The 288,358-nt window shown below is 43.9% G+C and overlaps 1 protein-coding gene across 2 annotated transcripts; it reads right to left on the bottom strand.

Annotated features, from left to right (window-relative positions):
• Positions 1-45,890: 45,890 nt before the first annotated feature.
• Positions 45,891-233,827, bottom strand: ZSWIM6 (zinc finger SWIM-type containing 6). 2 transcript variants are annotated; one of them, XM_077462678.1, is made up of 15 exons: positions 233,271-233,827; positions 153,968-154,324; positions 125,493-125,641; positions 118,538-118,688; positions 88,883-89,062; positions 86,131-86,307; positions 85,775-85,921; positions 84,020-84,079; positions 80,741-80,887; positions 70,122-70,382; positions 62,774-62,909; positions 60,164-60,321; positions 58,828-58,991; positions 54,033-54,114; positions 45,891-52,534 (listed from the first exon to the last, which is right to left on the bottom strand). In XM_077462678.1, the coding sequence occupies exons 1-15, from the start codon at positions 233,803-233,805 to the stop codon at positions 51,672-51,674; spliced, it is 3,567 nt and encodes a 1,188-aa protein (XP_077318804.1). In that variant the 5' UTR covers positions 233,806-233,827; the 3' UTR covers positions 45,891-51,671. The 2 variants fall into 2 exon arrangements, with proteins under 2 accessions (XP_077318804.1, XP_077318805.1); XM_077462679.1 differs by lacking the exon at positions 84,020-84,079.
• Between the last annotated feature and the right edge of the window lie 54,531 nt (positions 233,828-288,358).

Genomic DNA, 288,358 nt, shown 5'->3' on the forward strand with positions numbered 1-288,358 from the left:
TTTTCTAACCTTCCGCATACGGACCAAATTACTGGTCTCTACGTCCGAATCGTTCGGATCATTTCGAAAATTCCCAAACAGACGTTCTAAATTCTAACCGAACCGGAGAATTTCAATCATTTCAATCATTTCGATCATTTCAATCATTTCGATCATTTCAAACATTTCGATCATTTCAATCATTTCGATCATTTCAAACATTTCGATCATTTCAAATCATTTCATTTCATTTCATTTCAGTCACGAATCGCGCTCCGATTCGAATCTAGTTGCATCTCCGATGCACCGATTCGTTCCGGTGTGCCCCAGTTGTCGGCCTCATTTCAATACATGCTCCGGAGACGGAATCGTTCGCAGGTTCAGGCTCGGTTTTGATTCTTGTCTTCATCATGGCATATCATTTCTGGTCACTTATCACGCCCCGTTACGAATCCTGTCGCATTATACCGATGCACCGATTCGCCTCGGTACGCCCAGTTGTTTGGCCTCATTTCTATACATGCTCCAGAGACGGATTCTTTACCGAATCGGTGGGCCAGTCGTTGATTCCGGTCTCTGTCATGGTGTGTCACTTATTACGCTCCGGTTCTAATCCTGTCACAGATACATGCACCGATTCGTTCCGGCGTGCCCAGCTGCTTCGCCTCATTTCAGTACATGCTCCAGAGACGGGGTTCACCGTTGATTCTTGAGCGCAGCCATTTGATCCCTGTCTTTGTCATGGGCATCATTACGTTTCACCTATCACGCTCCGACACGAATAAATCACGCCTGTGCACTAATTCGTCTCGGCGTGCCCCAGGACAGGCCTCATTTCAGTACATGCTCCAGAGAACAGGGTCACTGTCGTTTCTTGAGCGCAGCCATTGACCCCTGTCTTTGTCATGGGTATCATTTTGTTTCATCTATCACGCTCCGACATGAATAGTCACGCTTATGCTCTAATTCATCTCGGCGTGTCCCAGGACTGGCCTCATTTCAGTACATGCTCCAGAGTCCGTTTCGTGCTCAGTCGCAAAATTACGGCATGGCGATTCGGGCCTCTGTCATGGCGGATTCACTCATTTCACTCATTTCACTGTCACCTCCTGCACCTCGGTTCAAACCCAGTTGTTTTACAAAATCGGGTTCTAGCCAAGGGGCCGTGCTCACTTGGCCTCATTTCACTAAATTGCCTCATTTCAGTACATGCTCCAGAGTCCGGCTCGCTGTCAGTTGCGCCGGTGACACGACCAAGCTGCGCCTCTGTCATGGCAGGTTCTCATCAAAGGCAACAATTCGTTTGTGTTTGTTCGTCTCATTCCATTTCATTTCATTTTTCATCTCAAAAAAAAAATGATGAGGATGAAGGAAAAAAAAAAAAAGGGCAATCGATGAATAGGGAATAGGGAACAACACACCTTGTCACCTCACGCAAGTCACTATTTAGCCATTTTTGTTTAAACAGGACAGAACTCTCAGCAATTTTACTTTCATGTTCTTAGGTCAGTCGAGTCACAGTAGGTCCACCCTGCACCAGTTTGGACGGTGCCTTCTTAGGTAAGGAACATATATACGAGAGTACGGGGGAGGAGGCGCACGAAAGCAGGAATGCCCCTCCTCTCTATTAGGTATGTATCCCATCAGAGATCACCAACGAGTGTTGCAATTAATGTCACCCTATATAGGTTCCGCTCAGAAGGAAAGACAACCCTAAACACAAGCTGATCCGACTAGGCCTGGACTATTCCAGCATGTCTCTAGCACCTCACAGCCCCGTTGTCCCCATCCCCAGCTTCAGAGGATGGCAGCCTGCGGTCCCTCAGGGCTTGGACCATTCCCAGGCTGACAGCGGAGTTGAGGCGTAGAGGCATTCCCTTCCCTGCGACTGCCCGGAAGGCCGAGCTCTTCAAACTCCTCTTCCCACCTTCAGCCGTGACGGACCCTGGAGTCCATCGCCTCTTCCATTACACAACTGCATGCGTTAGTGTCTTCCCTGGCTACCTCAGTCTCCGAGGTCCAGAATAGGGTAGCACTCCTGGAAACTCCACTGCCCGGCTCTTCTCCTGAACCAACGGCACAGGCAGTGGCTGTTCCTCCCACAGGTACCTCAGGAGGCGGGACCGTGGTTTACCCTTCCCATCTGGTTCCGGCCAATGTCAGGAAGGACATCCTGGAGGGCAAGGACGTCAATCTTGCCTCCCTGCTCATCTCCGTGCACGATCTCGCGGAGAACAAAGCGTACACATGGGGAGATGTCTCGGTGGTCCTCAAGGCCAAAGACCCCAAGCTGGACAGGAAACTCTCTGTAATCGAATTTACTTTGGCCTTTGGCATGCTGAGGGACGTCCTCTGCTCTGCCTCCCCCAACAGGAGGGTGGAGCTGGACCGGTACCTCCACTTGGTGGTGGATCTGGGCTACAAATACGGTGGCTTCGGATTTTATGACTATCATCGCTCCTTTTCTGCCAGAGCAGCCGCCAGATTTCGACAGTTTCAGATGCCAACTGACTGGAGCGTTGTAGACACAGAATTGTTCTGCCGCCACTTTGCGGGCTTACGTTCTCCCCTCTGTGCTATTTGTCAGTCAGCCACCCACACCGCCACTTGGTGTGCCATCTCTACGGCAGTTCGCCCCTCAGAGAACCCTTCAACCTCGGGTGCTGCTCAGGGTCAACAGGCCCCCGCACGCCTACCGCAGGTAGACAGGTTTGGGCGTCCGGTCAAAACCGTAGGTGGCGCGGCGATCTGTAATAACTATAATTACGGGTCATGTAACTTCAGCCAATGCAGGCTGCTCCACATCTGTACCCTGTGTCAAAGGGCTCACCCCAGGCTTACATGTGAGGTGAAACAATTCAAGAAAAAATGACTAAGCCGGGTCAACGTCTCCTGGCTTAGTTTCTACCTGGCAGGTCACCCCACTCCAATGCTGTCCATCTATCTGATGCAAGGCTTCACCCAAGGTTTTCATACAGGTCTCATATCTCTCCCCCATGTGACGCACGAGTGCCGGAATCTACGATCTGCAACCTTGGACGAACCAGCCATAGACCAGCTCCTGCAAGCCGAGCTAGATCGGGACTTTATGATAGGCCCTTTCACCCAGCCCCCCTTCAACACCTGGAGAGTCAGCCCTATCGGGCTTGTTAAGGGAAAGTTTTCAAATAAACTAAGATTGGTTTACGACTTGTCAGCGCCTTATTCCTCTTCTATTCCCAGTCTCAACTCCCTCATCCCCTCCAAGGAGTTTTCACTTAAATACGCCTCAGTGGACATGGCCATCCACGCCATACTAAAGACGGGTACAGGCACCTGGCTATCTAAAGCCGACATCGCGGATGCGTTTAAGCTCCTCCCCATTCACCCGTCCCTTTGGTGCTGGCACGGCATTAAGTGGAGGGACCGCTATTACTTTGCAACCAAACTGACCTTCGGGTCCAAGAGCAGTCCCTGGCTCTTTGATACTTTTGCCCAGGCACTTAAGTGGGTTCTACTACACGTAGCCCGATGTCGGGAGGTCATACATTATCTCGACGACTTCCTGTTGATCGAGCCACCCACTTCTCTGCCTGGGGACTTGGACAGATTGAGGGTAGTTTTTGGTAATCTGAATATCCCTATTGCAGAGCATAAGGTCGATGGTCCAGCGCAGGCCATTACTTTTCTCTGGGTTAATTTGGATACCAATACCATGCAGGCCAGCCTCCCCACGGACAAGCTATCTCGCATCAGGACCGTCCTGAGGGACTTCACCCATTCCCGGTCATGCACCAAGAAGCAGTTGCAGTCGCTCCTCGGCATGTTAAACTTCGCCATGCGCATCATTCCCCAGGGTCGCTCCTTCGTTTCCCGCCTACTAGCGCTACTGTCCCACACCCAGGATCCGGAGCAGGTCCTTAGCCTTGATACCGCCGCCATGGCGGATCTCTTCATGTGGGAAGAGTTTCTGTCATCTTGGAATGGCGTATCCCTGTTTATTCCATCGGTGTGCTCTCTCTCGCCCCAGGTGGTGACCGACGCTGCCGCCTCCACGGGCTTCGCGGCAATTTTTGGCCACCTATGGCTCACAGCTCCCTGGCCTCCCCAAATTTTGGCCATACCAGGCTTTTCCGAGACATCCTCACTGTTTGAGATATACCCCATAGTAGCAGCTGCGCATGTCTGGGGTCACAGCTGGTCAGGTCAGACCGTGGCGTTCTCTACAGACAATTTGGCCACAGCAGAGATTATCAATAAAGGCAGGTCCAGGTCTTTAACAATAATGTCCTTCCTGCGTCGGCTGGTCCAGCTCTCCTTATTACACCAATTTAACGTTTACTGCTCCTTCATCCCTGGTAGACACAACTCTGCTGCAGATGCTCTTTCACGGTTTAATCTGGTTTCATTTTTCAAACAGGTACCAGAAGCCGTGCCAACATCAGCACCTATCCCGGCCTGGTCTCAACTGACCCTGGACTAACCCCATACCTTCTAGCAGCAACAGACCTCATCAATCTATCACTCTCACGCAACACCCTCAAGGCATACCAGGCTGCCTGGAGGGCCTTCAACCGTTTTCTGACATGCCACCATACAGAGACATCCCGCATCAAACAAATCCTGGCCTTTGTCACCTACTGTCACTCAGAACTCGCTTTGTCACACAATACGATCCGGTTGTATCTAGCCGGTATTCAACACTTCACGTCGCTCCAAAACCCTTCTGAGCCCTCGGTATTCTCCTGCCATGCGGTACGCGCCGTCTTGCGCGGCATCCAGAGGCGGCAGCCGGTGTGCAGCACCAAACGTCTGCCGATCACAGGAGACGTTTTCAGAAAAATGTCAGACATCCTCGCCACGTCACCTTTTGGCCTACATCCTAGCATAGTCTTACAGGCAGCCATACACCTGGCCTTCTATGGTTTCTTACGGCCAGGAGAATTCACCTGTAGCAGCCCCATAGGACGCACGCTTCGCAAACACCACCTGGTCTGTTGCGGAGATCATTTTACCCTACACCTGGCAGTCTCCAAGACACAACAGACTGGCTCTGGTACGGATGTTCACTATTACAAAACTAATAACAGCTGGTGCCCAGTCTCTACTCTTACCCGCCTGTGGTCCCTGCTGGCCGATCAACCAGACACTAGTCCACTCCTGCCATTCCAGGCTAAACCCCTAAGTACGGCCCGGTTCATGGAACATGTTATGCCCCGTACACACGAGAGGACTTATGTCCGACAGACTTCCGCCGGAGTTCCGCCGGAGTTCCGCCGGAGTTCCGACGGAGTTCTGACAGACTTTTCGGCTGAACGGACTTGGCCACACACGATCACACTAAACTCCGACGGATTCGAACGTGATGACGTACGACCCGACTCGAATAAGGAAGTTCATAGCCAGTAGCCAATAGCTGCCCTAGCGTCGGTTTTAGTCCGTCGGAGTAGCATACACACGAGCGGAGTTTTCGAAGGGGACCGGGTCCGGCGGAGTTCCTTCGGGAAAATTTTAAGCATGCTTCATTTCTAAAGTCCGTCAGACTTTGGCGAATCAAAAGTCCGTTGCAGCCCACACACGATCGGATAGTCTGACGGACTCGGTCCTTCGGACTTTGGATGTTGAAAAGTCCGCTCGTGTGTACGGGGCATTAGAATTCTACTACGCATCCTCCATCTCAACCCGGCTCAGTACTCCGGACACTCATTCCGCATCGGGGCAGCCTCAACGGCCTCCCGGCAAGGAGTCCCGGATCATGTGATCAAAAAGCTGGGCAGATGGAAGTCTAACTGCTTTGCCCGCTATATCCCCAATCCACAAGTGGAGATGGCCCAGGCCTTTGCCAAGCTCACTGAGTAAATAAATCAAATCAATAAAGCACAATCCCTACCTGTATGTTTTTGCCCCCTTATTTTGGTATACCGTACGTTAGACCAAGGCACACTTTCAGGTCTATTTCAAGTGGTAAGTTTTATGTTAACCCTGTTTGTCATCCTTATCCGTACCAACCATAGGGCTCTGAACCATAAATAAGAAGGCCAGTATGGTGGCCTGAAATTATGGGAGGAGCCCGGAAGGGTATTTAACCAGCCCGTTCGGCTGTGCTCCTTGTCGGTTCCTGTGCGCGATACCCACCCTCCCATCCCCTTTCTAGGGCATTTCACAAAGCATCATACTCTTCACAAGAGTACTCATTTCACTTCATTTCATTTTCATTTCATTTTCATTTCATTTTAATTTCATTTATCCTCATTTCTTATCTAGGGTATGCCCCCTTATTTTGGTATACCGTACGTTAGACCAAGGCACACTTTCAGGTCTATTTCAAGTGGTAAGTTTTATGTTAACCCTGTTTGTCATCCTTATCCGTACCGGCCATAGGGCTCTGAACCATAAATATTAGTGTGTGATATTAAAATTATCATATGAGTTTAACAAATTTATTAATAAATATAGATATATTGAAACTAGTTTAGACAACCTTTGGTTGGAAATGAAATGCAGGTTAATGGGGAAATTGGTAAAAATGGGATTAGTATATATAAAGATAACAATTTTGAAATTTTACATTTATTGAGTGGAAAGAAAAAAAAAGATTAAGATGAAGTTGTTAATTTGAATACAGCTGCCATAATGTTTAACAAAGCCAAGATGGATGGGATACATAAAAAGTTTTTCTACAGAAATGAAATCTTAAAGTCTGATAATAACTTAATGTGCGGTCCATGATGTGAGAGTAAAAATAAATAAAATTTAAATATAACAGACCCATCACATCAAGTCCACACACCCTGTTAGGATAGATGCTGCCTGCAGCCAGTTGGTTTATAGTTTTTGATGGCCGAGTGCTTTCTGGTCCATCATACATATTGTTGGTCCTTTTGTTTTTATTTATTTTTATTTTTGAAATCCAAAGCAGAATGTGTGGATTGTGAAATAATTTGCCCCTTTTCCTTGTAAGTGCAGTGGGCATAAGTAGAAGAATATTTTGGATTTATCGACATCTCTGCATGACTGCAGGGTATTAAAAAAATAAGCAGACCAGGCGACTAAGGATGCTGCATTTACAGCTCTGGACACTTGCTGGGTCTGTGCAACTCACAGATTCCACCCTAGTTCTGGCCCAGTATAGCTGGGATTAATAATTAAACTTTCAGGACCCCAGAACGAGAAGAACAAGTGGTCCGAAGAGGGCAACTTCTTACGAAACAAGACTTTGGAAAAGGTGATCATTTATGTCTGCCAGACACTCTTTTCTCTCCAGCTTGACACATGGACCATGTCATCAGTCACAAGTAGTTATGGCTGCCTTAGTAAATGAGCATGGGTTGGAGCCAGGATTCTCCACAGTTGTTTTTATAACATACCACTTCTTGTTTTACCTGTTACCAAAGGTGTTACCAAAAGCTAAACATCCCTTCCAGAGATAACAAAAAGATATATCCAGATGCCCAAGCCAGGATCTTATGAGTATGTATTTTGTTTGTATGGACATGTTTTCTAGATGTCCAGTGGCAAATGCTACTGCAAAGGCCACAGTAAAAAGTGTTATCAGAAGTAGTTTGTAAGTACAGAGTGTAGATTCTACAGAGAGTTACAGAGGAAATCATTTTTTATAGGAGAGTCCTTACTAGAAGTTTTGAGGTTTTTTGAGACCCCCTACTGTCTACAATGTAGCAGACAAAGTAGAGTAAGAAACTAGAAAACTTTTGCCTGAATGTTTTCTTATATTTGATCAAGCCCCTAAGGGAATGTTGGACTCTCTCCCTATGGGATTTGGTTGGGGAGTGTGTTACTCACTTGCTTATATTTTGTCTCAGCAGCTAAAGTCCTCCACTCGGATCTCACAGAGAATGTTGCTGATCTTTTAAGGTTTTTGACAAACTCATTTATGTGTTTTCTCCCCAATTTCAGATCCTAAACATTTGGAAGGATCTAAAACTAAAGGTTTAAACCAGGTGACTTGTGGATTGTTAAGAGACATTTATATATAAGGAAATATTTGGAGACTAAATACAGCATCTATTTCATGTACAGTTTTTCAAAACTTGAAGGAAAAGTCACCTGGATCCAGACCAGACAGTGCAAAAATTACTAAATTAAAGAAATCTCTGTTTGATTTGTTTCCCTCTTGCGATCACAGTCTAGGGTACTTTTTGATTCAATTACTTTAATTGTAAGGGATATATATATATATTTGAAAAGTAGTTTAGCCATGTTGAAGTCATACCGTATTTGTCTTTTGTAGGTCTTCCCTTTTATGTAGAATTGTCTGTGTTTACATGTGCTGATAAGTCAGCATACCAACAATTAAGCTAGAAGGCCATTATGGCCACAGGAGTGTACAGCCAGTACTCTGTAAATATGTCTTATCAATCATTTGTTTTTCACAATGAAAAGTCATTTTGTAATGAAAAAATCTACTCCGCTATTATTTTCTCCACAATGGAGTTTTTGCCTCTTTGGCCAGGACTACCTCCACCTAAGCGTGTGGAGGTTCCAGGTTAAAGGTGATAGCAGGTATGGTTAGTGATCAAAATATTGATCAAAAGAGAGGACACTGTAATGGAAATTTGTAGGTTCTGTATATAATTGTATTCTATTTTATATGTATTGCACGATGCCCTCACTGTGCACACAGCATTAATAATGTTTTCCAGTACATGTTTTGCATTTTTTCGAGTTCTGATTAGAATTAGCCTGTGTATGTAACGCCCTTTGTTACCATAAACGTACAATTGTAATATTAGTGTGATACCTACGTAATCATGTGTATAAAAACCTTCAAATGCGTCAAAATAAAGGAGAACAGTTATTTGGGAAGATGCTGAGTGTATCTTTTGTGTCTGTTCCCTACTGCAGTAGTTATTATTAATTTGGAATCACTAACCAATATGAGGATAGGAGTTGCCTATCTATAAAATATCCATTTCAATAGTAATAAACAAACATTGAGCTTTAACCTAACTTTGTTTCAGAAGATGTGTGTTATGAGGTTGGAAAAAAAACATGTGAGGTGATATTGGTCACCCTAACAATGTTCTTTCAGATCAGTCTAATTTTTTACCGCTTCCCACCTCAGATCAGCTCAATTCCTGCCCCTTCACACCTGAGATAAGTCCCAATTCCTTCCTCTTCACACCTAAGAACAGTCCCAATTCCTGTACCTTTACACCTGAGATCAGTCCCAATCCCTGTACCTTCCCCTTCACACCTGAGATCATTCCCAATTCCTGTACCTTCCCCTTCCCACCAGAGGTCAGTCCCAATCCTTTCCACTTCACACCTGAGATCAGTCCCAATCCTTGTACCTTCTCCTTCCCACCTGAGATCAGTCCCAATTCCTGTACCTTTACACCTGAGATCAGTCCCAATCCCTGTACCTTCCCCTTCACACCTGAGATCATTCCCAATTCCTGTACCTTCCCCTTCCCACCTGAGGTCAGTCCCAATCCTTTCCACTTCACACCTGAGATCAGTCCCAATCCTTGTACCTTCTCCTTCCCACCTGAGATCAGTCCCAATTCCTTCCCCTTCACACATGAGATTAGTCCCAATTCTTTCCTCTTCACACCTGAGATCAGTCCCAATTCCTTCCTCTTCACACCTGAGAACAGTCCTAATTCCTTCCCCTTCACACCTGAGATCAGTCCCAATTCCTTCCACTTCACACCTGAGATCAGTCCCAATCCCCGTACCTTTCCCTTCCCATCTGATGCCAGTCCCAATTCCTTCTGAAATGGATAAGAACTACAAATTAATTCTTGGTTATCTGCTGCTATTTCTAATTAAAAAGTATAAATGTGCATGCACATTAGAAGTAAACACTCTCTGAGATACGTTCAGCTCGGCTACTTCTAACTTCTAATTTATTGGTGGGCAGTGTTAACATTTTATACAGAAAGATACGTCATTGCTATGTCAGTCCAACTGGCACATCTTATTGGTTACAATACAAGAGAAATGAAGAAACTTGATGCTTGAAGTTTGGTTGAAGCTGGTTTTCTTATCTCAAATGAATTCTTCTAACGCGGGGGATGTAGGGTATAGACGCCATCTTACCTCCGAACAGAGAGTCAATCTGTATGCTACATAATAATAAGTAAGGAGCATAGGAACATGTATACACATAAGCAAATAGACATTTTCTGATTATCATTATGTACATTAGATTCCTTAACAGTCCCCCCTAAAATGTCTATTTTCTTCTGTCCCTCATCTAAAGGTCCTCCTCACCTTGCCCATTCTCCTCAGCAACTCTTTTTAAGCTGTATATAGAGTTAGGCAGCAACTAGTTCACTACCCCCCACGATACAGCTGGAGAAGGGCAATCAGGTGCTATCTACCCCTATAACCCTAGAGGATTGTGAGATTATGGGCAGGGAGTGACTGTAGAGGAGGGAAGGGTTTGTCATCCTCCATCATAAGAGGGTCCTCTTCTTCTTGGTGGAGAAATGTAGGTGGGCTGTTGTCTACAGCCTTGCTCATTAACTTCTTTACGAAAGGTAGAATACAACATACAATCGGGGCTAAAAGAACCAGGATTATTAGTACCGTTACCCCTATCTGGGCGAGCACCTTCTGCCACCCACTCATCCAGCTAAAATATTGATCCCATGGATCTGTAATACCGGAGTTCTTCTTCAACTCCAATGACAAATCTTCTAATTTCTTTATAGCTAAAGTTACTTTACCATTTGGGCCGGTATTATCAGGAATGTAGGTGCAACAGATTCCCGTTTTTTTCTATGATTTTACAGACACCTCCTTTCTCAGCTAACAGCATGTCTAAGGACATCCGATTCTGGAATGTCGTGTAGGAAGTGGGGGGTAACTGGTCAGCAATTCCCTGGAGGGCATCTTTAGTGTAATTCACAAATCTTTGTTGGTTATAGTATATGTAATTGATCCAATCTACATTCTTGTTCACAGTTATTATGGGGATTAAAGACTCAAAACCAACTTTTACCTGATCCCTGGCTTTGAATTCATCAGGGACCCCCCTTGGAACTCCTATAGCATCTATGTACACATGAGGGTCAAAGCTTCCGGAGAGAGCTGCTCGCTTCCTCCTCTGACTGTGTGCTGGGTCAGTGTATGTATCAGGAGTATCTTCTGCTTGGATATGGAGGGGCATAATGACCTTTTCAAGGGCACATTCACCGGTCCAGATACCCTCTAATCTGGTCCTATGTTCCAACCCACTGTCCCTCCCAGGAACCACAATTCTGTCCCCAGTAACTGTAAAACATACATATATATCCTTACCATCAAGGATGTCACTGTACCAATGGCATTGCCATGAAAGAGTCAAACGGACAAGGTACTATGTCACAGTAATCAAAGGTAAAGGTGGTCACATGTGTACCTGAAGAGTTATACCAAAATGTAATTATGTTATCATTTTTTTTGTGATGACCACCTCCTGGGCCTCCCCCCTAGACCAAACAGAAAAAGGATATGCAGCATGGTCGTCATGAAGTGGGCGGGATCTTGTCCTTGGGGGTGGAGCTTTCTTGCAGTGGGAAGCATGTATTCAGGTATTCTTCCCGGCCAGTTCGACTGAGGTGGCTGTGGTCAGCAAAACTTGGAATGGACCATCATATCTGGGTTCAAGAGAATGTTTTCTCACAAATTTCTTTACCAGCCCCCAATCTCCAGGCAGTAGTTGGTGTGTTCCTGTATCTAATTCAGGATCTGGAATGGAAGAAAACACCTGGACATTTGGGTTAATTCTCGTGATAATGCGGTTACATAATTAGTCAACACATCAGATTGCAACTGTAACTGTTGTGGAAAGTGACAGCCAAGTCTGGGGCTGAACCAAACTAAATTTCATAAGGGGATAGGGCATATTTCCCCCGGGGTGTGTGTCTGACACTGAACAGGGCAATGGGCAAACTGTCTGGCCGACTCATGTTAGTCTTTTGGGCCATCTTTAACATCCTGTTTTTCTAGTGTCCCTTTTATCCTCTCTACCTTCCTGCTACTTTGAGGGTGGTAAGGGGTGTGTAGAGCCAACTGAACCCCCAGTGCTGCCCTAATCTTTTGTAAGGGTTACTGTGAAGGCTGGGCCTGATCGCTCTCTATCACCTCTGGGACCTCAAATCTACATACTATCTCACTCAGTAGTTCCTTAGCTGTGGTCCTGGCAGTCATGTCCACCTCCACTAGGGCGTATTCGAATCTGTCACTCCTTTGGCATTTGGGAGTGATCAATTTGTATCCTCTGGAAGGGGGTATAGAGCTTTTGCCAGGTGCTTCTTCTGTGCCTTTTCTGTACATTCTGGGTTACATTTGTTGCAGATAGTGCATGATCTGCAGAAGTTGTTGGTCAATGGAGTAATTCATAAGTTCATAAGAGTCTTTGTCAAGTGGGCAGCTCCATTTGCCCATTGCACCATGGCTGGGTACATACTCCTGGGTAGACAAGGCTTCTTGTTGCACTCGAATAGTCCATCTCTGAGAGTTGCTCCTCTCCGTTTCCAGCTTTCCTTCTCATCCAGACTTGCTGCTTCCTGTAATTCTTTCAGATAAACTCTGTCCACTGGGAGAGTCTGTAGGGTAAGCACGGAGTGGTCTTCTTCTACCACCCTGCTGTCCACTTCCCCTGGACCACTGGCTGTCTGTTTGGCAGCTGAATCGGCTAGATTGCCTCGAGCTTCCTTCGAGTTGTTTGTCGTGTGCTTTACTTTTAGACTAGTCACTTGGGTCGGGAGAAGCAGGGCGTCCATCAAGTCCTTGATGGCTGAACTATGTTTCACAGGTGTTCCTTCAGCCGTCAGGAACCCTCTGTCCTTCCAGATAACACCAAAATCATGGGCAAGGCTGAAAGCATATCTTGAGTCCGTATGAATGTTGGCTCTTTTTCCCTCTGCCAATTTACATGCTGTAGTAAGTGCTTGCAGCTCTGCCACCTGTGCAGACATCACCGGTGGTAAGGTTTCAGTTTGGAGAACCGAGTTTTCAGTGGTGACCTGGATCCTGCAGGGGTATTTCACTCACGGTGGGGAGATGCGTGGTTTCCAGCCGCATTAGTTCGATGCAGTCATGGGGTGACAAATCAGGACTCGACTCCTCCTGTCCCCCCTCGAGAAGTGGAAGAAGGGTGGTAGGTTTCAGTGTTTGACAACGTTATAGAGTAATGCTGTCTAGAAGGTAGGAACTCAGGAGTCTCAAGTGTCTGGCAGTGGACGGATGTTTCGGCTGGATCTTGGTTGAGTATGGGAGCAATGTCATGGGGAGCAAGCAGAATAAGGCAGAGTCCGAGAGCCAAGTCCAAAGTTTTGTCAAACAAGGCTTGCACAGCAAAGACAGCTCACAGACACAATGGGCCTCCTCTTACTATCGCATCCAGCTGACAGGAATAATATCCTATAGGGCGTAGGCAGATGCCGTGTGATTGGATGAGTACACCTGTAGCATGTCCCAGATGTTCGGATACAAAGGGCTTGAACGTTTTGTCGTAGTCTGGGAGCCCTAGCTCCAGAGATGGTGTGCTTGAAGGCCTCAAAGTTGGATATTGCTTCAGGAGACATCTGGAAGGGGTCTGCTTTCAGGGTATCATACAAAGCTTGCATCAGTATGGAGCCTTCTAGAATCCATGCTCTGCAATACGAAATTAGTCCAAGGAAGGAATGAAGGGGCTTCTGGCCTTGTGGCAGTGGGATGTCAGAGATTGCTTTCACCCTGTCTTCAGTGAGGTGTCTTGTCCCATGGGACAAGACAGTGTCCAAGAACAATTACAGATGTTGAGCACCACTGCAATTTGGGCTTTGAGGCTTTGCAGCCCTGTTTGGCAAGATAGCACAACTGGCTTTCTGAGGTGACTTCAACAGTGGGTAAGTCAGCTGCACAGTGGAGAAGGTCATCAACATATTGGAGGAGAATCACTTCCAGGTGATCCTCTTGTTATGTGTCAAGGATGATAGCCGTAGCATTTGCAAACTAGCTTGGAGAGTTCTGTGCCCCTTTTGGCATAACTGCCCAGGTATACTGTTTCTTTTCGTGGGAGAAGGCAAAGAGGTACCTGCAGGAAGGATGCAGGGGTACACTGTAGAATGCATTTGCCAGGTCCACCACAGTGAAGTACTCAGCCATTGGAGGTACAGCTGATAATAAGGTATGTGGATTTGGCACAATTGGGGTGTCCAACACTGTGACTTCGTTAATTGCTCGCAGATCCTGCACCATCCTGTATCTGTCAGGTTCTCCCTTAGGTGTTTTCTTCTTGACAGGAAAAAGAGGTGTATTACATGGTGAGGTACAGGGGATCAAGGCCCCATTCTGGACCAAGGCAGCTACATGTTTCGAGATAGCTTCTGATTGAGCCAACTTAAGTGGGTATTGTGGTTTCCGGGGCAATGATGCGCCCTCTTTGAGCTTGACTGAAACTGGTGGCACCATTAAGTGACAGTTGTCTTCCGGTCCTGTGGATCATAGACACGCAGGGATTCTGTCAAGTACTTCCTGTGGTATTGAACTTGGAGTTATTGCTCCATGAAGTGTCATCATAAGAGGCAGAGAACACAAGGCAGATGAGTCTTACAAGGATAGGGTAACTTCACCCCCCCTTCAGGTGTGAAAATGATTGACGCCTGTAGTCTGGACAGCACATCAGCTCCTTGTAGATTCAAGGGACATGTAGAGGACACCACAAATCTGGTAAGCAAATCAGGAAATGTCCCCACTTGGAGAGGCTCAGTGAGTGGACTGGAGCGGGGCACCCCATCCACTCCCACGCAGGAAACATCAATAGTGGAAAGGAAAGAATTATCAGGCAGGTCCTCAGCCCTCAACACACTCCTGGCTGCACTCATGTCAATGAGAAAAGTGGTAGGTTTTCCTTGTATAGGTAACGTGACCTTTGCTAGGGGTCCCCCAGTCTCATTTGAGGACACTGTCATAAGGGGTGACACAGGTTTTCTCATTTCCTAGCATGAGTTGGGGCGTGGTGGTGGAGGTTCATGTCCATGTTGCCCTTCACGGGGATCCCTGTCTTGTCTCGGATGTCTTGGAGTTCTGCATGCTCTTCTGGTGTGACCCCGCTTCCCACAGTTGTAACAGATGATCTTTTCCCTGGTATTGGGCAGTGGTGGTGGACGAGTGTAGGCAGGATCTTCGTCTTTGTTACCATGAGGGGCGTTGGTTTTTTTCCTTTTTGGTTTTCTATCCCTCTGGCCACCAACAGTAAATCGGACATTTTCATTGAGCGATATTCAGGGCAGGCCACCATCAAGCTTTTTCTGATATCCTCTCTGAGTCCTGAGACAAAAGCAAATAATAACACGTGTGTGTGTCTTTTCATAGAGGGAGAAGCCCAGGTCATCAAAGGCCTATATGAGTCTAGCATGATACTTCTCCACAGACTCCCCGTTATCTTGGGCAATATCTTGGATTGTGGTGGTCTGATCTGCCAATTTCTCCTTTTCCCAGTCGCGGAGTTGTGCACAGAACTCCAAGCCTAAGGTGTAAGAAGTGGCACTTGTCAGGCAGACATCATAGTAGGGCCGCCTGCATAACCGGCCAAAAGACATGTCCTGCTTTAATTTGGCATAGGCTGATCAAGTCTCTCCAGGCAGCTTAATAAGTTTCTTGTATCTGCACTATCCTGCGGTAGAAGGGCATTGGCTGTTTCTCTGGGTCAGGCAGACTTGTCACTAAGGTTGCTGCTTGTGATGGGGTAAAAGCGACATACATCACCGGTGCCCCTTCTGGTAACCGAGACTGGTGTTGGGGCTGGGGCTGAGAATGGGCACTGTTTCTCATGGTTGTCAGCATATGTTTGAGATCCTCTCGGAACTGTGAGTCCGGAGCCGGATTAGGGGTTAAATCAGCAGGTGGCCTTGCTGCCTGTTGTTGGTCTTCCCACTCGGACGCTTCTTCATCATTAACATATCCGGCCTGTGAAGGTAGTGCTTCCATATTAGGGAAGACAGGTGTGTGGTAGGAACCATCCTGGTTTAAAACGGGAAGAACTGGTTATATGCCATGGCTGGGCCTATTGGGTGTACCAAGATGGCCGCCGGCAGGAAGTGCACTGGGCTGTGCCTGAAGTGAGGGCTTGGGTGTACCAAGATGGCCGCCTGGGAGTGGTCACAGTGGGTTGTGCTCGGGTTGGGGTGGTGAGAAGGGAGTGGGCATTAGGCGGATGGCAGGGTTGTCCCTCTCTTCCTTCGTTCCAGTTTTTTGTATATGGGGGCGGTACAGCCACATTATCAACTCTGTGATACACATACATAGTACAATTTGCATCTTTCTTGATTTCCTCTTCTATCCAACCCTCTTTGCAATGCCCTTGCCATCCTGAACCATGCTTCTGCCACATCCCATAAGCCATTATCATACAGAGCGCCCCTTTGTTCTCTTATCAGCACACGCCATTCCTCTGCTTCTTGCAACATCTTCTCTTCTCTTCTAATATCACATTCTAGCATTCCCTTCTCTCTCTCTCTCTCTCTCTCTCTCTCTCTTTCAGCGGACGGCTTAAGAGGAGAATACAGGCAACAAATTGGTTAATACTCCTCTGACTGCTGTCTTATCAAAGAATTCCTAGGGTGGGGGCTCGCATCCCTGCGAGAGATCTGTCTCCTCGCACACTCCTGACTGTTCTCTTCCAGGGTCAAAACTAGCACGTCAGAGGTGGTGTGGAGCAGTGGCTTATGGCCCAACTGAATCTCCAGGTAGCCACCTTCTCTCACCGTCACCCTCTTCGTGTATGGCAAACAGTAATCGACAAATACACTCAGTACAGGACATGACACCTGACACTCTTTGAACTGCAAAGATAGCTCTCGGGAAAAGCTCACCTGAGTCACAAGACTGCCAAATTCCAGCTAGCCTTCGTTCAGTCTGCCCAATCTGCAGCTGAGATTAACCCTCAAGGAAAGCTTTCCCGAGCAGAACATTTATAGACGTTTTGCAAGACTGCCACTTCCGCAAGCCTTCTTTCAAACTGCCCTAATTCACAGCTTGAGATTAACCCTCAGAGGTCCTACACAGCCAACCTCGAGTAACCCCGTCTATAAATGCCTGCAGAATTCCACCCCACCACTAGAGGTAGAATCTAGGGGTGAGGATGGACACACGCCTGCAGCTGCACTTTCAGTCTGCTAAATCTGCAGTCCTTCAGAATGACAGACACTGAACAGATAATAGTCAGCAGAAAACCATTAGCAGGTTCGTTAAAACAGCTCCAGGCGAGAAATAAGTTACCTGACTCTTTGAACAATTGAAAGGAGCCAACAAGACAAAATCAACCGGCTCAACCAGAGAAGTCGTACAAATGGTAAGGATAAATATGCTTACCGTACTGTTAGGGCTGCGCGCTTAACCCCCTTCTCTGATCTGGCCAGCTGTTCAGTTCTGGAATGCGGTCTCCCTTCGATTGTGGCCTGAAGCCCCACACATTTGGGCGCCAGTTGAAATGGATAAGAACTACAAATTAGTTCTTGGTTATCTGCTGCTATTTCTAATTAAAAAGTATAAATGTGCATGCACATTAGAAGTAAACACTCTCTGAGATACGTTCAGCTCGGCTACTTCTAACTTCTAATTTATTGGTGGGCAGTGTTAACATTTTATACAGAAAGATACGTCATTGCTATGTCAGTCCAACTGGCACATCTTATTGGTTACAATACAAGAGAAATTAAGAAACTTGATGCTTGAAGTTTGGTTGAAGCTGGTTTTCTTATCTCAAATGAATTCTTCTAACGCGGGGGATGTAGGGTATAGACGCCATCTTACCTCCGAACAGAGAGTCAATCTGTATGCTACATAATAATAAGGAGCATAGGAACATGTATACACATAAGCAAATAGACATTTTCTGATTATCATTATGTACATTAGATTCCTTAACACTTCCTCTTCACACATGAGATCAGTCCCAATTCCTTCCTCTTCACACATGAGATCAGTCCCAATTCCTTCCTCTTCACACATGAGATCAGTCCCAATTCGTGTATCTTCACACCTGAGATCAGTCCAAATTCCTGCCCCTTCATACGTGAGATCAGTCCCAACTCCTGCCCCTTCATACCTGAGATCAGTCCCAACTCCTGCCCCTTCACACCTGAGATCAGTCCCAATTCCTGTACCTTCACACCTGAGATCAGTCCCAATTCCTGTACCTTCACACCTGAGATAAATCCCAATTCCTGCACCTTCACACCTGAGATAAATCCCAATCCCTGCACCTTCACACCTGAGATAAGTCCCAACTCCTGCACATTCACACCTGAGATAAATCCCAATTCCTGCATATTCACACCTGAGATAAATCCCAATTCCTGCACCTTCACAATTGAGATAAATCCCAATTCCTGCACATTCACACCTGACATCAGTCCCAATTTCTGCACATTCACACCTGACATCAGTCCCAGTTGCTGCCCCTTCATACCTGAAATCAGTCCCAATTCCTGCAGCTTCACACCGCAGATCAGCCTCAATTCCTTTGTTTTCACACATCAGAAAAGCCTAAATTCCAGGACCTTAAAACCTCAGATCAGCCCCAATTCTTGCACCTTCAGAACATACAAAAGGCATTGCAGTTGGCAGCTCACAGGTGTCAAAACAGCAGTAGGAACCAGAAAAAAAAAAAAAGACCGAAAATTCTGAAAAAAAAAGAATTTTTCTTTGTTTCTGTGATAAAATTATGCAAATTATTCATTTTTCTTCATACATTTTGGCCACAATTTATACTGCTACATATCTTTCGTAAAAATAACCCAAATTAGTGGATATTATTTGGTCTTTGTGAAAGTTAGAGAGTCTACAAGTTATGGTGTGAATCATACAAAATTGATCACATCTGATGTAATGGTGGCCTTTCTAATTTCTTGCGACCTGAACAAGCCAGGAAAGTACAAATACCCCCCAAATGACCCCTTTTTTGAAAGTAGACATTCCAAGGTATTTAGTAAGAGGCATGGTGAGGTTTTTGTCATTTTTTCCCACAATTCTTTGCAAAATGTAGATTTGTTATTTTTATTTTTTTTCCACAAAATTGTCATTGTAATAGGTTATTTCTCTCACATGTCATGTGTATACCACAAATGTCACCCCAAAATAAATTTTGCTACTCCTCCCGAGTATTACGATACCACATGTGTGGGACTTTTTCACAGCCTGGCCACTTAGAGAGGCCCAACGTGCATGGAGTACCGTCACGTGTTCTAGGAGCATAAATTACACATCTAAATTGTTGACTACCTATTACACTTTTGAAGGCCCTGGAGCACCAAGACAATGACACATGGCAATGATGTGGCACTGATGACAGATGTCACTGATACGTGGTACTGATGACACGTGCCACTGATATGGCACTGATGACAGATGCCACTAATACAGGGCACTGATGACACGTGACACTGATGACAGATGGCACTAATATGTGGCACTGATCACAGATGGCACTTATACATGGCACTGATGACACGTGGCACTAATATGTGGCACTGATGACAGATGGCACTAATACGTGGCACCGATGACACGTGACACTGATGACAGATGGCACTGATACATGGCATTGATGACACGTGACACTGTTAACAGATGGCACGAGACACTGACAGGTGGCACTGATGACAAATGGCACTGATACGTGGCACTGATGACAGATGGCACTAATATGTGGCACTGATGACATGTGACACTTATATGGCACTGATGACAGATGGCACTATGTGGCACTGATGACACGTGGCACTGATGTGGCACTGATGACAGATGGCACATATACGTGGCACTGGGGACAAATGGCACTGGGGACAGATGGCACTAACAGGTGGCAGTGGGGGGCAGGTGGCAGTGGGGGCAGGTGGCAGTGGGGGCAGATGGCAGTTTATTTTACTTTTTTTTTTTTTTTACTTACGGCCGCTGCAACCGTTCATCTCTCCCTCCTCAAATGCTGTCTGTGTGAGGAGGGAGAGCGGCGCTGAAAGATGATCTCATATGTTTACTCTCATTGGACACACGACGATCGCACTGTAAACGGCCGCTGGGATTGGCCGTTTACAGCGATCTGTGACAGGCTGTGTCCGAGGGACACGGCCGGCACAGAACTTCCCCGATGGGCGCATTGCGGAAGTAAATAGAAGGTCGTCCAGGGACGCCCTCCCGGCAGGTAACGTCCGTGCTGTAGCCGTCTTTCGGCTATAGCGTGGGCGGGAAGTGGTTAACCACTTGCCACCCGCCCTATTACAAATTGACGGCGGAAAAGTGGTTTCATAATCCTGACCGGACGTCATATGACGTCCTCAGGATTATGAGCCGCTGCGCGCCCCCGGGGGCGCGCATCGCGGCGATCGTTGTTGCGGGGTGTCAGTCTGACACCCGGCAACTACGATCTCGGTAAAGAGTCTCCGACGGAGACTCTTTACCATGTGATCAGCCGTGTCCAATCACGGCTGATCACAGTGTAAATGGGAAGAGCCGGTGATCGGCTTTTCCTCACTCGCGTCTGTCAGACGCGAGTAGAGGAGAGCCGATCGGCTGCTCCTCTGACAGGGGAGGGTCTGTGCTGATCGATTATCAGCACAGCCCCCCCGAGGATGCCCACGCTGGACCACCAGGGACGCCACCAGACCACCAGGGATGCCCAGGACAAGGTATGCCACCCTAGACCACCAGGGATGCCAGTCAGCACAATGGATGCCAATCAGTGCCCATAATGGATGCCAATCAGTGCCCACAATGGGCATCACTGATTGGCATGCATTATTGTTTGGCACTGATTGGCATCCATTAGTACAGTATAACACCAATGCCGCCTATGAGTGCCCACCTGTGCCGCCTATGAGTGCCCACCTGTGCCACCCATCAGTGCCCACCCATGCCCATCTGTGCTGCATATCCATGCCCATCTGTGCCGCCTATCCATGCCCATCTCTGCCGCCCATCTATGCTAATCCGTGCCAGCTATCAGTGCCAATTTGTGCCACCTATCAGTGTCCATCCGTGTCGCCCATTCGTGTCGCCCATCCGTGTCGCCTATCAGTGTCGCTTATCAGTGTCCATCAATGCCACCTCATCAGTGCCACTTCATTGGTGCCCATCAGTGCCGCCTTATCAGTGCCCATCAGTGTAGCCCCATCAGTGCCCATCAGTGAAGGAGAAAACGTACTTATTTACAAAGTTTTGAAACTGAAACAAAAAAAAAAACATTTTTTTTTCTAAATTTTCGGTATTTTTTTATTTGTAGCGCAAAAAATAAAAACCGTAGAGGTGATCAAATACCACCAAAAGAAAGCTCTATTTGTGGGAAAAAAATGATAAAAATTTCATTTGGGTACAGTGTAGCATGACCGCGCAATTGTCATTCAAAGTGCGACAGCGCTGAAAGCTCAAAATTGGTCTGGGCAGGAAGGTGTTTAAGTGCCCTGTATTGAAGTGGTTAATAATCGTTGCCCACAGAGTTAGTTATAAAGGAGTATTGCTTTATAAATGGCTTTCTGAGCAATGCTTAATAACTGTCTTTTTAAGTACTGCAAAGCCGACTGACTGTGAAAAATGCATCATATCTGGCGTTGTAAAAAATGCATTATATCTGGCTTTGTGAGCAATATTTATAACTGGCTTTGTGAGCAATACTTTATAACTGGCTTTGTGAAAAATGCGTTTGTAGCGGCGGCTCCTGAAGGGCATGTTAAAGTTATGCCTGAACTGCAGTTTGGTTTGGGTACAATTGTCTAAATTAGACTTCAGCATCAGACTAACTGGACCGTGAGATAATCAGCCTGGCCACAGAAGGCACTGTCTCTTTTGGCAGGCATGGGACTATGGTCTGGTTAGGTGCTTAAGTTACTCTCTCTCGGAGCCCGCCCAGTGGGAGTGGCGCTCTCGTTGTGCTTTCTGGGAGAGGGTATTTAAGATGCGGACGTCACATGGTTCAGGGTTCCGGTCCAGAATGATGTACTGACTTCATGGTCCTGGTCCTCCTGACCAGCCCCTAGGAAGCCTATGGCCTGGGGTGCGGATCCACCTGATCTTGATGTCTCAGGGCTGGCTAGTCCGAGGCAAGGAAATTAAAGGAGGATTCTGTGGTGGTTGGGTGCCATCTCCAGTTTGGGAGAGACCCAGTGACTTCAAGCATTCCAGGGGAGGTCTCTTCAGAAGAAGACCGCGTATGGGTTGGTTTCTTAGTAAGAGCCTGGAAGGGCTGAAGTACCCAAGAGAATCCGGTCTCGTGGATATCGCCAAGCTGGCTGAAAGATCCAGGTATCCTACAAGTGTTCTTCAAGTTTAGTTTTCCTATGTGTTCTACAACAACGTCTGTGGCAAAGATATTATCTTGTACATTCTACAACAATGTCTGTGGCAGAGACTTGTTCCTGAGTAAGCACCTTGTTGGCTGCTAGGCCTTGTGAGAGAAGGACTGTCCAACTTGAGTGAACATTCAGTTGTGAATGGCTATTCTCTGGATGCAGTCAAAGTAAACAAGTTCTTCAACATTTTGACTTTGACACTAAGGCCGCGTACACACGGGCGGATTGTCTGGCCAACTAAGTTCGTCAGACAATCCGACAGACAGTCCGTTCAACTTTTGAATGAACGGACTTGACCACATACGATGAACAGACAGTCCGCCGAAAGCTTGCGCGATGACGTGTACGGCACGTACGACGGGACTAGAAATTCGACGTCCAATACACTGCAATGCAACCTTCGCCGTGTAAATCCTTTCTGAGCATGCGCCAAACTTAGTCCGTCGAACTAGCCTACTCACGAGCGGATTGTCCGCTGAAACCAAGTTTGGACGGACTGTATTACGGAAATTCCGAAAGACTAAGTCCGTCAGACTGTCCGCTGAAAAAATCAGCTGAAACCCACACACGAGCGGATTGTCCGCTGAAACACGGTTCAGCGGACTAAGAGTGACAGACAGTCCGCCCGTGTGTACGCGGCCTAAGAGTATCTGTCAGTCTCTCGAGTTACTGGAAAAAAGAAGATAAAACTGCGCTACGGGAAAAACCAATAGTATTGAACGGAAGCTGCAATTCAAATGTACACCAAAAATACACCAAACAGAAATAGAAAGAAAAAAGAACTGCGCTAACCACAAATACCCAATACGATTAGGGTATATAGAAGTGCCAGACCCACACTGTGGGTCTTAGTATCTGATGTCTCTAAGGCCACCTCCAAAGTGTAGTGTAAACCATATACGGATAAATGCAATTGAATACAAAAACAAACCATAGATACGTGTCAAATAATGTGAATTCCCCAAACACAGTATAAGTATAACAAACTCTGTGTATGAACCCCTAAACCATAAAATGAGAATATGAAAAAAATATTTGCTATTAAGCATAAATGGGCTATCAAAAGAATATATATTTGTGTTTAGAGACACTCTATATAATGTCCATATAGTCATGTGTCAAAAAAAATATAATAATAATGGAATGTCCATATAGTGAACAAACACCAGTGAAGCAAAAATTCAAATGAAGTACGGCAGTGAAGAAAAAGTTCCAAACAGCTGAATTACAGATACACGAATTGAAAATCTTCTCCAAAGATGTGGTGTGCTTATCCCATCACCGAATAAATGAATTGGCTCCTTACCAGATCCAAGCGACCCCCCGTTACAGAGGGTCACCACAAGCAGCAGCAGTCAAAGGGTATCCGGATAACACTTCCTCCTCAGGTGATCACGAATCTTCCACGCGATAGGGTTATGGCTGTCACTCACTCCCAACTCGACATGTACCTCCTCTGCCGCCAGATCCAGCAACGTCTCCTCTCTGAGACCCGAGTTACTGGGCCATCTACCACAGGACACCCCTAGACATGAAACGAGGAGAGCAGAAGGTAATGGTAAGCCCAAATCTAACCAGCAGCTCTTTCAGGGGTAGTGCTACACGTTATAACTGGCTTTGCGGTACTTAAAAAGACATTATTAAGCATTGCTCACAAAGCCAGGTATACAGTAAAGCAGTACTCTTTTTTTTTATAACTGACTTTGTGAGAAATGCATTAAATCTGGCTTAGCGAGCAATACTTTATAACTGCCTTTGTGAAAAATGCCGTATAGCTGGCTTTGCAGTACTCACAAAGCCAATTATAAAGAATTGCTCACAAAGCCAGATATAATGCATTTCTTACAATGCCAGTACAGAGTGGACAGGAGTGTACAGTACAAGGCGGGCAGGAGGGTACAGTACAGGGGGGGCACAATACAGATTGGGCAGGTGGGAACAGTGCAGGGCAGGCAGGAGGGTACAGTGCAGGGCAGGCAGGAGTGCACAATACAGAGTGGGTACAGTGCAGGGCAGGCAGGTGGGTACAGTGCAGAGTGGGCAGGTGGGCGCAGCGCAGAGTAGGCAGGTGGGTGCAGTGCTGGCAGGTGGGTGCAGTGCAGTTCAGGGTGGGCAGATGGACGCAGTGCAGGGTGAGAGGGCACAGTGCAGGGCAGGCAGGAGGGCACAGTGCACAGTGGGCAGTATTTTATAATACAATACTGTTCTGACGAGAGAGGAGATGGAGGAGGGAGAGTACAGCAGAGCCTGCACCTCCTCCAAAATAACAGGCTTCCGATATTTTTAAGCACACCCTCCCCCTTGCCCCCTGTAATGACGCCACTGCTTACACAACCTGTAAAAACCCCATCCACCGCCAGCATGGCCCTTCAGTTTGAGCCAGTCCCGTGGCTACTTAGGGAGAGGATTGCTGCAGTATTGAGTAGCTGCAATGATAACCCCCAACTAAGCATTGGTGTCAATGGCTGTAATAATAATAAAAAACTACTATACTGACAGTGGCTGTAATAATAACCCTCAGCATTGGGGTGAATGGCAAAAAATAACCCCCAACTATGGTGTTAGTGGCTGCAATAACAACTCCCAGCACTGGTTTCTGTGGCCGCAATAACAACCCTCAGCACTGGGGTGAGTGACAGAAATTGGTGTCACTGTCCGCCACAATAACCCCCAGCATTGGAGTGCACTGCAGCAAAATTAACCCTCTACTATGGTGTCAATGGCGGCAATAATAATCCCCCAACAGTGGTTTCTGTGGCCGCAATAATAACCCCCAGCATTGTCATCACTGGCCGGAATAATAACCTTCAGCACTGGTGTCAGTGATGGAATAATAAACCCCAGCATTGGTTAAATGGCTGGAACAATAAACCCCAGCACTGATATCAATGTCTGTATAATAAACCCCAGCATTGGTGTCAGCAGCTGTCATAATAACCCACAGCACTGGGGTCAGTGGCTGCAATAATAACCCCCAGCATTGGTGTCACTAGCCACCGCAATAACTGCAATCAGCATTGGGGTGAGCTGCATAGATAATTACCCCCTACTATGGTGTCAGTGGTTGCAATAACAACTCTCAACTATGGTGTCAGTGGCTGCAATAATAATCCCCAGCACCAGTTTCTGTGGCCACAATATTAACCTACAGTATTGGTGTCAGTGGCCAAAATAATAAACCCCAGCATCGGTGTCAGTGGCTCGATTAATAAAGCCCAGAATTAGTGTCAGTGGCTGGAATAATAAACCCCAGCATTTTTGTCAGTGGCTAGAATAATAAACCCCAGCATTGGTGTCAGTGGCTAGAACAATAACCCCAAGCACTGGTGTCAGTGGCGGAATAATAAACCCCAGGATTGATTAAGTGGCTGGAACAATAACCCCCAGCATCAATGTCAATGTCCGAAAAATAAACCCCAGCATTGATGTCAGTGGCTCAACAATAACCCCAACTATGGTGTCAGTAGCTGCAATAATAACCCCCAGCATTGGTGTCACTAGCTGCCACAATAACTCTCAGCATTGGGGCAAGCTGCATCAATAGTAACCACCTACTATGGTGTCAGTGTCTGCAATAATAATCCCCAGCACTGGTTTCTCTGGCCACAATATTAACCCCCAGTATTGGTGTCAGTGGCCAAAAGAATAAACCCTAACATTGATGTCAGTGGCTGGAATGATAAACACCAGTATTAGTGCCAGTGGCTGGAATAATAAAACCCAGCATTGGTGTCAATGGTTGGAATAATAAACCCCAGCATTGATGTCCGCGGCTGGAATAATAAACCCCAGCATTGTTTTCAGTGGCTGGAATAATAAACTCCAGCATTGGTGTCAGTGGCTGGAATAATAAACCCAAGCATTGATGTCAGTGGCTGGTACAATAACCCTCAGCACTGGGGTGAGTAGCAGTAATAATAACCCACAACTATGGTGTCAGTTGCTGCAATAATAACCCCCAGCATTGGTGTCAGTAGCCGCCACAATAACCTTCAGCATTGAGGTGGGCGGCAGCAATAATAAGCCCCTACTATGGTGTCAGTGGCTGCAATAATAACCCCCAGCACTGGTTTCTGTGGCCACAATATAAACCCCAGCATTGATGTCAGTGGACAGAATAAGAAACCCCAGCATTGGTGTCAGTGTACAGAATAAGAAACCCCAGCATTGGTGTCAGTGGACAGAGTAAGAAACCCCAGCACTGGTGTCAGTGGACAGAATAATAAACCCCAGCATTGGTGTCAGGGGCCGGAATAATAACCCCCAACATTGGTGTCAGTGGATGGAATAATAAACCCCAGCATTGGTGTCAGTGGACGAAATAATAATCTCCGGCATTGGTGTCAGTGGCCGCCATAATAACCCTCAGCATTGAGGTGAGTGGCAGTTATAATAAACACCAACTATGGTGTCAACCCCGCCCCCCCCTCTACATTTGTGATCAGTGCCAGTGCTATACTACCCCCAACCCCCCACCGACAAGGTGGCTGCCTAAGCTGCCTTATATTTCCTTTAGATTTACCAGAACCATGTAGTGCAAAGGCCTGCCTGGTTGCATACAAATTGAAAGTGTTTGGGTTTGACCTCATATTATATGGTTTTGGTAAATCTAAAGAAAAAATCTACATAAAATTGTATTGTGTGTATCCAGCTTTAGCCTATGAAAAAAATCCAATTTGTTCCAGTCTCTTCCTTTTCAAATCAATAAAAAATAAAATAAATGAAAGATATAAAACTATCCTCAAATATTAACTGAATTATCAGTTTTAAATGCAGACAATAAAACAGGACCTGAAGATCAATTGCAACAAGATGCTACACCTAGCTGCTAAGAATGTGAACCATTGGAGTCAATGTCATTTTACCCAGCAACCCTTCTTGCTACCAGCTTTTTATCCTGACTGCAGTTGCTCAGCCCTGTGCCACCCATCAGTAGAAAATACACATCATATTCAACTTCATTAACTCATTATGACCTCCTTTCTCATATTATTTTACCAAGAAACTGTAAACCAGTGGTTATCATCAGTTGCCAATCACAGCATGCAGGAGAACCAATCACACCATTTACTGGCTGGTAACTATGAACATCGGGCCATCAAAGGCTGCAGAACTTGTCACAGAAATGCCAAGGAAAATCTGTGATGTAATAAGCACTTTGCTGGCTCAGGGCAGAGAAATCCTGACACCTCCATGATAGTCCTTAGCTAAGTAGTCACAGCTAACCTGTTACTATTACTACAGCGAAGATGGGATGGTTGGGTCAGGTCCCTACCAACTTGATGTGTCGGTTGGGATCTGTCATTGGATAAAAACAGTAAAAATGTGATTTAGAAAGTTTCCCATTAAGCTGACTATTCTGTTCCACTGGCACTTGTTGAATGACTGTCACTTTTTTTTTTTTTTGCAAGAGAAAAATGTATTGTATGAGAGACGTTGCTGTCAAATTTGATATACACAAAGCTGCCTCTTAGCTATGCAGCTAAATTTTGGCACGCATTTTGGTTTGAGTGTGGGCACAGCTGGGATATAGTTTTAAATAAATGAACTTAATCTAAAAAAAAAAAAGGAGTGCAGGTTTCTGGTATTCTTGTTTAGGAGACCTTAATCAAGAAGTTCTTATTCTTAAAGACCAATTTCACCTTTGGAACATGTTACATGACCCATCAGTTTTGGGTGGAACGTGTAACATGTTCCATCATCTGCAGCCGTCTGCATCATCCGCACGCGCTGTCACATTTTAAAAATAGAGAGGCCTTGCAGGGCTCCACCCACACATTTATGTCATTCAGTTTCCTGTAAAATGAATTCCTTGTGGTTGATGTAGTTCTCAATGAGCTATGAGGGCACTGGTGAGTATCCTCATGCCGAGTACACATGACCGGACTTTTCGGCAGACTTGGTCCAACGGTCTTCCCAACGGACTTTCCGAAAGAACGGGCTTGGCCACACATGAACGGACTAAATCCGTTCGTTTTAAACGTGATGACATAAAAGGGGACTAAAAAAGGAAGTTTAATAGCCAGTAGCCAATAGCTTCCCTTTGCGTCGTATTTGGTCCATCGGACCAGCATACAGACAAATGGTTTTCCCGATAGGAATTTAGTCCGTCGGACAGATTTGAAACATGTTCTATTTCTAGGTCTGATTTTTTTTAATCAAAAAATGTTTGGATTAGCCCACACATGATCGGATTGTCCGACAGACTGATTCCGTTGGACCTAGTCTGCCGGAAAGTCCGGTCGTGTGTACACGGCATCATAGTTCATTGATCTTCCTGATCTCAGGTAACTGCCTGCCTGTACGTGGTATGAGCAGACAGCTATGCTGAAGGTCTGCACAGCAGGGAGAAGGAACAAATAGATATTTAGTAAAAAAGCAGTACATACAGTGGGTAAAGTAATTATTTGATCCCCTGCAGATTTTGGAGAGGAGCAGACATGTTGTGGCTGGAAAGGGGTCTCACAGTCTGTGCCGCCCATGGAGGAGGTGTCCTCCTTCTCCTCTCTCCTCCCTACCAGCAATCTACCCCCACTACGCCCCCCCCCCCCCCACCACACCGCCAGCCCGTCTGCTATCTCTGTGCAGAGCGGGTATTATTATTACAAATCAGTTGTATGACACAGCGGGGATGTCCCGCTGTGTTAGGTATAGTATATCAGAACACCGAGCACTGATGTCCCACCTCCCTCCGATATAGGAACAGTGCGCTATCAATCACAATACCAGGAGGTGGGACATCAGCGCTTGGTGTTCTGTTATACAATACCTGACACAGTGGGAGATCCCTGATGTGTCATACAAGCGATTTCTAATAATAATCCCGGCTTTATTATTATTATTATTATACAGGATTTATATACAGTGCCTTGCGAAAGTATTCAGCCCCCTTGAACTTTTCAACCTTTTGCCACATTTCAGGCTTCAAACATAAAGATATAAAATTTTTATTTTTTGTGAAGAATCACCAACAAGTGGGACACAATTGTGAAGTGGAACGAAATCTATTGGATTTTTTAAACTTTTTTAACCACCTCAATACAGTGCAGTTACACCCACTTCCTGACCAGACCAATTTTCAGCTTTCAGCGCTCTCACAGTTTGAATGACAATTACTCAGTCATGCAACACTGTACCCATATGAAACTTGCGTCATTTTTTCCACACAAATAGAGCTTTCTTTTAGTGGTATTTAAAGAGGAAGTAAACCCTTCCAAACAACTTGGACCTACAGGTAAGCCTAGATTAAGGCTTACCTGTAGGTCCAAGCAATATCTCCTAAACCTATATGGTTTAGGAGATATTTGCCCGAAAATGGGCACCGCTGTCTACGGCGCATGCGCCGTAGACAGCGGCGCGCAGGCGCACTAAATGCGGCAAATCCAAGAATGGATTTGCCAAATTTGTCGACTCCCGTGCGCATGCGCGGGAGTGACGTCATCGCGGCTTCGCCGTATGACAGCGGCGGAGCTGCGAGGCGCGACTCCCGTGCGCATGCGCGGGAGTGACGTCATCGCGGTTGCGCCGCTGTGATTCGTCGGAGCTGCGAGACGCCACAAGCAACATGGATGCGGCGGACTACAGGGGACAGCGGCGACTTCGCTGGCTCCTGTGTCAGGTAAGGGACACATAATGAGCTACTATGCGATGCATAGTAGTCCATTATGCTTTACCTTTGCAGGGAAAAAAAGAGGAAGTAAACCCATCAGGGTTTACTTCCTCTTTAATCACTATCGAGTTTTTTATTTTTTGTGCTATAAATAAAATAAAACGTAAATTTTGTGAAAAAAAATACCTTTTTCTTTGTTTTTGTCATACATTTTTGCTAATTAGTAATTTTTCTTCATACATTTTGGCCAAAATTTATACTGCTACATATCTTTGGTAAAAATAACCCACATTAGTATATATTATTTGGTCTTTGTGAAAGTTATAGAGTCTACAAACTATGGTGCCAATCGCTGAAAATTGATCACATCTGATCAGGCCTTCAGTACATCAGGTGAGTCTCATTTCTTGAGACACTAACAAGTCAGGAAAGTACAAATACCCCCCAAATGACCCCTTTTTACAAAGTAGACATTCCAAGGTATTAAGTAAGTAGCATGATGAGTTTTTTTTAAGTTGTAATTTTTTCCCACAATTCTTTGCAAAATGAAGATTTTTTTTTTTATTATTATTTTTTTTTACAAAATTGTCATATTATCAGGTTATTTCTCACACACAACATATGCATACAACAAATTACACCCCAAAATACATTCTTCTACTCTTCCTGACTACGGCGATACCACATGTGTGAGACTTTTACACAGCCTGGCCACATACAGAGCACCAACATTGATGTAGTACCTTCAGACGTTCTACGAGCAAAAATTACGCATCTCATTTCTCATCCACCTATTACAATTTTGAAGGCCCTGGAGTACCAGGACAATGGAATTGCCCATAAAATTACCCCATTTTGGAAAGCAAACACCTCAACGTATAATCTGTGAGGCATAATGAGTCTTTTGAATGGTTCATTTTTTTCCAGAAGTTTTTGGAATATGTGGAAAAAAATTAAAACGCATTTTTTTTTACACAAAATTGTCAATTTATGAGATATTTCTAACACATAGCATGTATATAGCAAAAATTACACCCCAAAATACATTCTGCTACTCCTACCGAGTATGGCGATACCACATGTGTAGGACTTTTACACAGCCTGGCCACATAGAGAGGCCGATCATTGAAGTAGTATGTTCAGGCGTTCTAGGAGCATAAATGACACATCTCATTTCATTCTTACCTACCACCACCAGGACAGTGAAATTACCCACAAAATTACCCCATTTTGGAAACCAAACATCCCAACGTATATTCTATGAGACATGGGCTGCAAATAGGTACTGGGGTACTCTGATGGGCTGGAGATAGGTACTCTGGTACTCTGATGGCCTGGTGACAGGTACTCGGGTACTCTGATGGCCTGGTGACAGGTACTCGGGTACTCTGATGGCCTGGTGACAGGTACTCGGGTACTCTGATGGCCTGGTGACAGGTACTCTGATGGCCTGGTGACAGGTACTCTGATGGCTTGGTGACTGGTATTTGGGTACTCTGAAGGGCAGTGACAGGTACTCGGGTACTGAGATGAACTGTGACAGGTACTCAGATGAACTGTGACAGGTACTCGGGTACTCAGATGAACTGTGACAGGTACTCGGGTACTCAGATGGACTGGGACAGGTACTCGGGTACTCAGATGGACTGGGACGGGTACTCAGGTACTCAGATGAACTGTGACAGGTACTCGGGTACTCAGATGAACTGTGACAAGTACTCAGGTACTCAGATGGACTGGGACAGGTACTCGGGTACTCAGATGGACTGAGACAGGTACTCGGGTACTCAGATGGACTGGGACAGGTACTCGGGTACTCTGATGGGCTGTGACAGGTACTCGGGTACTCTGATGGGCTGTGACAGGTACTCGGGTACTTTGATGGGCTGTGACAGGTACTCGGGTACACTGTTGAACCGTGACAGATACTCGGGTACCATGATGGACTGTGACAGGTACTCGGGTACCCTGATGGACTGTGACAGGTACTCAGATGGACCGTGACAGGAACTCGGGTACCCTGATGTGCCGTGACAGGTACTCGGGTACCCTGATGTGCCGTGACAGGTACTCGGGTACCCTGATGTGCCGTGACAGGTACTCGGGTACTCTGATGGGCCGTGACAGGTACTCGGGTACTCTGATGGGCCGTGACAGGTACTCAGGTACTCTGATTGGCCGTGACAGGTACTCGGGTACTCTGATGGGCCGTGATAGCTACTTGGGTATTCTGATGGGCCGTGACAGGTACTCGGGTACTCTGATGGGCCTTGACAGGTACTCGGGTACTCTGATGTGCTGGGACAGGTACTCGGGTACTCTGATACTCTGATGTGCTGGGACAGGTACTCGGGTACTCTGATGGGCTGGGACAGGTACTCGGGTACTCAGATGGGCTGGGACAGGTACTCGGGTACTCTGACTGGCTGTGACAGGCACTCAAATACTCTGATGGACTGTGACAGGTACTCTGATGGATTGTGATTGACAGGTACTATAAGGGGTGGTGACAGGTCCTCTTTATTGGGGGAGGCAATCAGTGTGATTGGTGTACACTAGGCGGTAACGAGATGTTACCACAATCTCCTCCTCACACACGATCGTTGTGTGAGGAGGAGAACAACCCGGTAACATCTCGCGGTTTGTTTACATTTTAGTGATCGGCTGTGAAAGGATCACAGCCAATCACGTGGGTAAACAGCCGGCCAATGGCTGTTTACCAGCGTCGGTGATGAGCAGTGTTCCCGGGGAACACGCCGCCACCGACGTGCACGCGCAGCACGCTCGCAATCGCGCGCATGCGCCGTGCACAGCCGGGTTGTGACCATCTGTGATCGGCCGTGATGAAGATCACGTGGTAAACAGCCATAACCAATGGCTGTTCACCCCCTTCGGTGGCGAGCGGTGTCTCCGTGACACGCCGCCACCGAAGAAACAGGGATGCGCGCGCACGATCGCGCGCATTCCCTGTTTAAACGGGAGGCCGTCATATGACGGCCTCCTGCCACAATAGGTGCACCGCCTGCCCGTCATTTGACGGCCGGCGGTCAGCATCTAGTTAACTAATAAAAAAATGAAAAGTGGGGCGTGCAAAATTATTTGGCGCCCTTGCGTTAATACTTTGTAGAGCCACCTTTTGCTACGATTACAGCTGCAAGTCACTTGGGGTATGTCTATCAGTTTTGCACATCGAGAGACTGAAATTCTTGCCCATTCTTCCTTGCAAAACAGCTCGAGCTCAGTGAGGTTGGATTCAGGTCTGGACTTTGACTTGGCCATTCTAACACCTGGATACGTTTATTTGTGAACCATTCCTTTGTAGATTTTGCTGTATGTTTGGGATCATTGTCTTGTTGGAAGATAAATCTCCGTCCCAGTTTCAGGGCTTTTGCAGACTCCAACAGGTTTTCATCCAGAATGGTCCTGTATTTGGCTGCATCCATCTTCCCCTTAATTTTAACCATCTTCCCTGTCCCTGCTGAAGAAAAGCAGGCCCAAACCATGATGCTGCCACCACCATGTTTGACAGTGGGGATGGTGTGTTGAGGGTGATGAGCTGTGTTGCTTTTACGCCAAACATATCGTTTTGCATTGTGGGCAAAAAGTTAGATTTTGGTTTCATCTGACCAGAGCACCTTCTTCCACATGTTTGGTGTGTCTCCCAGGTGGCTTGTGGCAAACTTTAGACGAGACTTTTTATGGATATCTTTGAAAAATGGCTTTCTTCTTGCCACTCTTCCATAAAGGCCAGATTTGTGCAGTGTACGACTGATTGTTGTCCTATGGACAGACTCTCCCACCTCAGCTGTAATTCTCTGCAGTTCATCCAGAGTGATCATGGGCCTCTTGGCTGCATCTCTGATCAGTCTTCTCCTTGTCTGAGCTGAAAGTTTAGAGGGACGGCCAGGTCTTGGTAGATTTGCAGTGGTCTGATACTCCTTACATTTCAAAATGATCGCTTGCACAGTGCTCCTTGGGATGTTTAAAGCTTGGGAAATCTTTTTGTATCCAAATCCGGCTTTAAACTTCTCCACAACAGTATTACGGACCTGCCTGGTGTGTTCCTTGGTCTTCATGCTGCTCTCTGCGCTTTCAACAGAACCCTGAGACTATCACAGAGCAGGTGCATTTATACAGAGACTTGATTACACACAGGTGGATTCTATTTATCACCATCAGTCATTTAGAAAACATTGGATCATTCAGAGATCCTCGCTGAACTTCTGGAGTGAGTTTGCTGCACCGAAAGTAAAGGGGCCAAATAATTTTGCACGCACCACTTTTCAGTTTTTTATTTGCTAAAAAAGTTTAAAATATCCAATAGATTTCGTTCCACTTCACAATTGTGTCCCACTTGTTGGTGATTCTTCACAAAAAATAAAATTTTTATATCTTTGCGTTTGAAGCCTGAAATGTGGCAAAAGGTTGAAAAGTTCAAGGGGGCCGAATACTTTCACAAGGCACTGTAGCGCCGACAGTTTACGCAGCGCTTTACAACATTGGGGTAGACAGAACAATTCCAATACAATTCAATACAGGAGGCAATAAGAGAGCCCTGCTTGTTAGAGCTTACAATCTAGGAGGGAGGATCAGGTTATACAAAAGGGTAATAGCTGTGGGGGATGAGCTAATGGATAAAACAGTGCAGTTGCTAGATGGAGGCAGGATAGGCTTCTCTGAACAGGAACGTTTTCAGGGATTGCCTAAAAGTGGATAAATTTGGAGACAGTTTGACAGATTGGGGTAGGGAATTCCAGAGGATGGGCGAGGCTTGGGAGAAGTCCTGGAGGCGGATATGGGAGGAGGAGATGAGGGAGCTAGAGAGCAGGAGGTCTTGGGAGGAATGAAGAGGACAATTAGGTTGGTATTTTGAGACTAGGCTAGTGATGTAGCTGGGGGCAGAGTTGTGGATGGCTTTGTAACTTATTGTTAGTATTTTGAATTTAATTAGTTGAACGAGTGGCAGCCAATGGAAGGATTGCCAGAGAGGGGTAGCAGACACTGAGCGGCTTGTAAGGTGGATGAGTCTGGCAGCAGCATTCATGATGGACTGAAGGGGGGATAGTCTATTTAAAGGTAAGCCAATGAGGAGGGAGTTGCAGTAGTCAAGGCGAGAGATGACCAGGGAGTGAATCAGGAGCTTTGTGGTTTCCTTGGTTAGAAAGGGACATAGTTTAGAAATGTTTTACACTGGCTTTACACTGGTGATGGTCCCTGACAAGCTACACTTGTGGTACCTGGCATTTTGGCACTGGTGGTGGTCCCTGACATTTGGCTCTGGTGGTCCCTGACATTTGGGCACTGGTGGACACTGACACATTGCACTTGTTTGCATTTATAAGTGTAGCGTCGGCTCCTGAAGAGCACGCGCTATGTGTTTTTGAAATGTAATATTTAATCTGAACCGCAGTTTGGTTTGGGTTTGATTAATCCAAATTTTGACCCCAGCATCAGTCTGACCAGACTACAAGATGTTCTGCTTGGCCATGGGGGGGCACTGTCACTTCTGGCAGGCATGGTAACACAGTCTGGTTGGGTGCTTTAAGGTTACTTTCTCTCGGAGTCAGCCCAGTGGCAGTGCCACTCTTGCTGTGCCTTCTCGGAAAGGGTACTTAAGATGCGGGCGTCACGTGTTTCGAGGTTCCGGTCCAGAAGTATGTTCTGACTGCATGGTGCTGGTCCTCCTGAACAGCCCCCAGGATGCCTATGGCCTGTGGTGTGGATCCACCCGACTTTTCCTTCTCTGGGCTGGCTAACCTGAGGCAGGGAAACTAAAGGAAGGATTTGGAGGTGGTTCCCTGCTGCCTCAGGTCATGCAGAGGCCCAGTAACTTTGAAGTTATCCAGGGGAGGACTCTTCGGGAGAAGGCCACGCAAGGGTTGGCTTCTCAACAAGAGCCTGGCAAAGCTGAAGGACCTAAGTGAATCCAATCTCTTGCAGTATCGCCGGACCGGTTGCAAGATACTGGTACCACACGAGTGTTCTACAAGTATTCAAGTTTCCTTGTTCCTGTTCTATAACAAAGTCTGTGGCAGAGACTTATTCCTACATGTTCTATAACAAAGTCTGTGGCAGAGACTTGTTCCTGACTCAAACACCCTGTTGGCTACTAGGCCTGATGAGAGAAGGACTATCCAATTAGGGTGAAGATCCAGCTGTGAATGGCTATTCTCTGGATTTATTCAAAGAGAGTTCTCCTATACCAGTGATGGCGAACCTTGGCACCCCAGATGTTTTGGAACTACATTTCCCATGATGCTCCAGTACACTGCAGAGTTCCAGAGCATCATGGGAAATGTAGTTCCAAAACATCTGGGGTGCCAAGGTTCGCCATCACTGTCCTATACTGTCTTTGACAATAAGAGTACCTGGACTTTCCACCTAAACCTTCTGATCCTATACTGAGAGACTGTTTGTTAACTACATTTTTGCAAATAAAAATCCCTTTAAGTGGATATGTCCTCAGACTCTATAGTTCTTGGGCCATCTACCACGGGAAACCCCTAGACGCAAATCGAGGTGAAGAAGGTAACGGTAAGCCTATTCAAACCAGCTCCATCGGGAATCAGTGCTACATAAGGCTGTAACCTATCATACCGTGCGTTATGTATGGCTTGCTGGCTGCAGAATGTAGATAGACAAGCCTGGTGTACCCTCCCACATTCACTCCCATCCCAAGGATTCATGGGAAATATAGTCTGATTACAGTTAGAGAGAGAAAAGAGAATACGATGCAATCTCTGTAGTAAACACCTCCTACCTGCCAGAAAAGATGCTACATTTTTCACAAAACTTAGGCCGCGTACACACGGGCGGATTGTCTGCCCAACTTAGTCCGCTGAACCGTGTTTCAGCAGACAATCCGCTCGTGTGTGGGCTTCAGCTGACTTTTTCAGCGGACAGTCTGACGGACTAAGGCCGCGTACACACGGGCGGACTGTTCGCCCAACCTTGTCCGCTGAACAGTGTTTGGGCGGACAGTCCGCTCGTGTGTGGGCTTTCAGCGGACAGTTTCAGCGGACAGTTTGACGGACAAAGTCTTTCGGAAATTCCGAAAAACTGTCCGCTGAAACTGTGTTTGAGCGAACAGTCCGCCCGTGTGTAGGCTACTTTCGAAATGAGCAAACTGTTCCCGCTCGGAGGAAAGTCTGCTCATTTCGAGCGCGTGTGAAGGTAGGCGGGGCCCGCGACGGAGACGTCGCGGGCTCCGCCGCCTGGAATGGGCTTAAAGGGGAACCCCAACGCCGAAAAAAATCGGCGTGGGGGTTCCCCCAAAGTCCACAACAGACCCTTGTCCGAGCACGCTACCCGGCCGGCCAGGAAAGGGGGGCGAGCGAGCGCGCCCCCCTCCTGAGCCGTACCAGGCCGCGTGCCCTCAACATGGGGGGGTGCCTTGGGGAAGGGGGGGCCGCGCGGCCCCCCACCCCAAAGCACCTTGTCCCCATGTTGATGAGGACAAGGGCCTCTTCCCGACAACCCTGGCCGTTGGTTGTCGGGGTCTGCGGGCGGGGGGCTTATCGGAATCCGGGAGCCCCCTTTAAGAAGGGGGCCCCTGGATACCGGCCCCCCACCCTATGTGAATGAGTATGGGGTACAATGTACCCCTACCCATTCACCTGTGAAATAAAGTACAAAAAAAAACACAACACAGGGAAAAAATATTTTATTGCACAGCTCCGGGGGTCTTCCGTCTTCGGGGGTCTTCTCGCCGGACTCCTCCGCTATCTTCGTGTAGCTCTTTTGCTAGCGGAGGAGTCCGGCTTTCTTCCTCCCCGCCGCCGGCCTCTTCTCCCGACTTCGGTGGTCTTGTCCCCCTCTTCGGTTCTTCTGCCGGGCCACCGCGCCTTCTTGTAGCTCTTTTGCAGGCGGTGGCCCGGTCTTCTGTCGCCGCTGCCTTCCGTTCTTCTGTCGCCGCCTTCGGTTCTTCTGCCGGGCCACCGCGCCTTCTTGTAGCTCTTTTACAGGCGGTGGCCCGGTCTGCTGTCGCTGTCGCCGCCTTCCAGTCTTCTTCTTGTTCTTCTTGTTCTTCTTCTTCTTCCCCAGGAGATGTTGACACGTCGCTCTCTCCGGCCGGAATGCCAGAGCCGCGCTGTGCGGTCACTTATATAGTGACAATGGGGCGGTGTCACATGGTATATGTCACATGGGTTGGTCGCCCCCCTTTCCTGGCCGGCCGGGTAGCGTGCTCGGACAAGGGTCTGTTGTGGACTTTGGGGGAACCCCCACGCCGATTTTTTTCGGCGTTGGGGTTCCCCTTTAAGTCCATTCCAGGCGGCGGAGCCCGCGACGTCTCCTTCGCGGGCCCCGCCTACCTGTACATGCGCTCGAAATGGGCGGATTTGCCTCCGCCTTACGTGGGCGAGTCCGTTCATTTCAAAAGTTGAGCGAACTGTTTGGCAAACAGTTCGCTGAAACAGTCCGCTCAAAAAGTGCCGTGTGTGGCCATGTCCGTCCATGCTAATTTTGAGCGGACTGTTTGCCGAAACTGTTTGACAAACAAAGTTGGGCGAACAGTCCGCCCGTGTGTACGCGGCCTAAGTCTTTCGGAATTTCCGTAATTTTGTCCGTCCAAACTTGGTTTCAGCGGACAGTCCGCTCGTGTGTAGTTAAGTTGGACGGACTAAGTATGGCGCATGCTCAGAAAGGATTTACACGCCGAAGGTTGCATTGCAGTGTATTGGACGTTGAATTTCTAGTCCCGTCGTACGTGCCGTACACGTCATCGCGCAAGCTTTCGGCGGACTGTCTGCTCATCGTGTGTGGTCAAGTCCGTTCATTCAAAAGTTGAACGGACTGTCTGTCGGATTGTCTGACGAACTTAGTTGGGCAGACAATCCGCGGCCTTACTTCCTGAAAATTAAACCAGTCATATCTCTTAAATTGTAAGAAATTTCTCAAATGTAAAACTGTTTAGTGTTTTTTTTTTTTTTGCTTTATTGAAATCTATACAGGGAGATCAGTGCTTGTAATGGCCCCCACCACCGAACCGATCATCCCCTGACTGCCCAGGTATCGGATTAGGCATCGGAGCATTTGCATGAGCATAAGAACTCATGCAGATGTTCGGTATCAGCACCGATACTATCAGTATCTGTTCAAACCTACTGGTGACTAGTCCTATGCCTTCTACTTGCCTTTTTGGGAACAGCTTTCAGAATTCAGTCCTTCTTAACCACTTGCTTACTGGGCACTTAAACCCCCTTCCCGTGCAGACCAATTTTCAGCTTTCAGCGCTGTCACACTTTGAATGACAATTGCGCGGTCATAATTCACTGTACCCAAATTACATTTTTATCATTTTTTCCCACAAATAGAGCTTTCTTTTGGTGGTATTTGATCACCTCTGCGTTTTTTATTTTTTGATAAAAAAAAAAAAAATACATTTTTTTTAAAAAATATATTTTTTTATATTTTGTTATAAAATTTTGCAAACAGGTAATTTTTCTCCTTCATTGATGTATGCTGATGAGGCTGCACTGATGGGCTCCGATAAGGTGGCGCTGGTGTGCACTGAGAGGTGGCACTGATTGGTGGCACTGGTGGGCAAGCGGCACTAATAGGTGGCACTGATAGTTGGCAGTGATGGCCACTGATCGGCACTGGTAGGTTACACTGATAGGCAGCTTTGCTAGGTGGCACTGATTGGCACCACTGGTGGACATTGATAGGTGGCACTCATGGGCATTGTGGGCACTGGCAGGTGGCTCTGGCAGGGGGTACTGATTGGCACACATTGGCTGACAGCTGATCACGTGGTAAGGGGCTGGGATCAGCCCCTTATTCGGATCTGTGATCATCTGAGTATCAGTGACTGGGTCATCACAGCGAGCGTGCAAAGGGGGGGGGGGCCGTCATATGACAGCCTTCCGGAAATTCAGGTCTGAGGTGTAGCCTTCATTCGGCTATAGCGCGGACCCCAAGAGGTTAAACAGCTTTAAAAAAACAAAACAAAAAAAAAACCCTGCCTATAAGCCTGGTCTCAGCTTTCAACTCATCTGTGGCAATATAAAGCTAGACTTAAATTGAAAGTCTGGGATTCAGAAAATAAAATATATCCTATGCTGCATCTGTCCCCTGCTGGCTCTGCACTGAGAACTGAGTGATCAAACACCACTAATCACTCATTACTCAGCATTCTGGGGACAGTCAGTTACCAGCTTTCTGCTCTTCCCCCCCGTGCTCACGGGAGCGCTGGCTGTGGAGGGGTGGGAGTGGCTGGCTCAGGCTCTCAGTGGCTCATTGCGATGCTGGACTAGCTGCTGGTCCGGACTTCTGGGCGGAATCCCACCATATGGTTAGGATCTTTTTGAGAGCCTGGACTGGCTCTGTGACATTAGCAGACAGCGGTCTTCAGCCCCCTGTCTGCTGAAAACAGGTCCACAGGAAAAGTACAACCAAAATAGCTTTGGCCATACTTCTCCTTTAAACTAGCTGAATTAAGTTTAATAAACACAACTCAATGTTATTTTTTTTTTTATACTGACACAAGTTGTTAAATTCGTATTTTCTTGATTTAAAAGGAAGCAGGGTGACTGAATTCCGCCGTAAGAAGGCTCTAGCTGTCACATTTTTTATCTTAAGGGCACATTTGTAAAAAGGGCAAATAAAGGGGAAGAAGAACTTATACATTATTCATGCTGGGCTTCATGTGGGCACTGTGTACACTACCAACCCCCTGTGCACAAAATTAAAAACTTTTCCTACAATGTCATTGTCATATGTTTATCCTTATGGCCTTCTCACAGCTGCTCTGTCCATCTCTGTTTGCAGTGATCCTCACAATGACACTGCTTGACATGGTTGCCTAGCAACATCTTTGCAGAAGAACCGACATCGACCATAGGATACCAATACAATGCTGGGATTTTAATCAACGTGGGGACAAGGATTGGGAGTACTATATAAATAACCAATGAATGGAGAGCTCTAAGATGAGCCTATACAGGCCAAAACACATTACTGACACCCCATACTGTACATATAATGTTTTAAAAAAAAGTATGGTTTTAAAGGTGTTGTATACTTGCTGTACTTGAGAAAAGCTCCCCATGGGTCCAAAACGGTTGTACAGATACAAGCAGCCATCTAAACAAATGAACAAGATGTGGCAGATTGGATCATCTTTTTCTGGTTATAGATTGGAGAATTGGGATTCCTTTGCCTGCTTTGCACTGTTTGGACTGTAGAATTCAAGGTGGGTGCTGGTGCACACTATTTACACTGCATATACAGTGCATCCGGTAAGTATTTACGGCGCTTCACTTTTTCCACATTTTATGTTATAGCCTTATTCCAAAATGGATTCAATTCATAATTTTCCTCAAAATTCTACAATACCCCATAATGGCAATAGTTTGTTTTCATCAAGGGCGTCACTGTACATTGCTGCATTCGTCTTTTCCTCGATCCTGACTAGTCTCCCAGTTCCTGCTGCTGAAAAATATCTCCACAGAATGATGCTGCCACCACCATGCTTCACTGTATGGATGGTATTAGCCAGATGATGAGCGGTGCCTGGTTTCCTCCACACATGACGCTTGCCATTTAGGCCAAAGAGTTCAATCTTTGTTTTATCAGACCAGAGAATTTTGTTTCTCATGGTCTGAGAGTCCTTCAGGTGCCTTTTCGGCAATCTCCAGGCGAAAGAGCGGTCATGTGCCTTTTACTGAGGAGTGGCTTCTGTCTGGCTGCTCTATCATGCAGGCCTGATTGGTGGAGTGCTGCAGAGATGGTTGCTCGTCTGGAAGGTCCTCCTCTCTCCACAGAGAAAAGCTGGAGTTCTGTCAGTGACCATCGGGTTCTTGGTCACCTCCCTGACTAAGGCCCTTCTCCCCCCAATTGCTCAGTTTGGCTGGACGACCCACTCTAAGAAGAGTCCTGGTGGTTCCAAACGTCTTCCGTTTATGGATGAAGAAGGCTACTGTGCTCACTGGGACCTACAGAATTGTTTCTGCACCCTTCCCCAGATCTGTGCCTCGATACAATCCTGTCTCGGAGGTCTACAGACAATTCCTTGGACTTCATCGCTTGGTTTGTGCTCTGACATACACTGTTAACTGTGGGACCTTATATAGACAGGACTGTGCCTTTCCAAACCATGTCCAATCAACTGAACTTACCACAGGTGGACTCCAATCAAGTTGTAGAAACATCTCAAGGATGATCAGTGGAAAGAGGATGCACCTACGCTCAATTTTGAGTGTCATGGCAAAGGCTGTGAATACTTATGTACATGTGATTTTTTTTTTTTAATAAGTTTGCAAAGATTTCAAACAGACTTCTTTCACATTGTCATTATGGGGTATTGTTTGTAGAATTTTGAGGAAAATAATAAATTTAATCCATTTTGGAATAAGGCTGTAACATAACAAAATGTGGAAAAAGTGAAGCGCTGTGAATACTTTCTGGATGCACCGTCTGAATACAGGTTTTTTTTTATGCAATATGAAGGGCAGGAGGGGGCATATGTACACATTACTGTTGCATGCAGGGCCACCTATAAAAACACACTGTTATAAGAGCAAGGCTCCTTGACTCTCAATGATGGATCTGGCATTAGTATTAAGGGGAACTCCAGACATTTTTTACCCACTATGTTTTTTCTTTTTATATATAAATAATGACAACAGTGGACAATCAAAATATAAGGAGGGAGTACACCGACCTGAATAACATGTTTCCAACATGCCGATCTTGGCATCCCTGGATCACCAAACTCAAAGTTCCACAGCTGGTTGGTGAGAGGGCTCAACATATAGAAATTACCGCAAAGCCAGACATCTATTTACATTTTCGAGTATATCTTAGAAGCTATGCTGTGAATTCATTTTGATATTTTTTTTTTTTTACACCAGGCCAGCAGTTTTATTTTCTTCTATAGTTTAATAAATGGCAACTCTTCTCTCTCTTTACAAAAGGAGCTACACACTTGCTGTACTTCTTTCCCAGCATAGTCAGTATTCTGGCTGGGTGCTGGGAGTACAGACAGCGGTTGATGTCATGATCTCCACCTCAAATCAGAGGAAGCCTTGTCTTCATTGATTAAATACAAGGCTTGCTGTGAATGGCTGAGCAGCTCAGCCCAACTCTCGTTTGATTTAGTAGCAGATGGGAAGTCTCTGTAACGCTGTTGGAACAAACAGTAAAAGTAAAAAACTGTCACTTTTCTCCTGCCAGTGAATGTCAGTGACAGGAAAAGGTTGCCAGTAAAAAATATGTCTGTGACGTTCAGCTCGGAACTAGTCGAGACCATCTGAATGCCTGTTACAGTATGTTCGGCGGTGCTGGCAGGGGGCGAGTCTGGCGGAAGCGATGCCTGAGCGTGATGCATGATGTCATGGTGCAAGGGAGCAGAGAGGAGTGAACAGAGCCTCGTGTGCAGGTCTGTGGGACAAGAGCAATGCAAGCCAGTAGAGGGACTGTCAGTGCTGTTTGGACTGGAGTGGACTAAAGGGGCCACCTGGCATGGAGAGAAACTGTCACTGTGACTCAGGAGGGGATGTGTCATGTCAGTAAGGTGCCATTATCATCTGCGAGATGCTGCACCCTGCTGTCAATGTCACTGTGAGAATCAATTTCATATGTGTGCCTCTCTGAGCTACAGTGCCTTGAAAAAGTATTCAGACCCCTTGACATTTTCCACATTTGGTCATGTTACAACCAAAAAAAACAAAGACATAAATGTATTTTATTGGGATTTTATGTGATAGACCAACAAAGCGGCACATAGTTGTGAAGTAGAAAGAAAATGATAAATGGTTTTCAAAATATTTTACAAATAAATATCTGAAAAGAGTGACGTGAATTTGTATTCAGCCCCCTTTACTCTGATACCACAACTAAAATCTAGTGGAACCAATTGCCTTCAGTAGTCACCTAATTAGTAAATAGAGTCCACCTGTGTGTAATTTAATCTCAGTATAAATACAGCTGTTCTGTGAAGCCCTCAGAGGTTTGTTAGATAACATTCGTGAATAGACAGCATCATGAAGGCCAAGGAACACACCAGACAGGTCAGGGATAAAGTTGTGGAGAAGTTTAAAGCAGGATTAGGGTATAAAAATATATCCCAAGCTTTGAACATCTCACAGAGCACTGTTCAATCGATCATCCAAAAATGGAAAGAGTATGGCACAACTGCAAACCTACCAAGACGTGGCCGTCCACCCAAACTGACAGGCTGAGCAAGGAGAGCATTAATCAGAGAAACAGCCAAGAGGCCCATGGTAACTCTGGAGGATCTGCAGAGATCCACAGCTCAGGTGGGAGAATCTGTCCACAGGGCAACTATTAGTCATGCACTCCATAAATCTGGCCTTTATGGAAGAGTGGCAAGAAGAAAGCCATAAGAAGTCACGTTTTCAGTTTGCAAGAAGTCATGTGGGGGACACAGCAAACGTGGAAAAAGGTGTTCTGGTCAAATAAGACCAAAATGTAACTTTTTGGCCTAAAAACAAAACGCTATGTATGGCGGAAAACTAACATTGCACATCACCCTAAACACACCATCACCACTGTGAAACATGGTGTTGGTAGAATCATGTTCTGGGGATGCTTTTCTTCAGCAGTGACAGGGAAGCTGGTCAGAGTTTATGAGGATGGATGGAGCCAAATACAGGGCAATCTTAGAAGAAAACCTGTTCTGCTGCATACACACGACCAGACTTTCTGGCAGCAAAGGTCTGACGGTCTTTCGGCTGAGTTCCAACGGACTTCCGAACAATAGGACTTGCCCACACACGAACAGAAGGTCGTTTTGAACGCGATTACGTAAGATGGGACTAAAAAAGGAAGTTCAATAGCCAATAGCTTCCCTTGCGTCGTATTTGGTCCGTCGGACCAGCATACAGACAAACGGTTTTCCCAATAGGAACTGAGTCCTTCGGACAGATTTGAAACATGTTCTATTTCTAGGTCCGTCTGTTTTTCATTAAAAAAATCAATCGGATTAGCCCACACACGATCAGAATGTCCGACGGACTGATTCTGTCGGACCTAGTCTGCCGGAAAGTCCGTTCCTGTGTACGCAGCATTAGAGTCCGCAAAAGACTTGTCCTGTTGGAAGGTGAACCTCCACCCCAATCTCAACAACCCTAAACATACAGCCAGAGCTACAATGGAGTGGTTTAGATCAAAGCATATTCATGTGTTAGAATGGCCCAGTCAAAATCCAGACCTAAATCCAATTGAGAATCTGTGACAAGACTTGAAAATTGCTGTTCACAGATGCTCTCCAGAGCTGGAGCTATTTTGCAAAGAAGAATGGGCAAAAAATTCACTCTCTAGATGAGCAAAGCTGGTAGAGACATCCCCAAAAAGACTTACAGATGTAATTGCAGCGAAAGGTGGTTCTACAAAGTATTGACTCAGGGGGACTGAATACAAATGCACGCCACAATTTTCACATTTATTTGTAATACATTTTGAAAATAATTCATCATTTTCGGACGGATTTTGGCCCAAACTTGTCTTGCATACACACGGTCTCACAAAGTTGTCGGAAAATCCGATCGTTCAGAACGAGGTGACGTAGAACGTGTATGACGGGACTATAAACGGGCCAATTACTATCTCGTAATATATTCTGAGCATGTGTGACACTTTGTCCGTCGGAATTGTCTACAAACGATTGGACTTTGTTGTCGTAAAATTTTAGATCCTGCTCTCAAACTTTGTGTGCTGGGAATTCTGACAGAAAAAGTCAGATGGAGCCCACACACGATTGGATTTTCCGACAACAAGATCTGATCGCACATTTTCCGTCGGAAAGTCTGACCGTGTGTACAGGGCATTAAGCTACACTCTCTGAAGAGTTTGCCCACTAACCAATTCACAGGCTACAGTTCTAGTTTCACTCGACCATTCTCTCACAATCAGATGGGAGTACCTCCTTTAGTCTGCACCCATGTATATAAAGCATTATCAAGAAAGTACAAACCATGCCGAAAATATTTCAGATAAAGGTTATATTGGCAACACATAAAAAGGAAGCACAAAAGCATCCTATTAATATCAAATAGCCACAGGCTACCAAAAATGAAACAGAATCAGCTTTCAAAAAACTAATTTTAATCAAAACAAAAAAATTGTTGATCATTAACAAGTTTATAAAACAGTGATTTAGTTACATAAATAAATTGATATCAGTGTATCAAATCTTAATTACTTTCAACTTCATGAGCATGTTTACATGGGGTGATGAAGTACAACCGTTTTTACCTAGTGTAATAAATAAAATGAACATGAAAATTTTTCTTTTTTTTTTTTTTTTCCTAAATAAAAATACTTACAAACATACCTAAAGCATGTTCTCTAATGAAGGGAACAAGAGACACTAGACAACTTTTGCACCAAAACATAAAAAATAAAAACGGTTTTAGAAAGCACAAGGATACAGAACAATTCAGCGAAAAATTAAAAGACACAATATTGGAACCAAGAAGTTGGTATTTAATTATATAATGAACAAGTTTGGTAGTTAGATCTCCAGTTTGGTTATTTTAAAGCATTAAGACAAGGCAAGATAGAAGGCTGTTTTTCTCGAGTAAAACAATAACAAAAAAATAAAATAAAAATTAAACTAGAGACGAGTTTGAACAGTCATACTACACAACTTTCTGCCCTGCACAAAGTCAAAATACCTACACAGAAATATATATATATTGTTATTTGTGCACAACAGGTTAGCTTATTGTTAGCTTGCTGACAAAAAGGCGTCATGGATGAATCTCTATTTTTGGATGCTTTTTTGTGTTTGGAAAAAAATGAAGTGTCTTGGAAGATCTCTCTGCAAGGGAGGCCCCAATCCCCTTTTTTTGTGGCATATTATATTCTTAATGCTAAGGCTTTCGGCTCTGGCTGTATACAAAATGTCCTTTTAGAAGCAACTCACTGGCTGTGTGCATTTTTAAGAGAAAACTCCAGGCAACGGAAAATACAGTAAGATTCTATATGGTTGCATTTATTTGGTGCCCTTGGATTGCAATGTTTGACAGAAGTCTGTTTTTTGGCCCTGGATGCGCTGTTTGGCAGTGCTGTCCATTTGCTTTTTGATTCAATGTTTGACAGAACTGCTCACAAAAGGTGCTGCACCAGTGGCAGGAAATCCAGCCCGTCTGCAACATTTCCTTGCGTCACGGATACAAACGACTGAACACAACAGGCATTCAGCGTGCACAAGGTCAGCATGTACAGCAAACCTTCACAATGCATCTACAAAGCTTTCAGCAAGCTTAGGGCAATTTTTTGTTTTTAGTTTTTAAGGACCCAATCACACCTGCGTGACTTAAAGCTTCACAAAAAGCATCTCAATGTTTGACACTAGGATTTCCATTAAATTCAATGGCGTACATTCACATCTGAGCGTAGTGTTGCTTAAAAATTGTCACTCCAAAAAGTACGAGTTTCTTTTGGGACAGTATTTTTGAGACTTTAGAGTTTGAGGATGTTAAACAGGTCTGAACGAGAATGCCGACTAATCTGTGGGTCACAGAGGTGCACTAACTTTTGCTCTCCTGCAACCTGACGTCAGCTGATAGCGGGGTCCAGGCTCTGAAAGGATCCTGAAAACATTGTCAGAATCCAGCCGGCTGCCTGATTGACAGCTGACTTCACTTCTCAGCATGCAGGCCCTTCTCCTGCATGGTGCTCCAGTGAGCAGAGACCGACAGATTGATCTGAGAACGGAGCGATCAGGGTCATGTAATCGCCCAGTTCTCAGGCTAATGCCCCATACACATGGTCGGACATTCCGACCACAAAATCCGACGGATTTTGGGCCGAAACTTGTCTTGCATACACACGGTCGCACAAAGCTGTCAAAAAATCCGATCATTCGGAACGAGGTGACGTACAAAACATACGACGGGACTATGTAGAGGCCAGTAGCCAATAGCTTTCATCTCCAAATCCAAACATATGCGTGGCACTTTGTGTGTCGGAATTCTCTACACACGATTGGAAAAAGTCAGATCGGATTTTGTTGTCGGCAAATTTTAGATCCAGCTCTCAAACTTTTTCCAACAGAAAAAGTCAGACAGAGCCCACACACGATCGGATTTTCCGACAAAATAATCTGATCCGACTTTTTGCCGTCTGAATTTCTGACCGTGTGAGTTAGACGTTGGATTACACCAATGCTGAAGCATAGAGGTAAGTATGGACTTTTGGTTTTTCTAAACCCATACTTCTACTTAAAAGAGAGCCTTCTGAAGCCAGCTAGAAGCTTGCTTCAAAGGAGAATTCCAGCTTTCATTTGACTTTAATAGTTTGCTTAGGCCAAACCATTTACATTACTATACAGCTGCTGTGTGTGTTGTATCAGAAAACTGGAGCATTAACTTCCCCATCCGCTGCCATAGCAAAATCTGAGCCTTATTGTATTTGTTATTTAGAAGAGGCCTTGTATTTTTTATCAACGAATGCAAGGCTTCTTCCGATTGGCCGAGGTGGAAAGGCTGGTGGATGATGCAAGGATTTCCACCTCAGCCAATCAGCGCACAAAGCGACAACAAAGTAACAAAGAAAATAGTCCATTTGGCTGCCTCAGCGATGTCTTTCTTCCATGCCTCATGGCATTATAAGTCTACATTATGAAGCCGTTCATCATATGTTTGATCTCCCTATTTGTATGGGACTATAAGGGACACTATGGTCGGTTCATCCAATTTGCTGTGGCCCTTTTATGTCTCCCTCTTTATTTTTATGTATTTATGTTGTTGAATGTACAGAGCTGGCGAGGATTGTTCGCAGCTTTGCTTTGTAATGTTCCTTCCTTATTGCTCCGAAAACATTCAATAAAAACAATTGAAATAGAAAATAGTCCATTTGGACCAGAACTATTTAAAGTCAAATGAAAGCTGGAATTCTACTTTTTTTTCAAGTTGTGCTGAAATTTACTAAAAAGGTGGCTAAAGCCTGCTAGAAGCTTGTTTAAAGTATTCTACAGCTCCACTTTTGAGATGGTAAAATACATTTTGATGAGAATACTGGCTAGAACTTTAAAGTCTTCAATAAAGCCAGTGGAAAGCTTTGCAATTACTCGCTGTACATGCTGCTCTTATAAAAGCTGAAGCCCATGTGTACAAGGGTCCAATTCCCTCACCCACCCCCCCGCCCATTTCCACAACTGGAAATACAGTCACCTATATTCTTCGTGAGGGCATGCCACAGCTCATAACTCAAAGAAAATCAAGTATGCATGAGCAATAATAAAAAAAAAGATCCAGTGCAAATTGCAAACCAAAAAAAACAAATCTAAGACAAAAGGCCAAAAATCCAAATCGAATCTTGAGTCACCACCAATCTTGCTTTAACACTCCATCCACCACTTTTGGAAAGGAGCTCGCTGTTATATGGTCAGACTCTTATTGCTTGGAAGGTCAAACACTCATGATGGTCAGATGTAAAACTCAGAATTCCTGAATCTCCATATCATATAGTAAAGCCTCCAAAACACCAATAGTTTATTGGTTAAATGAAAAAAAAGACTGACCGCTCAGGTTGGAGCCACTGTACTAACATTCCGGTGTTAGTCCAGCAATTTCCCCTGCTGTGCTATTGTGTTACGACTCAGGGACCGCCACTGGCTGAGAGCAGCGATTGGCAGGCCTTTTTTCAGTCATGAGCCTTCGACAGAATCTGGCCGAACGGGCGGCTTCTGTTGAATCGGCTACCATACACGCGGGCCTAATGTCAGCTGGTTTCTATTGAATGGGTCGATGCCGACCCGTGTGTAATAGGCTTAATTTAAGATTAGTATGCTTCATCCAGGTCTCCATTGAAGCAATATACTCAAAGATTAAAAAGACCACCAAGAAATACCACCAAGTTTGTAAAAGCATAGTGAATATGCTTCAACTGAAGAAAAACTTTCACTTAAAGTGGATGTAAATCCTCACATCTACCCACAGCCTCAGATGATACACAGGGATGAAACAAATCTCCCTACATAAGTTTTACATGTATATCTGCTGTCTTCAGCTTTATACACGGTTTAGAAAGTTCAGATCCTGATAAGAGATTTTCTTTTCCTGTTCAACACTGCAGTGAAGTCTGGGCATACACCCAAGACAGCTGATTGGAGGTAAGGCACACACCCCCTCTCCACATAAGCAAAGACTCTCAGAGCTGTTCTGTGAATCGGGCAGCTCTGTGCTAATCTATTTATAGCAACCTCCCACAACACAAAATTCAGCCTGCTTTTATCTCAGTTAATGGAGAACTTGTCAGATGTTATCAGGTGATAACAGAAGAACGGAGCAGGAGACAATATGTGCCCGGCTCAAATTTCATGAATTCGGGTTTACAGCCACTTTAAATTTGATTTTCTTTCTTTTTTTTATATTGCATCAATGGAGACTGAAATACACGTACTCGTGTTAATCTTGAGAGGTTTTGGGATTCTGAGTCATACATCTGATCATCATAAGAGTGACCTTCCTATCAATAAACAGATTGGTGAGCTGCTTTCAATAGGTGGTGGTTGGCTTATGTTCATATTTGATTTGTACCATTTGGACGATCATTATTTTGTCTAATGAGATTTGGATAACACTTTATATATTTATGCAATTGTGATACATGGATCATTATTATTATTAGTGCTTCCTCTTTCTCGCTTTTATCACATTGACTTACTACAGATTTGGGGCAGTTTCTTTTTCACTTGTGCTTTCCCTCTAGGAGCAGTTTGTACAACCAAGTTTTTATGGCCCAATTTCTACTTTTACTGAAAATATTGTCCCTTTGGAGTTCTCCTTTAAAGTAAAATATTCCTACCGACCTACTAAAAGCAAAAGCTAACAACAAAAACTATTTCAAAAAGTGTCTTTTCCCCAACCAGTATCAGCCAAGCCATGCAACAAATGGAGGTGGCTCTGCATAGATGCCCAGCATGTTATGATCACCACCTTCGCCAACACTAAAAAAAAAAAAAAAAAACCAAACAAAAAAAAGGCGCATGTCTCGCTTTGATATGCTTGCTTCCTTTGTGTTTTAGTTTGTTTAAACCAAGCTACTGCAGCTTCAAGTATCTTGCATTACATAGAATATTTTTTTTTTTTATAAATTAGTTAATGTTATACTTTGTTTTCAATATTCAGACATATACTATAATATATATACAGTACAATAAATGCTCTCATTCTTTTTTTCTTGATAATCCCTGAGAATGTATGTTGACAGTCGCTAAGTTTCCACATGCACAGTTATTGTGGTGTCATGCTTATAGATGATCTGCATTGCAAAGCCACATTTGGTCAGCCTTAACTTTTGTTTTACTATTAGCATTGTTGTCTTATTGGGGTTCTGTGGTTGCCAAGGTTGAAATGTAAGTATGAAATAGAGAAGAGTAAAGCTGAATCCATTCGAGGTACTTGTCATAGGATGGAGGGAAGAAGGATTTTTTTTTTTTTTTTAGTTTGGTATTTTTTCAAGATTTTTTTTTTGTACATCTTTTAAAGCCATTCGTGTTTTCTTTTATCTTTGAGGCTGTGAACGAATACAGAAAATGAGAGCTATGTGGGCTTTTGCCACTAGACAACATATACTCAGTGTAAACCAAACCTTGAACCTCTCTCATACACACAGATAACTGAAAATAAAAGTAAAAAAAAAAAAGAAAAAAAAGAGAAAAAAAAAATACACAGACTTTCACAACATGACAATTTTTGTTTGCAAACTCAATTGAACTATACACATAATACCGGTGTGGCTCTTTTTTTTTTTTTTGTATTGTTTTGTCTTTTTTTTCTTAAGTTAAAAAGGATATAAAGGCAGGCTCAAGTATAAACAAACTTTCCCCCCCTCCCCTCCCCATTCACACATTGTCAACCGAACCGCTCCCGGACCAACATCATCAGTTTCTTTTTCCCTTTGTAAATTTGTTTTAGGTTGTCGATGAATTGTGTAAACTGAATGTGTCCATCGTGAGCCATTAAGAAGGTCTCTCGGGCCTTGCTAAGGAACTCTATAAACTCACTGTAGTGTCGAGGACTGATGTGCGTGAGCCGAGAGTGTGTCGTGTTTATATAGGCCCCGATCGTGGCATCCAAGAGCTGTCGCAAAGGGGATTTGTCCAGTGACATAAGCTTGCCAGAGTTCCTCCGTCCATGAAGACCCACCATCCCAGGCGTGGTCAAAGTGCACCTGCGCAGAATGTCTGAAAGTACTGTTGCGCATTTGACACTTGTGACCACTAGAGGTATTATCGCTGCTAGCTCGTTTTTCCCAAGCGAATGGCTGAGCGCGCATGCCCACAAAACGTCATTAATGGCAGGGTGTGTATCCTGGTTGTAACTCAGGTTCAGGTGTGTCATGGCCAATGTAGCCAGTTTGTACGCCCTCATGGGGTAACCACGGTGCTCCATGTACCGTGCTATCGTAAAAAGCTGTGTGTAGCTCATGCCAGTTGTAGCAGCATCCAGGACAATTTGGTAAGCAGTCTCAAAAGCTATGTGATCCTTTTCACATAAAGTAAGTGCTGAGAGGGCACAGTTTTGGGGGTCCTTCATGGCGCACTGGAGCGCAAGCGTCCTAGCACTGCTGGCCAGCTTTTCCTGCTGATGGCAGTCCAGATGCAGGCGAACAATGGTGCTGTTGGACATCACCGTCGTAGCAACAATGCTAGTGGCCTCTGTCGGAGTGAAGAGCGTGAACCAGCTCTGCATGATGCTGTCCAGTGCATAAACACCTGCGTATGAAAAGAAAGCATGTTACTGTCTTATCTCAATGAGGATTGCATTTATTTACACAACAGAAAACCCAAACAGCATGGGCAACCATCAAACGTAGACTTTGAAATGAATAAACATAATTTATTTCCACACAACAAAATGTGCCATCCGCTAGTAATGAATACACACATTTAAAGTGATTGTAAAGTCTTGTTTTTTTTTTCTCTAAAAATAACAAACATGTCATACTTGCCTGCTCTGTGCAGTGGATTTGCAGAGAAGCCCAGATCCTCCTCTTCTGCGCTCCTGGCCCCTTCCTCCTGTTGAGTGCCCCCACAGCAAGCAGCTTGCTATGGGGGCACCCAAGCCGTATGTCCATTCTGACACGGAGCTGCCGTTTGGCCCCACCCCTCTCTCTCCTGATTGGCTAACTGACTTTGATCCCAGATGGCTGAAACACTTGTGGACATCGCTGGGGCTCAGGTATTAGGGGGGCTGCTGCACACAGAAGGCTTTTTATCTTATGCATAGAATACATTAAGATAAAAAAAAACTTGACTTTACAACCTCTTTAAACAAATACGAAAAGGAACCAACAGTACAACTCATTCGTATCTGAAAAAGCTCAGCTGAAGTCTAACATCTCCAAGTATGAACAGGACCCTATGTCTAGATCATTAGCAATGGATATGCACACACTAATTATTAGTCAATGAAATGTGAGCATCCATGGTTTGCTACTGTTAAGCTTATGATCTTTGGTACATACCTATTTTAAGAATTACATAGATTCTATTGAATTATTAAAGACTGTAAAATGTTATAACGCTTTATTTTCATAAACACATGTGGCACTTGCACATGGTCTCCGTTAAAGTAGTGTGGGGGAAACTGGCACCAGTCAGTCAGCAGCTGATCTGCACAAAGGTCCACCCCTTAAAGGAGAACTGGACCTTTAACAAAAACACCCTTACCAGAGTCCCCTTACCTCCCTGGCCAAGGTAGGAACATCTATAGGAAATTGTCTAGTAGGGTGACCAGGGCACCAATGGTGGGAACCCTTGTTTTAAAAGCAGTTATCCTTTAAGGAGAATGTCATCATGCAGGCAGATCTGTTGTCAAATTTCTGAATAGCCCTCATGGCACTTTTCTTAAACAAAGTGGAGAAAATAGACAAATACGGTGAGGAACAATGAGGGAGGTGAGTGAACATGAAAATTGCTTTCTGAGGATAAAAGGATTCCAATTCTAACTCCCTTCTGTCCGTTGGGTCTGGGAGAGTGAGTCCAGAGAAGTCCACCATGGGAGAGGGAAGCAGGAAAAGCAGAGTGTTTCTTGAAGCCAGGTTTCAGTAACAGTGAGTAGATAAAATGTGTTCATGATAAAAAGGGTCATGGGCAAGGGTGAGTTTTCTACAGAGAGTGGACATTCCAAAGGGCGCATGAGAAGATGAGATCTGCGATATTCCAACAGCGGCACAGATAAGAGAAGCAGACTAGCCTTCATTTTACATACCTACTTCAGTTGCACATGTTACTAGCCATCGAACCATTTCCCGACGACGCCAGTTTAAAGTGGATAAGGTCATACGCATTACCTGCAAGGCAAGAGACTGGTGAAATTACAACAGAGAAAGGCCTTTAATGTGACACACACACACAGCGATTGTACATCCTATACAGAGTTGTGTAAAATTGGTCTACCTAGACATAATGACTTTCAACGGCCAGTTGTATCTCTTCTTGTTCTAGGGTGACATTAACTGCACCTACAGAGAAACAGTGTTGTCACCTTAGGTTGCCTGCTCCTAATTTGAACTACAGAATAGCTTCCCCTCTTTATAACAGAGGGGGTGTGTTCTGCAGTTAATAGATGTAAACTAAACAAGGCTGATAACATTGACGTTGGGGTTTCAGAGTTTGTTTCTGTGTATATACTGTATACATGTATTTATTTTGAACAAAAGAGCCAGCAGTTTTGCCTTGGTTCAGACCTGTTAAGGAGTTGACAGATTTCAGTTCCTGACAGTTTAGTTAGTCTTTGTGGCAATGTGCCATGACCAGTTTAGTACTTCAAAAGGTTGTTTATAACAAGCAATAATTTGGTGGCTTGGTATTGGAAGGTATTGCAGGATGCTTGGTATTGGAAGGTATTGCGGGATGCTTGATATTGAAATTGGTACAGTTCAAACACTCCTAAAGAGCTGATAGACTGCTCACGGGTGCATACTGTAAGTCTCAAGGGAAACATGTCTTGATTTTGTTTATACAACCTGCCTATTTTTAATGTATGCTATTTACCACTTGGGAAAAGACAAAATTGATTTCACACACACTTTGACAAAGCTATTAAGGATCCCATAAATAACCATTATGAGGAATCAATATTAAACTAAGCCTATGCATAAGCTTCCATTCTCTATACACAGGCACACTCACAAACATGACAATGCAGAAGAGAAATCTAAATTGGATCAAATGGGCTATTTTTTTTCTTTTCATTTTAGATGGAATAAGGCACCGTTTAGTGTTCTGCGGGGTTTTTACTGCTGTCTATGGCTGTAACAGGTAGAATCCCCAAATACTTGATTAAGCCACGGCTCTGCTGCAACAATCCCCAGCACCTTCCAAGTATGGAGGAGCATGTGACCTCCCCTGTAACCTCCCTTGGGTCTAGAAGCCAATGGCCAGGTCTGAGAACTGTAATATGTCCAAAGGAGTGATGTTACCACCCCCTCAACGTCTGATACAAGCCAACACTAAGGATTTTATTTCAGGAAGGGTATGTAGCAAGTTCTTAGATGGTGCTTTAGATAAGCAGAAGAGGACAGGTTCACTTTAAGCTTCAGGAAAATTGGTTCTAGGACCTTATAACCTTCCATAAGGACATTGAGCTGCAAGTTGTTCTGGTCAACATGTGAAGCCCTTTCAAGTGCAAATGCAATTAAGTAACAAGCACACTAGACCATCTTTATTACTTTTGCAGAAGCAATGCTGGCCAATTTGTGCAGTTTGTATTTTTACAATTTCAGAAGGTAAAAAAAAAAATATTTTAAGAGAAGAAGTGGCCTGCTTTATGATCGTACATTTTTTTTTACAATCTAAAGTAGGAGTGCTGCACATGTTTTTAGAGATTCAAATACACAGTTTGCAATCAACGTTTAAAAAAAAAGGTACAAATTGAAACACAAGCTTAACAGATTTTCTTTTAAACCCCAACATTTGTGTAATCTACAACTGCAATTCTACAAAAAAAGCTGTGTAAAAAAAAACAGAAAAACAGAATGAAATTGATGGGAGCAACAAGTCTCAAAAAATCTGGGACAGGGAAACAAAAAGCTGACAAAGTGTTACAAACAAGAGCTGGAACATTTGCCAACTTATTAAGTTACCTGGCATGGGTATAAAAAGAGCATCTGCAGTTCGGTTCACTATACTGCTATCAGACTTTGATGCAAATTTACAGTGCAATTATGTGGTGCAAATTGGCATATTATATATATATCTATATCACACCAAAGCATTACAGAAGCCTTTTCCAAAATCACAATCAATTTCAAAATAATGCTCAACATAAAATATGATACATCATCATCTACAGTACATCATATCAAAAGGTTGTGAGAATTTGGAGAAACTTGTGGGCACAAGTGACATGGTTGAAACACAATACTGAATGCCCATGAACAGACTGCATGAAATATAGGCATGATTCTGTGATGGACATCACTGTCTGAACAGAGTTTGCTGTGCTATCCAAAAATGCAAGGGCCAGCTCTATCATGAAAAGTAGCAATATCTGAACATGATCCAGAAACACCACCACCTTTCTCTGGGCCAAAATCTCATTTAAAATGGTCTGTCGCAAAGTGAAAAACTGTTCTATGGTTAGGCAAATTTAAATTTGACATGCTTTATGGCAACCATGGGCATTGTGTCCTCTGGACTAGAGAGGAGAGGGACATTCCGGATTGTTATTAGCTCTCAGTTCAAAAGTCTGCAACGATGACTGTATGGGGATACATTAGTATTTATAGAATGGGAAGCCTGCATGTCTGAAAAGGCACCATCAATGCTGAAAGATATATCCAAGTTTTAGAGTAGCATAAGCTCCCATCCAGGCATCTTTTTCAGGGTAGGCCTTGCATATTTCAGCAGGACAATCCTAAACTGTAAACTACATCAATGACATGTCTTTGTATCAAATGAGTCTGGGTGCTTAACTGGCCTGCCGTCTAGACCTTTCATAAATTGAAAATATTTGGTGCATCTTGAAACAAAAAATATAAATACAACAGGACTGTTCAGCAGCTAGAAACCTTTATTAGGCAAGAATGAGACTACATTCCTCTCCCAAAACTCCAGCAACTAGACTCCTCTGTTTCCAGATGTTTAGTGTTAAAAAAAATAAAAATGTTAAAAAGAGGAGGAAGATACACTGAGGTTAACCTGGTCCTGTTACGTGTTGTTGCCATTAATTTCAAAATTACCTTATTTTTTTATTTAAAGGGTACATTTTCTCAGTTTAAACAATTGATATGTTTTCTTTTGTGAATAAAATGGATTTATGAGGTTTGAAAATCATTGCATTCGGTTTTCATGTGGATTTTACACAGAGTCCCAACTTATTTTTTTTTTTTATGGAGGTTGTATAAAGTAAACTAGCCCCCCCCCCCCCCCCCCCATCCCTTACAGCCAAGAAAAAGCTGCCTCTGATCTGCAGTTGCCATGGTGCTGCACATGTGATCAAATATGACACCAGCCATTGGATGACTTGAACGTTCAGTTAAAGCCGAGTTCCACCCAAAAGTGGAACTTCTGCTAATCTGAATCCTCCCCCCCAGTGCCACATTTAGCCTGTCCCCACTTCTGGGAGGCCGAGCCACAGTGAAATACATCAGCAGCTCCCGCCTCCTCCTCCCTCCCCCCTCCCCTTCTGCCGTGTCATTGAGAGTGCAGCTCGCTTTCGCGCATGCCCAGTGAGGACCCAGCTGTGGAGCCGAAAGGCTACACTGCCGGGTTCCTTTACTAGCAATGGTGGTGGCAGCACTCAGCCAGCCAATGTAAACATCGGCTACGATGCTGGCATCGCTGGACTCCAGGACACTACAGTATGTGTAGCTGCTGACTTTTAATATTTAAAGGGGCGAGTGGAACTCCTCTTTAACTGGCTCACGCTGATATACTGTTGCACAATGGCTCTCCTGGGCAAAATCCTGTATGGGTACGTGGTACATAAAAAAAAGGTAAAAAAAGGATGCAAATTTAGTTTGGGTACAGCATTGCATGACCGCGCAATTGTCAGTTAAAGCGATGCAGTACCAAATTGCAAAAAGTTCTCTGGTCAGGAAGGGGGTAAACTCTTCCGGGGCTGAAGTGGGCAAGAAAACAAGCAACTGTGACAGTTCTCATTCATGGCATGCCTTGAACGTAACGGTTTTAGAAAGCATTTAAATTGATGGTTTGAGTTCGGCTTTAACTGTCTGAAATTACTTCTGCACAGCACATGTGAAATTTGGCATCCCTTAGGATTTTAGAGGCCATCTAGTTCCTTTAGTAGTGATGAGAGCCACTCCTGATATTTTATACGGTTTACTGCTGTAAATCTTTCAAATCATAAGTGTCTGCTGAATACTGGGGGTGGATTTGCAGATACAGAGCGGTATGATGAACAGCACTTTGCTCCCAGCCCCACTGACACCTCACAGGCCAATAAGGTATGTCTGCAACGTGTTCACATCTTGTAAAAAGCATAATGTATATATTTTTTTCATTTTCTGAAGCACGGATAAGCCTTATAGAAGCTGCCCCATAGACCTGAAGGCCTAGTTTATAAGTGTGGTCCTCGTCCTCCATGCAATTTTTAGCTTACCATAGCAGTGCTGTGTATACAAGGATAAGGGAGTGCTGCGTACAGAGCCATAAGAAATAGACATACAGTAGAAATGGTCAAAGTAAGTATCAATTCTCCCATAAGTTTTCTTTCTGAAGCTGGAAATCATAAGGTGTAAAATTATATAGGGGACTTATCCTTCCAAAATGCAATAAAACCTTCATAATCTGCAGTTTCCAGTGTCTGCACCCTCATTATTTGCTGCTTATTAACTTCAAAGTGACGTGCCCTTAAAAGGCAAGTTCACCTTTACAGAAAAATCTGTAAGGTGAACTTACACAGGACCCCCTCTCCTCAACCCCCCCATGTTTTTCTGTAAAGGTGAACTTACACTTTAAAATATACGCATAACCAAAACTTGACCACACACACAAAATGCCTCCATCCTGATCAAATCTCGGGTAAAGCATTTACTAACCTGAAGGCCCAGCTCCAAAGATACTTTCAAAAGCGTTATATCTGGTAAACTGTCCATTAAAGTCGCTATTTTAAATGCATCCTGTGCAAGTTTAAATATGTGCGATGAGGAGTGGATGTTTTTCTGGATGGATTCTAACACTGTTTCCAGTCGCCTAACATCACCTGCAAGGGAACAGAAAATAATGACCTTTATAACTAATTTCATAAAAAAATGAGACTGCTTATTTCTTCATATGAAAGCAGCAGACAAACACATGACTCTCCAGCACAGATGAAAAGTATATACAGTATATTACTAGAAAATCATGGAGTCCTAAAAAATCCAAGAGAAGTAAACTGCATTGTTGGAGCTTGCCCTTTCAAAAACATGTCAGTTATGGCAGATCCCCTTTAAACCCTTGTATCATGTCCTGTTTAAACATGGACCAAAAAAAAAAAAAAAAAAGTATCTGCTCATGCAGAGTGGACACAGAAGACTGTTGTCTTCTATAGGCGGCCGGATGTAAACATCCATTTACTCTTGACAACCATCCGATCTGCCAGAGGTCTCCAAACTATGGCCCTCTAGTTATTCAGGAACTACAATTCCCATCATGCCTAGTCACATCTGTGAATGTCAGTTTTACAATGCCTCATGGGACGTGTAGTTCTGCAACAGCTGGAGGACTGTAGTTTGAAGATCCCTGCACTAGACGGATGGGGAACAAATTGACAAATAAGATTGGATCGGACATCGGCGGGTGTCAACAGATACATGTCCTTTGAGACCCGCCGCTCCATAGAGGGCAATGGATAGCCTGATTGGGACCGCCAAATAACTGACAGGTCCACCCATGTGAAAAGGGCCCAAGGCTAGATTTACACTACTGCAACTGTGATTTGATCCAATCTTCAGTGTAATTATATAGTGCGACTACTTTGTTCTTACTGCAGGACCAACTTTCTGAAGATAAGCTCAGATGTTGAAGAGGTAGTCTCTTACACTGTAGTGCAGGTACAGACCTCTTATGAATCTATGCATCAGTTAAGGATGATCACACTACAACACCACCATAGCAGCAATAAGATTGGTGAAAAATAAATGTCACACTTCTGTTGGCCACATTAGTCCAGCCTTGTTCTAACTGGTCCTCTAGGTAAGAAAATCTGAGACAGAACAGAAAAGCAAATACCAAGTCTGTGCTAGTAGGCACTGCTTATTAAATACTGACTTCTTTCTGTCTGACTTGTTACAAGCAGTTTTAGCTAGATACACTACATTCAGTTTAAAAGAGGGGGGGAAAAAAAAAACAGTCTGGCTTAGAAATACTAGCAAACGGTCCATATCACTGTACCTTTGGCTGCGGTCAGCATTGTTGATGCCAGCTCACACTGCTGCGACTCAATATGACTCAGGGTGAACCAACGGGGATAACGGTTAGGAACAACTGAGGCGATGTGGTGCGGGCGGGACATGTCTCCAGTGGGAGCCGTGGATTCCAATACTAGCAACCTGCAGACACAGAGACTTCAATGTGAACAAAGTCTGAGCCAAGGGCTACAAATCAACTGAACAGAGGACAAGGCACAATCGGAGCATGGTGGGGGGAGGGAACTAGGATATTTTTTTTTTTTAAACAGAAAACAGATTCTACTTATTTAATTTTTTGTTCTTTATTTGCTTGTTCCTTATTTTGATTTGGTATGCAAGTATTTGCATGCATCCATGATTTCTCCAGAGTCTCTCCCGTCCTCTGTACCCCAATCTGTCCCTATCTCCTACTCTGGCTGCCTTTAGGTGATCCCTGAAAACTAGTTTCTTCAGGGAAACCCATCATGCCTCCAAGTAATGCTTTTATTACTTCCATCAGCTCATCCCCCACAGTTACTTTTAAACCACTTGCCCCACCCTATTAGATTGTAAGCTTCTTTTAGCAAGGCCCTTTTAACCCTCTTGTATTTTATTGTATATTCTTACTGTACTGTCTCCCTTTTATATTGTAAAGCGCCGTGTAAACTGTTGAGGTTGCAATTTGACAGATCCATATTGCAGCCTCATTACCAACAAGGTGACCGGACAAAACTATGAGGCTTGTACACTTATGCTAGAAGTCTGACTGACGAAATGGGAGAACTGGAGCTGCTGATGTACAAGGAGGATTTAGATTTTGTAGGCATTTCAGAGACTTGGTTTAACAGCTCTCATGATGGGTTGGCAACCATCCAGGGGTATTCCCTATATCGAAAAGATAGGTAGGGTAAAAAAGAGGGAACCTCTTATGAAGAAGTGAGCTGCCATCTAGATAAAGGAAGGCCTGTAGATGTGGTGTATCTGAATTTTGAAAAAGGCATTTGATACAGTTCCCAACAAATGTTTACTGTACAAACTGAGGTCTGTGGGCATGGACAAAAGGGTGAGTACCTGGATTGAAAACTGACTACAGGGGCGAGTTCAGAGGGTGGTGATAAAATGGGAGTAGTCAGAATGGTCTGGTGTGCAAAGTCAGGGTTCTGTTCTGGGACCAATGCTTTTTAATTTATTCATAAATGATCTGGAGGATGGGATAAACAGCTCAATCTCTGCATTTGCAGACGGTACAAAGTTAAACAGGGCAATACTTCTCTGCAGCATGTGGAAAGCTTAAAGTAGACCTAAACAAATTATTGGGGTGAGCAACTACATGGCAAATGAGGTTTAATGTTAAAAAATTTAAAATAATGCATTTGGGTGCCAAATAGGGGGAGAACCTCTGGGGGAATCTAGGATGGAAAAGGACCTGGGGGTCCTAGTAGATGGCTCACAATGGCATGCAATGCCAAGCTGCTGCAAGCAAAGCCAACAAAATGTTGGCATGCATTCAAAAGGGGATTAACTCAAGCGATAAAGCAATAATTCTCCCACTCTACAAGACTCTGGTCCAGTCGCACCTGGAGTATACCATCCAGTTCTGGGCACCAGTCCTCAGGAGGGATGTGCTGGAACTGGAGAGAGTCCAAAGAAGGGGAACATAGCTAATTAAGGGACTGGAGGATCTCAGCTATGGGGAAAGACTACAAGCATTGAACTTATTCCCTCTGGAGAGGAGACGCTTGAGAGGGGATATGATATCAATGTATAAATACCGTACTGGTGATCCTAGCATAGGGAACAAACTTTTCAGTGAAAGGGAATTTAAAAAGACTAAAATTAGAAGAGAAGCGGTTTAACCTTAAACTTGTTTGATGTTTTTTTTTTTTACTGTCAGAGTAGTAAGGATGTGGAATTCTCTTCCACAAGCAGTGGTCTCAGCGGGGAGCATCGATAATTTCAAAAAACTATTAGATGGGTATCTTAACAATCACAACATACAGGGATAGACAATGTAATATTAACATAAATGAACACACACAGGTTGAACTGGATGGACTTGTGTCTCTTTTCAACCTCACCTACTATGTAAACTGTTGGTGCTATTAAAAAACCTGTATAATAATAAGTATATACATTCTCCCCTTATTGGCCATCAGTGTATCTGTCCTCCGCAACCCTGCTGAATTGCTATCAAACAGGATACACTAGAGATTTCAGTCTGAGCTAATTGACTGCACTGAAATAACAGGAAAGCACAAGAATTGTTCTGCACTACCAAAAAAAATAAAATAAAAATAGACCAATGCAAATATATACTTTTTTTTCTTTTACAGTATATACATATGTACAGTATATGAATACACACACAGTTTGAAGTCTGTACTTTCAAATTAAAAATCCCACTGAGAAGATCGATCCATAGGAACCAATCACAATATTAGAATAAAAAGGACAATTATTCTCCCAAACTGACCATATCAGAGATAATCTAGCTGCCTGGTGCATGTGCACTCAAGTTCACCATTATGTTTGGCAAGACAGGAAAAGGTGGAAATCGGAAAGTTTTGTCAGTGATCACTTTAAATGTAATAACTAAAACTTGGCCAAAACAAACCTCATTGCTCGCAGTGCAATTTTGTATGCCAGTTCAGCATCGTGAGGTAGGAGGGAGGTGAAGAGATACTTGGCAAATGTGTGCATTGGAATACTCTCTCGATGGATGATTTCACCCAAACCACTGTATGGTCCAGCTGTGGAGAGAAGACATGACTTCATTATGATAACAGCTCTCATTTCTCGTTATAAATGCATGTAATATTTCAGTCTTCCACAGAGAACACACAAGCAATCCGAAGTGGTGCTTACAATCTAAAAGTTGCATATTTACCCTCACCATAGTGCCCGGTTCTCTCCAAAGCTCTGGAAACACTTTAGTATCTGCTGGAGACCACCTAGATCAGGGGTAAGCAAAGTCATCACTCCAGCTGTTGTGAACTACAAGACCTATGAGGCACTGCAAGACTGACTGCCACAGGCATGACAGCATTCTCAGCTTCATCACAGCTGGATTGCGGAAGTTGCCAATCCAGGATTTGAATCTTTGGTGAAAAATAAAATACATTTCTGCCCCAGATATTGTGAGGAGACAAGATACCCCGATACATGGGCAAAAGAGTGGGTTCAATCACATGACAGGCAGAGAAGGTGAAGAAGTGTTATTATTGACAGGATATTCCTTTGGTGACAATTTCTACTACATGGGTGAGATTCTTATATTTTAGTATCTGCTTTTTTGTTAATAGATGTAATTAGATCAGGGATCACAAAGTACTGCTGTGATCTGCATGTACCTAAGGCCAAACGGCTCATTCTGAGGCTGCTGCGAGCTACATAAATGCAACATTTTCACATATTTACATAAATTAGTTACAGATGGGATGTCTATATTAAAGGCATTTTCATGCTGTATGAAAGGTTGATGAGCTTTTACTCTGGTGAATCTTCACAGCACAGCTCTCTTTAACGTGGTTGTAAAGCCTTAAAGTGGAAGTAAATTTCCATCTGTTGCTTTTTCCTATAGGTAATCCTATAATAAGACTTACCTATAGATAGTGTAAATATCTACTAAACGTGCGCCGTTTAGGAGATATTTAGTGTACATGCAGTCTGTGACATCACTGGCACATGCGCTCTGAAGGACTAGCCACCCCATGCCATTTCTTCAGAGCCCTGTGCTGTGATCGGCGGCTCCCGCGTCACAGAGCCAGAGTCCGCGAACCTGGAAGCGAGGCGGGTGAAGATGAGAACGCCTGCAGCGCTGACATCTCGGTGCGGGGAGAGTTTTGTTTTAAGGTAATTTTAAAGAGGAAGTAAACCCTAATGGGTTTACTTCCTCTTTCATTCCCTGCAAAGGCAAAGCATAATGGACTACTGTGCATCGCATAGTAGCCCATTATGTGTCACTTACCTGACACAGGAGCCAGCGATGTCACCGCTGTCCCCTGTAGTCCGGCGCATCCATCTTTTTGGTGGGGTCTCGCAGCTCCGCCGCTGTCATTCGGCGGAGCCGTGATGACGTCACTCCCGCGCATGTGCACGGGAGCCGACAGGCGCGGCAGCTCCATTGTTGGAACACAGCGGTGCCCGTCTTCGGGCAAATATCTCCTAAACCGTATAGGTTTAGGAGATATTTCTTGGACCTACAAGTAAGCCTTAATCTAGGCTTACCTGTAGGTCAAAGTGGTTTGTAAGGGTTTACAACCACTTTAACCAGTTGCCGACCGCCGCACGCCGATGTACGTCGGTGCAATGGCACGGGCAGGCATAAGGACATACATGTACGTCCCTTGCCTCCCGCGGGTCGGGGGCCCGATCGGGCCCCCGCCCGGTGCCTGCGGCGGTCGGTTTTCGTACGGGAGCGATCCCGGACGAGGGGACGGCCATTCATTCATGGCCACCCCCTCGCGATCGCTCCCGACGAATAGAAATCCCCGGTGACATCACTTCCTCTCCTGTAATGTAAACACAGGAGAGGAAGTGATGTATTCTCTCCTCCGTGTCGGTATTTTTCGTTCCGACACGGAGGAGAGCGGATCAGTAAGTTGCACCAACACTCTACACACACAGTAGAACATGCCAGGCACACTCACACCCCCCCTTTACCCCCCGATCACCCCCCCAATTACCCCTGCCCCCCAGTCACAGTGACACCAATGTCATTTTTTTTTTTTTTTTTTTGCATTGGTGTCATTTGTGACTGTAATAACTGTTAGGGCAGTTAGAGTTAGCCCCCTTTAGTTCTAATGTACCCCCCTAACCCCCCCAATAAAGGTTTAACCCCGTGATCACCCCCCGTCGCCAGTGTCACTAAGGCTGGGTTCACATTGCAGCGGTTTATGAGAACGAATGTGATTCGCACCGCACTGCAGTGCAAATCACATCCGATCTCTGTGCGATTCGAGTTCAGCCATTCGCCGCACCCGCCGCACCCGCCACACCCGCCGCACCCGCCGCAAATTCGCACGGGACCCTTTTTTTGGCCCGCAGCAGAATCGGATCGCATGGGTGTTCACACCATGCGATCCGAGTTTGCAGATCGCACTGCGATATGCGAACTGATCTGGGGGTGTCAGTAACATTTCACTGACACTCCCAGCAGTTCGCATAGGGCAGTGTGAACTGCCGCCGGGAGGCATGCGATGCGGGAACCCGCCGCGGATTCGCGGCGTTTCCGCATCGCTCCAGTGTGAACCCAGCCTAATAAGCGATCATTTTTCTGATCGCTGTATTAGTGTCACAGGTGACGCTAGTTAGGCAGGTAGGTATTTAGGTTCGCCGCAGCTTTTTATAGCGCCAGGGACCCCCATATACTACCGCATAAAGCCCCCTGATTGCCCCCTAGTTAACCCTTTCACCAGTGATCACCATATAACTGTTACAGGTGACGCTGGTTGGTTAGTTATTTTTTTATAGTTTCAGGGCACCCGCCATTTATTACCTAATAAAGGTTTAACCCCCTGATCACCCGGCGGGTGTCATTTGTGACTAATAACTGTTAGGGCAGTTAGGGTTAGCCCCCTTTAGTTCTAAGGTACCCCCCTAACCCCCCCAATAAAGGTTTAACCCCGTGATCACCCCCCGTCGCCAGTGTCACTAAGGCTGGGTTCACATTGCAGCGGTTTATGAGAACGGATGTGATTCGCACCGCACTGCAGTGCAAATCACATCCGATCTCTGTGCGATTCGAGTTCAGCCATTCGCCGCACCCGCCGCAAATTCGCACGGGACCCTTTTTTTGGCCCGCAGCAGAATCGGATCGCATGGGTGTTCACACCATGCGATCCGAGTTTGCAGATCGCACTGCGATATGCGAACTGATCTGGGGGTGTCAGTAACATTTCACTGACACTCCCAGCAGTTCGCATAGGGCAGTGTGAACTGCCGCCAGGAGGCATGCGATGCGGGAACCCGCCGCGCATTCGTGGCGTTCCCGCATCGCTCCAGTGTGAACCCAGCCTAATAAGCGATCGTTTTTCTGATCGCTGTATTAGTGTCACAGGTGACGCTAGTTAGGCAGGTAGGTATTTAGGTTCGCTGCAGCTTTTTATAGCGCCAGGGACCCCCATATACTACCGCATAAAGCCCCCCGATTGCCCCCTAGTTAACCCTTTCACCAGTGATCACCATATAACTGTTACAGGTGACGCTGGTTGGTTAGTTATTTTTTTATAGTTTCAGGGCACCCGCCATTTATTACCTAGTCTCACTAGTGTACCCCTAAATTTAGGGGTGTCTACTTTCCAAAATGGGGTCATTTGGGGGGGGTTTGTGCCATCTTGGCATTTTATGGCCTTCAAAACTGTAACGCCCTTAGAAAGCCTGAAGGCGGTGCTTGGTTTTCGGGGCCCCGTACGCGGCTAGGCTCCCAAAAAGTCCCACATATGTGGTATCCCCATACTCAGGAGAAGCAGCAGAATTTATTTTGGGGTGTCATTTCACATATGCCCATGGCATGCGTGAGCAATATATCATTTAGTGACAACTTTGTGAAAAAAAAAAAAAAAAAAAAAAAAGTTTGTAATTTTCCCGCAACTTGTGGCAAAATATAAAATATTCCATGGACTCAACATGCCTCTCAGCAAATAGCTTGGGGTGTCTACTTTCTAAAATGGGGTCATTTGTGGGGGTTTTGTGCCATCTTGGCATTTTATGGCCTTCAAAACTGTAATAGGTAGTGAGAAGTGAACTCAAAAATTTACGCCCTTAGAAAGCCTGAAGGCGGTGCTTGGTTTTCGGGGCCCCGTACGCGGCTAGGCTCCCAAAAAGTCCCACATATGTGGTATCCTCGTACTCAGGAGAAGCAGCAGAATTTATTTTGGGGTGTCATTTCACATATGCCCATGGCATGCATGAGCAATATATCATTTAGTGACAACTTTGTTAAAAAAAAAAAAAAAAAAAAAAAAGTTTGTAATTTTCCCGCAACTTGTGGCAAAATATAAAATATTCCATGAACTCAACATGCCTCTCAGCAAATAGCTTGGGGTGTCTACTTTCTAAAATGGGGTCATTTGTGGGGGTTTTGTGCCATCTTGGCATTTTATGGCCTTCAAAACTGTAATAGGTAGTGAGAAGTGAACTCAAAAATTTACGCCCTTAGAAAGCCTGAAGGCGGTGCTTGGTTTTCGGGGCCCCGTACGCGGCTAGGCTCCCAAAAAGTCCCACATATGTGGTATCCCCGTACTCAGGAGAAGCAGCAGAATTTATTTTGGGGTGTCATTTCACATACGCCCATAGCATGTGTGAGCAATATATCATTTAGTGACAACTTTGTGTAAAAAAAAAAAAAAATTTTTTTTTTTGTCATTATTCAATCGCTTGAGGCAAAAAAATAAAATATTCAATGGGCTCAACATGCCTCTTATCAATTTCCTTAGGGGGTCTACTTTCCAAAATGGGGTCATTTGGGGGGGTTTTGTACTGCCCTGCCATTTTAGCACCTCAAGAAATGAGATAGGCAGTCGTAAACTAAAAGCTGCGTAAATTCCAGAAAACGTACCTTAGTTTGTAGATGTGACAACTTTTGCGCAAACCAATAAATATACAATTATTGACTTTTTTTTTACCAAAGACATGTGGCTGAATACATTTTGGCCTAAATGTATGACTAAAATTGAGTTTATTGGATTTTTCTAATAACAAAAAGTAGAAAATATCATTTTTTTTCAAAATTTGCGGTCTTTTTACGTTTATATCGCAAAAAATAAAAATCGCAGAGGCAATCAAATACCATCAAAAGAAAGCTCTATTTGTGGGAAGAAAAGGACGCAAATTTTGTTTGGGTACAACATTGCATGACCGCGCAATTACCAGTTAAAGCAGCGCAGTGCCAAAGTGTAAAAAGACCTCTGGTCATTTACCAGCAAAATGGTCCGGTCTGAAAGTGGTTAAAGGAACTGTAAAAGCAGGTGTTTTTTTTCTTTGTATCTTAACGCATTCTATGAATTAAAGTGGTTGTAAACCCTCTGCGTTTTTCACCTTAATGCATTATATTTATAAAATTCTTGCCTGTACACCCATTTATAATTTTGGCCTAAAGTTCAGCTTTAAACTATATACATCCGGTGTCCTTATAAACCCATCTAAAACCAAACAAACCTGGGTGGAGATCTCTTTGGGGGTAAACATTACAATATACACAAGGCCAACAATATCACACAAATCAGACTGACATTCCTCCAGTGCAGTTTAAAAAAAATGTTTCCATTACACGCACCACTCCTCTATCCTCTCCTCTCCCTTTGGAAAATAAAAGGTGTTTGCGCAGCAATTGGCAGACGCCAGGCAACGTCGTACACATTTCTGAATGCATTACAGGAGCAGATGGAACCAACTCTTCATCCTGTCAGCATCTAATAAATGCAGCGGTTGGGCGTTCCTCTGCTAATGATCAATATGGCAGAAAAGTAATGTAAAGCTATTGTAGAATAATTAAATCCATACAGCCGCATGCTGTGCAAGCAGATCAGTTATTCCTATGCACATAAATGGCATTTCCTAAAGGAGGATTCCACCCTCATGCAACTTTAATGCACAGCTTCGTCTAATGCAAATTTAAAAAGCTTTCATGCAAAGCTTTTCCACTGCGGTTCGCACCAACACCTTTGCGCCAAAGCAGTTTACTCAGCAAATGGAAGTCAGATTTGCCGGGGACAAAGCAGCATTCCCTACATAAACCGCAGCTGAGCTACACACTATGCAAAGATGACCGAGAAAAACCACCTGGATAATAAGTATTTCAGGCAATCCCAAGAGAAGACATAATTGGAGAACAAACCAGCTGTTCTAAGTGAAGTGGGGGTAGGATATTATCCAAATTACTGCCTTCCACCCCAAACTATGCAAAACTACTGGTGCTCTTTATGTTAGGGCCCCATTCCCATGGACATACTGTTCCACACCCATGCAAAGCACTGTCTTTTACCTGCAGGAGACATACAGGTGTTTATGCAGCCAGGCTGTTCAAATTAATGCCAGGCAGGTGGATGCACAGATCTCCAAGTGCATCTGTGAGGAAGTGTCTGGAGATCTGTGCAGCTGTCTGTCTGTCACTGCACAGGCTACATGCAGGAACACCACTACCTCCCATGCGAATATAGACAGCCATTTTCACGAGTGTACGAAACAGTACACCCATGTTACACCTCACCAATTTAACGTGATTCTAAAGCCAGATCATAGACATTCAGTAGTTATGTTTAAAATGAGCTTGCACAGACCTCAGCAGCTGTAGGCACTGTGGAGCAATTCATAATCAAAATTGTCTGAAGTAGTATTAAAGTCATTTTCTTAGGAGCTTAGCCCACCCTGCTGCCCTTTCCGATTAGTGGAATGCTACTAAGGGGTTTATTTACTAAACACAAATCCACTTTGCAGTACAAGTGCGCTTTGAAGTGCAGTCACTGTAGATCTGAGGGGGACACGCAAGGAAAATAAAAAACAGCATTTTTTCTTGTAAATGATTGTATGATTAGGGGAAGCTCTGCTGATTTCTATCATACAATCAAAAATGCTGTTTCTTATTTTCTTTGTGTGTCCCCCTCAGATCTACAGCGACTGCACTTCTAAGCGCACTTGTAGTGCAAAGTGGATTTGCCTTTAGTAAATCAACTCCAAAGTCACTGCTGTAAGGGAGAGTCAAGGTAAATCTCTGTATACAAGCAAGGCCTAAAAGGGAGAAGAGTATGTGAACTCCTTTTTCTCCTCCCTCAGAGAAAACTGCAGTTTAAACCATAACTCAGAGAGATTTTATCCAAGACTGGAAAAGACGTTTTATCCAATACTACAGGTGCGCTTACTACAGAACGTCCGAGCTTGTGTTATATCGCCCCAAAAAAATCTGTAGGGCTATAAAGACCCAGCCTAAATATGTGGATACTGGATTTGTATGGTTAGCTCCTCACCTTCTAATAGGAAGACTGCTTGTTTTCTGAAGATTTTCACCAGCGTATCATCCAGCTCTATTTCCTGTAGTTTAGAGATGAGCTGCTCCTCATTCCGGCAGACCTTCTCTTGTGCATACAAGCCATCTGGCATGATCCTCTGCTGCCCCAGTCCTATCAGAGCAACCTCCACAGCCAGTGTTAAGTAAGACTCTCCTTCTTCCAGAAACTTGTGTGGAGACAGGTGTTGGTATTCCTGAGACTTGCAATGCCCAAAGCCATCTGTAGCAGGAAAAACAAAGATTCAGAGAGCAGCTCAAACCTTCAAACCCTTGTGACACGTGATAAGAAATCCCCAGGCACTAAAACAGCAAGCCGATACATGGCCAAAACCCTAACAGATGATACCTAGAAAACGGAGAACCTAAATGTCCAACAGATGAGTGCTGTGCATCCTAAAGCCAGATTCTGCACTAAATATACCTGTGTGTATTCGCTAATGTGCAAGGCAAGCCTGAAATCTGTACATTTTTTTCAATGCATGTTCCTGTATACAACAGATTTGGACACAAAGAAAAAAAAATTGCAAAGAAGCATCAGATGGAAGGTGGTAGCCTCCAATCCCTGGGCCACATTGGAGTCCTGAGGGATTGAATAAAATCAATTTTAATATACTAATGACAGCCTATGTGTTTGTGGAATGTCATTTTCCATCTGAGGCTTCTCATACAGGTATTTTGCTCCCCCCACCTCTTACCAATTGTGTGTTCTTCTAAATAGCAACCCCTCGTTTGCACAAAGTGGTCCAGGACTCTACTGATTTAACTGATGCTTCTACAAAATTATCCTAAGCAGAACATTACTCTCTTAATCAACATTGACAATTGTAATCCTTGCGCTGTAGGCAATAGTACATAGATATATAAAACAAGTAAAAACAATATCATTTTCCATCTTTTTGTTCAATTACTTGCTGGTCTCCAGTTCTAGGCAAATGATGTCCTACATTCCAGGAGGCTTCATGAAAAAAACCTCACCCTCCTGCCTGCATGCCTGAGCTAAGAGCAGACGGATTTCAGAAATAAATGCTACATGAATCCTCTGCCCTTACTCAAGGTGGCCAGAAATGCTAGGGTTTGTTTTTCTAGGTGATGTCACAGCAAAATAAAGCATAGATGAACGGATGAGATTGCTTTGATTAAACATTATTTAAATACGTTTTTGATTTGTGATGCTCAGATGCAGTGCAATTCCACTTTAAACCTGGGACCACACCTTTATCCACAGCAAACCACAAGCTGGACCAATATTTCAATCAGATACAGGGACATTGGTAGTGTACAAAGCAGTGTAGTGCAACCAGTAGAGCAACATTTTCTGCAGTCCAGTAAAAGTGGATTTCTCATTGGATCCTATAGCTTACTGCAACCAGCACATCATTCTTTACCCCTCATCCTACTGTTAAATGACTTTACATTAAAATTACACATATCGACATTACCGGCTAGCCTGACCCACCAGATGTCCTGGCCCTGGGCTTCGCGTGACCTGTTTCACTTGGGGCACCTGGTGGACCCCAGAACACGAAAGCTGTTGTCCTTCTCGGAGCTCCAGGCTAAACATGACCTCCCCCAGACGTTCTACAGCTACTTACAAATTAGACACTTTGCACAATCTAGGGCCCCTCACCTACGGTTCTCCCCGCCCGCTCCCTTCAAGCAGATAAGGCTGGAAGGAAGGAGTCGCAGAAGGTTGATTTCAGACATTTATCGCATCCTCAACACATACCACTTTCAAACGAGGGGTAAGCACTCCTACATGAGACGCTGGGAGGGGAAATTGGGTGAGGAGCTCCCCCTTGAGACCTGGCAGGGGGTGTGGCGCCAGGCGGCCAAATTCTCTCTGTGTACACTGTACAAAGAGAATTCCTACAAAATCCTCTTCTTCTGGTATCAGACCCCGGATATACTCCACAGGATATACCCCTCCACCTCAGATCGCTGCTGGCGATGTCTGAAGGAGCGGGGCTCCTTGTTCCACATCTACTGGGCCTGTCCCCTGGTTGCCCCATACTGGCTCATGACTCGTAGGCTGCTCCAGCGTTTATTTGACATTTCTGTACCCCACTCCCCTAAATTCTTCTTACTGGGCCTGTCCCAACCCGCACTGGCTAGGCCGGGCCGGAAGCTCCTTAGGCATATCCTGACAGCGGCCCGCTGCCTGATAGCCCTAAACTGGAAAAATCCGTTGCCTCCGTCTAGGGAGGCCCTTTACTCCAGGATCAAGGATGTTGAGCTCATGGAGAAAACGACTGCCAGGGTGAGGGATAGGCTTGAGGAGCATGACCTGATCTGGGGGAGATGGCGGCTGCTGGAGGACTGATGGTGAACCGGTGTGGATATGGTGATGTGGACCGTTGGCATTCTATTCCCTTTTCTAGGTCTCTTCCTCTTTCTTTCCTCTTCTCTCTTCTTCTCTCTTCCACTCTTTTTGTTAATACTACTGATGGTCCTTGTTCCGTTTTAAGTCTGGCATATAAGCTAGGCAGCAGACCCTGGGTGGCCTTTTGGTTCCCAGCACGGATAACTGACTTTTGTTGTCTTTCGTCCTGCTGTGCACCCTTGGTCGGATTGCCTGATCTCGCTGCATCTCCCAATACTGTGTTATTCTGCACTGTCTATCTACAATGGGCCCCCTGTATTTTGGGAACCATACTGCTATTGCTGTATGCCTGTACTATTACTTTTGTTATACGACCACGAAAAATAAATAAATTGTTATTTGAAAAAAAAATAAAAAAATTACACATATCAGGCATAAGTATCTACTAGAGCTACACGATTAATAGTTAAGAATCGTTATCGCAATTTTTTTCCCCCTTGCGATCTTGACAAAGCATTTTCCCAATTCTTTCTATGCAGAGACTTCTCTGAAGCTGACAGCTGTCAAAAAACAAAAACAGGCAGTCTGCCAAGTATCACAACATTCCTCAGCTGTGGCGCTAACGATAAACATTGTAATGTTTTCTCCTTTAAAGGAATGAACTTCGGTGTGTAAATGTGGGAAGTTTAACCACTTAAAGACTAAACCTTTGACATTTGTTGGTTTCAATGTAAAATCCTTAATTTATTCTAGAAAATGTACTTCGAACCCCCCCCCCTCCCCCACACACACACACACACACACACACACACACACACACACACACACACACATACATACATATATATATATATATATATATATATATATATATATATTTAGCAGATACCCTAGAGAATAAAATGGTTGTTGCAATATATTACGTCACATTGTATTTGCACAGCGGTCTTTCAAACACAATTTTTGTGGAAAAACGTTACACTTATTACTTAATCACTAATGAATAAAAAACCTAAAGTAGCCCAATTTTTTGTATAATGTGAAAAATGATGTTATGCCACGAGAATCGTGATCTTTATTTTATAAAAATTGAGATTCTCATTTTGGCCAGAATTGTGCAGCTCTAGTATCCACCATTAGTGACCTCCTAGAAATGATATCCTGAACCTGAACCTCATAGCCTGAGTTAGGCTGGCCATGGCTTCCTCCATTGACATAAGCAAGGTGGATGGCCTTGCTGGGACATTGTTTTCTGACAATGGGACTCGCCGCTGTCAAAATACACTGATCAGTGGCTGCAGTTGCCGACGGACAAAACCTTTTCAGTTTGCCTGTTCATCACCAGTCAATCCAACGATTGACTTCTGGGTAATGCAGATGGCCACACACGGATTGAAATTCGGCCGATCCTTGTAGAACCGGCTGAATTTCGATCCATCTATGAACAGCTTTAGTATGCATCAAGTGAAGTCAGCACAGGCTATCTACATACTTTTCCTAGATTAGCGACCCAGAAAGTCCAGATGTCAAATGGCAAGACAGTCCACATATTGCACACAGGTTAGGCATGTCCTTACTCCACACTAAGGTTGTTGATTGCTGGCAACATGGCTGTATTTTCTAAAGAAACTAAAGCAAACAACTTGCCTCCAATGTACCGTATATACTCGAGTATAAGCCGAGATTTTCAGCCTCTTTTTTGAGGCTGAAAGTGCCCCCCTCGGCTTATACTCGAGTCATCGCTGTCTGCCCGCTCGATCAGCGTGTCGAGCAGACAGACAGCGGCCATTCTGATTCAAAAGCCGCGCCTCCGGCTCCCCCTTCGCCTGTGATAGGCGGAACACTGAATTTCCCAGCAGCCTGTGTTCCGCCTATCACGGACTTCGTATCATCCTCGTACTACGGACGAGGATGATACGACGTCTGTGATAGGCGGAACACAGGCTGCTGGGAAATTCAGTGTTCCGCCTATCACAGGCGAAGGCGGCGGCGCAGCTTTTGAATTTTACAATGGCCGCCGACGAACGAAGAGGGCACGGGACGGAGGCAAGGCACAGGACGGCACGGCACGGGACGGGACGGGACGGGACCGGAGGCAAGGCACGGCGGCGAGGCACGGCGGCGAGGCACGGCGGCGAGGCACGGAGGCAAGGAGGCTCGGCACGGGACGGAGGCTCGGGACAAAGGCTCAGGACACAGGTAGGCTGGACACACACACACACACACACACACACACACACACACACACACACACACACACACACACACACACGGATACACACACACACACAGGGATGGATGGATGGATGGAGACACACACACACAGGGATGGACGGACACACAGGGATGGACGGACACACAGGGATGGACGGACACACAGGGATGGACGGACACACACACAGGGATGGACAGGCATGTCTTACCCTCGGCTTATACACGAGTCAATAAGTTTGCCAGTTTTTTTGGGGGTAAATTGGGGGCCTCGGCTTATATTCGGGTCGGCCTATACTCGAGTATATACGGTATACGAAACAAGAATGCCAACATTTAAAGCACCTCTCCTACACAACATATATACACAAGGATCTAACAGGCATGAGAGCAGAGGCTGGAAGTTCCCAGCAACACAACTATTTATCCTTCAGCTATTCTGAACCATGAAAGCATTTTTTCCATGAAGTGCATAGCACTCGAACCTCCTACACAGCCATCTCTGGAGGCAGTGCCTGGACTAAATGTAAGATCAAAAGTTCCTGGGCAAAACACCAAAGAGCTGTTTGTTCACGTAAAGCTATCCCTGAGGCGTCCAATTAGATAACTCCAAATAGTGCAGCTAAATCAAAGTTCTATAAAGCTGTCTGATGGAGTAAAGCTGGCCATACAGGTGTTTTTTTTTTTCGTACAACCAGTGGGTTGAATGAAAAAATGATTTTTTTCTGCCTTTCACACACTCCATGCAGGATGGGGGAACGTCCCCCGCTGCACTATTGTATTCTCACAGTGGGGAGAATTCCCGGATGTCAGAATACAGTGTTTAGAACGACTGGCTATAGCCTGCGGCATTGATCGAGAGAAAATTTTCCAACAGACTGGTTGTACACAAGTCAATGGATTGATCAACTTGTGTACAACCAGTCTGCCTATACGTGGATTAAAATTTGTCCTATCCCTGTCGAACTGGCCAAATTTTAATTAATGTATGGCTGGCTTAACCACATACATATACTACAGCAGGGCGGCCCCATAAGTGCAAAACCGCATACATGTACGCAATTGCCGTTGTCGGCTCCGGGGGCGGGCTCGCCGCCAGAGCCGCTCTCCTGCTGTGAGTGGACGCAGTGGGAGCAAATCAGTGGGTCCGGTGGCAGCGATATTTCACGAGGGGCGAGGGGCAGAAATGTAAACAAAGCAGACCGCCGTTCTGTGAAGGAGGATAATGGAGATCTTGTGTTTCTGCTAAGCAGAAACACGGACCTCTGTTTTCCTCCAGTCACAGCATTCCCCCTACAGTTAGAAATCACTCCTTAGGAGCACACTTAACCATATGATCGCCCCCAATGTTAACCCCTTCCCCGCCAGTGTCATTTATACAGTGACCGTGTTCTTTTAACACTAATCAGTGTATTGGTGTCACTGGTCCCCAAAAATTGTCACTCAGTGTCAGATTTGTCCACTGCAATGTCTCAGTCCCACTTAAAATCACTGATCGCCACCATTACTAGTAAAAAATATTTGAAAAAAGTGTAAAGAGTTCATAAATCTATCCTATAGTTTGTAGATGCGATAACTTTTGCGCAAACAAATCAATATATACTTATTGGGATTTTTTTTTAAATCAAAAATATGTAGCATAATACATATTGGCCTACATTGAGGAACAAATTAGATTTTTGTAATTCTTTTATTGGATGAGTTTTATAGTAGGAAGTAAAAAATATTGTTTTTTTTTTCAAAAGGGTCAGCCTTTTTTGCTTATAGCGCAAAAAATAAAAAACGGCAGAGGTGATCAAATAGCACCAAAAGAAAGCTCTATTTGTGAGGGGGGAAAAAAAGGACACCAATTTTATTTGGGTACAGCATCGCACAACTACGCAATTGTTCGTTAAAACATTGCAGTTCCGTATCACAAAAAAAAACGGCCTGGTCAGGAAGGGCGTAAAACCTTCCTGGCTGAAATGGTAAAAGCAGATCTTCACTGCATCTGAGCGTCACAAACCAAAAACACTGCTTAATTATTTTTTTAATAATCAAAGCAAACTCCACCGTCCATCCATGTCTCCATGCTTTTTTTTTTGCTGAGAAATCACATTGCAAAGCACCCCTCTAGCATTTTTTGACCATGGCCATCTTGAGTAAGGGCAAATGATTCACATAGCATTTACTTCCTATCTGCCCTTAGCTCAAACATGCATGCAGGAGAGCATGCTTAGCTGAGAAAACCCCTCCCCCTCCTCTCCTGAAGACTCGGGATATACGACATCATTTGCCTAGGCAAGAAACCAGGAAGTAACTGAAGAAATGTTAAAAAAAAATGTTTAAAACAAATAAATATGATATACTTTTCTATTTGCTAATGCTAGCGGCACAAGGATTAAAAATAATCAATGTTGACTGGGAGAGTAGAGTTCCACTTTGGGGTAGTAGTGGAGGGAATGGTGCTGGAAGGGTATGGGTGGAACTGGGTGAATCCACAAAATGAAAGAATTATCCAGATGTGATCTGAAATTCCAGGATCATTTAAACAAAACAAAACTAAAGCATTAGCTTTTATCAAATAAAATCAACTGACCTTTGGACATTATCCCACATAAGCAAAGGCCTATGGTAAACGAATTGTAAGAGGGCTGAATCTAGTAGTTGAAGATACACAGTTGTTCATACCTTTCCCACAGCAATTGTTCACCTTTATTCCTACAAGGCTGGCCTCCTGAAATGCCTATTTAAAAAGCAACTCTTAAAGTGTTACTAAACCCACAACAGTAAAATCAGTCTGTATACGCAGTAAAGCATGCTTGTTATACTCACTGTGGAACCCAAGGGATTAATCCTCTGCATTGTGTAAAAAAGATGTTTCATCCTGTTTTCTCTAATTCTCCCCTTCTTCCACAGTCCCCAATCCATCTGCTCATAGAACAGAGCCTTGAGGGCACTCTGCACATGCTCAGATTGGTGTGCATTACTAGATTTTTTTTTTTGGGAGGGTACATGTGATTGGCACAGGGCCAATCAGCACTGTCCAGACAGAGGTCAGGTGTAACACAGTCTTATAGGACAGTCAGAGGAGAACAAAAACCCCTCTAACAAGCTATAACCAGTGTTCGGCCGGACACTGATAGAAGTTACAAGACTGCTATATACTGCTGATGAGAAAAGGTTTTTAGCAGTTTATATTTTTTAAATAATTGCATTTCTGTGCTCTGTGTGAGACCAGATATAGTGAATGCTAGGTCCTGGTATAGTAACACTTTAAGGCTGATATCTGAAGATCCAGACAAGCTCCCCAATGCCGAGGACACCCGCAGGACACCCGTACCTGCACAGTAGGGATGTGGTGGGGAGCATGCCCACACTCCACTACCAGAAGTGGAGAAACTTCAAGAAGACAGTAGGTGGTACCAGAGGTGATCACCATTGCAGGAAAGGTATAAACTAAGGACTTATTCTGCTTCCAGATGCAGAGCTTATTGTAGAGTTAGCCACAGATTTCCTTTAAGTTGTCTCATAAATAGATTTTGTCCATAGAATTTGCCATTCACATAAGTGATTTTAGTTACATCCAGCTCTAGACCATTAACAAGAACTGATTGAACAAATATTCTCAACCTGAAATCCTAAATAGTAATTGTACTTCATAAGAGAGGCCCAGTAAAATGCTCAGACATGCATGATGTTAGGATCGATTACATTGCTAGCATAAATAGAGATAAGCATGTAGTATTTATTTTATTTATTTATTACAGGTATTTATATAGCGCCGTCAATTTAATCAGTGCCTTACATCTATATTTTACATTCACATCAATCCCTGCCCTCGAGGAGCTTACACTCTAAAGTCCCTAACTCACATTCGTACATACACACACTAGGGCTAATTTAGACAGGAGCCAATTAACCTACCAGCATGTCTTATAGAAAGAAATCTTGCTGAGAAGTATACGTTGCCTGTCATCGCCAACCTTCCCTCCTGAAAATGATAGATGGCATTCATTCGGATTCCAAGGTTGCCGTTATAAACCTGGAACAAGTATGAATAGCCGGCATTTTGACTTCACTGGCTGTGTGTGTATTCCAGGTCTGGCCCCGAAGTACTGCAGTTAAAGAAACCAAAATAGCTAACCTTTTCAGAAATCAGCAATGGCAGCCCCATTTTTCTGCAAGTAAGGGTTTCCTTAAAGATTAAACAACCAAACATACAGACGAAGGAAGATTTGTATCTGGACATATTCTGAAAAAACTATTCTGAAGTCGCAGCAGCATCTGTATCTCTCCTGCTTGGTTTCCTCTAATGCTGGTTCTATATCCACATGCAGTAAACACGTGTGATCGACTGATTTATTTTAAATGGCTCGCAAACACATGTTGCAGCTCGCTAACACACAGGAAACTGCTTTGTTTGTGTGCAGTGGCACTTTGGAAGTCCATGTAAAATGAGCAAACTTCCTTACCTCAAAGCATGTTAACAAATATGCAATAATGTAGGCGTGCCTAAAGTGTTAATTAACCTGTTCAGCAAAAATCAAAAAGGTGAATACCATACAACCCTTTCAAACCTACCTCCACGCAGCCTGGTGCTGCAGTCCTGGGGTTCGAAAACTGCACTGTTCCTCCTCTTTTCCCTACAGACACAGGATGGATCAGAGTGGTTCTGATTGGGCAGTGCTGTCACGTGACTGTACTGATCAAGTAGAACCACTCCAACCTGTGCTTGTGTCCCTAGGGAAAGAAGAGGAACAGCAAGGTTTTCAAACCCAGGACCACTGATAGGTGACATTTATGAGGAGACACTGGTGGGCACAGATTAGCAGCAGTGGTGGGGGCTGATTGGCAGCAGTGGTGGGGGCTGATTGGCAGAAGCCAATAATCAATGCTTTTCTCCTCTCCTCCACATGCTGACAGCGTGAGAAGGAGCGGTGAAAAGAGCCGGTAATCGGCTTCCGCTGACATCATGATCAACTGTGATTGGACACAACTGATCACGTGGTAGATCCGCCGATTGGCTGTTTACCCCAATCTGTGTTCGGAGGTGTCCAGGGCACACTGCGAACACAGACCGCAATCACGTGAGGTCATATGATGGCCTTCCCAGGACTGGACGATCATGCTGTAGCCATCATTTGGCTATAGCGTGGTCAGCAAGTAGTTAAGGCAACACAGCTTGAAAGGGGAAAAAACACCGTGGGTAGACTTGTGATTCTCTTCCAAAAGGAGGGCTGCCTTAGAAATCTGTCCAAGTATTTTATTTTAAAACATAAGGAAAAAAAAAAAAAAAAGAAATGTAGACACAGCCTGGCAGTGAATAGATAAATCACGGTTAAATGGATTCCTCAAAATGGCACCCTCTTCAGTCTGACAGAAAAATATGAAAAATCTACATTGCATGGATTATTGCATTTGGTTGCATGATTTATGTCTTTCAATTTCCAAATGGTTTAACACCATCAAGAAATCAAAACAGAGAATTTAATTTCCTGGTGGAAAGTCGGCAGTGCGCGGCATTAAACGCCCCACACAATGCCTCATGACAAATCTTCATATTACCTACTTAGAAGTTAATAAAAGCTGCAGCTGGAATGCCATCAATCATTCATTACTAGCAGTGGGTATCCAGAGTCATTTAATGAAATCGTGCCATGCTGTACTGTGTGTTCAGAAATGACACTCATTTGTGTCACAATTATTTCAAGAAAATGTAATTTGCTTTTAAAACATTAAAGGATTTAGCATATTTGCTTTTGTTGAAAGATAATGACTGGCTGGGGTGTCGCACGCATGTGGCCTGGCAAGAAGGTTAAACACGCAGTGCCCCCTTAATTAAATCACGCTTATATTGGTGTTATTCCGGTAACACCAAATTTTATACCACCATGTCCACCACACAATCTGGTTTAACCAAATTAAGGCAAAGAGCTAAGTGCTCTGCGTGGAAAATCATAGCAGTCATCTCTGAAAACATTAAAACTAAAATATTATTGGCATCTGAAAAACTGCTACAAAATGCCAACTTGCAAACTAGATAATGGCGTGAAAGTGCACCTTACCTGTGAAGTCTGAAAAGCCGTGAAACCCTTCGTCATCCGCCTTACAAGCCTCCATGAGGCTGCTAAATAGAGTACCAATTGGATCCAAGGGGTGTCCCACCCAGCCTTCCAGATTAGTGATGGATGTCAAGCCTTTGTGAAGCAGCTCTGTAAAAATAAAAAAGAAATAAAAATAAGATTGCACCGACGTGCTACTGTACCAACAATTCCTTAACAGGATTTAAAATCAGACAAGGGATAGTTCCAAATAGCCACATGCAACCTCAAGCCTGGCAATAACACCCTAGCGTGGATTTCACCGGAGAGTAAATACGCTCAGCAAACAAGGTGGATACTACTATTTCCTCCTCTCTGATATTTACTGCATTTCAGATGCTGTTATACAATCACACTGCGAACACATGGCTTCTAAAAGGAAAACTGCCACCCAAAACTGACATTTAACTCCACTTTAAAATATCTGTAAAAACTGCAATGCATCCATTATCCACACTGTTTAATTCAAATGATGGGCTAATACTTAAGGAAAACAATAAATGCACATAGTTTTGCAGAAATTATTTATTTATTTTTCAATTGCCCCCGCCCCACTGAAGCCTACAAATTATTGAGTGGGTCATGGGTGTAATGTCAGGCTTCTTTCTGCAGACATGGCAGAGCAGCTCTAATACGTGATCCAGCTGTATTGGGTAGGGGGCGTGCGGGCACACCAGCTGTGATTAGTCACAGCACTAGCCGATCAGTGAGTCCCGGGCAAATGATTACCACGTGGGACCTGCTGACTGGTGAAGAGGATGACAGGACCGAGCTCTATCAATGTAAACACCACAGAGCTCTGTCCTATGAATGGGGGATGTGTTGGTTTTTGTCTCCCGGCAAAGCAGGAGGAAAACAAATGGCACATCCCTTGGTAAAAACAGCACTTAATGAATGCACCAAGCACTGTAAAGCCCCATACACTGTTAGATTTTCTGCAGATGTTCGTCTTCAGATTTACCAAAACCATATAATATGAGGTCAAACCTTAAGAGTATCAATTTGTATGCAATTAGGCAGGCCCTTGCACTACATGGTTTTGGTAAATCTGAAGATAAAAATCTGCAGAAAATCTAAGAGTGTGTATGGGGCTTTAAGCACACATTTATCCCTTTGATCGTCCTGGATGTTAACCCCTTCCCTGCCGGTATCAGTACAGTGCACATTACTTTTCAAAATTGTCGGTCTTTTTTCATTTATAGCACATAAAAATTAAAAACCCAGTGATGTAATACCACCAAAAGAAATGTCTATTTGTGTGGAAAAAAAAAAATGGTATAAAATTTCATTTGGGTGCATGACTGTGCAATTTTCAGTTAAAATGACACAGTGCCAAAAAGCAAAAAATAGCCTGGTCATGAAGAGGGGTAAATCCTCCGGAGGGCAAGTGGTTAAAGTTCAACTAAATCAATATTGTTTTAGTTTAGGAAAGGGGATATATAGAACCTACGTTTACGCTGTGCCCATGTTGGGGTTCTCATTTCCTGTTCTGGTGACACCCAATTTGTCAGGTATGACGTGGTCTCCCCATGCGATGGCAGATCTCAACAACAGAAACCGGGATTTCTATTGTTGAGGGGGTTTAAAAATCTGTCTTGTCCAAAACCTAAAAGCTGTGGTTGAAATTGGGCATGAAGAAATTGTTCTAGTATTGTATGTCTATATGGCTGTAACATAGACAATTGATCTGAGGCTCTCTGGGAGCAGGAACGACCGCTAATTATAATGATTTAATATACTCGCCAAAGTGATGCCAAAAATCTCAAGCCCAATATATTAAAAATTCTGCAATGGAATTCCAATTCATCGATTTACCTACCTCTCACACACACACATACACACAAACGCCATTAAATTTTTTGCACACCATACACACATCTACACAGGAACAAACACACAAAATGACAGATACTGTACTAGTAAAATATGTCAGATACGCACAACGCTAGACTTTACCATCACACATGGATCGGCACCGTTTCAGACTGAATAAAGGTATAGAATGAATCGGATGCTTTGCCCTTGTATCACTGGCTGGAGTCCAGTTACATGTAAAATGTTTTAACACATTATTGATGGGCATAAATAAAACATAACCTTCTGGTGCATCTGAATATTTATTGGATTAATAACAGCCCGTTATGGTGCCATTTTATGGCATTTGAACGAGGCAGGAAGGTTTAGGGAATATTAGGCTTTGCGTTCTCCTTATTAAACCTTCCCTCCCATTTGAAGTGGACACACAGTGAGCGCATTTGTAGTGTTCAAAGCGGCTCGTGTAGCTGCGAGTCAAAGGAAGAAATATTTCCGGAGTCGTGATCTGTATTATTTATATGATCTGCAGAGAGCTACATTCATATCCAAGCAACCGAATTACCGGCTTTGGAAAGGGATTAACCCTCTCATGACTAGTCCTCTGACCTGAATTTTACAGCACAGGCATCCCTCTATTCTTCTTTTTCAAAATATTAGCCTATCATGGGCGCACAATCTGGCATTTAGCGCCTTTTTATTTTTAGGTACTAATTCAGGAAATGCAAGCAGTATTTATCCCACGTTTCTAAATTATTTCTAAAAGGAGTAAATCTGGCATTTTCCTGTTTGATTCTATGTATACACCTCCGCTTCCTTCTGATGTATCTCTTTAACCACGTAAGCTCTGAAAAATGTATCCCCTTCATGGTCAGGGAAATGTTTTGCTATTTAGCACTGTGCTACTTTAATTGGCCATGCAATACTGTACGCAAATTAAACGTTTACCTTTTCACACAAATAGAGCTTTCTTTTAGTGGTAAGCGATCACCATTGGGTTTTTTTTTTTGTGATATCAATGGAAAAAAGACAAAATATTTTGAAAAAAAAAACAATATTTTCTACTTTCTGTCATAAAATATATCCAATAAAATTAATGCCATCACACATTTAGGGCAAAATGTATTCTGCTACATGTCTTTAGTAAAAAAAAAAAAAAAAAAAAAATCCCAATAAGTGTATATTATTTGGTCTATAGGAAAGGTATAGTGTCAACAAACTATGGTATATCTATTTGATAATTGATCAATCATTCCTTGAGGCCCCTAAAATGTCAGGACAGTACATATCTTACAAATTACCCCTTTTTGGAATGTACACTGTCTGAGACATTTAGTAACAGACATGGCAAGGTTTTTTGAAATTTTTTTGTCACAATTTCTTGGAAAATGAAGAAAATTTTGTTTTCACAATTTTTTTTTTTTTACATACCATCACCAGCGCAGTACAGCCTCATGATAGGACTGGTGTGGCGGTGATCAGGGACACTGACTGGTAACCACATGTAAAAAAAAAAAAAAAAAAATTATTAAAGTTAAAAATGTAAATAATTTTTCAGTCAATATTTTACATTTGTTTTTATTGTTTTAACATATTTTTTTTTTTTTTATAATTACATCACAGTAGTTAAATGTTACCATAGTAACATTGTACTCTGGGGGTTGATCAGGGTTTTTCTTTTTTATATACTTTGCTGGTACAATGATGATCAGCTGTGAATACTAGTGATCTGTGATTGGCTACAGCTAATTACATGGTACCGGGTACAGTGATTGGGCCAGGTACTATGTGATAGCTGTGGACCAATGACAGCTCCCTAGCAAAGTAAGCAAAGATGTTATGAACTGATTCATAACAGCTTTGTTGACATTGTGATCATATAACGATCACATGATCACCGGGCCCAGAGTATCGGCATCGGGGGGGATGGAGGAAACGTCAGACATGGCGTAGATTGCCGCGGATACTGAGGTGATCTTTCGCTAAAAGTGGGAGCAAATACCTGTATTAGACAGGTATCTGCTCCCCCCCCCCTGAAAGGTGCCAAATGTGACACCGGAGGGGGGGGGGGGGGGGTCGGAGGAGCTGGATAAACGGAAGTTCAATTTCTGGTTGGAACTCCGCTTTAAGGCGTCAGCATACCAAGACATTTTGGACAATTTCATGCTTCCAACATTGTGGGAACAGTTTGGGGATGGCCCCTTCTTGTTCCAACATGACTGCTCACCAGTGCACAAAGTAAGGTCCACAAAGACACGGATGAGCGAGTTTGGGGTAGAGGAACTTGACTGGCCTGCACAGTGTCCTGACCTCAACCCAATAGAACACTTTTGGGATGAATTAGGGTGGAGACTGCGAGCCAGGCCATCTTGTGCACATCAGTGCCTGACCTCACAAATGCGCTTCTGGAAGAATAGTCAGACATTCCCATAGACACACTCCTAAACCTTGTGGGCAGCCTTCCCAGAAGAGTTGAAGCTGTTATATGTGCAAAAGGTGAGTCAATTCAATATTAAACCTCTTAGACTAATACTGGAATGCCATTAAAGTTAACGTGTGTGTAAAGACAAGTGTCCTAATACTTTTGGTAGTATAGTGTATCTATTTCCATATATGCAACTGTGCCATGCGGTTACCACACAAGAGGAGGGGCTGAACATGGTGTAAAGTGGAAGCAAATACCTGTATTAGACTGGCATCTGCTCCCCCCTGCAAAGATGCCAAATTTGACTCTGAACAGCGGAAGTTCCATTTTTGGGCGGAACTCCGCTTTAAGGATGGAGAAAATAAGGCCCAATGGCAAATGGATATTCCCTGAATGGATGACGATATTTGCAGAGGTCCACTAAACCATGTATGGCTAGCTTTAGGAGCTGCTCCATCTTTTGCAGCAGCTCCTAGACTCCTGGATTCTACTTCTGTTCCAGCCCTGTTATTAGAACATTTCACTAAAATGTCTAAATCAGCAGCTTGAATGTCATGGCTGTAGGTATGAAAAGAACAGCACAAATCAAAGGGGTGTGCAAACTAATGAAAGTGGCTGGGAGCTGTGGTTCACATGTCACCCAGAGCAAGCAAAGTAGTACAATTAATGGTGTTCTGATTTAATAAAATGCAGTGTCTTTAATATTCGGTCCGGTCACCGATCTGGATTGTAAGTGTTACCTATTCTTATTGCTTTCCTACCTTTCTTCTGCAGTCGGAACATGTCCATTCTTTTCTGCTGCTGTCTTCTCAGAGTGTTGACAATGGCTATTGCTAGTCGGAGGGCCTCCCGTGGGTAGCCATGTGACCTCAGTGCGTCCACCCGCGCACAAGCAGTAGGGACATGCTCTGAAGGGAAACAGAAAGCATTAGTGTGGCGTCTTGTCCAAACCATTTCAAGCATTAGTGCAGAATTTCCAAAGGCCTAGCAGGAGAACAACATCAGCCTTGTAGCCAAGCATTTCATCTACCCACCACAAATGCTTCATTTATAATTCCATACAAATGAGAACAAAGCAGCAAGTCACAGAATCAGCCTTTCTGGCTGCACAACCTACCATGCCAGAGGGGCCACCCACGGGAGTCAAAGAGTGAGTTTTCAGTGTCGTCATGGTAACAGTAGTTGGTGTAAAGGTCGCTGCTGATAATGTACTGTAAGTGGCTGTCTTGCCAGTGGAGATCGCATGCCTCGATGGCTCGTGTGAACACTGTTCGGTGAGGCCGATGGGACGAATCTGAAGGCAAGAAAAGACAGAATTCACACACTACACAATATAGCCGTCAAATTTCAGATACTACTTAAGAGTTAGTCAACTCCAACCAGCAGCTTCTTCTGTCTACCCTATCAGGGTGTAAGAAATGGCACCACGTTATTTGGTTAGAAAGTTGGCTAGAAGGAGACCTCCGTGCTGGAGTTCCCTGGTCCCCACACTTACAGTGGCATTTCTAGGGGTCCTAATGTCCCGATTGCAATAGGTGATGGTGGAAAACCCGGAGACCACTGAACAATTTTGGGAACTAGGAATGGGCCATGAATTTACTATTATGGGATAAGACGCTGGGGTGACCAGATTTTACCTTCAACTGTATCATCACTTTTGTATGTGGTAAACCTGTGGCTAACTACCATCCACCAGGGTACATTTATTCACTAAGCCTGCATTCTTTTGGTCTCTATTGCACTTTTCAGTACACACAAACATTTTGTAGCAGCTACAGAATCCCTCAATTATGAAGGGTGCTCAAAGAAAAGTCATAGCAATACTGATGATCATACTGATGATCTGAGGCCCAGTTGCTGTAGCTACTGATATTATCCAATGTAGCAGCTATTGACCATGGTGCACCGTTGGATTTTCATTCACATATTCTAGCGCCACATAAATATTACAAACAATGAGCCATTTGCTGCTGCTATAAACCTCTGCCTGTTAGCGCAACAGGGTGCTCGCTACAAAAAACTATTTGTACAATTGTATAAAAATGTAAAAGGGAGACTGCAGTAATTAAAAATAAATATTCACTGAAAACACATGGTAAGTTCTATGTGAAATAGATGTAGATGTGGTTTTCAGAATCATGAACCATATTGTCCTTAAGATGTATATGTTCCCATAGCAGCTAAGTTGTGAAATAGAGTGCAGTCAAAAACCATACTTCCTTTGGTCTCTAAAAAGCGATCTGTTTAGACTGCTCTTCAGTGAGCACAGGTCAGGCAAGGAAGAGGCTTTGCATTGCCTCCTCAGCAAGCAGTTTCCTATGGGGGCACCCAAGCCGAGCTGCAGCTGTGTGTGTCTATTCAGACATGGAGCTGCAGCTCGGCCCCGCCCCCTCTCTTTCTTAATTGACTAACTCTTTGACAGCAGCGGGAGCCAATGGCGACGCTGCTGTGTCAGCCAATCAGGGGAAAGAGTCCCAGACAGCTCCACACTCGTGGACGTCGCTGGACAGATAGGATTCTGGTAAGTATTCAGGGGGCTGCTGTTGCACACAGAAGGCTTTTTATCTTAAAGCATAGCATGCATCAAGATAAAAAAAACCTTCAGACTTCACAACCACTTTAAGCAACAGAAGGCATAACTTCTTTTGTAGCATGTGTACAACCCCAGCCATTACCTCTGCAGCTTAAGGGGGTAGTGGTTGGGGCGGAGTAAAAGAATGGCAGGGTTTTACCACCCCACAACCTTTCAATTGAATATGTAAGGAGCTCCAATGATAGCCTGGTTATAGATAAGCAGACATCCCCTTTATAAAGACAAATTTCTACCTGTCCTTGAACCCACAGCAAACTATGACAGATTCGTGTTATGGCTGATTATGTTACATGTGCAATACCAAGCTGGTTTCATCTGTGTATAGTAGGTGATTCTGACTACAAGTTATTACCCTCTAAGGGAGCACAGCAAGAACTGGTGATCAAACAGAACTGCACTAATATACATCTATAATTACTGCTTTTAAAACTGCTTCCATTTTATATGTCTCTTAACAGACATTAAAAAAATAAACATATGACTGCTGGATATTAGGGCACAATTGCCTACACCCTCTGGAGTCTGGCTGCACCTCCAGCTTCATGGAATGTCTTTCCATATGGAGCAGCTAGGTGTCCAACTGCTTCATGGCAAAGGTTCTTTAAGACTGGGTTCACACATAAGTGAACTGAATGTGGCTTACACCCCATCCGATTCACTGAACATTTGAAAATGTTTTTTTCAATGGGTTTTGTTCACATATGTGCTTTGCGCCCGCACTCTGCATTGCTCAAAAAACAGCGTTTTCTAGGCAGTGCGGTGTGAATTGCAGGCACATAATCTTCAATGGGAACGCATTTGATTTGCAGATGTGTTCTGTTGTGAACAGGAATTCTCTCCCCCTCCTCCAATACCTCCCCTCTCCCTGGTCAGCTGATCTGCAGCTACATTGGAGAGGAACCGCTGAATGAATCATTTTTATCTTGGCAGGCAAACCAGAGACAAACTTGTAGTTCTCAATGGACCAGGGGCATGCTAATCAGCAAGTTTGTAGTCTATTCACACTCCCTCCATCTTTCCAGCCGAAAGCCTGTACAAAGGTGTGCGCAGAAAGCTGGAGGGAGAGCGTGCAGGAGCCTGGCAGTGCACACATAATCTGCCGATCACAGGTATTGTACTTTGCAGGCTCCTGTAAAAAGAAAAAAAAAATGATAATAAATGCACTTTTTTTTTTTTTTAAAGGTGAACATAACCTTTCATGACTAAATGTAGGGTTAACACGCATACAGTGCCTGGGGCTACAGCATCTCACAATGCACCCTTGTATTTCACTCACCCTGGTTGGCATTTCCAGGCTGAGGCAAGGCATTGGTTAAGTTGGGGAGCTCGCTGACGTGGTTGCCATCTTCCCAGGGACAGACATCCACACTATTCCACTTCTTCAGCTGTTTCAGCCAGCTGGCTTTCTGCTCAGATTTGCAGTGGGGATTTAAGACAATGCACATCCAAAGAGCACCTACAAGAGAAATTAGAAAGATATTAATTAAAAAAAAAAAAAAAATCCATGCTGAAAAGATTTATTTAAAAACACACCTAGAATACATTCTTTGCTTAGTCCGTGTTGAACACTGAAATGCTTCTGACGTCAGGGGGCACTAAAGTGTCTCTATACCCAAAATACTTGATAGATAGAGTGGGGAAAGGCTTGAACCTATATAGGGACAACCATTACCAGACAGGAAGCAAGGAAAATCTGCCTCAGGAAACAAAAACTGACACCAGTTTTATCATTCCCACACTTAATGAATGTTACCCCAACATTTACCATGTACGTGTGTTAAAGTATCTTATTCTCTTTGTATTGTTTCCTTTGTGTGAAATATCTGGTGTTCCTGCCAGTCCCTCTGCTTTCCCATTTCAAACTGACCCCACTAGGCATGAGAGCACAACCAGAATACTGACCATGTTGGGTTGGAACACACACACACACACACACACACACACACAACCACCTCCCCCTGCACAGCCATTCATTGTGAAGATCAGTGTACTGCTGTTTCTCTACAATCCCTCATGCAGCTGAGAACAGAGATTATGTGATCAGTTATACAAAAGAGCGTGCTGCGCATTTTAGTGTGTTCACAAACGCAGACAGAATCGAGCGGCATAGCGTTAAATGCCAAACAAGTAAAAAAAAAAAAAAAGCAGCAGATGGATATTTCCTGTCTATCTATCCGCCCCATGAAAAATGTATAGATTTTCCCTTGTCCATGAATATGCATGACAAGTCATAAATAAAATAATAAATAATGCTTCTGGCTCCTCCCCCTATCCCCGCTCTGAAAAACACGTGTACGTACATGTCTGGAGGGATCTAGTAGAAAGATACATTTCTGTAGAGCCAGGAACTGATGTGACGGATTCAAAATTTTCTGTATAATGCTGTAGAATAATTAGGAGTTCTGTTTAGGCCCCTTTAACACCTATGCGACTTGTCCTACGACTTGCAACTGCAAAGTTGCATGACAGGTTGCACCCCATGATTTCCAATGAGTACCATTCATACTTGTGTGACTTCATGTCACAGAGACTTCAAAGTAGGACCTGCACTACTTTGATCCACAGACCTCAAGATTACACAAGCATTGCCACAAGTCGCAAAATCATGGCAAAATCACGCGACATTCAGGATGCACAAGTGTGAAAGGGGCATAAAGGGGAAGTCCACCCTAACACTAAAATCTCTACATCTACAGACATTTACAATCTAAGACTAACCTATCTAGCCTTGTAAAGAAGAAATCGTTATACATACCTTTTGTAAAGCCGCTTCGGTCTGGTCCCACACTTAGCTGTCAGCGGTGGCTTTGTTGAGGAGGCAACCAACAACGTGAGCCCCATAGTAACTCTATGGGTGACGTTACTTCCCATTCATTTCACCGTGGTTGTCGGCTGTCTCCTCTGCAGAGTTTCCGCCACTGGAAACTGGACCAGAGTGGCTTCAAAAAAGGTATGTATACTGATTTCTTCTTTAAGACTAACCTATCTAGCCATATAAAGAAGAAATCAGTATACATACCTTTTTTGAAGCCTGCTCCGGTCCAGTTTCTAGTTGTGGAAACTCTGCAGAGGAGACAGCCGACAACCACGGTGAAATGAATGGGAAGTAACATCACCCATAGTTACTATGGGGCTCCCGTTGTTGGTTGCCTCCTCTGCACATGCCTCCTCAAAAAAGCCACAGCCGACAGCTAGGCAAGGGGACCAGACTGGAGTGGCTTCAGAAAAGGTATGCATACTGAGTTCTTCTTTACAGGGCTAGATAGGTTAGTCTTAGATTGTGGATGTCTGTAGATGCAGGGATTTTAGTGTTAGGGTGGACTTCTCCTTTTAAATATGACAAGAAGTGGTAGTTTATCACTTAAAGGGAGTTCCAACCAAAAAAAAAAAAAAGAAAAGAAAAAAGTCAGCAGCTACCAACTTTTAATAATCAGACACTTACCTGTCCCAGGGTCCAGCAATGCTGGGGAACGAAGCCCTGCTCGTCTCCCCCTCCTCTCTGCGGTGCAGGCATTGTCACTGTGGGTGCCTGGCTGTGGCTTCACAGCTGGGCATGAAATGTGCATGCCACGTTGCGCACTGTGACTGGCCGGGCAATCCGGGATCTGTGACGTGTCCCAGAGGAATGCCGAGGGGGGAGGTGATCTCCCTTCCGACACCACAGTGCCCTGGGAGGAAGAGGGAGCTGGACCCTCTAAAAAGAGGGTTTCTGCCCCCATCCCACAAAAATGTCATGCCAAATGTGGCATATCAGGGGGTCACCTTCTCTTAAAGAGCATGTTCCATTTTTGGGTGGAACTCCGCTTTAATCTAGATCTCCTTCTCATGGGTACTTTGTCAAGCTCATAATTTCTGTTTAATGTGATGTAAAGTGACATTTATTTTTTTGAAAATATATAACAAATACATAAATTAAATAAATAATAAATAATACTCTTGGCTCCTCTCCCTATCTCCGCTGAGTGCCCCCAGAGCAAGCCGTTTGCTATCGAGGCTCGTTCGTGCACGCCCCCGAGCTGGCTCTGTGTTTCCATGGACACACAGAGCACAGCTCAGCTTTGCCCCTTCCATAATAGTGGGACGGACAGCAGAAGCAGCCACAAAGGAGACAGGGAGAGCCAAAGTGCCTCCGCTCTCATGCACATCACTGGATCGAGATCAAGCTCATAAGAGTATAAGAAAAGGGAGGGAGAAGAGCTGCATGCATAAGGTATTTTATCTTACTGCATAGAATGCATTAGGGTAAAAAACTTTCTGCATTTAGAACCAATAAATGCACAGGAGTGAAATCTAGGGCCACTAAATGAACTTCAAAGTTAGAAAAAGCATGGAAACCAATTGTACTTGGTATGGAAGCTAGCAACACAAAGAAGACAAAAAATAATAATAGAGAAGCATATTAGTAATTATCATTGCGGCCAGCTAAAGCTTCCAGGATAAAAACTGAATAAATTATTTCAGACACACCTGAAGCAAAACAAAAGACAAATTATTATTCGGCGTCTCATTTACAGACCAAGTCAGTCTCCTATCATTCATCAAGGCTTCAGCTGCTCTAATGGCACCAGACTCCTCTTTATTGTCATTATTTCAGCAATTAGGTTAAGCAAGAAATTTGTTTAACATTCTTTTTCTTTTCCCTTTGAAGATCTGCAAAAGAAATCTAATTTGTGCTGACATTTCACACATACCATGCTAGCAATCTGCATCCCTGACACTGCATAACGGGTGCGTCTGAACGCATCAAGGTCTGAAACAAGCCAATTTTCACATGGAGAGATTTTTTAATCAGCTGTCTCTTCACTGACGTGAACCCTGACAGCGGCGTGAAGACGTCTGAAAGTGCTATTCAGCCACACTTCATTTGCTCATTAAAGGATGCGTTTTGCACACTTGAGGACATGTGCTCAATCGGCTGAACAATCTGCTGGAGCGATGGATTCGCAGAGAATCTGCAGAACAGGCATTCTGAAGAAGTACATGACAGAGGAGCATCCCTGCCCCCTTCAAAAGCTCATACAATACCGACCAATGAGCCGTCTGCAACCATGGCGTAAAATAATAGAAAGGCAGCTGGAATGTCGAGAGACCTTGAAGCACTATTGTGGTACAGAGTAACAGGAGTGAAATCTAGGCCCACCGTGTACTTCGGAGGTCATGCACGATACTATGCATGGTGTGGACAACTAGCAATTACATCCACCGGGCATTTGTGACATCACACTTCATCCTGGCCAGTATACTTATGAGGACAGGTAAGGACATGCTCTGCATGGAAGATTGAGCAGAGATGAGGAAAGGTACTTGAGAACAGGCTAATGCTGGCCATAGACGGTTGGAATCTTGGACAGCTCAGCAGGAACCGGCCAAGATATAAACCATATACAGGCAAGCTGAATGTACCCAAGTTGATCTATCAACTTAGGTACAACCAACCTGCTGGATTTTTGCATGGGATTATTGCAAGCGACTGTTAAAACAGCTAGCAATAATCACGGTGTTCTCTAGGCAGGGGCGGCTTCCCCCTGCTGGGAGAACACAATGGCTTGGCGGGAGGGATTCCTCAACACTGACTGCTTGCAGGAAAGAAATTTGCTCTGTCTATGGCCAGCCTAACGCCGGGTGCACACCAACAGCTTTCCCTGCTGAGCTGTTACATTCCGACACACTGCGATCAGCGCTCTTTGCCATTGGCTGAGTGCGCTGACTGGGAGTCGGTCGGCTGCTAGTTTTCTAGCATGTACGTCCGACGTACACACACGCCAAACGCGGGCAGATTTTTTTTTTTTTACTGCCCGATGTCTCCCGACATTCAGCCTGTGTGTACAGGATGCTGGGAGCCAAATGGTGAAACCCCCACGTTGACCTTGGCCAGAGAAATGGGATCCAGAGCTAGTACTGTAACCCAACAGGCAACAGTTAAAATCAGAAAACAAAATTAAAAATCTGCGCTCAAGTTTAAAGGAATCCAAAAGCAACAGCCAATGCTATATCCTAATAGCATATAAATATACAAGCTACAAGTGTGGCGTGTTTAAAAAAATAAATTATATATATATATATATATATATATATATATATATATATATATATATATATATATATATCTATATCTATATCTATCTCACACAAAAAAAACACCATCTGGTGCAAATAAAGTGAAAGCATTAGGTCAAAATGCTCATGAAGGACACAGCAATTAAAATACACAAGCAGTGATCACACACAAATATCTATTTTATTACAGGTACTTTAAAGCGCTGCATAAATTACCGATGACACTATATCATATTTATTATACATTCACATCAGTCCCTCAAGCAGCATACAAGCTAAGGTCCCCAACTCACATTCATACATACACATACTAAGGCTAATTTAGACAAGATCCAATTAACCCACACAGGCACAGGGAGAACATGCAAACTCCAGGCATGTAGTGCCGTGGTTGGGATTTGAACCCACAATCCTAGTGCTTGTCAGTGGAAATTCTAACTACAAATATAGTGCACAATAAATTGCAGACAAAAACAGTCAATATGCTGACATTATGAGTGTCCATACGAAACAGTATAAGGTGATTAATCCCCCTGCTGGTGCCAGTGTGACCTAGATATTCCTCTCACTGCTCAATGCTCAAAATGGCCAGGGGGGCGCGCCAGAGCGTGAGAAGCAAGACACAGATATATTGCTGAGCCTACCTTTGCCACCCACCCACAGTAAAAGTGGCAGCCCTAAAGTGATTAACGTGAACATATGAAGATAGAAATTTTGAATACAACACCATTGATTTGTTTGCAAAGGTGCTGTCTCTAGAAGTGTTATCCTGACCACAACGTCTCTATTTCACGAGTCAGTGATCTGAAACAAGACAGCAATGGAGGCTCCCACATTGCTGGGCTTTCAGGTTTCTTAATAGAGGAGTTCCAGTCAGCAAAAAACAAAACAAAAAAACCCCATTAAACTAGCAAAGTACTTTTTTTCTATAATTACTTAAACCAGCCATACATGGATCGGAAGACGGCTGGTTCAGCGAGCACAACCAAATTTTGATCCGTGTATGGGCAAGTTGGTTGTACAGAAGTCGATCTACCTATTTACTGGTGGTAGACTTTAAATGGCAGATTCAGCCATTGCGCAGGCTTTCGACATTACACCACATCATTTGTATTCGCATCAGTCCTAACGGAACTGACTAATGAACCTTCCACAATCCATACACTTAAGCGAATACATTTATATCATAACATTTTCCAGTGTACAACCAAACTATCACTTATGCAATCAGATAAAAGCCATTTTTTTTAGAACAGATAATTTTTTATTGAAAAAAGTAACATTTTCATTTTACAACTTATCTCATAACTGAGAGGACACAGTTTTATCCATTCTAGTGGCCACCCGGCTACATAATGTATGTGTTTACATAAAAATCAACAGTTCATGTAAAATAAAGAAGCATTGTCTAGAAACTGTATATATATATATATATATATATATATATATATATATTACATCGGAGTCTGTAGTCCTTAAGTTACTTTATACTGTGTGTGCCCTCATCCCAACTCCGCTCCCAACCCTTGGCAGGACAAACAGCGAGCGGGGCATGAGTGCCACTTACTCCTAAACAGCGGGGAGTGGCTCACAGTGTTTATATATATATTAACTGTTGGGTAAAACAAAAAATATATTCAACCACTGCAGATCCAGATACCACTGTATTAAGTATATCCTTTCAGTTTAACGTATACATGGAGTGCCACCGCACCGTTCCCCTCGGTCACAACACACCATCCATCTGAATATAGAGAATTTTATTTTGAACCAGGCCCAATATCTTTAGCAATTTTGGCCATTTCCAAAGCATGTGTACAAGTGTGCCATTGTCCACCGGACAGCAAGGACAAAATGCCTTATATGGCATTTGCGTAATTTCTTGGTTGTACGGTAAGTGAGGTGGATAATAAACAATTGGGTACATTTTTGAGATGGCATTTTAAGTACATTATCAAGTATGGTGGTCCATTCCTCATCCGAAAGATGTCCTATATCATCCCCCCAGCCAGCTCTGCAGTTCCGTGACATAGCTTTAGATACTTGACATATGAGAGAAGCATATAAGGAGAATATTTGTCCCTTACGGGATGATGATGTAAACAGTTGTGCGAGTATTGTGAGTCTAGTTAGTTCCCAAGTAGAGATTGTAACTTGTGCCGATATAGTGTGCCAAAGTTGCAAGTATTGGAAAAATACGGTATTTGGCTGATTAAATTCCACGCGCAGTGATTGGAAGTCTCACAGGAGGCCCCCATGGTACAACTGTGGAATATACACAGCCCCACTCCTAGACCAGGCTGAGAAACCCTGTAATTTACCTAATTCTGGGTAGTTTCCGTTGTTCCAGATATGTGACCAGTTACTATAGCCTGCATATTGGAAATGTTGTTTGGCTTTATTCCTTACTCGGTCTATGAGTATCAGGGTGGAGTAATATGGCAACGCCCCTAGCTCTCCCACTTCTATGTATTCCACGAGGCCATCACCAGACAGCTGTGTGCGGATAATATTCCTAATAGGATCAGAGGACTAGGGGTACAGCCAGTCCATTAAATGCTGCAACTGAGCTGCTATGAAATAGTAAAATGGGTTGGGAACTGCCAGGCCACCCAAGTCCTTTGTTTCCTGCAGAGTTTCCAACTTAATACGTGGAACCCGTTTTCTCCATATCACTGTGCAGAAAATGGTATTGTATTATTTAAACACATGGATAGGGATCCAGATGGGTGCATTGTGAAGCACATACAAGAGTTGCGGATTCCAAATCATTTTTATTAGGTTACAGCGGCCAACTACTGAGAGGGGTAATTTAATCCAGCTAGCTGTTTTTTCCTGAAAAAAAAGGAGGTCTAAAAGTAATAATGTAGAATTGTCCCAGTTTATTTTGAACCCAGAGAAGGTTCTATGAATCTATGAATTAATTCCATAAGGTTTATCAGTGAGGCAGACGTGTCGCCAAGAAAAAGGAGCGCAACATCTGCATACAGTGCCAGTTTGTTTTGTAGCCCACCTCATTTAAACCCACATATTTCAGAGTTCCCTCTAATGGCCGCAGCCAGGGGTTCTATGGCCAGCGCAAATAGCAGAGGGGACAGGGGACAACCCTGTCGTGTACTCCCCTGTGCAGATCAAAGGATGGTGATAAGGTGTTATTAATTCTGATACATGCTTTCGGTCTTTTATATAATAGTTTGATCCATGAAACGATTATCTCCACCAGGTTGAATTTTTACAACACCCGCCATAAGTAGTTCCACTCAACACTACTGAATGCCTTAGCAGCATTGAGCGAGAGAATAGCTCTCTGACCCCGGTTGTCAGTAGGTAGTTGCATATTCAGATAAAAGGCAACAGATTGTTTACCAGAGATTGATTAGGTATGAATCCGGATTGATCTGGGTGCACAAGTTTAGTCACCACCTTTGAGAGTCTCATGGCGATGACTTTTATAAGTAATTTTAAGTCCGCATTCAGCAGGGAGATGGGTCTATAGGATTCCGTTTCATTAGGATCTTTACCTGGCTTCAAGAGGACCACCGCTTCATACATAGAACTCGGCAAATAATCTAGGGAATAAGCATCAGTAAGCGTACAGAGTATAATTCAATTGGAAAGCCATCGCTTCCTGGGACTTTTGAGTTCGGAAATGTGGCCAGTGATAAAAGCCAATTAACATCTTGCTATGTTTCTGAATTATAGGGAACACCTACAAGAACCCTACACAAACACAGAGAGAACATATAAACTCTGTGCAGACCATGTGACTGGTGGAAACCAATCCTTGACCCCAATACTGCAAGGCCACAAAGACACCACATCAATATCACTGCCACCAGATGTTATAGTGTACATCAATAGAGAATGAACATGACAGGCAAATATACACTGATCAGCTATAACATTATGACCATTGACAAGTAAAGCGAATATAATCTTGTGACAATGACATATAAAAGTGGGTGGGATATATTAGGCAGCAAGTGAACATGCTGACCCTGAAGTTGATGTGTTGAAAGCAGAAAAAAAAAAAAATGGGCAAGATTCAGGATCTGAGTGACGGTGACAATGGCCGAATTGTAATGTCATGATGACTGGGACAGAGGAACTCCAAAACGATAGCTCTTTTTTCCTGGTCTGCAATGGTCAGAACCTACCAAAAGTGGTCCAAGGAAAGAAAACTGGTGAACCCATGACAGGGTCATGGGTGGCCAAGGCTCATTGAGGCATGTGAAGAGAGAGAAGTCTGGTCCATGTAGCCTGATCCAATAGAAGAGCTACTGTAGTTCAAATTGCTAAAAAATTGTATGCAGCTTCCAATAGAAAAGTGCCAGAATGCACAGTGCATTGCAGTTTGTTGGGTATGGGGCTGTGTAGCTCATGCAGACCACATGTCCACAGCCAAAAGAATTTACAATGAACACATTAGCATCAGATCTGGACAACAAAGCAATGGAAAAAGGTGTCTTCGAGGTGTTAAATTGGCCTCCAAATTCTCCAGATCTCAGTCCATCGAGCATCTGTGGGAAGTGCTAGAAAAACAAGTCTGATCCATAGAGGCCCCACCTCACATCTTACAGGACTTAAAGGATCCACTACTGATAGCATGATGCCAGATACCACAACATACCTTGAGAGGTCTAGGGGAGGACCAGGTCTTGATGGGTCAGGGCTGTGGTGATGGCAAAAGGGCGGCCTACTCAATATTAGGCCGGTGGTCATAATGCTATGGCTGATCTGTGTATATGGACAGATTTTAAAATCTCTTAGATGGAAATTTATACCGCCATTTCTAAAAGCAGATGCTGGTGACCACAGTTCTGGATACCCCAAAATATATATCATTGAACGTCGAACAGATAATTATTTAAATGATTATTTTTTCGTTGCTGAAAACAAAGAAACCCTCTAAGAATATGTGCACCCTGCCCCCATTATTTTCCATTCCCATACACCTGCCTAAGACGACCCACCGAGATCACATTTCATGAACATGTGAAAGCAAACAAAGGGGGTTTAGAAAGTAATTAAAAAAAAAATCTGCATCTGGACACATCAACATCACACCACTGTAGAAGATCAACAGCGAATCTCAATTTCCAAACGGGAATCCTCAGATTGCAGGCCAATTCCTGAAACACGAACCAATCCGACACAAGCTTCTTTGTTAAACAAATAACTGAGGGCTGGCTTTTAAGGATTTCAAGGCATCCATGCAAGTGGGAAGCTTTTGAAGAGTTCTCATGTATGCCATTCAAAAGAACTCAGCAAGAAAAAAAAAAAAAAAATCATATTTGAGATAAGAGGAACGGTCGATGTGAGGATGATTTGATGGCAATGACATTCCTGGGCGACATCCTCCGCCACATGCACTCCTTCTGTTGTGCTGTAGCCAGCTCATCACTGAACTCTCTCGGGAAAGCAGCTAATAAAAGACTTTACCCTACACCGACTCTCCAAACATATGTGGAGGATAGACCACTGCCAATCACATCTTCCCCCAATTACATTTTCATAGTCACACACAATTCCAGAGAAGCCACTTCAGAGCAAAGCTGATAAAAAACAGCAAGCTCTTCTCTAAACCCGTTGATCGCCGAGCAATATTCCAAGTCAACAGTCGTCCCTTCTTAAGCCAAAAATCCTCCTTTATATTGGTTTGAAGGATGCAATAAGGAGGAATAAATGAAAACACACTGAGGCACGTCACAGCAAAGACATCCTTAGCCTTTGTTAGATCAGAAAGAGGCTGTTCGTGGCCCTGTACTTGGCCGAGGAAATGGGAGACGGCGCATTCTCTGATCGCTTAAAGCACGCCAAGGATCGCCCTCAAATTTACACTCTGTCATCGATTAAAGAAAAATATTCTTCGAAAAAAATAAAAGTAAGCTGGCTACAAATAACACTTAAAGTGGAAGTAACCTCACTGTATCAATCTTTATCCCTCTCATCTACCTCCCCATCTACACCTACTTACAGAAATTGCTAAAAATGATCCCAATTTGTATTTTCAGTGTTCATTTTGGCAGCAAATTTCAATTTATTTTTAGTGTCAGTCTTTGGACTAAAATGGCATTTTAGTTTTAGTACCATTTTAGTCTTCTGCAATTGTTTTAGTTTTAGTCATATTTAGTCGACTAAATCTCCAGGACATTTTAGTAGACTACAACTCATTTTAGTCATCTAAAATCGAATGGGTGTAGTTAAATTGTAATGCATTATTTAATCATTTCTCTACAATTATCAAACTCGTTATATACTGCTGGAGTGAAAAATCGAATATGTTATTTATGGTATTAAGGTATGGACATGAAATGCAGACCAGTGTTCATTTTTACATCAAATTTCAATTTCGTTTTAGTCATAGTCTTTTGACTAAAATGCCATTTTAATCTTTTGACTAAAATGCCATTTTAGTCTTTTGACTAAAATGCCATTTTAGTCTTTTGACTAAAATGCCATTTTAGTTTTTAGTCAGCTCAATCGTTTTAGTTTTAGTCGTATTTTATTTGACTTAAATGGTATTAAGTCAGTCGACTAAAATGTTTTAGTCAACGAAATTAACACTGTTTTCAGGTGTTTTTTGTGCTCTTAGGAAGCACTTCCGGGTCCCCAGCCTAGGCCAGTCACCGCTACCTCCTGGGATTGATATGTCACAGTTATTTAGAGGCATTGTGGTATTAAAAGGAGAAGTCCAGCCCAAGCTCATTTGGCTGGGCTTCTCTTCTGGACCACAGGAGTGCAATTCGTTCTACACTCCTGTGACCCGTTTTCAGCAAGGAGCAGTCTGAAGTCCACTCTCTGCTGACGTCACTGCCATCAGTCGAGGCAGCGTGCCATCCCAACTTAGGAAGTCTGGATCTGCCAGCTGTTTGGACTGATGGCAGTCTGAACCACCCGCTCCCCCCGCCCCTCCACACCTCAGAGCTCCAATGAGCATGGAGGACAGAGCAGGAGAGCTGCTGACTGACAGTCAGCAGCTCTCCACTCGGGAAAGTGAGAGAACCGAGCCATCAGCAATGTTCAGTGGCTCGGTTCTCAGTGCAGAGACGCAGGGGGACAGCCACAGCATCGTTCTGATGCTGCATCCATCCACCTAGGTAAGTATGTATATGCAAAAAAATAAATAAAACAATACTACTCTTGTAAGCTTCAACTGTGCGGCACATCTGCACGAGTGGTGGATTTCTGTGCTTGGGCTAGTGGCAATCTGCCAGAAGCTGGCAGCATTTGTGTGCACACAAAGAAATCTGCCGTGCCTGCAAAGACTTCAGTGGCACATACGTGCCTGCACCGGAGTTTTTTAAAAATGATGGTGCAGCCGGTGGCCATTTATTTAGCGATTTAGTACTACTTCAACTAAAAAGGCTAGTACTGTTCAAAAATTAACAAGTGAATAGTTGCATTACAAAAGTGGATGCAAACTCAAACTGAAAAATATTTAGTCCACTAAAAAATAAAACAAAAAGGCTGTTTTTACCACATTACTGCCTACATGACAATGCTTCTAATCTCCTGCAACCACGTCATACCATGTAACCATGGGTTGCAGGAAAGGAAATCACTTAATTCCCCCCCATCAACACTGACTGTGGCATTATTGGGTTCTCCTGGCAGGGGGAGCTGTCACAGCCAGAACATAATGATTACTGCTAGCAGCTACAGCCGCTGACAATTGCCTGCTAGAAGAAATCCGACATGCTGGTTGTACCCAAGCCAATTGATGGGTTGACTTAGGTACACACTTGGTGCTGATGGGGGCATCCTTCCCGTGGAGTGATTGTGTTCTGCCAGTGGATGGCTTTAGGTGATGGCACTGATTGGTCAGGAAAAACTCAACAGGCTGGTTGTACATAATTCGATCAATAGATTCACTTGTGCTCAACCAGCTAGCCCGGCATGCATGGATGGAAATTTGGCCGGTCGGCGGTGAACCAGCAAAATTCTGATCCATGTATATGGCTGGCTTAAGACTCAGAATTATTATAGATCAAAGCACTGGGAGGGGGAACAGTAAAAAGAAAAAAAATGAAGACTTAAAGCTAAAAAGGTAAAGCTTGCTTGACAGCACATAAGACTACATTGCAAGTAGCAACACTGCATCTTTAAGTATCTACTGCCACCTTGCAGAAGAAAAAAAATGCATGCATGCCCAAGGAATAAATGATCCTGACACAAATATTACCATGTATAAAATTGGTATGTTGGCTCATTACCTTGTACAGGGAAAAAAATGCTTACAAATAAATGTTATAAGCAACAGGAAAGAGATGATCTGGAAGTTTCAAATAGCATGCACATTTAAATATTTATTAAAGGATGTAAGCAGTAACCAAACCCATCCAGAGGGACTAGGTTAATGGTTTTGTGCAATCGAGAGGAGGGAAGCTTGTAGGCATTAAACTCTACAGCCTGGATAAATCAGTAAGGTGCTCTTTTGACCTATTCTGTGCTAAAGGTTTGTGGAAACCCATCAAACAAAATAGATTCTGCATGAGGATCAAGAGTGATTACAGTCCTGTATAATGTGGAGCACTGTGAGCGCCATCTCCAGTCATCTGTAACCTTTGTGTAAGTGGAAACATGACCACCACAGACCCAGCCATCCAAATATATTCCAGCAGCTAGGTCGAGTGTATCGCAGCAGTATTCAGACGATTGGGAAATAATGAAAATGAATCGAACAGAGAAGCACATCCCATTTCGAGCAATGCTGGGCTTCTCTTTGTTTCCATGCTGGTTCTTGTCCATCCTCTGTGCAATGGTTTTCAAGCATTGTAAAGGAAGGCCGCAGAATAGAACCGGTTCTAGGGGGCCGTGTTTCCAGGAAGAACAGAATGTTTCATTTTGCTCTAATTCATTCTATTACCGAATTAAACTTTGATGTATTGGTCTTGACAAGTGCTTCATGCCGATTGTATTGTGCATGATAGTATAATCACTCCCCATGCATTGCGTGCTGCCTGGCTGATTAATGCAATGGATTTTTGATGGTGAGGGGGAATTCATGCAATCCAGAAGACTGCATTCTATTTATGGCTGGGAACGCGGGAAACAGGAGCGTAATGTCCGAAAGACAATCGTTTTTGTTTTGTAGTGTAGGTGTATTTCTTGCCTGCACTAAAGATCATCTGCACTATGCAATCATCTGCATTAAAGCAGTAGTAAACCCAAAACCAAAAATATACTGCAGCTTAAAGTGATACTAAACACACGCACTGTTTAATTTACATTGTCCCTTCTATTCTATCGCAGGTATTCTATCGCAGGGATAGAGAGGGTAAAAAATGGAGGGGTATGTCTATATATCAAGAATAATGTACAAGTGAATGTGAGAGGTGACATCACTAAGGCCCCTTTCACACTGGGGCGGGAGCGGCGTTGGCGGTAAAGCGGCGCTATTTTTAGCACCGATTTACCGTCATTTTTGCTGCGGTATTCACCCGCTAGTGGGGCGGTTGAAAACCCCTGCAAACTGCCGCTGCATTGATTTCAATGGTTTAGGAGCAGTGAATACACCGCTCCAAAGATGCTGCTAGCAGGACTTTTTTCACCATCTTGCTGGCGCACCGATCCAGTATGAAAGCCCCCCGGCTTTCATACTAGAGTGAAAGGGGCCAGTTTTTTTCAGGCGCTATTTTTAGCGTTGTGGCGCCTGAAAAACGCCTCAGTGTGAAAAGGCCTAAGGGTGCTAGGGAGGAGGTGGAATCCTTATGGGTAGAGCTCCAAAGGGATGAAGCCAAGGGGAAAATAATACTGGGAGAATGCTATTGGTCCCCTAACCTGAAGGAGGAGGGGGAGACGGATCTCCTATCACAAGTTGGATTAGCAGCAAGGATGGGAAGTGTTATCATAATTGGGGATTTTAATTATCCAGACATAGACTGGGCTGAGGGAACCGCACATTCATCCAGTTCCTAAAAGTCTTGCAGGACAATTTTATGCTTCAGATGGTAGACACCAACTAGAAATAGATCTACTGGATCTACTATTTACTAACAATGCAGACCAGATCACGGATGTGGATATACGGGGCAATTTAGGAAACAGCGATCACAGGTTAATTGGCTTCAGTATAAATCACACAAATAGGAAACATAAGGCGAATACAAAGACACTGAATTTCAAAAGAGTCAACTTCCCTAAACTACGAACCTTGTTAGAAGACATGAATTGGGATAACATTTTAGCAACAAACAAGATGGAGGAGAGATGGGTTTGCTTTAAGAGCGTATTAAATAAGGGCATTAGCCAATGCATCCCATTGGGTAATAAATTGATATAATTGAATAAATTTAAAAAGCGCAAACACCTGGATGGCTTAAAGAGGAAGTAAACCCTGATGAGTTTACTTCCTCTTTCATTCCCTGCAAAGGTAAAGCATAATGGACTACTATGCATCGCATAGTTGTCCATTATGTGTCACTTACCTGACACAGGAGCCAGCGAAGTCACCGCTGTCCCCTGTAGTCCGGCGCATCCATCTTCTCTGTGGGTCTCGCTGCTCCGCCGCTGTCATTCGGCGAAGCCATCACTCCCGTGCATGCGCACGGGAGCCAACACTCGCGGCATATCGCCGTTGACCGCGGCGCACTCAGTGCGCCGCTGTCTATGGCGCATGCGCCGTAGACAGCGGTGCCTGTCTTTCGGCAAATATCTCCTAAACCGTGTAGGTTTAGGAGATATTTCTTGGACCTACAGGTAAGCCTTAATCTAGGCTTACCTGTAGGTCAAAGTGTGTTGTAAGAGTTTACAACCACTTTATCTCCAATGTAAAAAATGCATATAAAAGCAAAGGAAAGGGCCTTCAAAAAATACAAGGGATCATCGTCATCAGCATTCAGACTTTATAAAGAATGCAACAAGAAATGTAAGGGTGCAATCAGGGCGGCTAAGATAGAACATGAAAGACACATAGCGGAGAGCAAAAAAAAAACAAGAAATTCAAGTATGTAAGTAAGTAAAACAAGTATGTAAACAGTAAAAAAGGGAGGACAGATCATATCGGGCACCATAAAGAATGAGGAAGGACATCTGGTTACAAAGGGGGAGATGGTGAAGGTATTGAATTTATTCTTCTCCTCAGTCTCCCCTGCTTACAGAATCCTGTGATATCACTACACTTGTAGTCCACGGATACCCCTGGAGAAAATCTGCAGGAGCCAGAGCATTGCACCCACGACCACTCATCCATGCTTTTCAGTCTCCAGTGCAAAATAAACGCACCCATTTTCAAGAAAAAGTGTGCAAAAGTGTGCAGTTATTTTTTTTCTGCCAAAGGTGGAGTTCTCCTTTTGGGAGCCTGACAGTGGGATCTCTTATGGACAATAGATTAACGTACCACCTGCCATAAGGGTATCAAAGTGGTTATAATAAGGCTTACCTCCAGGTACTGGAAATATCTCCTAAACCTGCACTGTTTAGGAGATATTTACCATATATGCTTGCACCGAGGTCATGCGTGCATATGCTGCAGTGACGTCATCGCCACTCTGGCCAATCACTGCGCTGGACCCCACAAACCCAAAAATAACCATCGCTGGTCACAGCGGTGTGTGGGGCCACTGCAACAGCTTCGATCTATAGTGCTAAAAATAGCGCTTGTATAGTGCCTCTCCTCTCACTCCAGTGTGAAAGCCTGAGTGCAGTGCCCTGGCAGGACACCAAAAAAAAGTCCTGCAAGCCACATCTTAGGATGCTCCTAAAGTGCCTCTGCCCATTGAAATCAATGGGCAGTGCCGCCGAACCACCGGCATAGTGCCGCTACAGCGGCGCTTTGCGGGGGTGGTTTTAACCCTTTTTCGGCCGCTTGCGGGGGTTAAAAGTGCCCCCTAGCAGCCAAGAACGATGGTAAAGCGCCGCTAAAAATAGGCAGCAACAGATCGCAGGCGTGACATCGACCTAACAATGCAAAGAAAAAAGCAGTCTGTGCATGAAAGTGTCGCAGCGAACCGTCCCTGCCATAACACAATGTTTACCGCTAGCAATAATCTTATGCTTGAAATCCAACATGCTGGTTGTACCCAAATCAATTGATGGATCGACTTGGGTATAATCAGCCAGCCAATAGATGGATTGAATCTCGGCTGGTCCCTGCTGAAAAGACCGAGATTCAAACCATCTATGGCTGGCTTAAGCCTTTCAGGATATACTTAAAGTGCAAAAGGCATCGATACCCATAGTAGATGGCCAAAGATTTTTCCCTTTCAGATATTACGTTTCATTAGCATGAATACAACTGCTCAGAATCTGAACGGTCACTACACTATTGCTTTGCAGCATTATTTTTCGCCAACACCAATTCCCTGCAGATTCTCAGTTGGGGTACATACAGCCAAGTGTGTACTAACAAGCACCTGGAATTGTCACTTCGCCTGGTCTGCGATACTGGCCTTCGAATGATGCTACCTGACTTCCCATCAAATTAAACTACTGGGAATCATTTAACAATCCCAGCTTTATTAAACTGTCAAATGAATAGCCCCACATTTGATAACACTAGCTGCACCAATTATAGCTTTTGCTTTAACGTTGACAATTATAATGATTCATTTCTGGCATGTGAAAAAGGAATTGCAAGCTCCTTTGAATTACCTGTTCAAGAAAAAAAAAAAAAAAAAGGTCCTTTTTGTTTAATGTCACTTATCGTTTGCAAAAGTTTAAATAGCTACAAAAGGGCAATAGGATTTTTTTTTAAGTTTATATCTAATCATTTAAATATGATGGGGAATGGGCCAGTATGTGAGTGAGAACGCCATTGTTTTGCAGTGAGCCCTACTGGTGACATTTGTATTCAGGTCCTATGTTCTCCATGTGGCTAAAGGGCTTCCAATTTCATTTCACAGCCAGGAGCGAGCAGAAAACACCAATTAACTTGCAGATCCCATTTGCTGACAAAAGTCGGCCCCCTTCTCAACGTCTGGCATCTGGCAGGGCTCAGATCGGAGCATGAAGTCTCACAAGGGTACCAGTCAGTTTTATCAACCGAGAATAAAGAACAAAAAGCTTGCATCTAACAGATAAGGCTGGGCCTCTGCTCCTGAAACAAAAAGCAACTAACAAGATATAGGCTTTATTTACTAAAGGCAACTCCACTTTGCACTACAAGTGCAGTCGCTGTAGATCTGAGGGGGACATGCAAGGAAAATAAAAAAACAGCATTTTTGCTTGTACATGATTGGATGATAGAAATCGGCTTCCCCTCAGATCCACAGCGACTGCACTTCCAAGTGCACTTGTAGTGCAATGTGGATTTGCCTTTAGTAAATCAACCCCAATGTATGCTTTATTACCAACACATGTTCTGGCAAGTACACATAAGCATCCAAAAGCGCTGTACACATTCACACTAAAATAAGGCCCTATCAGCACATCCGATAAGTGGGCAAGAAATAATATGGAATAAAACTGCTTAAAGGGGTTGTAAAGCTTTTTTTTTTTTTTTTTTCTAAATAGGTTCCTTTAAGCTAGTGCATTGTTGGTTCACTTACCTTTTCCTTCGATTTCCCTTCTAAATGTTTTTTTCCTTTCTCTGAATTTCTCATTTCCTGTTTCTCCTCAGTAAACTTCACACCATCATCCGAGCGGTGTTTAGTCAGCCAGAACAGCTTACTGAGGAACAGGAAGTGAGAAATTCAGACAAAGGAAACAAAAAACATTTAGAAGGGAAATCGAAGGAAAAGGTAAGTGAACCAATAATGCACTAGCTTAAAGGAACCTATTTAGAAAATAAAAAAACGAACCTTTACAACCCCTTTAATGTGTATAAGTGCAGTTTGGCTAAAGCAGATCTTCACCCTCTGTAAGTACGTCCCCATTCTACATGATAATCTTTTTTGTTTATTTACCTTTTTTTCTATAAAAAGGATATGTTCCTGGGACATGCACGTCACATATCCCAGGGGTCATAGCCCTTCATTTACAAAGGGGGGGAAATGCCCAATGACGCATCATCAGGAGGCACACCAGCTGAACCCGGTGGGCCTCTTAATGACATCATAAAAAACATGGTGGTACTGGCCCAAGCAATGGCAGAAGACAGGAGGATCTCAGTGGGACAATGCTGGATCTTCTGGTTGGATGAGTATCTGAAATGTACTCAACACACCACCTGGTATGCGGGTCAAGATCTTCTTTAAATCTAAAAGTGTACATAGAGCAAAAAATATTTTTTTTTTTTATAGCCCAGGGAAGGGTTAAAAACCCCCACCAGATAGTTTTTTTTTTGCCCTACCAATTGGGAAATTTCCCTTCCCCTCCTGTCCTGGAGATGCAACAGGAAGGAGAAAAAATATTCCAAGAGTGAGTCCTTTTGTCTTTGCAAAATGTGTCCCTATTGGACACATGATTATGTATGGTTTAGTAAATAACTGCCGATGTCTTCCCTGTACTCCATATTGCTCTTATGTAGCCAGCCTGTCCACAATTGTAGAGTAATTATTGCTTCCTACTTGTGCCTAATGACCTATTTCCAGCTGTGTGACAGTAGGTATCGCACAGCCACTTCCTGTCTGTACTTGACTACCCGCTGTAGTTCTTTAGACTACAGAGGTCATGTCAACATTACTGACACTGATACTGGATGGATTTGATGGATTGCAATTAACATACAATTTTGCCCAGTTACATCTACCTCCAGAACCCTGCTTGTATTAAGTCAGCCATACATGGATCGAAATTCAGCCAGTTCAGCGGTGACCAGACAAATTTTGATCCACGTATGGACTAGCTGGTTGTACACCAGTAGATCTATCGATTGGTGTACAACCAGCCTGTCGGGTTTTCCCTGAACAATCAATGTCACTGCCTATAGCCACACCAGGAGGATTTCCCCATCCACCTTGAATGTGTAGATGGTTGAATGAAAAAAAAAGCGGTGAAGGAACGGTGTATACACCGCATTGATTTCAATGGGCAGGAGCGATGAAGGAGGGTGTATACACAGCATTTATTTCAATGGGCAGGAGCGGTGAAGGGGCGGTGTATACACAGCATTTATTTCAACGGGCAGGAGTAGTGAAGGAGTGGTGTATACACAGCATTTATTTCAATGGGCAGGAGCGGTGAAGGGGCGGTGTATACACAGCATTTATTTCAATGGGCAGGAGTGGTGAAGGAGCGGTGTATACACAGCATTTATTTCAATGGGCAGGAGCGGTGAAGGGGCGGTGTATACACAGCATTTATTTCAATGGGCAGGAGTGGTGTATACACCGCTTCTTCAGCACTCCAAAGATGCTGCTTGCAGGAGTTTTTTTTTAATGTCCTGCCAGCACACCGCTCCAGTGTGAAAGCTTTTTTTTATCGCTGTAGCATCTGTAAAGCGCCTCAGTGTGAAAGGGGTCTTGGGATCAGATTTGTCCACCAAAACGTTGCAATCCCACTAAAAATCACTGATTGCCCCCATTGCTAGTAAAAAAAAAAAAAAATATTTAAAATAAAAATGGCATAAATCGAACTAATAGTTTGTAGACACGATAATTTTTGCGGAAACTAATCAATAAACGCTTATTGGGATTTTTTTACCAAAAATATCTAGCAGAATACATATTGGCCTAAACTGTTGAAGAAATTTGATTTTTTTTTTTGAGGAATGTTTTATAGCAGAAAGGAATAATGTTTTTTTTTCCCCATTTAAAATTGCTACTTTTGTTTGTTTATAGTGCAAAAAATAAAAACCGCAGAGGTGATCAAATACCACCAATAGAAAGCTCTATTTGTGGGGAAAAAATGACATAATTTTATTTGGGTACAGTGTTGTACGACAGCGCAATTTTCAGTTAAAGCAACGCAGTGCCGTATCGCAAAAAATGGCCTGGTCAGCAAGGGGGTAAAACCTTTCCAGGGCTGAAGTGGTTAAAAAAAAATTTTTTTTTTACCATCTACATTCTGTAAAAATAAATCCACAATGAAGCCAGAAAAAGAAAATGCTGCGTCCAAGAAGCTCTCTGTCTCCAGGATGAAATGGCTTTCTTTCTGGTAAATAAGTGAGGACAATGCAGATTGTTCTTCCTCTCTGCAGTCTGACAGAAGGCCGCACGGAGCTAGAGAAGACAAATATCCTCTGTGCTGCAGTTTCCCGTCACAAATGTGCTGGAATACCTCCACAGGCCTGTCTGATTCTGGACTTCTCTGCCACAAGCTGCTGCCTCTGTAGCCATATAGCAAAGCTCTGACATTCTGTGCTACTGGCACCTCCAGCCGCATCTCCAAACAGGGAGCGAAACTTTCCAGCCAATCTGTACAGCCTTCCATAATGGTCTTTTATTGTGGGGTGGAAAACTGGATACAATTGCTGCAGGGAGGGGGTAAGGAGGGATGCACTGAAAACAAAATTACAAAACCCATCACAAAATATAACGTGAAATGACTTTTCAAAGAAATTCCAAAAGTGGTAGAAGACAACCCAAACCACATCTATTTCAATGGCATCCGACTGTATGTGGTCAGGATCACAGTACTCCAAAAATAGTTGTAGACAGATCTGTGTGCGGTTTGCGTTCCCAATTGCATCAGTGCGTACTGAACATGCAGTTCTCTTTATAAATTAGATGCAGCGATGAGCTGACACAATTACATTGTGGGTACTGCATGCTGAATGTCATGCCGTGATGACAAGTGCACACCGAAGAATGGAAGGATTGGATTTCAAAGGCTCATAGACATGGACTTCCTGGTCTAATTATCCTGATCCAGTGTTGGACTAACCCCAGAATCATGCATACCCAAGAGCTTACAGTACGAGCTGAGCTAAACCAATGTCTCCTATTATTTCATAGCAGAGCTATGTAGACCTGTACTTTTTACCTGTACATAAGTGGTCCTAAAGAAAAGTTTTTTGCATTCTATGGTATAAAAAAAAAAAAAAAAAAAAAAAAAAAAAAAAACCTTCCACTAGCTGCTCCTGTCCTCCCAAACACTTACCTGAGTCCTGTATCGATCCAGTGCTGTGCCTAGCTATAAGTGGTCATACAGGTACAAGGTTTTTTTTTTTTTTTTTACTTTATGCATGAAGGTAAAAAAAACATGTGTGATGCAGCCCCCAATACTTACCTGAGCCCCAGTCCGATCCAGCGAAGGCCACGAGGGCCTTGCCTCTCTGGAGACTCACACTCCTGATTGGCTTTAGGCAGGAGCCATTGGCTCTCACTGCTGTCAATCACAGCCAGTGAGCCAATCAGGAGATCGAGGGTGCGGGGGTCGAGCCGCTGTGTGAATGGACACACAGAGCCGCAGCTCAGGAGCGAGCCTGCTTGGGTTCCCCCACGGCAAGCATCCGACAGGAGGGAGGAGCCAGCAGTGCTAGCGTGGGACCCAAGAAGAGGAGGATCTGGGCTGCTCTGTGCAAAACCACTACACAAGTATAAGATGTTTGTCATTTATAAACAAAATACAAGGCTTTAATATCACTTTAGCGCTCTCCCTGCTAACACAGCCTGCACAGAAAGCAGTGGGAGTGATTGGCCCCTGCTGCTGTCAGTCAAATCCTGTGAGGAACAAGTGGAGGGCAGGGCCAAGCCATGCTATGTGCAGCTATAGACACACACAGCCCGGCTTGGGAGCTATAGGGACACATGAAAAAGAAGAGAAAGTGCACACAGCAAACAATAACAAAGAAAAATTCCCAGCTCAACTTATCAGCCAGCGTGCAACAAACCAAATTATCCTGTCTAACCGTTCACGTTAAAAAACAGGGGTTTCATTTGCACACGTCTGCAAAAACATGAGTAAGCTGCAGAGGCCACAACAAGGCACCCCAGTATTATCTGCAGTCCTAACGCTCTAAATTTTGAGAGCCTCCATAGTAGGAGCACATGTATAGTAATGATAGATTGAGGGAAGGTATGGTTGGAGGGAGCCCACTCCTCAAAAAGGCACAGGGGTGCACTGGACACAATGGCAGCAAAGGTGTCCATAACATGCAACTCTGCCGGGTATTTATTACTTCTAATGGAGATCACAGTACTCCCCCATGACTAGTGTGTTTTTCTCACCAGAAGGAAGGCACCATCTTTGTTCAGACATTATCTGAGGTCAGCATTCACTTCCTAGCTGTTCCCACTGTATGACCTCCTACAAAAGTTACAGTATGTGTTCAGTGGGTGAGACGAGACTGAGGAAACGCTTCCTCCTGCCTGCGACACGCTGATAACAACCTCAACCTGGGCACATTCACTTGCCTGGAACTCAAGGCGTTTTTTTTAAGATTAAAGTGCAGCTTTTTTTTTTGTTCTTTGTAAATCAAACTAAGTTATTAGAGCTGCAGATTAAAGCATCTCCTAAACAAAATTCCAAAAGGTGTGGCAATCTTGTGTTGTATGTCCTGCATCGAGAGCTATTGTACACTAATCTGCGTCACTGAAAACTGATTCTTCAGTATTTCTAAACGTATGCGACTGTTAAAGCTAGAACATTTTTATTCCCCCAAAGTTACATTCGGCTTTGGCAATGCTATCAGCTTGGGCTAAAGCAGTGCTTGGTGCAATTCTTTTTTCATATGCATTTGCTACTGATGTAATGGACGCATTAAAGGATAAGTTCCCCATTTGTAAACAAAATAAAATAATAATAATAATAATAATAATAATCTTTTTTGCAGGTAAAAAAAAAACAAAGTGCATTTGTTATTCATTTAAAAAGAAATAATTAGGAGCCTTTAAAGCATTGCACCAGCAATCTGCAAATCGCAGGTGCAATCCCAGGGTCCTGCAGATTTATATTATAGCTGTCTGCCCATACCTCATACAGGCAGGCAGTTACTGAATGACAGGACGCATTAATGAACTACCTAGAGTGCTCATCATCATTCTGGTAAATCATTAAGCACTACAAGCAGTCAGGGGCTCAGATAAGTGTCTGGTATGGATTGGGGGGGGCCCACACCATTTTTATTTTATTTTTTTTGGCGTGGGGTTTCCCCTCAAAATCCATACCAGACCAAAGGGTCAAGTATGGTCTTGGGGAGAGGCAACCAATGCAGTTTTTTTTTAATTTGAAGTGGGGTTCCCCTTCAAGATCCTCAGAACACAAGTCGCATTCCACAAGCCAGAACAGTTAAGATGATGACCCAATTGGATGCGACTTCCATTCAAATCAATAGGTTGAAAATCGTGCTGAAGTCAGACCAAAGTAGTGCAGGAAGCATTTTCGATGTCTGACCGATACAAGTAGGACCAGTTAAGACGGCTCTCATAGGGAACCATTTATTTTTATATGTCATGTGACTTGTGCTCTGGAAGTTGGAGCACATGTTGGACCAGTATAAACCAGGCCTTAAGCATGTCTGACTTAAAACAATTCGAGGACCAAAGTAGTTGTCTTGTGGTAGGAAATTCTGAATTCTGAGTAATGTTTCCCAACCTAAAAACACAAACTTACAGTGTGCATGCTTGATCTGTACACATGTCACCTCTGCCCTGATATGAACACTGTAGCCAGATGTTAGACAAGAAATGCCTCTTATAGCTTATATAACATATTTATTCGCATATAACACTCACAGGCGTATAACATGCACCTTCATTTTAGGAGGTAAGTTTCAGGAAAAAAAAAATAATTTTAAATAAAGAACTTTGAACCAAAATAAGGGTCAGTGCCCATCAATGCAGCCTCACCATTGTCCATCTGCAGCCTGATCAATGCCATCTGCAGCCTCACAATTGCCCATCACTGAAGCTTGATCAATGCCATCTGCAGCCCCACAATTGCCCATCACTGAAGCTTGATCAATGCCATCTGCAACCCCACAAATGCCCATCAATGCAGCCTGATAATTGCCCATCAATGCCCATATGCAGCCTCACCATTGCCATGAATGCAGCCTGATCAATGCCCATCTGCAGCCTCACCTCAGATTACTTCTGCCTCGGAGGGGAGGTGGCGTTTACTTGGCAGCCTCTTTAATACAATGCCCTGCCTCCTAGACCGGCTTCTATGATAGACAGAACACTGGTCCAATGCCGGCCCAGGAGACTGGACTTCCTATTACAGAGGCTGCTGAGTAAACAGGAGATTCTCGTTGTATGTAATCTGACGGCGCTCGTCCCACCCTCTAGGTGGCCCAAATTGCAGTATCAGCGTATAACACGCACAAACTATCTGCACCCGATTTTCAGGGTGAAAGAGTGAGTGTTAGAAGACCATGGTATTACGGTATTTATTGGCATATAACAAAAGGTCCCTGAAGCTGCACACGGATCTCTTCTACTATTGTTGCCGCTCACAGCAGCACCCCAGCATTTGCCGACTATCCAACTATGCATCCAGAAACTGAGATAATTCACTAAAGGAGTCATTTTCCTCGTAGACTGTGTGTGTGTGTGAAATGCTCATTCAGGTTCATGAGAATTTAAAACAGAAGTTCCCCCAAGACCCTGCCTGGATTTCAGAAAATCAGCCCCTCCGAATACAAGCAAAGGACTAAACATAAAGACGGTCTAATTCATGGATCATTTCACTAATCGAGACAGGATAACCCGACAGATTATGAAAATCCCTTCATTTCTGGATTTGTGATGAAAAGGATGACAAATGCCTTCTGCTTCCAGACATGATTCTTTACTAAACCGCAAATTTATTTATGGATCCTGCTAAAGTATGCGACATTGTGAGCGTGGCAGAATGAAGGACAATGGTGACCGGCCAATCGACTTCATTTCACTGCTGTCTGATCTCAGAAGACTAATTCTGGTTGGTTACTGTGACACAAACATCATCATCCTATAAAAAGGATCCTACTTTGTGTAATCTCTGCCACTACATTAAAACAAAAACAAATTTTTTTTTTTTTACCAAATGCATATGCAAATGAGAATGTGCCACATCTGACTGGCCCAAAGTCGGTCATTCCCTTTCCCAGTCAGAGCTCTGTTGTAGAGAAGATTACCTGCCAGGTTTTATCACTCCGAGTCCCTGCTGGAGATAGTGTTGTCACTAGTGGGGGTGACAGCTATTCCAGTGATAATGGACCTAGAGGGAAAATTACCCCAATTCTGTAGACATCTCCTCTCTTCCCAATGCCTGGTAGACACCGGCTGAATATCGGCCAAAATCAACCGGATCAAGAGAAACCAGCCGTCATTCGGCCTGTTTGTACAGCAAGTAACCTGTCCGACTTAAGTCTGTTGAACGGGCAAGCTGGAAAAACAGCAGCTGATCGGCTCCAATCAGTGCTGGTAGCCAATGGCTGTGAGTGCTGAACGTATGTTCTGGTGGGAAGGCAGTCCCCCTGTCAGAACACAACAGATCAGTGGGGAGATCACTGTACTAACATTGCATATTTAGTACAGTGAGCTTGTCAGTTTTTTTGTTTGTTTTTGATTTTGTTCACCCCGCTGGGCTGAACAAAAAATAACTAACAATGTGTACCAGGCTTTGAGAAGGACAATCTCCCCACTGGGATGCAAAAAAAAAAAAATTATAAAAAAAAAAAAATATATATATATATATATATTTTTAACCCTTCCCCAACATCTACTTTGGGCTGTACAAACAGCCTGGTTCATCCTACTGTGCTGTTAGCTTTCACAAAAAAAGAAAAGAGGGGAGGGCAAAAAAGGCACCTGGAGACGTCAATGGTATATGATAAAATAAAGCTTCCAACTAAAGCAACCTTTTTCTTTTTTTTAAGTAGAGTATATTCTAAGAATCCCGCAAAATGTTGACACCTCTTTTACAGAACCAGGTTATAAAAAAGTAACTTAAATACAAAGAGAGAAGGCACATACATCAACTGTCATCAATCCATAGCCATTGTTGGGAGGTAATCTCTGGTGCAATAGGTCCCATTGCCCTCTATAGGTAACCGAGGACTGATAATTGGCAAGTTCAGCCCAGGGGTCCTATGTAGAGGAGGTCTCCTTGGGAGGTACAGGGGCATAGAGGAATTACACTTGCAGTGGTCTCAGATGTTCCTCTACAAACTCCCCTATTTTGCAGTCATCTTAGCCGTGTTATTATGTCTACAAGAAGTATCCCCCACAGGATGCCAGCGTAAGGTACAAAAATATTATTATTGTATGCCTAGACTTGTCCCGTGAGGCTGTAATGTACACAATACAAAACAGACCAACAAAGCTTATACATCTGGCTACTGATATGAAGGCAACAATGACAATGAATGAACACTCCGGCTATAAAGGTCTTCAGGTTATGATGTGCAATGATATTTCTTCAAACACTATATAAGAAGAGCAAAATTCAGCATTACAAAACCACTATAGAAAATGCCCTCAAGTCACCTCTACTTCAAGATTACAGGGCTGCACATTTTTGTAGAGTTCACTGTGGATCCTGGAGGGTCATGGGGCAAAGTAGGTTCCCAGGACCAAGAAGGGGAGACAGAGCTCAGGACCAGGGGCTGACACTACAGGACCCAGGACCAGGGGGAGCGAGAGCTGACGCTACAGGACCCAGGACCAGGGGGAGCGAGGGCTGACGCTACAGGACCCAGGACCAGGGGGAGCGAGAGCTGACGCTACAGGACCCAGGACCAGGGGGAGCGAGGGCTGACGCTACAGGACCCAGGACCAGGGGGGGGGGGGTGCGGGCTGACGCTACAGGACCCAGGACCAGGGGGGGTGAGGGCTGACGCTACAGGACCCAGGACCAGGGGGAGCGAGGGCTGACGCTACAGGACCCAGGACCAGAGGGAGCGAGGGCTGACGCTATAGGACCAGGGGGAGCGAGGGCTGACGCTACAGGACCAGGGGGAGCGAGGGCTGACGCTACAGGACCCAGGACCAGGGGGAGCGAGGGCTGACGCTACAGGACCCAGGACCAGGGGGAGCGAGGGCTGACGCTACAGGACCAGGGGGAGCGAGGGCTGACGCTACAGGACCCAGGACCAGGGGGAGCGAGGGCTGACGCTACAGGACCCAGGACCAGGGGAAATACAAATGCACGCCACACTTTTCAGATATTTATTTGTAAACAATTTGGAAAAGTTTATCATTTTCCTTCAACTTCACAATTATGTGCCACTTTGTGTTTATTGCATAAAATCCCAATAAAATACATCCACATTTTTGGTTTTAAAATGACAAAATGTGGAAAATTTCAAAGGATATGAATACTTTTTCAAGGCACTGTATACTCTTAATTGTTGCATTTTGTCAATTTAAGCTCCGGCTCCACCAAAAACTATTCTATGTGAACCCGTCTGCGGTGCATATTCACCCAACACACTATACAATCTGTTCACCTAACAAAAGTAAGGAGGAAAGCCTAGCAGACACCTCTACATAGAGCACAAGCACTGCCAGTTCCCTCCTAGAGGCTCTCCGTCAGTTGCAGAAAGCATCATAGGCCATTCCCATGGTTGCTTCGCCCCAACCGCAGGGGAAAAAAAACGTGAACACACAGTTCCTGCTACGGATGCCAAGTAACTCCCTTGAATTGTGCCAAGTTGGCTGCAAACATGTTCATTAGAATAGTAAACACATACAAGGGATTAAAGCTACAAAACAGGAATTAAACATCCAGCCAAAAACATAAACAGAGAGAAGGCAATCTGTGTCCAAGTATTAGAGAATGGCAGAGCCATGGTTCAGGCCCCAGGAATAAAAGGTAAGTGTAGGCAAACAGAATAGAGGCTCCAATGTAATGAAGACACAAAGACTTCATTTTACAGTCCTCACTTTAACGTGAAGGGCTTTGTACACCAAACACCGGAAATAAAGTGTACCCCCGGCTAGAAATGCTAAGGGTGGCCATTTTGGGAGATGAACCAATATTCATAAAAACGCCAGCCTACAAACAACCTAGAACAAGAGAGCTCACAACACTGTTTAGTGTTCAGACAGACATCCTTTCTAGTTTTCTTTTTCTTCATGCATTCTATATGTTAAGGTACATAACTTGCTTGACCATCTATCCAGTGCTGAATTAAGATCTTCTGTCTTCTCTCCTGGCTTTCACTAGCATAGCTGAGAACAGTGGAAGCTTATGGCTCCTGCCGCTGTCAGTCAAATTCAGTGAGGTGGAAGCAGGGGGTGGAGCCAAGCCACGCTGTGTGCGTCTATAGACATACACAGCACGGCTCGGGAGCAAGCCCGCACATGTGCTCCCATAGGAAGTGGAATCCTATGGCAGCACACGGAGAAGAGGTGGAGCGGACAACGCCAGCGAGCGACTCCAAAAGAAGAGGTTCAAGGCCACTCTGTGCAATACCTATGCCCAGAGCAGGTAAGTAGAATAGCTTTTACTTTATTTAAAAAAAAAAAAAAAAACTAAATTGACTTTACAACCTCTTTGAACCATTGCAAACTTTTCATTTAAAGGCTTAGTCCACCTTTTGGATTATGTTTCACCTAAATGTAGGGTGAAACATGGTCACCTTCAAACCACCTCCCACCCCACGCTTTTACCAGAATGGCAGGGAGCTCCTCCCTGCAGCATTCTGTCTGTATTTGAATTCAATGCATCTGTGCGTGGCTCTCGGATTTGAAAGATAAAAATTCCCATCTGCCAACAGAAGGACTTGTAGATCTCAATGGAGCACAAGTCTGGTGACGTCATTGTTTTCTCCTTCCAGCCCCGTCACGATAGGTGCATACCTAGCCGAGCCTGGGATGTAAATATTGCATAAGCCGTTTTTTTTTTTTTTTTGAACGTAGGTGAATTTATTCATTTTTTTCAAAAGGCAGATTATGCCTTTAAATAGCTCCAACTCTTAGGAAGAGATGGTTGTTCTATTATCCAAACCCTCACACACATTACAATCTGACTGTACAATCTACTTTACTTTATAGATTTAACAACTATGTGGTGCGATCCTTTATTATGCAGCAGTGGTACCCCATAACATGCTTTCACATATCTAGAACAAATGAAACGTTGCAGAGATTACAGGTAACTGAAAAGTTAAATACAATACCTAGCTCATCCCAGAGCTGCCTGTACTTGTCAGTCATTGCTGTGCCTTGCTGCCTCCATAGTGAAAGACGGGGATCAGCCATGAATTGCTCTGTTATTAAGGTCAGCATTCGAGCTCCATTGGAGTCCCTCATTTTTAACATCTCCCGGACCTGCCAAACAATTAGAACATGACAAAATAAATGATGGCAAAAACAGAAAGGTCACCTGCATAAGACCATTAGGAAGCTCTAAAAAGGAAAGACCCAGGAAGGCGATGATATGATACGCTACAACTGGCCCAATGAACAATATGTTCTAGACATACCCCTTACTTAGAGTGTAAGTTCACCTTTACAGAAAATCTGTAAGGTGAACTTACACTGGAGCCCCTCCCCCATCGCACCCGGTCCCGCTAACCTGGAGTCAGGCGATTTGACAGATCAGATCGCTCCCACTTTACCAGTCCAGGGATTTGAAATCCCCACGGCTTTCTCTCCTAGAATGCTCCTATACGTACCTCCTGACGCGGTACTAGATTGAGCCACAGGGAATTTCTAAGCCCCGGACTGGTGAAGCGCCAACCCGATGTGTCAGTGCAGGTGATCACCAGACTCCAGGTCAGTGGGGCCGGGGGGTGGGGTGGGGGGGGTCCTGTGTAAGTTCACCTTACAGATTTTTCTGTGAAGGTGAACTTACCCTTAGGGCTGGGTTCACATATTGCTGCGTTGGCTGAATTCGGACCAAAAGACGCACAGGCCTGCTGTGCAAATTCGCACCGGAGATGTGTGAACCGGCTCCATGAAGAGCCAGTCACAATCGCCTGCTATTGTTCCCCTTATCCAATTTGCACTAGTGTGAAGCCAGCCTCAAGGTATGCAAGGCCAAAACATTTTTTGGGTACAGAAGGGTTAAAACTTTTTTTTTTGTGTCTGGTTGGGTCATACAAAGACAAATATTTTTCAACGAACATTTGTATGAAAAATCTTGTTGACAAATTTGATAATACCAACAGAGACCTGATAAAATGTCGTTCAAAATTACCTTCGTTTTTTAACATTCGATTTTGATATAATACAACCATTTCATGAAAGAAAACTACATACATTTTTTTTTTTAAACTAATACATTTCCATCCGGCTTTCTCAAATTCTCATTGCAAGTTGAAAACAAATCTTTGATTTGATCCCACTAAGGCATAGAAAATTAAATTAACATTCCAAAAAGAAAAATGTTTTAACAAAATTCTGATGGCCAGCTTAAGGCCTCTTGTACACTGCAGCTTATAAAAGCTCAGTACAGTGCTTTTTTTTTATTTTTTTTTACAAAGCTAAAATACAGTCCATTAATTGTAATATGCCTATGCACACAAGCGCATAAAGTGCCATGCATTCTTCAGTTAAAAAAATTAAAATCTGCTTTTTTTGGTCAGTAATTTACGCCTCATGTACGCAAGTGCTCATTTATTTTTTTGCAGAAATAGAACGTGAATTTGCACAAAAATGCATGTAAATACATACAAAAAAAACAAAAAACTAAAAAAAAAAAACTGTCTGAAAAAGTAGATGCTCAAACAGGAGTTTCATGTGCAAGAGGCCTTAGACTTCATTGGGCTGAAGTTATGTGGCCAGTTTAACCATAGGATTCTTACACAGGTAAAAAAAATAAATATATATTATATATATTTTTTTAATAGATTATTTAATTACCTGTTATAAACAAAAAAAATTCCAAAGACATGCTGAAAGTGAAGTATTCTGGACACAAGGCTCACTGGTACCACTTTCGAGCAAATCTAATTGCAGATTGGGAATATTTTATTTTATTCGATTGCTGCATTAAAAAAAATGTATTGTGTTCCAAACACAAAGATCTAAAAACCAAAAGTCTCCTTCGTAGAAAGAATTTGCTGCATTTTTTTTTGTATTATCAGACACTAAGCTGCAGACATACACTTGGCCTGTAGGGGGCGGCTTTGACAGGTTTTAAGCAGTATAAGTGTGACAGAAGTCTGTCATTATATGTCATGTTAAATACACCAAAAGGAAAGCAGAAGGTACTGAAGATATATAGATCTCTGCAGAATTTTTAGGCTACTAAGGGGCTGTTCATGTAATTAATCTTTTTAGAATTCCCCCCCCCCCCTAAAAAAAAAGCCAAACACTACTAATTTGAGAATACTAATTTATGAGAGGGTTAGGAAGCAAGATGCAATTAAGAGAAAACAAAAGGGATGGAGGGCACTATATGCAAAATCCGCATACGCACAAAAAAAAAATCCTCCCTAGACTAAAGTCTAGTACACAGGGGCTGAATAATCAGGCGGCAATGTCTCTCGCTGCTGCCTCAGCCAATGAGGAGTGAGAGTCCCTATAGAGCGAGGACATTGCTGGATCGAGGGGGGGCTGCTGCACAGAGAAGGCTTTTTTTACCTTTGTGCATAGAATGTAGGTAAAAAACCTTCAGCCTATACAACCACTTTAACTGCTTGTTGTGGGTGGCAAGTGATAGTCCCTGCTAACAATCCAGTGTATGTAGCAGACTATTCTTGCTTAAAGTGGACCTTCACTCTCCCAATCAGCACTGATCATCTTTAATCCTCATGCTGCTAGCAGCACTTGTTTTAAACTTTATTTATTTTTTAAATTTCTTCAGTTACTTCCTGGTTTCCAGTTCTAGGCAAATGATGTCATACATCCGAGACATCTTCAGGAGGGGGGGAGGGCTTTTCTCAGCTAAGCACACCCTCCTGCATGCACGTTTGAGCTAAAGGCAGATGGATTCCAGGAAATAAATGCTACACGAATCATCAGCCCTTACTCAAGATGCCCACAGCCAGAAATGCTAGGGGGTGGTTTTCAAATTGATTTCTCAACAAAATAAAACATTGAGACATGGATGGATGGGGGAGTTTGCTTTGAATATTAAAAAATGAATTTGATGGCGTTTTTGGTTTGTGGTGCTCAGCTGCAGCGAAGATGCACTTTAACCACATGCCTCCCAAGCCAATTCTGACACTTTTCTCCTACATGTAAAAGTCCAATTTATTTTTTTTTTTTATCAGAGACCCAAGGGAATAAATTAGTGGTCATTGCAACTTTTTATGTTACGCGGTATTTGAGCAGCAATTTTTCAAACGCGTTTCTTTTTCGGGAGTTAAAAAAAAATAAAAGCACTAAAGTTAGCACAGATGATGTTATGCAGAGTAGATAGCGAACATGCCACGCTTTAAAATTGCCCACACTCGTGAAATGGCGCCAAACTTCGGTACTTAAAAATCTCCATAGGCAACGTTTTAAATTTTTTTTTTACAGGTTACCAGTTTAGAGTTACAGAGGAGGTCTTGAGCTAGAATTATTGCTCTCGCTCTAACATTCGCGGCGATACCTCACATGTGGTTTGAACGCCGTTTACATATGTGAGCACGACATACATATGCGTTTGCTTCTGCAAACACGCAGGGACAGGGGTGTTTTCATTTTCATTTTATTATTTTTATATTTTGACACTTTCCCCTTTACATTTTTTTCGATCACTTTTATTACTTTTACAAGGAATGTAAACATCCCTTGTATTAGGAATAGGGCATGACAGGTCCTCTTTACAGTGAGATCTGGGGTCTTTAAGTCCTAAGCCCGAGTTCAAAAAACAAAAACGATCTCGACTTCCCTGCTTAAGAAACCATATGGTCCTCAGTCAGCTCTATGGTAAGCGGCAGCCACCGGCCTATTGCAGAGACAAGCGGGTAGAAGCACCAAAGTGCGGCGGGGTGGGGGGGGGTGGGGGGGGTGTCGGTAAGATGGCTAACACCCCCTTCCACAGCCTGTAAAAACAAACAATTAAGCGCCTGAACAGTGCTGGGAATTGCCGTTCCATCGCCGCCATCTTGCTACACCCCACACTCATCCACAGTAAGGATACACTAAGAATGGGGAAAGCGGACATGTTGTTACACCCACCAGAGTTTTGCATTTTACACGTATTTATAACAGTAAAGTCAGTTTCTATAGTGAAATACCGGACTTCGAACTCCGTCTGACCGCTTAGATGTTGAATTTTAAATGCAGTGAACTTCTGTCAGATTAGCAAACCTGTGAGATGAGCAGGGATGCCGCTGCTTTTAAAATTCAACATCTAAGTAGTCAGACGGAGTTGTAAGTCCTGTATTTCACTATATACTGACTTTACTGTTATAAATACTTGTACAATGCAAAACTCCGTTGGGTGTAACAAAATGTCCGCTTTCCCCCTCCTTACTGTGGACGAGTGTGGGATGTAGCAAGATGACGGCGACAGAATGTCACTTCCATAGCAAACTGTGATGGGTCGCCGAATATGTCATTTCAACGGCAGGGGAAAAAAAAAAAAAAAAAATATCTGAATAATGCCTGTAGCTGCAAAGCAAAAACCCGAACACTTTAGCGGCACACATTTTTTTTGTGTGTGTACACTATGGGATAACAGACCTGGGACACCTTTGGGTGCTCCAAAGAGAATAGTAATGTGTGGTGCATAGTGCCCCCTCACCCTCCTGTCAGGCCCTGTTCCAAGCTACCTTCCTGTCTGAATAATGTGTCCGGTTTCAGGGGGACTGAAACCCGGAAGCGATTCAAAACCTGGACTGTCCGGGTGAATCCTGTACAGGTGGCAACCCTATGCAGGCATCATTCAGATATCTCCACTCAAAGTCCACAATGTCATATGACGTTCTTGGGTGGGAAGTGGTTAAAACAGAAAATCCCCGAAACATCTTTCTGCTGGGTAATCCAAGTCATGGTCAAATGTTAGTTTTCAACTGCAGCAATGAGAAAATTCAAAAGGAGCCGGATGCAAAATTGCTCTTGAATGAACAACCTTCTAGCAGTATAAGTAGTTTTTGTGCGGGAAAAATCCAAAATGGAATGTTAAAATGCAAATGCTTTGAAATAAACCAATATTCTCCACTAGAAGCAAGCATCAGAATACCTGTTCATTGCTGGACACAAGTCAGACCCAGGCAGCAGTGCTTCCCATATTCCCAAAGGTATGTATAGACAACTGTGCATTTCACAGCAACTTTCCCCGGGACACTTACACACTCCCAGTCATCGAGTTCACATTTAAAAAAAGTCCACCCTGAACTCGCTGATCTGCCAGGGGTGGGATCTGGCCAATTAAACCATCACAAGAGTAACTTAGTGCTGCAAAGATCTTCCGCCAAACAGATGAACTACATATATGTGAACAGTTACACACAAATAATGTGCTCAGACAGTATCATAGTTCTCACACATCACTGGCCCTGTGAACAGACAAACACTATATCCTATTACAGAATTAAAGTGGTTGTAAAGCCATCTATAGACCCAGTGAAGTGACTGGCCTCATGTGATACACAGATGAAACAAATCCTCCTCCATAAGTTGTATCCGTTTATCTGCTGGCGCTCTTTAGATTGATACAGGATATATACAGGATCTCTCAGTTCTGGAAATTGGGGCGGAAAGCGGACGTTACATCAGTGAGGAGAGCTCTGAGCCCTGACTGGAGGAAAGGGACACACACATCCCCTACACACAGGAGCAGAGCTGAGGCTGTCAATCACAGGCTGTAAGCTGGAGCTCCTTCCCCATCACCTATTTTCTCTTGGTGTCAGGAAAATATATAAGCGACTCATAGCAGAGAAAGGAGGCAGCAGACAGAAGTGACACTTAGTGGTCTAGACTGAGACAAGTACACACTATAGAGGAACATGCTTTGTTCATATTTAATGTCCAAGGTTTACAACCTCTTTAAAGTATCTGGTATCACTGGCCTGCTTATAAGCCTTCAGTGTGATGAACCCAAATTCATTTCCCAATGAGCAGTTTGATGGCAAAAAGATAATTCTGGAGGAAGTTACAGCACAGCCAGAAAACAGGAATGTCATTTGGCTGGCTATGCAATAAGACAAGGTCTGTAAACCACTTATCTGGCCCAACGGAACTACAAATCTGGTGTTATCCATTTGAAGCATTTGGCCATTTGTCAGAAACTCAGCATAAAATGAAGAGTACAATTAAAGTGATATTAAAACCTCTGATTTTTTTGCACTTTTAGCAGCCGATTTAACAAACCAGTATACAGTTTCTTTATCTTCAAATCCAGTATAGGCTGGTGCCATGACTGTTGTCCAAGGTTTCCTATTTCAGGGTGGCTCCGTTACCTAGCATCCTATGGAGCCACTCCTGCATGCAGGGACTAGAGTTGTGTCTTCCTGCATTCCTGGAAGTTCAGAGAAGAAGCGCTGAGAGTGCAGGAGCCAGCAGCGTTGAAAGTTGTAAACTGCAAGTGCTGGAGTAAAAATTGTAACAAGTAGTTTACGGGGGATGTTTCATTTATGGCTCTCATTGTGTTCTACTAAAAAACGTTGAGGGTTTAATACTACTTGCATGAATAAGAACTACTATTGTTAGGCCGTGTTCACATTTCTAACATTGTAAAGTGCGGTGCAAATTTTTGGAGCCATATAAATCCTATATAATAATTGTTGTTGTGATTTAGGTACAGCGCGATTTATCCACTTGATTTTAGGTGCTCCCATTGACTTCTATTAGGCTGAGCGTTTTCGTGAAAGTGCATCAAAGTTTGGTGCGCTTTCAGTAAAATGCACAGTCTAATAGAAGTCAATGGGAATTGCATGTAAAACGCAGATACAATCGCGGTGCCAACAAACCACAGCGCACCGATGTGAGCCCAGCCTTAAAAATAAGAGCAAAGGTGTCCCTTTTTCAGACATACTGTATAGGCACATTTTAACATACAATCGTAAATGTTATCAGCAGATTGCCATGAGAGATATGTTTATGGGTCCCTAAACAGAATTTTAAATTAATTTGCAGAACGTTAAACCAAAACACAAGGACCTCTACCACTCATGTGCCTTTAATTGTAGCCACACATGAACAATCCTGACCCCTCCAGCAGCCCGTAGCCACCTGTTTAGAAGAAAACCATACCTTGGCAAAAAGCAAGTTGAGTTGCTTTCCTGATCCATGGTAACCACCCTGGGAGAGAAATAACTTGACCTGTTCCTGGACCTGCTCTTCATCCAGATGCCAACAGTTCTCATCGTCTATACTGGCGCCGGCTGTCGGATCTGGAGCACCTGTTCACATAGAGAGACAGCTGGGTATTAATGCACAGGCCATGTATAGGGAGCCATTTGATCTATGCAGGGTCAGCATTAGCAGTTCTACCAATAGGATATCTTCTATTATAAAAACTTTCATAGAAAAACAGGCATGCAGCTTTGCAGTCCCCATTCTTTAGATTTTAAACAGATACACCAAAAAACAATTCCTTAGGATGCAGAATTTAAGTATTAAACATATTAGTTCTAGTAGATATTTGCTGTAAAACAGTACAAGCCAGAAAATTAAAACTTGTAATTAAGACTCCCCAGATAGAAGGCTTCTATACTTCTATGGATACGCGATTTCCAAACTTCAGGGTTTGGCCAAAGAGTTTTTAGGATGTATTACATTTCAGCAAAAGCTTTATGAAAAATGATAGGAGCAAGGAGCAGCAGCTAATCATTCAATGCCACGAACAGTTACATTTTCCCTACTTATTCCCTTCTATTTAGCATCCAGCACATATCGCTAGTTGTTGCAATGCAATCAAGAGCCAACCAGTCCTCCATCTACAGTGTGCAGTACTGATGTGCACGGATCGTCTTATTCTCGTCCTATTGAATTCTATGCATGAAGGTAAAAAACCTGCAGGACAAGCTTCCCCGATTTTAAAAAACCTGGGACCCCTGGATCACCTATCTGATGGGGACAACCTCGTCGGATCTGAGGCTAACCTCTTAGTGCCCTAGGAGAGGCTCTCTGTCTCTTTCCCCTTTCTTCTTCTCCTTTTCCCTATTTATTAAACCCTTTGGTAGTTTGGTGAGTGATGTAGGACTTTTGGTGGGCTGCCATTGGTCCCACTTCCAGTTTTCAAACATAACGACCAGTTACCGTGATCAATTCATGGCTGAGATGTCCCCTTGTCTTAGATGAGCGTGCCCCTGGTCATGCAGTTCCTCTTCAGAGGATGTATCTTCTGTTCTACAGAAATCTAGTCATAGCTCAAAATAGCGTTATACCGTTTCCTTGTCGACCTATGCTGTATGTCAATAATGTTATCAAGTACTGGTACTTCTCAATACTGTATTGTATGGTTTTATATCTGTATAGTTTATAACCTTAATAAAAATGATTGAAAAACAAGATAAAAAAAAGCCCCCCCCCCCCCCCCCCCATCCTAATACTTACCTAAGCCAGATCCCGATCCAGCGATGTGATTGAAGCAGCTGCTCTCCCTGCTCTCTCCCTCCTCATTGGCTCAGACACCACAACAGGAACCATAGGATCCCACTTGTGTCAATCACAGCCAGTGACTTAGAAGGGAGTTGGGCTGAGCCCTGTTCTGTGTATCAAAAGGACACACAGAGCCAGCGGCTTGCTATGGAGGCACTCAGCAAGAAGGAAGAGCCAGAACGCTGGCGGGGCACCCAAGAAGAGGAGGATTGGGGGCTGCTCTGTGCAAAACCATTACACAGAGCGGGCGTGTATATCATGTTTATTCTTTTTTTTTATTTCCTTTAAAATCATTTTAAGCAGGGGTCTCCAAATTTTCTAAAGAAAGGGCCCAGTTTACTGTCCTTCAGACTTAAGGGGGGACGGGGCTTAGACATTGGAGTGAAGTAGAAAAGGTCCTGACATCAGTGGGAATAAACAATTCCCCATCTTTGGTGTCAGTGCAAGGAATAGTACCCCATCATTAGTATCATTGGAAGGAATTGTACCCCATTGTTGGTGTCAGTGGGGGGAATTGTGCCCCATCTTTGGTGTCAGTGGGAGGAATTTTGCCCCTTCATTGGTGTCAGTGGGGTGGAATTATGCCTCACTGTTGATATCAGTGGATAAAAATAGTTTACCAAGGGCTAGATAAAAGCAAGCAAAGGGCCACATCTGGCCCCTGGGCTGCAGTTTGGAGACCACTGCTTTAAAGCAAAACCTCTACACCTTTATGTAGCATAGTGAAATGTTGTGATTCGTTATCTCTTTATCCATACCTGTTAATCCTTTCAGCAATATTGCTTATGAATCACTTCCCGAGAAAGGTTGGCAACCCTGTGAGCTACCTGTAAAATGCACGGTATGATCATCCTTCCCTCTCTGCCACAGCCATAAGAATATAGCAGGAGTGGTAATGCAGCTTTTATCCCCCCTTAGTGTCTTTAGCATAGTAGCAGCGTTGAAGAAGACCCTTATCGCTGCCACAGCTACCAAATCCCAAACAGCCCAACATCTTTGAGTAGAAGAAGCAGTGGCAGGTTTTGAAAAGCATGCAGGGAAACCAAGCACATGAAATTGGCACAACATTATCGGAAAGGATGTTCCCAGCCTTGTCTGTACCTACCCCAGTTGCTACCCTGCAGTAAAAGAGTGGTCACACAAAACAAAGCGACAAAAAAAAGAGAGAAAGAGGCAGTATCGATTAATTATCTGATTAATGGTACATTTACATGTTCCCCTAGCACTACACTTTACTGACAGTGTCTATCAGGAATGACAGTGGCTTTAAAGTGCATGCCCATGTATTACCTAAAAGTGCGCCCAAACCTTGCTCTCCCCTCCATAGCATGCCCCAGCATCACTTTCTCTTCTACTTTGTTCCTGCAGCAAGAATAGCTTTTTTGTTCCCTGTGATATCATTAGTAAAAGCGTTGCAGATGCTGGTCACCTTGACCCAGGCTCGCCGCCAGAACTACATCTCCAGAGAGCCCTTTCTTACATAAAGTGTGGGAAGACTCTTAAGAGTTCAGATAATAGTATTGCATTACTGGAAAAGATATCAATGTGCGCATGGAGAGTGGGGCAGGAGAGGTGAGTGATAGGCAGGGAGATCAGTAGGCAGGGCCAACACCACCAATTGGGATTTCATTGCAGAAAAGAGAGATAATCAATCTGTACAACTGACCTAGAATTTTGGGATGGCCTTGCTGGTCTCTTGAAAATACTAGTTGGCTGGCAGTCATCTATACTTTAAGCCCCACGCATGAACGTACACACAGCAAATGAAAATTTGGGCAAAAGTACAACTTTCTCATCTCAAAGTCTTCCAGATCCCGGGCTCAAAATATTGAATGTGTTCAAACTGTTCCATTAGCATGACAGCCCAGCAATAACATTTTTGCTAGGGGGTTATAGGATTCTCGCATGACTGTTTTCTATTTTTGCCATTCTGCATAAAACCTCTGCCCATGAACTAAAATGCAAATCAAGTGAAAAGGCAATGAAATGTGCAACCGGAGATAGCCCTTCACCGTCTGATGGCCGGCTATGGGTTTCTGCCATTTGCACATCTTCAACTGAACAACCCATATTGTCATGTGTCTTATTAATCTGCATGTATGTTATTGCATTGTGCTGCACTATGAGCCCTGACATGGGCTGTCCCTCCTGCTCTCAGCTATTCTTTATCTTCTGGAAAGTTTCCCGACAGGACTTCTTCACAGCCACTCTTCAAAAGGCTGCAGATAACGGCCGACACACAGGAGGATTGAGCAGCTGCTGTCAACGTATGTTCCTAATATCACCTTGCAGAGAATCCTAAATGTTTTATTACAGAGGGAGCGCCGCATACTAGTTGCTTGATCATTGGGATAAACCTGCATCGTCTTCTCATACATAATTAGTAAGCCATATTTCACATGTACCACCACTTAGTACTCAATAACTCCCATCAGGATACTTATATGGTCAGTCTCAGCCCAAGCTCTACTAGCAGTGATCAGAAGCCCAGACGAGGCAAGTACAATACAGAAGTAATACACCTTCCAATTCCGAACCATTACCAATCTGAAGGCCTGTGCTTTCAACTCATCAATTCATGCCTGAGAAGTACCCAGGGACTTTCATCCCTAAAATGCAGGTCTTGGAAGCTGAATTGTATATAGAAGCAGTTACAACAGAAATATGGGAGCTGCAATTGCCCACTTATGAAAGTTGAGCACACACAACTCAAGCATGCGGCCAGGAATGTTGACACCTGACCTGAATACTTGTCCTGGGTCAGTGACTTGCTAAGCAGCAAAGATTAAGCCGGGCACACACACTACAGTTTTCTTTCGTGCAATCCAGAGGGTTGCATGAAAAAAAAAAAAAAAAAAAAACACGTCAGCTCCGGTCACAGACACTGTACTAACCATGCAAGGTCAATTCAGCAATCTCCCCCGCTGATCTGTTCTGATGGGGGGGGGCACCCCGGGACACCAACATCCCCCCCCCAATTGGCAGTCGGAGGACTGATGGTTTTCCGGCATCTGTCAGACAGACCGACATACCAAAAACAAAACACGGGCAGAATGTCGCCCGTTTCTCTGTTTTTGAGCCGGCAAATGTCTCCAGACATTCTGCCCTGAGGGGGTTTAGTATGGCAGCCCCAGATTTTTTTTTTTACCTTTAGAAACAAGTCAGTGACTATCAACTATCTGGCCAGATTAAAGTGGTTCTAAAGCCTTAGGCTGGGTTCACATGTATGCGAATTGGATGCAGGTTTCTCCTGCATCCAATTCACATGATAGGCGAGTGTGACCAGCTCTCAATGAAGCTGGTTCACACATCTCCGGGGGGCGGCCATGGTGTGGATAGTAGAAGGGTCCTATGTGTGTTTGGGTCCATTACGGTTGTGAATTCAGGCAAAATTTTGGACCCAAATCGCACCTGAACCAATGAACAGGGACGCACCAGACCCCATGCTGGGAACTGTGGGTGGAGATAAGTGAACCGGGCCTTAAAGGGTTACTAAACCCAGGACCCTGCATTTACTATATCTGGTCTCCCACAGGACACAGAACATGGAAATGCAATAGCTTTAGTAAATATAACCTGCTAAATCTCATCAGCAGTATATAGCAGCCTTATGACTTCTGTGAGTGTCTGGTTAAAGCTAGTAGTTTTCATTCTCCTGTGACTGTCCTATGAGGCTGCATGACCCCTGACAAGCTCTGTCTGGACAGAGCCGATTGGCCCTGTGCTGATCACATGCACCCTCCCAAGAAAAAAAAAAAAAAAAACACAACTCTAGCAATACACACCAAACTGAGCATGTGTAGAGTGACTCAAAAGACTGTACTATCAAGAGATGGATTGGGGACAGTGAAGTGGAGGATCAGAGAAGACAGGATCAACGAGTCTTTTACACACCTATGAACACTATAGGTTCCACAGTGAGTATAACATGTGTTACTGCATATACACACTGATTTTACTGCTGCGGGTTTAGCAACACTGTAAGGCTATTGGCTCTGGCTGCTGTCAATCAAATTCTGTGATGAGGGAGCGGGTGGCAGGGCCGAGCCGCACTGTGTGTCTATAAACAAGGACAGGGTGGCTCAAGATACAGTTTGCACAAGTGCCCCCATAGAAAGCAACTTTCTATGGTGGGCACTCACTGAAGAGGAGGAGCCAAGAGTACTGGTGGGCAAACCCAGAAGAGGACTGCCGCTACTCTGTGCAAAACCATTTGTCAGAACAGATAAGTCAGAGCAGCTTCAGATAAGAAATCTGAAGCTTTACAATCACATTAACTTTAGGCTCCTTTCACGATCAGTTTTTCTTCTGCTGTTGCTATAAAAAAAAGCAGAAGAAAAACATGTGATCATGTAATCCTAATGGAAAAAGCATAAAAAAAAAAAAACACACCTGCAGTTGTGTTTTTGATGCATTTTTTGAGGCACATGTCCGGTGATAAACGCACCGTAAACACGGTAAATATGCATTTTTACAGCGTTTCTGCTATGGATCAGTGTAGAAGTGCCCTTAAAGTGTCTCAGGGCAAAATAAAAAACAAAACAAAAAAACCCCATTAATTTAGGCTACTTTCAGGCTGGGTTCACACTGCTGCGGGGGGAGATCCGGATGTGATTCGCACCGCAAATCACATCCGATCTCCGTAGCGATGCGAGTACAGCCATACAGATAGTATGGCTGAATTCGCATCGCTCCCGCAGCAAACTCGCACGGGACCCTTTTTTGGTCCGCAACAGAATTTGATCGCATGGGGGTTCACACCATGCGATCCGATTCCTGTGCGAGTCGGCAGATCGCACTGCGATATGCGGACGGATCTGGGGGTGTCATTAACATATCATTGACACTCCCAGCCGTCCGCATAGGGCAGTGTGAACTGCCGGCGGGAGTAATGCGATGCGGGAAAACGCCGCGGATTCGTGGCGTTCCCGCATCGCAGCGGTGTGAACCCAGCCTCACACTGAGGTGCTTTGCAGGCTCTATAGTGCTAAAAATAGTGCCTGCAAAGTGCCTTGAAAGAGCCGCTCAATTAACTCCAATGTGAAAGCACTGAGGGCTTTCGCACTGAAGCGGTGCGCTTACAGGACGATCAAAAAAAGTCCTGCAAGCTGCATCTTTGTAGGGCTATAGGAGCGGTGATTTCACTGCTCCTAAAGCACCCCTTCCCATTGAAAACAATTGGGCAGCTCTGTAAACTGGCGGGCAAAGCGCCTCTGCAGTGGTAAAGCGACGCTATTTTTAGTGCCACTTTACCGTCATTTTTGCATACATTTTTTTCCGGGGTTAAAACGACCCGCAAAGCCACTTTGCCGGCTGTTCAGAGGACGCTGACCATTCCTTTCAATGGGCACGGGAGGTTTAGGAGTGGTGAATACACTGCTCCACAGATGCTGCTTGCAGGAGTCCTGCCAGTGTATTGACCTAAGTGTGAAAGCACTCGGGCTTTCACACTAAGAATGCAGCGGAGCCATTTTTAGGTGCTATTTTTAAGCCCAAAAGCGCATGAAAAGGGGTCTTAGTACATCTTCAAACTCATACCTGCACATTTCCCCCATGTCCCTTTAAAATGCTGCAAGTAGAGAAATACTTGTTTAAATGGTCAGCAATCTCCAAACTGACACAGGGCCTCTGCTGTTCTGAATTTTAATTATTGCGGTCATCCATGTTTGACCCCTCTTTTGGGAAAGGAAACCGTCTATTTAAAAAAAGAAAAAAAAAAGAAAAGAAAAAAAAAAAAAAAAAGAAGAAGGGAAGGGATGGGAATCTGACCTTACAAAATCCTGTAAAAGTGAACATTCCAGAGTGTTCAGTGCCTGGCATTAACACCTGTATTCCTTTCCTTTGTGCTCTGCGAGTGAGCCAGCCAGGGTCTGGTTCCGCTTTGTTGGGTGGATTATTAGGGTTTAATACATGATTTAGTGATGTTTCTACAGCACACCTGTGACTACCAAGCACGGCCTAAACAGCTCCCGTCACATACCTGAGCATTGAGCTCACAGGCCTGAAGGTAGTCTCCAAACAAAGAGCAACTGTTCAGCCAAACAAGCAGCTCCTCTTATTTGGGAGCAATTAGGACATTCTTCCAGACTTATTAGCTCCCCCTCAGTCATCGGAGAATGGCGTACGTAACTTGGGTGAAAAAAAGAAAATTCACAATACATGGCACAGCTACATGATGTTGGATCTATATTTCGTCACCCTGTATTTAATAAATGATAAACAGAACCTAGAGTCGCTTTCATTTACACCTTTCTCATGTTTACTAAAACTTTCAAACTGGCCAGGTTTGGCAGTCCTGTGGGCAGAAATAGCAACCCAATAGAGCAGTGTTTCTCAACTCCAGTCCTCAATGCGCCCCAACAGGTCATGTTTTCAGGATTTCCCTCCGATGAAACGGCTGTGGTAATTACTAAGGCAGTGAAACGGATCAAATCACCTGTGCAAAATAATGGAAATCCTGAAAACATGACCTGTTGGGGCGCCTTGAGGACTGGAGTTGAGGAACACTGCAATAGATTATGGTTGCCACCTCATCCCTTTAAACCCGAACACATTAAATTAATTACGCAGGTTGTGTGGCGAATTAAGGCGGTAATTAAACTCACTTGGTGCCTTATCGTCATTTAATTAGCCTCAGAACCTGTGTAATTCAAAGGTGTTTGGGTTTAAAGGGATGAGGTGGCAACTCTACAATAGAGGCTTCTAGCTAAGCCAGGCCATCGATATTGCAATTTTCTTTCTTAGCAGTCTATGGGAAGTACTGCAACTAGTATCGGGTTAAAGCAGAGCCTGTTGATCTGTATAGCAAACCAGCTGCATGTTCATTTCCCTCACTGATGGCTCCTCTGGCCATCACAGACAGGTAACGAGACGTCCCATGAAGACTCCAGGAAGCCGTCGCAGAACACGGACCGCAATGCAGATATTCAGCAAGCAGAAAGTGTGATCAGAGCAGCACAAACACTACACAAAAGGTCATGGAGTATTTTGGGTGATTCATTCATAGGCCACTTGCAGTTTTGAGTATGTTTACTCGTCCAGAAAGTCAAGTTGTACCTGAAACTAGAAAAAAAAAACAGTATATATATGTCTATACACACACTGGAAATACGTTGGGGTTGATGTGAGAAAAGTCTTATATGACCTTATTTTTAACCAACACTTACATAAGAGCGTGGGCGTGGGGGCGACAGCACAGAAATAAGGTGTCAGGTTTGTACAGAGTGGTGACAATGACTTTTCACCAAGAAATGTCTAATTTTCCTATGACTGGAAATCCCTTGCTTTATTTTACAGTTACAACGATGAGACGGTTCTGACCCATAGACAGCCCCTTCTGGTAACATCCTCAACCTAAAATGAAAGCAACCACTGTGAACTAGTTGTAGAATTGTGGAAGAGGCCGGCATCAACTATACTCAGAGTGCTGAATAAAAGGAGAACTCTAGGCTAACATCTAGGATTTGGGTTAAAAACTGGTTTTCCATCTTATCTGCCAATTTTCCTTAGCCAGCCTGATTTACACACCTCTGCCCCACAGCACATCCAGGACGATCATGTAAAAACTCACCGTTTTCGATGGGATGCCTGCAGCAAACTTATATCCAGTGCTCATTGGTTCTCCTCCTGGGGAACTCCTGACTAAAGCCCTATTAACACCCAATAATAATAAATAATTGATTTTTTTTCCCCTCCAGCGTTTTGTAGCTGCAGGCTGCAAGCCACAAAACGCTGAAGGGGAATAAAAATCAATTATTCTCTATGGAGATGGTTCATATCTCCACTTTAAAACGGCTGAAGCTCAAACAAGTTCTGGAACTTTTTATTTTAGGCAGATTTGGGCGTGTAAAAATTGCTGCAAAAAAAATGTAATAAAATCGTGTGACTTTATGCCTGAAACGCTACGCTCGGGTGTGAATGGGACCTTAATGTCACTCAGCCTGCAGTTGCTCAAGTAACGTGACTGCACCACAAGATCCCCCACTTTGGTCTCCCTATTGGCTTTGATTAATTCTTCCTCCTCAAGGCACCTGATTTACACCTCACTGACCCTCTGCCAGTTGCTTGTATACGTTTTCATACATGTGCTTTCTGGCCAGTAAACATAGAATAGTGCAATAAGGCTGGAATAGCGGCTGCGAGTTTGTTTCAATGCAGGAGCTACCTCAGACATTAGTTACGTCTGCAGTAATTGAGGCTTTAATCTTCATACTTTCTTCACTAAGGTCAGCACATGGTTCAAATCCTGCTGAAGCCACCAAGATTTGAACCATTAATGGGTAGGCTGAATGTACCAAGTAGAAATGGGCTCGGTCGCGTTTGGAAAACTAGTGCCAACCCGCCTGCCCGATCCCACCAGGAAGCAGACACTGCAAACCACTAATCACAGGTAGTGAGACATGTCCCGATCTGTGCAGATGCAGACCGGGAACTTACACATTGCCTGCGATTAGGGGTGTGCAGAGTCAGCTTCCTGGAGGGATCAAGCAGGAGTGTTGGGACTAGGATCTCAAACACGCCCGAGCCCATTCCTAGTACCTAGTTGATCGAGGCGATGGGAAAGACCATCCCGACCTGTGATTGCAGGAAAAAAATTCACACCATCTATGGCCTGCCTAACATTTGAGTCAGTGACCAGTGGAGTCTATGGTGTTGGGTTTATGAAGAGTCGTTACTACACCTACTTCAGCCCATATTTTGGAGTGAAGTGGTATTACAGGGAAGTTTCAAAGCTATCTAACCAGGTACAGGGCCATCAGAGATTACCAACCATTTCCACACCAAGATGGACAGCATAGGCTGCCTGTGTTGCTGTCGGAGACTTCCCTTCACTTCCCGTCTGGAAAAGCTTTGCAAGCAGGATCGGGAAGTGAGTGAATTTTTAACTGAAAACCCAAAATGAAAGGTCCTCAAGGGGTTCCACACCCTACACAAAAGCAAAGATTGGTTCGGGCATACACTATAGTAGATCACAGACAACTTTCTAGCTCCATGCCATCAGTGTATCTTGTTGCTAAACCCTCTTCTCTACAGAGTGCTTGGCACCAGCTTTAAAATGATATGCCGATCCCAAACATTGCGTTCAACTGAGAAAGGTTGGACCCCACAGTCAGGTTTTTTTTTTTATATATATCAAGAATCATCCTCTCAGGTTGTCTTGGATACTATGGTGATCCAAAATTTTTGAGTGGTCACCAGAACTAGGTGAGAATCACTCTTTGGATGACATCTGGTGACAGCTGCATAAAAGGGAACTCCCCTCCCTCTGAAGTGATTTCTTCTCATGTCCTGTCATGTCTCAAGGACAGGAAGTGAAAAGAAACAGAACAGAACACAGGCCAAAAATAAATGGGTTTTAACTGTTCACTAGCAAAAACAAATTTTTTTGGGGGCTATAAAGTGGCATCAAACCCAAAAATCTAGATTTTAATTAAATACTGCAGCGTATCAGTTCTTAGATGTGGTGACTGCGCTTGTTTTTCTTTTTCTTTAAAAGAGAAGTATGAGTATTCATACTTACCTCGTGGATGGAGCATCAGATCGATGCTGCATCTGTCCCCCGGCGTCTCTGCACTGAGAACTGAGCCACCGAACATTACTGATGGTTTTCACAGATCCCCGAGAGGAGAGCTGCTGACTGTCAGTCAGTGTCTCTCCCCTCTGCTCCTCCACACTCACTGGAGCACTGAGCTGTGGGGAGGGGGCAGGGAGATGCCGTCTCAGCGACTCGCCAAGACTGCCAGTCAATCAAGGCAGCTGGCGGATCCAGACTTGGGAAGTCGAGACGACTTGCTGCCTTGTCTGATGGCAGTGACTTCAGCGGAGAGCGAGTGGACTTTAGACCATTCTCCACTGAAAACGGGTCACAGGAGTGCAAAACTAATTGCATTCATGTGACCCAGAGAAGAAAAGCCCAGCCTAAAAAGCTCAGGCTCCACTTCTCCTTTTAGGCATTCTTCTTTTTTTCACCTGGTGATCCAGGTTGGCAAGTCTGTTATTTTTCAAATTTATTTAACAGACCAAGCTGAGCTGTTCAACAAAAATGGCAATTAAAGGGCTGCGACAAACCACACAACACAGGCGGGATGCTTACAATGGATAGCTTTTATTTATGTAACCTTTATCCCAAAAGGAAACAAAAAGTCTTTTGCCTGCTTAAAACGAATTAGCTGGAGTTTGATTTTAAAAGTGGAACCAAAATCAAACAAATGCTCACCTATTCTTCAAAGGTCTGACGCCTACGAAGTCTTTTGCCAGTGCTGGCATCATCTCCCCAACTTTTTCCGGGAGTCGGGCTTAATTGGCCAAGAGTGGGATGACCTTACTCATCCCGGCACACTAGCACTATGCCAGACATGTAAACAGCTCCCTGTATGCTTTGCATTGCAAAAGAGCAGGTAAATGTATTCTGTTGCAGCAGAGACATTGGGGTTGATTTACTAAAGGCAGTCTGTGCATTGAAAGTGCAGTTGCTCTAGATTTGAAGGGAAGCTCTGCTGATCGCTATCATCCAATCACGTGCAAGCAAAAATTGTGTTTTTTATTTTCCTTGCATGTTCCCCTCAGATATAGAACAACTGCACTTGCAGTACACAGACTATTTGCCTTTAGTAAATCAACCCCATTGCATGTCAAGTTCTGGACAGGCAAATGCTGCTGTCCAAAGGTGCCTCTGTTCCTTCTATATCCACAGTGGTGACACTCTAAGCCCTTGTACACACGGTCAGACATTCCGATGGAAAAATGTCCGATCGGATCGTGTTGTCGAATAATGCGACCGTGTGTGGGCTCCATCAGACTTTTTTAGTCGGAATGTCCCACCAACAAAGTTTGAGAGCTGGATATAAAATGTTCCGACAACATGATCCGATCGGACTTTGTCCGATCGTTTGTAGAGAATTCCGATCAGACAAAGTGCCACGCATGCTCAGATCAAATTACGAGACTAAAGCTATTGGCTACTAGCCTGAACGTAGTCCCGTCGTAACGTATAAACGTCATCACGTTCCAAACGATCGGATTTTCCGACAACTTTGTCTGACCGTGTGTATGCAACACCAGTTTCGGACAAAATCTGTCGGAAAAAAATCTGACGGATTGTGTGGTCGGAATGTCCAACTGTGTATACAAGGGCTAAGACAGAAAAGTGTGTTACCAGTCAGATCACCACTTGAAGATAAAAAGGAATAAAAGCCAAAAAAAGAAAACAAATGCAGCCACTTTACGCAAGGGTTGGCAATATATGCACTTTTTTGGGGTTTCAAAAAGCTTTATAGGGCATACAAAACCAAAAATTCTGTTTTCAGTAGAGAAGGATTAATACCCTGCCTTTTTGTGAGTGCCATCTTTGTTTCTTGTCCTGGAGACATACAAGTAAAAAAAATAAAAAAATAAAAAAAACATTTTGGGGTTTAACACCCGCTATTTGCAAAATTAATGTAATGTTTCAATACTCGGGGCATTACTAAAACCCAATACATAGACTTATGTTATCAGTTCGGCAAATATTTTACTTGACTTCAAGGACTGGCGTCCAAAGACATTTGGGCTCATTAGTTAACCAATAATTTTCAACTTCAAGGATGTCACTACTGTAGAATGTATATACTGCACTCTTATAAAAACTGGTTACCAAACGGCTCTTTTGCTGCAGGTGCCTCCCAGGCAGTTTATAGTAAACGTAAAGCCTACAATCAGCCAGAGGAGGAATGTAAACTTGCATGAGAGGACACAGACTTGCCAAAACAGAGACTAGCACAAACTTCAAAGCAGAGCTTATTAAAAGAAGGAATTTGGACCCTTTGGTAAGGTACTTTAGATAATGTGTGTATTTGTTTATTAAGAAAGTTACTATGTGTTTGCTTTCACTGCTGTGATAAGATTACACTTAGCTGACAGCACCATTACCAATATCAGTTAGAACAACCAACAAATGGCTGAGCATTTTATATGCAAGGATTTTATGCCTATGGAACCTTGATGGGTCACAGAGCCCTTTAATGAGAGGATTCTAAGGTAATCAAGCCATTGACATTAGATAGCTGACCAGTGACCACCCATAAACAGAGGATGGTCAGACTTGCATGCAAGAGACTCATATTCCAGGTATGGATATTTTATACAATAAGTGATACTAAAGTCTAGTTTGTTTTCCCTATAAAAATAACAAACATGTTATACTTACCTACTCTGTTGCAGTGTATTTGCACAGAGCAGCCTGGTTCCTCCTCTTCTTGTGTCCCTCTTCTGTGCTTCTGGCCCCTTCCTCCTGTTGAGTGCCCCCACAGCAAGAAGCTTGCTATGGGGGCACCTGTGCAGAGTCAGGGCTCCTTGTGTTCATTCAGACGCCCCACCCCCTCTATCCCCTGATTGGCTAGCTGACTTTGATTGCAACCGCGCCACTGCTGTGTCTCAGCCAATCCAGGAGGGAGAATCTCGGGCAGCCAAGACACTCGTAGATATCGCAGGACACAGAGGGAACTCCGGTAAGTATTGGGGGGCTGTTGCACACAGACAGCTTTTCATCTTAATGCATAAAGATAAAAAACATTCTACCTACAACCCCTTTAGTCCAGCTTGCATCATTGTACATACATACACACACACATATATATATATAATTATACACAGACACACACACAGACACACACACACAGACACACACACACACACACACACACACACACCATACCTAGCCGACCCCCTAGAAGCTGCAAATCACTGAAGTAGACACCGTTACTCCAGTGATCACCAATTGCTTCCCCCACGCCCTGCTGCATCCTGAACACAGGGGGTTGGCCGCTTGGCATGTGCGCCACGCAGAGAACGTTTGCATTCATTGAGGAAAATGCAAACCAAGCTTTCTGTGATCAGAAAAGGTGGAGAGCATGAAGTTACCGCCCACCTAGTCCAATCAGATAATGGTTTGTATTCAGAGGACACAAAGCATTTTGGTAAAGCCTAGTACACACTGACAGCTTTATTTTGTGCAATCCAGCGGGCCAAGGACAAAAAATAAAAACGTGAGGAGTTCGCTGTACTAACTATGTGATATTAGTACAGTGATCTCCCCCCGCTGTGGCACCACACACACACACACACACACACACACACACACACACGTCAGCGCTCTCAGCCAATGGCTACAAGTGATCATCAGATGCTGATAAGCTGTGTTTTTTCCAACATGCCCATTCAACAGAAGTCGGATGTTTGGTCAGCTTCCATCGGACAAGCCGGTGTACACAAGGACCAAATGTTGCCCAGTTTCTGTTAGCCCCTGTACACACGGTCGGAGATTTGGCCAACCAAATCCGTCGGATTTTGCCCGTCGGATTTAGTCCGATGGATTGTGTCCGAAACTGTTGCATACACACGGTCGGGCCAAGTTGGCGAAAAATCCGATCTTTCAGAACGTGATGACGTAATTTAGTTACGATGGGACTACATTCAGGCTAGTAGCCAATAGCTTTGATGTAGGAATTTGATCTGAGCATGCGTGGCACTTGGTCCGATCAAAATGCTATACACATGATCGGATTAGGTCCGTCCGGCCCAGTTGGTCGGGAAATATTTCCAACATGTTGGAAAATTGGGTCGGACGGAGATTCGGACGGAATCAGTCTGATGCATACCACACACAGTCGGATTATCCGATGACACGGTCCGATAAGACGCATTCCGACAGATTCTCCAACCGTGTGTACAGGGGCTTAAACTGCCTGATATGCTAAAGCCTGGTACACACGAGATGAATAAGTGCAGCTACTCGGCAAAGGACCCGACTTCTACAGGCAGTCCACCAAAGAGCTAATTTTTGAAGCGCAAAGATGAAGCTGCAACTCATACATAGAAGTGGACCACTTCCTCTATGGTGTCTAGTTGGGAATAAGCTTCCAGAAACAAACTGGCCTTCTCTCCCACTGACTGAGTTCTCCTGGAATAGCTGGGGGTGTCTTGGTGTAGGTAGAAGCTTGCACATTGTACCTACTTCTACATAGGTAGAAGCTTGCTTGAATCTTGTGGCACAGCCAGCTGCCATAGAATGCCTGCAGGAACTTTTAGCGTACAAAGTAGTTACAATTTAAAGATACAGGCTACTGATCATGTACTTTACTCAGTCTGTCACTGCCATTCCAATTATAGAAAAACGTTAAACCTTACGAGTATGGTCTACTTAGGGTTTTCCCACCTACTGGTCAGACAAACCCAAGTTAGTCTACATTATCAGTCAAACTTATACAGGCTCAACACTTCCCAGCCATAATCAAACAAAAACGAACACGATGCCTCACCAGTACAAACTACCAAACTGCTAACCGTCTACATGAAAAACATAGCAGGGGTGAAAAGAATAATGGGAGAAAACCCTTCATTTTATTGTTAGAGGGAACATAGTCTTGGTGCCTGTGGCGTGCCTGTCTCCATGAATTTAGAGCGTCAGATCTTTATAGCTTTCCCTCAGTTGTCTCCATTTACAATGTGTCAGACGGTCCAGCCAACCTTTGTTTAAAACGTCAGATCTACCAGAATCCTGTGTGAATTCACTGAAAGAAAAAAAGACCCGAGGTGTAATTAGGTTACTGTGTAACCAGCACTGGTAATAGCTGGTGGGTAGTACTGGAATATTTAGAGCTGGAAGCTATATTAAACAAATGAACGTTGCAGGAACTTGTTTAGCCGAGACTTCTAGAAGCCAACATAAGCAAGACCTACGTTCTGTCTCTCACTAGCTGTGCAAAGTTTAAGGGGTCCTGGGATGTGTCTACAAAGCTCTCACCTGTCATAGGGTTGGCATTCCATGCCTTCAGTGATGCCAGAGTTGTTTTTTTTTCTCAGGAACCCAACGGTGGATTTGTGAGCTTTTGGCTTACGATGAAAGTATTTTCACTGCTCTAAACTGGCTTTTATAGCTCTGCACTAGTGTCTTTATTTCAAAACCATCTGTATGACTGCATGCAGCTTTGGCCTGGTGTGCAGCTATGTGCTCCCAGTGACGCAGGAGCTGTCACAAATCCTGATGACTGCTGCTGGAAGGTGGAAAAAGACACGTCCAAGTCTCTCACCGAAGCCTAGTGTTGTGGACAGGCTTTCAGCGCAGGAGCACAAAGGCGGCTCAGAATGACGGAACAGGAATTGCGCCAATAAGAGAGCAAACTATTACCAAGGTCTGTTCTGAAGATTGGAGGTTTTGTACAACAATTTTTAAACCATATAACATAGCTAGAAGTACTCTGTGAAATGCCTAAACTCTATATAGAGACATTAGGCTATTCTGATACCAGGGGCACCAGAGGCCTACGACACTCCTAACAAACGTACAGGTCCTAATGCAACAGAAAGCACTACCCAGTCAACATTTCTAGGTCTGTAACAATAAAAGAATAAGCTACACAGATGAAAATTGGTCATATTGGTCATCCCAAACGCGAAGCTGCTAGTCCCATCTCCATGTCTAAGGAAAACGACATTGAGAGGAGGTGATGGCGGACATGTCAGCATATGCCAGGTAAAAAGCAAGCTCATATATATTTTTTTTTTACTAATGGGAGAGTTTAAACAGAACACCAGTAGTATGAAAATCTGTTTAAAAACACAAAAATGAGTCCAACTGAGAAAAACTGAAAAGCAAATTATTTTATAAATCAACCAGTGGGATTCTAGCTAGTTTTTAATAAAAGTTTAAAAATGAAAAGCAAGCTTCCAATTGTTTGTGGTTGACAAAGACGTGTACGTTTATCTATTTAAAATCATTTTTAAAAAAACGTAACGTGCCCCCATTCACTCAGCAAACCTAACCGTGGGGATTTATCGAATTTCACTGCAAAAGTGGAAATACACTTTAAAACGACCATTATCTAACTGAAAATGCTAATAAACTTCATCCCTGCAAAGAAAAAAAAAAAAAAGTAAAGGCTTGCTTTTTTTTTTTGTCACCAACATCACCCAACGTTGCTCTCCAAACAGCCGCCCAGATTCAGCCCTTTGCTTCACTTTACCTGGCCCTTTGGACACTGATACTTTCAATGATACGGGGCGCTATTTGATCCCATTAATACAGATAGGGTGGTATTTCTCCTCCTATGGACTACAGCTTTTTTTGGCCCACTGATTACCAAGCCTGAGGCTTACTATCAGGGCCAGTTCATCCCACATGCAGTCCAGTGCATTTTTTTTCTGCATCAAAAACACATGAAAAGCAGGCTATATAGTTTCCAATTGCATAGTTCACACCAGTGCAGCCAGTTCTAGGGTGTTGCAGTTCCAGGGAAAAAAAAAGTAGTAGAACATGCTGCATATTTCTTGCACTGGAATGTGCTAAAATGCATCAAAAATGCACTGCAATGCATCAAAAAGTGCCAAACCCCGGGGGGGTGGGGGGACAGGAAAAAAGAACATGGGGAAAAAAAGCATCTGGAATGCATCCAGAAATGTATCAAAAATGCACTTGAATGCGTCAAAATTGTGCATGCAGAAATGCATCCGGAAAGGATCTGAAGCGTGTTTTTGTGGTGCGAACCATCCCTCAATGAGACTAGGACAATTTTATACTCTGGCCACAATAAGGTCCCCAGAATGTCTGAAGGACAGTAAACTGTTCATAAAAATCATATTATTAAAGTAAAATGTAAGAGAGCAAGAAAAAAGCAAAGCAGAATATTTGAAATATTTTCTTAAATGTATGCTATGTGAATGAGAACATACAACAAACACAATAAGGTGCAATCCCAATTTGGCCAAAAAGTGGACATACACTTCAATGACCTTTAGGCTTCATGTACACGGGATGTTTCTCAACCTCTCGTGGAGAGCTGGAACATCACAGCTAGTAATGCACGTTTAAATTTGTGTGTTTAGCAGCGTTTGCGTTCAGAAGCATTTACTAAATATAACTTCAGGAGACCCTCCCAAATGATTAGAAAGCACTAAAAACAAGTATTTATTAACTATTTTAGCCATTCTGAGAGAACAGTGTGAGTAGCAGCTGAGAAAGCAGTGTGCTTGTAGCTAGCGGTTATTTTTTGGTTGGTTTGTTAATATGGATCCCATGATGAGCATGTGTAAGGAAATGCTCCTGATGTTGCTTTTTCTGAAGCTCCAAAGACGTAGAAAATTGCGTGAGAGGACCAGAGTTCGTCATTACTGGACACATCCATTGATGGCTCAACGCACGTCCACAGGATACTTTTCTAATATGTATGTTCAGCTGCATAATTACCCAGAGAAATCTTAATTTTACACGCATGTCAATTGCCACCTTTGACGTTCTCTTGGAAAAGGTTAGGCCCCGTCTAGTTCGCATGGACACCTACATGAGGAAAAGCGTGCCACCAGAGGAACGTCTGTTGGTGACTCAACTTCAGCGTCAAGTAATGCAAGTCGTGTATTGTACAGCATAATTGGCTGATGAGGGGAGTATCCCATGGTATATCAATTTTCCAGGCTTAAACGTAATAAATAAAATGTTTCCCTTTAAAAGCGCTTGTAGGGAGCTTGAAATGCCTCCAAACAGCTTCTGGACGCATTTTTTTGGGTTCCAAAAAAAGCCTCTAACTAAGCTGCCTACAGAGTACTATAAACCACCCTGTGTACATGTACTGATAAGATAAGAGGAAAGTTCAGGAGCAGCTGAAAGAAAATGCCCAACTGCTCCTAAACGTTTGTTTACCGGCCAGCAGTGTACATGAGGCCTCACAGTCCAATGTTGTCATGCTGCCTAATGTTGATGTGCCACACAACTCATTGTGAAACTTGTTCCTGGAAGTTCTGCACCACCTTGCACAAGTTAATGAGAACAGCCTACAATACATGACACCCACACGTCTGCTCGAGGAAACCCTTACATGACATTGCTATTCTTGACCTCTCCTAGACAAAAATGCAACTCTTTGGGACACAGTTCCAATCAATTCAGACTTCTCCAGACAGTAATGAAGCCAGAGACAGCCAGGCAACTAGAATGTTCAATAGGAGGGTTCAGAAATGCCCATCCATTTATCAGAAGAACGTATAAAAGAGTCAGAGCAGCAGGCATCATCTGCTTTCAAAAACATTTTAAAGGTCTATTTTACTGCTAAGCATAACATGTACAGTTAGATAGATTTTTCCCACATGTATGAATGTATACAGCAGCCATTCAAAACTGTTTAACCAATAGGAACCCTTTAAATAATGACCAGGTCTTGGGGAACTCTTGCCAAAACAAATTCATAGTGGCAAGAAAGCAACCGATTACTGGTGCCATGCAGCTGGGGGTTTGCCAAGTGGCCTTGACCCGGGAACTATGAAGTCACCATCAGATGTGAGGTAAATCACCCCTTAGCAACCTATAGAACTATGCAGTCACCATTAGATGTGAGGTAAATCAACCCTAGAAACTTATAGAACTATGCAGTCACCGTCACATGTGAGGTAAATCACCCCTAGAAACCTATAGAACTATGCAATCACCATCAAATGTGAGGTAAATCACCCCTAGAAACCAATAGAACTATGCAATCACCATCAAATGTGAGGTAAATCACCCCTAGAAACCTATAGAACTATGCAATCACCATCAGATGTGAGGTAAATCACCCCTAGAAACCTGATGGAGAGTGCATAGTTCTATAGGTTTCTAGGGGTGATTTACCTCACATCTGATGGGGACTGCATAGTTCTATAGGTTGCTAGGGGTGATTTACCTCACATCTATAGAACTATGCACTCTCCATCAGATGTGAGGTAAATCACCCCTAGCAACCTATAGAACTAGGCAGTCCCCATCAGATGTGAGGTAAATCACCCCTAGCAACCTATAGAACTATGCACTCTCCATCAATGTCCACAGAACCTGGCTTAGAGCTTTGGGTTCTTAGCCACAAACAATATGTGTATACAGCTGTAGAGCACAACATTTAGAATGGAGAACCAAAAGGTAATAAAGAAGTGTGACTGCAGGTGAGGCCGGTCACATGGCTGGGCTCTATTGCAAGAATAACAACCCCCAGTGAAAGCTGAGCTCAATGCAAATTTAGATTGTGCAGCTCCTTTTTTAGCAGTTGTATGGACACACCAGGGGCCATTCACAATTTTTAATGGCCGCTCTGTTGTAAAGAGTAACCGGATTTTCACTTAAAAGTGAATGGTTCGCTCCCTCCCTCTAACCTGTACCAGGAAGAGCTCCTGAAAGAAAGCGCTGGACTCCAGCCACTGGTACCAGGCTTTTAAAGGACTGCAGCTACAATATACTGAAGTTCTTCTTTAAAACACTCAAACAAAAGACTAAAGGCCATACGTGGATCAAAATTTGTTCATCAGGGACAATTTTCAATCCATGTATGGGCAGGCTGGTTGTACAGAAATCGAAATATCGATCAACTTCAGTACAACCGCCCTTTTTGCTGCTCAATCAGCGCTGATCAGTGTATTGTGATGGCGGAGAAATCTGCCCATTGTCAGAATACAATAGCTCAGAGGGGAGGATTTCTCCATTAACATCCAGTGTGTGGATGGGGGAATGGAGCCAGTATTTTTCATTCAGCACACTAGGGGGAAAAAAAAAAAAAAAACACTACCTAATTTATAGGCTGCTTAAGGCCTCTTTCACAGGGGTGCCTCAGCTTGACAGACTCCGCTTGCTGAGCGGGGGGATCACTCTACTGAGCAAGCAGATGACAGGTCCATGTCCACTTATTGTGCATTGCAGAGATGGACCCATATCACGCTCTCCTCTATGGGGAAATCGGGTGAAAACGGATCGCCTGTCCGTTTTAGTCCGATCGTATTCGATCTGATCCACCAGACATATGGAAAATAGGACCACCATCCGTCCGATTTTTGCGGACAGGATCGGATAGTGGTGGATCTCACCAGACATGTCTGCTGCTCCATAGGTGAGACTGGAGGTCCACCTGAAAAACTGACAAGCGGACCCCTTATCGGACAGCCCATGTGAAAGGGGCCTTAGGCTGGCCACAGATCGTTTTTTTCTCGTTCAGCCCCCCCAAGAAAAAAAAAAAAAAGGAACTGACTCCCCATCTGCACAATCATGTTGGATGGAGGAATTCTTTTTGCTGAGGCATTGTTTTCTGAAAGTGGAGACTATTAGAATACATTGATCAGAAGCTGCTGTCCATTGGCTGCAGCTGTGGATTGAGAACGTTTTTGCAATTTTGCATTTTTGCGTTCATTAGATCGACTTCTGCTGAGCAGGTGCAGCCACACATGGATTCAATTCTGACAGTCCCTGCTGAACCGGCTGAATTTCAAACCATCTATGGCCAGTTTAAAAAATAAAAAAATAATAATAGATTGAACTATTGTAGGCCCAAGGTTTGCACCGATACCAATATCAGTGCTGATACTGAACACTCGTGCAAATGCTCTGATACCTAAAACCAATACCTTTGTGGTGCGATTTGAGCCCATAAAAATTAATGGGCTCAAATCGCACTGCAAAGCATCGCATGTGATTTGAACAGAAATGCGGTGCAAATCCTGTCCAAATCGCAAGCGATTTCGTCTACTGCTCCTGTGAGAGCCCAGGCTTGTCATAGTGACTTCAGCCTGGGTTCACACAGGAACGGTGGGGGAAATCACCTAAGCTTCAGACAGGAATTGCACCGCATGCCTGCTCATATCGCATGCAATTCTTTGCAGTGTGATTTGAGACAATCCATTTTGCATGGGCTCAAATCACACCGCAAAAGGTATTGATTACTCTGTATCAGAGATTACTTGACCGAAAGTATTGGTACTCGCCGTCAAAAAAAATAAATAAGAAAAATAAAAACCAGTATTGGTGCAACCCTAGTAGACACATTAGCTAAAAAATAAATAAAAACACGCCACCAAACAGTGTGCTAGGGGGGTACATCTGCCTTGTAAAATTATCATTATTATTTCAGGTACTTGTATAGTGCCATCTTACGCAGCGCTTTACAAATACATTGTACATCATACATTTATTTCAATGTAAAAAGCTTTCCTTTTGCTTGTTAAACACACAATAAAGGGTACAGACACTTGCGATAAGAGGACCAATTATTTTGGAACCCCCCCCCCCACCCTTTTTTTTGGGAAAGGAAATCTTTTAAAATGTTATGGTAGCAATACACTAGCTGACTAAAGCAGACAATAAAAGGGTTAACAGGAACTGCCATTCAACCTGGTATCTGTTTCAGTAGCCCAGTTGGTAGTGTTATCTAATCAGGACAGTGTCCTCCCCAGGGAGAACACATGGAGAATATCCTGCTATGTGGACACACAACATGATCTGCTCTGCGGTATTGGAAACATGGTACAGGGCCGGGTCTTCATGACACCATCTGAAGGCTCATGGCTAGGATTAGGCTGGTATTATTCTATTATTTATACAATGCATGTAATTGTCTGTAGACTGGAGAAGGGCTTGTTCTCACAAGTTAAATTTGACTTACCATCAATTTTTAAACCTTCTACAGCTATATCAGTCTAGAACAAGTTTTTTTTTTTTTTTTTTTTTTAACTAAAATAATTCTAAGCATAAGCCCTAACCAATGTATTCCTGTACTGTATATACACACACATTGTGGTCTGGCTGGTTGAGTGACAAGCAGATCACAAGAACTCGAAGCAAACCGAGCGAAACAATAATCTGCACTCACTCCAGTCTGGTGGATGCAGCTTGCTGAACTTCCAGGCCAACCTTCTGCCCCATGGAAAGAGCCACATGAATGTGGATTCTGATCTGCTCAGAAGATTCACCTACTTGGGTTTTGACAGTTTAGCTGCAAGAAGGGTATGGCACCCATTTTACACCCCCTCCAAAAGAAGAAACGTGTCACAAAGATAGAACCCTGGGTTAGAAGACCACATTATTATAGTTCTGGGACAGTGACTAAGATGACAAACTATGACTATTCTCTGCTAATGAAGTCACTGCTCAGAAAGAAGGCAGGCTGGTGGTTTAAGAATGGCTTTATCTATCACGATTTACTGACAGATTTCCTTTAACATCTTTAGAACGCCTGCATTGCACTGTGGATGGGCGGCTCCTACAGGGACAGAGACGTACCTGTCCATCGCTGGCCTCTTCTGGGTACAGGGCACGCAGGGAGAAGGAACAAATAGACTTTTGACCATGTTCACATTGGACCAATTTGGCATGGCAAATCGGTGTCTATTGCCGCACTGAATCGGTGCGACGCCACACCGATTTACAAAAGCAGTTTCAGTGCTACCTTTGGCGACTTCGGGGGCAATTTCAATAGACATCTCTGCATGAACCCGCATAGATATCAGTCAAGTCGGACTGAAATGCCTGTTTGAAATCGTGAACTCGCACGATTTCAAACCCATCCTCTGTCTGAACGTGGGCTTTAGTAAAAAACAGCACATAATACACACATTTAGCCCTCATTCACATCGGAGCCACTTGCCATGAGATTTGACAGGTCAAATTGCATGACAAGTTGCACCCTATTGTTGGCATTGTTTAAATCGGTGCAACCCCTACTTTGCATTGCCGGATGGATTTGAAAAAGTGGTTCCTACACTACTTTTGGCAATTTTGGACGATTTGCATAGATATTTGTGTATGAACCCACACAGATGTCTTCAAAGTCACACCTGAAGTCGCAGTGACATGTGGCTTTGAAACCGTGAGATTTCAGATGAAGTTGCACGATTTCAAAGCCGTATTTAATGTGAACAAGGGCTGACCCTTTCCCAGCCATTGTCATTACTACAGTGACAGAGTATAGTATATTATCACTGATCACCGTATTAGTGTCAATGTAAGTTAGTAATTTCCCACCCAGTGTCAGACATACACCATAGTTTGTAGACGCTATGACTTTCGCACAACAGATTTTCAGCAACGAAATTAATACTGCGGAGAACACAATAGAGCTGCGGAAACCAAGCGATTTTCTTTACTTCCACCTGTGGTTCAGAATGGTTCCTTTTATGCAATCGCTAGGTCAAGCTACACTGTGGTCATAACCAGACTGCAATCTTTGGCCCAGCCATTAATGACCTCTAGCCATAAAAATAAAATTAATAAAAAAGAAATACAGGCAAATTAGTGATCATGAACTGTGCCGTTTTACATTCTGTTATGCATCTGCTCAATAGCACCATAGGTTCCTTGAAAGTGCTGACCGGCTATTATTTTTCATAGACTTTATCATTTATAGAATTCTCATTTTGTATTGAGATTTTATATATATATATATATATATAATATATTATAACACACACACACACACACACACACACACACACACACAATTAGGCCTTCCCAGTAGCCAATATATAAATTGCAGCAATCCTTGGACTTATTTTTACATATAATAATAATATATATATATATATACACACATATACATACATACATACATACACACATACACACACACACACACATATACATATATTTGGTTGGCTCCCCTGTGCGAAACCACATTATTGTACGTGATCTCGCGGGGTCTGGATAGCAGGAGCACGTGCACGCCCACTGCAAAGCAGGGGTGTCGATGTTCATGGCCGACGGTCGCGATGACTGCCGGCCATGAGCGATCATGACCAGGTGAGACAGAACTAAGATGAGTGTGTGTGAACACACACTTCCCTGTTCTGTTCTGACAGGATTGATAGATTGTGTGTTCCTATTAGCTAGGGACCACGATCTGCCACTTCCTGTAGTTAGTTCCTCCCCCTTCAGTTAGAATCACCTCCCAGGGAACACAGTTAACCCCTTCACTGCCAGTGACATTTTTACAGTAAGCAATGCAACAGTAATTTTAATCGTACTGATCTCTGTATTAATGCCATGGTTCCAAAAATGTGTCAACATTGTCCGATGTGTCTGCCATAATGTCGCAGTCACAATAAAATTCGCAGGTCGCTGCCATTACTAGTAAAAAAATAATAATAAAAATGCTATAAATTCTATCTCCTATTTTGTAGACGCTATAACTTTTGCGCAAACCAATCAATATACGCTTATTGCGATTTGTTTTTACCAAAATATGTAGAAGAATAAAATCTGCCTAAACGGAGGAAAAAAATTGTTTTTTTATATATATTTTTGGGGGATATTTATTATAGCAAAAAGTAAAAAATTATGCTTTGTTTCAAAATGTTCTTTTTTTTTTTTGGTTTATAGCACAAAAAATAAAAACCACAGAGGTGATCAAATACCAACAAAAGAAAGAAAGCTCTATTTATGGGGAAAAAAAGGACGTCAATTTTGTTTGGGTACGTCGCAATTGTCAGTTAAAGCAACACAGTGCCGAATCGCAAAAAGTGCTCTGGTCAGGAAGTGGGTAAACTCTTCCGGGGCTGAAGTGGTTAAAGTAAATAATAAAAAATGTCTTTGTGCAATTTAATTTACATATACTAGCAAAGTGTGAATCATTTCCCATATACTCTACTTCCTTTAGAGACTACACAATTCTTGGGCTTTACGGCTCCTTCTCTCAATGCTGGTCTATAGGTTGGCTGACTCACTGAAAACAATGCACTCCCTTGTGTCGCTTACCTCACCCCCTTGCAAAGCTAGTAGGGTAAAATGAGACTGCCAAATACACAGCTACCTTTTAGTGGTTTTTTTATTAACACAAATATGGGAAGAACATATATATGTTCCTGGCACTAATCAGATGAAGATACTCTGATGAGTGGCAAAGCAAATTCCACATTTCAAAACAAATTCAATTGAATGTGACTAACTACTGGTACTTTAAAAAGAATTGAAAGAGTAATGCCGGCCATACACGATGCGAATTCCGAAGGAAAATCCGAGCGAAAGTAAAATCGACCGATTTTCGTATCGTTAGTGTGGTATGCGCGACATGCGATTTTCGTACGACAGGGCAAATTGACAAATCCAACATGTTGTTTTTTTTTTTCAAAAATCGTCCAAAAATCGTATCGTTAATGGCAGAGTTGGACGATTTGACATAAGAAAATGAACTGCGCACGATCTCTGGAAAGTATAAAACAACGAACGAATGGTCGAACGCAACACGGAATAAAAAAAACCCGTTAAAACATAGTGTTTTAACGTACGATTTTCGTACTTAATTGATGGCACATTTGCATGTTGTTATGAGTGCCGCTTTCGTTTATCGTTCGACGGGTCGTTCGGAATTCGCATCGTGTATGGCCGGCATAACTCCACTTTTGTTGAGAAAGAGGAAAAAAAAAAAAAACACATTCCCCTCTGGGTGATCTAATTACAATACTGGGATTTTAACAAACTTTATTTCAGATTCCTACCTTTAGTTATTCTGAAGATGTAGCGGTTTGTTTGTCTGTGTCCATGTGTAGAGTGAATCTGTATGGGAGTGGTTGTAGAATTGTCAGCTTCTGCACCTGCAGGGCTCTAATGAGGAATACTGGCCGGGCCTGCATCCCTTTACATGAGAATTCTCCTTGAGTATCTCACCAGAAATGTAATTTTTTTTCTGCAGGGGATGCCAAAAATCTGATTTGTATCTTACTTACGGCAGATGTTTGGGAAAATCAGTGAGCCAATCATTCAAACAGGAAATGATGTTTCTGGGGGGCATTCTGTACACCTGTGTACACAACACCTCCAGGAAGCCATATTCCATTGCATTCTACATAAAACTACAGAGCTGCACATTGAAACAGAAAGGCAAGTTTGAATAACATTCAATTACAATTTGACTTGTGTCACACTTGTATACGTATACTATTTTTTATTACATTTTTTCCCCCCGTGAAATAGGAGTTACCCTTTAAAGCAGGGGTCTCAAACTGCCAGCCCTCCAGTTGTTGCAGAGCCAGTCCCATGAGGCATTGCAAGGCTGACAGTTACAAGCATGACTCCCACAGGCAGAGAGGCATGATGGGACTTGTAGTTCTGCAACAGCTGGAGGGCTGCCAGTTTGAGACCCCTGCTTTAGAGGCCCCTTTGACACTGGGGCGCTTTGCAGGCGCTACAGTGCTAAAAATAGCGTCTGCAAGGAAATGGCCGCTGCTGTCTCTCCTGTGTGAAAGCCCGAGGGCTTCCACATCGGAGCGGTGTGCTTGCAGGACGGTCAAAAAAGTTCTGAAAGCCGCAAAATCCTGCAAGCCGCATCTTTGGAGCGCTGTATTTACCGCACCTAACGCGCCCGTTCCCATAGAAAACAATGGGACAGCGCTGCAAACCCGCCTGCAAGCGGCGATTTTAACCCTTTTACAGCCACTGGCGGGGTTTAAAATTGCCCCGCTAGCGGCCGAATAGTGCCACTATATAGCCTAGGAGTCCTTGTCATCAGATGATTCATTTCAACATCAAGGTTCTATGTTTTTTGCATTACCTGTAAAAAAAATCCTCTTTTGTAGAAACCCAAAAGCTCTGAGGACACTACTGAGCACCTCCATCATGAATGTGATCTTAGAAGCTACAGCACACTCAATACTCAAGTTATATTCTATAGTATTACCTTACACTCCTCCACTGGATGCTACACAATAGGGTATGTGGTAGGAAGAAGTAGGAAAGAGCTGGGCCAGCACAGACAGTAATTAGACACTCCCAGAAGAGTAATATGCAGAAATCTGGAATATTGCTGATCTCCTTGGTATCTTTGTTAATAAGCAGCAATATTCCAGATTTGTGTGCGTTACTGAATCGCCTGGGTTCCAGTTCACATGTGAGAGTCAGTCACTCACCTAGAGCGGCATTACTTTGGCTTTACTCTCCCAGAAGAGGAGAGAGCCATAAAAAACAAGACGGGATTGGGATGTGCTAAGGGATAGGCCAAGTCAGAAAAAAATTCAGGGGAAAAAAAAAAAGTGTTTTATGGACATTAAAAAAAACTAATATAAATGAATAAATAAAATCCCTTTAAGTCCATCTGAGTTGTATGACCTAAAGCAAACCATTTCTAAATATGATAGAAACCCATACTCCAGAAAGCAAACCCAGAAATATTGGCATGGCACAGAAACTCAAAAAGCACGGATTGTGCAAAGAGCCCGGTTTCCAGTGTGTGGCTTTATATGCCACCAAAATGTTTTTGTAAATCCAAAAAGACTAATGGAGCTGCGCAGACAAAAGCGAGAGAAGCAAGGCCCACCTTCTGATAACCCATGAATGGGAATACAGGCAGGGGGTGTTCTGACCAATACGAAGCACCACTCACCATGAACTTGGTTGATTTCAGAGTTCTGTGACAGAATTTCATCTGCTAGTTTCTGAGCGGTCGGCAAGACCTCCGTGTGGTGAACTGTAATCAAATACTGTACAAATTTCTGCAGCTGGTCTCTGTTCATTTGAAACAGGGTCTCTGAAATAGGAAGATGCAGCTTGACCTGATCGGGCTTGCGGATGCGGTATAAAGAAAGTGCCACCACATGGGCGCAGTAGAAGATGTCCTTGTTTCCACAGCTGCAGGTAACTGAGGTAATCTTGCAACGGTCAAAGCTGATGGCTACATTGCAAACGGATTCTGGATCAGACTGTGTCGCAGGTTCTGTCACTGTGCCGCTTAAGTGAAAACCTAGAAGGAAGGGAGGGAAAAAAAACAAATTAAAATTCTGGATACAACATTTATTTCAGTTAAGTCAAACAATGGCAAAAAAGGTGAAAACTATAAAACTTGGGTCTGGAATGTTATGTAGGAGAATTCGGTCGGTGTGGAGTGAGTTTGCTGCACTGAAAGTAAGGGGGCCGAATAATTTTGCACGCACCACTTTTCAGTTTTTTATTTGCTAAAAAAGTTTAAATTATCCAATAGATTTCGTTCCACTTCACAATTGTGTTCCACTTGTTGGTGATTCTTCACAAAAAATAAAAATGTTATATCATTATGTTTGAAGCCTGAAATGTGGCAAAAGGGTGAAAAGTTCGAGGGGGCCGAATACTTTCGCAAAGGCACTGTATATATTCTAAGTTCACATCGGTCCCTGTCCTTCAAGGAGCTTACAATCTAAGGCAGGGCTCAAAATTTCAAGTCCTGAGCTACTAGCCAGGCCTCAAGGGTTCACTTGCCACCAGTTGCCCCACCCAACCCCTAACCTGTCCCTAATTCTGCTCCTAATCACGCCCTCATAAAATAAAATGACACTTAAATGTTTTATGCAGAATTAAGTTACAAAAATAAATATTAACAACAACTTTATCAATTCCCCTCAGCACAGCCTCACCAGTGCCCATCATTGCAGTGTGACCTGTGCCAAATATTGCAGCACAACCTGTGCCAAATATTGCAGCACGACCAATGCCCAACATTGCAGCACGACCAGTGCCCAACATTGCAGCACGACCAGTGCCCAACATTGCAGCACGACCTGTGCCCAACATTGCAGCACGACCTGTGCCCAACATTGCAGGCTCGCCAGGGTGGAGGAAGAGAGAGGGTGGCCGGATCATGACTGGAGGAAGAGGAGAGCCACGACATCAGAGCGCGAATAGCAAGCTGTTACAGTTTACATTGAAATTGCCTCCACTCTGCTCGCCGCCACACACAGTCCCGCCTCCTCCTAACCCCGCACCTGTGATAGACAACACATCCCAGCATTGGACCTGCATTCTGTCCATCACAGGTGAGGGGGGTCAGGAGGAGGCGGGGCTGTGTGTGACGGCGAGCAGAGCGGAGGCAATTTCAATGTAAGCCGCTCCGGCGTGCTATACTGCTCGTGACCCTGCGGCTCTCCTCTTCCACTTGCAAAACGCGAGTAGAAAATTTGAGGGCTAATCTAAAGTCCCTAACTCGCATTCATAAATACACATACTAAGGCCAGTTTAGACAAGAGACAATGACTGCTACCAGCATGTCTTTGGGGCGTGGGAGGTGAAAATAAAAGCTTTGTTAGTTAAAGCGGAGGTCCACCCTAAAGTGGACCTTCCGCTCATTGGAATCCTCCCCCCCTCCGGCGCCACAATTGGCACCTTTCAGGGGGGAGGGGGGTGCAGGTACCTGTACAGTACAGGTATCTGCACCCACTTCCGGCATAGCTATCTGCGGAAAGGGGCGTAGATTCTGCAGAATCTACGCCCCTTTCCGAAAGTCCCCCGCTGCCTGCTGGGAAACATACGGATCCCAGAGACAGCTGGACCATCCTTATTGCGCAGCGCGACTCGCGCATGCGCAGTAGGGAACCGGGAAATGAAGCCGAAAGGCTCCACTTCCTGATTCCCATACCCAAGATGGCGGCGGCAGCACCCGAGAGACGATCGAGAGATCGGCTGCGGGTGCCGACATCGTGGGCGCGCTGGGCGGGCAAGTATCATTATTTTAAAAGTCAGCAGCTGCAGTATTTGTAGCTGCTGGCTTTAAAAAAAAAAAAAACGGCGGAACTCCCGGCTGACTCCCGCTTTAAAAAAAAATAAAAATACTCGCTCCTAACTTTTTTAAACTGGCGCCTAGATTCAAAGCAAAATTTGTCAATCTCTATGGAGATGAAAAATCGCATTGCGCCAAACATGCACAAAACCCTTTTTTAAAAACGCATTACGTCCAGACTGCAAATATGTAAACAGCCAACATAGAAAGTCATGTTATTTCACTTGTCATGCGATTTCATGCATCCTGGAGAGAATATGGAGTCACATAAGTGTGAACCAGGGCTTAGTGGCGGTAATTAGAAGAACCTCAGTCTGGCGCACCTGTCAGAAAGCTTTGCAAAACCTGAATAATTCCTCCTTTATCCTGTCATCTATATAGCAATTTTTTTGCATACAAAACTGACTCCTGTGATATTTGTAAAGAAGCAGTGATTATCCAGAAAACCCATCTCATACAAAGAAGAAAAAAATATATTTGTATGTGTATCTCTTATTTGTATCAAACACAATAGAAATGAAGACTACAAGACTAGATGAATCTCAGGGAAAAAAAGGCAAATAAATCTGAATACAAATTCTCCAGTGAAATCCTTAGGATACATTTCCCTGGGGCAAACACCCTAAAACTGGGTATAAATGGTAATCTATAAGTTCTCTATACTTGCAATCAGTAATTGGTACTGTTGGGATTACACAAAGCTAGTTTAAGCTTTATTATTATCACAATACAGTGTGCTTCCTATTATGTTCATTTCTGTAAAGGAAAGGGGTCCGCCCTGTTTCTTTATTACCATTACCAACCCATTCCATTTCCCAAGGTGTAAATCACCGGCATGCTTGAGATAACAGAATTAAGGATGAAGAAGTGGAAGGGAAATGTGCAAAGGGGATCTTTAAAAGAAAAGCAAAGAGAAGATACTTCTATTACAAATAGCTGTGAACCACCAGAGCGTGTAATGCCGCGTACACACGGTCGAACTGTTTGACATACTTAGTCCGTCATACAATCCGACGGACAATCCAGCGTACTTTCCACTGAACGGACTTGACCACACATGGATACACAAACAGTCCGACGAAAGCTTGCGCGATGACGTACAGCACGTACGACGGGACTAGAAATAGGAAGTCCAAGACACAGCAAAGCCCTGTAAATCCTTTCTGGGCATGCGCCATTCTTAGTCCGTCGGACTAGCATACTGACGACCGTATTGTCCGCTGAAACCAAAGTACGACGGAAAGATTTTTGGAAAAACCGAAATTCTTAGTACTTCGGACTGCACGCTGAAAAAGTCCGCTGAAGCCCACACACGAGTGGATTGTCCGCTGAAATGTGTTTCAACGGACTAAGTACGTCAAACAGTTCGACCGTGTGTACGCGGCATAAGAAAGTAGAGAGCAACCGGTACAGACAAATGTAAAAGCGGATCTCCGGGATGCCCCTATCCTACACACAAGCCTCTGACCACTGCCGTTACAAATAATAATACTAATTAAATCTAAAATGCTTTTTTTATTCACCTAACGCTCAGGCCACATGAAGCTCCAGTCTCTAGTCCTCCTGCCATTTTACATGAGGCACATCGTCCTTCAGACGTCTACGTCACTAAAAGTGTTCCTACTGATTGTCTAGCAGCGGGGTTCTCTCAGGATCCTGAAAAGTTGTCTGCACCAATGATGTAACTGCTAGGAGACTGTCAGGGACCGGCTAGGATGGGAACATCTACAGCGACATCGCTGGAGAGGGGCCTGGATGGCAAACTTAAAGTGGAAGAAAACCCTCCTATTGTTTTCAGCCAAGGAAGCTGCCATCTTGGCCTCTGTTTAACTTTAACTACCATAATGCTGCACATGTGATCAGTTATGACACCAGCCATTGGATGGTTTGACAGTTTGGTTGAGAGCACAACCAATGTGAGTTACATTTCTGGCACGTCCTGTTTATTAAAACTGTCAAATCGTTGGGTTTACTTCCATTTTTAAGTGGTTGTAAAGGCTAAAAGGTTTTTTTCACGTTCATGCATTCAATGCATGAAGTAAAAAAATAAATAAATAAAATACACCACCTTACCTGAGCCTGGTCCAAAGATGTGCACAAGAGCCTTCGGCTCTCCCTGGTCTCTGTCTCCTCATTGGCTGAGACAGCAGTGGTAGCCATTGGCTCCCGCTGCTGTTAATCACAGCCAGTGAGACAATGAGGAGGGAGCCGGGGCAGGGCGGAGATGCACTCCATGTGTGAATGGACACAGAGCAGCGGCTTGGGAGAAACTTGTTATGGGGCCATTAGGCAGGAGGGAGGGGCCAGGAGTGCCTGCAGGGGACCTGAGAAGGGGAAGATCAGGACTGCTCTGTGCAAAACCACTGCATAGAGCAGGTAAGTATGTTATTTAAAAATAAAATAAAAAAAAAGGTCAAACATCTGCCTATATTTGAGTATATGTTTCTTCAAATGTGCAGGATGGGTTAGAGCAAGGTGCGAGGGAATTGGGCTTAAAGTATAACTAAAGGAAAAACTTTTTAGTTTTGGAGAGAGTAGAGAGGGATTAGATCACCTATTAGGTTTCTTATTGCGGTCTGTGCCCCTGTTATGGAGATTCACCCTATATATTTGCCCTGTTTACTATTATCATTGAAAGTAAAAGAAAATCCCAAATTTTGGGTTGTCCTCAGAAAGGTAACAGGAGACTTTTCCATTAGTTCTGGTGACCTGGAGGTCCCCAAGAAATTTCCTTAATTTCCTGTCACTTCCTGTTTGGCTATGGGACAGGAAGTGAATGGAAATTGCCACAATGGGACACAGATGGTGGGGAAAAAAAATCTGTCAGGTGTTATTACTAGAGGTCGACCGATATATCGGCCGATATTTGCCGTTTTTTAAATAATCGGCATCGGCCGATTGAGCTGATAAAAAGCCGATTTAGAACTACAGCGGGACTTTTCTATTACAGAAGTAATTTCAGTCAGTGTAAGTTGCCTGAGTCGTCATAGAAACACTTTCCTCCTCTCTGGGCAGGCTGCCAAGAAAAGAACAGAAAGATACAATGTTTACACTTCTGAATGAATGAAGTCATCTCTGGGCCGGTTCACACTGGGGGCGATGCGAGGTGACACGACTTGCCTCGCCGCGACCTGCCGCGACCTCAGCGGCGACTTGCAAATGACTTCTGTATAGAAGTCAATGCAAGTCGCCCCGAGGTCGCCCAAAAGTAGTACAGGAACCTTTTTTCTAAGACGGAGCGACTCGAGTCGCTCCTCTTAGAACGGTTCCATTGTACAGAACGGGGGCGACTTGTCAGATTGCGGCACGGCAAGTCGTGTCGCCCCCCTGTGTGAACCGGGACTCTGTGTGTAGAAGTTCTCAGTTTAACCATTTAAAGACTAAATCTTTTCTGACACTTGTTGCTTACAAGTAAAAATCCTGTATTTTCTGCCAGAAAATCACTTAGACCCCCCCAAAAATTATATATATTTTTTTAGCAGAGATCCTAGGGCAGTGATGGCGAACCTTGGCACCCCAGATGTTTTGGAACTACATTTCCCATGATGCTCATGCACAATGCAGTGTAGTTGAGCATCATGGGAAATGTAGTTCCAAAACATCTGGGGTGCCAAGGTTCGCCATCACTGTCCTAGGGAATAAAACAGCGGTTGTTGCAATATTTTATGTCACACGGCATTTGCACAGAGGTCTTTCAAATGCATTTTTTTTGGAAAAAAAATACACTATTTAAAAAATAAAAATAAAATAAAAACAGTAAAGTTAGCCCATTTTTTTTTTCGTCCAAAAGTTTTGACTACCTGTTTTTATTTAATATATAGTTTTTTTTTTTTATCTAAATCATACATACAAGTAAACTGATTGGAGGTTTGTTTTGTTTAATAAATGTTTAAATGTAAGAAATTTTCTGTATCACTTATGAAGGCTGCTTTCACACTGGAGGGGGCAGGCGTTGATGGTAAAACGCAAGTTTTAGCGGCTCTTTACCATCATTTTAGCGGTGCTATTTGGCTGCTAGTGGGGCACATATAACCCAGCTAGCGGCCAAGGAAGAGGTTAAATGCACCCATGAAGCACTGCTGCCAAATCGCATTGCATGCGCTTCGGCAGTGGTGCCCATTCATATCAATGGGCAGGAGTGGTGGAGGAGCGGTATACACCACTCCAAACGTGCTGCTTGCAGGACTTTTTTTTTTTTTTAAGATCCTGCCAGCGCATCGCCTCAGTGTGAAAGCACTCTTTCACACAGACTGCAGGGGAGCCATTTTGCAGGCACTTTACAGGCGCTATTTTTAGCCCAAAAGCGCCTGAAAAACGCCCCAGTGGGAAAGGTGTGTTAGATCAAGGGGGATTAAAAAAAATAAATAAATAAAAAAGGAAAAAAATAAATAAAATAAAATCGGCCTAACATATCGGCCCAAAAAAAATCGGCATCGTATATCGGCTATCGGCCGCCATGATTTCTAAATATCGGCATCGGCCAGAGAAAAACCCATATCGGTCGACCTCTAGTTATTACCCTTTCTTACTGCAAAATGAAAAAAAATAAAATAATTGTGCCTATAGTTCTACTTTAATATTTGCCTGTTGATGAGCTTAACAGTTACGGAGACTTAGTAAGCATGTAGGAAATGCTTTCTTACAATCACATCTCAACATCAGTCCATCAGATTAAAGTCAACCACCTCTGGAAATCCTTCCGTAAACTAAAATAACTGAAGACTAGGCAATGTAAGTTTAAACACAAGGTGGAACGAGGTTTGGCATCTACATTCCAGGTAGCCACTTTTTTTTAAAGATAAGGCAGAAGGAAGAAAAACCAACGAGACCACGGTTGGAAAAAACGGACACAGCATTGTTATGTGGAATACCCGATCTCACCTGCACATTTACCTACTGTCCATAAAGGGGATAAAGGCTTGGTGACATACAAAATGTTCCAACATGAAGACAAATCTGTATACATGGGCATAGACTGTGCCCCTTTCTGTACAGGCAGAGAAGATGGGGGGGAAGGAATTGGTGCACAACAAGTCCCAACTGCCGATGCTAAGGGAGAAGGTCAATAGAAGACCAAGTTAAGCAAGTTCAACTCAAAACTTTAAAGACACAGAAGAGACAAATCTTTATGGATTACTACATCGATTTATAGATTGTAGAATTCTTGAATATTAGTGCAACTTGTAAAATTGTAACAAAACGATGAAAGGGTGCACAGTCGAATATTCCAGTTGACAAAAGAAGGAAAGCCGTTCTTTAAAGAAAGGTCTCCTGTAAGAATTATCAGAAGTGTCACGTTATATTCCTACCTTTAATTATCAGTATTTAAAAAGGAACAATGTGAGAAGGCTCAACCCCCCCAGTAGAGAAGTCACTTCAAAATGAAAGAAGCTAGGGAGGTACTCCTTTAGGAACACCATGTGGCAGGAATACTCAGATGGAGGCAGCGAGGGGGATCGGAAGAACATGAGAGATTACTGGTGAAACCATAGAGATCTTCAGAGTTCTCCCTCAAAGGGTCTCAGTTGTCAGTCTAAGGTTTCATCTTGCAACACTCACATAAAATCAGGATTACACGCCAAGGCTGGGGCTCTCTTGAAATGCAATCTATTTTTGCTGCTGTAACGGGAGTGCAGATTATTTCTGGTTTTCCCTCCTCAGAGCAACCCATTTTTCTATATTTGAATCGAGGTAGCCAGGCATTTGAAAAAAAAAAAATGTATACAAAAAAGATTTGGCTATCGAACAGTACAAGACGCCATAAACATCCTGACAATGCGCTAAACCTGCTAAACTCTTACGTATATTATATATTAGACTAGATTTTCTTAATGCTTTTCGATATTTCTCTTCCAAATAATACGCTGTATATTCAGTCCGATCATTGGTCATAGTAAAAGTCACATACATTTCAGGACCATCTTAAATTTTTAAGTACATCTAACCCATTATATGACAGACATTTTCAGGCTGCCCAATCTAGAAAACAGTCCCCATCAGTCATGTACATCAGTTTTCATTAACAGCCCCTAACAAGGTGATTACTTCCCTATAAAGCACCCATTGTCATTAAAGCTCTCCCATTATTAGACAGGCCTCTCTGCACAGTACATGGGCATACAGACCACACAAACCCATTCCTTTGTAATACTTTAATGGACTAACTGGCTTTGCCAATTAAACTATGCTAAACTACAGGCTTTGCTGCTCTCATTAGTTTGCAAATTAGCTACAAGTTGACTGCTACGCCTGTAAATTAGTAAGCACCTAACTATTTTCTCCTGTATATCAGCCTGAACAAGACAGCGAGGGGAAGACAACAAGAATTTGTCAAGAATTAGAAGAGGCATCTATAACACGACCCGACAGAAATAACCCAAGTCTTGGCGTCTGAAGCATTCTAAACATGGAATTCAGTACTCGAGCTTCCATGCAACAGGAAATCCAAATTGCACATAAAACGTCTCACTGTATACTTATGTCTAACTTAAGCCAGGCATAGATGGATCGAATCTCGTCTGGTTCAATGATCCATCCATCGATCGACTTGGGTACAGGCAGTATGTTGGATCTTTAGTATGCGATTATTGCCAGCAGCCCCCCACCGGGAGAACACAATGGCTCTGTGGTAGGGATTCAAGTGATTTTCTTTCCTGCAACCCGTGCAATATTATAATCGATTGCCTGCCTTACATTAAAGTGTAAATCAAAAAAATGATGGAGGATTTATTACTAGAGATGCACCAACCATAAATTGGCAACAATTTTTCTTTTCTGTATTTTGCAGATTGAGAAAAAGGTGCCGATAATGGCGCCAAAGACGCACGCACGTGATTATGATGTGTTTTTTTTTTATAGGTCTTGTGACTCAAAAACTGCATTAAAAATGTGGCACAGGTGTGTTATTAATGCATTCTTGCTTTGTTTTCAATGCATTTAAATGGGGGGGGGGCATGTGTTTTTGCAAGCAAAATGCAGAAAGCAAGAACAGAAGAAGTGCAACGGACCAGTGTGAAGACATGCATAGAATTTAACAGGATGCATTTTTCTTGAGCTTGTCTTGCATTAAAAAGGTGCAGATAATGACCGACAATAGATTAAAATTCATTATATTAATTCAAAAGATATATATCTATATTCATATTTTTTTTTTCCTTCAAGACGGTACATTTTCCACTCAACCTAAACAAGTCATTATTATATTTTTATAATGATGGATTTATATTGAGTTAACAGCACCTCCATTCAAAATGATAGGAGACAGTACAGTGGCGAAACAATTCAATACAAGGGGAATCAAGGAGCCCTGCTTGTTAGAGCCTACAAATCAAAAAGTCACCATAAAAGATTCCACTTGAAAAGATTTTTCTTACATTTTTTATATTCATTCATATAGGAAGTGTTTTTTTTTCTACCTCCATCCAAAAAATGCTATTGTTAGAGTTCATCCAATTTGCTTTGTCGGCAAGCAGAAAACAGCCCCATTTTTAAAGGGCTTCAGTCGTGGACCATTTCAGAAAGTACCAAGAGAACTGTCACTCAACAGGGAACAGAGAACCCTTATTTCCAAAGGTATAAAATGAAATGCCAACCAAAACGTCTTTTAGACAGGCTGGGGAAGGGTGCCAAGTCAATAGTAGAGGGTCTTGAAGTCAACAGTAGAACTGTCCAATCTGGGGGGGGGGGGGGGGCACACGCTTGCTTCCCGGCCTGCAATAATGGGACAGACAAATGTGGAGAGAAATCTTTCCAAATGTAAAATAATAAAAACCCTTTTGCAGAGTGCAGAACGGTTGGAACTAATGTCCGGATCATATCGCTGAATGGCCTACCTCTTTTCCCTGTTAGCATGGTCTTCAACGAAATGTAAGGAAATCTCCATATAACATAAAAAAAAAAAACGTTATTTTCATTGTCATTTAGAAAACATCCATTGCACAAGCTAGATCTGGCTTGTGTAATGTAATGGTTGCATTTTCTAAATGGCCATAAAAATGACATTTTTTTTTGGGGGGGGGGGTTCCTGTTGAAAGTGGAGTAAAGATTAGATCTAGTCTTAACTCCAAAACTGCAAAACATCCACATCTAAACGCAGTGTCTTTAAATGCCAACAACAAGCAACGTCTGCAAAGTCAAGTGTATTATCAAAGCAAAATCTTCATCACAAAGATGCAGCCATTTAGATTGGTTACCAACCCAACAGAACATTAGGAGACTAAAAACACTCACTTCCTACTTAACCAAATGAGTCTAAAAATCACAGCCACCAAATCCGCCCTTTATTGCCGTTCTTCTTTTGCAGCCCCGTGCCTCTTGCAGCACACCAAACACCTGCTTGTTTATGTAAATCTCTTATTTGAATAGGAACTAACAGATGAGCAGTTCCTTATAATTTTCGCCCTCTGCGAGTGTGGAAATGCTCCCCCATTAAGAAGCACATCTCTCCACATCCTGCTGTTTTTACTTGCAGTCGCGCTCCCTGCCTGCGCCCGTGCTGCCTCCCTCTCGGTCTCTCATGGACCATTCCGCTGAAATTAGCTATTCATTACATGTGAAGGAGTAGCAGCTTGAGCAGGGCCCTGCTGAGAGAGCTGCTTCTTTACATGTCAATTCCTGAACAAAAGCATCTGCTACCTAGCCGATATGTATATTTAATGCCACTGCATAATGGGCAAAATGATGTGCTGCTCTTTACTTGTTTGTTCAGCTGTAATGTACTCTTGTCTAGAATTGCTTTCAAATGAATCCCACTGAAATTTAGAACATTTATTAGGTCACGTGAGCAGGCACAATCGTTTGATTTTATTCAACAAACTTATTCAACATATTGTAGTGAGAGAAAAATTGGGAATCAATTATGCAGAAAGGCAAAAGTGGTAGAAACCCCATTCAACACACCCAACACATTGGTCTGCATCGTATGCCAGCCATAGACGGTTCGAATCTCAACTGGTTCAGGAGGACTGGCCGAGATTCAAACCATCTATGGGCAGGCCGATTGTACACAAGTTGATTCATGTTGGACCAGCATGTTGGATTTTGCATGCTAGAGCCGCTAGCAATAATCATTGTGTTCTTCTGACAAGGATGCCCCCGAAGGATTCCCCTATCAGCACTGACTGCATTGATCTGTATTGATGGGGGAATCGAGCGATTTTCTTTCCTGCAACCTGTGGATCATCCTTGCATTCCACTAATCAATCAATTTACAATGGTCCTCAGTGTTATAACTATCCATTATCTTTGAAATAAATCAAGATGTTTGCTGCACTGGCCACTTCCCAATATATCAGATGTCAAGTCTATACCAGGACAAAACCATTCCTCTACTAGAATGCAAATCGGACTGTTCCTGGTCTGCTCTGAGTAGGCTGGACTGTCAAGTAGCATGATGTAGTGGAGAGGCCGGGTACAAACTAGGCCAGTGTGTTAGAATGGGCTTGTATACTCGAAGCACTAGCAACAAGGGAAAAAAAGGAAAAAAAAAAATTGCCTGTGATCGTAATGGCAACATTGAGCCATAAACAAGAATATAGGCTGTCATAAATTCTCACTCTACAAACATACACAGCAATCTATATAGCGGACGTGCCCATACCAGACTCTCAGAAGCCCGATATTGATCAGTACGCAGAGGCAGACCTAAAAAGAACCTTCGATTCTTGCAGTATCTTGACTAGCAGATCAATAAGCCACAGCATGAATGTAGAAATGATCAACACTGATCCCAGTACAGAAAACTGTTGCAAGCAAAAAAAGATTTGCACTGGGCCGAAGAACTGAAATACAGTTCCCCTTTGCTTGCCTTTATATGGCTCTTGGGAAATCTATCCTGCCACCAACAGAAGACATTATTCTTTCCATTGATATCAAAGTCAGAGCACTATTCCTCTCTCTGATACCAACAATGGGGAACTGATTCTCCCACTGAATCCAACACTGGGGAACGGTTCTTCCCACTGAATCCAACACTGGGGAACAGTTCCTCCCACTGAATCCAACACTAGGGAACGATTCCTCCCACTGAATCCAACACTGGGGAACAGTTCCTCCCACTGAATCCAACACTAGGGAACGATTCCTCCCACTGAATCCAACACTGGGGAACGGTTCCTCCCACTGAATCCAACACTGGGGAAAGGTTCCTCCCACTGAATCCAACACTGGGGGAACGGTTCCTCCCACTGAATCCAACACTGGGGAACGGTTCCTCCCACTGAATCCAACACTGGGGGAACGGTTCCTCCCACTGAATCCAACACTGGTAAACGATTCCTCCCACTGAATCCAACACTGGAAAACGATTCCTCCCACTGAATCCAACACTGGGGAACGGTTCCTCCCACTGAATTCAACACTGGGGAAAGATTCCTCCCACTGTGAACCAACAATTGGTAACTGATTCTCCCAATGACACCAATGATGGGGCACAATTCCTCAAACTGACACCAACAATGGGGAACTGATTCTCCCACTGAAACCGAGATGGGGCACGATTCCTCCCACTGAAACCAATGATGGGGCACGATTCCTCCCACTGAAACCAACACTGGGGAACGATTCCTCCCACTGGAACCAACAATGGGTAACTGATTCTCCCACTGACACCAATGATGGGGCACGATTCCTCCCACTGACACCAGTGGTTTCATTTTTTTCTCCCACTGACCCCCAAACCAATTACATTGTTTCCTCCCACCAATGCCAAGGCATTTTCTACTCCCACTGGTCACAGTCTGCCCCCCCCACCCCCCTAAGGTTTAAATGGCAGCAAACTGGCACTTTGTTTCAAAAGTTTGGAGACGACTGGCTTAGATTGTCTATAATCCATGGATAGAGTCTAGATCAGCCTCTCAACGTTTTTCCCCCTAGGGTCTCCAAACTTATTAAACAAAAGGCCAGTTTACTGTTATTCAGACTTTGAGGGGCGTGGACTGTGGCCAGTGAGCTAAGAAAATGCCCTGGCATCAATGGGAGTAAACAATGCCCATCATTGGTATTCATGGGAGAAATAGTGCTCCATTGTTGGTATAAGGGAAAGGAATAGTGCCCCATCATTGCTGTCAGTGGGAATAGTGTCCTGCCGTTGGTGTCAGTGGGGGGAAGTGCCCTAATGTTGATATCAGTGACTGTAATTATGCCCAGTTCCTGGTGTCAGTGAGAGGAATAGTGCTCCAAGGGTCAAATAAAGGCAAGCAAATGCTTACATTCAGCCCCCCAGGCCACAGTTTGGAGACCACTGCCCTAGAGGAACCCATAAAATAATGCTGAGGTTTCAGTCAGCCCCTGCTAAAACCAACCACTGGGAAGAAGACCGCCCTTTCAGTGGTGGTAATAATGCCATCCTTACACACTGCTTAAACAATCATTAGTACAGCTGGCTCTGGCAAGTGGTATCCATCCTGGAACTAGCCATACTTTTGTCATTTGAACATTTTGATACAAAAATCATCACGGGATATAATAAATGTGTAGAAAAACAAATTGGGTTAAGTGAATTGGCAAAATCGTGCCCCGTCACAACATACGCATACTGACTGCAACACCATCACATACTGCAAGAACAACTTTCCAGACATCTGCTGCACAGCATTATATGAAACCGTAATTTGAACTAGTCCTCCTACACATAGCACATCTCTTATGAAGCACACAACTCCTGTTTCTCACAGCAAAAAAGAAAAACAAATCATAATGAATTAAAAAAAAAAAATACTCAAATTCTCAATTTTTCAACACAAGTTATCTGTTTGCTATTTAAGGTTACATCTTTTCCACAAAAAAAAATTCTGGAAGGGACATCAGACATCGTGACCATAAAATAAAAAAATGTTCAGTTTTATTTATTTCTTTTCATTTCTTTTCACCAAGTCAACAAATAAGGACAAAAAAACAAACAAACAGTTTAAACGAGAAGTTGAGGGGTTATTTTTTTCTGACAAATCATACTTACCTTGGTGGATGCAGCATCGGCTCTAAGGCTGGGAACCAAGCAACCAAACACAGCCGATCGCCCAGCTCTCAGTACTCCGTGAGCAGAGAGCTGATGACTGTCAGTCTCTGGCTCTTGGCACTGCCACCCCCCCCCCCCCCGCACTCACTGGAGCTCTGGAGGGGGCAGAACAGCTGGCTCAGCCTCTCAGTGGCTCACTGAGAGGCTGAGGTCCAGGTATCTTGGTGGATCCCGACCATATGGTCGCAATCTTTTCCAAACCTGGACCGGTTCTGTGACACCAGCTGACAGCGGACTTCAGCCCACTGTCTGCTGAAAACTAGTCACAGGAGTGCAGAATGAGCTTTGGCTTCTCCTTTAAAGTACCAGCAAATATAATGGCTAAGTGGCTAGCAGCATTAGGATCCTTGGTTCGAATCCCAACCATGGCACTAACTGCATTGCGTCTGCATGTTCTCCCTGTGCCTTTGTGGGTTTCCCCTGGGTATTCAGATGTAGCTATTCATGATGTTTGCCGCGTTCTGATGATGAAACCGTATTTTTGGATTTTACTCAATTCAAAAAAGAAAGCTTTTTTGAAGTGCAGCCATCCAGGCATTCCTTTTTCCTACTTTATTCCGGTGTGCTCCCACACCCAAAGATATGCTGGTAGGTTAGTTGGTTTCTGTCTAAATTGGCCCTAGTGTGTGTATGAACCTGACTTGGGGTCCTCGAGGGCAAGGTCTGATGAGAATGTACAATATATAGGCAACGTACTGCGTACATTTATGGCACTATATAAGTACTTATAATAAATAAATTTGCCACCAAAAGCCTCACCCAGCATCTGTAATGTTCCAGAACATTCGACCAGCCACATTTTTCCATAGCACAAATTTCAGTACACAACCACCGAACCATTCCCACTCTTATATAAAGTCAAAATCGACAGAAGCTACTTCTAAATGTTAAATAGATGGACATTTCACCTGAAAAAAAATAAACAGAAAGCTACAATCTGCACCCCACAGTACCCCATCTTCTAAATTACCATGTGGTTTCTTAGGCTAGATTATCCAATACAGTACCATGGGGGTTATTTACTAAAGGCAAATTCACTTTGCGCTGAAAGTGCAGTTGGAAGTAAAGTCACTGTAGATCTGAGGGGGACATGCAAGGAAAATAAAAAACATAATTTTAGCTTGCACATGATTGGATGATAAAATCAGCAGAGCTTCCCCTCAGATTTACAGTGACTGCATTTCCAAGTGCACTTCCAGTGCAGAGTGGATTTGCCTTTCGTAAAGGACCCCCCATGTTGTACATTCACTGAGCAGCCTAAGGTCTCTAACTGGAACCATTTGGTTAAACTTCAACCTACAAAGTAAAACACTCTACAAAGCCAAGGTTGTAGAATCATTCCAGCGCAAAAAGGTAGTAAAGGGTTTTCTCTTTCCTAGCACAAGCTATTGACAGATAAAATATGTATTCCAGGTATGGTATATTTAGGTCTAGCTTGGACCATTATAACTATGTGTATACCATACCTGGTAGATGCCCCTGGAAGTTGGAGATCACTGAAGACTCTCAGGCAGCAAGACTCCCACTGGAAGATCTCCCCACTTCCTGCTTCTCTAGCCTAGAAACACCCCTCTGTAGTCCTTCAGACACTGCAAATGATGTAACTTCCTTCACAGCTCTGATGGTGGATTGGATTGAATACATCCTAATTAGCATTCACTCCCACCCAGTCACACCTACAGGAAGAGTCCAAACCTCCCAAGTCCCTCCACAGATCACACCCTCCCAGAGCCTGAACCCTCCCCGAAACTAGAGGCTCAAAGAATGATGGGACATGTAGTATCAGGACTGGAAAAGAAAGGAAACAACTTTAAAATTCAACCAGGAGAAGGGGTGACCTCATTATTCCAGCAAAGCAGCAAGACAAGCATTTTTAAAAAGATGATAGAAGCAACATTTGTCTAAGTGAACAGAGGTGTTCAGGATTTTCCAGCACACGGGGCCACAACCTTCCTAACAAGTCAAGAAGCCACGCTTCAATGCGCCACTTATGTCCCCCGGACAGCAAAAGCTGAAACTCATGGTTCAATTTGCACAAGTTTTCCAAGTCCACATTCCTCTGCCATCAAAGCAGCAGACCAGAAAATTCTCCAGTTTAACCAGTTGCCGACCGCCGCACGCCGATGTACGTCGGTACAATGGCACGGGCAGGCATAAGGACATACATGTACGTCCCTTGCCTCCCGCGGGTCGGGGGCCCGATCGGGCCCCCGCCCGGTGCCTGCGGCGGTCGGTATTCGTGCGGGAGCGATCCCGGACGAGGGGACGGCCATTCATTCATGGCCACCCCCTCGCGATCGCTCCCGACGAATAGAAATCCCCGGTGACATCACTTCCTCTCCTGTAATGTAAACACAGGAGAGGAAGTGATGTATTCTCTCCTCCGTGTCGGTATTTTCCGTTCCGACACGGAGGAGAGCGGATCAGTAAGTTGCACCAACACTCACACACACAGTAGAACATGCCAGGCACACTCACACCCCCCCTTTACCCCCCGATCACCCCCCCAATTACCCCTGCCCCCCAGTCACAATGACACCAATGTCATTTTTTTTTTTTTTTTTTTTTTTTTTGCATTGGTGTCATTTGTGACTGTAATAACTGTTAGGGCAGTTAGAGTTAGCCCCCTTTAGTTCTAATGTACCCCCCTAACCCCCCCAATAAAGGTTTAACCCCGTGATCACCCCCCGTCGCCAGTGTCACTAAGGCAGGGTTCACATTGCAGCGGTTTATGAGAACGAATGTGATTCGCACCGCACTGCAGTGCAAATCACATCCGATCTCTGTGCGATTCGAGTTCAGCCATTCGCCGCACCCGCCGCACCCGCCACACCCGCCGCACCCGCCGCAAATTCGCACGGGACCCTTTTTTTGGCCCGCAGCAGAATCGGATCGCATGGGTGTTCACACCATGCGATCCGAGTTTGCAGATCGCACTGCGATATGCGAACTGATCTGGGGGTGTCAGTAACATTTCACTGACACTCCCAGCAGTTCGCATAGGGCAGTGTGAACTGCCGCCGGGAGGCATGCGATGCGGGAACCCGCCGCGGATTCGCGGCGTTTCCGCCTCGCTCCAGTGTGAACCCAGCCTAATAAGCGATCATTTTTCTGATCGCCGTATTAGTGTCACAGGTGACGCTAGTTAGGCAGGTAGGTATTTAGGTTCGCCGCAGCTTTTTATAGCGCCAGGGACCCCCATATACTACCGCATAAAGCCCCCTGATTGCCCCCTAGTTAACCCTTTCACCAGTGATCACCATATAACTGTTACAGGTGACGCTGGTTGGTTAGTTATTTTTTTATAGTTTCAGGGCACCCGCCATTTATTACCTAATAAAGGTTTAACCCCCTGATCACCCGGCGGGTGTCATTTGTGACTAATAACTGTTAGGGCAGTTAGGGTTAGCCCCCTTTAGTTCTAAGGTACCCCCCTAACCCCCCCAATAAAGGTTTAACCCCGTGATCACCCCCCGTCGCCAGTGTCACTAAGGCTGGGTTCACATTGCAGCGGTTTATGAGAACGGATGTGATTCGCACCGCACTGCAGTGCAAATCACATCCGATCTCTGTGCGATTCGAGTTCAGCCATTCGCCGCACCCGCCGCACCCGCCGCACCCGCCGCAAATTCGCACGGGACCCTTTTTTTGGCCCGCAGCAGAATCGGATCGCATGGGTGTTCACACCATGCGATCCGAGTTTGCAGATCGCACTGCGATATGCGAACTGATCTGGGGGTGTCAGTAACATTTCACTGACACTCCCAGCAGTTCGCATAGGGCAGTGTGAACTGCCGCCGGGAGGCATGCGATGCGGGAACCCGCCGCGCATTCGTGGCGTTCCCGCATCGCTCCAGTGTGAACCCAGCCTAATAAGCGATCGTTTTTCTGATCGCTGTATTAGTGTCACAGGTGACGCTAGTTAGGCAGGTAGGTATTTAGGTTCGCTGCAGCTTTTTATAGCGCCAGGGACCCCCATATACTACCGCATAAAGCCCCCTAATTGCCCCCTAGTTAACCCTTTCACCAGTGATCACCATATAACTGTTACAGGTGACGCTGGTTGGTTAGTTATTTTTTTATAGTTTCAGGGCACCCGCCATTTATTACCTAGTCTCACTAGTGTACCCCTAAATTTAGGGGTGTCTACTTTCCAAAATGGGGTCATTTGGGGGGGGTTTGTGCCATCTTGGCATTTTATGGCCTTCAAAACTGTAACGCCCTTAGAAAGCCTGAAGGCGGTGCTTGGTTTTCGGGGCCCCGTACACGGCTAGGCTCCCAAAAAGTCCCACATATGTGGTATCCCCATACTCAGGAGAAGCAGCAGAATTTATTTTGGGGTGTCATTTCACATATGCCCATGGCATGCGTGAGCAATATATCATTTAGTGACAACTTTGTGAAAAAAAAAAAAAAAAAAAAAAAGTTTGTAATTTTCCCGCAACTTGTGGCAAAATATAAAATATTCCATGGACTCAACATGCCTCTCAGCAAATAGCTTGGGGTGTCTACTTTCTAAAATGGGGTCATTTGTGGGGGTTTTGTGCCATCTTGGCATTTTATGGCCTTCAAAACTGTAATAGGTAGTGAGGAGTGAAATCAAAAAATTACGCCCTTAGAAAGCCTGAAGGCGGTGCTTGGTTTTCGGGGCCCCGTACGCGGCTAGGCTCCCAAAAAGTCCCACATATGTGGTATCCCCGTACTCAGGAGAAGCAGCAGAATTTATTTTGGGGTGTCATTTCACATATGCCCATGGCATGCATGAGCAATATATCATTTAGTGACAACTTTGTTAAAAAAAAAAAAAAAAAAAAAAAGTTTGTAATTTTCCCGCAACTTGTGGCAAAATATAAAATATTCCATGAACTCAACATGCCTCTCAGCAAATAGCTTGGGGTGTCTACTTTCTAAAATGGGGTCATTTGTGGGGGTTTTGTGCCATCTTGGCATTTTATGGCCTTCAAAACTGTAATAGGTAGTGAGAAGTGAACTCAAAAATTTACGCCCTTAGAAAGCCTGAAGGCGGTGCTTGGTTTTCGGGGCCCCGTACGCGGCTAGGCTCCCAAAAAGTCCCACATATGTGGTATCCCCATACTCAGGAGAAGCAGCAGAATTTATTTTGGGGTGTCATTTCACATACGCCCATAGCATGTGTGAGCAATATATCATTTAGTGACAACTTTGTGTAAAAAAAAAAAAAAATTTTTTTTTTGTCATTATTCAATCGCTTGAGGCAAAAAAATAAAATATTCAATGGGCTCAACATGCCTCTTATCAATTTCCTTAGGGGGTCTACTTTCCAAAATGGGGTCATTTGGGGGGGTTTTGTACTGCCCTGCCATTTTAGCACCTCAAGAAATGAGATAGGCAGTCGTAAACTAAAAGCTGCGTAAATTCCAGAAAACGTACCTTAGTTTGTAGATGTGACAACTTTTGCGCAAACCAATAAATATACAATTATTGACTTTTTTTTTACCAAAGACATGTGGCTGAATACATTTTGGCCTAAATGTATGACTAAAATTGAGTTTATTGGATTTTTCTAATAACAAAAAGTAGAAAATATCATTTTTTTTCAAAATTTGCGGTCTTTTTACGTTTATATCGCAAAAAATAAAAATCGCAGAGGCAATCAAATACCATCAAAAGAAAGCTCTATTTGTGGGAAGAAAAGGACGCAAATTTTGTTTGGGTACAACATTGCATGACCGCGCAATTACCAGTTAAAGCAGCGCAGTGCCAAAGTGTAAAAAGACCTCTGGTCATTTACCAGCAAAATGGTCCGGTCTGAAAGTGGTTAAAGCAAGCTCAAGACTAATTTTCCAAGGAGGCAAGTTGTACAGGCAGCCATCGCAACTACCCAAAGGAAATCTGGTAAACAAAACCGAGCGAGAAATAGGCAAGGTGACACACAAGGCTAGCTTCTAATTTTGTTTAAGAAATCTGGAAATTTATAATTTTTTTCCAAACTCTTTCCAGAAAAAGGGCAACTGTTAAAAAATAGATGCACTGACCACTTGTTTCCGTCATCAGCCTTCATGTCCTACTAATCTGAGCTGAACACACCAGCCATTACACAATATGCAATTCCATCCATTCCATCTGATGCCAAACAAAAACACAATTTTTTTATATATAAAGAGGGGAGGCATGAGAAGAAAAGCTCTTTAAAAGAGATCCCTGCTATTCAGATATCAGAGGGCTGTTGGTGTAGTCTCGGGGTGATAAATGTGACTGTCATGTTTAGAGGAATGTGAATACCAGAGGGTTCTTTTCAATACTTTCAAGCCATAAGACATATTTATGATAATCAGGTTAAATGTAAGCATGCCAACTATGCGGAGACTTCACACACACCGGTAAAACAATGGATGCAATCAGAATAGGTCTTAGCATTGCAATAAGGAAATATTTCATTAAAGTAGTAATGACAGCAAGAAGGAAAAGAACAGGCTAAGGTTCCATACAGACCAGGGCTCGACAAATCCCAGGCGCCAGGTCGCCATGGCAACTAGAATTGCACCCTGGCGCCCGGGCTTTTGTGAGCCCATTTAATTTTGTGGGGTTACACAAGTTGTATAGCAGGCGCCGCAGGGTAGAGGGTCTGTTCTCCTTCCCATCTTGTTCCTGACACGGAAGCGACGCGTATGGATGGCGTCACTTCCAGGTAAATGTTGACAGTTTCCTAAGCCGGCATTCCCGGGAAAGAATGTAATGCAGTGCGATTTGCATTGCATTCCATGCAATGAAGCACAGGGGAAACAAGCAGGGTCTTTTAAACTCTGCATGCCCCATTAAAGAGAACCAGTCACCAAAAAATCATCACATAGGGACATGTGAAGAAAAAAAATTTTTTTTTTACAATAAAGAAAAAAAAAACTTAAGTTAGACCCAAACACTTTGAGGCCCATTCCCACAAATACACATGTAAAACAGATATGTTGGCGCGCCTACGCATTAACATCGATTGCCATACACATTAAATATTGCTGCGCATACCGGAACGAGTGCAATAATTCTGTAACTCTAAACTGATGACCTATAGGGGGCTTCTAAAGCGTCACCTATAGAAAAAATAGGATGCTGAAGTTGTTGACATTTTGCGGGCACACACAAATTTAAGGTTTGACCTATTGGATATCTGCTTACTCAGTGCAACCTTTTATATTTTAACAAAAATTGAGTCATTTATTGCATTTTTTATGCCCTAAAATTAATATAAGTCTCGTTTTTACATAAATTTTGAGTTTCCTAGACCTTTCCGGTAATATCGAGTGACATCTCTAGAGATTACCTAGTGAGAAAACGGTCTCATTCAGCAGCATTGTAACTGAATGAGACAGCTGTCCGATTTTTAATTAAAAAAAAATAAAAGCCATAAATTACTTATAAATTGTCCGCCTCATGAGAACAGCGGGGTGAGTATAAGTAATTTATAGCTTTTATTTCATTTTATGTTGCCATTTTTTATTCTAAACAGAAAATAAAGCTTTGTTAGTTATAAAAAAAAAAAAAAAAAACAACAGCTCCTAACATTTTTAGGTGGCTCCTAGATTCAAAGTAAATTAGTCAAGTCCTGCTATACACATTGCAATAAGGCAGTCCAATCATTTGGAATGGATAGCAGATTTCTAATGAACAAATCAGTGTTCAGAAGCGGGCCAACCCATGGCACTATGTGCCTAATGCCGCGTACACACGGTCGAACTGTTTGACGTACTTAGTCCGTTGAAACACATTTCAGCGGACAATCCGCTCGTGTGTGGGCTTCAGCTGACTTTTTCAGCGTGCAGTCCGGAGTACTAAGAATTTCGGTTTTTCCAAAAATCTGTCCGTCGTACTTTGGTTTCAGAGGACAATACGGTCGTCAGTATGCTAGTTCGACGGACTAAGAATGGCGCATGCCCAGAAAGGATTTACAGGGCCTTGCTGTGTCTTGGACTTCCTAATTCTAGTCCCGTCGTACGTGCTGTACGTCATCGCGTAAGCTTTCGTCGGACTGTTTGTGTATCCGTGTGTGGTCAAGTCCGTTCAGTGGAAAGTACGCCGGATTGTATGACGGACTAAGTACGTCAAACAGTTCGACCGTGTGTACGTGGCATAAGCAGCACAGCATATTTACATTGTGGCGTACCGCATGGATGCTCATTATCTTTGCCTTGTGGGAAGAAAAGGGTGCATGCCCATTTTTTCCCCTGAATATTAAAGGCACACTTTAGTATTCAGGGGAAAAAAAATGGGCATGCGCCCTTTTCTTCCCACAAAGCAAAGATAATGAGCATCCATGTGGTACGCCACAAAGTAAATATGCTGTGCTGTTTAGGCACATAGTGCCATGGGTTGACCCGCTTCTGAACACAGATTTTTCATTAGAAATCTTCTACTCATGTCCATAGGGATACTGACACTTCTAAAGTGTCGGCCTCTAGGGTCCCCCGCAGCTTATAGTTTCTCTTGCTGACCATCACATCTCTGCTGAATCCAGAAATGTGTGGAGGATTCCAGGAGACAAGACAATCCTACTAGTGTTGGTTTTCCTACACGGACTTCAGCAGATTTCTATAGAATGGAGCAGTGACCTGGCGGCACAAACAGCAGGAAAGGTAAGTATTGACAGTCTGCTTTGGAGCGTCACTTTACCAGACACGGCACACCGTACAAAGATTAGGGATCAGCCAACAACTCAACTGGCTTTCGAAAACTGAAAAGTGAGTCAACAACTTGTCCAAGTCAACCTTCATTCTACAAATTCCACAACAATGCAACGGCGAAATTTAGAGGCTCGACATCAGACTAGCTACGTACATAATAAATACATCTACCCAGATTCCCGATCCTCGCAGAACGACGATCGGAGGTGACTCAGCCTTTATACATCCGGAAGTGAGCCGAGGAAAAAAATTGCAGGACTTAGAAGCCAGACAATAGATTTACTCACACATGATCTATTCAGACAGAGCAAGTTACGGGAAATCCTTCAAAACACATTTTCAGTCATAATCTTCTCCAAGGAATTGTTTCGGTTTCTTTCCTAAAATGCCTACAAATGGCATTAGAATGACTCACTGCTTGTTAGTAGACAGAACTGCTGGGCAGACATAAAAAAGAAAAAAGTGTTTGGGTAATGTTGGCTAGAATGGACTTGTGTCTTTTGTTCAACCTTTTGTGTTTTTATAGTTGTCGAAACCTTGTTTGATTTCTGATTCTTTTTTTTTTTATGCAAAGTTTACAAAGAAGGGTTGAGAAGTCATTAGTTTGGGAACAGACTACTTATCTTGTTTCAGAAAAAAAAAGACAGCAAGAAACAAGGCTTTCAACCAGCTATTCCTTCTATGAGCCTCATCCAGTGGGGTCTGCTGCCAGTGCAGATATTTGATTACAGCTGTTCAACCCGGCTGGCAAGTGGGAGGCTGTCTAATGTCTTTTTGCATATGCCAATAAACTGTACTTGTGTATACGAAAGTACCGCCAGCCACGCGAGTACAGCGGCGCACAGACATTTATATTAAGCTGTGCATTATACCTGGGCAGAGGAAACATGCTGGGATTTACCATGAATGGGCTCAGCCAGCCTGTGGGCGCAAGAGCCCTTATGCAGCCTCCTCAGCTTTGGATGGCAAGCTGCAATACACTACATTTTCAATTTTAGGGCTGATTAGGGGTCGACCCATAGTTTTTTCATGGCCGATGCCGCCTTTCAGGCCGATAGCCAATATTCTGTACATCACACTCACCTGCCACCCAGATACAGCATGTCACTTGCCACCGTCTCCTGCCACCAGATGCAGCGTGTAACTTGCCAATGTCACCTGCCACCCATATGCAGCTTGTTACTTGCCACTGTCACTCATATGTAGCTTTTCACCATCACCTGCCACCCATATGCAGCTTGTCACTACATAGACTACTTCTGGCAGCCTCTCCCCAGCGGCATCCGAGCGGGTAAGCTTCTACATGTGGGCGAGTGGTAAGATATGATGCAAGCATCTCTCTGCTTGCCCACGGCTCTGTCAAGAGCAGCTTTTGATGCCCAGCTGTAGGGGCAGAACAGCGGTGACGCAAGACAGGCAATCAGATATTGTGTCATCTCTCTGCTGCACGCCGTACCGCGAACAGACTGCAGCGAGCACCACGCGGGGATGGGGGGGGGGGGGTCTGAACAATATCGGTACATTTCTGACTGATAATGATAATTTGAAAAATTTTAATATCGGCCTCTGATAACCCCCAATTGTGATATGCTTTAAGGTTCCTCATGGTGCCCAGTACACTTTTTGTGTGTGATCTTTTAAGAATATTCCATAAGGTCCCTGTCATGTAAATGATCGATCAGGTCTGCCTCTCAGTTCTTTAGGTGGACCTTATCGTACAATCCATTCACCCCTATGGGCCAGTGGGTAATAACATACTTGTGTCCATAGACACCTGCCTACCTTTAATCTGGAAAAAAAAAAAAAAAAAAAAAGCATCCTGCAGTGTTTTTCAACAACGTGCGTTGAAAGAATGCAAAAGAAACATTGTACCCTTCTGTTCAGTTACACATCAAAAGGGATGAACTTTGGTCTGCAAATGAGACCAGTTTAACCATTAAAAGGAGAGGTACAGCCAAAGCTGGTTTGGCTGTACTTCTCCTATGGATCACAGGAGTGCAGTTCGTTTTGCACTCCTGTGACCCGTTTTCGGCACAGAGCGGGCTGAAATCTGCTCTCTGCTGACGTCACAGAGATGGTCCAAGCTTTGCGTCATCCCTACCATGGGGTCGGGATATGCCTAGATCACTGGACCGACACCCAGCTCAGCGAGTTACTGAGAGGCTGAGCCGGATAATCTTGCCCCTTCAACTATGGAAGTATGAATAAAAAAATAAAAATAAATAAAAAAAACACACACACACACACACACACACACACACTTCTCTTTTAAAGGCTAAGCCTTTTTCTGACACTTGCTGCTTACAAGTTAAAATCAGTATTTTTTTGTAGAAAATTATTTAGACATGAACTATATATATATATATATATATATATATATATATATATATATATATATAGCAATATTTTATGTCACACTGTATTTGGGCAGCAGTCTTTGAAAACGCAATTTTTTGGGGAAAAAATATACTTATGTAACACCAAGAATTGCGATTCTCATTTTATCCAGAAGAGTTCAGCTCTATCCTCTACATAATTATCGGACAGTCATCAAGGAAAATATATATATTTCATACAATCTTTCCTAAAGTATATGCAATAAAAAAGAAAAATTGAATGCCATTTAAAAAAAAAAAAAAAGTCCCTTTAAGAGTTATGGGCGAAAGTGACGTTTAGTCGTCGCTTCCGCCCTGCAATCATATGGAGAGAGGTGGGGGCCATCTTCCCCTCACACATCTCCATACCAAGCCAAGGAGCAGACCCGATTACCTCCGCTGCTATCGACAGCCCCGGTAAATGGTGGAGGGCACCGGAGAGTGGCAGGGGAGGGGGGGGAGGCCCTCTCCTGCCGCCGATAAAAGTGATCTTGCGGCAAAACCGCCACAGAGACCACTTTTATTGGAAATCGGACAACTCACTGAAGAAGAGGATCCTGGGGTTATGGCAGCTAGCAAAGATATCTCTCTTCAAAGTGCCAGAGTGCATCGGCGTGAGCCAGTCCGGAAGTGGTTAAGTGATCACATACCCACTGTTCCCAGCTGTATAAGGATCTCCTAGAGTGGGGGGAGGAGAAACTGCAGAACACTAGTCTTCCTTCCTTCCTCTAGTCTTCGGTGAATGGCTGTGCAGGTGGGGGGGGGGGGGGGGGGGGGGGGGGGGTTGGCACACATGATCATTGGGAGGAGAGCAGGTAGAGTCCCTAGCTCATGCCTACTGTGGTCAATTTTTAAACAGAGGGACTGGCCGGATCACCAGATATTTCACACAAAGAAAGCAATACAAAGAGAACAGGATACTTTCTCACACAAATACATGGTACAGAAGGCACATATCAGGAATGTGAAATGTTGGGTTTACATATTCTTTAAAAACATCTTGAAATAACCCATTTGTTGGGGCTACTCTTGGGAGCAAGCTCCCCGTAAAGCCTAGAACCATTTGTCACACTCTTGGACACACCACACACACAACTGTTAACTACTTCAATCAAGATCTCCAAAAAAGCTGTGAAAAAACATCAGCTGGTAACTATGCATTATGGTAAAATCATTAAAGCTCCAATTTATAGCAACCAATGGAAGGTAAATATTAACGAGGAAAGTTACCGAATTAGAAGCTGATTTTTAATGACAAAATGTGGAGCAGAGACCATTCTTTCCATTGAGGTGACGTCATAAGATGGAGGGAGGAGGACACATTCCGTATGAAATGAGGGTAGATTAAATCATGCCTATAAAAAGTATCCACAGGCATATCGTTTTGTCTGTAATACAATCAATGGTTTCTGAATGATCAACAGATGAGAAAACATGACCTTGCCGACATGAAGTGTGTGGTCTATGAGAAGAAGCCCAGCCTGCTTCCCTCAAGCAAAACAACCAGCAAGAAGAACTGCGTTCCTTCATGTGGGCCCAACACCGGACTCTTCTCAGCGAGGTCTGCATAGACAGCTGTACATCATTGCTGTATACACAAGAGACACACACACGCTGACCCCCTGCCTGCACCCAAAATTAACTTAGCAGACAAATATGTGGATCAAAGATACTTTAGGCACGGCTTATTGGTGCAAGATGTTTCCAATGCTTCTGCCCCAACACCTGTTCCCGCCCGGTCATGGGATTCCTACCTTCCTATATATTGTATCGCACTTCTCCCAGGATTTTCCGTCTCCAGAGGTAGTCAAAGGGGCGCTTCCTAAAACTCTATGGGATTTTTAAACGTCTTAAAGCAGTATTAAACCAAAAAGCAAAAAACTTTATTATTATTGTTGTGATAAGTGATGGCTGCAGTAGTTTTCTTTTTTAGACTTTTTTTATTCTTACCTGGTTTGGCAGGAAAGGGATAAACTTTGACCCATGTATGGGTAAGGCTGGTTGTACACAAGTCAATCTATATTTGGGTTTTTCCCACAAGGTGTCAGCGCCGTAATCTTGTGAGAATATAGCGGCACTCATGTGACCAGGCACATTCGCCTCCCTCCTTGTCACTGTTATATATCTCCTCTAATAGTATACACATTATATATCTCCTCTAATAGTATACACATTATATATCTCTTCTAATAGTATACACATTATATATCTCCTCTAATAGTATACACATTATATATCTCCTCTAATAGTATACACATTATATATCTCCTATAATAGTATATACATTATATATCTCCTCTAATAGTATATACATTATATATCTCCTCTAATAGTATATACATTATATATCTCCTCTAATAGTATATAGAGTATATATCTCCACTAATCGTATATACAGTATATCTCTTCTGTCTGTTATTCTCAGAGTGGATTAGAGATTTTGCTCCCTAACCATATAATTATATTTACCACTGCATATAGATATTTAAGAATAAATTGCCTTTTTTTTCTAAACTTTACATATTAACTAAATTGTACACCACACTTTTTTAAAGGTTATTATCCGATTAATTGATTAATCAAAACAACAATCGGCCAACTAATCGATTATGAAAATAACCGTTAGTTGCAGCCCTACTGTCAACAGTCTGTATTGATGGGGGAATTGTGCGAATTTCTTTCCTGCAAACCATGGTTGCATGAAAGAAATTTGCACCGTGTATGGCTGGGTCATACTGTACTGTGGGCTGGAGTTTGGCTTCAATTTGTTAGTGTATCTAAATCTACTAGTACATCTATTCTGCTGTCTAAAGGTGCCCCCTGTGGTCCTTCATCCAGAGTTGGGGTACTAAACAGGAGGTGTGTTTCTGGCCACCGCAGTGAATGGGGAAGAAGTGTTTGGGCACATATACACCGAAAATAAGTACTGGAGAATGATGCAATGCTTGACTGTTCTGCTATTATTTTATTGCATAGACTTTAATATCATAAGAAAGAGAATGCTAGAACCCTCGAACACAGGGGTCTCAAACTGGTGGCCCTCACAGGCAGAGGCATGATGGGACTTGTAGTTCCACAACAGCCGGAGGGGCCGCCAGGTTGAGACCCCTGCTCTAACGGATGACAGTATCAAAACCTGACAAGGCTTGTAAATCTTTCCAACTACCCAAAATGTTGGGGGAAATAAATTTTTTTAGATCTAGCTATACTTTGATATTCTGCGTCTGTGCCATAATTGGAGAAAAGGCGTGCTCATAAACAAACAGCAGCATGCCTTTACATGTAATATAGCCATAGCCAATTCATGCATGATATATGGACAGACTTCTTCATAACGGAATATCCCGGCATGTAACAGACTGCAGGGCATGCTGGGAGTTTTTGTTCAGCAGTGAGAAGTGCTCAGAATAATATGCCTTGAGGATTCATAGCAGCACAGAGAAGAACACACACACTGGAAAGCAGATAACCGGGGAGGTGCACACACCACTAAGTATCTTTGTGGCTTTGCAAAATGGAACGCCTTAATTATACAGGGTCTGATCGGCTTCGCCGTGCCCTTTTAAGTGTCTATTCTTGTAATGCAGGGGTAGTTAAAGAGCTCGGCATCGGCACGAACATCTGGGGTGCAGACTTCCTTCCTGTGCTCTCTGGCAACCAGCCTGAAAGAGAAACATCCAGGATCCTCTTGATTATGAAGCATAAAACCACTCCCAGAAGCCTCAATGCTGAACGCAAGGCCAAGAGGAAGGAAAAATAAACCTTCACAGAACACCCTTTTTCCTGCTTCTTCCAATTAAGCCACTAGAGTGAAGAGCAGATCCACGGTGCTCCTCGTAGCAACACGAAATCTGAGGCCCACCAAGAGGAAACTGCAGATTTTCTTTCACAGGAAAAACCAAACCTCTGCAACCCAGGACTAGCAACCACCTTCCACCAGCATATGTATGCATGCTAGTTAATAATGCAATACCATCAGACGGACTGTTCTGCAGATGACCCCTGAAGATGTTCCCTTTGATCCTTTACACCTCAATTTATTGTACACAACTAGCGGGCTTATATGATCACAAGGAAACTCATGGAAACCAGATGTCAGGTTTCTGGGGGTTACCACCGCTGCTTACTCTGCCCTATTTGGCTTTAATACTACGAGATACATGTAGCAGCAAATCAAGCCAGAAATTCTGCATGAATGCCCCAGTTCAGAGACTCAAAAGTATAAGATCTCGTTGACAAGAGACGGGGGGGGGGTCAACAAAACTCTGCGGCTGAGCCATGCTTCTACCACCACCACACCCTCTACCCCCTTTATTTGCAGTGGCAGCAGTCTATTACATGCCAAGTGCTGAAGTTACACTCTGCAGATCTCAGTCAGGAGAGATCTGAGAGCCGATTGGAGGACACAGCACACAAGAACAGAGCTGAGGCTGTCAATCACCTGGAGATCCCTCCCATGACACCATTTTTCTCTTGGTGTCAGGGAAACTTGTCAGATGTGATTCATGCCGATAGCAGATGAATGAAGCAGCAGACATAAATTAAACTCTGGGGGTTATTTATGAAAGGAAAATCCACTCTGCACTAAATGCACTGCAAGTGCAGTCGCTGTAGATCTGAGCGGGACACGCAAGGAAAATAAAAAGAATTTTAGCTTGCACATGATTGGATGATAAAATCAGCAGAGCTTCCCCTCATTTCAGATATTCCCCTCTGATCTACAGCAACTGCACTTGCAGTGCAAAGTGGATTTTCCTTTTGTAAATAACCCCCTTAGTGCTCTGGATTGAGACAAGTACACACTATAGAGGGATATACTGTGTTCATATTTCATGTCTGAGGTTTACAACCACTTTAAATCATACTAAAATAGCAGTCAAGTCTCAAACTAAGGTTTCCTGCAATAGAAGAAAAGGGTAGGACTCACTTCCCTGGTTGCCCTTGTCTACAAGTTGGAGAAGGAAGCACAGCAAATGACGGGGCATCTGAAACGGGGATATACTAGATATTACTGCAGAGAAAAGTTCTGTTTGGAGACTGTCTGTCTATCTCTATCTGACATCAGATGGTCAGACATGGGAACACAACTCTGCACTGACTGCCAAATGATGGGATTTCAGCCTTTGTCTCACCCATAATGTATGCTGAAGGCCAGGTCCACCCTTTACACCATGTTCACCCACATTTACCCTTGGACACTTTTTCCAAAAGCAGCACCCGAAGCTGACAGAATACAATGATCAGCAGCTACAGCCACTGAGCACAAACAAAAAAAGGATTTCCGATATGTCCCTTCGACAAAAGTCACTCAAGCTTCTATCCAGCGAGGACTAGAGATTTGGCCAATCCCTGCTGAACCAGCCGAATTTCAATCAATCAGTGTATGGCCAGCTTTAGTTCTCAAGTGCTGGGACATGACTGCATTCATTGTCCATGGGTTACTTCCTCCAGCCCTACAATAGTAGGTCAGTACCTCCATACATAGCTGGGGCTGGAGAAATAGTCTGCAGAAGCCTATATAAAATTGTATCCATGATCCACACCTAAAAAGCTTTGCAGGCTCCAATGCCAAAAATAAAACACACTCCTTTTCCCAATTTGGGTGCATGTATTATTTACAAGAGGTGGAATAGGTCTTTAAAGCCTCATACACATGATTAGATTTTCCACAGACAAATCCTCAGACTTTTGTCTGAAGGGCGTTGCCAAAAAACTTGTCTTGCATACAAACGGCACACAATTGTCGGCCAACAAACACGAACATAGTGACATACTACGAGACGATAAAGAGGAAGTTCAATTGTCATGCGCCACCCTTTGTGCTCCTTCTGCTAATTTTGTGTTAGTAGAAGTTTGGCGAGTGTTGATTCGTGCTTTTCATTTAGTTTCTGGACAGCCGTTCGTCAACCAGCCATGTTGCAGAATCTAAGGAGATCACGTGTTATTTATTATTGGCCTTGGAGTTATTGCTTTGACCCAAGTCCAGGAACAGGAGGAGGAGGAGGAGGATTTCTTGGACCAAAAATTGGTTGCTTTATTAATCGTGACCAATTATGTCATATGCCTTTGCTGCGGGAGCTCCAGGAGAATATTCCGGATGATTTTCGGAATTATCTCCGGATGACAGACTCCCTGCTTTCACCAACTCTTGGCATCGTTGGCCCCCTATATTAAGAAGCAGGACACATGCATGACGCTTTTATTTTATTTTTTGGTTGAATAATAATGCTTTGGTATATGTTCTATATTTTTGGATGCATAGAATGCACTTTTTGGTTCTATTGGCAGATAGCATGTCTAATTTTATGTTTTCTTTTTTAATGCACAATAAAAAAAATTGTGTAGAATAATACTTGGCTATGTGTTTTACTTCAAATGACAGTTTGGGAGTAGGCAGTTACATTTTAAAAAAATTCTATGAAAAATGAACAAGGAACACCAACATAGTTGTATCTTTGATCTTAAAAACTATGGGATAATGGTGTTGTGTTAACTTGCACCAGAAAAAAAAAAAACAAGCATAATAAATATTATTCTTGATATCACTAGTAAAAAAAAAGCCTTTGAAAATACGTTTGGCAGAACTCCATCCTTATCACCAGCAAAGCAGCTTCATTATCATCCCATTAAAGAAGAGAATTGTGCGCTGCATCTCGAGATTTAATAATTTGCCGCGTCACGAATGTTAATTCTCCATTTGGAGCGCTAGTTTACAAGACCGACCGCTTCTGGCTTGTCCTTGCTTCCGAGCATGCGTGTTTGTACTTTGGACTTTTGTCCGACGGACTTGTGCACACACGCTCCGAAAATCCGACAACAGACATTTGTCCGCAAAAAATTTGAAAACCTGCCAGCCAACATCTGTTTGTGGAAAATCTGAGAACAAACCGTTGTCTGCGGAAAATTTATAAACCTGCCATCCAACATTTGTCCACCGAAAGTTGGCCTACAATTGTCCGATGGAGCATACAAACGGTCAGATGTTTCCACCAACAGCCTGTCATCACACAATTCCTGTTGAAAAATCTGATCTTGTGTACGAGGCTTAATTCTCAAAGGGCCATTTCACAGGGACTGTCTGGCCAGGTCCACCTGTCAGTTTTCAGGCGGACCTGATCGGACCCTCCAGTCTCCCCTATGGAGCAGCAGATGTCCCCGCCTCCATCCAATCCTGCCTGCAAAATACAGTAAGATGGTTTCTATTTTTTTATCCGTCTGGTGGATCGGCTAAAAACGGACAGGCGCTCCACCCAACAGGACTGGGAAACAACCCAATTCCCATTTGCCTTCATATTCGTTTTAGTCACATTAGTAAAGCCAGTGGATTGCAATAATGGCCAGGCAACTAGCATTTTAAGAAGTTGGCCTCATGATAACTGTACTTTGCACAGAACATTATTTGTGATCCATCACATTTATTTTTTTCCAGATGCAGGAATGTTATCTGGGTGGAACAACCCTCATGCCTCCCACATCACTTTTTCCAGCATTCAGATGTTCCAGTGTTAGGCCTCTTGTGCACTGGACATTATGCCAGTAGCGTTAGTTGTAGAATGAGTTTTTCAGCTTTTTATTTTGCGTTTTTTTTTTTTTTTAGCAAAACTAAATTCCCACAAACGCTGAATAGCCTCCAGTCTGATTAATAGCGCAATGCACACCTATGCATTTTTTAGTGCATTTTCAGTTTTGCAGAAACACACTACGGCCCATTTAACATTGGTTTCCTATGGATGTAGTTCGCATCTGTGCATTTTATAGAAAGGGCCAGGGTTTTTTTTTTTTCTGGTTTTTAGTGCCATAGACTTGACAATGGTTTAAAGAGGTCTATTGAAAAAACGCAAAATGCACCTGCAATATGCAAACTACAACCTGCACAAGGTGTGAATCAGGCCTCCAAGTGGGTCTAGCCGCATTCAGAGATTCTAATCAGATCCTGGATCAATTTTTTTCTAAACGCAACTTAACTGACCACATCTAAACATGGACAAACGTGGAATTTGATGGACACCACTGAAAAATCATTCCATGTTTATATACATTTAGATAAGTACTCTAAATGAATATAATGAGAGTGCCAGTGTGAATGTGGCCTTCGTTCATCAGCAGCTGGAAGCCCATGGACTGCAGGACCAGACGGCGTTCAGGACGGCACGTAATTCATGGACTTTCATGGATGGGAAGAGAGGATACAATAACACCACAAAATGGCTGCCTCCTCTGTGCACGTCAGCCAGGCCTGTAATGCTTTTTATAACGACGTAAACTACGAGCCTCATAAAACCTGTGTGTCACGTCATATGCCTGGGTCCGCTATAGAAAAACAAAAACAAAAACAAAAATCCTACGTAGCAAAGAAGAAAAAGCGATCAGTACGAGGAAGGCTCGCGCTCCCTTCCACACAACACCCCCAGCAGGCCTGTCAGCCTGGCCTGGCCCTCAGCTGAACTGCGAGCGCTGACGTCAGCTGGCGACTGAGGCAGCATTCCTAAACAGTTCAGACAAACCCACTTGTGGGAAGCTTAGAAAGCCCTCAGCTGTAGTGAAGAAAGCAAAAGGCTTGGCTGGGAGCCAGACTACTGAGCTCAGCATTTTGTAATGCACTTCCTTTTTACTTAACAGCTTGCATAATGCCTCCGCCAATCCACCTTTAACCCTTTCTCCGCACACGGCTCCCGGGGAGGAAAAAATAAAAAATAAACCAGAAACCCCCCCATACCGTCCTACCTAAAGAGGGATTTTATATCCAGCAACTAAACCAACTCAAAATCTGTCCCTTGGAAGACAGCCATTACATATTGACCTTGTTATAGAAAAATAAAATTCAGCAAGGACCGAAGACAGACAGACAGGTTCTGGGTTTTATTTTGCCAAAATGTCATTTATGAAGGTCTGGGAGAGTCTTCCACTACAGTGGTTCTCAACCTCAGTCCTCAAGTACCCCCAACAGGCCATGTTTTGGGAACTTCCCTTAGATAAAATAGCTCTCATCAATACCATGTCATTGATATTGATTTAAAACAGCTGTGCAAAGTAAAGGAAAACCTGAAAACATGGACCGTTGGGGTACTTGAGGACTGAGGTTGAGAACCGCTGGTTCTCAACCATGGCCTGCAATTGTTCACCTTCTAAAAAATGCCAGTCTCCTGGCTGTTAAGGTGACACTTTCAGCGGTTACAAATGAGCTGATGAAGAAAGTCAGACCAGACCTCCTTCCAGGGTTGAAGTGTTTATTAACCCCCAAAAAAATAAAAAATACACATCCTGGTCCCTGAAAACAAATTACACAGCACAGTGCTTTTGCTGTGTAATCTGCCCCCTCTAAACTGTAAAAAAAAAAAAAAAAAAAACTCCCATAACCTGCCACTTCATGTATGACCTCTCTATACTGACCACGATTACCAGGGCTACCCAGCTCTGCCCACCGTGGTCAGAGTGCGTGCCTCCGTCATATGCTGTCCTGCTCTACTCTCTCCCCCTCCTTCCTGCCTGTCAGCTCCCTCTCTGTGTCTGTCTCCGCTCCATCCACAGACACACAGAGGCACACCCCCAGCTCTGCAGCTCTCATTGGCCCACTAATGACTCACCTCCCCCCCCTCCCTTCCTGGCAAACTCTCACAAGAGTGAGAGAGAGCTGTGCATGATATAAGCCTAGGCTAATGACCAGACAAGAAACAGGAAGTGGGCTGTATAAGGTATTTACTGGCAGCAAAAAAATAATTTTACTGTCCAAAGTTAAAACAAGGGCAGAAGATTTAATAGATGGAAAGTTGAAAAAATGACTGAAGTTCCGCTTTAATTACCCAAGTACAGCTGATCATTTGTCCGCCAACCCAGTGCGTGCCAGCCGTTTTTTCAAATCACTTTAAACCCTGACAAACTGATCAGCAAGATGAGGAATTAGTAAGAACAAGAAAAAGGACGACACTAAAAACATTGCATTTTAAAAATGATGAACATTATGTGGTTAATGCTTTTTTCATTTACATTTTTTCTCCTCATGTACATGGAGCTGTGCAGCAAAAAGACAGTAACCAGGGGTAAGACAAACTAGAAGGCTGATGTCAGATAGCGAACCTGTGGCTGGTGACTTATCTTTAGTGGCGGAACCATCCAAAAGGTTGCTGGCACAGACAATGCTGGACCTCAATTGGTAGCAATAGGAGCGACATCTTGTTACCTTGGCTACAAAGCATGTGATTCCATAGGGGCAATCAAGGAGCCTCTTAGCGCTCCTGCCAGTGCCACAGTCACCCATCTCAATGAACATACTCGCCAGAACACTATGGATTTTCAATTGCAGTACAAAGCTTTTATTGCTGAGGTCACATTACAAAAGAACAAGTGCAATTTCTCGAAGCCACACAGGGCCCCTTCATCAGACATGTCACCCATCTGACATCATCCTAATGCCCTGTACACATGACCGGTTTTCCCATCGGAATAAACTCTGAAGGTTTTTCCAATGGAATTCTGCTGAAACTGTCTTGTGTACACAGGATCACACCAAAGTCCGATCGTCAAGAACGCGGTGATGTACAGCGCGTACGATGGGACTAGAAAAGGGAAGTTCAACAGCCAGTAGCCAATAGCTTCTGTCTCGTACTTGCTTCAGAGCATGCATCGTTTTTGGTCCGTCGGAACAGCATACAGACGAGCGGTTTTCCCGATAAGAATTGGTTCCTTCGGAAATATCTAGAACATGTTCTATTTCTAGAATTTGCGAAAGAAAAAAAAAAGTCTGATGAGGCATACACACTAACGGAATATACGATGAAAAGCTTCCGTCTTACTTTTTCTGATGGACATTCCGCTCGTGTGTACTAAGCATAAGGGTCAGGGATGCTTGATCAGTGGTGTTCTGGAAATTGTATAGATAGGCAGCTCCTATCCTCATATTGATTAGTGGTTCCAAATTAATAATCACTACTGCCATAAGGAACAGACACAAAATAACTGTTCTGTTTTATTTGATGTGATTGAAGGTTTTTATATACATGATTACGTAGGTATACAATAATATTACAATTGTACTTATATGGTAACAAAGGACGTAACATAGGCAGGCTAATTCTAATCAGGACTCGGAAAAATGCAAACATGTAATGAAAACATTATTCCTGCCGTGTGTAATACAATTTCCTTAACCAGCTATCCCCTATCCTCATATTGATTAGTGATTCCAAATTATAACTACTGCAGTAGGTTACAGTTATTTTGGAAGAGGCAGAGTGCATCTCTTTTGTGTCTGTTCCCTACTGCAGTAGTTATTAATTTAAAACCAATCTGAGGATAGGAGTTGCTTATCTATAAAATTTCCAGAACAAGTGCAACATAAAATTCAAATGTTAATGAAAGGTAATCACCCCCCCCCCCCCCCCCCCCATAGTGTTCTAATTTCTCCCAGCCATACTCAAACAAAGATCGCCACATGGATTCATGATTGGGCATCTCACGTATATCATAACTGTACCAACCAACGCAAGCACAAAAGAGGTATATATATATATATATATATATATACACACACACACACACAAGCCATGCAAGACAAACTGTGCTTGTCTATTTCACTGCAAAGATAAATTGCTACCAAAAGACCTTCACCCACAGATCAAAGAGCAAGACGAACTAAAAAAAGCAAACAAAATTAAAAAATGACAACGTATGCCCAAAAAAAAATAAAAAACACACAAAGATATTTCCACCCATGCATGAGCATTATCCATCCAGAAGCAGTTCACCTTATTAGAAAAATGGTAAAAATTTTAATAAAAAAAATGGGTTTACAGACACAAAACGGTGGCTGTCAAATATAGATTTAGAATTACTACCAATAACGTGAATAAAGTTTATCTACCCAGTGTAAGATCTGGTAATGGACATACGGGGGTTAACACTAGAGTACACTACACCGTCTTTCTTCACTTAATTCTGCATATACCATGTAGCTGACCCTCCACAAAGGCAGTAAACAGCACATGTATCATTAGTTTTGTTACCTAATGAACAGGATTTATGCACCAGAGGAAGCCCGGCCATCAATACAAAGCAAGTAGAGATATCAGCTGCCAATACTGTAATGTCCTTTCTACAAACACCAAATAATAAACGCCATACCCGTGTACACTTATGAAACAACCCCTCGCACTACAGCCTTGCTGCTTATATGGGGTTTTTGGAGCAGGCAGAAATAAGTAGATACAGACTGTTCAACTGACATTAAATATCTTTTTATTTTTTCAAACAATAATCCATACACATCCATTACTTAATGGTACTATAATAGTTATTTTCAAGACATTGTTTCGTACCGCGTGGAACATCCTCCATGATCTCCCCCCTTCACTTTGTTTGAAATGAGTTAGTTGTGGTCGTGGGCACTACTCTATGCACATTACAAATCCCATAGTCCATCTCAAGAGATGAGAGAATGTGCCCAACCTCTCAGAGTTGGATCACAGAAAGAAAAAAATAAAAAAATAAAAATAAAATTGAGCTTTGAAGGAGACCGAGAGCTAAAGAAGGCAGAAGGGACCTTTTCTGTGTCAAGAACACATACTTTAAAGGGATTTTTTTTTTGGCCTTCTGTGGTCCCAACTGAACCACTTTAATACACTGTCTCATGTGCTCTGCACATGCTCAGTCGCTCTCTATGTTTTGGCACTGTGCTGCAAATTTAGAGGCTGACCTGCAGACAAGATCTACTGCTGCTCAGGGGCTCTGAGCTTCAGCAAAATGGCAGCCTCCAGCAAGAAGAAACAGGAACAATGCTGGAGGCAATATACGGCACACACTAATCTTGGTAGTATAATGAATGTTAAATGTATGTTCCTTGCTAAAGAACTTTATTTCTTATCAAGTTGTTATGGGTAAAGTTCCACTTTAAATATGAAAGCTATCAAGTAGCAGCCCTTCAACTTCCTTAGTATAGTCTTGATTCTTATTGTAATGGTGGGTTAGACGACATGCCTGTTCAGATCAGAGCTGTAGTCAAACCCACCAAATACAGGGTTCCCAATTTGTAAATCCACATGGTCTCCTACATCAAAAATGATCTCGTCCAGTCCACATTTTTTGATGGTCTTTTCTCCAACAAACCTTTGGGGTTGGAGTTGTGAATCTCTTGAAGTGCTGTACAATAGGCCTTGTAGATTTAAATATCACTATGTCACAACCGCTATCCTTATGCACATGGAAGCTTATTTTTTATGTAATTTTTACTGTTTTCCAAGAAATTACAAAATATAATCAAACAGAAATTAAATTAAGAATATAATAAGATTACAAAGGAGAAGCTATTATGAGCATTCTGGTGGTACAAGTACCAATATAAGTTCCTTTTAATGTTTCAAAAGGTTTGGGTACCAAAATAGCATCTGGTTTTGGAGGTATTACTATGCTTGGTCTCGAAGCATAGAATAGTGTACTAGGGTAATGCGCTATAGTACTAAGATTGCTTCAAAAAAGGCATTAATAGCAGGATGCTCATAAGAGCCACATGAAGAACAACATCAAAGAGGTGAAAAGAACAATCAAAATCAAATAAATCTAATCAAACTAACAGCGTTGTCAATTGTTCAACTGTTGCCTTGTCCTATCTATGGAGAGGCTATTCTGATATGAAAAATATTGCTTTGTTTAATGAAATGATAAAGTCGGTTTGATTTGCATGCCTTGTATATACTGTACACACACACACACACAACCTTTATTTTCTACTTGTTTCTAGTCTCCTAACCATATCGCCTTTGTTGGATAAACTTAGTCTACATGTAAATGTGGACATAATAAAAAGTAAATAACCTTGAAACCATTATGACAACATGTACTAGCCACAAACTTATCAGAATACCAATTTCTATAATAATCATCGTCCTTTGACATTAGATGTAGGGTTTGTTCAACTTTAGTTGAAAACATAAAATATATAAAGTCTGGAGAAAGTCCAGTGGATAGATTCTAGCATGTGAAATATATTGAGGAATATGAGATAAACACGTAATCGCAGATGAGCTTGTGACGCTAGGGGTGGAAATGCTATCTGGAGGATTAGAAGTTGGGCAAGAAGTAGGAGACCCACTTCCAGCACAATGTCCTGACTCAGTAAAAGACAATCACCGCGGACATACGGCTAAAGATAGCCGGGGTGTGAGCTCCGCGTCTTTTATAGTTACACTACTGGGCGGCCTGCCAGACAATCAGCACACAATTATACTGAGACAGAGTGAAAGGTGGCCTGGAAAAAACGACTCACTTCTTCCTGCAGAACAAAACCGTGCCAACTGTACTAAATATACAGGACGTCTCTAAATATTATAGTCTGGTGGAAAGTAACCTCCCAGTCCTAGAAACCGACCTAGATTAGAGTGCATCTGAACCCAAGAACAAAGATTGATAGGTTGTATTACAGTTTACAGGGCTTTCAATGTGGTAACTGCATTCGTTTTCTTTTTATTATAATCTGCACTGGTCCAAATCATTTGGTAGAGGGGGGGTTATGGTGTGGGGTTGTATTTTCAGGGGTTGGGGTTGGCCCCTTAGTTCCAGTGAAGGAAACATCAGCATACCAAGACATTTTGGACAATTTCATGGTCCCAACTTTGTGGGAACAGTTTGGGGATGGCCCCTTCCTGCTCCAACATGACTGCCCACCAGTACACAAAACAAGGTCCATAAAGACATGGATGAGTGAGTTTGGGGGTGAAAGAACTTGACTGGCCTGAACAGAGTCCTGACCTCAACCCGATAAAACAGACTGAATTAGAGCGGAGATCGCGAGCCAGGCCTTCTCATCCAACATCAGTGCTTGACCTCACAAATGCGCTTCTGGAAGAATGATCAAAAACATTCCCATAGACACACTCCTAAACCTTGTAGACAGCCTTCCCAGAAGAGTTGAAGCTGTTATAACTGCAAATGAATGACAAACTCAATATTGAAGCCTACGGACAAAGTTCATGCATGCGTATAAAGCCAGGTGTCACAATACTTTTGGTAATATAGTGTATCTTATGGTTAATAGAAGTATATAGGCAGGAATATAATAAAACAAAGGCTTATTATGGAGCAGCCATAGCTTGCGAATCCAGGGGGACAAAATTTTCTTAGGACAGCCTCTTGCTTCATAGGATACATAGGGAGAGCCTTATTAGCCATTGCACTATTTCTACTGAGCAAGTCTGACAATTATAGCCTTTGCACTGGATTCTGAAACTGGGGAAAAAAATAATTATGTATATATATATATATATATATATATATATATATATATATATTTATTTATATTTCAGGGATGGCTGGAAAGGCCTGGGGTTTGAAGACAGTCAGCACGTTTCAAGCAGCAGTTGCACCTTCCTCAGGAAGTAGAACCTTAGGGCTCGTTCACACCGGTGGGCACACACTGTGCTCCAATTTATAGCATGCCCGCTGAAGTGTCAAAATTAAAATTTCATTCAACTCTATGTAGACATGCTGCATTTTTACAAGACGACCAAAACACGGCATATGCATGGCATAAACAATTGTTTTCTATGTGCCCTTGTGTTATCAATGCAGCTCAACACACCTGGTGTGAACGAGCCCTGAGGCTACAAGGCGACGTGGTCCTTTGCATGAAAGACCCTGCTAGAGCCAAGGACTGGCTACATGGGGGAACATTCCAGGTACATAATGGCCACCAGGCAGACCCTTCCTGGGCTGCAGTTTTTCTAAAATGACTTTGGAAAATTGCTGTTCATTGGATATTTAATTATAATGTGTCGGAGTCTTCATAGCGAAGGTCATTAAAAGCGGAGAACACCTGCAATAGCAGTTAGAACGTTTTACCAACGGCAAGCAAAGATCTACTTTCAGTGCTAATAAGCAGCAGTTCTATTTTCACTACGAAGGACCAGCATGTAAAACCAAGCCATATAAAATAAACAAAACATTAGTCACCCAGACCATTTAAAAGTAGTACAAGCTTAGGTCCAAGTGAAAGAAACCCATCATACACCAATGGGCCGATATCAGAAAGTGGGTCAGAGACCAATACACCAGCCAGACAGTTTTCATTTTCTGACTTGCTTAACCTGTTCCCGGCCGCCTGCCATACAAATACTGCGGCAAGGCGGCTCTATTGCGCAAAATCAGGTACCTGTACATGATTTGGTCAATAGCCACTGGGTTGGGGGCACGAACGCACGCCGATTGGACACAGGGGGAGCCAATCAATGGGCCTGGCAGACGCGCTGTCCGCCAGCCACCCACGATCGCTCCCCACAGAGACAGAACGGTGGTCTGCCGATGTAAACAAGCAGACCGCCGTGCTCTCAGGCATGGACGCTGATCTAGTGTTTCTGCTTATCAGGAACATGGATCAGTGTCCATGCAGGACCTTGGTCCCGATTGTAGTTTATAATCCATTATTGTTTTATAATACCTTATATAAATATTTAATCACTACCCCCTTTATAGCATTTGGCGTCCATAATCATAGCTGACAATTTATATTATAATTGTAATTTAATTTCTATTTTGTATATATTTTTTTTTTTAATATGAATATTCTAACACAATACATTATTTATTAGATAATCTCTCATTATATATTATAATTTATCGTTATTTTACTGGCTCTTATTTACACAAGAAATGTTATTGTATGCTTTGACTTTATTTTTTTACAATATTGACTTATTGTAATTTATTATAATCTATAAAATAAAATCATTCAACAAGAAAAACAAAACAAAGCAATCAATATAAGCTTATTGGGATTTTTTTACCAAAAATATTTAGCAGAATACAAATTGGGCTAAATTTATGAAAAAAATTCGATTTTTTAAATTTTTTTATTAAACATGTTTTATAGCAGAACCTAAAAAATATTTTTTTTTGTTTTTTTTTTTTTTTTAATTGTCAGTCTTTTTTATTTTTTGTGCTATAAACAAAAAAAAAAGTGGAGGTGATCAAATACCACCAAAAGAAATCTCTATTTGTGGGGGGGGGATCAATTTTATTTGGGTACAGCGTTGCACAACCATGCAAGTAGTTAAAGTAACGCAGTGCCGTATCGCAAAAAATGGCCTGGTCATGAACAGGGTAAAACCTTCAATGCATATCCCTCCATAGTGTGTACTTGTCTCAGTTACCCACCTCCAGTCCAGGCCTTTTCTGGCACTTTTTCACTTGTAACAATCAGTATTTTTTGATGGGAAAATGACTTAGAACCCCCAAACATTATTATTTTAAAACAGAGGCCCTAGAGCAGTGATGGCGAATCTCCGCACTCCAGATGTTTTGGAACTACATTTCCCATGATGCTCATCTATACTGCAGAGTGCATGAGCATCATGGGAAATGTAGTTTCAAAACATCTGGAGTTCCAAGGTTTGCCATCACCGTCCTAGAGAATAAATTGGTGGGTTCTGCAATTTTTTTATGCCACTCTGTATTTGCCCAGCGTTTTTTTTCAACTGCAATTGTTGGGGGGGGGGGGGGGGGGGGATATACACTTCTTGGAATTTCAATACAAAAAAAAAAAAAAAAAACACAACACACACACACACTACATAAACCATTTTTCTTTTTTGTAAAATACAGTGTTACTCCATGTTAGAGCTGCACAATTAATCGTACAGAATCGTTATTGCAATCTTGACTAAAGCGTTTCACAATTCTTTCTATGCAAAGAATTTTCTCCACATGACAGGAGAGCCCGAGCAAGCCATTGAGGGCAGTGGGGGGGAGGGGCACCGATTGCTATAACAAGACCGGGGTGATGCCTGATGATACTAACGCCTCGTACACACAATGAGATTATTGGACAAATGATTGTCCTTTACAAGAGAGTTTACTAAAGTTATGCAAATTCTCATAGACAGAATAAAAATAAAAAATAAAAAGCGGAAGCAAAGCCATGTGTTGTGTATTTGTATTGGACGACAGCTGTAGTGATTACATGAAAATCGTACGATCTGGTATTGTAGAAAGAGAATTTTCATGCTTGTCCCATCGAATAATATCAGATGAACTTTTGTGATCGGCTATCGAAAGCTGTGTACCAACAATCAGATTATCGCACGATCGCTTCAAAAGCGGTATTTTTCGCATGATTTTCTGATAGTGTGTTCAGCCCATTAGTGTCCTCTCCATCTGTTGCTTCCTTCCTCTGCCGTCAGCATTAATCACTTTTGACAAGTTTTCCTGACATCAAGAGAAAAATGGTGACAGGTGAGGGATCATCTCCAGCTGATTGACAGCCTCAGCTCTGTTCCTGCGAGCTGTGTGAAATGGGGGGTGTCCCATCCCCTCCAATCAGCTCTCTGAGCTCTCCTCACTGAGATCTGCAGTGTGTAACTTCAGCTCTCCACCCCCTTTTTTCTGACAGCTCATACAAGTTTTATAAATTCTGGATTTTGAAGGCTGTAGAAGAGAAGACTTCAGAAAAAAAAAAAAAAGGTGCAACTTATGTAGGAGGATTGTCTTATCTCTGGCCAGTCACCTCACTGGGTATATGGAAGGGTTTACAACCACCAAGACGAAAAACTGCAGGTCACTAACCTTTCAGATAGAGGAAAAAAAAAAAGAGAAAAATATAAAAGCACAACGTTCTAAAGTGCAGAAAGTCATGACATGCTGTAATGCCGCGTACACACGTCAGGACTTTCCGAACGAACAGACTTGGCCACACACAATCACACTAAAGTCTGACAGATTTGAACGTGATGACACACGACCGGACTAGAACAAGGAAGTATATAGCCGGTAGCCAATAGCTGCCCTAGCACCGGTTTTCCTCCGTCGGACTAGCATAGAGACGAATGAATTTTTCGACCGGACTCGAGTCAATTGGAAAGATTGAAAAACATGTTTTATTTTTAGGTCCATTGGACTTTTGGGGGGGGAAAAAAAAAATGTCCGCAGGAGCCCATACACGATCGTAATATCCAACGGATTCATTCAGTACATTAAAAAGTCTTGTCGTGTGTATGCGGTATTACTGATAGAATCTCCACTTCTGGTTGCTATAGATTACTTGGCCATACACAACGGCGTTTGCCTTGACACCACCATCACTATGAAAGAAAAAACGTACATGATCTCTTTATACGACTTGTGATAAACGTGGTTCTGCAGATAAAGAAAAGTCCGACTCTACCAAAGCTAAATAGCTTGACTAACACTAAGAACACAAGACACAGAAGAGAGAAAAATAACACTGGAAAATCAAGAAAGTCCAACGCAGCCTGTCACAACACATCAATGCCTAGAAATGAAGAACCTTACTTCAAAGATCAATTTTATATTGAGTTTACCTTGTGGGGCTTTGGAAGCTCCAACAGCTGCAAGCCACATAATTCCCATAAATCTGATCCATGGCAAATCTCCCCCCTAACAGGCATTTTATTAACCCTTCAAGTCACGGCTTGCTGGATAATTCAGTAATTGATGGATTGTAGTGCTGAAAGCACATTGGACAAATGCACACTGCTCTTAAATGGCCGTGGAATGCTTTGTACTTGTGTGTGTCTTACCATGCAAAGAGCTAATCCACGGAACGCCAGCCCCTCTCCATACCCCACAGCAACCAGAAACAGACTTGGCTGTGTCCTTCCTATAGCAAAGGGAATTCTGAAAGGTTACTATGGGATTCTGTACTTCAGAATAAAAGGAAAAAAAAAAAAAAAAAATTGAGAATAAAAAAAATAAATTACTAAATAAGACTGTATATTAGTGGCCCCTTCACACTGATCCGCTGCACTATGGACGCAGAAATGTACCCGCAGTTTTCGTACGAGCAATGGCCCATACACATAATCCGAAAATCGAACAGATCATCCATTTTTTTGTATTCTAATCACATATCCAAAATGGAGAAGTTACTAAAGCGGTGAAAATTCTCATTAGACAGAATAAAAAATAAATAAATAATCAAAGTGATGTCATGTGTTGTAGTTTATTTCTATTGTATTTTTGGTTGACAACTGTACTGATTAACCACTTAAGGGCCGGGCCTATTTTTTAAACTTGTTATTTACAAGTTAAAAACATTTTTTTTTTTTTGCTAGAAAATCACTTAGAACCCCAAAGCAATATTTTTTTTCTAACATCCTAGAGAATAAAATGGCGGTCATTGCAACACTTTTTGTCACACCATATTCGTGCAGCAGTCTTACAAGCACACTTTTTTGGGGGAAAAATACACTTTTTTGATTTAAAAAAATAAGACAATAGTAAAGTTAGACCATTTTTTTTTTATATATATATATATTGTGAAAGATAAAGTAAATTGATACCCAACATGTTACGCTTTAAAAATTGCACCCGCTCGTGGGATGGCGACAAACTTTTACCTTTAAAAATCTCCATAGGCAATGGTTAAAAAAAAAAAATTCTACAGGATATATGTTTTGAGTTGTGGAGGAGGTCTAGGGCTAGAATTATTGCTCTCGCTCTAACGATCGCGGTGATAACTCACATGTGTTGTTTGAACACCGTTTTCATATGCGGGTGGTATGCGTATGCATTTGCTTCTGTGGGGCTGGGCACATAAAAAAAAAATGTTTCTTATTTATTTTTACACTGTTCTTAAAAAAAAAAATAAAAAAAAAAAGTCACTTTTGTTCACTTGTAATAAAAAAAAAAAAAAAAAGCATAACAGGACCTCTTAAATATGAGATCTGGGGTCAAAAAGACCTCAGATCTCATATTTACACAAAATGTAGACGTCACTTCCACCCTGCAATGGTATGGAGCGAGCCGTGTGGGGACCATCTTCCCCTCACTCAGCCCCACACCACAGAGGGGACAGGATCCGATCACCTCTGCCAGTGCCCCTGGTAAGCGGCCGAGGACACCGGAAAGGAGGGTGTACTCTCTCCCGTCACCGATAAAAGTGATCTTTCAGTGAATCTGCTGCAGAGACCACTTTTATATCAAAGTGGACTGCCCGCTGAAGAAGAGGATACTGGAGATATGGCAGCTAGCTGCTACGATGACAACGATATTCCGATTCAAAGTGCCGCTGTATAATGACGGCGAGCGGTCCATAAGTGGTTAAACAAAAATCACACAAGAAATATTTTCGCGTTTGTCCGATTGGATAATAAATCGGATGAACTGTCGTGATTGGCTCTCGAAAGCTCTGTACTAACAATCTGATTATTGAAAGATTGGTTCCAAAGCAGTATTTTCATCTGACTTTCGGATCATGTGTACGGGTCATTAGGTGCGATTTCCGGCACCTGAAGATGTGTCTATCAACACTGTTTACCATGGCGAGGGGGTTTTGGTCAACTGATTGATTTATTTACTAATTACAGGTAAATTATTATAGCACCATTGATTTCTCTTGTTCAGCGCACGGGGTTAGGCTGGGTTCACACCTAAGCGAATTGGATGCAGGGAAACTCACATCCAATTCACGTAGTGAACCCAGCCTTGTTTTTTTTTTTGTTTTGTTTGTTTGAGATTCAGCATCTAGGAGCAAAAAAAAATGTTTTGGTCGTTTCTTGGAGCGTTTTTCCAGCATAAACGCTACTGATAGCATTTTTAAGCTTTTTTTTTTTTTTTTTAAGTAACTGCAAAAATGCTAATGCTCCTAGAACGCTACTACAAAGAGTAGTACCAGTGTTTGTTATTCAGCGCTTGGGTATTACATTGTATTTTGACCAGTAAAAATGTATTAAAATAAAAGCCTATTTCTTTCAAAAAATTGTGCTTGAAAAACTGCTGTGCCGATGCCATGTGACATAAAAAATTGCAACACCCACCATTCTATTCTTGAAGGCCTCTGCTTAAAAAAAAAAAAAAAAAAATTATAATCATATATATCTATATAGATATATATAGATGTTTGCTTTTTTGCAAAGAATATTAGATCTTTTGCAAAGATATCAGGCCCCATTCAATCCTAACGCTGGTGATCTTGATCCTGTTTCTAGGACGGATGTTTCTCCAGGGCCTGGCGATTCCTCACCTAATCTGCCATTATTTAAAATATCAAAAAAGGGAACACGTCCAATCTTCATCAATCAGTTTCATCCCACATACTTGGAGTGAAAGCCTCCAATTGTTTTACGACTAATACATAGATAGCAGTTTGGCAATCATACCTTGACTACAGCCCCTGCCTCTTCTTTGATGTTCCTAACCTACTACATGTGGATGATTAATATAAATATCATTTTATAAAAAGCCAAAGTCACGGTGAGAGAAAGTCGTTCTATGAAAGGGATGAATTGTAGTCAAGACAACAAGCAGCCTTTATTTCCAAAAAGGTATTCACCCGATATTACCATGAAACAAATCCACCCTCCAGCTTGCTGCCTGTGTGAACCGGAGCAGGTGTGCAATGACTTCTGGGAACATTTGTTTGTCACTCTATACTACATCTGTTAAAGTAATAAGCAACAAAGATCCGTGCATTCCACTTATAATACTGGCCAAGCTGGCCTGGAATGAATTGCCTTAACATACAGAAGAGGCCACCTGCATGCCAACAGTGCGAATGTGTTACAGAGGCTCAGCCTCACCATCACAGGGAAACCAGCAACCCGACTGCGACAGCAGCTGACACTTCATTGGAGTGCGGAGCGCACACACCATATATACTACACTGCAACATCAAACACACCACCAGTAATGCCGCCCATACACAGCTATCCTCAGACATATGCTTACCTTAAGCCCTGGTCGCACTGGTGCGACTTGTCATGCGATTTGACAGTTCCAAATGACAAGACAAGTGGAACCACTCAAATCACCACAACTCATGTCGCAGCAATTATGAAAAAGGTCCCTGCAACACTTTTTACTGATTTTGTTGCGACTTGCATAGACTTCTGCTAAACAAAGCCGCAATGAAATCGGCAGTGCGAATTGCACGGATGTGGCGGCTTTGAAGTAGTGTGACTTCAAAGCAGCACAGATGTGAACCAGGGCGTAAGACTCCATTCACACTTATGCAACTTTGGACATTAAAGTCGCATGACAAGTCATTCCCCGTGTTTTCCAATGATCATCATTCATATATGTGTGATTTAAAGTTGCAGCAACTTCCAAGTAGTTCATGCACTACTTTGGTCTGACTTTCATGCAACTTGAGGGCCATAGACTTCAATGTGAACCCTCAAAAGTTGCATGAAAGTTGTACCTGAATGTTATACAATGCAACCTGTGTGCAACAACTGTCCATTATCACTGATCAAAGCCACAGTCATATTCAAGTTGCACCCATCCAAAGTTGTGTCAAAGTTGTCGCAAACTTTGGAGTTATGTGAATGGAGCCCAAGTCTCGGTTCGAACTGGTGCGATGCGAGAAACAATGCGATTCATGGTCGGCTCCCGCATCACACACTGGTTCCCACTGACATCTGCGAACCGTCAAACGGTGCAGAAATCAGATCACATCGGTGTAATCCGATTCCGGTGCGGACTAAAAAAGGGTCCTGCACCATTTTTGTGTGAATGTGATGCAAATTTGCATCACAGACATCGCATGTGATCTGCAGAGCAATGCCGTGCGAATCACATGCGATGTCTGTCATTGAAACAAGTGTGAACTCCAAGCAATCAAATGGATCAGGGAAATCTGACAAGCCTTCATTGTTTTTGATAGAACGGTTGGCGATTGGTTGGCATTGGTGTTCTGTTGAGCAGGGTACTGCCACACTAAAATTTGGTTGGTCCCTGCTGAACTGGCTATATTATATTATGTGTGTCCGCCATATTTTAGAAGCAAAATCCTGTTGAAAGTAAAAGAAAATCACACATTTTTCGGGTGTCCTCAGAAAAATAATAGAGGGGAAATCTTCCAAGGGGGGCACTAGTTCTGGTGACCTGGGAGTCCCCAAGGGATTCCCTTCATTTGCAAGAATTTTCTACTCACTTCCTGTCCCATAGACAAACAGGAAGTGAGAGGAATCTCCCCAATGGGTCACAGATGGCAAAAAATTATCTGACAGGGGTCATAACCCTCCATTACTCTAACATCAAAAAATAAAAATGCCTAAAGTTCTACTTTTAACTTTGGAACAAGCAGCATTCATAAACAGTTCAAACATAAGAGAAAAATAAAAAGGGATTACACACCGTACTACAGACATACGTGCATAAAGAAACAAAACTGTGAAAACAAAATGTTGAATCTTGCTGAGCAAGTAACACTGAACATTGCTCAATGAAGCCTGCAAACCCAAAGCAAGCCCAGGCAAGCATATGGTCTATTAGATCACCAAGACAAAGAAAACCCTCACATGCACTGTCTGCCGTATACAAGTCTCCCCGGTTTATCCCTTTAAAATGCACCAATGTACTGCACACCTAGTGATCCTGACATAACTCCGGGGAGCTCCTAACTTCCTGTTGGTTGACAACACTGCTTCTGCTGCACTGAATTCCCAAGCAGAGGGAACACTCAACCCCTACAGAGGAACTTTAGGGCAAAATTAAAAATGGGCAAACAGGCAGGAATTTTAATGCAATGCTATAGTAAAGTTGCTTACTTGCCTGTCCACCCTTGTACAGTGTTCCATGCGCTTGCAACTCACTGTACAAATTCAGCAATGTCAAATCTGGCTAAACTCCTGCACATGCATGGAAGGGGCGTCATCCCTGCCCAGCCAATAAAAGTGGCCAGCAATCAAGACTTGGAAGCCAGCCGCCCAAGGATGTCAGCAGGTGGGCAGGGAGCTCGGAGACACTGCATTGCCATGGCCGAGGAGTATAGTTCTGCTTAATGGACTACAAAACTCAACCTATCCCTGGCCCTTTCCACATGCATACATTGATTTCCAAGCTCACAGGAGCCCCAGCAACATACGAGGAGACATTTATCAATTGTGTTGCACAGCAAAGAGATGGTAGATCTATTACAGACTTGCAAGAAAGTTGCAGCTCATTTTGTACCTGGTGTGTAGGGGAAAGGCTCTTGGGAGATGTAGTTTTGGGGGGGGGGGGGGGGCTGTCATTAAATATGAACTGAGCTCCCAGAAGCCTGAGCCTACCCCTCCCGCTACCTCCACAGCCAAGCGCTAAATTGAGCACTGGAGGGGAAAGCAGAGACCTGACAGTCCTGGCTCCCTGCTCTGCAGAGATTGCAGAGGACAGATGTAGCATCAGATCTATGCTGCATCCACCTAGGTGAGTAGAATTGTTTTTTTACAATCCCAAACTTCTCTTTTAAAAGCAGCAGTGACCGGCCTTTATCATAGGCAGCAATCAGCAGTTGTTTTTTTTCTACTGAATTACTAGAAAGATCTGGAAGAAATATAGTTTAGACACCAAAATAAGAATACAAATGGGAGAAATTGACTGAACCTGGAGCGCACAAAATCTCTGCATGGAAACAAATCAGCTTCCATGGCTTTTTTTTTTTAGTAAATGCCTGTTTAGCTCAGACATCAGCTTAAGACCCCTTTCACACTGGGGTGCTTTTGCTGAAAGAGCAGCTCCTCACACTCGAGTGAGAAAGCCGGGGCTGTCTCACTGGGGCGGTGTGCTGGCAGGACAGTAAAAAAAAGTCCTGCTAGCAGCATCTTTGGAGTGGTGTGTATACCGCTCCTGCCCATTGAAATAAATGGGGCAGTGTGGCTATACCGCCAGCAAAGTACCGCTGCACCAGCGCTTTGCAGTAGTTTTAACCCTCTCAGCCACTAGCATGGGGGTAAAATCGCCTCACTAGTGGTCGAATACCGCCGCTAAAAATAGCACTGTTTTACCACCGGCGCCTGCACCGCCCCAGTGTGAAAGGGGCCTAAAGGTCACCAGGAGTCAGCATGGACTATAGAATGTGCCATCTTTACGGCTCCAAAATGTCTGATGATGGGCTCCTCCATGGTCTCGAAACATTGCTGTTTTTTGATGTGATGTGATGCGATTATCCTTTTTGGAGATCCTCGGAGTGCTGGTGACATATCCTTTGCTCAGTGTTTCTGGTCTCCAACCACTGGTCACTGCATCACCCACTTAATGGACGGCCTTTTTCCAGGAATGTGTGCATTGAGAATCACACCCATGTGGTCTGATTCCTGTCCGAACTGTCAGTTCACACTGCGATATGCGAACCGATCTGGGGATGTCATTAACTTTGTATTGACACTCCTAGGGGTATGCACATGGCAGTGTGAACTGCTTGTGAGTCAGGTGCGATTCGGGAACCTGTGCTGGGTTCTCACATCACACCATTGTGAACCAAGCCTTAAAGCTGAACCTGGTGCCAGATCATTTTTGTGTGTGTAGATGTGTTATTTACCTCTGCAGTGTAGCTTTTGTTTTCCTTTCCCTGCCAATTGTCTATAGCTCACCAGTGTTACTTCTGCCAATTCCATCACTGATGTCCGTTCCTATGCTTTGTGTCTCCTGTTCCATTCACCAAGCAAAAGCTGAGGGGACACATTTTTATTCCATTGAGCCCCTGTTCACACCGGAGTGACTTGTCATGCCATTTGATAAGTCAAATCGCACCCAATTGTTGGCAGTGTTCACAATGATTTGGCAATGACAACTTTGCGGTGCCACATTGATTTGGAAAAGCACTACTTTTGCCGATTTCAGATAAGACTGATGTAGACATCCGTGCATGAAGGCGCACAAGTGTCTTCCAAGTAGCTGTGACATGCAGCTTTGAAATTGTACGATTTTTTTTTTGTGGTTTCAGATGAAGTTGCATGATGTCAAAGCCACATTCAATGTGAACAGGGGGGGGGGGGGGGGGGGGGGGCACCACAAAAGGTAAATAAAATCTACACCCGTGAAATATCTATAGTGGAATGGAGTAGCAACCATTTCTTATGCCTGTATATCTGCTAGGAAGTGTGCACTGTCTGTAACCTGCTTTTATAGGGAATTTAAACTGCTATTCGTGTAATGTCTTCACTTCCACCAGGCCTAAATCTCCAGATTGCATCCCCCCTCCATCAACAAACCCTCACTTGTTAATTGTTGAGATTGTATGGGTTTCACCCTCTGAACGCTCTCCCCCCTCCGCTAGCCACGCTTGTTAAGATGTATACCTAACCTGGCTCATGAACCTCTAGTGCTCATGACATAATGGAGCCTGAATGAATTCCCACTTGCCCATAGACTTGGCTGAACATCTGTTCTCTGTACCTGGGTCTCCTGACATAGCTTGTGTTTATCTGGGCTTGTCTTGTTTTGATTGTAATGTCGGCACTATAGGTTTGTTTTCTTTTCTCGGTGCGTTTTGAAAACTGAATAAAGAAACCCTGCCAGCAAGTCTTGTTTGATTGGTTTGTGTGCATGTGGTCCAGTAGACATCTTACAATGACACAGGCGAGGTGGCCATCTTATTGAGAATGGTCATGTCTGCTCCAGCACTCCAGTGATAGGAACAAGGTTTACATTTGGTATCTTCTTTGTTTTCCCAAGCTTCAGAGAAATCATAGGCCTCAAGCACACTAAACATTCCAATAACGTTATAAAAACAGAAATAGCGTTGCAGTGACTTTTCAGCGTTTTTGCAATAGCATTTTTTAGCATCCTTCAGCATTCGTGTTTTTTTTTTTTTTTTTTTTTTCAACGAGATTAAAAAAATGTTAAACGCTGGTGAGCTGCGTTTAATTGGCGTTAAGCCCCATATACACCATCAGATTTTCTGCTGATTTTTGTCTTCAGATTTACCAAAACCAGGTAATGCAAGGGCCTGCCTGATTGCATACACATTGAAACTCCTAAGGTTTGACCTCATATTATAGGGTTTTGGTAAATCTGAAGACAAAAATCAGCAGAAAATGTGATGTGTGTATGGGGCATTAGAGTGTTTTTACAGCTGAAAAACTCCTCTCAGAACCCACTACGTTTTGGGGATAGGCCTCATGCACACTGGACGTTTTTACAGCTGCCATCTTTGGCTTCAAGTGTTTTTTTTTCTACAGTCAATAAACTCTCCAGCATGGTATCCTATGTGTCCATGCACACATTGGGGTTGATTTACTAAAGGCAAATCAACTATGCACTAAAAGAACACTTGGAAGTGCAGCAGCTGTAGATCTGAGCAGAAGATCTGAAATGAGGGGAAGATCTGAAATGAGGGGAAGCTCTGCTGATTTTATCATCCAATCATGTGCAAGCTAAAATGCTGTGTTTTTTTATTTCCCTTGTATGTCTCCCTCAGATCTACAGTGTCTGCAATTCCAAGTGTAGTGCAAAGTGGATTTGCCTTTAGTAAATCAACCTCACTGGCTGTTATCAACTGTTTTTGGCTTGGGGTTTTTTAGCTGTAAAAAAAAAAAAAAAAAGAAACCAAAACTAGTAGGTTCTGAGAGGAGGTTTTCAGCTGTAAAAACACTCAAACGTCTAATGTTTATGATCCATTGGGGGGGGGTTAACGCTGAAAAACTCACTGCATAGCTACTGGCGTTTTTATAACGATTTTTAGAACGTCCATGAGGCCTTACACTTGAGTTTTCTGATGCATCAGTCAGGTATGTGCAAGATTGTAGAAAAACTTGCCGATGATCCATCTTCCAGTAAACAGCCAGCATACTGGTACATATGAGTCAAAGTGATTTGCAGTGAACACTGTACCCGCACTGATAGTATCTTTACAGGTAAGCACACTCACTCACACCCAAACTACTACATTGGGAAATGGCTCCTTATCACTCCAGCTGGAAAGGTTGAAGCTTACAAAAACTGCAAAGAAAACTTTGCCTTGTAGTCCATGGAACATCGGTCAAGATTATTTTGGATATGTTCCAGTTACACTGTATGTAACCTGCATTTTCCTTCCCCACTAGGGCATATAGAGCACAGCAACTCAACATGCTAAATGCAGAAGGTAAACTGGCAGGCAGCTGCCATCTTTACACCTAGTACACACAGGCCAATTCGATAAAAATTCTGACATTTGGCCATGTGTATGGCACCCGACTTCTGTCAGGGAAGAAAACCAGCAGCCAACCGACTCCCAATCAGTGCTCTCGGCCAATGGCTGAGGGCATTGACCAGTGTTCTGGCGGGGGGTGGGGGGGAGGGGGCTTTCCCCCTCAGAACACAACCGCTCAACAGGCAAGATCCCTGTACTAACATCAGATTGTTAGTACAGCAGATCCTCCTTAGCTGTAAGTTTTTTCATTCAACCCCCTGGGGTTTGCCACTGGGCTGGGTTTAAGAGTGAAGTCAGCAACCATAGCCCCAATATAGGGGAAGGCAGGCAAGAGGCTTCTGGGCATCTAGATATTCAAAACAATTCAAATTTAGAGAATAAAACAGTGGAGCTGTAATAAAATAACTGGTGTTTGGTTTAGATCACCCACACAGAAGGTTCCTCTTCATATACAGGACACAAAGGATTTATATGGAATAGTTCTACTGTAAGCAACCATAGATGAATTCCAGGGAATGCTTATGAAGACCTGAACTTGTAAAGTTGTGTTTGGTTTTAAAAGCAGACAGGATTACTAAAACATTGCCCTTTTGTAAATTTCTCCCCATTACAACTTAAAATTCCCAGCAGTTGTCATTGGTATGCTCAGCGAGCGGTCTTGTCCGAGGTTCTTTTAGGCCTCATGCACATTTGAGCTCCAACCATTGCATTTGGAGGTGTTTGAGCCTTTTTTTCCTCTCTGCCACTAAACACTCTTCAATGTTAGCCTGTGTGTCCATGCACACTATAGGTATTTACAGGCGTTTAGAGGCAGGGAAGAAGAAGAAAACAATCTAAAAGTCACATTTAGGAGAGGAGCTTTGGAGCATAAAAAACACTAAAGCACACAAACGTGGAGGCAAAAACATCACTTTTTACTGCATTTTTCTGTGTATGAGGAAGGACTTAAATTGCTCAGAACAGGAGGCCATGAGTGACAAGTATTACTATTTCCTTCCGAAATTCTTCCAAACCCAAAAAAACTTGAAGAACTTGCCCAAGGCGGTCAGCAAAGACAAACATCTCCATCTAACTATGCTAGATATTGTTTTCATTACAATAAGAACTTTGAAAGATGCATGTAAAAAGGCCCAGACTCCAATGACCTACCTACCACTCAAAAAGGTGTGGAGTCCTGGAGTCGTCATCCTGTAGAGCAGTTCTCTATTGCTGCTGTAAATCCAGTTATACCATGTCTGTCAAGTATCCTCAATTAGTGCCCCTGGTGTCCAACGTGACCCCCTTTGGTATGACTTAAACCCAGTACACATGGGCCTTATGCTGGGCAACATCAGCCAGTTCAATAAAAACCTTACGACATTCAGGGGGGGGGGGGGGGGGGGTGTCGCAGTCGGGCATGCTGGAAAACCAGCAACCAACCTCCTCAGTGCTCTCAGCCAATGGCAGAGTTCCGAACGAAAAAAAAAACTGGTAGTGTGTACCAAGCTTTGGGAGTCTTTGAATCTTTGGCGTCAGTGAGAACAGAAGCATTGATTGACAGCAATGGCAGAGGTCTCTTGCAGTCCCACATATCCCCAGTCAGTCTGTTCTGTAGGGTCTCACTTTTCCACCAACTCCTATAGCAGAACAGGTTGTGGCTCATTGGACGTCCACAGCGCCATCCCTCAAAAGCTGACCCACCATGATCTAAAGGTGTCCCCAAAAGATTGTATGCTGGGTAGCAGCGCCCACTAATTTCATATGTATTTATGAATATGTAAAATTTGTTAAATATATACAATTTTATTTCATAGAACAGCCTCCAGTTACTTGTAGGTGTATACGTTGTTGCACTGGTTGGGAACGGCTCTACCACACTAGTATTCTTCATACTAAAAAAAGACTGCTGACCCAAACAGCCCAGCACCCCTCTCCATACCGAGCTTTGTCACACCCCAAGTTTAAAACCAATACCCCCTTCATACAAGTGAAAACAAGCATTTTCTACCTCTGCCATGTCGTCGGAATGCAGGATATTGCTTGTTTTTATTTAGGTTTGTTCCCACCTAAGAATTTTTGCATGCAGCACTTAACCTTCTGTATGCACTTTCTATGGCTGTCCTGCTCAAATACTCATTATGATTGCAGACAAGCTCTGCCAATGCCCATGTTCCCAGGGAGGAGTACAATAGAGAGTCATCTGAGGTCATGTGAATGTGCCAACACACTAGTAATATGCACAACCCTGCAATGAAACACAAGGCATCCTTCCCAGTGCCTGTGAAGCCTTGTACACTAGTCGTTTTTTTCGTTCAACGTAGCAGAGTGAACGAGAAAAAAAAAAACCAACAGCTCAGGAGGAGCTGCTGTACTAACAATCCGACCTTAGTACAGCTGTTCTATTGTGTTCCGACAGGGGGGTGGCTTCGGTCAGACCAACGGTTTCTATTGAACGGGCCAATGCTGTTTGGCATTACGCCAGTGGCAGGAATTTTCAGGTAACACTGGACCTGAGGGTGTGTAGACTGACATCTAAGGAGAAGCGTGTGTGTGTGTGTGGGGGGGGGGGGGGGGGGCTACATTACGATAACAGTTTGGTAACAATGAACAGCCTTTTTCTTACAAACACTACACCTTCCCAGCTGTACAACATAAAGGTGGATAAGTGTATATATAAATATAAAATCCACACCAAAACTATATTTTTAGTGTTTCAATTAGAGCGGAGAAGGGTTAAAACCTTTTGCTGCGTGTCCTACTGGGAAGATTTCCCTTTCACTTTGAGGCTGGGTTCAGACCATTGCCGCATGCGGCTCCCAGCAGGGGTCCAGTGCGTCCTGTTTCACGTCAGATTTCAGGTCGAATTTGGACCTGAAACGGACTACAAGACCCACAGGGCTCCTGTGCAAATTCCGTCTGGAGCCGCAGCGGAGATTTGTGAACCAGCTTCAGAGAGCTGGTCAAAATCCCTTGCCATTGCAAAGCCGCATCCAATTTGTATAGGTGTGAACCCAGCCCAAAACATGCAACAGGAAAGGAGAGGGAATCTTTCCAAAGTAGGTGAATGACCATATTCTAGTTGTTACAGGAACATGTGTCTATCAGAAGGCATACTCAGCGCCCGCTGCCATAAAAAAACACCTTATACTGCACTTTTTTTTGGTGGATGCAGCCTCCATCTGATGCAGAATCTGTCGACACCCCGCCCCCCTTTGCACCGAGTGATCAAACAACGCTGATCGCTCAGTTCTCCCCCTCTGCTCAGAGCAGAGAGCTGGGACTATCAGTCACTGGCTCTCTGCTCTGCCCCGCCAGTACTCACTGGACTGATGGGCAGGGTAGGGGCAGCTGCCTCAATCTCCCCAGATGGAGAAGCTGAGAGACTGTGCCAGCTGCCAGTCCAAGCATCTGTGTGGATCCCGACTGTAAAGTTGGGATCTTTCCCCAGCTGAGCGACGTCAGCCGACAGCGAGCTTTAACCCACGGTCTGCTAAAATGGGTCACAGGAGTGCAGAACGAACTGCAATCCTGTGATCCATAAGAAGTTGGGCCAAAAAAAGCTTTGGCTATTCTTCTTTCAGCCCGATTCCAAAATTGACACAATTCAAGATGCAGAATTCCACTATTCTCAATTAACTCATTCACAGCGGAGCATTGTATCACCTGTGGCATGAAGCTTGAAAAAGGACAACAGCTTCTTTGAGCCAGAACGGCATGTTTTGGACCCCAAAAATGTAATTGAGTGTGAAAAATGCAATTTATGTGTTTTTCAAGTACTCCCATTTAAAAAAGGTATTTGGGGCCAAAAACACAAATTCTGCTCCTGTACTACAAATGCACAAAAAACACCTCTAAAATTGCTTTGCTGCACCCCACAAGTGTGAAAAGGTGCAAACAAGTGCACATTTTCCCCTTCACCAACGCTGCCAAAATGCTCACACCAGTGGGGACACCGCAACAAAAACATGAGGTCTAATCCTTCCACCATCTCTCCAAATTTAAATTGATTTTGTTTTTCCTTCTTCATATTGGGTAGATCTATACAGATATCCCAAACACACACACAGTGGGCTTAACCACTTCAGCCCTGGAAGAATTTACCCCCTTCCTGACCAGAGCACTTTTGGGATTACGGCATTGTGCCACTTTAACTGAGAATTGTGCGGTCGTGCGACTACGACGCACCCAAACAAAATTTAACTTATGCAACCACGTTATTTTCGTTTTTTGTTTTTACTCCACCTAAAAAGATTTCAGTTTGTTGGTCAACTGAGTTGTTTAGTTTATAGGTGGAAAAAGTTGTGAAACGATTTATCTTTGTCTTTTTTTTTTACACATAACAGCAACCTGACATTTTAAACAGGGGTGTGTAGACTTTATATCCACTGTATATAGTTTAATATTAACCAGCACACAAGTTGAAAACCTGCATCTGTAAATCCTTTTATCCAGAAAATTCTACACCATGGAATAAATTTAAGATAATGTGATACAGACCCAGAAATGTAGAATTATGAAGAAAACAAGCGTCACAAGTATTGTGGGTAACCGTTTAAATCCCAGCTTTACTAAACCTGAATTCTTGAGATTTTAGGCCCAGATTTTAACCATACAATATAAGAAGAAAAAAAATATTAAAGAATGAACACACAACACCTTCACAGAACAGCCACAATTTCTATATTAAAACATTTATTGGAAGCTCTGAGTGTATCTGTGGGTTTTCCAGCATGCAGAATTAATCAGCTTCTCCAGTGGAAATAAGGGAAGAGACACAAAGAAGGCCTTGATTATGATTTTGTTTACTCTGCGCTCTTCTTGAATTATTAACAAATACATTATGCAGGACTGTTCTGCAAGGCACTCACAAAAAGCCCAGTGTTGTATACGAGTTGGCAGTGATTCTTTCATGCAATAGGCTCTGCTGCTTTAAGGATTAAAAAGCTGCGCTCTCTAAAAGCCACCATTCATCAAATAAAGCTTTCACATGCCAACAGCCCATGAATGTTTCCTGGATCATGTAGACACGACATGTGCCAAGAGGCTGAGAGCTTGAGGTGACCTCCTAAAGAATACATCTTAAGGAAAAGAACAGAAAACAAGGACTTTCACAAGTGGTCAGGCTCCAGTTTCGTGAAATCTAGAACCCGTGACTACATCATTCTACATTTAAAGTGCACCCATCAACTTGCCACACAGAAGAAGCCATTTTGTGAAAGGAATGAATATTCATGAAAACACTACTGCCTTTTCTGAGCAAAAGGGAGCGCAAGCTTCTGTTTCTTGAGACACGATATGTTGAACCTGAGCCCAAACCACAGCGGGCTTCATTTATGGAGGGAACAAATTCCCATTCTATAAATTGAAAATTATCTTTCTCCTCCATTAAATTCCTGTTTCACCCAAAACTGTTTTAGCACTATTTTGTTAAAGAATTAGAGGACCATTCCATTCCCCAAGCATTTAAACAGTGGTACCTTCATAGTCCACTCCATCAGATGTTACAAACACTTATGTCTCCTAAGTGTGCAGCCCAAGCTAAACAGTGCCTCTAGCAATGTGCAAACTAACTAAACGACACCCAATCTCCAGCTCTGCCCATAGCTGCTGGTGACTAAGGTATGTACTGGGGGTGGGAGCTCAATGACAAAGGAGAAAGGTCACTTTAAAAGTGTGAATTATAAATGATGTATTCATCAACTTTGGATGTCTGACCATATCTCCTAAACCAGAAACCCAGAATGACGAATGCTAGAGTCAGCAAGAGCCAGCCTTTGCCTGTTCTCTCCCCTGAAATTGCCTCCACATGGCTGACTTCATGCGATTGTATTTCTGAAATAACATTGGAGTTATGGGATACGTCAGGTTTATATCCAATAAGGTCAAGGCAATCTGTTGATATTAGATAGCAGCTGGAAGAAACCGGCAATTTCGAGTCAAATGGTCACCCAAGATAGATCACCACTACAAAACCGCCACTTGCCAGGAAAATCAATCTGCAGAGCTTGAAGGTGTTGTAAATCTTCCAATAGGCGATCATTTGGAGTGCCCTTTCTTGCGTTTCAGTAAAATTGAACAGTAGACACATGTGCCTTTCCTTTACCTGAAAGTAGAATAACTATTATGCAAAACAGTTGCTAATGTGGTCTGTAAGGGCCGGTTCACACTGCGGGCGATGCGAGGCGACACGACTTGCCTCGCCGCAATCTGACAAGTCGCCCCCGTTCTGTACAATGGAACCGTTCTGAGAGGAGCGACTCGAGTCGCTCCGACTCAGAAAAAAGGTTCCTGTACTACTTCTGGGCGACTTGCATTGACTTCTATACAGAAGTCATTTGCAAATCGCCGCTGAGGTCGCGGCGAGGCAAGTCGGTGTCGCCTCGCATCGCCCGCAGTGTGAACCGGGTCTTAAAGTGGAAGTTCATCCACAACTGGATAAAAAAAATATGAATGTTCTTGAGCTAGAAACACATTCTACATTAATATTTAAGGTACCAAAATTAATGTGTGCTGTAAACAGCCTTCAACATTGCTCCTGTTTCTTCTTGTTGGAGGCTGCCATTTTTCTGAATCACAGTAAATCTTTAGGCTGCCAGCAGATTGGCCTCTACAAATTCAGCACAGTGCTGAAAAATGGAAAGCAACTGAGCATGTGTAGAGCAGGGTGAGACCTTGTATTACTGGATTTTAATGTTTATACCTGCAAAAGGGGCCAGCCTGAAGTGATCTAGCAGGGCTTCATTTTATGGCTAATGCTCCACTTTAAGCAACTGTTGCCGTTGACAGGATGGTTTTAAACTATAGAAAAAGCTTTTAGCAAAATGGCTGTTCTGGTGAAAGTGTGCACACATCTGGAAATCACTGCTTGAAAAACCCTTCTCAAGAAACATGGAGACCATCATTGCCAACTCTCTGAGGCTAGGTTCACACCTATGCAAATCATTCGCATGACTGGCTCTCTATGGAGCCGGTTCACATATCGCCATTGCGGCTGTGCTGTGTCAATTCAGGCAAAAATTTGGCCCAATTTGTTCCTGAAACAGAGACCCAGACCAACACCAGACCCCTGCTGCAAGCTGCATCCATTGGAGGTGTGGACCCAGCCTAAAACATCAAGTTGCCCAAATGTCATTCTGACTCTGGCTTCAATAAGGACAGCCAATCACAGTTGCAAGAAAGAAAATTGCTTGGATTCTCCCACCAACACAGCATCCTTCCCGCTGAGCCATTGTGTTCTCCTAGAAGGGGGCTTTGGGAAGCTGTTCGCACTAGAAGAGTAATTATTAATATGGGCTATAGAAGGCGCTAGCAATAAATGGCATGTATAATCTGGCATGCTGGTTGCACCCAAGCTGATCTATCAACTTGGGTACATTCGGCCTGCCTATACAAGGTTCAAACTTCAGATAAATCTTGCTGAACCAGCCAGTCTATGGCCGGCTTAAGTCATTAACCCAGAACCAGTATGCCCATGAGATTGAGTGTCTTACTTTACTGCTCTGTATAGTTCTGCATCTATGACTCAAAGTATTGACACAATTTAAACAGGTTTTCAGTCTACCATGAGTCTCCTCAGTTACCTTAGGAAACAAAAAGTTTACAAGTAAATGAGTAGCTCTAATAAAATTTCACAACTTTTAAGAAACCCTATGGGAAAGACAACTGGCACATAGTTCCAAAATATTAAGAGTAAGAGCTACATTAGTCTGCTGCCCTTTGATCAGTACCATGTCCAGTTCTAAACATTTGGGTAGCTTGATTATTTTATTTGGAAATTTATTGTGCAAGCCAGGAAAGCTACAACAAAGCCCGTATGTTACAACATAGGATTCTGCAATCTGGCAGGATGTGGCACTATGAGGAAGTAGAAGGTCACATGGGATTCTGCTTCCCTAAGATAATAGGATGTGAGCCACATGAGCATGACAGGAAGCCGGCTGCTGACAGACTGACAAAGAGAACCAAAATGTAGTTTCTTCATTTCCCAAGAGGTTCTTTTACAACAGCAAAATTGAGCAACTGCATAAAGAGAGAGGGTTCAAAAGCTAAAAATGGTCCAGGAAGCTCATGTCCCCCATCAGCACAGCTGGAAAAAGACATTTAAAAACAGAGTAGACAACGTTTTGCATTAGGAATGTTTGTGTCTTGCGGCTAGAAGAGGCAAAGAGCATAGTTAGCCCGAGTCTTCCATGACGTGTGGGCACCGCTTTTTGGAGGCAGTAGATTTACCTGGCAAACACAGAATGCCATTTACTCCATTAGGTACACTGTGTGATGTATACATACTGTATGTACGCAATTCTGAACAACCCATATTTATGGGATACCTAAAGCGTCTTATACTCTGGACCCCATGAAGGTATATACACCATGCAGAGGACATGAGAAAATAATCAGAGGTGTGTAGGGTACATTCACAAACAAGACCCGGGAAGAAAGTCCCCAATACCCAAATGTGTACTAGCTTGTCCATATCGCTTGAGACAATAGAATACTTTTTTTTAAATCAACATAGATTTTCAGTGACCTGCATGAGACCCCTCAGATGGAAGGTGTCATTTTCTTGGGGCTACAAACCAGTTAATCTGTACTGTTAGTGACAATGATAGTTTCCACTTGCACTATATCTAAAGCAAACCTTTGTTTCCTTATGGAACAAGGGAAGGCAACTGCAGGGGGTGCTGGGATTCACATATTTTAGTCCAATATGGAGCTCTCTCATTGGCCAAGTTGCAGAAAGGGCCCAGGTGGCACAACTTTGGTGTGACTCTTCTACCTCACATATTTAGCAGTGGTAAACTGCTGTCCTTCCCTGAACGAAAAACCAGATTTAAACTACCTGCCACTATGTTCTACCCTTACCTCCGACATGCCATTGGTGCACAGGAGGATGCAGGAGGGTGGGCACGGTCACCCACTCCTATTTTTCACATGCTGCAATCCAGCACTGAAACTAAGGGGGATCATATCACAATGTTACTTACATCACTTACGCACACACCCCAGTAAGGCAGTGTCTTTGTGGAAGGGAGACCTGGGGCAACTTATGGGAGATCAGTAGGAAGAGGCCCTGCAGTCAATATCCACTTGTTCTCTGAATGTGGCACAAAGTTTCCCAAGTTTTTATTATACTAAGAGTGCAATACACCCTGACCAAATTCCATAAAATTGGAAGACTGGTGGACCTTCTGTGTTGTCGGTGCCGACAACACAATAGGAATCTCTTACATCTCCTCTGGCACTGCCCGAAGCTCCACCGCTATTGGAGCGAGGTGGTTGGAACACTCAACCGGTTGTTTCAAACAAAAATGGTACCTTTAGACCCAATATGTTGTATACTGGGGGTTCTGCAGGACGTGATCCCCAGGGAACTGCTCAGCATTGCATCCTCAAGGGCACCATTTCAGGCCAGGAAATCAACCTTGCCACCCACTACCACCTCCTGGATAACGCATATGGGAAAGACCCTTATTATGGAATGATATATCTACCAACATAGGGGATGCCTGGGCAGGTTTGAAAGGTTATGGTCACGTTGGCTGGACACTCCTGGACTAAGTCCCAGGCAATTGGTACTGTCTCAACTTCTACAGTGTCACTCGGGGAAGATAGATAACATGTATGAAGGGATGCAAGTCCATAAGAGGACAGTGTTGACGCAAGCATATGCTATGTTTTGATATGTAGATACTGCAACGTTAACTCAAATCTGTAACTAGTATTGTTCAAAAGTTAGGGCTTATGCATTGGAAGTTATTTAAAATGTTCAATAAAAACCTTTTTGATTAAAATAAAATGTTGTTTCCTTAGGCTTGATTCACACCTATGCATTTCTTAATGCTTTTTGCATTTTGCAGATTTGCACTACAGCCCATTTAACATGGTTTTCAATGGAACACATTCGGTAGAGAAAATCAGAAAAAAAGCATTAAAAATGCATAGGTGTGAATTAAGCCTTAGAGTCGGTTCACACAGAGGCAGCACAACTTGCAGCGTGACTGCCTCAGGCGACCTACACAAGACTTCAGTGGCGGCTTGCCAAATTACTTCTGTATAGCAGTCAATGCAAGTCGCCCCAAAAGTAGTACAGGAACCTTTTTCTAAGTCGGAGCGACTTGAGTCACGCCTATTAGAACGGCTCCATAGTACAGAATGGGACACGACTTGTCAGGTAAAGTCGCCTGACAAGTCACCCCTGAGGCTAGGTTCACACTTATGAAAGTTGCAGCTGATGCATTTTCAAAGTTTGTTTATGCATTTGCACACATATTCTTGATGCATTTTGCATTTTTTTTTTTTTTTTTGATGCGTTAATGTTGCTAGGGGGAGAGGTCTGTTGTCATGCAGGAAGACAAACCAGAAATGCATATAAAAAAAAAAAAAACACGCATGTACATACTTTCATGCTTTTTGGCGAGTTTTCATTGAAGTCTATGGACCCAAAAATGTAACCTGCTGCAGGGAGAAAAAAAAAAAAAAAAAAAAGAAATGGACCAGTTCAAAAAACACTCAAAAAAGGTAATACGACGGATAGGAAATCATGTTAAATAGACTAGTGCATTTTTGCAAAAAACTGAAACGCTTCAAAAAGGCACAGGTGTGAACCCAGCCTTAGGAGAGGGAAGGTTTTAAAACAATCCAATCAGATTTTAACTGCCATCTGTGTTCTCGTTGTGTAGTCACCCTCAGTGAAAGATAAATGGGATAAAATCTCCCCTGTACACGATACATAACAGGACATCACAGAATTTCTATTCTGTCATACGAGAATTTATGACTTAAGTAAAACTCATTAGATCTGAGATTTTTTTTTTAATGCAAAAGGACGGACGATTATTCGTTCAATAATCTCATTGTGTCCATTTTTCGTATGGTTTCTAAAAAAATTAAAGTGAAAGAAAGATGAAGGAAATCTTCTGGGAATGCTTGCTCCAGTGACAACTGATTAAGAGGGTATCTCCCCTCCCCCAGAGGAAAAAAAAAAAAAAAAAAAAAAAAAAAAAAAAAAAAAAAAAGGGAGGAAGGTTTTAGGCTTGGTTTCTCTGCATCCAATTCGCAGGAGAGGAGACTGTGACCAGCTCTCTATGGAGCCGGTTCATATATCTCTGGTGCAGAGCGGCTTGCCCAACAACACTGAGTCTTTGGCTCAGTTTCAGGGCCGAATTGTCCCTGAAATAGGAGAACACAGATGCACTGGACCCCTGCTGTGAGCCACATTCTGTCAGGTGTGAACCCAACCTTAATGAAAGCGAGTGACCCACAGTGACCGGTATACTGCAGACTGAGCAACCAAGTCCCCACACCAAACGTTTGGGGCCAACAGGAGAATGCTGCCTTAAAACTGTATTTTAACACCCAAGAGTAAAGCCCCGTGTTTTTACCGCAGTATTGTTCAGGTCACCAATATAAAAAAGGCAGAAAAACGCCTGTAATCTGCGCCAAAGTTCACACTTTTTTTTTTTTTTTTTTTTTTTTTTTACAGCTTAGGACATTTTTCAGGCGTTTTTCTTCAGGTGACAAAATGCTCAGTTGTGAACAGGTGCCATTGAAATATTGAAATTAATAGGATTTTGCTTGTTTGGCATTTTACCAGCTGAATACGGTCAGGTGTGAATGCAGCCTCTGGCTTTGTTCAGACGAACGATCCATTCAGGTTCGCCTGTCCGTTTTTTTAGGCAGACCTGAACAGATGCTCCATAGACCTCTATGGAGCGTCGGATGTCAGCGGTGACATGTCCGCTGACATCCGACCCGCTCCGAAAAAAATGTGACGGAGGAAAAACCTACTTTTCCATTTGTCTGTGGATCGGAACAGGTGACAATGGACTCTGCGGTCCTTCGTCATCCGATCACCCATAGGGGAGAGCGGCGCTCTGACAGGTCCGTCCCTGTGCAGTGTGCAGAGACAGACCTGTCATCTTCCCTGCACAGCGGGGGAAATCGACGGAGCGGTCGCTGCTGAGCAAGCGGATGTCCACTGGGCGGATCATCACTGGTTAAAGCTTGCAAGCATAGTTTGCATTCTACGGACTGTCCTATGAGGCTGCATGACCCTGACTTTTTCTGGACAGTGCCGATTGGCCCTGTACTGATCACAAAAACGTAAAAAATAAAATAAAATAAAAACCCACACACAGAGTGCCTCCTAGGGCTGTTTAATCAGGAGATTTGGGACAGTAAAAGGGGAGGCTCAGAAGCCAGGATCAAACAGCTTTTTACACAATGTGCAGGATTAACCCCTTAGGTTCCACAGCGAGTATAACAAGCATGCTTTACATATACAGATTTTATTGTTGTGGGTTTAGTAACACTTTAAGCAGCCTGAGATGGGTTACACACCTTTACCTGTGCAAATGATCAAAACATTTTTGGCCATACTTTAACTGCGTTGATGGTCTTTGGGCTTGTATTGATAGAAAGCAGTTTTGAGAGGCTTTTCGAAGATCATTCAGAACTGACATTTGCTTTGCGGTTGACCAGCATCTGACCTGCTCCATTACTAGAAGGTGAAGCCCACTTAAAAAGCTCCAACCAGCAGGGCCCTCTGATCTCTCCTGTATTGTAACATTAATGTCTCTCCCCATGTTGTAAAGCGCTATGCAAACTGTTGGCGCTATATAAATCCATAATAGCTACACACCTCATTGCAATCCTCTCCCACCATTGTGAGCAGGATTAGTTTTTCTTTCCTGTTAAAGTGGTTGTAAACCCTTACAAACCACTTTGACCTACAGTTAAAGCCTAGATTAAGGCTTACCTGTAGGTCCAAGAAATATCTCCCAAACCTATACGGTTTAGGAGATATTTGCCCGAAGACGGGCACCGCTGTCTACAGCGGCAGGCGCACTGAGCGTGGCATCCTCAATGACGAAGATGCCGCGCGTCTTGGCTCCCGTGTGCAAGCGCGGGAGTGACGTCATCGCGGCTTCGCCGAATGACAGCGGCGCAGCAGCGAGACCCACCGAGAAGATGGATGCGCTGGACTACAGGGGACAGCGGTGACTTCGCTGGCTCCTGTGTCAGATAAGTGACACATAATGGACTACTATCCAATGCATAGTAGTCCATTATGCTTTACCTTTGCAGGGAATGAAAGAGGAAGTAAACTCATCAGGGTTTACTTCCTCTTTAAAAGGTTACAAACACAACCTCCCACTCCAGGGTTTTGACTAATGAAATGACACACACACACACACACACACACACACACTGCTGAGAATAGGCTTAGGATGCATTGTTATATTTATGTGAAACTAGTTAACAAGGAGAGCAATGGCATGCGTTTGTCATAAAAGGCCTAGGAGTTTACAGAAAGGGCTGACCGTTAACTGGGGGGAATCTACTTGTGATAAAAAGAAAATCTTAAGTGCAGTTGTTAAAACCAATGTCCAAGTCACAAGTATGCAGAACACACAGCCATAATGGAGCCAAGAGCCTCCATAGTGCTGCCATTAATCACCAGGCCTTGAAGTCATGCAGGGCTGAGGGAATGCATTGATCTCCAGCGTATACCCAGGACCTCTCAAGGTCGAAGATAACACTGTATTCCGGCCACAGAGCATTAGAACAGCACAGCTTATATTTACAAAAAGGTCATTGGAAGTGCACTGGAAAAGCCTTTATTCTCCAAGCCTGGGAAAGGTAACTGAATGGAAACATCCAAACATGCAATCACTGCAAAGTTTGTCAACATTTCAACACATATTACTCGGCATTATCTACTGCAAATGTGTTCAGCAGCCACAGCATATAGATGGTGCGCTCTGTCACACAACAATCACCTAATGGATGTCCACAATTAACCCCTTCACTGCCCCTTTGCTCTCTAAACAAAAATGCCAAATTCCCAACTCCTGACTTCAGACCTTTTTTAGTTTTCTGATAGATAAAGTATAGCAGGGCTCTGCAAACCCCAGAGGCCAGGTCACCATGGCAACGTGAAGTTTTGTCCTAGCACCCCGAATGCTCCCCATCATGTATCCTGGGCTCCGCTTACCGATCTGAGGGTAGGCATAGCGGGTGCCGGTGGGAAGAGGGGGAGGGAGGAGAGCAGACATGTCCACTTCTCTCCTCCTAATTGTTGGCCCAGCATCGGTCCCAGTTGACAGTTTCCCGGCCATCAAGGCTGGGAAAGATTAATGTAGTGCGATGTGCGCTGCATTACATTTAATGGCGCACCAGGGAGATATGCAGGGTCTCAAAAAAAAAAAAAAAAAAAAAAAAAAAAAAAAGGGAATAACTTTTTTTATTGTATGAAATTAAACTTACAAAGCATAAAATAACGCCCCGCCAACAACAAAAAAAAAATTGAAGGCTATAGCTAGAAATACATATGTGTATGTAGATACACACATCTACAGAACGTAAACACACGTGACGGGGCATCTATGCCTGAAAACATTGATTGCAATACACGTTACATATCACACACGCCGGAATAAGAGCAATAATTCTAGCACCAGAATTTCGCGACACTAAACTGACGAGGGGCTTTTAAAGCATCACCTATGGAAAACATAGGGTACAGACATGTTTTAGGTTTGACACGGGTATATTTGCTGCGTTTTTGTGCACCCTTAAATTTATGGGTTTTTTTTTTACTGAAATTTTGTGTTTCCTAGACGTTTGCAGTAATCACCTGTAACATAAAAAATTGAAACTACCACCATTTTGTTCTACTTTCAGAAAATATAGAACGTTTGGGGGTTTTATGTAGCCTTCAAGCCTTTAAAAAAAAAAAAAAAAAAAAACATGTGCAAAAAACTACTGTCTGTGAGGGTTAAAGGATAAGTTCACCTTCGGAAAACTAACATGTTGCACCCATAAGATTTTTTTTCTTCTTTTTTGAACAAAAGGCTCCTAGATTTAAAGAAAAATTGTCAAGTCCTGAAGTATAGTATAAGCCCAATATGTTTATTGCTTAAATCACTTAACTTGTCCCATTTCTAGAACACGTTGGTGTGAATGGGGCCTCAGATTCTGAAAAGAGAAAATGATAGATAGATAGATAGATAGATAGATAGATATCAGACTGGGACCATCAGTGATGTTGGTGAGTCAGAACTGAGTAAATTGGGTGCTTTTCATCAGTCTGGAAAGGTGAACACACCTTAGTTACCTACCTGATGGGTTCATTTGTTATGAAAGACACCAACATATGTATTCCAGATGCAAATAACTATAGATCTAACAATATGGAACCAAATAGAATGTTCAACATACAGATATGTTGGAAACCAACTGAATGAAGAAACATTTAATAACTAATTGTTCTGTAATATTTCCTACACCCTGACAAGCGGACAGGATAGATGAAGTACATGGGTGCACCTCCACTGTGCAATACTGATTATTATACAGGATTTATATAGCGCCAACAGTTTGCATAGCACTTTACAACATGAGGGCAGACCGTACACTTACAATACAAATCAATACAGGAGGGACTAGAGGGTAGAAGGAATCCAAGGTTAGAACAGATAAGAACATGAGCAATCTTATTTGTTTATTCTTTGTTCCACCTGTAATAAGTTTTCATTGCAGCTGCTCCAAGTTTTTAACCTTGAATGCACCATCACGTTGTTCTCTCCCCCCCACACACCATGATCCCCCACAACCTTAGAGCTGAACTTCAGGCAAATGGCCAAATACATAGAGGAAAGGAATACAAGAGCTGTTCTTCTTGCCAAAGGATTTGTATTTTTGTCCATCCAGGTCTAAGATGACACAGCTCTGCCACACAAGCACAGCCCTGTCTGGCAGAGGAGAAAAACAGATTTATTTTTCTGCAGTAGCTAAAGTGGACCTTCACCCTCTTCTATTACTTCCCTCCCTCCTCCATACATGTTGCGCTTAGGCAAAAGGATGTTCACACTGCCCGTTGTACCTCCGGGTTATGCACACCACATATTCCAGGAGGCACAGCCTTTCATTTGGGAAATGAGGGCCAGTGTATCATCTGGAGTCCCACCGAATCAGGCTGGCGGGTCTTTTGATGACATCAGAAAAAACATGGCGGCATGGGACAGAGCTGTGGCTGGGCATGAGAGGATTTCAGCACGACAACCCTGGATGGGCAAATATGAACACGGAGAGGTCTTGTTCCTCCTCCACCCTGCAAACGGGCCAGCAAAAGCAGACCGATGAGCACATCCAATCACCGTCACTCTGCTCTCTTCTCTCATCAGTATGCTGCCACTACAGCATAATTGATTGGATCTTTATGCTGCTTCTCCCCACCCAACCAAGATCTGAGCTCTGCTATTCGGGTACTTTTACTGCTTGCATTATACAGCATGTAGGAGGAATGTCCTTAAAATGCATCATCAGGGTATTCTATTTCAATTCATATCACTGCTCCTATTCAACTGCAAACAACCTTACATAAGTGAATCGAAATGAAAACGTATGTACACTTCAGTTGGGAGAGTCCAGGGGCAGCTGAAAACTCCCATATCTTATCAGTACATGTACACAGGGTGGTTTATAGTAGTTTCTAGGCAGTGGAGTTGAGGCTTTTTTGGAATGTGAAAGTTTCCAGGCATTTCAAGTGGCAAACGTTTCTAAATGTGGCTTAATGTGGTAATACTCATTTAGCCATGTGTCGTTTACAGGCGCTTTCATTTCTGGCCATTTTGAAAAAACGCTTCTAAACGCAAACGCAGCAAAACAGACATTTTAAAACGAGGGTTACCATCTGTCACGTTAAATCGTTCATAAGAGTTTGTAAAAATGTACATGAAGCCTTAAAAACACACATTCTTAACATCCTGCATTTCCATCCACCTGCAGAGCACAAATAGATGCAATTTTATTGTCAGTGTTTTGCAGTGTCATTCAATAATGGCACCCCACAATGAACGGTAAAAACGTATGTTGTAGTGCACAGTAAAAAAAAAAAAAAAAAAAAAAAAAAAAAAAAAAAATAGTAGAAGCAACTCCTCTAGTGCAATGTCTGTGCATTGGGCAGCCTATTCAAATGAATGGGCCGCCCTAACACAAGGCACCATACATCAACACGACACGTACGTTGTGGCATTGCAAAGATGTGAACCCAGCCTAAATAAAGTCGTCAGTATGATGTCACAGCAACAAAAGAGCATACAATGCTTGCAGTTGTAAGGGTTACAGTGAATTATTGGCACCACTCATAAGCCAGGGAGGGACCAAAGAAAAAAAAAAATCCCACACACACACACACACACACACACACACACACACGCTCACCTGTCACTGCATTTAAAGTCAAACTAATTTAGGTTACCAGATCCTGGCGCTGCCCCTTATGTTACTGAATGTTTGAAGGGAAAGGAAATTGGCTTAGCCAAGTGCACCCAAGCATGTCCTTACTGCATAACAAGCAGCCACAAATCAGCCTGTGTACAGAACAAAGACAGCAGCTTTATGAAGCTACACATATTCCAGTCCTAAATATACAGGAAAAGGAACAAATACACAGCAGCCCCTTCCCTTGCCAGCCTCTGACCCAACAAGCCGCCAATGATGCACAGTTCTCCATCTAATGGCATGCCATGCTTATTGTGGAGTTTGGCCATCTACAGCACAATGACTAAATGAGACTCCTGGGGTCATTCGTGGAAAAAAAAAAGGGAATCAAAAAGTGAACAATCTGATTGCGACGCTTGTGGTGGTATCTTACTCTAATCGGCGAGTTGAATTGTTCTACATGTGTGTTGCATAAACACCCTTTTTTGGTTTTCAACACAGATGTTACAGTGAAGTCATTCAACATGCAACCATTTACCTCTCCCCCCTGAACGAAAAACCTTCAGGCGTGCAAAAATACATCAAAATGTAAAGATCGGAACATCTACTGAAGAAGAAACGGTCACATCAAAAAAAGAAATAAAATATTCTAAACATGCATATTTGGCTTTGGGCCTTCTCTCCGAAGCATTTTTTTTTTTTGACTGCTCAGTAGCTAGAAACCTTGATCCAGTTCACACCAACAAGCTGTGTTGGTCTGCACTGAAAGTAGAACAATGCATTTTTAGTTAGCGCAGCATGTTGCAACACACTATACTGCATCATTGCAAAGCACTCCTGTGCATAGACATTTTCAATAACACAAAAAAAAAAAAAAAAAAAAAAAATCAGCATGTTATCCAAAAACAGGTTCTTAGAAGCCTGGCCCATTAAACCATGCTACTAAAGTAGAAGAGGATTCTGCACAATGATTTACAGCAACATCAAGATGCTAAATAGAGATTAACCAATAATTTACTAAATCTGTAAAGTGCAATATCTGGTGCAGCTCTGCATAGAAACCAATCAGCTTCCAGGTTTTGCTGTCAAAGCACAACAGAACAAGCTGAAGTTAGAAGCCGATTGGCTACCATGCACATCTGCAGCAGGATTATGCACTCAAGTTTAAAGCCGGGTCCACAGAAGAGCGACACTGCTTAAAATCGTATATAGCTTTAGCTGCATAAACATGGTCATTGCATTGCCCTTGGTTAGAATGCATGGAGGCAAAACAAGTCAGCTGCCATTTGTGTCAACGGAAAACAAATTCCAACAGAAGAAAATAAATGACATCTTGCACATCATGTGGCTTGAATGTATAAAATAAAACTAGCAGAACTAGGATTGTCGATTCGAACCCCAACCACAGCACTCACTACCTGGAGTTTGCATGTTCTTCTGCCTGTGTGGGTTTCCTCTGGGTACTCCAGTTTCTTCCCACACTCCAAAGACATGCTGGTGGGTTAACTGGCTCCTGTCCAAGCTGCCCTAGTATGTGCAAATCAGGGACTTTAGGTCAGCCATAGTCGAGTCAAAAACCGAACAAAAATTATTGGTCATTGGTTTTTCGCATCCTTAGCGTGCCAGCTGCGACACTTGATTTACGTGCCGCAAATCAAAAGTGCTTATATGATGCATTTGCTTTAGAAAAACGAAAAACAAATGATGGCACAATCGTATGTGCCAATTTTTTTTCCATTTTTCGAACAGAGCATTCAGTTTGAGACTCTATGGCCAGCTTTAGATTGTAAGCTCCCAGAGGGAAGGGACTGATGCGAGTACAATATATATGCAAAGTGCTGCATACATTGACGGCGCTATACAAGTACTGGTAATAATAGAAATATCCGGGATTGCACGTTATTCATAGTTTAAGGATTCCATAAAAAAAAAAAAAAAAAAAAACTAAACTGCAAACACATCTGAGGCAGCTGAAGGACCACAAGTTAAGCACCCATGGCCTACACCAAAACATTCAGAATGTGAAAGACTTTATACCTTAAAGTCAGTCAACAGAATATAGAAAAAAAAAATCATCAAGGTTTATTGTGTGTAGACAGGCCATCTCCTCCCCTCCCTGGAAGCCAACGAATCCTTGGCTTGTATGTCTGTCTCCAAAAAAGATTGCATTTTTATTTATTGCCCCACAGCTTTATTTTTACAATGGATTCTTGGCTTAAATGCAATCAGCCAAAGATCCCTCTCTCTGCTGTCATCCCTCATTGCTCGCATGCAAAGTCAAGCACAGACAAAAACCCTTCGTCAATGCCAACTAGAAGAGGTGGGTAGCCAGTCACCACAAATATACCTCGGGTTCTTTTCAGTCGGCAGAAAAAAAATAAAATAAAATAAAAAAAAGCCGTAGCAAGACACATAAATTGGATAAAGAGAGGGTAAGGGAAGGCTGCTTCTTGCCAGTGATGAAGGCCCCTCCAGGCAGACGTCAAGAGCACCAAGCCCAGATCAAGGAAAAGTAGGCTGTGTCCGATCCAGGGTTATTAAGTCATTAAAGGGGAGAGGAAAAAAAAATGGATCATGCAGAAAATCACATTTGCAGACTACATCTGGAATCAAAGCACAGACAGAGCAAACTAAAACAAAAGGGGGAACCAAAACCATGCAAGGGTATAAAGTGAAAACAAGGACAAAGAAAAAAAAAAAGCCTCCATCATTATGGACATTTCAACATAAAACACGTAACATGAGCTGAGAAGGCAATCATCATCAACCTCCCAGCAAAATGACACACTGTACTGTAGCTTTAAGCCATCAGCATTGGCTGCCTTTGTCAGGTCTCTTCTATTTAAGAGGCATTGAAAAGAAATAAAAGAGCCGTCTTTGTTTGCCTTCTTTTTTTGAGGGGTGACAGAGACACAAACTGAAGAGACACAAATAAACATGAAAATGAGAACACGTTCTGAATGCCTGACAGCTATTGAAGGATTGGCAAAGATGAGGCGAGCAGGGGAGGCTTTGGCTTGCAAAATAAAAACCATTTCGATATTTTAGAACCCAATTTTTTTTTTTAGCAACCATTGTGAGGACTTGATGTGCATTCTTCTCTAAAATAAAGGGTTAAAAAAATAAATAAAAAAATGTGCACAATGCATCTAAAAGGGTAAGTAAGGAGCACTATACACAAGACAGGTTCGGACAGCAGCAATAGCATTAGCTTGTCTACAGCCAAGACAAAAGTTGACAAGAGGTGGGGGTTGCTAATACCTCTATAAGATGGTTTGGGATGGGGCAATACATATAAAAGAGAAGGGGGGGGGGGGGGGGGACATGAAAGGTGGGTATTGTTTTCACTCCACTCCCTTGTCCTGACAAGAAACGGCTCCATTCTGCTCAGGCTGGCACAATGCAGCAGCAGCACAGCCCAGGGGTGTGTGATCGAGCCTCCCACCCCCTCTACCGTCTTTCACACACAATCCTGTCAAGCACCTCCAAGCAATCATGCAGCTCAGCCCACCAGGAGGTGTGACCTCTCCTTTCTCCCAGACACCCAAATCCAAAAGACACCTCCAGGCAATTAGTGACAACAGTCCTGAGACAAGACAACCGCCAAGAAAAAAAATAAAAAAATTATCACAATCCTCGTTCATATGCAGGAGGAGGATGTGTATTCTTCATAATCATGAAATAGGAAACAAGACAAATAATATGGATCTGCTGACAGACACCAGGCTCTACCCAGCACTGACAGGAGCCAACAACCACAAAAGCAAAAAAAAAAAAATAGCTCCAGCTCAGCAACAAAACAGGAAACACACACACACACACACACACACACACACACACACACACACACTTGGGTATGCAGTGCATTGTGTGTCTGCAGATTTAAACCACCTCCTTGTGTGCTGCCCTTTAAATTCCTCTTTGTTCTCAGCCTACATTTCTCCCCTCTTCTGTACAGAGAGGGGGGGCTGGATCCCTCAGGGGGTGACACGCAAGGTTGACAACTGTCCTTAAATAACAGGGATACCCCCTTGTTTACATTAAAGCGACGACTTAGCTCTGCATTTCCCATGTAATTTGAATAAAGGAAAATATGAGCCGGGGTATCTGTGCAGAGATCCTACATGGGAGGCTCATAATTAATGCAAGTTCCTTGTTTTTCCTTCAAGGAAAGAGCTGCTGACCTACAAAAATCAACCGTGACTAACAATTAAGCATACATGTTGATTGAACAGCCCCCCTCCATGCCAGGTCACACAACATACAATCTCAGAGAAGACACGTTGGGTGCATAACATTCCCATCTGAAAATGGAAATAGGAAAAAAGGGATGGTTCTGGGATCTGGTGGGGCCTCAACTATGCAAATATAAACAAGAGGCTACGACTCCCATCTCCATGGATGTTCTACATTCACTACATGCTGTCTGTAAAGGTCATCTACTGCCTACTGGAGGACCCCCAGGGTCACACATGCAATAGCAGCTGTCAGAGCAGGATGGGGGATTCATTGCACACATTTCTGTCATTGGGGAGGACTGTCCAGGATAGGAGACTCCAACCAGGTCACATAACATACTACACAGATTCACAGATTGCTGGGTATGGGGAGGGTGGTCAGGACATCCCAGCTCAGAAATCATATTACATTACAGATACACCTGGTCACATGCACCACAATTGTGATTATGATGGAGGGATGGGGTGCCTGGTCACTTATCATAGGACTCAGAGCCGTCATTGGGGGAGGGTGTTCAGGACAACCTTCGATCATAGTCCTAGCTGTCATGTGGGAGAAGGAGAAATGAGAAGCCCCCCAGGGGCACATAATCCCAGTTTTAGGAAGGAGGGGGCTGATGAGTATCCCCCCTCCCCCATCCTGTGATCCTGGGCCACACAATCCTGTTATTTGTTGGTTAAGGGGATGATGGGAACATTGGGTCACCCAGTTCTGGTTTTCATAGGAAGAGGGTAATCAGTAAATGGGAAACCCACACTTCTAGGTCATCTGATCCTAGCTGTCATCTACAGAAGAGTTGATCAGGAGGACAACCCCAGATCACACACAACCCTGGCTGTCAGGTGGGAGTCACACTGCTCTACCATCTGAAACAGGGAGGGGGATGGGAGGACAAGACATCCCTAGGCACACAGTCTGCTTGTCATCTGTTAGGGGGTGACCGGGACACCCTCCAGCCACAAAATCCTACTGGGGGGGGGGGGGGGGGGGGAAGAGATAAAGGTGCCCCCTGGTCATACAGTCTTGGATCTCTTTAGGGACAGGGGAAGATAACCTAATATTACAGCGCCCTGGCTCTCATGTGTTGGGGTGAGGGGGCTTAGATATCCCTGAAATTATTTCATGTTGTAAAGCACTGCGTAAACTGTTGGCACTATAATATCCTGTATAATAATAATAATAATAAAGTAATAGCTCATTTGCTGAGGTGAAGGGTGTTCATAGGATATCCCTGACCCATACAGTTCTGGAGATCATCTACTAGGGGAGCATAGGACAGCCCCAGATCATGCAGCTCACATCTGGAAAAGGAGTTTAGGAGGTGCTAGAATGTGTGGCTCCAGTCTGTTTTGAAGGGTGTAGACACCCTAGCATTACAACGTTCTGGCATATCTGGGGAATTTGGCATAGAACCCCCCTGAATTGAACAGCCCTAGCTCTTATATGTTGAGGAACATATGACACTCTTGTGTCTTATGTTTGGGGGTTCTGGGCATAGCACACCCCCTGAAACATACAATCCTGACTCATGCTGGAGATGCAATAACACCTCCATTATCACGCATAGCACAGGTCCCCCACCCCTGGCTCTTGAGTGTAAAGGGGGTGAGGCATGACACCTCTGAATCAGTGTCCTGGCTCTCATGCGTTTGGAGGAAGAGGACATAGAAGACCCCTGAATCATACATTCCTAACTTGTGTGGAGGACGGAATGAGACACTAATCGCATATAGCACAGGTCATCCCCCACATCCTGGCTCTCATGTGTTTGGGCAGTAGGGACATAGTACACACATGAACCATATGTTGATAAAAATAATGAGAACACCTTCCTCATCACATAGCACAGCTTCCCTAAACCAGATTCAAGTTGGAATAGATTTAGGAAGATCCCCCACTCCAATCATACAGTCCTGGCCCTTATGAGTTGGGGCTGAAGGACATGACACTCGGTGTCCTCGTTTTCATGTATTGGAGATATGGAATAGGGTTTCCCTATCATTCAGTCCTGGCTCTCACGTGTTGGGGAGTGGTGGAGCGCCACATAGGACATTCTTAAATCTCATGGTCCTAGCTCTCATGTGTTGGGGGTAATGGAGGGATAAGCTTCCCCCCCAAGCTATAGTGTAGGGGGCGGGGACACATGACAGCTCTGAATCATCCAGTCCCGGCTCTCCTGTGTTGGGGGGGAGATGGATTAATGCACCCCCCATCTTCTCTTTTCTGTGTCGGGAGTAATACAATGAAGACCCCCGAATCACAGTCCTAACTTTCCCGTGTTGGGGTGCTGAGCCCTCAGTCACCCAGGCCTGGCTCTCATGTGTTGGGAGTAATGGAGCAATGTCACCCTAGCCCAATCCTATGTCATGACACTCATCAGTCCTCCAATCCTGGCTCCCATGTGTTGGGGGTGATGGGATGATGCCCAACCGGGGTTCTGGTTTTGGAGTGGGTCCATATGACACCTCCTCAGTCCTGGTTCTCGTGTTGGGGGTAATAGAACAATGTCCCAGACACAATGGCCAGTCCTGAGTCATGCGACAGCCATCAATCACCCAGTCCTGACTGTGCTGGTATGATGCCCTACCAAGGTTCAGGTTTTGGAGGTGGGTCCATATGACACCCCTGAATCATCCAGTCCTGCCCAACCCGATTTGAGGGTGATGATCCCCCCTTCTGAATCATTGAGTCTTCACCCTTGTGTTTTAGGGGTTATCACCCCCAGTCCTAGCCATGCTTGGGGGGGGGGGGGCGACGTCAATTGATGACTTCCCCAGTCCTGGGTACATTTGACCCGAGTCGCCCAGTCCTGATTTAGGTGGGCGACCCCCTTAGTCTTGATGGGGGGGGGGGGGTGATGGGATGATGACTCCCCAGTCCTTGGTACGACACCTCAATCATCTAGTCCTGGCTGTCCTGATTTAGGGGTCATGAACCCCATCATGCTTTGGGGGTGATGACCCCCCCCCGTCATGGGTACATTGACACCCAAGTCCTGGCTTGGGGTGATGTCCTGGTCCTGACATGTTTGTGGTGATAACCCTCCCACCCCCAATTTGATGGTTATGGGATGATGACCCCCCCCCAATCCAGGGTACATGATTTAAGGGGGTGATGGGATTAGGTCTCCCCAGTCCACCATATGACACACCTGATCTCTGGCTGTCCTGATTTTGGGGGTGATGGCATGAACCCCCCCAGTCCCGATTTGTGGGTGATGGCATGACCGCCCCCCAGTCCTGGGTCCATATGACACCCGTGTCCTGACTCTGACATGTTTGGGGTGAAACCCCCCACCCCCAATCTGATGGTGATGGGATGATGACCCCCTTGTAATTTGGGTGGGTGCCCCCCATCCTGATATTGGGGGGGTGATGGGATTGTCTCCCCCAGTCCATACGACACCCCTGAGTCCTGGCTGTCCTGATTTGGAGGGTGATGACCCCCGCCTGATTTGGCGGTGATGGGATGACACCCTCCATTCCTAGGTCCATATGATACCCCTGAGTCCTGATTTGGGGGTGATGACCGCCGTCCTGATTTGGGGGTGATGGGATGACACCCCCCATTCCTAGGCCCATATGATATCCCTGAGTCCTGGCTGTCCTGATTTGGGGGTGATGACCCCCGTCCTGATTTGGGGGTGATGGGACAACACCCCCCCAGTCTTGGGTCCATATGACACCCAAGTCCTGGCTGTCCTGATTTGGGGGTGACACCCCCCAGTCCTGATTTGAGGGTGATGGGATGACCCCCCCCCCCCCCGTCTTGGGACCATATGACATCCCCGAGTCCTGATTGGGGGGTAATAATAGGACGCCCCCCACCCCGGTGCTGAGTGACTCACCCACTTGCAGGACGTTATCCACACAGCCGGCCTCCAGCAGAGCGATGCCCCGGCGGAAAGGCAGGCGGTTCTCGTCGCCGTTGTCCCCGGACGAGGATGATGACACCGGGCCGGCCGCTGTAGGCGCTCCTGAGGCGGCACTTCCTCCTCCTCCTCCCCCATTAGCCGTCCCCCCGGCAGTGGCCCCCGGCACCCCCCCAGTAGGGGCCCCGCCGTCCTCTCCGCCCGTATTAAAGGACGAGTACATGCAGATCTCCCGCTCGCTCCGCGGGAAGGACCAGTAGACGATGCGGCGCTGTACGGGCTCCGGGATCCTCTCGAATCGCTCCTCCACCCGCTGGAAGGGCCATTTCTCCGCCACCTTCCGGGCCGCGATGTCCAGCAGGGACTCCGGGTTCTGTGTCTTCCCGGACAGGCCGTGAGCGGAGCTGCCGGGGGCTCCTCCTCCTACCCGCTGCCCCGGCCTGCACGCCGAGCCGAAGCCTGGTCTGCAGCAGAGCCGCTTAGCAGGAGGCAGCTGACCGCGCTCCGCCATGATCGCACCGCTTCTGAGCCGCCAGCGGAAGTGGCCGCACATTATAAACTGGGGGGAGGAAGGGCGAGCTCAGCGTTCACTCAGCGACACAAGGCACCGCCCCCCTCGGCTGCCCGGACACGCCCGCCAAGCTATAAACAAACGCCCACCTGTACTCGGAGAAGGATAATTTCTCACACTCGCCACGCCCACTTCCGCGCAGGCCCCGCCCGCCTCAGAGTTCACCAGTCTCGAGACCGGGAGGTGAAAAAACACGCGACGCCCAATTCTCACACTAGCCACGCCTCGCTCCTCCCTATCCCCGCCCAGTCTCGAGTTCATCAGGCGAGTGAACCAGAATTGAAAATAAAACTTCACGAGACGTCACGCGGAGGAGGGGGCGGTCCTAGGCAAATGAGCTCAGGAGCCACTGTCTAGGCTGGGAAACGGAGCAGGAATGTGGAGGGAGGGGAGGTGACGCCAGCGTGAGAGAGAAGAGGGCGGGCGGGATAACAAGGAGGACGGCCTGTCCTTTGAAGTTCTCCCGTGCTCTTTGAAGTCCGACGTGACGGGGGCGGCGTGCCTCCTGACGGGAGCGCGGGGAGGGCGTGGCCCGGGGTGTTGGGGCGTGGCCGCCTGAACCTTGTGACCTCGGCTGGCGAGGAGCCCCGTGCTGGAAGCTGGCGGTGACGTCACGACCCTTTTCAAAACAAAAGAAATGTGCCAGAGCCAGGAAGTGTACGAGAGAGCCAATGAGAGTGTGTGTGCCCCTCCCCCTCCCTTATATTAACCCTGTCACTACTGACAGCCAATGAGAGTGTGTGCGCGCCTCCCCCTCCCTTATATTAACCCTGTCACTGCTGACAGCCAATGAGAGTGTGTGCGCCCCTCCGCCTCCCCTATATTAAACCTTTCACTGCTGACAGCCAATGAGAGTGTGTGCCCCTCCCCCATATTAACCACTTCAATACCAGGCACTTTCACTCCCTTCCTTCCCTTCCAATATATTAACCCTGATAGCCTATATTAACCCTGTCACTGCTCACAGCCAATGAGAGTGTGGGTGCCCATCCCCCTCCCCTATATTAACCCTGTCACTGCTCACAGCCAATGAGAGTGTGTGCGCCCATCCCCCTCCCCTATATTAACCCTGTCACTGCTCACAGCCAATGAGAGTGTGTGCGCCCATCCCCTTCCCTTATATTAACCCTGTCACTGCTGACAGCCAATGAGAGTTGTGCGCCCCCCTCCCCCATATTAACCCTGTCACCGCTGACAGCCAATGAGAGTGTGTGTGCCCCTCCCCCATATTAACCACTTCAATACCAGGCACTTTCACTCCCTTCCTTCCAAGGCTAATTTCCAGCTTTCAGCGCTCTCGCATTTTCAATAAGAATTGCCCAGTCATACAACACTGTACCCACATGAAATTTTTATCGTTTGGTTCACACAAATAGAGCTTTTTTTTTGGTGGTATTTTTTCACAAATAAGTTTTTTAATTTTTTTGCGATATAAGCAAAAAAAGAGTGGCAAGTTTGAAAACAAAATATTTTCTACTTTCTGTTTTAAAATAAATCCAATAAAATCGAATTTTGTCATAAATTTAAGCCGAAATGTGTTCTGCTACATGTCTTTGGTATAAAAAAAATCCCTTTAAGTGTATAATAATTGGTTTGTGTGATCATGTATAAATGTGCGCAGATGATCACAGACATATGTGTGCGGATGATCATGTATAGATGTGCGCAGATGATCATGGACATATGTGTGGGGATGATGATGCATAGATGTGCGCAGGTGATCATGGACATATGTGTGCGGCTGATCATGTATAAATGTGCGCAGATGATCACAGACATATGTGTGCGGATGATCATGTATAGATGTGCGCAGATGATCATGGACATATGTGTGGGGATGATGATGTATAGATGTGCGCAGGTGATCAAGGACATATGTGTGCGGCTGATCATGTATAGATGTGCGCAGATGGTCACTGACTTATGTGTGGGGATGATGATGTATACATGTGCGCAGATGATCACGGACATGTGTGCGGATGATCATGTATAGATGTGCGCAGGTGATCACGGACATATGTGTGCGGCTGATCATGTATAGATGTGCGCAGATGGTCACTGACTTATGTGTGGGGATGATGATGTATACATGTGCGCAGATGATCACGGACATGTGTGCGGATGATCATGTATAGATGTGCGCAGGTGATCATGGACCTATGTGTGCAGATGATAATGTATAGATGTGCACAGATGATCACGGACATATGTGTGCGGATGATCATGTATAGATGTGCGCAGGTGATCACGGACATATGTGTGCGGATGATCATTGGAACATGTGATTTTACTATTACATATGTGGGGGACATGTGTTTTTACTGTGTGGGGACATGATTGTGGGGGGGACACTATTTTGGGTACATTGTCTGGGGACACGGGGCCGGTGATCAGTGTGTAAAACGATTTAAATAACAGCTCATACTCACTGATCACCGGCCGACTGCAGCGATCTCCTCTCCTCACTGACAACTTCCGTGTGATGAGAGCCAATCGCCTAGCAACCAACTCTCTATTTACATCACATGACGGCTGTGATTGGACACAGCCTTCATGTGATAAGGAGGGCCAATCACAGAGCCCCCCTAATGATTGGAGATGTCCGGGTGACATGAGTGCATCAGGATCGCATCGCTGCGTGGGAACGAGTGTGCACGATCCCCCTCCTTCTGAGGGAACAGAAAAACAAAGAAAAGGCGCCTCTAAGTGTAGAATTAAAAGCTGTTTAATTTCCCCAAAAAGGGTCAAAAACACTTACAAGATATGTAGACTGGCAGAGCATATCAATAATATCCATGTAGGTTGTCCGGCATGAATGCAGTGGTCACTGGCATATAAAAGTTCTTTAGGCTGTGTGTGTCCAGTAGCAGGGAGGTCCAGGGGATGCCAACGGGAAAACCAGCAGGGAGCACCAAGAGAACTGACAGGCCAGCCCGCAATCACAGTCTCAAAACACGAGAATCCCGGAAGTGACGTCAGTGGCAGGAGACAATAACCAGCAACCAGCGTGGGCCACAAACAGGAAGCAAAACAGGAAGCAGTCATCAAAGAGGGACGCGTTTCCGAACATCTCATTGGTTCCTTTATCAACCTGATGACTGTGTGTGTATGGGACTAATTTATACTACCTGGGCGGACCCTAGGGGCAGGTATATGTAAATAGAGCGTTATCACAATATAAAGGTATAGCACAGGAGGAGAAACAAAATCCCTATCCAAACAAAAAAATATATATAATTTCATACAGAACAACAACCAATAAGCGACATTTAAAAATAAACATAAAATGAAAATGAGAATCAATATTTTTACACAATCTTCAATAATTCTTAAGACTAGGCATATATATAAGACTGAAGGGGAGGGAGTAGGGGAAAAAAGGGAGGGGCAAAAGAAGAAAGGGAATAAAGGGGCAAAGAGAAAATATTTTGAAAAATATCTAAGGAAAAAATATTTAAAAACATATATATCGAAGGCAAAAAATATGTATAAATATATTAGCTAAATATATTTTAAAAAATGTAATATATATATATATACTGAAATGGTTAAAATTCTTAAAAAATATTTACCATGTTTAAAATAATATACTAATAGAAAATGATATACTAATAAAAAAATACTGCACAAATATATTAGGAAAGGAGGAATCTAGAGAATGGCATTAGTTTCAAAGTCCTCGTTCAACCCTCCAGGGGCAAGAACATTTAAAGTAAAAATCCAAAACATTTCTCTATGACAGAGTTTTCTGAGCTACCAGGGGGAGGAGGTTTCTCTTTAAGTTTACTTGGTGCCACTTTGCTCTTAATATTAGGTGCTTTTTTGTACGCAAACTTTGGCCTATTGGGAACAACAGGAAGGAGATGCTCACCCTGAAGCAGCAAGGGCCAATGTCTCCGTACAATACTCTCCATCTGTTTGTGACGAGAATGAAATTGAGTGATGAAGCGTAAATCATTAAGATTTTTACTACCAAGGATAGAGGTATACGAAGAGGGAGTCTTTTCAAGTCTTACTCTGATTATCGTAATCATCAATTCTAGTACAATTCTTTTTCAGTCTGCAAAATTGTCTCTTAGGTATATTGTTGAGCCATTGGGGATGATGACAACTTTTATAGTGGAGAAATGAGTTCCCTGCAGTAGGTTTGGTAAAATTCTTGGCATGAATATCTTTGCCAAACGAAAATAATTCCAAATAAAGGAAAGCAAACTTATCTTTATCCAGAACAGAGGTAAACTGTAAGCCCATATTATTATTGTTACAATGTGTAACAAAATCTAAGACTGAAAATGCATTGCCATCCCAATAATAATCACATCATCTATGTAACGACCATAGAACACAATGTGGGAGAGAAAAGGATTGTTTTGCCATATGTGCAAGGATTCCCAATGCCCCATAGTAAGATTGGCATATGAAGGTGCAAAATTTGCCCCCATAGCAGTCCCATTCACTTGAAGAAAAAAATTGTTATCAAATTTAAAATAATTGTGAGTGAGACAGAAAGAGGTAGCCTCAACAATAAAGGAGGCTTGCCTGGGGTTCAGCATAGGGTCCTGACTAGGGATGAGCCGAACACCCCCCGGTTCGGTTCGCACCAGAACTTTCGAACGGACCCCACGTTCGTTACAAACGTTAGAACCCCATTGAAGTCTATGGGACTCAAACGTTCGAAATGGAAAGTGCTAATTTTAATGGCTAATATGCAAGATATTGTCCTAAAAAGGGTTTGGGGACCTGACTCCTGCCTCAGGGGACATGGGTCAATGCAAAAAAAAGTTTTAAAAACGGCCGTTTTGGCGGGAGCACTGATTTTAATGACGATTAAAGTGAAAAAAAAAAGTGAAATATTCCTTTAAATATGGTGCCTGGGGGGTGTCTGTAGGATGCCTGTGAAGTGCCACGTGTTTCCCGTGTTTAGAACAGTCCCTGCACAAAATGACATTAAACGGAAATAACACCATTTAAAACTGCTTGCGGTTTTAATGTTATATCTGGTTCCTGCAATATGGTTGAAAATCATTGAGAAAAATGGCATGGGTAGCCCTCCCTGCCCATTACCAGCCCCTTTGGGTCTTGTACGCATATAAAGGGGAACCCTGTACCCATATTAAAAAAAGGAAATGCGTGTGGCCCCCAGGCCCTATATACTCAGAACAGCAGTATACAGGCGGTGCAAACAAGACAGGGACTGTGTAGGTTTGTTGTGTTAAGTTGAATCTGTTTGTAATTTTCAACTGGTACATTTTTAAAGTGTAGCTCCAGTCAAAAAAACTATTTTTAAGCTTTTTGGAAAACATAGGGAAGGCTTATCACCCCTGTATAATTTGTTTTGTCGTCCATCTTTTTTCATCTCACTTGCTGCTGTCTCCTTGCGTTTGCAAGTAGGAGATGTTTGTAAGTTGGATGTTTGAAAGTAGGGGCCTGCCCTATATGCTCTGCAGAAATGGCGGAACAAGGTGTTGGTTTTGCCACAACATTGTAAGCCCTCAAAGTGACTCTTGGTGGGCGCTGGAGCGCCCTGCTGTGAACGATTATATCAAGAATTGTAATTACATGCCATTGTTGAACAGTGGTAGAAAAATTGACCTTTGGTGGTTGTGGTGCTGGTGCCACAACACTATAAGTCCTCACCGTTACTCTGGGTGGGCACAGGAAGGGGCCCTCCTGTGAAATATTATATCAAGAATTGTAATTACATGTCCCTGTTAAACAGGGGCAGAAAAATTTGGCCTTAGGCACTGCTGCTGGTGCCACCACACTGCAACCTCTTCCATATACTCTAGTTTTTTTGCTGGAATTAGCCCTGCTGCAAAGCATTGCATCAAAAATTGTACTTAAACGCCCCTGTTAAACAGGGGCAGAAAAATTGGGCCTTAGGCTGAGGTGAATATCGCGGTGTATACTGCGGTCAGGGCACGCAGACAATAACCAGAAAACAGCAGAGATAAAAGGGTTTATACAGATGTATACTGTGCTGTGCTGGAGGCACACACAACTTCCAATAACTCCTGCAGATGGCAATTGGGCTCAAATAGAGAACAGCTATGTAGGTGGATTATAGCGGTATGTACTGGGTACAGAGCACGCAAACAGCACGCACTATCTCCTAACACTACTGACTGCAAGCTCTATTATTAAAGATGGATCACTAGCTATATAGGTGAGGTGAATATCACGGTGTATACTGCGGTCAGGGCACGCAGACAATAACCAGAAAACAGCAGAGATAAAGGGGTATATACAGATGTATACTGTGCTGTGCTGGAGGCACACACAACTTCCAATAACTCCTGCAGATGGCAATTGGGCTCAAATAGAGAACAGCTATGTAGGTGGATTATAGCGGTATGTACTGGGTACAGAGCGCGCAAACAGCACGCACTATCTCCTAACACTACTGACTGCAAGCTCTATTATTAAAGATGGATCACTAGCTATATAGGTGAGGTGAATATCACGGTGTATACTGCGGTCAGGGCACGCAGACAATAACCAGAAAACAGCAGAGATAAAGGGGTATATACAGATGTATACTGTGTTGTGCTGGAGGCACACACAACTTCCAATAACTCCTGCAGATGGCAATTGGGCTCAAATAGAGAACAGCTATGTAGGTGGATTATAGCGGTATGTACTGGGTACAGAGCACGCAGACAGCACGCACTATCTCCTAACACTACTAACTGCAAGCTCTATTATTAAAGATAGATCACTAGCTATATAGGTGAGGTGAATATAGTGGTGTATACTGCGGTCAGGGCACAGACAATAACCACTACACAACAGCAAGATAGGAAATCAGCCAAAAACGATCGGTGTGTACTGTGTTGAAGGTACACAGAACACCCACTGCTTCAGATGCCAACACACTACACGAGGCCGCCTCAAAGGCGGCCTTATATAGTGTGGGGCGTGCACTACACAGCCCTGTGGCCAATCATGGCTCTCCTCGCTGCTGGCGCTGCGATTGGCCAAGCATGCGGGGTCACAGTGCATGCTTGGCCAATCATGAGCCAGCAATGCACTGCGCCATCGCAGTGCATTGTGGGCCGTGCGCGCCACACGAATTTTAACGCGAACGGACCAAGAGTTCGGATTTCGCCGAACGGACGAACAGCTCATCCCTAGTCCTGACACAAAAAGGATTGTATGGCACTTAATCCCACATCGTGCCGTATGGAAGTATACAAAGATTGAACACCTAGGGAGACCCAGAGATAACTGGGCTCCCAAGAGTAGGGAGAAAGCAATTCCAGCAAATGGGTGCCATCTCTAATGTAGGACTGGAGGGATTAGGCAAGTGGCTGAAGAAACTGGTTGACATATTGTGACAAGCCACTGGTAATACTACCCATGGCTGCCACAATAGGACGTCCAGGGGGATTAGTCAAATTCTTATGTACCTTAGGTAAATGATATAGGTACGGGGTAAAATGTACATCCTTAATCAAGAAAGAGGCTTCCTGTGGAGTAATAATTTTTTCGCTGAGTGCATTTTTAACAAGGGCAGTAGCCTGCAATGTAAACCTGGGCAATGGATCAGTTTTTAATCTAACATACGTATTAGTATCTGAAAGGAGTCTATTGGCTTCATTAGCCCCTTGCCGCCGAGCGTACGCAGATGTGCATACTCGGCTTCCGGGGATTATACCGGGATGATGCCCGCACCTGCAGGCATCATCCTGGTACAGTTTTTCAGAGCGGGCGATTGGCTTACCAGCCATAACAATCGATGTGGCTAAAAGCCGCTCGACTGTTATGCCGGAGGAGCGGGAGGGGACGTCCCCCCTCCCGCCGCTCTTACCGGTACTTCCGTTCAATCGGGAGCACCGATCGCACATCCGCCGCTTCCATTGGCTAGGGAGGGACTGGAATGAAGCCGTAAGCGGCTTCATTCCAGTCTCCTAATTGTAAACACGGAAGTGACGTCATGAAGTCACTTCCCGTTTACTCGGCTGCCAATGGCTCCAGATTTTAAAAGAAATACACTATTCAGAATCGCCGAAAATGGCGATCTGAATAATTTGAAGTGTAAAGGAGGGATCGGGGGTCTTTTAGACCCCCGATTCCTCCATAAAGAGTACCTGTCACCACCTATTACTGTCACAAGGAATGTTTACATCCCTTGTGACAGCAATAAAAGTGATACATTTTTTATAAAAAAAAAAAAAAATCAATTTATTCATTTTAAAATAAATAAAATAAATAAGAATTTTTTTTTTAAAGCGCCCCCCCCCCCCCCGTCGCCGCAAGCTTGCGCAGCAAAGAAAACGCATACGGAAGTCGCGCCTGCATATGTAAATGGTGTTCAAATCACACATGTGAGGTATCGCCGCGATCGCCAGAGCGAGAGCAATAATTCTAGCACTAGACCTCCTCTGTATCTATTTACTCGGCGTAACATTATCTCTCACATTTTGCAAAAAAATTGGGCTAATTTTACTGTTTCGTTTTTTTTAAATTCATGAAAGTGTCCCTTTTCCCAAAAAGTTGTGTTTAATACACCGCTGTGCAAATACCGTGTGACATAAAATATTGCACCAATCGCCGTTTTATTCTCTAGAGTCTCTGCTTAAAAATATATATATAATGTTTGGGGGTTCCAAGTAATTTTCTAGCAAAAATTATGTATTTTAACTTGTAAACACCAAATGTCAAAAATAGGCTTAGTCATGAAAGGGTTTAATATAGTCAGCTCTATTTTGTACAACTATGCCTCCTCCTTTGTCTGCACCTTTAATGACCAGATCATAATTATTAGTTAGAGCATCTAGAGCTTTCTTTTCAGGGTACGTGAGATTGGAATGGGTCTTATTTTTATTTATTTTTTTGCTGAATTGCACATATGCTGTATCTCTGCATACACAATACGATAAAAAGCAACGATACAGGAGCCCTTAGAATAAGTAGGGTAGAACACTGATGTAGGTCTAAAATTTGTATTCTTAACAGGTGGAGAAGTCATAAGGTGTTGGGTATACAGAATTTGATCTGTCTCTGAGCCATCAAATGGAGAAGGAGAAATATTATACTGATTACTAGATTCTGTACTATAAGCATATAGTTCTTCCAGAACAGCAAGACAATCAGGATCATTGGAAGTTACAATATCATTACAAGACAAATTAACAGAAATGGAACTAGAATTAACCGGAGGGTAACTATGATTCTGTTTCTTAGACTGAATGTTGTAAAATCTTTTTAGAGTAAGGCATCAAACAAATTTATTTAAATCCTTGAAAAGGAGAAAAGGATTGGGCTGAGCAGAAGGTGCAAAATTAAACCGCGACTAAGTAATGATATCTCATCATTAGTTAGAAAATGGGTAGAAAGATTAAAGATTTTGTATAGTATTCTCTTTCTCCTCGGGTCTGGACTTGAGTCTACCTCCTCTACCTTGGCAGCCTCTAGTTCGTGTTTTCTTTTTAGGGGCTTGGACCGAGGGAGGTCGGGCACTAAAAAAGAGACCGCAGAAGGGTCAAGAGAGTAAGTGCTAGTAGTTATGCCCCATACACACGAGAGGACTTATGTCCGACAGACTTCCAAAGGAGTTCCGCCGGAGTTCCGCCTGAGTTCCGACGGAGTTCTGACAGACTTTTCGGCCGAACGGACTTGGCCACACACGATCACACTAAACTCCGACGGATTTGAACGTGATGACGTACGACCCGACTCGAATAAGGAAGTTCATAGCCAGTAGCCAATAGCTGCCCTAGCGTCGGTTTTAGTCCGTCGGAGTAGCATACACACGAGCGGAGTTTTCGAAGGGGACCGGGTCCGGCGGAGTTCCTTCGGGAAAATTTGAAGCATGCTTCATTTCTAAAGTCCGTCAGACTTTGGCGAATCAAAAGTCCCTTGCAGCCCACACACGATCGGATAGTCTGACGGACTCGGTCCTTCGGACTTTGGATGTTGAAAAGTCCACTCGTGTGTACGGGGCATTAGTGTCGCAAGGAGAGAATTAGGACCAAAGGAAACTGATGGACCAGGTAATACTCCACTAGCAACATCAACAGACACAGCACCATCACAGGCACCAGTATTTAAATGTTTACGGGAAGGAGAGAGGGGAGAGGGGGCTACCGGATGGGAAACCAAAGGATGAGGTGGGGACCTACTATTTGCCAATGCAGCAGACGAGATCTCCTGTGAAATCTTGGGTTGGGAATCTGTATCAGTTATTAGTGACACAACTGGCAGTGGGGAAGGAGCAGTGGTGGTCTTCACCTTTTTAGATGGTCTCACCAATGGCGTAACTAGAACCTTCAGGGCCCCAATGCAAGAAACCATGAAGGGCCCCCCTGAACCCCAGCCAGGGCCCTTCCCTCTGAGTCCAGCGGTGGAACTCCAGGGCGTGGTCACAGGTATGACCTTTGTGAGCCCTGTAGTTCCACCACTGGTATCAGTATTTTTATTTTTATTTATTTTTAGGTGCCCCATTGGGGGACTGTCCCTAGGCCCGTCCCCAGAAGAGATGAGGTCCTTTTCTCCAGGGCAGATGAAGTTACTGCCCCCAGGTGAGAAGGGGTCCCTGTCCCCAGGGGAAGTGGGGGTCCCTGTCCCCACGTGAGAAGGGGTCCCTGTCCCCAGGGGGAGATGGAGGGGGTATGTAATGGTGTGTGGGGGATTGGGTCCTCTCACTCACCATGACCAAGCTGTAGGCCATGCACTCATCCATGTTGGACTGGGCTCCATCCAGTGTGCTGCACGGGCGATCAGCATATCTCCCAGAAAGACCTTTCATCATCTGTGTATGACGGGAGGAGGGGGGGCTGGCAGACAAGCCTGCAGTGTCCTCCGGGGAGCCGGCTCTCATAGGGCTGCACTGCATCTGTGTGCTTAAAGTTTGTTTACCCGGGAAAAGTTTGCAGTGCAGAGTGGGCCGGACTCGGGGGGGGGCGGGACTCTGGTTGGGGAGAACAGACATCGGACTGAGCGGCAATGCATGGAACAGGAGAGGGGTAATCTGAGGAGCCGGCTGAGGTCACAGGTCATGCGGGGAATGCACAACTAAAGAGCAGCCATATGTAGAGGGGGCTGCATGGGCCCCCTGCATCACAGGGCCCGGTTGCGGTCGCAACTGCTGCACCCCCTATAGTTACGCCCCTGGGTCTCACTTGTTTAAATGATAAGGGGCATGTTTTTTCTTGTGCACGATCTATAGGCTGATGAATTGGAGTAGCAAATGGGTTGATGCTCATAAGGGGTGGTGGATCAGTGATAGATCCACGTTTCCATGAAAAAATTCTATCATTGCTATAATCTTTCAAATCTCTACCAAACTTTCCTAATTTATTTTTAATAAGTAGGTCTTCTTTCCTATTGGTTTTATTAGTAATAATAGACAACCACAGAGATGGTAACTGTGAAGTCATCTCGGAAATTTCCTGAACGAGTTCCTGAACGTCCACTCAGAAGGAGGAAGCTCCCACCCACCCGTATATAACCACCCTGTCACCCGTATACGTGACAGGGTGGTTAACCCTGTCACTGCTGACATCCAGTGTGTGCACACCCCTCCCCCCCCATTAACTTTGTCACCAAGTGCGTGCACACCCCTCCCTCTCCCACATTAACCTTATCGCTGCTGACATACAGTGTGTGCACACCCCCTCCCTCCTACTTAAAGCTGAACTCTGGGCACAAACATTTAATTTAAATAAACAGTACACATTCACTTGCATACACTTGTTGGGTACACAGTTAACCCCTCGATTGCCAACTTGAGAACTCCTGTCACCCAGCCAGTGTCACTAGTACAGTGTAAAGTATAATCACTGTATTCGTGTCACTAGTGACGTCAGTGTCGGTTAGCATACCTTCCAGCCAGTCTCTGTTAGCGCAATTGTCCGTCACACTATCACAGTTCCACTATAAGTCGCTGATCACCACCATTACCAGTATAGTGTTTGTACGGGTCAGTATCCTGATCATGATCAGAACTGTACTAGGGTCCTCAATAGTGTCCCCAAATACATTTTGGCCTACATTTGAAGCAATTCGATTTTATTGGATATATTGTATACCAGAAAAATATTGTTTTTTTTCAAAATTGTGTGTCTTTTTTCATTTATATAATACAAAATAAAAAACCCAATAGTGATCAAATACCAACAAAACAAAAATAAAAGATAAACTGTTTATAACACTGCGTTAAGATATCCCCTTCTATACCTATTAGGGCAGGGATGCCCAACCAGTGGCCCGGGGACCACATGTGGCCCGCTGAGCCCTCTGATGTGGCCCGTGACCTCCTTCTGTGGGATGGCGGATTGGCAAGCCCAGATCTTGGGTTGCAGATCCGCCATCCCAGACCATCTGTGTTGTTAATGAAGCCAGCAAAGCAAGCAGCTGTGGAGCAGAGCTACATAAGCTGATGCTTCCTGTATAGCACCATCTCCTGCCACAGGCGGAATGATACCAAATGCACTCTGCCTGGGACCACAACAGCAAACGATACCTGAATGGAAAGGTCAGTTTTTACTAAAATTGCAGTGTATGTATGGGCATATCTGCGCAGTGGTTACTGGGCTGCTTTCAAATGGATCTGCAGGTTACCTGCATTGAGCCATTCTGTTATTAGCTGCAGGTTTGGTGAGCTTTCAGAAAATGTACCACACCTGCAGGATATAATAGAAATCTATGGCAAAGTGTAGCTAACCCACAGGAAAGACACAGGTGCACTGCGCTGCATTAGTGTGAAAGGCCCCTTTCATACAATCGGTCTGACCCAATTAGACCCTCCATTCACCTCTATGAAATGGCAGATGTAAACAGATTTGTGTCCATTTACACCCGCCTACCTCCAATCTGATTCACAAAAAAAAAAAAAAACACACACACAGAAGGAGATCAATCCCCTTCCATCTGGGCGGATCGGAGGACCCATAGAGTAGAGTGGACTGTGTCCGTGTCCGTTCTGCATGGACCTGTCATCCGTCTGCTCTGCTCATTGTGGCCCGCGACCGGTTACCAAGTTGCTCAAGTGGCCCTCGCTCTTCAAAAGGTTGGGCACCCCTGTATTAGGGTGTATAAATCCCTACAACCTGGAACATGATCAGGTAGTGGCCATTATAAGATCACTTTTTATGGCCTGTAAGTTGATAGCCTCTTGTTGGGTCTCGCTCCACCCTCCTACCCCGCAGGACTGGATCTGGGAAATAGATAAAATGTTATGTTTGAAAAACACACCTATGTCCAATAAAACATATCCTTGAAGTTCGAAAAAATAGCCTAAACGCATAATACAGAGAGGTAGTGTTTGAAGAGCAGGCTGGCCTGTTTTATTTACCTTTTTACAGTGTTTTGGTTGCCCTGGGATTTTTCAGGAGTTTATGGTATACAAGATAATAATGTGTAGCACCCTCTATTGTGCTAGGAGAGTAAAGTGTTTTTGTTCTCTTAGGACGGGTACATTTCTAGGCTTGGCTAGTAGCCACGTGTTGGTTTTTTGTTATCTGGGTTGGGAGTGGCTCAGAGTAATACTGGGTGACTCACCTGTAGCATCACTAGGACCTCCTACTTTCTTCTAGTGCAGTGATGGCAAACCTTTTTGAGCCCGAGTGCCCAAACTGTGACACAAAGGCAACTTATTAATTTCAAAGTGCCAGCACTGGTGATGATCGCCCACCCCAAGAGGGTTTTTAGTAATTTCAACACTCATCTGGCTTTGGCATCCAGTGTGAGTGTGCCTGGTAGCATCTTCTCCTTTTGTTGGTGCCTGTGATTGCCCTCCTCACTCTTGATCGTGTCCTCTCAGCATTGTCCTCTCACTCCTCTCTGGCTGGTTCAACTCCAGGGGCTCTCTCTTTTCCAAACCAACTCAGCCTCCTCTCACTCTTGTCTCCACACTCCTCTTACCCTTGCTCTCCCTTTTCCCTCTTTTCTGCAGGCTCCAGGCTGTCCCTCCTCTTATTTTTGCAGGGCTGTAGTTTTCCTTTAATTAATTAAAATGGAGCCATCGTCTTTTCCTGGACTACATGTCACATGGTGCACTTGTCCTGGCTCCTCATTGGTCCCTGGCTGCAGCCAACCATGAGACCTCTTGTCAGGTCCTTCCTCTACCACAGTGCAGAGGCTTGTATTGCGTTGCTTTAAGCAACCAGTCAGCTCTTTCCACCACATTCCAAGCAGCCCTACTGGGCTCCAACCAGAACCCCAGAAATCTTCTGATGGTTTACACTTGGGACACTCTCCCTGCCTCCCCATTTGCTGGCCGGCTTTGTTGTTTCCGCTGCCCAGCCCATCCACTGGGCCAACACAGAGCTGCAGATCGGCTGAAGCAGCAGGCTCACGCATCGGCCCGTCTCCAACGACTGAAATCTGCGCTGGCCAATTGCATCCTTGCTCAGAATTTGCCCAGCCAACCCACTGAGCCAATTTAGAGAAGCTGATTGGCCGAAGCAGAGGACACAGGCATCGGGCCGGCTCCCATGGTAGACACCTGCGCTGGCCAGTTGCCTAATTGCAGGGGCAGGATTGCAAGAGGTAGTGCATGTAAAGCCTGAGCTGAGTCAATAGACCGAGCACCAGCATATTTTTAATGAGCAGTTGGGCACTTCTGTTAAGGACACTTTCCTGATCACTGTTCCCAGTGATCGGGAACAGTGATCTCTGTCATGTCCCATTGAGCCCACCCCCCTACAGTTAGAACACACAAGGGAACACATTTAACCCCTTGATCGCCCCCCTAGTGTTAACCCCTCCCTGCCAGTGACATTTAAACAGTAATCAGTGGCTTTTTATAGCACTGCTCGCTGTATAAATGTCAATGGTCCCAAAAAAGTGTCCAATCTATCTGCCGCAATGTCGCAGTCCCACTAAAAATTGGGATTGCCGCCATTACTAGTAAATAAAAAAAAAAAAATGCCATAAATCTATCCCCTATTTTGTAGATGCTATAACCTTTGCGCAAACCAATCAATATATGCCTATTTTTCCAAAAATATGAGAAGAATATATATCGGCCTAAACTGATGAATAAATTCGTTTTTTTACATTTTTTTTTGGATATATATGCAAAAAGTTAAAAATAGTTTTTTGTTTTTTAAAAAATTGTTGCTCTTTGTTTGTTTATAGAGCAAAAAAAAACAAAAAACGCAGAGGTGATCAAATACCACCCAAAGAAAGCCCTATTTGTGGGAAAAAGAGGACATCAATTTTGTTTGGGCGCAACATTGCATGACCGCTCAATTGTCAGTTAAATCGTTGCAGTGCCGTATCGCAAAAAATGGCCTGGTCATTAAGGGGGCAAATCCTTCTGGGGCTGAAGTGGTTAAATACCCAGGGTTAGCCCAGCTGGGGAGGAGTTGATTGGGTGGAAGAATGGAGATGGAGTTTTAGGCTGTCGGGGCCCTTGAAGGAGCGCCCCAATCTGGGGGGGGGGGGGGGTGTAGGGGGTGACCTTGGGCCTGGGTTCAGAAAACGTGGAGGTGTCCTGGACAGGAAGCACTAGAGGAGCAAGGGAGGACAGTGGGAGAACACTGCAAGTGCATGTCTCCACATGTTCCACAGAGGCAGTTAGCAGGGCTGGTGAGTGAGCACACCATCGGGAGGACTGGGAGGCATGCCTGAGAGGACTGAGCAGCAGTCTGGGATGGTTGCAGAGCCAGTCTGGAGAAAGGTGGTGTCCTGGGCAGTGGAGCGAGGCAGCTGCAGCCATGAGGGCTGGCAGTGCCTAAAGAGGTGATAATGGGAGCAGTAGCCACAGCTAGCACTGGAACTTTTCGATTTGCTAACACATCGAGGCGGAGACACTAGTGCCGACATCACCCCACTAACCAATTTAAGGTCAGCAGCAACATTGAATGTAAGGATTTTATGTTACACTCTGGCTTTTAATGTTACTGCAATCGTAATAAAGTTACTACACTATGAGGACTTTATCTGGCTCTTAGTGAGCTTCATTTATCTTAGCCGTATCCTGAGGAGGAGTGTCGCTGGATAGTTTTTGTTGGGCTTACCGTTACCTTACCTGCTCACTGTGTCCGACTTAGGGGTCCCGTTGTAGTGTGAATTAAAGAATATTAGCTCCGACACTTAGTCCTTTTTCTGGATGTTTATTTAACTAAAACACACACTTTGCAATAGAGGGGTAGAGGATACGGGGAATTCAGGTACCTTTGTAGTTTTGCGGGTTAAGGTATTTCCTTGATCCAGAGGACAAACGATTTCCACAAGCTGGATCTAGCAATCACCGGATAGGCCTCTCTCACTGACCTAGCAGCCGGTGAGATGCTCGAACAAAGTCTCTGCCACAGACTTGATAAGTTTAGCGATCTTGTTATGCAATCCTCTGCCACAGGAACGCACAATAAGCTTCTGGTTGCAAAATTAAAGAGTTTCCCCAAAGTACCTGATTCTTTCAGCAGACCCGGCGATACTGTGTGGTAGGTAACCCAGGATGCATCTTTCAACTGAGTCTCCAAGCTTCTTCATGAGGCACCAGCCTTATTGCTCGGTCCTCCTCAGAAAAGTCCTCCCCTGGATCCTCCAGTTGCTTGGCTTCTCCCCGCAGGCAAAACAGCACAGGATCATCCCTAGATCAGTAGGCCCCAGAACCTCTGGGCCTACTCTTCAGTTGTGAAGCCTCAGGCCAGCCGGCCCCGAGGCACTGATCAAAGCAGCACACAACCCAGGCCAGGAGGGACATGAGGGTGGGAAAAATGAACCCCAGAAAATGGCATCGGTACTTTAAGTACCCTTACCCAGAATTCACAGCGGGTAGACCACTCCCACTGGGCTGTTTCTGAGCAAAGGGGTACCCAATACATTTAGCTTGTTGCATCTCCAACACTTACCAGTGGTGACAGCGACACCCAATGTCAAGTGAAAATTAGCACAACCCAGCCAACTGTTAGCATAATCAGTATGAGCCAAACTGCAGCTTTAGACAAACTTTAATTTACAAAAATAATAGCACCAGTATTAAAAATACCAGCGTTACATAATGAAGAGTAGATACATTTATATAGTCTTACAGATACAACCAGCCCTTTAAGGGAAACCATAATGCTGATGCAGACCACAATGAAATTGAGTTTGACACCCCTGCTCTAAGGGGCAAGCTGAGGTCATACCTAGAATACAGAGGAGCTAGGAAAAAAAAACAGGAAACATTTTGCTGAAGTAGTGTAAGCCGCACTATGTAAAATGTATATCTGCTGCTAGGTGATTCCATGGACATTTTAAGCCAGCAGATGGCACGTGAACATGCCTGGAAGCAGTACACCTGGTCCATCAAGACGGCATGGAAAACTGAGTTGGCAGACTATCAACAGAAATAAGGGGCCACCTATAAAAAAGGTGAGCTTTAATCACAATTTCCTTATAGACACCAGGAGACGTTTATCAGAAATGGAGTAAACAGAATCAGGAGCAGTTGTGTATTACAACCAATCAACTTATAGCTCAAGCTTGTTCAATTAAGCTTTAAAAATGAACGCTGGAGGCTGATTGGTTACTATGCACAGCTGCTTCAGTTTTGATGAATTTCCCCATGTTTGTTAGTGCCCATTTTGCATGTTGATGCATTCTATGTATTAGGATAAAAAAAAACTTCTGTTGCAGCAGCCCCCCAGGCCCCCTAATACTAACCTGAGCCCCATCTCAATCCAGCGATGTTGCATGTGAGGCTTGGCTGGCCGGGACTCCTCCTCCTAATTGGTATAAGAAGAGGGGAGGTTAATTGGCGCTGCCTAAGTTTGGTGAATATTTGTGTTAAAAAAGTGGGAAAATTAAAATTAGTGATGGGGTAGAAAAAGTTGCAAAGGTTATTCAATAAACCCTCTAGTGGCGAGTACTGTCTCTTTAAATTATAAACCACATAAACAAAATCAGTGTTGAATTTCCAAGTGCTCAATATAAATCATATACCATACGCAATTTTCTAATTATAAATACACATATACAAATTGATAATAAAGTGCTATATGTGCTTATTGTACAAAAAGTGTCCATAAACCTGATTTGTCATATGGACGTCATCGGAAGTGGGCAAAACGTCTGTATGACGAAATGCCTAAGACGGAGCTTGGTACGCCATCACGTCACTTCCGGTTTGGAGATTTTAGTCTGTGGAATGCAAGGCGTCCCAGATCCACAGCTGTTGATATTTTTACTGATCCTGCAGCACTATTGCAAGTGCGATTTTAATAGTTTTGACTTTAATAAATACTCATTTTATGGATTCATGCTATGAGAAGTATTTCTTCCATCCACCTATATGTGAGTGTACCCAATGACCAGACCCACCTCAAAGGAGGGGATATCATCAGAGAAGAGTCCACAGTGAACCTTGTTTGAATGTGCTTTACCACTGCAGGGCTACATCTTTTTGTGGAACCGAGAGGGGGAGCATGTGTGGAATTCACCCAACTCTTCATGATTTTTTGTACATTTTTTTTTATACACTCCAGGTTTATGAACTATGCTTTTGGACACTTTTTGCACAGTAAGGACATATAGCACTTTATTATCATTTTGTATATGTGCATTTATAATTTGAAGATAGCTTATGGTATATGATTTATATTGAGCACTTGGAAGATTCAAAACTGATTTTGTTTATGTGGTTTATAATTTAAAGAGACAGTACTCGCCACTACATGGTTTTTTGATTAACCTTTGCAACTTTTTCTAAATCATCACTAATTTTATTTTCCCACGTTTTCAACACAAATACTTACCAAACTTAGGCAGCGCCAATTTACCTCCCCTCTTCTTATACCTTTCTTACCAACTCCACATGATGGAGTTTTGGGGGATGGGCAACAGCCACACTTGTTTTACCACAAAGTGGAAATTAAACTTCTTCAATCCTCCTCCTGATTGGCTGAGACAGCAGCGGTGTGCCATTAGCTCCCGCTGCTGTCAATCAAAGTCAATGAGCGAATGAGGAGAGGGAGGGGGCAGTGCCAGGATTCGACTCCATGTCTGAATGGACACAGGGAGCTGCAGCTCGGCTCGGGTGCCCCCACAGCAAGCTGCTTGCTTTGGGGGCACTAGGCAGGAGGGAGGGGCCAGAAGGGCCGGAGGAGGATCTGGGCTGCTCTGTGCAAAACCACTGCACGGAACAGGTAACTATAACATGTTTGTTATATTATTTATGAAAAAAAAACAAGGCTTAAGTATCACTTTAAGTGTATTGGTATCCCTCCATAGGGGCCGTTAATTGATGATGATAAAATGTAATAAAAATACAGTCACCCAGATGATGATGATGATCAGAGTTCTTCTGATACCAGCACACGCACCACGTGACGCTACACTGACTCATATCCTTGCAGAACTAAACATCACTGGGATCAGAAAACTCATGCACACAGTGCACACTAGGCCCCAATCAGGCTCCTGGGCGCAGCAGCATTGACAGCCCAGCAGCACCTTCTCAGGCCTCAGCCTGAGGCAAGAGACGAGCACATGGCTTTCCCAAATATTTATATCCTCCCCCATCATACTTCAGTGGCTTGAACCTTCTACTGGGGTGGCTGGGGGAAATATGAATATTCATATCTCAGCCTGATAGAAACCCAGTGGTACAGCAACTCCTACTGGCAACAGTGAGAGACCACCACCCCACTGAGCATAGGGAGAAACCAAATAGTACACCTATGCAAATCAAACTGGGCCGAATACTAACCCAGTCAAAAACTAAATTTTGCTAGCATTTAGCAACCTAAGAGGGTGCCACATAATTATTAAATATTTTTGAGCTGTAGATCTTTTTAGGTTCAGATCATCTTAAACATTCCAACTTTAACTTTACATTATTTTCTCAATAAAATGTTACATTTTTCTCATCATTTTATTTTTAAGATTTTAACAGTCCTACACTACCTTGAAAAAGTATTCATGCCCCTTGAAATTTCCACATTTTGTCATGTTACAACCAAAAACCTAAATGGATTTTGCTGGGATTTTATGTGATAGACCAACATATAATTGTGAATTGGAAGGAAAATAATAAATGGAAAATGATAAATGATTTGAATAAAAAAAATATATATATATATCTTTTTGGGGATGTCTCTACCAGCTTTGCACATCTAGAGAGTGACATTTTTGCCCATCCTTCTTTGCAAAATAGCTCAAGCTCTGTCAGATTGGATGGAGAGCATCTGTGAACAACAATTTTTAAGTCTTTCTACAGATTCTCAATTGGATTTAGGTCTGTACTTTGACTGGGCCATGCTAACAAATGACAAATGCTTTGTTCTAAACCATTCTATTGTAGCTCTGGCTGTATGTTTAGGGTCGTTGTCCTGCTGGAAGGTGAACCTCCACCCCAGTCTCAAGTCTTTTGCAGACTCTAATGTCGTGTACACACGACCAGACTTTTCGACAGCAAAGTTCCGATGGAACGAATCCGTCTGACAATTCGATCGTGTGTGGGCTTCATCTGACCTTTTCTGTTGAAAAATCTGATGGACTTTAGAAATAGAACATGTTTCAAATATTTCCGCCGGAACCAGTTCCTATGAAGAAAACCACTCGTCTGTATGCAGGTCCAACGGACCAACAATGACGCAAGGGCAGCTATTGGCTATTGAACTTCCTTTTTCTAGTCCCGTCGTATGTCATCACGTTAAACGATCAGACTTTGGTGTGATCGTGTGTAGGCAAGTCCATATCATCGGAACTCCGTCTAAACGCCATAGAAAAGTTTGATGAAAAGTCCATCAGTGTTCACTCTGATGGAAAGTCTGGTCGTGTGTACGCGAAATAACAGGTTTTCTTCTATGATTGCCCTGTATTTGGCTCCATCCATCTTCCCATCAACTCTGACCAACTTTCATGTCCCTGCTGAAGAAAAGCATCCCCACAACATGATGCTGCCACCACCATGCTTCATGGTGGGCATGATGTGTTCAGGGTGATGTGCAGTGTTAGTTTTCCAACACACATAGCATTTTGCTTTTAGGCCAAAAAGTTACGTTTTGGTCTCATTTGACCATAGCACCTTCTTCCACATGTTTACTGTGTCTTCTCGCAAACTGCAAACAGGACTTCTTTCGGCTTTCTTTGACCGCGGTGTCAGGTCTGGTATGGATTTTAATTGGAAGCCTGCACCAAAATTAAAAATGAAATGGGTAGGCCCCCCCCAAAATCCATACCAGACACTTATCTGAGCACGCAACCTGGCAGACCGCAGGAAAAGAGGGGGGACAAGAGAGCGCCCCCCTAAACCATACCAGACCACATGCCCTCAACATGGGGAGGGTGTTTTGGGGAAGCCCCCCAAAGCACTTTGTCCCCATGTTGATGGGAACGAGGGCCTCATCCCCATAACCCTTGCCCAGTGGTTGTGGGGGTCTGCGGGAGGTGGGCTTATTGGGAAAATTACACTGTGGGACATTTTTTTTTTTTTTTTTTAATAAAGGTCTTGTCCCAAGCTGTCTCTTGTCTTTTTTACCATTTTGACACTTTTTTGTGAAATGGTAGGTGTACCCCGTTACCAATTCACACAGGAGGGAGGCTGGGATCTGGGGGTCCCCTTGTTTAGGGCAGTGGTTATGGGGATGAGGCCCTTGTCCCCATCAACATGGGGACAAGGTGCTTTGGGGGGCTACCCCAAAGCACCCTCCCCATGTTGAGGGCATGTGGCCTGGTACGGTTCAGGAGGGGGGCGCTCTCCCAAAGGGCCTAGTATTGATTTGGGATTCCCCTTAATATTCATACCAAACCCAAGGCTCATCCCTATTTAGGTGGACGGCCATGTCTTGGTAGGTATGCGGTTGTGCCATACTCTTTCCATTTTCGGATGATGGATTTAACAGTGCTCCGTGAGATGTTCAAAGCTTGGCATATTTTTTTATAACCTCACAATTCTTCAATCTTCTCCACAACTTTATCCCTGACCTGTCTGGCGTGTTTGTTGACCTTCATGATTCTGTTTGTTCATTAAGGTTCTCTAACAAACCTCTGAGGGCTTCACAAAACAGCTGTATTTATACTGAGATTAAAGGAGTTGGAAAGTCTTGAGGTTTTTCACCTTAATGCATTATGTGCATTAAGCTGAAAAACCTATTGTGGTGCAGCTGCCCCCCAGAGCCCCCCCCCCCCCTTTTTACTTACCTGAACCTGATCTTTCCAGCGTCAAGAATAAGCCCAGCTACTGTATCTGGTCCTCATTGGATAGAATGATAGAAGTGGGAGCCATTGGCTCCCGCTGCTGTCAATCAAATTCAGCGACATGGGAGCCAGGGGGCAGGGCTATGGACGCAGCAGCAGGACTCAGGACTATTTTTTTTAAAACAAACCTTTACAATCACTTTAAATTATACACAGGTGGACTTTATTTACTAATTAGTTGACTTCTGAGGGCAATTGGTTCCACTAGATTTTAGTTATAGGTATCAGAGTAAAGGGGGCTTTAATACAAATGCACACCACACTTTTTCAGATATTTATTTTTAAACTATTTATCTGTAGCACCCTGATGTTTAGGTAGGGTTGCTATCAAATTTAGTTGCCAGGCGATAGTTCCCTTGGCCAGTTGTTAGGAGATCAATTGACTCCGTTCTAAATCTGGACTTGTTGCACCCTTTCTCTTCTGTCACTAGGTGGCACTATGCTAGTGACATTAGATAAGGAAGGGGCTTTGCAGGCTCAGACATGAATGGATGGGATGTCTCAGCCAATGGACAGGGATTTTCTTTGGTCCATTGGCCGCTGGGAGAGTCTATTTATTTGGGTGGAGTTAGGTGATCGGTGTTCTGTGCCACCCGGGCGGCTGTCTGGGTGGATGTGTGTTATGCTGCCCCGGGTTGCTAGGCTGGAAGCCTGAGGCCTATCCCAGAAAGTTTTGGCTGCTAGGCTGCGTGAGGGCCTTTCCAGGAGCTGGAGAGCAGCGTAGGGGTGGGACCACTGGCTTGTAGTCCAACCAGAAGTAGCAGTTCAGCTGGTTGGGGAACCAGCTGTGGTCAGAGGTAAAAGGGGAAGCTGTCGCCACTAAGGGACCATCCACCATGTTACCAGAGACCACTGTAAGTAAGCTGAAGCCAGCACCAGAGCAGTCTTCTCACCATCTGGGGACGATGAAGAAGTGGGAAAACTTCAGCAAGTGCCAAGTCAGGGACCCAGTGGAACAGCAGAGGTGATGCTTGTGGAGCATCAGTGGGTGCCAAGCTAGGGAGTCAGCGGAGTGACACTTGAAGCGTATCAGTGAGTGCCAATCCAGGGACCCAGTAGGGAAGTGGGGGTGATGCTTGATGAAGATACTGAGTGTTAAAAGTGGCAGACATCAGGGGATCCAGTGGCTATTGGATCCGAAGTCTAGTGAAAGACTGGGAGTTCATTGAGTGAAGACCCACAGTGAGTGACTGTGGAGTAAGCAGAGAACTGTTTGTGTTGCCAATAGTTGAATACAATTATGGTTAGTGACTGCTACAAGATTGTTGCCATAGGAGACAGCAGTCCTACCTATACAGAAGCGGTGTCCGGCTGGAGGCATTCATCTGTATAGCTGTCTACCTATAGAAGTCTTGGTGTCTGTCAACTATCATTGCATCTACTTAAGGGTGTCCTGACCCAGAGACAATAAATCTCTTTGCATTCAAAAAGTGTCTGGCACCCACCATTTCATCTTATAGTACACCCACCATGCCTTGTAACCCACTCTACACAGAAGGATGTCAGCTGTCCCTAACTCTGGAGGTCACCATTAGGCCTTAAGGGACTTGGGACTCTGCTACATATCCTTTTCCTTTCACTTCACAATTATGTGCCACCCAAATAAAATCCCAATAAAATACATTTACGTTTTTGGATGCAACACAACAAAATGTGGAACATTTCAAGGGGTATGAGTACTTTTTCAAGGCACTGTATTTCCTTAATACTCTGTAAAGTCTATGTAAACCCAAAGTATTTTTGATATGGGATTGCAAGTTTTTTTTTGTAATAGCTATTTTATAAGTGCAAAAAAACCTGCTGATGCTTCCAGTATTTGGCTTTTTTTCCAGCTTGTTGTGCCCAGGTGTTACCACTAGCTCCAGGTTCCTAATCCTGTGGCAGTATTGTCAGCATCACGTACACATCCACAGGCTGGGACTACAGGATGCTGTGCATAGAACAGCGTGTTTTCAGCCTGCCCCGGAGTTGTTTGATTGGTGAAGGAAGCTGTCAGGGACTTCACACATCCACATGTGCCACCCACAGCCCTCGCTACAGAGTAAGGTGGAGAGCAGATTATTGATCACATCGCAGCTAAAAAAAAACTTAAACAAAAAGGTTTTTATTTTAAAATTTTTAATCTGAAATTTGTATTTCTAGAACAAAGTTTACCTACTCTAGATGCTAGTGTTTGAAAACACATATAATGTATTTTAATGTACTGTAGAGGCATAAGGTTCTCTTTAATAAAAACAGGCTGTCCACTTTGCATGGGAATTTGCACTTTGCAAGGGAATTTTCCCTTAGCTCAGTGAATGTGGGGGAGCTATGATGACTTCCATGATCCAGTTATGTTCAAACTAAAATATTGTTTTTTGTATCACTTTTCCTTGCACGTAATTGGGTATTCTTTGCAAAGGGAAATTTCACCACATTCACTAAGATCAAGGGAAATCCCCTTGGAAAGTGCAAATTCCCTTGCAAAGTAAAGAGTCTATTTGCCTTCAGGAAATCAACACCATAGACGTTCTTTCATTTCTAAAACGTTTATTCCCTTCGGGTTTGTGCCTGCAACCATACTTTTACATGATCCTTTAAAAAAGAGAGCTCCAGAAGATGTCACTCTGACGAAACGCGTAGGGCTTGGCCATACTACGTGCACCTTCTACACAGCTAGCAGCGGCCGGCGGCAATTGTAAACAAAAAAGCGATTTCTATTCAGCTACATGTGAGTAGTTTTCTTCTTCAATAAAGCATACTGTCATTATGTACTACACCATGGATGTGTCTTGTTTCCCAATATATTTATAAAGGGGGATACAACACCATTGGAAGAGCGAACATCTCGTAGCATAACGCCAGCTAACGCCAGACAGCAGCACAGTGGCTCATACTGTGGAGGCTTATCCAGCCCAACTAGGGTAGGACTTCTGGTGAGGGCAACCATATAATCAAACACTGAGAAGCGCACCGGGAGAATTTTGCTCTACTGAGTAATATTAAGCACTCCTGCACTAGTCACTTTTCTCTATCTTTATGTGGGACTTTTTATTAATTGTCTATTTTACAATTTCTACTATTTTTTATTGATTGTCACATTTCACTCATCAACTGGCATTTTTTATAGTCACGTGTAGTTATTTGCACTGATTTTTTATAAGGATTGATATATATATTTTATAAGGATTGATATATATATTTTTTTATTTACATATTTTTACAAGGATTGATTTATACATCTATGTGTTTAATTAGGCATTTGCTTTGGCACATTTTTTTTACAAGGATTACTTTGTATGAATTTTGGGGTTTTAGGCACGCAGAGTAATATTAAGGTATAGATATATGTATATGTATGCGCATATATAGGTATATATATATATATATATATATATATATTATTATTTATTTATTTTTTCCACATATTTGGTTTATTTATTTTATTTTTTCAAGGCAAATATATTATGAATTGACCCTTTCTATAGGGCTGTATACACTTAAGGATTTACCTTTATTTGGGTTTTTATGGTGTTTTATCACAATATACGTGAGGTGCAGGTATAGCGCCAAAATCTACTCCCCTTTTTCTTTTCTTTTCTTTAAAAAAGTGTTCCATTTGTCCTCCTTGTTTTGTTGGATGCGACTCTGGAATATGACCTCAATGCTTTTCTGAGTTGATTAAATTGTATGCAGTCTTGCATTATGCTCCGTTTTCTTATTTTCTGGTAAATTCCAGTAAATCAAAGCTGCAGCGTTAATTATTCAATTTGGGAGAACAGACTACTATTCTGTATGGTCTAAAGCACAAGATCAATGGGAACTATTAGCAGGTGAAACAAAGACAGTCGTGAAATGTTAAAAATAAAACAGATCTAAATTAAATTTCACTTTATTAGATCATTTTTATAAAGCCAGCATATGAATTAATACTTATGTCTGACAAAATGTTATTTTATATATTTAGCTACAAAAAAACTTCATAAGCTGGAGTATACACTGATAAATGAATGAGCCAGAAAAGGTGTTAAATCAATGACATCAAAACAGAAGAGCTAAACACATTTTTATAAATCTGAGCTCCAGGAACACCACCCTACCAAACTTTACCCCAACACACTCTAGTTAATCACCCCAGTTGAATAAAAAAAATAAACAAAATGGTCCAAATTCTTACCTGAATCATTAATTAGATCAGTGGTCTACAAACTGCGGCCAGGGTGCTGGATGTGGCCCTTTGATTGCTTTTATCTTGGGACATTATTCCCCCACTGTTGCTGACATAGTTCCTACCACTCACACCAACAATGGGGTACTATTCCTCCCACTAACACCAATGATGGAGCACTATTCCTCCACTGACACCAATGATGGGGCATTAATCACCCATTGACACCAATGATGGAGCTATATTCTTTCCAATGACACCTATGATGGGGCACCAATTTCCCATTGACACCAATAATGGGGCTCTATTCTGCCCATCAACACCAATGATGGGGCACTATTCATCCCACTGATTCCAATGATGGGGCTCTATTCTTCCCATTGACATCAATGATGGGGCACTATTCCTCCCATTGATGCCAAGGATGGGGCACTATTACTCCCCACTAATACCAAACATGGAGCATTATTTACTCCTACTGATGCCAGGATGTTTTCCTTGCCCACTGACCACAGTGCGCCCCCCTTAAAGAGGAAGTAAGGTCTTTCTCTTTAATTGTACCAACAGGTAAGCCTATAATAAGCCTGTACTCGCACCGTTTAGGATATATTTACTATATACGCTGCCACCAGCATCATCGGAGCATGCACACTGAAGGAACGGCCATTTCTTCAGGGCCCATGCTGTGGCCAGCGGCTCCCGGGCACATGCCAATCACAGCTCCGGAGCTTGCGAACCTGGAAATAACTCCGGGAAAGATGTGGGCCCTGTCAGCGGTGTGCCGGTGCCGATTCAGTGCATCGTTCTAAGTTAAGAATTTCATAATGAGCTAGTATGCGATGCATACTAGCTCATTATACCTTTGTCTTGCAAGTTTTTTTTTGAGGTTCACAACCTCCTTACGTTCGCAAGACAGTAAACTCGCCCTTTGTTTAGAAAGTTTGGAGACCCCTGGGTTGGATGATACAGTGGGCTCTGACCCCTCTTTATTTCAAAGTGAACGACCTTTTTGCCTTTAGTAAATCAACCCCAATGTTTCTTTCCCACAAGCAGGGCAGGACTTACCATTGGGCTTGACTGGGCTCAAGCCCATGGGCCCCGCCCAATAGGGGGCCCCATGGAGATACATAGCCAAGTGTACTCGGCTTGGCTCCGCTCACAGTCAAGCCCAGTCCCTGTGTTCTGTCCATCATAGGGCGGGACTGTGAGCGGAACTGAGCTGAGTACTCAGGACTCTGTATCTCGGCGGCACCATTTCTAAACTTCAAGACTGCAATGACAAGGCTGCAAATGACCCTGGGGCAAGGATGCAAATGACAAGGCTTCACTGACAAGGCTGCAAATAACACTGACAAGGCTGCAATGACACTGGACAAGGCTGCAAATGGATGGGCAAGGCTGCAGATGGACACTGATAAGGCTGCATTGATGGGCATTTAAATGTAAGTTTTTTTCCCTTAAACTTCCCTCCTAAAAATTTTTTTCCTTAAAATTCCCTCCTAAACTTGGGGTGTGTGTTATACGCTAATAAATACGGTAATGTATAGATGGTATGGCCCGAAAGTGACTCAAGCCCAGGGGCCCCCACCACCCTAAGTCCTGCCCTGCCCACAAGCACTCATCAAAGTATCTGCTTGGTTGAATATGTAAAGGCTGCAGTGTCTGAGTTGTCAGAATTTCCCTTCAATCTGCAAACATTTCTTCTAATTTCCTGTGCTGCCTCCAGGACAGGAAGCAAAGTAACAGATTGCAATTTAGAGACAGGCACAGAATGTTGTCACACTATAACTGGACGTGCCTGAACAAAGTCCTTAATAGCAAGATCAGCTATTATTTTTATGAAAGTTGCAGATTTAAAAAGATAAAAAAAAATTAAATTACATCATTATGTTAAAGGTTAAAGGAATTAAATAAAGTCTCAAGGTTTTTGAAGATAGAATGCATTAAGCTGAAAAACTTTCTGTGCTGCAGCAGCCTCCCAGAGCACCCCTTTTTCTTACCTGAGCCCGAGCTATCCAGTGACTAGAACGAGCACAGCAGTTCCAGCCGCTGTCTTGAATCCTCATTGGACAGATTGATAGCAGCAGGAGCCATTGGCTTCCACTGCTGTCAATTAAATCCAGTGATGCGGGAGCCGGGGTATGGGGCCAAGTCCTGCTGTCTGTGTCAATGCACACAGCAGCCAGATTCAGGAGCATGCCCGCATGAGTGCCCCCATGGAAAGTGGTTCTCCATGTGGACACTCGATGAAGAGGAGGAGCGACTCAGGGGGAGCCTAGAAAAGAAGGATAACCCTTGCACAGAGTAGGTAAGTAGAACATGTTTGTTATTTTAAGAAAAAAAAAAACAAATCCTTTACAATCACTTCAAGTATGGGCAAAGATCTTTTGGCAATATTTCTCCTGTGTATGGGAGTGCACTTAGTTCTGCATTTAGCCGAAAGCAGGTGACCAACAGCTAATGTCACTAAACCAGCCCAGGCTCTGGAGAGATCACAACTTTAATGTTGGGATCCACCCAGATGCCTGACCAGCAGCTGGCTTAGCCTGTCAGCTGCTCCCATGCTCTTCCCAATCCGACTCTACAATGAGCACTGGAGAGAAAGAGCACCGAGAGTGTGACTGACCGTCATTACTTTGTGCTCAAAGCAGACCCGAGAACTGAGCAATTAATGATCTCTGATTGTTCAGTTCTTGGCATAGAGCCAGTGGGGGACAGCTGCATCATCTGATCAATGTTGCAGCCATCTACGTATGTATGTTTTTTTTTTATATTTCCATACTTCTCTTTTAAAGTGGTTGTATACTCGATTTTTTAACCTTTACCTACAGGAAAGCCTATAATAAGGCTTACCTGTAGGTAAAAAAAAATCTCCTATTCCCCTCGGTATGCGCCGCTGACTGCAGCGGCGCATGCGCACAAGGGGATTTTTCGGCCTGAAAATCCGGCAGTGGCCGGCCAGCCGTAATGAAATCTCCCGTGCGCATGCGCGGGAGTGGCGATATCGCGGCTCCGGCCACTCACAGCGCCTGAGCCGCGATATCCGGAAGAAACGCAGAGGGAGCATGTCAGCTGCCTCGGCGTGGATCGGGCCAGATGTCGGGGCCTCGTTCTAAGGTAAGTATTTCATAATGAGCTAGTATGCGGTGCATACTAGCTCATTATGCCTTTTGCTTTGCAGGTTTCAAAAAAATAAAAAATAAAAATGTGCGGGTTTACTACCGCTTTAAAGGTTAAATTAGATTTAAGTGATTAGGTTTCAATGCACTTCAACCAGCTGCTGCCCAGCGTACATATGTATATATCCTGGGCAGCACGCTGTTATACCAGAATCTCTACAGCCATGATCCTGCTACTGTTTTTTAAAGCCAGCGAATAACTTTCCAGTAAAAGTGATCCAAGTGGCTTTACAGCCATCTGATCAGGAATGGAGGAATATCCATTCACCGGCCTCCTCTGTGATGATTGAGGGATTTTGTCACTTCTAGTTTTAGAGCTGTTTTTCCCTGGCTGGTCCAGTCAGAGAAGCATCTGATCAAACAAGATCTGTGTTTGATCAGATTCTTTGAAAGGCAGGGGAGACATCAAGGGTGTAATAAACCCCTGATGTCTCAATAGATAGTGCCTGTCACTGCCCAAAGGTCTTGTTCGCTCCTTGTGATAGCAATAAAAATGAACAAAAAATAAATAAAAAATAAATAAATAATGTTTAAGAATCAGGGTCCCCAGAGATCCCCCTTACATGAGGGTCCCCAGAGAGCCCCCTTACTCGAGGGTCCCCAAAGAGCCTCTCCTTAAATCAGGGTCCCCAGAGAGCCTCCACTTACACCAGGGTCCCCAGAGAGTCTCTTCCTACATCAGGATTCACAGAGAGCCTCCCTTTACATTAGGGTCCCCAGAGAGCCTCCCCTTACACCAGGGTCCCAAGAGAGCCTCCCCTTACACCAGGATCCCCAGAGAGCCCCCACCTTACTTTAGTGTCCCCAGAGAGCCCCCCTTACATTAGTGTCCCCAGAGAGCCTTCCCTCTTACATTAGTATCCCCAGAGAGCCCCTCCTTACACAGGGTCCCCAGAGAGCCCCCTCTCTCACATTAGTGTCCTCAGAGGGCCCCTTCTTACATCAGTGTCCCCAGAGGGCCTCCTCTTACATCAGTGTCCCCAGAGGGCCCTGTCTTAACTTTAATGTCCCCAGAGAGCCCCCTCTTACATTAGTGTCCCCAGAGGCCACCCTCTTACATCAGTGTCCCCAGAGGGCCCCTTCCTTACATTAGTGTCCCCAGAAAGCCTCTTACATCAGGGTCCCCAAACAGCTGACTCCCCCCCTTGCAGAGGTTCCGCTGTACCTGGCTGGTGGAGGTGGGAGGTGGCGATTGGCAGCTCTATGGTGTCCACAGGCAGGGGGATCTCTGTTGGGCTAGTAGTTCTATCTCCGAATGTATACAGCGGAGAGGGACCTCTGACCCGGGCATCAGCAACAGTGTAGAGCGAAAGTGAAACTGATACCTGCCTGTGTCAGAGGCCCTTCCCTTCTCCTCTCCACTGTATACACTGACACTCGAGAGAGTACTACAAGCCCCAGGGAGATCCCGCCGGCCACACAGGCACCATACAGCTGCTGATTGCCGCCTTCCACCTCCTCCCACCTCTCCCCACTGCACTCTAAATGTCCAGCCAGAGGTGCAGGGGAGGATGCTGGGTCTTGGGTATAATGGAAATGTGACTGCAGCGACCCCTAAAGTTCCGCCACTGGGTCAAAGGGGTCTGTAAGGGTTTACAACCACTTTAAAGTGACGCCTATGGGCAATTTTAGGTACCAAAATCTGTTGCCATTTCACAGCCGGTAACAGTTTAAAATCTTGACATTTTGGTATCTACTTACCAGACACAACATCATCTTTGTTATTTTACCATAAAGTTGGGTATTATATTTTTTTTATATACATTAAAATTCCTTTTTGTGTATTTTTTCAGAAAATTTGCATTTGATAAATGGCTGCTCAAATATCATATGAAAAACATTTTTGAATTTTGAAAAAAAATGCAACAGCCTTTCTCAGGCTTTTTCAAATGGCGGAACCCTTGAAATAACTTTCAGGACTCAGGGAACACCTGCCAATAATTACTATATCCACAGCTCCCCGTACATCATCTTGGTGGTCAGGATGAAGTACTGGTTACATTGGGAAGAAGAACTTGCTTATTGCTTAAGGAACTCCTAGCAACACTGGTTGAGAAAGGCTGCTACAGGGCCTCTGCTTTGGGAAAATATATATTGTTTGGGGGTTTTAAATAAATTTCTAGCAAAAAATGATGACGTGTATGTGAAAAATTTCAAAACTGCCCTGGGAGGCAAGCGGTTAAACTTCTTTACTATTGAGAAATGTAACCACTTATTGGCAGCCATTTGGAGTACGTTACAATCAATGAATGCTAATGAGGAAACTGCTGCCAAGCAGTTACATCTCTTAGTAGCAATGAGATTTTGATAGGATTCACACCTTTATGTACGCACTTTGATGCATTTTAACTAGTTCACTTATGCCGCAGACTTTTTGTTCCCAAAAGTCCGGCGGACTTCGAAAGAAGTCTTGACTCAAAATTGTCCGCCGGACTGCCGTCCGTCTGAGTGCTATTCCGCTGGACTTTTGAAATGAATGGACTTGCCCACACATGGAGAAAAGTCAGTTAATTTTGAACGTGACTCCAGGTAGACAGAACTAGCGGAGGAAGTCAATGTCGCGAGATTGACACCTCGCTAGCCCCGTCACCTGGTATGGATTTAAAGGGGAAGCCCTACGCTGAAAAAATGGCGTGGGGGTCCCCCCAAAGTCCATAGTAGACCCTTATCTGAGCACGCAGCCCGGCAGGTCAGGAAAGGGGGTGGGGACAAGCGAGCGCCCCCCCCCCCTTAGCCGTACCAGGCCGCATGCCCTCAACATGGGGGGTGCCCCCAAAGCACATTGTCCCCATGTTGATAAGGACAAGGACCTCTTTGCGACAACCCTGGCCCTTGGTTGTCGGGGTCTGCGAGCGGGGGGCTTATCAGAATCCGGGAGCCCCCTTTAATAAGGAGGCCCCCAGATTCCGGCCCCCTACCCTATGTGAATGAGTATGGGGTACGATGTACCCCTACCCATTCACCTGGGGAAAAAAGTGTATATAAAAAAACACAACATTGCTTTTTAAAATACTTCATCAGACAGCCCCGTTCGTCTTCTTCCATCTTCGGGGGTCTTCTCGCTGGACTCCTATGCTATCTGCTGCTCTTTTGCTAGCTCTTTTACTAGCGGAGGAGCCCGGCTTTCTCCTTCGTTGCCGCTGCCGTCCGGGGGTCTTCTTCCGACTTCGGGGGTCTTGTCCCACTCTTCGGGGGTCTTGTCCCGCTCTCCGTTTTCTTCTTCCAGCTCTTTAACTAGCGTTGGCCCAGTCTTGTCGCCACCGCCGTATTTTCGTATTTTCAAAAATTTGATATTGACACTAAGTGCCTTAAAAGTCCACCTTTAGGGGTATTCCAAGATTCTGATCTTGTTTTTTTTTTTTATGTACACTTTTTTCCCCAGGTGAATGGGTAGGGAGGGGTACATCATACTCCATACTCATTCAAATAGGTGGGGGCCAGAATCTGGGGGCCCACTTATTAAAGGGGGCTCCCGGATTCTGATAAGCCCCCCGCCCGCAGACCCCGACAACCAATGGCCAGGGTTGTCGGGAAGAGGCCCTTGTCAGGCTCAGGAGGGTAGGGGGCTCGCTCGTCCCCACCCCCTTTCCTGATCGGCCGGGCTGCATGCTCGAATAAGGGTCTGCTATGGACTTTGGGGGGACCCCAACACCATTTTTTCGACGTAGGGCTTCCCCTTTACATCGTGTGTGGACAAGTCCATTCATTTCAAAAGTCTGGCGGACTACTGCCATAGTACAGCGGATTGTCCGCCGGACCTAGTCCGCCGGAAAAGTCCGGTTGTATGTGGGCATGTGTGTGCAGATCCACTCGTTCGGAAATTCTGACGGACCTCCGCTGCAAAGTCCGGCGGGTTGTCTGCCGGATAGTCTGATCGTGTGTACACGGCATTGCAGTTTGTATCCCATTAGAGGTGCAGGTACCTCCAGGATCTGCCACTCCCCTGCAGACTTACGTAGCACATATGAGGCTGCACTCTGCTCTGCTGGAAAATGCTGGTTTAATGCTGGAACTTGAACAATAAAGTTGTTTTTAGCCCCAAGTGCAAAAGTGCAGCCACGTCTGTGTTACATTATTACATTTTAACATGGACTATAAACAGCCACACTTTTCATTTGCTGCCATTGCCATCATTAAGTCCTATAATATGCATCAATCTATCCAAAACTGGAGAATGCACATCAATACATTGCAAATATGTGACAAATATGTGACCTTCCTGCATAGTGGCTTAGTGGTTAGCACTTCTCACTGGTAGTCTTAAACCAAGTACACACGGTCCGAATATCAGACAAAATCAGCCGGTTCAGTAGAAACCAGTCAACATTCGGCCGTGTGTACAGCTCCTTGTCTGTCAGAAGTCAATCTCACAACCGACTTCTTTTAAATGGGCAGTGGCGGGACAAGGTCATCTAGAGCCCAGGACAAATATGCCAAACTGCCCCCCCCCCCCCCCAAGATATATGAGCATTATGTGTCAGCCAATTCCCCCCACAAAAAAAACTGAGCACTAATCTGCATGCTTACCCCCTAAGCATAAATTCCCTTTCCTCCAAGTACAAATTGCCCCCTGTGAAAAAAAAACCCCTCCCCCCAGCAAAATTCTTCTACCCCTAAAATTTGCCCTCCTACTACACATTTTCTCCCCGCCACCCCAATTCTCCCTCCCAGCACTATTACCACCTCAATCCCCCTCCTAGCACAAATCTTCTTCCCCCTGTCCCTCCCTCTCAACACAAATCCCCCTAAAACATCACTGCCCTCTTAGCACCCGCACCCCCTCTGAATTTTTCCTCCTAGAACAATACTTTACCCCCCCGTTGCCCCCCAAATTCACCTTTTCAACACAAATGCCCTCCCCTCCAATCTCCTTGCAGTGCCCTCCCTCACATACCACAGTGCCCAGGGCAGCCCCCCTCCTTTCCACCCCTTGTCCCGGCCGCTGATAGGTATCAGGTTTCAGATTAACCAGTGAGAACAAAATACCACATCAGGGGAGAATACTGTACTAACATCACATAGATAGTGCAGAAACCTCCTAAGTTTTTCAGTCATTCAGCCCGCTAGGTTGAACGGAAAAAAAAAAAACTTCCGTGTTTACCAGGTTTTAGGGGTGTCAAATCCCAACCATGACACTTGAACTAAGTGGAGTTTACATGTTCTCCCTGTGCATACATGGGTTTCCTCCCACCCTCCAAAGACATGATTGTCGGTTTATTGGATTCAATTGAAATTGTCCCTAATATGTATGAATAGGAGCTAGGCACTTTAGATTGTAAGCTTCTTAAGAGCAGGGACTGATGGAAACGTAAAATATATACAGTATGTAAATCATTGCATAAATTGTTAGTGCCATATAAATAGCTGAAATAAATGAACTAGAACCAATTCAGTCAATGGCTAACATGTATCTGTGTTGAAATGCAGGCATTGTAAGGCCCCTTTTTAAAGAAAAAAATGGATGAAGTTTACATTAGTTTCTTTAATCAGTTTTTTACATCTACTACTAATGTAAAAACGGATTAACCACTTGCTTACTGGGCACTTAAACCCCCCTCAGTCCCAGACCAATTTTCAGCTTTCAGTGCTCTCACATTTTGAATGACAATTACTCAGTCATGCAACACTGTAACCAAATGATTTTTTTGTCCTTTTCTTCATACCAATAGAGCTTTCTTTTGGTGGTATTTGATCACCTCTCGGTTTTTTATTTTCTGCGCTATAAATGAAAAAAGACCGAAAATTTTGAAAAAAAAAATTTTTTCTTCGTTTCTGTGACAAAATTTTGCAAATTAGCAATTTTTCTTCATAAATTTTGGCCACAATTTATACTACTACACATCTTTGGTAAAAATAACCCAAATTTTTGCATATTATATGATCTGTGTGAAATTTATAGAGTCTACAAGCTATGGTGCAAATCATAAAGATTTGCAAAAAAAGATCACATCTGATGTACTAAGGCCTATCTCCATTCTTGAGACCCTAACAAGCCAGGAAAGTACAAATGCCCCCCAAATGACCCCTTTTTGGAAAGTAGACATTCCAATGTATTTAGTAAGAGGCATGGTTAGTTATTTTAAGTTGTCATTTTTTCCCACAATTCTTTGCAAAATTACGATATTTTTTTTTTTTCCCACAAAATTTTCACTGTAATAGCTTATTTCTCCCACACGGAATGTGCATACCACAAATAACACCCCAAAATACATTCTCCTACTCCTCCTGAGTATAACGATACCACATGTGTGAGACCTTCGCACAGCCTGACCACATACAGAGGCCTAATTTTGAAGTAGCACCTTCAGGCATTCTAGGAGCATAAATTACACATTTCATTTCTCAACCACCTATTACAGTTTTGAAGGCCCTGGAACACCAGGGCAATGGAAACGTCCAGAAAATGACCCCATTTTGGAAAGCTAACACCCCAACGTATAATCTATGAGGCATAATGAGTCTTTTCAATGGTTCATTTTTTTCCAGAAGTTTTCGGAAAATGTGGAAAAAATTAAAACGCATTTTTTTTTACACAAAGTTGTTCGTTTATAAGATATTTCCAACGCATAGCACTTACATAGCAAAAATAACACCCCAAAATACGTTCTACTACTCCTCCTGAGTATAACGATACCACATGTGTGAGACTTTTACACAGCCTGACCACATACAGAGGCCTAATTTTGAAGTAGCACCTTCAGGCATTCTAGGAGCATAAATTACACATTTCATTTCTCAACCACCTATTACAGTTTTGAAGGCCCTGGAACACCAGGGCAATGGAAACGTCCAGAAAATGACCCCATTTTGGAAAGCTAACACCCCAACGTATAATCTATGAGGCATAATGAGTCTTTTCAATGGTTCATTTTTTTCCAGAAGTTTTCGGAAAATGTGGAAAAAAATTAAAACGCATTTTTTTTTACACAAAGTTGTCCGTTTATAAGATATTTCCAACGCATAGCACTTACATAGCAAAAATAACACCCCAAAATACGTTCTACTACTCCTCCTGAGTATAACGATACCACATGTGTGAGACTTTTACACAGCCTGACCACATACAGAGGCCTAATTTTGAAGTAGCACCTTCAGGCATTCTAGGAGCATAAATTACACATTTCATTTCTCAACCACCTATTACAGTTTTGAAGGCCCTGGAACACCAGGGCAATGGAAACATCCAGAAAATGACCCCATTTTGGAAAGCTAACACCCCAACGTATAATCTATGAGGCATAATGAGTCTTTTCAATGGTTCATTTTTTTCCAGAAGTTTTTGGAAAATGTGGAAAAAAATGAAAACGCATTTTTTTTACACAAAGTTGTCCGTTTATAAGATATTTCCAACACATAGCATTTACATAGCAAAAATAACACCCCAAAATACATTCTACTACTCCTCCTGAGTATGGCAATACCACATGTGTGAGACGTTTACACAGCCTGGCATACAGAGGCGCAACATGCAAGAAACACCGTCGGCGTTCCAGGGACACATAGCCTGCACATACCAAGAATTACACCCCCAAATACATTATGCTGAGCAAAGGGTAAAGAAAGGATTACCTGTGGTTTTAGAAGCGCAGTTGTCCACAGGAGGATATCACTGGTCCAGGCAGCAGGCAGGGACTTGGTCAGCAACAGCGAACACAGTTTTTTAGGCAGCAGGCAGGGATACTGTCCATATTACAGTCCAGGGTTAGTGCAGAGATGTCAGCAGTGCCAAAAATATTGGTCCTGGTAGTAGGCAGGTCCTTGTGGTGTGGTCAGTGCGGCATGATGGCAGTAAGTCCTACAGGCAGCAGACAGAAGTAGAGCCTCGTTCAGGACAGAATGGGGATAGGGGTAGAGGCTTCTCCCTCCCAAATCTCTTTGAAGCCTCCGAGTCTCCAGACCCTAATCTAGGAATAAGAAAACAAAGAAAATTGTTTTCTTCTTCCAGAAAAACTATACTGGAGCCCCTCACATATGTGAGACCCCGTGTTGAATCCCACTAGTTCAGTTGCAGAATACAAGATCAGTCCAAGAGGCAGGCAAATATCGTGGTCAAACAGTCCAAGGTCAGTTCCAGATCAGGCAGAGATATGTACAGAATCGTTAGACAGAAGCATGGTCGAATAACAGTCCAGGGTCAGTTCCAGATCAGGCAGAGGTATGTACAGAATCGTTAGGCAGAAGCATGGTCGAATAACAGTCCAGGGTCAGTTCCAGATCAGGCAGCGGTATGTACAGAATCGGCAGGCATAAGAGTGGTCAAATAACAAGCCAGGGTCAGTTACAGAGCAGGCAGTGGCATAAGGGGTGTGAAGGTGTATGAAGGCAGGAACTGAGGATTATGTTTACCATACTTCACTAAAAATTTATTGAAGTATGGTAACGCCGAAAACAGTCGCCTATACAGAGGCCTGGTTGGGAAGGACATTGTGCACAATAATAAGATGTGTCTCTTCTGACTCCTGCTCTGATACACACCTTACATCTTTTTTGGCGTCTTTTGCCTGTTGGTTTGGGGGGGATTTTATCCGGAAAGTGGCGCTCGGAGAGTCGACTAACAACGTCTGATCTGATATTTTCTGGTGGGCCGTTTGGGAAAATAAGGGCAGTGAAAGCTTCCTCCTGGTAGCCAAAGAAACGTTTGGGGTTTTGGGTGGCGTTGCGGTAAATGACATATGAATTATAAATGGCCAATTGAAAAAAATAAATTGCTACTTTTTTGTACCAATGGTATGTCCGTCTTGTGACCAGATATGGTTCCATCATTTGGTCGTTGAAGTCGACTCCTCCCATGAACAAATTATATTCGGAAATGCATTTGGGTTTCTTTACGGGGCCATTCCTTCTGGGGATTTCCACGAAGGTATCGTTGTGGATAGAAGATAACATGTATACATCCCTTCTGTCCCTCCACTTCACTGCCAGAACCTCCTTGTTTCTTACACTTGCGGTTTCTCCTTTCCGCAGCTTCTTGTTCACCAGACTTTGAGGAAAGCCCTTCCAATTCTTTTTTACAGTGCCACATGCTAGCGTCTTCTTCCGGTGAAGGTTGTGGAACAGGGGCAGAGATATGTAGAAGTTATCTACATAGAGGTGGTAGCCTTTATCCAGTAGGGGGTATATGAGGTCCCAAACAATTTTTCCGCTGGATCCCAAGTAGTCCGGACAATTAGGGGGCTGTAGCTGGGTGTCCTTCCCTTCGTACACCTTGAATGAATATGTGTACCCTGTGGCTCGGTCACATAATTTGTAGACCTTCACCCCATAGCAGGCCCTTTTGTTGGGCATAAATTGCTTCATTCTAAGCCTGCCACTAAATTTAATAAGGGACTCATCCACACATATGTGTTGGTCCGGGGTAAACAATTTGGGGAATATTTCTGAAAAATAATTTAGTATTGGTCGAATTTTGTAAAGCCGGTCATAATTTGGATAATTTCGTGGAAGGCACTGGGAATTGTCACTGAAATGTAAGAACCTCAGGATGATCTGATATCTGGTTCTGGGCATTACCGCGGAGAAGAGCGGTGAGTGGTGGAGGGGGTGGGTTGACCAGTAGTTACGTAATTGATTTTTTTTGTTGAGTCCCATATTAAATGTGAGGCCTAAAAATAGCTTGAACTCCTCCACCGTTAGGTCTCTCCATTCGTAGGGATGGGCATAATAGGAGGTCGGATTTTGAAAAATAAATTGTTGTGCATACAGGTTGCACTGGGCCACAATTGACGCCAACATGTCCTCCATAAAAATGTAATTAAAAAAATCTATAGGGCTAAAATTCTCCGTGTCCACCTGGACTCCTGGCTGGGCGGTGAAAGGGGGAACATTGGCCTCTCCTGAATTAGGAGGAAGCCACAAGGGGTTCTGAAGGGCATAGGGAAGGCCAGCATGGCTCCTAACCCTTTGGGGCTGAGATGACACCCCACTAGTACTTGGCCTTTCTTGCTGGGGCACTGCGGTGCTGGTGGACGGCACTGCGGTGCTGGTGGACGGCACTGCGGTGCTGGTGGACGGCACTGCGGTGCTGGTAGACGGCACTTCGGTGCTGGTGGACGGCACTGCCTCACTAGAACGCCTTCGCTTGATGGGCCGGATATCTTCCTCCTCAGATTCAGTCAGTGTTTCACTGCTGAGGACTGGCTCATAATTTACGTCGGCTTCAGAATCCGAATCCGAAAAGGAATCTGAAGAGAGCTCCCCGTTGCTCTCGTCGGCCGTGGAAATAATTTGGTACGCCTCCTCAGCGGAAAAGACACGTTTAGCCATGGTAGCACTGATGGGCACTGATGAGGTGGCACAGATGGGCGCTTTTGAGGTGGCACAGATGGGCGCTTTTGAGGTGGCACAAATGGGCACTGATGGGTCGGCACAGATGTGCACTGATTTATTGCACAGATGTGCAGATTTATTGCACGGATGTGCACTGATGAGGCGGCAGATGGGCACTGCTGAGGCAGCAGATGGGCACTGCTGAGGCGGCAGATGGGCACTGCTGAGTCGGCACAGATGGGCACTGCTGAGTCGGCAGATGGGCACTGATGGGTCGGCACAGATGTGCACTGATTTATTGCACAGATGTGCACTGATGAGGCGGCAGATGTGCACTGCTGAGGCGGCAGATGGGCACTACTGAGGCGGCAGATGGGCACTGCTGAGGCGGCAGATGGGCACTGCTGAGTCGGCACAGATGGGCACTGCTGAGTCGGCAGATGGGCACTGATGGGTCGGCACAGATGTGCACTGATTTATTGCACGGATGTGCACTGATAAGGCAGCAGATGGGCACAGATGGGCACTGCTGAGGCAGCACAGATGGGCACTGCTGAGGCGGCACAGATGGGCACTGCTGAGGCACAGATGGGCACCGATTGGTACAGATGGGCACCGATTGGCACTGGCGGGCACTGGCGGTGCACAGATGGGCACTGGCGGGCACTGGTGGTGCACAGATGGAGCACTGGCGGTGCACAGGTGGGCACTGGGGGTGCACAGGTGGGCACAGGCGGGGCACAGGTGGGCACAGGTGTGCACAGGTGGGCACAGGTGGGGTAGATCTGGACACAGGTGGGGTAGATCTGGGCACAGGTGGGGTAGATCTGGGCACTGGCAGGGTAGATCTGGGCACTGGCAGGGTTTATATTAGCACTGGCAGGGTTTATATTAGCACTGGCACGTAGAGAACACTCACTCACTGTTATCTGTCTCCTCACACGTTATCGCTGTGTGAGGAGACTCATTCGGCAATGGGTGATGATCTCATTTGTTTACATTTGAGATCATCACCCATTGGAGGCGGCGATCGCGCTGTAAACGGCCGCTGTGATTGGCCGTTTACAGCGATCTGTGATTGGCTGTGTCCAGGGGACACGGCCAACACAGATTTTCCCCGATGCGCGCTCCCGGGAGCGCGCGGGGAGCTCTTAAAGGGGACGACGTCAATAGACGTAGTCCCGGAAATTGAGATCCGCGCTGTAGCCGTCATTTGACTATAGCGCGGATCTCAAGTGGTTAAAAAACAAACAGTTTGTCCGTTTACATCCATTTATCGTCTGTTACGTTTTCTTAACAGAAAAAAAACAGGGCTTTGATTCATTCCAAAAAATGGATGTTGATGGATGCGGATGTAAACTGATGTAAATAGATCATCCTTTTATATCCGTTTTTTTACATAGAGATGCATTGATGTCCATTTTTTATCTGTCAACGGATAGATGAAAAACAAACAAACTGCCCGCATGCGTAAAAGGGGCCTAAATCATGTGTAGTTCTGGCTGTATGCTAGTAGATTTTTGAACAACAATTTTCACTACATTCGATGACTTGAAGAATGTCTTTCAATAGTACTTAAAAATTTCATTGCTTTTTAACATTTGATTACAAAGCAGATGGACTTTTTAAAACAAAAGCCACATTCACTGTTATAAATTTGTTAATTTGAGAAAAATGTTCCATAATCCGAATTTCCTCATCACTGTGGTTGAAAAACGAACATCGGTTTGACCCACTTATGGTTAAAAGATCGAACAAATGTTCTTAAAATGAAAAATTGTCAGCTATATCCTACTAGTGTATGGCCAGCTTTAGCAAGAAGCGTAGCATGTATATACAGTACCTTGAAAAAGTATTCATACCCCTTGACATTTTCCACATTTGGTCATGTTACAACCAAAAACGTAAATTTATTTTATTGGGATTTTATGTGATAGATCAACACAAAGTGGCACATAATTGTAAAGTGCAAGGAAAATGATAAATGATTTTCAAAAGTTTTTACAAATAAATATGTGAAAAGTGTGATGTGCATTTGTACTCAATCCCCTTTACTCTGATACCCCTAACTAAAATCTAGTAGAGCCAATTGCCTTCAGAAGTCACCAAATTAGTAAACAGAGTCCACCTGTGTGTAATTTAATCTCAGTATACATACAGCTGTTCTGTGAAGCCCTCAGAGGTTTGTTAGAGAACCTTAGTGAACAAACAACAGCATGAAGACCAAAGAACACACCAGTCAGGTCAGGGATAAAGTTATGGAGAAGTGTAAAGCAGGGTTGGGTTATAAAAATTCTCGGAAAATGGAAAGAGTATGGCATAACTGCAAACATACCAAGACATGGCCGACCACCTAAACTGACAGGCTGAGTAAGGAGAGCATTAATCAGAGAAGCAGCCAAAAGGCCTATGGTAACTCTGGAGGAGCTGCAGAGATCCACAGCTCAGGTGGGAGAATCTGTCCACAGGACCACTATTAGTTGTGCTCTCTACAAATCTGGCCTTTATGGAAGTGGCAAGAAGAAAGCCATTGTTGAAAGAAAGCCATAAGAAGTCCTGTTTGCAGTTTGTGGGAAGCCACGTGGGGGACACAGCAAACATGTGGAAGAAGGTGCTCTGGTCAGATGAGACCAAAATTGAACTTTTCAGCCTAAAAGAAAAACTTTAAGACCCCTTTCACACTGTGGACATTTTTCATGCGCTACAGTACTAACAATAGCACCTGAAAAAAGAGGCTCCATTCACTCCAATGTGAAAGCCCTCAGGCTTTCACACTAGAGCGATGCGCTGGCAGGGCATCACAAAAAGTCCTGCCAGCAGTCCTTTTGGAGTGGTGAACTCACTGCTCCTCCACTGCTCCTCCTCATTGAAATCAGTGGGGCAGCGCTGCAATACCACCGGCAAAACACCGCTCCGGCAGGGTTTTGCAGGCGGATTTAACCCTTTTTCAGCTGCTAGCGGGGGATTAAAACTGCTCTGCTAGCGGCCGAATAGCATCGCTATAACGACAGTAAAAATAGCGCCGCTTTATAGCTGACGCCCTAGGTGGCTCGGTGTGAAAGGGGTCTATGTGTGGTAAAAAACTAACACTGCACATCACCCTGAACACACCATCCCCATTGTGAGACATGGTGGTGGCAGCATTATGTTGTGAGGATGCTTTTTTCAGCAGGCACAGGAAAGCTGGTCAGAGTTGATCGAAAGATAGATAGAGCCAAATACAGGGCAATCTTAGGCCGCGTACAGACGGGCGGACTGTTCGCCCAACTTTGTCCGCTGAACAGTGTTTCAGCGGACAGTCCGCTCGTGTGTGGGCTTCAGAGGACAGTTTCAGCGGACAGTCTGACGAACAAAGTTTTTCGGAATTTCCGTAAGACAGTCCGCTGAAACTTGGTTTCAGCGGACAGTCCGCTCGTGTGTAGGCTTGTTCGACAAACTAAGTTTCGCGCATGCTCAGAAAGGATTTACACGGCAAAGGTTGCATTGCAGTGTATTGGACGTCGAATTTCTCGTCCCGTCGTACGTGCCGTTCACGTCATCGCGCACGCTTTCAGCGGACTGTTCGTTCATCGTGTGTGGTCAAGTCCGTTCATGCAAATTTTGAGCGGACTGTTTGTCGGATTGTTTGACGAACAAAGTTGGGCGAACAGTCTGCCCGTTTGTACGCGGCCTTAGAAGAAAACCCGTTAAGACTCTGTTAAAAACTTGAGACCAGGGCGGAGGTTCAGCAGGACAATGACTCTAAACATACAGCCAGAGCTACAATGGAATGGTTTAGAACAAAACATATTCATGTGTTAGAATGACCTAGTCAAAGTCCAGACCTAAATTAAATTGAGAACTTGCAGCAAGACCTGAACATTTCTGTTCACAGATGCTCTCCATCCAACCTGACAGAGCTATTTTGCAAAGAAGAATGGGCAAAAATTTCACTCTTTAGATGTGCAAAGCTGGTAGAGACATACCCAAACAGACTTGAAGCTGTAATTGCATTGAAAGGAGGTTCTACAAAGTATTGACTCAGGGGGGCTGAATACAAATGCACGCCACACTTTTTACATATTTATTTGTAAAACATTTTAAAAACCATTTATTTTCCTTCCACTTCAAAATTATATGCCACTTTGCGTTGATCTATCACATAAAATCCCAATAAAATAAATTTAAATTTTTGGTTGTAACATGACAAAATGTGGGCATGTCAAGGGGTATGAATACTTTTTCAAAGCACTGTAACAACAACACGTAAAACATAATTTTAATCCATGATCAAAGCAGTGTTTTTAAAATCTGAATCTGTGTTAATAATATTATTTATTGTTCCCATTCACATGCACAATTATGGTTATAGAATAATGGAGACTATATAGGCTATATTGGAGACTATAGATTGCACCTAGTATATCATTTAGTAAATTCAGTGGTGTATGTTGAAGAAAATTAGCTTAAGAAGTAAAACTGGGGCAGGTAGCTGAGATGTGATTAGACCAGACTAAGAAGTTTCGAGGCAGGAAGGTGCATTGACTTCTTAGATCAAGCTCTGCCTTTAGAGATACAACCTAAAGAAAACTACAACTGAGATGAAAATGTTTTGCAGGTGCTCCGACACATTTAGAAAAGCTTGTCATCAGATACAGGAATTGGCGTATGTTCCTCAAAACTGCCAGCGTGCTAGTTCAAAGTCTTGCTGCAGGATGTGGGGTCTTATTTAGGTTCTGAAGAAAACAAAAAACAAGTTGTTTTGAGCTGCTGAACACAGAGATCAACCGCTGGGAGCTTTTACCTCTAGTGGCCACAGGAAAACCTTTAAACATTGCACATGCACTTACTCAGCTGTAATTATGGCACATCGAGCCCAGCGTCGGTATGATGTACGCTCATCTTTCGCACTGATGAAGTTTTGCTTTGAAAAGCATCTTTAGAAATAGCTTTCTCGACAAACCTGGTCCTAGCAATGGGCATCTGGGGCAATAGCCGAGGGCACTTAGAACACAAGGAGCCACTGTATAAAAAATAAAATAAAAATAGATGACAGATGACAATATACAGCTAGGGGCCAGCAAATAACTATATCAATTCTCCCTCGATTGCAGGTTACACTTATGTGCTGCGGAAGGATTTGTCATGCTTATTTGTAATGTTCAACATTTGACATTTATTAACATTCATATAACAATTTATGACAATATGGATTATGTGGGGATCCTCACTTGATGAACCACTTGACATCCACGCTATGGCCGAATGCCGGCCACAGCGTGGATGTGAATTCCCGGGAATATGACGGCCTCCCCTGTGCACGCTCCCTGCAACTCGGGTGATTACAGAACCGAATAAGGGGCTGGTCCCGGCCCTTTACCATGTGATCAGCTGTCAGCCAATGACAGCTGATCACATGATCAAAACAAAAGCTTGGTGATCGCTTTTTTTTCTCCTCACGCTGACAGCGGAGGAGAAAAAAAAAAGCCGATTACTGGCTCATCTTAAAGGGACATCGGTCCTGAAAAGGAAGAGGCAATTATGCCTCATATATGCCACCTATCAATGCCAACAAGTGCCACCTATCAATGCCCACAAGTGCCACCTATCAATGCCCAAAAGTGCCACCTATCAATGCCCACCAGTGGTGCCAATCAGTGTAAAAGTGCTGCCTATCAGTGTAACCGATCAGTGCCCATCACTGACACCCATCAGTGCCCATCACTGCCACTCATCAGTGCCCATCACTGCCACCTATCGGTGCCCATCAGTGCCGCCTCATCAGCGTACATCAATTGCGGACAAAAATGACCTGTTTTAAAGTTTTATAACAAAATAAAAAAATAATTTATTTTGTTTAATTAGTTTTTTTCACATTTTTTTAACAAAAAATAAAAATCGCACAGGTGATCAAATACCACCAAAAGAAAGCTCTATTTGGGGGAAAAAATTATAAAAATGGAATTTGGGTACAGTGTTGTATGACCGTGCAATTGTCATTCAAAATGCGTCAGCGCTGAAAGCTGAAAATTGGTCTGAATAGGAAGGGGGTTTATGTGCCCAGTAAGCAAGTGATTAAATCACAACCTTACTTGTAATAAAAACCTTTCAAGGTTATGTGAGTGTTGGCTAGTTCACATGTTTTTCTGCATTGCATGAATGCCAGTTACCTCTAGAAAACAATCGCTTTCTATGTGCCCCATTCACACTGCAATGCAGTCTGGAAGTGAAGTGCGGTGCAATGGGCACCGTGCATCATGGTCCAGTAGCACAATGCACCATGCTGCTGTGCAGGAACATGTATAAAGTGTTACTTCAAATAAAGTTTAACCACTTGCAGACTGCCCTAGCACTTTTACTGATACAGGTCAGCAGCTGTGAGCTGTGAGCCCCTGTAGGGGGCGCGTGTGCTGCCAGCATGCTGCTTCTGCTGTGATCATTCACAGCAGAAGCCGATGTGCGGGTTCTGGGCACTCAAGCACCCGCCGATCGTTGGGCAGAGACTCAGAATGGAGCTCTGCCAATGTAAACAAGGCAAAGTTCCCTTCTGACGGGGGGGGGGGGGGGGGATGGAATTTGTGTTCCTGCAAAGTAGGGGCTCAAATCCATCTCTTTCCCTAGTAAAAGCAGCACACAAGTAAACTCACATACTATATATAAAGACCCGTGGACAGCTAAGATGAATAATGAGATCTGGCTACCAGGTAAGATGTGGAGGCTATTTTCCCACCCACATCACTACTAAAACTAAGGGTTTCAGGAACCAGAACATAACTTGTTAAAATTCTGAGAAAACAATAAGTTTTCCCCACATCAGCCATGAACCTTGAAGCCCACTCACAATATGCTAGCCAGTGCTTCCCATATCTTCCCCTTCTGCTCAGACTTATGGGAAGGAGCACATTTTGCCAACATATAGTGGATGTGGGATGGTGCACCAGCATTTTCTTCCTGGGTCCTTGGCCTGTAATCTGCATAAAATTTAAAGTCACACAAAGGCAGAAATCAATTTGTGACCTTTGCATTGTTCCCTTTGTTCTGAGCCATCTACTGTAGAGGAGAATGGTGGTAATCAATCGAAACTGTCTGCCAAAAGTAATACTTCAAAGACTCTAGTGCTCACTTTATGGTTGTGCCCTTCCTTTCCACTTCCACTATTGGGTGAGGTATGCTACTGGATGTTCTTCTACATTCATTTCCTGTTACAAGACTACTCCCTGGTCAACATTGGCCACATCTGTTTCCCAAAAGAAATACTTGAGTATTTTGAGAGTTGTTAACATTGATCTAGTTTATCTACCCTTTTCAGCTCTTGAAAAGCTCTCTCTGCCTTTCTATTCCATTTCACCATGGTGGATTTGCTCCCTTTGGTGGGATCAGTGATTGGAGCTGCTATAATAACAAGGTTAGGCACAGATCTGCTGTAGCATCCTGCAATCCCTATAAAGGCTCTTGCCTGTTTTCTTGATACCTGGTGGAGACATTGTTTAATTGCTTTAGTCTTCTCCATAAAAAGCTTTATGATCCCTCACCCAATTCTGCCCTATTGGGCCTTTTTAGATGGTCTGTTAGAGTTCCACCCAAAAATGGAACCTCCGCTTATCCGGTACCTCCGGTGTCACATTTGGCACCTTTCAGGGGGAGAAGATACCTGTCTAATACAGGTATTTGCTCCCACTTCCGGTGAAAGAATATGTGGTGATCTACGCCATGTCCGGCCCTCCCTCCGTCCCCCCTGCTGTCTTCTAGGAGACACACAGGTCCCAGAAGACAGCAGGGACCAGTAAGGACATGCAGCGCAATTTGCGCATGCACAGTAGGGAACCACTCTGTGAAGCCACAAGGCGTCACTTCCTGATTCCCTTACTGAAGATGCCGGCTCTTCCACCCAGGAGCCGTGGGATGGGTCAGCTTTGGATGAGGACATCGCGGGCGCCCTGGACAGATAAGTGTCCTTATTTTAAAAGTCAGTAGCTGCAGTATTTGTAGCTGCTGACTTAAAATGTATTTTTTTCCGGCAGAATTACACTTTAACGTGAATTTTAAGTGGTGTTCCACCCACAAAGTATTTTTTTTTAAAAGTCAGAAGTCAGAAGAAGAATTGCTGGCTGTCTTCTGGGACACATAAAGTTCCCAGAAGACAGCAGGGGGGGGGGGGCCTCACAGAAGAAAAGGATATGATGTCCTGCACGCAGACTGGATGGGTTGGAAGTACAGGCTGTACTTCATAAAAGGTAAGTTAGAAGGAAAAAAAATATTTTTACTAGCCAAAAACGAGGGGTGGAGAGGTAGTCTTTTGTTTAAGTGGGTAAAACTCTGCTTTAAGAATAAAATGTAAAACTGTCCAGTGAAAATTAAAAATTACAATATTCTCTAGATATCCCAAAGAATATGCTTTGTGGGGTCTAGCAATGCAGTCCATCATTCTTTGGAATGAGGCTGGGGCCCCATGTAATCCGAAAGGAACGACCATGTAAAGTTACAACTCCTGTGATATCAGATGAACTCACTTTTCTCTTGCCCTGTCTATTAGGGGAAACTATCTAAATGTCCCTATTCTGGCACTCCTCTCATACTTGTAAACATTTTTAAATCACTTTTATTCCTATTACAAGGAATGTAAACATCCCTTGTAATAGGAATCTATTGTGACGGATCCTCTTTATGGAGAGATGAGGGGTCAATATGATCCTGCATCTCTCCTCCAGGCTGTAAAGTATGAGATCGAAAAAAAAATTCACCGATCTCATGCTGACAGCCGCGATATCGGCTTTCTTTACATGCGGGGACCAGGCGTGACGTCATAACGTCACGCTCGGGCCTCCGACGATCATAGAGATAACTGGTGACCATCTAGTCATCGCAAATCTCTATGGTCATCATACGGCGTGCCAGAACTCTCAGGAAGCCCCGGGTAGCATAGTTTCTCTCAATTGAAAAAATTTGGAGGTAGACTTTGAAGGGTTTGGTAAGAAAATGTGGCCCACTGGCCACCGGAACTTTGGGGCATGGTCAATAAAGTGGGTGTGACTTCAAAAAAAATAGCTTAAAGCATCAAACCTTTCCCCTTTATGCTTTGCTGGTTTTGGGGATAAAACTGAAGAGAATGTATCAGTGGTTTAAAAGAAGTCTACTACCTCCAATGAAGGCGACGCTCGTCCACAGCAGAATTGCAGCTGGAGGGGAAGTCAAAAAGATCATGGTTCCTCTATGGTTTCCTGGGTCACTGGGGAACCTGATTAGATGCTGCCACCCCATGTGACTCTGACAGCCATCTAGGGTCAAGCAGAGCCTATTAAAGGCCCTGGCTCCCAGGCTTGGTATGTATTTTGCGTGTGGGTAGTTTAGGACCAGGTCACCAGTCTGACAGGGACAGTGACTAGTGGCAGGGTGAGTAGGGAAAGGACAGGGACATGCCGCCTGCAAATAATGATATCTGAATGATTCACAGCCCAGGTAGCTTATCTCTTTGTTACCGTGGGCTGTGTCTATTTGCAAGGGTGAGCCTACATCTCTGCGCCATGGATTTCAACCTAGGTAAGCCCTCACATAATGAACTGACCAACATGGAGTCCACAGAGATGTACAGGATGCTCACCTCCCTTGCTCTGCAAGTCTCCAGCCCGGGCCAGACCGTTGCTGAGTTGCAGCAAGAAGTCCGCTTGTTTAATGACACAGTACGTCCAACCCTGGAACCTGCATGTTCGGAACCATTTGTTGTGATGCCTGAGAAGTTTGATGGGAATCGTGCATCATTTTTGAACTTTAGGATGGGTTGCGAGCTGTTGTTTGCTCTTAAGCCTAAGACCTATGCATCTGACTTTATAAAGGTTTCCGCATCCATCAACCGGCTCACTGGGCTAATCAAGATATGGGCTTTTCAGCTATTACAGGAGAAGAGCCCAGTCTTGGACAGCTGGGAAGCTTTCATGTTTGCTCTGGACTCTTATATTACAGTTTCTAAGAAAACCAGTGTTCCCAAGTCTGCTCCTAGTTCACGTGGCCTACGGGTACCCAGGGACAGGAATACCTTGTACAGATACAACTCCAAGCCATCCCAGTCTGTGCCAAGTTATGAAGCCCTAACCCCTCAAAGCCTGGACAATCCTGAGGTTTTACCCGCTCCTACCCTGGATGATATGGAACCCATGGAGATCGGGTCCATCTGGTCCAAGCTGTCTAAGGGAGAGAGAGCGGAGGAGAGGCTGTGGACTCTGTTTCTATTGTGAAGTAAGAGGGCACCTTATCTCTCTGCCCAACTCGTCCACCTCGGCCAAAGTTCCAGCAAGTGGGTACTACTAGGATCCTTCCTGCCACCCCTGAATCTTTGCCTGCTATCCAGCTTGAAGTTCCTGTATCCCAGTCTGGCATCCCAGTGCCTTCTACCCAGTCTGATGTCCCGGTACCTGCTGCCCGATCTGATGTCCCTGTGCCTGTGTCCCTGCTTGAAGTTCCTGTGTCCTCGCTTAAAGTTCCTGTGCCCGTGTCCCCACTTGTTCGTGTGCCGGTGTCCCCGCTACCTCCTGACTGTACGTATGCCTCAAATGGCACCATAGTCCGTAAGCAGGACCTGAAGATTTTCTCTCAATTTTTCAAGAGCTTTGCGAGCGACGGAAGTCTCCCCAGCTGGAACTCCTAAAACAAAGAAAGCCCAAAGGAAATAGGCTGTTCCATGCTCTGAGGGCATTCCGAAGGGGAGGGAACTGTCAGCTTTGCACAGTCCTGCATAAAATACTAGGACCATACTCTGGATCTTGTTGCAATTAATACCTTTCACTCCTTGTTCAACTGAGACAGTTTATCTACTCAACTGGGTTTAAAGCACTGCCTCACTCTAAGGGCTTTGTCAGTACACTGTTTCTTGTCTCTATCATTGCCAAGGGTTCCTGTGTTCCTGTGTCTCTTGTTTTGCCTAAGTGTTCCCGTATTTCTGTGTTCAAGTTACAGTGTTCCAAGACTGACTACGGCTTCTGATCCTGGCTTGATTATCGATGATGAGGTACTGACAGATTTTCCTGATGGGCACTGAGATGGGCACTGATTGGCACTGTGACAGGTTTGATTAGCAAAGTTGTAGCCACTGATTGGCACTTTGATGGGCACTGACAGGCGTTTCTGATGGGGCATTGACTGGCAGCTGAAGGAGACTGATTGGCATTATTGGTGGCGCATCTAATGGGGCTGTGCTGATAATCAATGTTCTGATTATCAGCACAGACCCCCCTGCCGATCGGCTCTCCTGCCACTTCCTGGTTCACGCTGTGATCAGTTGTGATTGATCACAGCTAATCACGTGGTAAGAAGCCTCTGTCTGAGACACACAGCACCATTGAATGCCACGCTGTGCGGCCCCGCGGACGTGCACCAGTATTTTATCCTGCTGGACATCATATGACGCCCAATCAGGATAACAGAACCACTGCCCAGCTGTCATTCTGCTATAGAGCAGGCGCCCTAATATTTTTGATAACGTGTAATTTAGATACTGTAGATTGATAAGAGTCTTTTTAATACAGGAGACAAAATGACTACCATAAAATGAATGTTTTACTGTACTATGAAAAAAGCTAATATATCACTTGCGTTATTTTATATACAGTACACCCTGGCAACTAAATATGGTTAGACATTCTACAAATAATTCCTGATAAGTAGACTGAAAATGTGCAAGGGCCCATTCACACCTGTCTGCTCTAGTGCGCTGCATTAACACATACTCGTTAACGCATGTTATGTCGCATTTAGTTTACAAGTGTTGTGTTAAGGCAGAAAAACACACCTGTACCTTTCTTTCAATGAAGTGCAGCACAAGGCATAGTATTGCAATGGTGTGATTCCAGACTAACTTTTACATCTTATGTAAACAATTCTGAAACCTAAGAATCATTAAAGATAACAGCAGGAAATAAGACACAAAGCCTGTTTGGTGTCTTAGGACCTGTTATTCAAAGCAACACAGTTGCAAAAATAAAGTATTACTAAACCCAGGATCCTGCATTCACTGTATCTGGTCTCCCACTGCACACAGAACATGTAAATTAAATTATGTTAGTAAAAGTAAACTGCCTTTTCTCATTAGAAGTATATACAGTAGCAGTTTTGTGACTTCTGTCAGTGTCTGGTTAAAGCTTGTAGGAGGAATTGTAATTCTCGGCTGACTGTCCTATGAGGCTGCAGGACCACCGACACTCTAGACCAGTGATGGCGAACCTTGGCATCCCAGATGTTTTGGAACTACATTTCCCATGATGCTCACCTACACTGCAGAGTGCAAGAGCAATATGGGAAATGTAGTTCCAAAACATCTGGGGTGCCAAGGTTCGCCATCACTGCTCTAGACAGTGCTGATTGGCCCTGTGTGGATCACATGCACCCTCCTAAGAAAAAAAAAAAAAAGCTTTCTAGCAATACACACCAAACTGAGCATGTGCAGAGTCCCTCCCAGGGATCTGTTCTATCAGCAGATGGATTGGGGACTGTGGAAGAAGGGGAGGATCCAAGAAGACAGGATCAAACAGCCCTTTTACACAATGCGCAGGATTAACCCCTTAGGTTCCGCAGTGAGTATAACAAGCATGCTATACTGCATATACAGACAGATTTTACTGTTGTTGGCTTAGTAATACTTTAAATTGCCCAAAAAGCTGTGCCTGCAAAAAAGCAGTGTAAACCCTTACGGCTGCCCATACTGCCAAATGCTGCTCTTTTCAAAAGGAATCGTCCGCCTTTTCAGAAACAAACACTTCTAGTAGAGTCAATCCTCTGCTCCACAGCTATGTCAGTGGTTCTTCCTACAAATGTGTGCTTCCCTAAAGGGCACAGCAGTGAGGTTGTGGTTGTTGGGAGAAAAAGGAGCAAAGCGGAGGACCTGTAGATTGAGGCATATTGATGAGCCTTCCATTAACTACTTTCTGACCGCCGGCAGTCAAATGATGGCCAGGCGGCACACCTATTGTGATGGGAGGCCGTCATATGGCGGCCTCCCGTTTAAACAGGGAATGCGCGCGATCGTGCGCGCGCATCCCTGTTTCTTCGGTGGTGGCGTGTCACGGAGACACCGCTCACCACCGAAGGGGGTGAACAGCCATTGGTTATGGCTGTTTACCACGTGATCGGCCGTGATGAAGTCACGGCCGATCACAGACGGTCACACCCCCACTGTGCACAGCGCATGCGCGCGATCGCGAGCAAGCTGCGCGTGCATGTCGATGGCGGCGTGTTCCCCGGGAACACTGCTCGTCACCGACGCTGGCAAACAGCCATTGGCTGGCTCTTTACCCACGTGATCGGCTGTGATCCTTTCACAGCCGATCACCAAAATGTAAACAAACCGTGGTCTCGTTACTGCCTACAGTGTACACCAATTACACTGATGCCCCCCCCCCATAAAGAGGACCTGTCACCACCCCTCATAGTACCTGTCAGTCACAGTCTATCAGAGTACCTGTCACAGTCCATCAGAGTATTTGAGTACCTGTCACAGTCCATCAGAGTACCAGAGTACCTGTCACAGCCCATTAGAGTACCCGAGTACCTGTCACAGTCCATCAGAAGACCCGAGTACCTGTCACAGTCCATCAGAGTACCTGAGTATCTCTCACAGCCCATCAGAGTACCCGAGTACCTGTCACAGTCCATCAGAAGACCTGAGTACCTGTCACAGTCCATCAGAGTACCCGAGTATCTGTCACAGCCCATCAGAGCACCCGAGTACCTGTCATGGTCCATCAGAGTACCCGAGTACCTGTCACGGTCCACCAGAGTACCCGAGTACCTGTCACAGCCCATCTGAGTACCTGAGTACCTGTCACAATCCATCAGAGTACTCAAGTACTGTCGCGTCCATCAGAGTACCTGAGTACCTGTCACGGTCCATCAGGGTACCCTAGTACCTGTCACAGTCCATCAGAGTACCCAAGTACCTGTCACGGTCCATCAGAGTACCCGAGTACCTGTCACGGTCCATCAGAGTACCCGAGTACCTGTCACGGTCCATCATGGTACCCGAGTATCTGTCACGGTCCATCAGAGTACCCAAGTACCTGTCACAGCCCATCAAAGTACCCGAAGTACCTGTCACAGCCCATCAAAGTACCAGAGTACCTGTCATGGTTCATCCGAGTACCCAAGTAGCTGTCACAGCCAATATGAGTATCTGAGTACCTGTCACCGCCCTTCAGAGTACCCAAATACCAGTCACCAAGCCATCAGAGTATCTGTCACCAGGCCATCAGAGTAACCGAGTACCTGTCACTAGGCCATCAGAGTACCTGAGTACCTGTCACCAGGCCAGCAGAGTACCCGAGTACCTATTTGCAGCCAATGTCTCACAGAATATACGTTGGGGTGTTTGCTTTCCAAAATGGGGTCATTTTGTGGGTAATTTCACTGTCCTGGTGGTCCAGGACCTTCAAAAGTGTGATGGGTAGGAATGAAATGAGATGTGTCATTTATGCTGCTAGAACGCCTGAACGTACTACTTCAATGTTCGGCCTATCTATGTGACCAGGCTGTGTAAAAGTCCTACACATGTGGTATCGCCATACTCAGGAGGAGTAGCAGAATGTGTTTTGGGGTGTAATTTTTGCTATATACATGCTATGTGTTAGAAATATCTTATAAATTGACAACTTTGTGTAAAAAAAAAAAAAAAAAAAATGCGTTTTCATTTTTTTCCACATATTCCAAAAATTTCTGGAAAAAAATGAACCATTCAAAAGACTCATTATGCCTCACAGATTATACGTTGGGATGTTTGCTTTAGAAAATGGGGTAATTTTATGGG

This window comes from Lithobates pipiens, unplaced genomic scaffold (genome assembly GCF_037356315.1).
Source record: "Lithobates pipiens isolate NorthernLeopardFrog02 unplaced genomic scaffold, aLitPip1_a1.2 Scaffold_3, whole genome shotgun sequence".
Lineage (NCBI taxonomy): Eukaryota > Metazoa > Chordata > Amphibia > Anura > Ranidae > Lithobates > Lithobates pipiens.

What these genes read in the sequence shown, in the direction of transcription:
- ZSWIM6 (XM_077462678.1), bottom strand. Translation starts at nt 233,805, where the DNA reads ATGGCGGAGCGCGGTCAGCTGCCTCCTGCTAAGCGGCTCTGCTGCAGA. An exon ending in TGAAATCAACCAAGTTCATG is followed by an intron (nt 125,642 to 153,967) that starts GTGAGTGGTGCT and finishes CTATGTGAACAG; the next exon opens with GTGCTCCAGATCCGACAGCC. An exon ending in TCAACTTGCTTTTTGCCAAG is followed by an intron (nt 118,689 to 125,492) that starts GTATGGTTTTCT and finishes ATTGTTTGGCAG; the next exon opens with GTCCGGGAGATGTTAAAAAT.